The following is a 288,358-nucleotide window of genomic DNA, read 5'->3' as shown; positions in this document are numbered from 1 at the left end:
ATCCAAAATCTGAAGGACAAATAAAAAAATTACAAAGTATTTGTCTTAAGTATATTAAAAACTGGATGAAACAGCAGAGCAGAGAATATAATTTTTGTGTATAAAGAGAAAAGTGACAACCAACTTCTCTTTTATTTTTTTTCCAAGAACAATTAAAAAAATCTGAGACAAAAGTCAGGATTCTGAGAAAATAGGTTTGAATTCTGCTTTCAAAGTCCTTATGCTGATCCTTATGTCAGAACTACGGAAAAAAGAAAAAATTTTGAAATTAAAGTCAGAATTCTGAGAAAAAAAGTCAGATATGGAAGGTAATGGTCAGAATTTTGACTTTTAATCTCAGAATTCTGACGTCTTTCCTCAAAATTTTGACTTTGATCTCAGAATTTTGATTTGAGAATCTTTAATTTTTCTCAGGATTGGGATTTTAAAGGAATTCAGTCCTTTTTTTCTCAGGCTGATTTTTTTCTGAAAATTTTAGAATTCAGACTGTAAAGTCAGAAATCACACCTTTATATCTTAAAATTATGACTTTTATCTCAGCATTCTGAGTTTAAAGTCAAAACCCATAAAGAGTTGGTGGGTGCATCATGGTCCATAAAAATACTTATTTTTTTTTTTAGAGGAAATAGTATATCACACAAACATTTAGATCATCTTTTTTGTAGATTAGAATGACTGTATCACAACAAGTGATGCCATTTTTTTATTTTTTTTTATTTTCTGCCTTGTCAGTGTAAAAGACCTTTACTATGGGGCCACTGAATTATAACCATGCAATCAGATGGATTTGCCAGCCTCCATGTCTGTCATCAGGCAAATCCATCCGGCAAAGCTCTAATGCGCAAATTTTTATGAAAAAAACTTTTCTGACTGATCAGCATCATCTGAGGAGAATGAGGCAGTAGCTACAGGGGTTCAGTTGTACTGAAGTATGGCGACAGTTTAATTAGAATTGGAACACATTTCTTGCGAAGAGCAACACTAAAAGCTTATCTTGGTAGAGACTCCTAACTGGCTTTGGCATGAATTTTATTAACTGAGAAGCTTCGCCCTTCACCCAGTAAGGCAGCATTAGCTCCAGAGCTCAGGGTAGAACTGAAGCGGCGCATGTCTACTACCTCGTTTCGTCTTGTTGCTCTGATTGGCCTGTAATGAAAGTGACAGACGAAACGTTCCTTCAGTTACCTTCAGAGAATATTATCCTGCCCTCCCAGACACTTTTTCTGGAAGGTGAATGTGTCGATCACGCATGTCAAACTCAATTAACAACATTTTTGATTGTATAATGTTTACAGATACCACTGGACCATACTGAGCCATTAGCCACAGATGAGAAGCAGGATACAGGATACGGTGTTTTGTTATGCTCACCTCTTACTTACTCATAATTCTTCTGTAATTTGTAAGCTTCTCTGTGAATCAGTTGTGTTAATAATGGATGTAATAGCTTTAATATCACCTACTTGTGTGCTGACTGCCTATCTATTTCTCTAGTTTGGCTTTTTGCTGCCACCATTTTGGTTCCCTATATGGAAAAGCGATGTGCCTAACAAAGAGCAACTCGCTAGTGCAGCATGTCTCAAGTGGAAAGTCAAGGAACTGCCATTTTTAGTCTTTCAGCTTTGGCCTTATTTCTTAGACCTGGAGGATGCTGCTTGTACTTTGATGCTTAGCATCCACACTATTGATATTTAACCTTTATTATCATTAAACTTTAAATTAATAACTTTTACTTCTTCAGGAGAATTACAGAGCAGCGATTTTACATCTACTTCAGTCATTTTTAAACAGAATACTTGACTTCAACAGTGTATCTCTTCCACCTCCAGTTTTAAGAGTTGGACGTCTCCCTCTAGGCAGTGTCATAAGCATGTCTTTCTCCCTTGTATATATAAATATATCAAATGTATTTATGTGATTAACAGTTTGAAAAAAAGTTCCATAACTCTTAAAGGGGGTCCAGTCAAGTGTCTGGCCACCTCCTCACTCTGCTGCCTTTAGCACAATTTCACAAATGTGCAGTCATTTTTCAGTTATATAACCAGACTGAGATCGGTTATATCTTTAACCACATGGTGGCAATGTGTAGCTTTAAGACACATACACACATTTTCAGGCCTCAGGGGAGCAATTAGAGCCCTCACACCCAAACAACTAGGGGGACAGATGCAGTCAAGCTGCTGTTTGTGTAATGACTGAATCTTTTACCGAAGTTACAAAAAGGGAAAATGTGGCTGCTTTTAGTCTGTAAAGTAAACTTGACTTAAACATAGTTGCATTTGACCAAAGAAACATGCTGCACAATGGCACACTGATGGGTGCACTACTGAAAATTTCAAGTAGCTGACTGAATGAAGTGTGAGCTCGACATTTAGGGTTTGCGGCTGGAAAATAGAGAGAGGGTTTCCAGAGCTGGGGCCAGGAGGGAGACTGTATCTGCTGCTTGTGATTGTGGCCTCCCCTTGTAAAAAATAAACACCCAACCTCCATGGAGAAGCTAGCTTTACCCTTTCCACTAGTCCTCCCTCCATCTTTACAATCATCTTCAAAGCTAGGGAGGAAACATCTGCCCCCTGTCACCTCACGCCACCCCCTCACTTCACACACATGCTGAAGGACGGAGGGAGGGAGAGAAGAAGAGAAATAAAAGCCCTGCAGAGGATATCAGACAGGAGAAATGTTTGTACATTCACAAAGCTGGAATGATTAAGTAAGAACAGAGAGAAAAGAGCCTCGGTGACTGAAAGGAAACTTTAATCTATTGAATCTAGCCTCCCTCTCTGTGCCTTTGTGTACATATTAACTGGACATGGACTTATGGCCTCTAATGGAGACTGATATAAACACTGAAGAGCTCAGATGACGTCCTGCAGAGAGGATGTGCGCACAAAATCCCACAAGAAAGTTTGTCACAGTTTCAGCAACACCACATTAGTTTATATTACAGCAGTGATGTTAGATTTACTCTGGGGCACATGTTGCTTACTTTAGACTTAAGAGGTGAGGAAAGAAAAGAAATAACAAGCTATCTGTCTTGTAGCAGAAGAAGGAGGGTAAAAGAAAAACGTCCCTCAGAGCCATAAATATTCCTGAGAAAATTAAAAACTGTCAGTGTTTCTGGATAAAAACCAGTCCCTGCTGTAATAATGTAGGAGAACTAGATCATTAAGGAAGAAACCAATGAGGTGAGAGCTTCCTCAGGAAGTGATCGCCGGTAGAAGGAGGGCGCCTGACAAGTCTGTTGCTATGGTTACCAACTATGAATGAGGATGTAAGCCATGTCAGGGCAGCAGATTGCGGCGTTCTTGCAGAGCCGAGCTATAGCAAAGAGTGAACAATGCAACACTCTGCTTCTTCGTATGTCTTAATTGTTCTGGTGTGAAACCTCAATGATGTAACCAGGCTGTTAGTCTGTGACAAATCCTGTCATGTAAATCAGCTGACAGAAAGAGGGAGAGTCAGTGTTCGCTCAGAGAAAGAAGAGTTGAAATGCTGTTAGAAATGAGACCTGGGCAGAACAGAAGGGGATGCAGGCTCTTAAATTCTCTGTTAAACGGTTGTTTTTCTCGCCTTCCTCCTGTTGAATAATATATGAAACTGCAAAAGTACCAGCATGCATGGCATTGCAATCAGGCAGCTAGTGAAAGCTGCTTTTAAAGTGTAAAACCCTAGTCTGTCTTGAACTTAGATTATAAGGAGGAGATCTCTTTTAAATACCAAGAAGTTCAACTCTTCTGTCCAGTGAAATCATATGGAGAAGTGTAAAATTGGGATTTCTAAGGGAGCAACCAAGAAATGACTGCAATCGGTTTTTATTTCCTCATCCACAATTTTCACCTTCAGTCGATTTTCCCTTTTTGGATGTTTTACCCTTTTATTGATTCTTCAAATCATCATGGCCAATATAATAAAACAAACTTCTACAAAGTGATGTCAATTGACAAAAAAATGTAATGCAAAATAAGTGACTGCATAAATATCCACCCCCTTAAAGTCAGTATTTAGTAGATGCACCTTTGGCTGCAATCACAGACCTGAGTCTGTGTGGACATGTCTCAATCCAGCTTGCACATCTGGATTAATTGGATTAACATCAGCATCTTTATTTATCTTTATGTTAAATCATGCACTCACAGGCAAGAATGACTTCCTGCTGCTCTACACTATAAGACAGTGGTTCTCAACCTTGGGGGTCGGGAGACACTGAGAGGGGGTCTGCAGATGCCTTAAAAACTAAGAATATTTTTTAAATTACACTGTTGCCACTTGACACCAATTTTAACAACTGTGAACCCTTCTTCATCACTTTTTAACTGCATTTTTCCAGTTTAACACATTGTTGCCACTTAAAACCCATTTTTTGCCTATTCAAAACCAATTCCTGCCACTTTCTGCCAAGGCCAAGTTTAGGAGCTTTTGTCCCTCGTTTATGGAAAAGAAAAAAGTGATTTGCTGTTGAGTAAATTCACCTTAGGGGGTGCAGCTTTTTTCAATACATTCCTCACTCAGTGTGTACACAGAGCTAAGCAAACCACTGTTTGTTTCATTTGCAAAGTGTACATTCTCATACCTTGTATGTCACAGACATAAAGTAGGCTAAAAACCAGAGCAGAGGCCCCTGGTCTATGCTTAAGTCATATTTTAACGTTTTAGCTCTGAAGCAAAGGTTGTTAAGTATCTAATGTTTGTTTTCGAGAAATCAGAGGACCATGATATGGTTCTGCAGGAATATTACTCACACTCAACATAAAAATCCTTCTCACTACTCCTGTACAGATGTTTTAACCCTAACTTTCATTACTATTACATCAGCACAACACTGCTGAAACAGTGTCTTTCACTGACAAACTGATGTATGTTATTCTGATTCTTTGTCTGTCTATATTTGTCTCACAGTGTTAATGGTAGGGTGTTTGTTTGTGGGGATATCACATAATAACAGAGCTGTTGTCAGTAGCAGCCTGCAGTGGTTAACATTCAAACCCAGCCTGCTCCATCAGAGACGCTGCTGCTGCTGCTGCTGCTGAGCACCAAAAATATATAAATATAAACCAGTGTCGGTACGTCCTGTGATCACAGCCTTCTTCTCTTCGCCTGCAACTAAAACCACAAAATATGCCATCATAGTCACATACACACACACACACAGCACACATGCTTTCACTACGCCCTGCTCTTTCTCCTGCATTGCATGAGGGTTTTAATGTGTTTCTTTTAAACCACAGCAGACTGAAGGCAGGCAATCTATCAGTGTTAAAACCACAATTGTACTTGTAAAATTGCATGTGTGAACCTATGTGTGTGCACTCATACACTGTACCATGCCTCCTGACTACGTCAGCTGTGTTTGTGGCATTAGACGGAAACCACTTGAGGTTCGGAAAAAGATTTAGCTGCACTTCTCTTTTGAAATATGTGTTATAAAAGCAAAAGAGAAGAGACGACCCATGAACTGAAGGAAAGTAAGACTCAGAGACTTTTGTATCAGACAGGCAGTTTATCATTTGCTCTAGTCTTTCTGTTGGTTAAATACAGCATTGAGTTTGGTAAAAAGAAGTCATTCTAAAACTATAGCAGAATAAAAACAGTTAGAAACTGCCTTTACAAAATCATGAACTCATTTTACCATAATAGAAAAAAAAGACTATTAAAAATATATTTTTCTCTTACTACAGGAAACTTGTATTCAGATTAGTAGAATATACAGTGCTTAACAAATGTATTAGACCACCACCCAAAGTTAGGTTTATGCCACAGCTGCCCTAAATTAACAGCATTGGTAATTACCAAAATCATTTTTATGATCCTGCAATGGTTAATACACCAATATGTAGAAGCACTTTAACCAAAATGATATTTTTAATGCTAAAATAGAATTATTATTATTATCCATGAATTTTCAAATTTACTGATTTACAAAAAAACTGAAAAAATAGTAAAGCACATTATTATTTCTTGATTAATATGTCAAACTATAGTTATTTACTTGCATTCCTGAGCAGAAAAATGAGTTTTAGTGGTTGAATGTTATGCTTCATTCATTTCTCACTTCTCACAGAAGCCCAGTGAGCCGACTCAAATTTGGGTATAAAAAGGTGAATTCAGTTTGAAATTCCTCTTCCTGTTCAAAATGGTAAAACGTTAACCTTGCAAAGCAGATGGATACACCCGTTTGCTTGTTTTTCACTGGCGAATCCATCTTGCAAAGCTCCCATCTGAACCGTTTGAGCCTGGTTAGAAAGTGACAGGACCAATCAGCTACGAGGGGCAGTACTTTCAGGCACAGCAGACTCGTGACGTAAACAAGCAGCAGCAAGAGCTGGTGCAGTTATGGAGGAAGAGATTAGCCTGGATGCTGCTAAAGCGCTAGTTTTACCAGAACTTGACAACATTTCGCCATTAAAAGAAGAACAAAGAACAGCAGTGAGTTGTTTTCTTATCAAAACGACAAAAGTCAAATACTTTGATGTCTTTAGTTTCCATGTTTTGCATTATTCCTCAGTAGCTGCGCACGCGCAGCTTGCTAGCGGCTATGTCATGTGCTTTGTTGCTCTGATTGGCCCGTAGAGATGTGACAAACAGAACGTTCACCCAATCATACTCTGAGGATTTTTCAAAGCCTCTGCCTTTTCTCAAACGTTTCCTATTGAAGCTTTCCCAGCTGGATGTGTGAAACAAATCTATCTGGCGTGTCAGGTTAGTAAAATGTGGAGTGCTCACTGAAAATGAATGAGTCCACATTAAATCACTTCATGATGCTGGATGGTCTCTGAGACAAATAGTGAAAGACATAAAGTGTTCTCACAGTGTGGTCAAGTATGCTTTGGAGTCAATTGCCGAGACTGGTACTTACAAAATGCACCAAGAGGCAGGAAATGAAAGTTAACTGAAGCAGATGTCAGACACCTCAAGATTTGAAGCACTAGAGACAGAAGGAAGACCACTGCTGATCTTCAGGCAGAGATGAATGCTTCTAGATCAGAGTCTGAGAAAGTCTCCAGAATGACCATAAGCAGACGACTGACAGAACAAGGCTTAAAGGGAAGAATAGCTGCTAAGAAGCCATGATTGAGGCCTGCAAACATCCAGAAACACCTCAGATTTGCCAGGGAGCACAAACACTGGACTGTTGATGACTATAAGAAGATACTGTGGACAGACGAGTCCAAGTTTGAACTCTTCGGTCAGCATCCTCGTGTTTATGTCTGCAGAAAAGCTGGAGAACGTTTTGATCCCAGATGCATCGCACCCACAGTGAAACACGGTGGAGATTCCATTATGGTATGGGGTTCCATTTGTGGATACGGCGTGGGCAAATGAGTGAAAATCAACAGTATCATGAACAAGAACGTCTACCACAACATCTTAGTGCATCATGGAATCCCTTCTGGACTGAATCTGATTGGTCGTGGGTTCATATACCAACAAGACAATGACCCCAAGCATACTTCAAAGCTGTGCAGAGACTATCTGACCAAGAAAAAGGAATCTGGAATACTGGAACTGATGGACTGGCCAAGTCAAAGTCCGTATTTGAATCCTATTGACCAAATTTGGGATCAGGAAGTTTCATCTAAAGCAAGTCTATGGGAACAGCTAGAAATTATTTGGAACTCATAAACAAAAGAGACTGTGGAAAAGTACATAAAAACAATGCCAGCAAGAATGCAAGCTGTTATCAAGGCCAAAGGAGGCCATACAAAATATTAATTTTTTTGGTTATTATGTGTGAAAAAGGACTATTTAGTTGTTTCAGTTTGTTATTTGCCAAAAAAATAACAATAGCATTTTCAATTTTAAACAAGTTTTTGAAAGATTTCTAAAATATTTATGTTTTCTCACTTTTATGACAGGTGGTCTAATAAATTTGTTAAGCACTGTATATATACATACAAATATATATATATATATATATAGAGAGAGAGAGAGAGAGAGAGAGAGAGAGAGAGAGAGAAAGAGAGAGAGAGACAGAGAGAGAGAGCTGAATATAATAAAACAATCAGAAGTGGCATCATTTCTTAAATTTTTACCTTTCATTGAAGTGTCCTCCCCGGTTGGTGGAAAATAAAACTATTTGATCACAGATTAAGAGAAAAACCAGTGAAAGCTTGTTTCCAAAGCTTGTGTGTGTATGTGTCTGTGTCGGTGCCCGGCCCAGCCTCAGGATGTAAACAGCAACTGCAACTGTGTGATTATCATCCATTTACCCTCCTGAGTTTCCGTATGGAAAAGGACTGTATGTGTGGCTGATTCTGAGCTCTCTCATTATTGTCTTTGGTCAGTGTTTGAAAGTTTTATTCCACACATATAAAACCAACTCTATTTATACTATACAGAAACACAGAGTCAGCATTCTCACAATACAATCACAGTACAAGATTAAATGCTCAGTTTGGTTATTGCTCGAATTCTTTTTTTTAGTTTCGGCTGTTCTAATTTTCTTTTGAATGCAGCCTGTGCATAACCTGACATGCCAGATGGATTGTTTCATACATCCATCTGGAAAACCCTCGATATACAGCGTTTGGGTAAGGGCAGAGCCTTTGAAAAAAAAAACTCAGCAGGAGTTTGGATGGATGTTCTGTCTGTCACATCTTTATGGGCCAGTCAGAGCAACAAAACAGGTGACATCGTTGCTACCGAGGTGTGTGTGTGCAGCTACCAAGGAATAAACTCCATATAGAACTGCATAACGCGAACCATGGCAACTATAGACATGTCAGTACAAGACTTTTGTCATTTCTGTAAAGAAAACAATTCAATGCTGTTCTTTGTTCTTTTAACAAAGTAATGTCATTAAGTTCTGATTAAACTGGTGCTTTAGCAGCATTCACGACAATGTCTTCCACCATAATGGCACTGGCCTCTTGTTGCTGCTTGCTTACTTCAATACTCCACCGCACCCGAAAATACTGCCCCTCGTCGCTGATTGGTCCTGTCATTTTCTAACCAGGCCCAAACGGTTCAGAAGGGGGCTTTGGAAGATTCGCCAGTGAGAAACATGAAAACAGGCATATCCATGTGCTTTGCAAGGTTAAAGAAGCATGGTATTAAAGCCATCTCTGCTTTTCTTTTTGTTTTGTTATTTTTACAAACCAAACAAATGCAGATGTTGAAACAGTTCTTTTAATAGGTTAGCCTGTGCTCTGATCCTGGTCCTGAACTGAAGCAGCATTAAAGAAGGGTGGCTATAAAAAAACACAGATTTGATGTATTATATATGTAAGGACATCAACAGACGTTACACTTTCAGTTCAATTAAACCAAACGTACTTTTTTTATCATCTGCATTTGTTTGGTCAACAGGTGTCAACACTGGCACTACTGCCATCCGTACTTACATGTCTATGAAAAGTCAGTAAGATCACTTATGAAAATAAATCACATCTAATGTGGGAAAATAAGAAAAATGTGACTTGTGCTGTTTAAACATTCATAAAAAATCTGACCTGAGCCATACGAGAGCAGTAAAACAAAAATAAGAAAACATGAAATACTTGGACAGCTTAGAGCAGAAAATATAAACTACTGGGAAGTGAGAAAAGCAAGGAATTTCTTTTGCTGACATCAGCATTTCAAGATTTAATGTATTGGTTACCACTTGGGAATTGATTCAAACTCTCCCATGACCCATGACTCCCATGTGACTCTGACCTTGAAAAACAGATTGAAATACACTTCTCTTTTAACCCATTACTCACAGACATACTTGGAAAATCAGAATTGAAACCCAAGAGGATTATTTGAAAACATCATTGCCACTTAAATTTATTTTTTTATCATTATGTTACTAATCAAAGACAACGAAGTGACCATATATGCTTACTTGTTTGTCTATGGTTAAAAAAAAAGAAAAACAGTTTAGAGGATGCTGACCTCCTTCAGATGAAAGACTAATGGGGATGCAACTTATTTTTCATCAGAATTCCAACAGTAAACCTAAAAAGAATTACAGTTACTGACTTACTATATGAAATCTATCAGTATTAATGCTCACAGGGAATATAAAAAAAAGATTTAAGCCATTTAAGTACAATAAACTCAACAAAAATGGCTATTTCTCTTGTTGTATCTTCAAAAATGATATAGATTGGTAAAATATCTCACTGGATTGCTGTGTTACATTAACCATACCTGTAACAACATCTAATTCACTTTTGACTATTCTTCTGTTATAAAGAATTATTTGGCTGTTAAATGACACCTGAAGATAAATTGGTATGACAAATAAACAAATGCCGTGACTACCACAAACACTGACGTCCTTCGTTAATGTCTGTATTTCCATTTTAAGAAAGTATCTCTTAAAGGATATTATTTTCTAAAATATGATTGTATCAGAAATGGATTCCTGCTGCTGTCTTGTTGTTTGAAGATGCTGTCTAACAGTTAAAAAAAGCTCCATAGTTGGGGAGTCTGTTCACGGTTCTGCTCTAAATGTGTGTGGTCATAGGACCAAAATATCAAACATATCAGAAATTTATCTGATCAGTCAGGAAAAGCTGGTCAGGCTGGGATTAGTCGTTGTGTCAGCACAGCAATCGACACACGATCATGCTGAAAGTTGGCCAAATTTCAGGTGAGTTGTGGGACTCAAATTCATGTTTGAATCGGCTAAAAAATGCACAGTGAATGCCTGGCTTTGGTGAAATACTTAAAATGGATAATGTGTTAAAGGGTGAGGGCATATAAAGTTGAACTAATGGCACATGCCTGGTGGTTTGCCATTGGTTCAACTTTACGATTCAGGCACATTTCAATGCAATAAACAATCACAGCAACCACTATTTAATGTAACCGTCTGAACCAGCATATACATTTGTATCTATATAAATTGTCCCGTCAAATCTGATGTCAGATCAAAGATGTTTGTCACGTGTAATTGAAACTCAACCTCATGGCAGCTGGGAGTGATAAAAACTAGCAAGTTCACATCCCTCAGCCAACCACAAACAGCCACGGCATCTGATACGAAGTATATATTTGGCTTCTCTCATCTCATGAAATTCAAAAGAAAAGAAAGAAGAGAGAGACGCTCGCTGAATAAATGTAAGTCAGTCGGTGTCTTAAGGATTTACCTGTGATTGCCCATATTTCTCTGTTTTAATCTTTATTCTAAACGTGATCTAAAAAGATGGAGTACATTATTGCAAGGAGGATGAGGAGGAGATACCGGGAGAGAATATATCACCAAAGGTTCTCCTATTAGGCGATGACAGAGCAGGAATGCAGGTGGATCACAAGCATGATGCCTGGATTAGCCTGCTGCTGTGTTTAATGTAATTGTCACTTAATTTTGTACTCCTATTCATGACACAGGAACAGATTACATCTGTCCCGCGAGGTGGTCCACACAGTGACGTGCATCGTGGCCTCTGATGCGCAGCCCGGTGGCCACTGTGTGCCTTCTTTGCTCTGACAGCTTATTTTTGGCCCTTCTCCTTACATCATTGAACCGTTTTTTACATTGGGCGGCGGTTCTCAGAATATCTGGGCAAACTTGATTGACAATATTAGTAACTTTCTCCCAGGCAGTTTTTGCATCATCAGCCCGTGGAGGTCTGTTAGCATTACCATATATTCTGGTACTGTGAGCTTGGACCTCCCGGACCAGCACATCAGTTTCCTCCTGGGAGAAGTTTGGCCGCCTGGAGCTGCTGCTGCTGTCTTTGTCTATGGTGGTGGTGAGGTGAAATTGGCACTGCGCCTTGCCCGCAGTGCATTTCAAGGCAAGGAGAGGCATTCATTTGATTGGTGAAGATTACACTCGGCTGTGTTAAACCCACTCATACCTTCTCTCCTCCCTCTTTGCCACTTGCGCTGGTGGGAGGGACCGGGGCGTGGGTGCGCTGCGCTGCGCCGGACTGCGCTGTGCACGAAAATTGCAAAATGCCCTGGACACACCCCGTTGGCGCAGTGCAGGCGGCTGGTCTACGAAAATAGAGCCCAAGGAGTTACAAGCTCCAGCAGCTGAGAAAGGAAAGACTCTGAATACATTGACTGTAAACGGGTTCTTCACCAGTTAAAGCTTTATGTGAGAGTGTAAAAAAGTAAGCCACTAGTGAAGAAAACTCATTAAATCTCAACTTGAGTTTGCCAGAAGACTGTGAGAGACTCCATGGTCAAGTGGAAGAAAGTTCTTTGGTCTGATGAGACAAGCATGGTGCTTTTTTCCATCATATGAGAGGCTATGTTTGGCAGACACTGCACATGACCACAAACACGCCAGCCTCACTGTGAAGCACGGTGGTGGCAACATCATGCTGTGGGGATGCTTTTTGGCAGCCAGCCCTGGAAGGCTGGTAAAGGTAGAGGGTAAAATGAATGCAGGAAAAGATAGAAAAGCCAAATTTCATTGATCATGATTGACTTATTAAATAAAGGGTAAAACATTTTTACTGTACCTTGACCCAACCTGTTCAGATTCAGTGACTGATCTCTTTGGAGCTTCAGGAAGTAGTTTCATGTGCTGATGGCAGTGTCACTGAGAAGAGAATCGAGTGTGTCTCTGCTTGCAGCAGAGCAGTCAGTATGACCTCACATGTTCTCAGATCTACCACTCTAACACTCTACATGTAACTGCTTTTTTAAGTGACAAAACCAACCATCTTTAATGAAGGGACAGATCTCGCTGTTTTGAAAAGCCCCAAACAATGACAGCTGCAGGTGTTAATAAAACTCAGGTCAGGACAGATATGTTATTAGAGTCACATCATGTTGCTTGGAGATCTAAACAGGATGTGGTATTTCGGGATGACCACAGATGTCAAGATCAAAACTTAGATCACGTTTCCCCATTCTGAGATCATTTCTTGAACCATACATGACACTAAGAATGAAAAATATTGGCACTATTAGGTGCACAAATGTATTCAGAACACTTCATCTGTATCCCTAACCTGACACGCCAGATGGATTTGTTTCACACATCCATCTGGGAAAGCTTTAATAGGAAACTTTTGAGAAGAGGCAGAGGCTTTGAAAAAAACTTGGAGTGTGATTGGATGAACGTTCTGTCTGTCACATCTCTATGGGCAAACAAGAGCAACAAAACACGTTATGTAGCCGCTATCGAGCTGCGACTATTTAAACATTTTTTTGGATCATGGAAGGTACTTTTATACCTGATATGCAAGTATAACAAGCATTTTTAACAACCATAAATATTCCCTGTCACTACATTGATAGAACAATGTAGTGAAAGGTATAATACAACTTCAATTCCAAAAAAGTTGGAATGTGTTAAACACAAGTGGAAGTTAGTTAACTAACCAGGTTGCCTAGTGTTATCTAGCTATGCTATCTAACAAGTTAGCTGATTTCACAATTGCATAAGACTTATGTAATATTTGTACAACCCTGATTCCAAAAAAATTGGGTCACTATATAAAATGTAAGTAAAAACAGATTTTTTTGCAAATCTCATAAACCCATATATATTCATGATAAGACATAAACAACATACCAGATGTTTAAACTGAGACATTTTTTTCATTTCATGAAAAATACTAGCTCAGTTTGAATTTGATGGCAGCAACACATCTCATAAAAGTAGGGATGGGGCAACAAAAGGCTGGAAAAGTAGGTAGAGGAGCATTTTGCAACTAATCAGAATAACTGTCAACATGTCAGTAACATGATTGAGTATAAAAGGAACATTTTAGAAAGGCAGAGTCTCTCAGAAGTAAAGATTGGCAGAGGTTCATCAATCTGCGAAAGACTGCATCAAAAATTGTAGAACAACTTAAAACTGCACATCTTTGAATATGTCACCATCTATAGTAAAAAATATCATCAAAAGATTCAGAAGATCTGGAGAAATCTGTGGGAAGGGGGACAAGGCCAAAGGTCAATAACCTGTCCTGTTCACACAGGGGTGAAGCTGCTAACTCTGGGCTAAATCTGACAGGGGAGTCTTGAGCAGTTGAAGCCTTCATTATTTGCACACACAGAGTTCACACTGTACAAAAGCTATATTGTGCTCCTACAGTAACTGTTAACTTGTTTCTCTGCACTGTCACTCACCACCATCAACAGTGTGATATAGACACAGACTCTGATATTGACATAGATGCATGCAACTAATCTGTGATAATTTTTTTGTACCTAGATGACCTCGCTGACATTGATGTTTGTAGGCACAGTGAAAAAATACAATTCTGGCATAAATTGAACTTCCTAGTTGATAATTTGTAGAATTTTCTACATGAAGAGTTGATGGTGGGTCCTGAGGTTAGACGAGTTGAGAAAAACTGCTCTAAGGCTTTTGCAATTACTGTAAATTCATAACTGCTAAAGTTTCTTGGTGGATGCTCAAAAATGCAGATCACTTTGGACAAACTTTAATTGAAAATCATTAATGTCATGCAGGCTTTGATGCATTTTGTGTCAAAAAATGAGATGGGAATATGATTTTTTTAACATGCCTTCAATCACATCAAAAGTGTGACAATTTTTGAATAAGTGTACCAAGCACTCAGCCGTGCATATACTAACAGGGGCATCTAAAAAAATCAGAACATCAAGTAAAAGCAATTTTTTTCCCAATTATTTACTTTACAAAGTCAAACCTTCATTTATTCTACATTCATCTCATACAAAGTGAAACATGTAAAGCCTTTTTCTGTTTAAATCTAAATTATTACAGCTTACAACTCATGAAAATCTGAAATCCACTATCTAAAAATACAAGAATATTGTTGAAAAACCTTTGGAAAGGTTTTCTGAGCCTTCATTCTCTCACTCTGGTTGGGTACACATCACTACAATCACTGGGAAGACTGCTGACTTGACAAATGTCCAGAGGGCAATCATTATCCTCCTCCACAATGAGGGTAAGCCACAGAGGGTCACTGCTGAGAGGACAGGCTATTCTCAGAAGCTGTAACAAAGCATATTCATGGAAAGCTGACTGGTGGAAAAAGTGTCACAAGAGGAAAAAGGGGGGAAAATGGACTTCAGCTGTTGTGTTAGTGTCAAGCCACTCCTGAACCACAGACGCCATCAGCGTCCCACCTGGGCTAAGGAGAAAAAGATCGATGGTTGCTCAGTGGTCCAAAGTCCTGTTTTCAGATGAAAGTTAATGTTGAATTAATTTCAGAAAACAAGGTCACAGAGTCTGGGGGAAGATCAGAGAGGCTAAGGTGCTTGAAGCCCAGTGTTTTTATGAGCTGTAATCATGAACATTAAACATAAAAGTCTTAAAATATTTCACTTTGTATGAGATGAATCTAGAATATATGGAAGCTTCCCTCTAAATCAAATCGTAAGAAAAAATAACTTTTCAATTATCTTCTAATTTTTTGAGGTGCACCGTCAGTTGTTTAAAATTGTAGACATTCAGACCGATCAGCCATTTTCTGCATCAACACATAAACAGCCATGTGTTTGCACAGGAGTCAGGCAGCTGTTTCCATTCAGCTGTTTTCTGTGAATTAAATGTCACACATGTATTCACAAATGCTGTTAGCAACTAGACAGTAAGCCCTGAGCTAACCACTTGTTTGTCTCTCTCATAACTGTCTCTGATCACAGCTGCTTTTTTTGGTCCTGTCACAAATAACATTCTTTCTCTGACAGATGACATTTTTCCCATACAGTTTCTCCCTCTGGATGACTGATGGTCACAATGGGTGGACATGAAATTAATGCATGCTGCTATTATGCAGGTTTACACACTGACTGGATATTTCCATATGGAAACACTAAAGTGCATGTGACAGTCACAGATGAGGCTGTAGACTTTGAACAGACAAAACAGACACTGAGGCTGTTATACACCCCGGCTACACAAACTCACAAGTTTTCATTAGCAAGACGCGCCTGCTTTTATTTAGCTATTATTATGCTTTGGGGATATGAACTTTCCTCCTGTCATCCTCTTCCTGCCTACATGTGCTGTTGATTTGTCTGTCTCCATGTGTCTCTCCGTTTGTCTCTGTCTGTCTGCTCCTCTGTCTGAGAAAATATGATGAAAAACGATGACAGAGGGAAGATGACGCTTGAGAAAACCTAGACAGAAAGACAACGACAAACCGGAGGAAGAAGAAGACGTTCAGAGAGGAAATACACAAAAAGATGAGTTGATAAAAAAGTGTTTAGTTCTGCCTCTAGAAACAGCGAAGGGTTTTAGACCAGTTACTTGTATCAACCATCTCTGTGTGCAACAGGCAAAGATAACTTTTTATAATCTATTTAGAGTTTGTCTCATAATAAAGATAAGGTGGTAGATGTTTTTGCATGCTGCCTGGAAACTACCACAACAGAGCTCATCTCTCACATCTGGTAAATGTGGAAGTTAATCTGAATCTCCTACATGTGAGTCAAATGTGCTTACTTCTCTCACAGGTCTCCTCTTGCTCTTGCATCCTGTGTGTGCTTGCATCAACAGTTGAGCAAAGTTTAGTTACCTGTTACCTTTGGTCTGCCTGAAACTGTTGCTCAAACTTGGTTTGGCAACATAACAGGAAAACACAGAATTTCAGGTGCTGCACAAAGCTTCAAGTTTACCTTATTACACTGACATTTGAAATCTTATATATACAGTGCCTGTAAAAGTATTCAGTGCCTTGGATGTTTTGCACTTTAATTGATTTTGTAAGTCAATCATGGTCATTATAATTTGGCTTTTTTGGCCAAAAAAAGAACCTCTATAACCCTTGTGCCCTCCTCAAATTTACTACCCTCTGGACACCTTCAAGGCAAAAATGTACATGTAAAGAAATATTGCCATTAAATCAGCATACGTCAATATTTTGTTCCATTTTTTTTCCATAAATCTCTTTAACCTCAGACCTGCTCAAAACTATCAAATATTCAGTCATTTTCAAGATCCTAACCCTTTAAATACCAGTTTGATTATTTGAAATATTTTATTTTCTACTAAAAAAAAAAAAAAAGTGAATTATTTCTTTATATAATAAAAAGTAGAAAGACGGGGCTTTGGTGCTGATTAGAGTCTTGAATGTGTCAAAGATTAGCAACAAAATTTATTTGATTGCACTTGTATTTTTTATGTAGTGCCAGCTTTAACATTAAGGCGCCCTCTGGACACTTCCGAGGCAAAAATGTACACGTACAAAAAAAAACTGCTATTAAATCACCATACATCAATATTTTTTTCTACTTTTTTTCATAAATCTCTTTAACAACTTCAGACTTGATCAAAACTACCAAACATTCAATGATTCTCATAATTTTAACCCTTTAAATGCCAGTTTAATTATTATTTAACCCTTTAAATGCCAGTTTGATTATTTGAAAGATTTCATTTTTTACTGCAAAAAAACACAAAAAGTGGATTATTTTCCATATAATAAATAGCAGAAGGATGGGGTTTTGGGGGTGACAAGAGTCTTGGATGGGTCAAAGATTAGCAACAAAACTGATTTGACTGCATTTGTATTTTTTATGTAATGCCAGATATACCCTCTGGACATCTCCGGGGCAAAAATTCCCCCATTGACTCCCATTAAAACCACATTTTTAATCTCACTGTCATTGCAGTATAAAATTATACATTATTTAATGTCAGCATTTCAATGTGAAGAAATCTAGTGAAATTTGACATTTTTACCATATTCCACCAGATTCAACCATTTACCTATTGTAGGCCCATGCAAGAAATTATTGTATTTTTGCCAGTTATATTATGGAGAGTTTTTATGTGTGTGAGTATGGGTGTGTGTTTGGGTGCATGTATGCTGTGTGGTGTGTGTGTGTGTGTGTGTGTGTGTGAGAGAGAGTGTGTGTGTGAATCTGTAAGCATGCACTGATCATTTCAGGGGTGAAAAAGGGGCATCTTTTAGTGGATGTGTTTCATGTGTCTTTGAAGAGGTGAGTGTGTGAGTAAAAACATGTAGCTTCCTGCCTTTGCTGTACTCAAAACAAAAACAGTTGTTGGTGTGTATATGCACCTGGCTGCTTCCCTAACAGTGAGTGGAGATGAGACATGGGCTGGAGACCAGACATGCTCGTTCTAATCTGTCCACTCACTGTATAAGAATGGGCAGAATCCTTAGGCCCTAAGGATAAGACCCTAACTCTAACCCTAACCCAGTTTAATGTGGTTTTAATGGGAGTCAATGGGGAAGGGTTAATGTCAAAGTAAAAAGAGATTTCTACAAAGTAATGTCCATTGAATAAAAATATGTAATGCAAAATAAGTGACTGCAGCACCTTTGTCTGTGTCCATAGGTCTCAATCAGGCTTGCACATCTGGACACAACAGTTTTACACCATTCTTCCGTGCAAAACGGCTCAAGCTCTGTCAGGTTGCACAGGGATCAGATATGAACAACTACGGTGGCTCTGAGAGCTCACAGCACTGCAACTTAAGAAAACACATGCAAAAAGACAAAACACAAGCAAATTAAAAAAAACATCTTCATCAATTTGACAACCCATGCGCAGCATTTAGAAAACGCGCTGCAAAGACCAACGCAACACATTAGAAAAACGCGCTGCAAATAGACCGCAACACATTAGAAAAACGCGCTGCAAATAGACCGCAACACATTAGAAAAACGCGCTGCAAATACACCGCAACACAACGGAAGTGTTTCCAGAGGACACTTAAAAGTGATGCACACAAACATCTTCATCAATTTGACAACACATGCGCAGCATTTAGAAAACGCGCTGCAAAGACCAACACAACACATTAAAAAAACGCGTTGCAAATAGACTGCAACACAACGGAAGTGTTTCCAGAGGACACTTAAAAGTGATGCACACGTTCGGACACGCTTATTGATGTTGTTGACCATAGATATGGATACGTAGATGACGCGTCCACAGCTATTAAACGTAGCCGCTTTGCATCTGCCGGTCCGCCATCTTGGAACTGGCGGGATTAGTGAACGCTCATTATAAACAAGCCCACTTCGCCTGTAATCCGCCCTACCTTGCTTAATCCTGAACCAATCTACATGAAATTTATTTTGTTATAAAGATGAAAGCTTGAACATCATACTGACTACTTACTGGAGTTAAATCGAGGTACTTATTGTGGGTCTGATCAACTTTAAATTAAAAATCCTATTATGTCTATGAGGTGTACAGGGAACATGTGTAATCGAATATTTAGAATCTATAATAAGATAGTTTTTGTTTCCCCAAATAGATTTATATAGATAATTTCTCTCCCTCTCATCTTGCAACTGGTCTTTAATCTAGGCTACATGCAGGCATACACTGGGAGTCGTCACGCCCTTTCTTACCTGATGATTTTTGAGTTTGCAGTGCATATTAGTCATGTGAGGACACAATGGCCGATCTCGGCTTAATTACTCATGCAGGGGATGGATTTCTGACTTAAACATCCGCAGAGCTAGCAGATTCCAGTAAAATTTTCTGAGCGGATCATCAGATGGGAGGCAGAGAGAGAGAGAGAGAGAGCTACATGAGGAAAACTAAAGTCTCAACAGGTAAAAGTCCCAACGAGTCATGTGATTTCTAATTTCTCATGATTTTCTTCTTTATGGTACGACAAAAAGTGGCAAAACAAAGAAGGAAAGAGCAAAGTTAAAGCTGAATGTTCCTTGCTTCTTTGATCATCTTTATGTTTTCTAAAAAGCCTAAATCAAACTGATACTCACACTGTCTGTACAGCGCGGTGCACACTGACTCTCTCTCTCTGTGGTGCATATAATAATGCTTATCGTTAAAACGAGAGAATTTTCCTGCATTTAAGTCAAATACCAGTCTTCTGATGACTGATTTATTGGTTTGTGGGACAGCAGAAAATGAAGGCAAATATATTTTTGGAGTGGGCGATAAGAACTGCGTGCTTTACTAACGCCAAAAAATTTTATATCACCTAGTTGTATATTTTAAGTATTGTATTTAATGACATTAAAATAACACTGAGTGAAAAAATAAATACTTAAAGCCAGGAGGTGCTTTCTGCCAGCAACATTAAAATGACCAATCTGGCTTTTAACATTCAGATGACGGTCAGTACTACACCTAGTGAAAGATTCCACATTTCCTTCCAAAACAGCGGGTGCATTGTATTTAAAATAAGGTAACAACTTTTGATAAACAACACCACTGTGACTCAAAATCCGCGTCAACAACATCAACAAGCGTGTCCGAATGTGTGCATCACTTTTAAGTGTCCTCTGGAAACACTTCCGTTGTGTTGCGGTGTATTTGCAGCGCGTTTTTCTAACGTGTTGTGTTGGTCTTTGCAGCGCGTTTTCTAAATGCTGCGCATGTGTTGTCAAATTGATGAAGATGTTTGTGTGCATCACTTTTAAGTGTCCTCTGGAAACACTTCCGTTGTGTTGCGGTGTATTTGCAGTGCATTTTTCTAATGTGTTGTGGTCTATTTGCAGCGCGTTTTTCTAATGTGTTGCGGTCTATTTGCAGCGCGTTTTTCTAATGTGTTGCGGTCTATTTGCAGCGCGTTTTTCTAATGTGTTGCGGTCTATTTGCAGCGCATTTTTCTAATGTGTTGTGTTGGTCTTTGCAGCGTGTTTTCTAAATGCTGCGCATGAGTTGTCAAATTGATGAAGATGTTTTCTTAATTTGCTTGTGTTTTGTCTTTTTGCATGTGTTTTCTTAAGTTGCAGTGCTGTGAGCTCTCAGGGCCACCGTAAACAACCCTTTTCAAGTCCAGCCACTAATTTTCTATTGGATTGAGGTCTGGGCTTTGACTCGGCACTATTTCCTGCAGTAAAAGGCGTAAGGGTATGTCAGTGATGTCAGCACAATGAGTGATGTTACAGGATGGGACTATGTGCTCCACAAGAAGTTAGCCAGTAGTTGAGTCGTGTAATGTAAAGACAAGTTGTATAAATGAAGTCAAAAAAAGATAGCTGCTGCCTCCTGATTACTCTACACAATAACTCTCTGTTCTAGTCTTTAATACAAAAAAAGTGACAGCATAGTTGTGTAAATCAAAATGAAACAGCACCTCATGTCAAGACCAAGGCCACAGTAGGTGGCATTTCCTCTACCATTTATGTGCCACAACCCTATTTTTCTCTGCTTTTGTGGTTACCTGTTGCTGCTTTTACTGCTTGGTGGGTGTCGGCCTCCTTTCATTTAATGTTTATTTGTATAGGGACAAGTATTCAGTAATCTTAAGCCTCAATCAGGCTACGGGGGTCTTCAGCTTCCAGCTTTGTGTTAGTCTGCTGCCTTTGCAGATGTTTGGAAAGATTTGATGTGAAGTTAACAGCAGTGGAGGGTTGTTTCTGGCCTTGGCACAGTTCACACTTTTACTGCCATGTTTTTGTCCTTTAGTGCAAAAAAATTTAATATAGGTGTCCTTATTAGAGCCACTCTGCCATTTCCCTCTCCCTCCCGAGAATGTCGTGAGTGATTTACAGCAACACCAGCAACAAGATTATTATTATATAGTAACAGTAACACAATTACTAAAGGCCTTGCACATTAAGGATGACACATACAAACGGCACGACAATGTGAATAATTCAGTGGCAAATTTCTTCTTACTTATCAGGACTGACACGATTTTTATGAAAAAAATAAGTGTAGATTGAAAAAACATTTGCGCTATGAAAGTCTGCAGTGTTTCTGTCAGTTTCTGTCTCTCTCCTCTGGTTCGTAGGTAACGGCACCTTTAAGCAGGTAGGATGTTTTTTTCTCACAGTCTTTCACTGCACTGCTCTCTCTTTCCAGCCAAGTTGTCTGGGATGAGGGACAGACTTTTCATTTGTTCTGTAAGTTAGTAATTGTTAAGAGCACAGTTGAAGTTTACTTGCTTGTGTAAGGGACTGGTCAGAGGAGTAATTTCAGGGAGATTATCGACAGGAGCTGTGATTAACCCTATGTCTAAGGTAAGAGGAGACTTTGTTGGTAGATGTGCCATTGTTCATAAATGTGATTTGTCTCTATCTGGGCAACATAATTCATATTTAAAACATATACAACTTAGCACTGGCTTCAGACAAATTTCCAGATGAACAGGGGACAAAAACAATGCTTTATCATAAGGAGGGGCATGTTTTTGCTTTTCTGTCTGCCTTGAAACTTGCAACAGCCAAGGTTGTGATTGGTCAGATGTGTGCATGTTGGGAACGAAACTTTGAAAAAATCGTGGTTTGAGAAAACCAAAAACTCCAACATAAATGTTGCTTGTATGCAGCTCTATATTGACTCATTTACTGCCAGTTATTTGAACAAAAAAAAGCATTTGTTGTGCAAGGGTCTTTAAAAGCTGTAACACATTCCACTTCTGTGCATTAAAGCAGGGGTCATCAACTCCATTTTCACAAGGGCCAGCTTTTTCATGACTCATGTCATGGAGATGTGTTTTTTTTGTTGGATCCATAATCAAAAAAGTCACACACTCAAACCTTGCACACTAAGTCCATTGCACTTTACTTGCCTTTATTTGTTTCACACATCCACATCCATCTGGTAAACCTTCCATAGATGGCGTTTGGGAAAGGGCAGAGCCTTTGAAAAAGAAAACTTGGAGGGTGATTGGATGAACGTTCTGTCTGTAACATCATTATGGGGCAATCAGAGCAACAAAACATGTGACATTGTGGCGCCAAACTGAGGTGTGCCACTCCCGACGAGTAAACTCCATAGAGAACTCCACAAGGCGAACCATGGTGACTGCAGACATGTCAGTACATGACCTTTGTTGTTTGTGAAAGGAAATAACTCAATGCTGCTTTTGGTTTTCTTTTCACGAAATCATGTTCGTCAAGTTCTGATAAAACTTGTGCTTTCATTTTCATTTTCATTGTATTTATTCATTCCAGTACAGTGATTGGAAAGGAGCAGGATGAAGCGAACTTATAATACCTGCATCTTTCTAAAACAAGTAACCGCTTACATCAGACGAATTGACATTATAATAAACCTGTGTACATGAGTCCAATTAAAATAAACAAAACTGAAAAATCCATAAATAAAGCTATTCCATCACAACATGCTTTTATATAATTTCCCTATTCTCTGCTTATACATCTTCTTAAACTGAAAAATGTTTTTACAGCCCTTTTCTTCTTTTTTATTAGTCCTCGCCATTTGGTGTTTGAAATTAAATTTTCTTCGATGCTTTAGCAGCATCCACGCTAGTGTCTTCCATAATAATGGCACCGGCCTCTTGTTGCTACTAGAATACATGATGACTTTGCTGCACCCCAAAGTACTGCCCCTCGATGCTGATTGGTCCTGTCACTTTCTAACCGGGCCCAAATGGTTCAGATGGGAGCTTTGCAAGATGGTTTTTCCAGTAAGAAACATGGAAACAGGGGAATGTATCTGCTTTGCAAGGTGATCAGTGTGATACTGCAAGCCTGTGGCTCCATCACTCCTTTAAAAATCACACTTGGTCCATCCTGACAGATAGTTTCAAACACGATCTGCTCATGTGTCATAACGCTGTGCCAAATTGGAGAGATGGAGGGCAATTTTTTAAATTGGTTTCCATTATGACCTGTGCATACACACATGTATACATTTATGTTATTGTCCATGGTTGATATCAACATAATACACGACCATATCAGGGTGTTGAAAGTGAGGGTTCAGAGGGAGAGAGGGGACAGAGGGGGGGCGAGTGAGAAGGAAGCACCTGTTCTAAAAAAAATAATGAACGAAGGTTTCGGTGTCAGTGTGCGTGATTAAAACAGAAGCTTGATTTTAATTTTAAAGTGTGAAAAAATGTTTCCACAAAAACTGACTTGGTTTGACCTTCACACCCAACACTGTTAGTAGGGAGGTAGCTGGTTAGCTTTGTTGATATAAATACTTTGAAAAATGATTTGAATTATGAATTTTACTTCTGGAACCAGAACTGCCCAAAGAGTGGACGGGCACTGCTGGGCTCTGTAGTGTTAATTAGCTATGTTAGCTAGCTATAGCAAGCTAATTTGACAACACTACGCTCCTCATTTATTTTTAATGCACATTATCAATGTAGTGGCATAAAATATGTCCTGTTGTAAAAAAACATGTCCTTACATATCAGATGTAGAAATTGTAGCTGAACTCATTTCAACACAAGGGTATAATCAAAATTAGGCTCATGCTAGTTTAATTAGCATGATTGCTATATTTGTTAAGCAACTTTAAGAAATAAGGTTCAAAGTACAAAAAACAATGAGATAAAAAGAGCAAAGTAAGTCGTTGTCACACTTTTAAATGAACCAGAAGGCTACATGTGGTTAAGTCAGCATTGTAACTACACTGATCTGCACATAACAGGAGTAGCAACATTTATCAAGGCAGTTTGAGTTCATTGCTTGAACTTCAAGCTGCGGAAAAAGCTTTGCTTTTTGTTTCTGCATCGTTGAACTTGTACAAGAAACCAAAGTAACCAAACCCTCTCACTATGGTGGCCCCATAGTATCACATACATATCATCAACCATCCTTGAATGGTTATTGAGTCATTATAGACCGTAAACTTAATAAAAATATTTCCTTAAGTGGATTGTTCTACTTCTGGCCTCATGTCAATAGCCTTTGGGGCTGGAGGGGGTTGAGAAAACACAGACATATTGTCAACAAAACTGGGTTAAGGGCCGAACATTCAGCGGAAAATGAAGGAAAGTAGGAGGAGATGGGGCGCAGGAGTTTGGGAGAAAGGGAGCGGATACAAGATTACTTACTGGCAAACCTTAAGTACAGCAGCAGCTGTTTAGACTGAGCGTTACTCATCGGCCTCTCTTCAGTCTGTGTTCACCCCCTCCTCTCTCTCTCTGTCTCATGAGACTGTTGTGAATAGCTCCTGAAATAGAGCCCACTGGAGCGTAAAGGGAAATGTGAAAGACGGCGTGGACAGAGGGGGGGGTTTGTGTTAAGCAATGTGATACGGTGTCAGTGAGAGAAATGTGCTCACATGCAAAGATATGGAGTGAAAGAAAAAGTCTGAGAAAGAGTGACGAGAGAGAGAGAGAGAGAGAGAGAGAGACAAGGCCGCACAGATAAGTGAAAGGGAGGGAAAGAGAGAGAGAGAGAGAGGGAGTTGGAGGGGTGGGGAATCAAAGGGGGCAAGCGAGGCGTGCTTAAACTGAGAGTCTGAATCAGAGAGAGAGGAAGAGAGCTGGTGAAGGTTCACCACTACTTTTCCTGCCACAGTTTGCCTCTACAGAAAGGATACTTTAATTGTGAAGCTTTCAGTTTTTCTCTGTCAAACTTTGTGGATTTTGTAGACGTTGGACTACAGGAAGTCTGGAAAGAAACTTCAATCTCTGCTGAACTTTGGGACTGGATCTAAACTTCTGTTAGTCAGTATCAACAACATTTAAAGATTGTAAACTGAGTCTTATTTTGGGCAAAATCACTATCTGAAGGATTACTGCTCTATCCTTTGACATGGGGTCTAGGAAGGAGCTGCTCATTCTTGGTAAGTCTATTAGTGACACTGTGTTAATGATCAAGAAAGCGGAAGTTTCTGAGAAGGTTTAGAAATTAGGTGTTCAGTTGATTGACATCTACTTTTGTTTTCCCTCTGTTTATTTCTGAACGTTTCACTCAGAAGTCTGCTCATTCATTGAAGTGGCATCTTAAGTATAAAACAAAGATACTGGGGAATTCCTTATTTTATCTAAAACTGTGGATGGGGATGAATGGATGGGGTGATAGGGGCTTCCGTCTGACGCTGCAGGACTGACCAGTCATGTCTGAAGGCACAAAATGACTCAGCGCACGACAAAACACTGCCTGTTGTTTAAGTCAAAATTTACTCCAGTAAAATCCATACTACATTGTGTATTTTTACATATCATCTTTATTTATTTTATTACTTTATTTTTATTGTAAGAGTTTGTTGTCTATCAACTGAAAGGTCAGGGGTAGGATCTCCTTCTCTTGCAGTTTTAGTATGCTGTGTCCTTGGGCAGGATAAAAACACCAAAGTGTTCCCTGTGCTGTTTCAGAGGTGTGTGAATGTGTATGGATGATCTAATATGACCACTTTACATAGCAGCCTCCACCGTGTGTAAATAGGAAAATGTTACCTGCTTTGGAAAAAATGCTTTGAGCAGTCAGATGACTAGAAAAGTGCTATACAAGCTCAAGTCCATTTTATCATATATCAACAGTATAAGGGTTGATAAAAACAGTAAAGAGTAACGAGGGCACAGTAATGAAAGTGACATATCAAACTAATTTATCACATGTGATGCAAATTCATTAATTCATCTCTCAGACCATGGTTCCAGCAGGACCCCTTTGCTTGATGAAAATATTTTCAAGCCCCCCACCCAAAGAAAATAAATGCCCTAACTTTAACTAAAACTAAGATGTCATTGAGTTTTTCTCAAACAAAACTAAACTGAAACTATCAGGAGTGAAAGTAACTAAAATGTAACTAAAAACAAAAAGGTTGATTTTAAAGACTTAAGGCCTTTGTACATAAAGTATGATGTGAACAAGAAATTGCAAATAATTCAGAGGAGAATTTTGTCTTGCCTTTCTATTCACATAAATGAACATAAAATAAATTATGCAGTCCCAAAAAAACATTAAACTGAGTTACATTAGTGCACTAACCTTGCAAAGCAGATGGATACGCCCGTGTCCTTGTTTCTCACTGGCGAATCCATGTTGCAAAGCTCCAGTCTGAACTGTTTGGGTGAAAGTTAAAGTTTTATCAGAACTTGAAGGCCTTTCTTTGTTAATAGAAGAACAACGAACAGCATTGAGTTGTTTTCTTTTCAAAACGACAAAAGTCATGCACTGATATGTGTATAGTCGCCATGGTTCGCGTTATTCCTCGGTAGTTGTGCACGCGCACCTTGGTCACCGCTGCATCTCGTGTTTTGTTGCTCTGATTGGCCTGTAAAGATGTGACAGACAGACTGTTCATCCAATCACACTGAGTTTTTTTCAAAGCGTCTGCCCTTTCCCAAACGCTTGTTATTTAAGATTTTTCCAGATGGATGTGTGAAACACATCTATCTGGCGTTGTCAGGTTATAAGAGCACAAGATAACATGAGACATGAGCGTCTGTCTCCCCTGTTCTGTGCTTAACCCCACCTCTATGCACAGGTAGGAGGTCAGTGCCTTTTAATTCACTGTGCTGCTCCCTCTTATCAGCTAAGTTGCCTGGGAGGGTGGTAGCAGATTTTCATTCATTCTTTAAACTTACTATGTGCAGCAGGTCCTTGACAAATTTCCCTAAGCGACCGAAAGTCTGACTTCCGTCCGCATGCTCAGATACCAGGAATGCCACACTGTCTTGCCCAGTAAACCCATCACCCCATGCACAAGTCAAAGTCTGCGGTTGATCTTAGCCTTGCAGTCAAAGGATCGATGGCCTACACTGCCAACATAGATGAAGTGCTCTACGCTCTCACCATTCACAGAAACCAATTTCGATGGCAGAACCCCTAAATGCCTGGATCTTTATTTTGGCACAGGATATGTGCACTCCCTTCAGCTTCTCCACTCAGCAAGTTAAGAGCCCCCAAAAGGACATCTTCAACTTTTACCAGGCTGCATAATTTCAGATTAAAACCTAAAATAACTTGTCACTGGCTAGAGACAAAAATGGTTTGCTCCTGTCTGCCTCAAAACTCTTCTGATGAATGTTTTGATTGGTCACATGTGCTCTCGTCAGAGTGAAACTTTGAAAATATGGTTAAAAAAAATACCAGACACTATTTCACTTGGTACCCTACCTCTCACCCAATGACAGCTGGGATAGGCTCCAGCCCCCGGGACCCCAAATGGATGGATGGATTTTGCATGGTAAAATTATGCTGTTTAAACTGGCATTGACTTGGAAATTAGGAAAAAGAATTTGTGCAAATTATTTGCACTAAAAATGTGTTTGTTGTGCAAGGGCTTTAAATTTGAAATAACTGTCAATAGAAACAATTTAAAATGTAAATGCAACATAGAACTTCTTTATTTTTAAGATGTAGCAGCAGTCATGAGAGAGGAGATTTAGGAGAACATCACTGGTACATTTCACATGAATTATCACTCTGACTGAGCCAGGAACTCTGAGTGCTCTTAATTTTTCTGCTGACATTGTTTGTCTTAATCATCAATACCCTTATTCATTCTTGAATTCATTTGTTTTAACATTTTCCAAGTACATTTTCATTATAAAAACAATCTGTTGTTGATTTTTACTTGTGAATACTTTTGCCTGCTTGTGTAACTGTTGTGGTTAACCAGTATCACACTCAAGGCCAGTGTTGCAGTGGATATCGTCATCACTGTGATTGTCTTTGCCCAGCTCCTCTGCCAAAACTGTTAACGTCCTGGTAATAAAAAGCCTGGCCAATGCAATGACACAAGACAGTCCAGTTAAAGAGTAAGAGTCCAGTTAAATCCTCCCAGCAACCCCAGTAAAATACTGCCAAACCTGCTGCGTCCCCACCCACCACAGTAATGACATCCTCTGCCTCAGCCTGGATCTCTTAATATATAAACGATTTGTTTTACTTAATGATCATATCACTTTTTGACCTCAGTAACACTGTTTTCTTATCGCCTTTTGGTTCATGTTTACAGGAAAAGAAGTAGACTACTCAGTATAAAATCTATAGCTGGTCTAATCAATAGTTTCTGGTTACAGTGACTCAGACCAGGGTCATCCATAGTTCAGCCTATTTAGACTTACCATTTAGAACCAGACAAGAAAGTTTCACTGAGATTTATGGAGAGTTGTAGCTTCTTTAAGCTCATTGTTTTGGATTTCTTGCTCACAGAGTTCTGGTTTTAGCTCCCATCAGTCTTATTTCCTTATTGTTCAGCAACAGTCAGCTGACTATATGCTACTGAAACTACTGAGAGAAGAGTAAATAACAGGCTTGAATGTATGTGTTATGTAACACTTTTTGATGCCAAAATGTACAAATATATTTACTTCAAAAAGACCATCAAGGCAGGATAAAGAAATAGTTAAGTCATGTTAGACAAGCGGGCAAAAATGTATATTCTACAAGATTTTATGAATAATATGTGTCATGATAAACATCAGTTTTTTGTTTATTCTTTGTGCTTCTCAGGCAGGTCTGTTGAAGTTTAACAGTATTACTGAACAGGTTTTGGAGTGACAAGATCATAAATGTGTGTTTGTTTATTCAAATGTTTTGAACCAGGAAAACCTCATTAAGATCAAGAATCAAATTTATGACAGTGTCCTGGCCAGGACAGACAGAAGCATAATTAACAGATTACAGATTAACAAAGGTCAATCAAATCAACCAAACCCCGGTTTGGTTTTTTGATGGACTATGCAAAATTTTAAAAATCTTAATTTAGAATATTGATAGATTCACAGTTGAAAAGGACAAGAGGCTCCTCAAAAAATAACCAAACTGAAGAAAAGAACTCCCAAAACTGATATTTAGAATCAATTGTGAGTGCATCTACATAAACATGCACAAACTAAGTGTTTTAAGCAGGTTATCAGGACACTGTCTGTTGGAAGGTCAGTAGGTGTTGGATTGTAAACACTCAGAGATCAGAGTACAGTGATGCTTCCTGGCTATAAATCGTTGACTGCACACCTTTGTCCTGAAGGAGTAGGTATGCACATGTACAAAGACACAAGTTTTAGATTTAGGCTAATGGTTATGCTTTTGATCCGGCCAAAGAATTATCTAACAGGAAGAGAGGCAGCCAGGAATAAGAATACATTATGAGGAAAAGTGAGCCAGAACAGACGCACAGAAAGGACAGTTTATGTGACAGACAACATTTCTCATTCAGCACTTTGCTCACCACTGAATGAAAGTCAGCTGCAAGTGAGCACAAAGTCACTCTCTGTATGTTTTCACTCTCTGTGTCCAGTCCACAGTTATTAAGTCATAAAATAAGGCTCAATCTCACTGTTTCACACACACTCTGTCTGGTTTTCTTTAAGTGGAGTTACTGTGGGAGCTCCAGCTCCATCACCACACAACAGTGGGCTCATTGTGACGAAGGGAGGGAAACGGAGAACAGGAACGGGAGGGACTATTTTTTTTCCACTCACACTATATGATGAGGCTGCTGTGTTCTACCTAAGAAGCTTAAAATGTGACTGACATGTGCCTATTGTGATGCAATGTGACAGTCAGGGTCAGAAACATGAGAGGATGGAAACAGTCAGATGAAACCTGCACACATGTAATGCATGTTTCCCCACATTTACTGCATTCAACAAAGAACTGATTGAAAACATTGTTTAGCTTTTTTTAAGTAATGATTTGTGCAGAAAAGAATCTGAACATTTTGTAGAATGTGTCCTCAAGCTCAGAGGAAAAGAGGAACAAGTTACAGAAACAGGATGAGTCATGAACGCATGTTACCCAGATGGACACACCACAAACTGACACAAGCTCACCTAAGCACCGTTAAACCAAGGAAGTGGATGCATTTACTCTGTCACATGACAGCTGTAGTCTGCCTGCAGTCACACACTTCGCAATATTGTCATAATGATGTGAAGTAACTCTATTACTTCTACTACCACCACTGCGACACGGCAGATGGGTCGTGTGATGCTTTGTTCAAGCTGCATAAAAAATGGATGAACTCAGATGTTTTTAACATGTGAAAAGGCACACGGAGATGCTGAGCTATTATGCCATTTGGGAAAAAAAAATTATTGGCCTTATTGCATTAAGCATCTAATGAGGACAATAATAGCACGGCCTAAATTGTAAAGATTAACCCACTGACTGAGAACTTATTAAAGTGTGCTGCAGTTTTTATGACGCATGAACTTTCCAGAGATCAGGAAATAATTTCACCTCTGTAAGACTTAGAAATAAATGAAGATAAATAATGTGTAAATAAGGTCAGTATATATTAATTTAACATTCTATTACTAAGAATCAGAAATTAAATCAGTCTGAGACTCCCAGGTGCTTGTTTTATTCATATGTGACACTGTTATTGATGACAAGAATGTGGTTATTTTCTTAGGGTTTCCTTTATTCACTAAGTGGAGGTAAAAGTATCCATATTTATGTTTAAAATGTTTGGCTCTGACTTGTGTCAACACTGAGACAAAACTATTTCAATCAGGAGGGACTCTAAAATGAATGAACAATAGTCTATTTTGCAAATTGTGATGAAAGAGAAATGTGCAATGTCTTTGGTGGTTAGTCCATTCTAGGGGTGTGAAGGTACGTGTATTCATACTGTACGGATTCGGTACTGAACGAATACATGTGGAACGAAGCTCATACACAGACGGAAAACCAAAGCGCAACCGCACAACCACAGGAAACGACAGCAAGAGCTTGAATATTTCCAGATAAAAGTGTCCTGTTTAGGAACACTTAGCTTCCCACTAAAATACAACAGTGGATAAAGACAACAACATCAGCGCTGACGTTATTCAGCAGCTGTGTCGCTGACAGCACATCGCTCAGCGGACCAATCAAAGCATTTTAAAAAGACTCCCCTCAAACACTGTCACTGTAAGGAGGAGGAACAACAAAAACTCTCACCAGTAAGTTATGAATTTCCTATTCATTAAGATAGTTTTTATTATAACGATGGTGCTCCGGCTCCATGAATCAAATTAATATTACCTTCAACTGTCAGCCTCAGAGGAAGGGGAGAGGAGACTCCTTCATGTCTGCAGCTGCGTCATAGGTGAAGTTATCCTCAGATTTCACACGGCTCTAACCTCTTCATCCGGCAAGATTGGCTGTGAAAAGTTCTCCCAAACTTTGAAGTAGGTCCCATTGTTTAAAAAAAAAGTAATCCAGTGCTGAACTCCGTGTCGAAATCGGCAGAAAACATGCTAATTTGCATACTTAACAAGCTAACGCATGGTTGTATGATGATGCATTCAAGTTAGCTGGGAAATTTTAGGGTTTAAAGAATGGGTATAAATATGTCAATATATCAATTAAAAAACCTGCTAATTCAAAAATATATTTATTTATATTTTTAATCATTGAAGAACTTTTTAGGGAGGTTGCAGCATTATTTATCATTTAAATGTAATTTATTCAGCCTATATATTTTAATACAATTTAATATTAGAAAAAACACGTATATATTTATTCGCTTCAATTACTGTGCCGAAAACATACTGAACCGTGACTTCAAAACCAAGGTACATACCGAACCAAAAATTTTCTGTACAATTACACCCCTAGTCCATTCTGATGACTTCTTGCACTTTCAGGGCTAGTGAGCCTGCTGTTGGTGTTGATTAGAGATGCAAGATCAGATGAGGAGTAGACTTCTGAGAAGCTGGACCAGGACACAAATGAGGTGGCTTGGAGGAGGAGACTGAAGTATTCAGGATGAGATGAGAAAAAGACCTAGGAGGATCTGGACTAGATACTGATGAACGAACACTGGCCTGGGAAGAAAATTTGGCCCTGGCATATTTTGTGCCAACCAGTCCTTTAGTCCAGGTTGAACATGACATTAGTTCCACCAAATTATTTCCCCAAATTATTACAAAACTTAGAAGTAAATGCCACAGATAAATAAAATGATGTTATTCCCTCTGTTTTTACTGATTCTTTTGTTGTCGTATTTGAACATGGTGGTCACAATACCCTTACTCAAGAAGAATTACAGTAAAATTAAGAAGTTTTCACAAAACAACATCAAAAGATGAAATCATACTGGACCCAAAGTGTGTCAGCCCACTGGGAAAATGCCCTGTGTGCTAGATTACCATTCCAGCCCTGTGATGATCTTAATGGAAGCGGCTGGGGTGGAGGAGGGTTGCAGGGTCCTCACTGAAATGACAGATTGACTGCAAAAGAGAGGTAACAGATTTACAATATGACAGATGCCTCATGATTGGTCAAACAAGATTGTGTCGGAATCTGATTAGTTTAGTACTCAAGAGTGAACGTCGATAATCAGCTGATCACCAGAATAGAGAGAAAGAGGAAGTTCCACACACTCTTTCAAAAATGTACATTTGTACAACAGAAATCATCATGTTTATACAGCCTGGTTTTAAAAATAACTTTTACTTCAGTAGTTCATTGGCAAACTCTACGGGGAGTGATTTATCCATTTCCAGTTTGATGACTGCCATCAATTGGCTTCAGAACTGTGCCTCAGAACTTATAGGGTGACATCACTGAGACTATGTCCATGTTTTTTTGTCTATCGTCAAAATAGTATGAAAGCCTGACACTCAGACCACCATCTGACACCTATAATATACATGCTAGATGAAAACATGCTGCACATTCCTCCTCACCTCTTCAAATTGGGATGATATATTGATGCAACACATAATACTGTGAAATATTCATCAATGGGCAAGGAGAATGAATTGTACTCTTTACTGCTCTTCTAAGTTGCTCTCCTTTGGGTACCAAAAGGGCCACATAATTTTTGTTCTCACAGCTAGAAGGCCAGATATTTACAAATTGCAGGATACTCTCAAGTTAACAATGAAAATAACCCATAACCAAACAAAAAGGACAAATATACAGCTTCCATTACAATTCCTTAAACCAACATTAAAACTGTTCAACTCTCATGCAAATAGTAAAACTTAATTTAATAAGCAGAATTCCGGCTACTTTTTCAAAACACTGAACACAACACTTACTGGTTATTTTGGTATATTTTCTTACGTATTTAGTCTTCTATTCAAAGTTATTTCACGATGCATATAAAAGACTTTATCCAATGTAATTACAGCCAATTATACCACTATTTTTTTTTTTTTACTTACGTATATGATGAGCTGAAGAAAATTATAAAAATGGATAAATTATTTGTATAGATATTATCCTGGCTTCAGGTTTAAAATTGTTTGATTTTTTTAAACTGACTTGTATGCTAAATTAGGTGAGTTGGAGGGCCATGTGTAGCTCATGGGTCTCCAGAATGCTGACTACTGATAAAGGTAATCTGCACCCCAATGATTACAATTTGTATCATCTAATCTCAGTATTTTTTGCAGTGCTAACATTTGCCATCAAGCCCAAAAACGCAGGTAGTAACTGAGGCAAATGTCATTACTTACAGGGTTTTTAATTATTAACTAAAGTAATCACAGATTTTTTTCACAGTTCCTTGCACCAGTAACGTCTGCAGCAAACTTCAATGCAATCCCCCTGACATTCAGACCTTTCTGGCAAAATAGTAAAAAGTGATTATTCTAGTCTTTGCATAATCCTCTGGACACACTAAATGTCTGTATGGTTTCTATGTTGGACAGTCTTGCAGATATTGAGCTGTTTCACCTGAAGTAACCTGCTGCTGGTTTGAGGTGAAATTTTAGGGTATCATTTAACAAATCAGAATCAGCCAATCTTAAATTTTAACCTCAAAGGGACAGACTGATCTCATTGTAGCCTGCTTTTACACTTCTACACTCTCAGAATAACATAATTCCTAAAGGCAGACTTGATTTTCAGCTGTTGGTCTTTATGTGCCCTAGCTCTGAGCTTTTTGGAGTAACGAAAGAGTTCATGTGACTGAGGTGAAACTTGATCTGGGCTTCTAACTCACTGAACATTGGAATTATTGATTGAGATATCCCTTAGTGGTTTGAAAGGTTTCTGTTGATGTTGTGATTTTTGTGTTGTCATGACATTGGTTGCTGCAGCTGCTTCCTCTCTAGTAGGAGTCCTTTTTAAAACACTGAAGACACTTATGCTGTGTAAATTTAGGCTTTAAAACTGAAGTCTGTTAGTGCCTGCATTAAACTAGTAATTACTACTGTAACTATTGAGAATTACTGTACAGTATCTCTGTGATGCACTTGCTGGGAAGTATAAGGAAGTGGGTTTATTTTTTATTTAGCTTTTTTTTTTTTTTTTTTTTTTCAGTTTCAATTTTGCTCAAATGATGCACCATCACCAGTAAGTGGCCACTGGATTAAACTAGAACATTTAAGGCAAAAGTCTGAAACTAGAAAAACTGGAAATAGGCTTTAAATATTTGCATATACGGTGTATTTTTCTAAATGTCTTTGGTGTGCATTCTTATCACTGTGAGCTTTAGACTTAACTGTTAATTCAAACCTATCTTTCTCTTCCCCCACAGGTTTATTATGCTTGCTGAGGAAATGTGTCTCCAATTGCTCCCAAGGTTACAACGTCATAGGCAATGGTCAATGTATTGGTAAGATTCTGCACTGACTTGTAATTATTTATAATACTTCCCTCCAGTTTTGATGGTTTATTATGACTGCTATTCAAGACAGACTTCATTCCCAGGATATGAAATACCTCTTAATGGAACTGACCCGAACAGTAAACAGTCTTGTTGACTTTTCACGTTATTTTCCCTTTTTAGGCAGCTGAGCCTAAAAAACGCATGGTGTACTGTAATGAAAATATTCAAACTGAAAAGGGGTTGGATCAGCATAAATGTAAGAAACATGCAAAAATGAACAAGTGAACAAGTGCAAACAGAGAAGCTAGAGGAACAAACTAAAAGACAAAGAAGAAGCTAAAAAGGTGTCAAAGCTAATGCTAAAAAGATGCAAAGGTTTCAACAAAGCACCAGGGCTGAAGATATGATGATGAGTGAAACAAAAAGCTGCTGAAGCTAAAAAATGCTGTGAAAGCTCAAACAAAAAGGATTCAGTTGGAACAAAGGATAGTGCTAACGTCTCGTTTCCACATGGTATGGTTGAGGAGACAACCCAACTGGGAGTCCGTTCATTCCTATGGACATGCCTTTGAAACTCCTTCCCTTTGTAATGTTTTCATCCAGAATTTCCTGCAAGAAGATACTGAACATTTGAGATGGATTTCAGAGAGGCTGTATGGCAGTATGCTAGCTTAGTGACCAAGCTGCTAACAAGCTAACAGGCTACAACAAACCATATTTATCAGCTTGTTGTGAAATGCAGTCAGATCAGCCACTTTGACATGAAATTAAATTATTAATAGATATAAAAGCTGTCAGGTCATCTTGTTCAGCCACTCATATGTTGTTTTAAATAAAATATTTCTCCAAATCTGCTTAATTCCAGGCAGGCCAGCTCCTTCACTCATTTATGTATGCAATATTAGTCCTGTTTTTGTCTCAGTAATTCTCCAAATGCTCATTCCCAACTACTGAATGGAAAAAAAACAAACAAAAAAAAAAACGGGTGAGATTATCCTCCAATGGCTACAACTAGTTAATCAGGTTTCTATCTGTAATAAAGTGCACTTCCTTGCACTGGACACTAGGAGGCCTTTTCTTTTTACAGTGTTGCCAGCTGATAGTTTCCAGTCCAGTACCTGTGTAACCTAGTATGTTTTTTTTTTAATCTTTTTTTTTTTTTTCATTTTTTCATTTTTTTTCATGAGGTGTCACACAATAATCCACAAAAGCCCAATGACTACTTAAGAACATCCAGAATAACTCTGTAACTGTATTTTTCATGTCATCAGTGCAACAACTAGCTATACTGTGCTCACATCTGTCCTTTGTTACGCAACCACAAACACACTCGGAGCTTAATTGCATGCATACACTCCCCATTACAGAGATGAACAGGCTGATTATCACAGTTATAACACTGTACAGCAGACAGACAAAAAATCTGGTATCTTACCTTCACATGCAGAACAGGTTGCACTTCAAATACACCAGTGAACTGCACAGGCGAACATCTGATCATAACTTTGTATAAGTATGTAGCTAAAATCTGGCAAAGCTGTCTGCTTCACTAACATGTGTGGCAATTTAGTAACTGTAGGCTAATTCATAACTATATAAATAACGCCAGAACAACTGAATTTGCTGTCTTGGTATCTGAAAGTTTGCTTTTCTTGCAGACATACACATACATAAACTCAAACCCTCAGCTCTCCCATGCTCGGTTTGACACGTTCACTGACATCAAGGAGAACTCAGTACCTATCAGAACTGTAATTATATACTGATAAGAACAATTTAACATGTAATCCAGCCTGTTAAGACACAGTTAAAAACCCACCCAACTCATGAAAAACCTGCCCAAGTTTGTCAACCTGCCCAAGCCCATTTTAACCTGCACAATCCATCTTAAAACCCCCAATTAGGCGGAAAACCTGGCAACACTGTCAGTTTATTTACAGACGTGTCACATGTTTATGCCAAAATGAGGTGTCATACTGCATTCTATTTTTCCTCAGAAGTAGGATGTTAGACATCACACCTGAATTGTAGTTCTAGAAAATTAATGTTGGTTACTCGGGGTACTAAAATTCCTCTGACAGAATTATCACTGTAGGTTTAAGTTAGGAAGACATATTCAGCTGGCATCTCAGAATTTCCAGGTCCTGAGTCTGAAACACACCACAAGGCTCAAATAAAAGCTGCTAAAGTCTGAAGAAAAGATGCCAAAGTTCAACCTCAGTTTCAGTTCGCTTCCCACCAGCATTTATTACTGCTGGGTTATAAAAGTTGACTTCTATTTTTCTCAGTTTATATCGTTTCGTGTGCTTCATATTTCATTTTTGTCAAAGATATAAATTGATATGTTTTTGCACTATTTTATTCATGCATTTTATGCAACTTGCACTCTCCTGAACAGCTGTTTAGGTCTGTGGTCTCGACAGTGACAAAAGCAACAAATTAATCCAAAACTAGTTATTTCAACCCACTTTTCCTCGTCAACAGCTAACACAGTGTTTTCATTAGGTTTTTGATGTTGCGTATATTTGGGCCAACATCATTTTTGGCTAATTTTTACCTAAAACTTGTTAAAATACATGAAAAAAACAGGACCCCTCTGTTGTGCTGTATAGTCTAGCTTCCTTGCCATTCCCTCAGAAGCTCTTTTTACAAGGAAAACACACACTGAACTCTCCGGAGCCAAATGCCTTTACTATTGCAAAGTACCTTTTACAACCTAACTTAAAAAATACTGAAGTATTCCTTTGAACTCAAGCAAAAGACCCCAAAGCTCAGACAAAAGTTACTTGCTAGTGCAAAAGATGCTAATGCTGAAAATGATGCTAATGCACAACAACAGCAAAAAAAAAAAGTGTTACGACTAAAGAGGTTTTACATAAATCAAAAGATGTTAAAGGCAATCAAGAGCAAAGCCGCATATAAAACCAAGGAAGTGGACACTCATTTTAAACTTGAAAAGTATAGCCTGCTCATGCTAGAACAACAGTTTTTAAAATCGTTTTGTGAGAGGAATATCATATACCTGCGAAATGTACCAATCAATACTGTTCCTGTAAAACATTTTGTACTGTCCTGTTGATCTGTAAGATTTTTCACTTTTTTTTTGCTTTATCAATTTAAAACCTGATCTACAGACATGGATGAGTGTGAAGAAATTGCAGACCCATGTGGAAAACACGCAGAGTGCCACAACACAAAAGGAAGCTTCTACTGTCAGTGCCAGCCGGGATTCATGAACATCAGAGGAAAGATCAACTTCACGGAGCACAATGGACAGTGTCTAGGTGAGCTATACAGGCCACAGGGCGCACAGTGTGTCTCTATACCAACACTTACCCATCTTCACTTGTCCTTCTGTCAGATGTCAACGAGTGCAACAATTCTAATCCATGTGGTCCTGGTGCTTATTGCAATAACACGATTGGGGCATACACATGCATCTGCCTTCCTGGGTACACCAACAGCTCTGATGGCTGTGTGGGTGAGTAGTTTCTACATTAATTGATCTCCACCTAGCTAGCGGCAGAAAAGTTACATACTTTTGATTTATTCTTTTCTAAACAACTAATAATGGCTGTAATGGCTATGGCTGTAATTACGACCACATTACAGCCACTATGACTAGGAAATATTACAACCGAGTACTGTACTGTACAAAGTATAAAATCCCATTCAGATAGCACACTTAATATACTCACGTATGGTATGTGATATCAGTTTGGCCATTCGTCCAGTTTGTCGGAGAGACTACAACACTCATGTATACTTAAAATGTTGTTTGTTTCATAATGTTATGCTACAGTTACTTTAAAATATTCACCCCAGTTGATGTTTTACCCTTTAATTGATTTTATAAATCAGTCATAGTCAATATAATTTGGCTTTTTTGATGAAAAAAAAAGAACCCTCTTTAATGTTAGATTAAAAACAGATTTCTACAAAGTAATGTCAATTAAATAAAAATATATAATGTAAAATAAATGACTGCATAAATATTCACCCCCTTCAAGTCAGTATTTAGTAGATGCACCTTTGGCTGCAATCACAGCACTGAGTCTGTGTGGATAGGTCTCTATCAGGCCAGAATATTCACCTTGTAATCTTTAAACCATTTCTGTGTGGCTTTAGCTGTATGCTTCAGGTCATTGTCTTGCTGAAAAAAATCATCCTTTAAGACGCAGGTCTCTTGCAGACTGAATTAGATTGTCCTCCAGGATTCTCTTGTGTTTTGCTGCATTCATTTTTCCCACTACTTTTACAAGCCTTCCGGGCCTGGCTTCCAAGAAGCATCCCACAGCATGATGCTGCCACCACTGTGCACTATGCATGTTTGTAGTAATATGCAGTGTTTGGTGTGTGCCAAACATAATGTCTTGTCTGATAATTAAAAAGCATTTTGGTCCCATCAGATCATAGGACTTTCTTTGACTTAACCACGGAGTCTCCCACATGCCTTTTGGTGAACTTTAATCTGAGTTTAATATCAGTTTTCTGCAACAGTGGCTTTCTCTTTGCCACTCTCCCATGAAGCTTTGGAGAAAGATCTGGGCAACAGTTGTTGTATGCAGAGTCTCTCCCATCTCAGCTGCTGAAGCCTTCACAGTAGTCATGGCTTGGTGGCCTCTCTTACTACTCAGTTTGTGAGGATGGTCTGATCTAGGCAGATTTACACATGTGACATCTTTCTTCCATTTTTTAAAATTTCCATTCCTTGGAAATGTGACTGGATCTTCCAGACACATGTCTTTATACTACAGTCACTTGAGCCACATTGACTGCACTGAGGTGATCCTTATTTCACTAATTGTGAGACTACTAGCACCAGCTGGCTGGACCTCTGTTGAATTAGGTCAGTCTCTTTACATTACTTTGTAGAAACCTGTTTTCAGTTTGACATTAAAGAGGTTTAATGTTGATTTTTTTTGTACAAGAAGCAAAATTATATTGACCCTGATTGATTTATAAAATTGATTGAAGGGTAAAATATCAAGGGTGTGAATACCTTTAATAGGCACTGTAATCCCAGTTCAGAAAATCATCATTTATACATTTATCTCACTCCCCAAGTACATTTTTTTATTTAGAGCTTTAAATGACTTAAGACCCCTGCTTTTTCATTAACAACCATTCATTTTAGGTGATATATTTTCACCCTGAAAGGAATGGGGTCAGCATGATTTGGAAAAAATACCTGGTTGTCAAAATAGCAAACAATTTTATTTGCTGGAAAGAAAGATTGGTTTAAGAAATTACAAATGAAATAAGTACTAACATCTACTGTTTGGCTAATTTATAACCATTTTCATACTTTCTGAAACATCTCAACACTGCTGGTTTTGATCAATTTATGAGCTTCAAGTTTCAAGTATACAAAATACTGCAGCAGTGTAAACAAGACTGACAAATCAGCACATATTTCTCTTGACTTGTTGTTGATCTCGGATAAGGTCAGAGCACTGGTTTGGCAAATAGATTAAAGCTGTGGGAAAATAAGTTTAGCAATGCAAAACAGTGTCTTACTTTTTGATTATAAGCTCACTGTCACTGTTTTGTGCTCCATTTGAGTGTTTCTTTTTCTTACCTTTGGCATCAGCACTAGGCTACCATTGCTGATATTGAGCAATATCATATTAGCACTCAGATTTCACTGTCTACAGCTAAGTTTAAGTAAACTGGGACCTCTATGATGAAAGACAGGGGTTCAGTTACGCACATAAAAAGCTGTGATGGGAAATGACCTAGAAACTTGTGTTCAGGAAATTACAGATAGAAAAACACAGCTGGAATGTGGTATGTTTTAAGGGATATTTCATTAGAAACACATATGACTGGACCAGCAAAGCAAAGCTGAGCTAACTCTAATTGATAAGCTCAACCCATCCAGGTACATTGCCAAGATGATGCCGGCCCTGGCCCATTCTGGTAAAAATGTTCCATCTAAATGAATGGAGGTAAATGGGGAACATAGGGTCATCCGTGCTTTATAGGCTCTAAATATGATACCTTATACTTTAAAGGTTATGGGGAGCCCAAATCCATTGGCAAGCCAGTGGGGTTTTGATTGTGTTGCTACCGTTGTTTTCTAATCTACCACAGGGACATGGGGTTTATTGGTAACTCTTCAGAGCTCAAAGTGAAATCGTGTTGTTCCTATCAATACAAATGTTCATTTGTGTGATAACCAAACCATTTTCTATTTAACCAAGCCTCACAAATTTTGATTTAAATGTATCAAAGTGCTAAGAAAACCTGACAGCACTACATTCTGACTAGCAAAACATGTTGTGGTGTTTTATATGCAGCACCCTCCCAAAACCGGGAGCCCTGCTTTCTACAGCTGAGAGGCTGAAGAGCTACAGATGCAGAGCTTTTTGATAGATTTATCCACAGTGGAGAAATATCATGGACTTTGAATTTCTGAAAAAAACAAAATTACATTAGAGTCTAGTTTTAGTCATCTTGATGAAAACCAAACTTACTTTCTGTCAGTTTTAGCCATCAAAGATCTACTTTTGACTAGTCTAGTCTTTGTCGTGGAATAAAGGCTGTTGATGAACAATTTTAGCCATAGTTTCAGTTGTCCAAATTACCACAGCTGTGTAGTCTGTCTGAAATCCACCACAAAAGTCAACATTTTACAACCTACTCGCCTTACGAGTTTCACAAACACAAAGATTACAGATTTCCACAGGAATGAGTGGACTTCTGGTTGACCCTTATGTAACCATACATTAGTAGAAATGAAGTATGAGTGGATGTTACAGATCTTGCAGATGTTACGGATGTTACAGATGTCAGGTGAGGTGACAGTATATAAAAACAACAATTTTACCGTTGATGATCTACAAGTCTATTGTCCAGGGCGTTCCACATGTTCATAAAGGTTTTTATAAATCTCCTCAGGACGAGCAGCTTCTGATTACACCTTGGATGTTATATATTGCTAAATTTGAATTTTCTCAAAAAAGTAAACCTACGATCTGATGAATCATTTATTAATTTCATATTTTTTACTGTATCGGTGTTGTAAAATTATCTTTTTTTATCCCTTTTCTATCAATTCTACCTCTGTTTTTTCTCTAGATGTTTATATTATTAAAGTTTGCACTGCTTCTATCATTGTTCAGCTGTTGTTTTGTGAAGCATTTTGAACTGCTAATGAAAAGACATCACTAAATTTGTATTTAACCCTACTGTAATGAAATTATAGCCATTGATCACACTTCAGCAATAAAATCCCTAACGTCATGCAAACAGCAGAAATCACACTTTTAAATGGCAGTCATCAAACTTGTCCTCATTGGGTGCCACAGTTATAGTTTATGAGCTGATTGGAGGTTGAGATCAAATGAAAAAATGAAAAGGCTACAGGCCGGAGTTATTATATGTAGTTGGACACAACTGGAATATTCTTTTCATTGAAATAAATCACAAGTTCTTTTGAATGATGTTACAATCAAGTGAAGATGACACTACTACAGTCACTAGGTCTCTTTAATTGTCTAGAGGGGCGTCACTATAAATTAAGGTGATGCAAAGAATTGTGGGTCATCTTTTCTTCTCACCTTTTGTAAAGGATGCTCAAGTGTGTCTTATGCTAAACGAGATAGTAATGGAAGCAATGAATCTTCTTTTCCTGTCATTTCAAGAATTTGGACAACCCTTATCATGGGTTGACACTCAAATACTTCCAGGCAGTTTCCTTCAGTTTGTAATCATCCTAACCTAAAAGGACTACTCAAATTGACTCCAAGTTTAAAACCCTGAAATGACTGTAATAATGTCACATTTTTATTTGGAAGAAGAAAAAGGCACATTTCCAGAATTAAAAGCTGCTTGTCTTGAGCTGATGTCTGAAATGCCATGTAGTTTTTCATCATGATTCAACTCTTAATCCACTGCTTCCTGTTTCTTCTTTTTAAGCAGTCAAGAGAATATTTCACATCACTCAGCTCTGGGAAAGAAATTTCTGTTGATCTTGCCAAAATTGAAACACTCACATGACGACTGCTCTCACTGTAGTGATATGTTTTCATTCAGAGGTGATCAATCATGGCTCCTCAGGAATGTTGATTTTGATGTCTCAGTTCCTGTTTTGACACAGATATAAATGAGTGCAATGAAGCTGAAAGTAGAAAGGAAGACATCTGTGGAGAACAGGGGGCCTGTGAAAATATCAATGGGAGCTACTGGTGCAAGTGTCAACCAGGATTCACCAACTTTGGCAATGAAAAGATCCCGTGTTCAGGTGAGCATATGCTTTTACTCTCAACCTCATACATCTCATGGAATTGATTTCATTTTTTATTTTTTCAAATAATGGCTAATATAACCTGTCTTGATTACAGTTACTATCCTTTTTTGTCGCTCTAATAAGTGGCAGCCTCTGTGGTTAAAAAATATATATATATATTCAGCCAGTATGAAAATGTAAAAACCTGTAGTTTCTCAAGTGTCCACATGAGACTGTCTCAAAAGCAAAGGAATGTTGCTTTGGTCCTATACGAAATGTACGATTCGACATCCTTAATAAAACATTTTCAGCCTGGTTAAAAAGGTGAATCTGATATCAACAGCTCTTATTTGCACGCACTGTACTGGAATACAACTTTTATAACTCGTATTCTTTGCTTTTCTTGAAGCATTTAGCATGAATTTGCACAGGACTGCTGGCAGGCCATCCCATCCTCTCCACACATGTGTTTCATGGCTGATGTTACCTTCTGTTACTTTTATGGCTTTGAGAAACTCCTCACTCTTAATTATGGACTAAAAAAAGTAACCTGATATCAACATTAAGATAGAACTATTTTAATATTGAGGGAAATGCACAGTTTTCATTTGCTCTCATTGTCACAGTTAAAACTGTCAGTGGAAATGCCTTTATTACTTTTCTGCTCAACTCTTATTCTTGCTTATGGTTCTTAGTTTCCCTCTGTTTTATCAGAAGTTGTTATTTAGCCAATCAGATACAATCAGATACATTTCGCTGCCTTCAGGCCAAAAAAACCCAACATATTTTTCACAGAATTTAACACTTTATAGTCAAAATATGCATCTTTTTCTTGGTGTAAAAGAAAAATGTGTAAAATGTGTAAAACCTCCCTGACGGATGTAAATGGTGACCAGAAGAGACTGATTTATAAAAACAAACAAAAAACAAGAAATATAATAATATAAAGAAAAATGGAGATACAAGATGGCTAGACACCAGCAATTGGATGCCTTGCTGTTTCTTTAATTTTTATAGAATTTTAGGGCACTCTAGTATTATAACTATCCTCTGGATTTATAGAGTTCTATCTTAACACACTATAGTAGCTGGAGGTCATTAACTCACATTTTGCTGGCATTGGGCCAGAACCTTGCATCTCCAAAATCACCACTTTCAGAGAATTAAATTATCACTGATTGTCATAGTCATCTGACACCTTTTATTGCTTTACAATTGATAAAATCATCCAATAGATGTAAATAATGACCAATAGCACTGATTTATATTAAAAAAAAGAAATATGGAGATAAAAGGTTTTGGCCCTATGCCAGCGATGTACATTATGCTGAGAAAAGTATAGATAAATCATGCAATCCCTCTTTAAAATCACCCGTTTGTCTGCTGACACAGAATGTTAGCAAAAGGTAAACCACAATGTTAAACAAAATCTCACAAAAAAGAGAAAATGATGAAGTCTCACAGAAAAAAAATTCACAAGTCACTTTGAAGACTTTTAACAAACTGACAAAGAAAGGAGGGAACAGATGCAGAATACGCAGGAGGTCATAAAACAGGTGGATCATCTTGGTGCAATCAAACAGGAAGGAAAACACATGAGGGCAGGAAGTAGACTAGAAATCAAACACAAAATAAAACAGGAAACAAGGGAAACTCAACTTAAGAATAAGCATAAGAGATCGAAGAACAAGGGCAAGAAAAGATGACAAAATAACACCCGAAACACAAGAAACTTTACTCAGAAGGGCCGCTCATAATGGGGGATAAAGGAGAGAGCTTTCTGGGACCCAGTCAAATGGGGCGCCCATGGAGGTCTAAAATGTCATGGTCCATTGTAATGTCAGTCTGGGATAACTATGTTTTATATTTTATCTGAATAACCACTCATGTCAAAGAAACTCAAAATTAAATGTATTTATTTTTATTGTAGCAGAGTATTGCCTTTTTCAATATTGTTTTTTTTTTTTTTTGGTTGTTTGTTAATGTTACCGTTGTAGATGGGCACCCTGATTCAACCATTTGGAAAGTAATGTCAGGCTTCAGACCTAAGCCATGATCTGCAAAAAATGTCAGGATGCCAGAGAATAAAGTAGAAGGGAACTGAAATAAATTTCTAAATAAATGCATAAAGAAAAAAATGTTGAAAATTAGCAAAGTTGGCTGAGAAATTGTGAAAGGTGGGCACATAGTGGCAAAAATAGGATGTAAAATGCAAAACTGTGTTAAGAAAGTCAATAAAGGGCCAAACATTGGGTGGGAAAATGGTCAAAAGCAGTTAAATAGAGGCAAAATTGGTTACGAGAGGCAAAAATGAGTTTTAAGTGGAAAAATGTGGGACAAATGGGCAGAAACTGTGATGAAAGTGGTTAAAAAGTGGCACAAATGAGTAATTTGAACATTAGAACCAAATATTAGCTTGATGCATTTTTCATCTCCAAAATGAAGTTACTGTTAGAAGTGACCAGCACCAATGCTATCGATTCAAAAACATGCATTTGATATTATCAGTAAATCACAACTGGGTAGGGCCAATCTACTGTTTTTTTAGGGGCCCAGTCAACTCTGTGGGTAGGGCTGCTCAGAACTGAGGTTAAAACACTATCAAAGTTATGGCAATGGCACTCTCAGACTCCCCTGTTATACTGTCTCCCCTATATCCCATCTGTGTGAACACAGAGCTGAGAAAAACAAACCCAGAGTCAGTTTAACCTCACTATTTTTCTAGAAATTTGGTTTGCAGCATAATGGAAAATATCTCAAGTCACATCATCAAGCTACATATTTTTATCTGTAAGGCCTGTTTCCTCTCTGACTCATTCCGTCTCTGTTCTGCTTTCTTTGTCAACTCATCTGATTGAAGATAAGCGTTGTCTGTCTCAAATAAGTTTCTTGTTTATGCTGCAGATGTTATCTGCCTTGTAACTTGCCAGTAAAACAAATTCTGATTCAGTACAAATGTGAAAAACTCTTCTAGTGGGATGCTGGTCTGATGTTTGTCTCTGCTTCATTTAGAGCTCGACTGTAACACCTTCAGCTCCAACAGTGGGCCAGCACAGGTAAGCAGCATGTTACATACAATTCCTTCAGATAGAGGAATAACTTCGACACTGTCACAGACCTCCTTTATTGACTGGATCAACTCGTAGGCCTTGTTGAGTTTCTTTTATTCAACTTTGAGTAAATGGCAGACTAAAACGTCTTATTATTCTCTGTCTCTAAGTCTCTTGGAGGCCTGGCAGACATTTTGTCCATGATGAGAAACAGCTGTTTGGCTCTGTCTAACCCAACCACTGGAAGTGAAGTGAAGTCTGACGGAAAGGCTCTACTGACGGTCAGAACAGCACACACAAAACACAAACACTCATAAAAACACATCCAGTATTCTTCATTTCCTCCCTCTTGTCTCCTGCCACTCCTGCAGAAACTTCTCAAAGCGACAGATGCCATCCTGTCTCCTGATCACCTGGACAACAGCAACAGCGTAAGTGGTCTGCTTGACACAGTGGAGAACTCCATCAGGGTCATCGGTCCACAGCTCAAAGAGAACCACACCAGGATAAACGACACCAAGACAGGTAACAGGGTCTACCAGTTTATCTGGGATTTACATTCTGAAGTCCAACAAATATGTGGTAAATGTGATCTTTGACGCATAAAATGAAATGTGTGTGGAAACAGAGGCAGAGATTGCGGTACAAAGAGGAAAAAATCGACCCACAGGACCCATCCATCTGAACAATGCAAATGCTAGTCTAGACACTGACTGGACAACAGCAGCTGGGACAGGACCATACCCAGGTAAATCTCTTTTCTTCTCTTGCAACGTCTTTTTTCTTTTTCCATCTACATCCCTCATTTTATCTCATGTATCTTGCTTTTCTTCATAGGTTTTGCAATGGCGGCATTATTAAGCTACAAAAACCTTGAGAGGTCTGTAAATGAATCCTTTGAGGGGCTCTCAGCTTATAAAAAAGACGGAGTGGATCCTTCCTTTCAGATCTTCTCCAGAGTTGTGTCGGTTGTGGTCTCCAACCCCCACACCCAGAACCTGAGCCGCCATGTCAACATCACCCTCAGACATCTGGAAGCTCCACTTCTCCTAGTACGTTTTTATCAGTGTGTTACTTCTTTAGACATACAGGAGGCTGGTATTTAAAAGTATACATAAAAGATTAAGCCTGATTTATACCATAATGGTTTTGTTTTATATGTAGGACACAGAGAAGTCTCCTAATGTGAGCTATATCTGTGTGTACTGGAGTGAGAGAGGAGCCTGGTCACCAGATGGATGTTATCAGCAGCGCTCCAATACCACACACACAGTGTGTTCATGTGAACATCTTAGCAGCTTCGCAGTGCTGATGGCCCGCCACGATATGAAGGTAAGAAGTGAACGGACATACAGTACACATGGGTGCATCTCTAAGAATTAGAATATTATGTTAAAATTAATGTTTTCCAGTGATTTACTTCAGAAAGTTACTTTTTTTTGGTTTTAATCCTGATAACAGCTTGCAGCTCACAAAAATCCACTCTCTCAAAACATTAGAATATTGTGGAAAAATCCAATTTGCAAAGGTTTCCTAAGCCTTTATTCTCTCATCCTGGTTCAGTACACACAACCACAATCATGGAGAAGACTGCTGACTTGACAAATGTCCAAAAGATAATCATTGGCATCCTCCACAAGGAGGGTAAGCCACAGAAGGTCACAGCTGAAAGGGCAGGTGGATCTCAGAGTCTGTGTCAAAGCATATTCATGGAAAGTTGACTGGAGGGGAAAAGTGTGGTAAGAAAAGGAGCACAACCAACAAGGATGAGCTCAGCCTTCAGAGGACTGTCAAACAAAGCAGATTCAAGAATTTAGGAGAGCTTTATAGGGAGTGGACTAAGACTGGAGCCAGTTCATCAGGTGCCATCACACACGGACAGGTCCAGGACATGGGCTACAAGTGTTGTGTTCCTAGTGCTGAGCCAGTCCTGAGCCAGAGAAGTCACAAACTTCTCACCTGGGCTAAGGAGAAAAAGAACTGGACCATTTATCAATGGTCCAATGTCCTGTTTTCAGATTAAAATAAATTTTGATTTAATTTGGAAATTAAGGTACCCAAGTCTGGAGGAAGATACTCATCATTAATAAACAATATAACATATTGATCTTACAAAGGCATAAAGTGCTGAAACTCACAGACACAGTATTGCACATAAAACCCATATCTAATGTATCCTCTCCTCGCAGCACACCTTTGGACTCGAGCTGATCACCAAGATAGGATTGACCATCTCCCTGCTGTGTCTCATCCTCTGCATCCTCACATTCAAGTTCTGCCGCTCCATACAAGGGACCCGAACCACCATCCACCTGCACCTCTGTATCTGCCTCTTCATGGCTGACCTCATCTTCCTGGCTGGCATTTCACAAACAAAACCTGTGGTAAGTTTGTGCACTCAGATACTGACCTCATTTAAAATGAGTGCCACGACTTTAATTAGAAAGTTATTTGATCTAAATGGTTTACTTTGTTTAACTTAAATGATTCCACTGATCTTCCTGTTTACATGCCACAAAGCAGAGTGTATGTTCTTCTCTCATAAATGTCAGAGTGTTTCTCTAACCTCAAACCCATATCCTGTCAGGTTAAAGTGGAACACCTCAGTGGTTAATCGAGGACAGAACTCACGGTGGAGCATATGATCAGAAAATAACTGATAGGGGATTTGTTTACATTTCCTGTATGACAATGAACTGCAAAGGTTAAGCCACAGTTTTAACCACTGGTGGAAGGTAACAATACTGGTGTACTAGTGGAATTTTACTTCACTTGAGTATTTCCATTTCAAATTAAAGTGGTTTTATGGAAACCAGTTTTATTTTTACTCCATGACATTTATTCAGATGCTTTAGTCTTTGGATGAGGATTTGACTTATTAAAAATATGGCCAATTTGGTTACATTTTTATGTTATAAGAGAGGTGACCAAGAACCTGGTGGTCACCGACTGATCTGTAGCCGGTAGCTGTATAAGGGCTCAGAGTGAAAAAAACTTGTTTAAATTAATATCTAAGTTTTCCTAGGATATCAAACATGCATCATTGTAAAGAAATGGAGATAAAAATGCCAGGTGCTGCAGTGCCATATAGCATTTGATGGCAGTTGCCCCTGTGCTAAGCTTCCTTTTGCCCTCCAGACCTCTGCATGGTTACCTGGTCTAAAGCTATGAATAGGCCACAAACACGTCAAAAGTATTACTATCGTACCGCAGGGGGGCCGAATCTAAAGAAGTCCTCCCTGCAGGAACATGGCCTAGTCCAGGGAACGGGCCCTCTCAAGATATGGTTTATCAACAGCAATGCTTGTCTGTTAGATGCAGTTTTGGCCTCCTAGCTACCATTCTTACTCCTTTTGGTGCTGAAAGTGTCTTCATTTAGTTACTAGTTCAAAAGTTCCTTAAAAAACCTTGACTGCTTTTGTGCAGGTCTTTCATGTCTGTGGAGTATGACGTTTGCCACATTATTATCACATATACCATTGAAAACAACAGGCTAACATTTACTGTAGCGACAATAAATAGTGTTTATTTATTTGTTGCATTATCAATAGGGAGTACTTACATTGAAACAATATGGCTGCAGCAGCTTACTTTTTTAGCGGACCATGTTTTCTCTGACCAACATGGGCCCTGAATGGGTGGGCCCCAGATAGCTGCCCCTCATAAGCCCACTAGTACCTGTTGCGTTGTCTAGTATACAGTCAATGTTTTTAAGATTCTAAAGCTGTAGAGATGCTTTCTATTTAAAATGTTGCATAACTTGATGTTTACTATTCTTTCTTCCTGTGGTCTCTTTATTTACAGGGTGGCTGTAGATTTGTTGCAGCCATGCTCCATTTCTTCTTCTTGGGAGTGTTTGCCTGGATGCTGTTAGAGGGGGTGCAGCTGTACCGCATGGTGGTCCTGGTGTTCAACGCCACCATCCGGCCCCTCTACTTGTACATCACTGGTTACGGGGCACCTCTTGTTATCCTCATTATATCTGCCATCATTCGACCTGAGGGATACGGCACTGACCAGCAGTAAGTGTTGCAGTCTGTGTGTCTGAGCATGTGTTTATATTAACTTATGTTTGGTAGCATTACATCAGTGGATTACACAGCCCGGCTGTTATCTATCCAGATGAGGTAAGGGAAAAAAAAACCCTATCATGAGCATGTGTTTCCTCTCTTCTAACAGCTGCTGGCTGTCTCTGAATGACGGCCTCATCTGGAGCTTCTTCGGCCCTGTGTGCTTCATCATCATCCTCAACGTCTTCTTCTTCATCATCACTGTCTGGAAGCTCGCCCAGAAGTTTGCCACTCTTAACCCAGACCTCTCTAAACTGCACAAAATCAGGTCAGTCTGTGTTTGTTTATGTCTTTGCATACTCCACATACGTGGAGAAATGTGACCTTCACTTTGTCATTGCACAAGCAAACGCTGCATTAATACATTTGTCAGGGAAAAGGGGTTCCTTTGGGAAAATGCATGGCTGGAAAGAATGTGAGAGTTTTTGGAGGGAAAAATGTTGAGAATGTTTTCATAGTGGCGACTCTTGTCTCTGATGATGTGAATTTTGTGCCCAACTTCTCTTTACTGCTCTCTATGCTTTAGATAACACTATGTAAACATGCAGCTGCAAAATAAATCTGAGCTCTAATGAAAAAAATCCATCTTTGGATTTGAATGCATTCATTGTTAGTGACATTCAGTTTCATCTCAGGAGTTGTGAAAGGTAAAACCAAGGAACCTAAAGCTAAGGGAGCAGTTTAACACAGAAAGCATGAAACTATACTAGAGAGTTCTGTGGTTTCTGCCTGGTGAAATTTTCCATCCTTATCCAGTGGCAGACTTAGCAATTTTGGGGTCCAAGGCATACGCAGATGTGGCCCTCCACATCCATTGTTCTCCCCTTTTTAATTTCTTATTTATCAAAGAAAGAGCAACTTGTAACTTCTTCTTTTAATCAGTCTCCACACAGCAATCATGTAAAGATGTCTAGGACTATATTAAAAAAACAGTAGGCAAAACAGTTAAACAAATGTGCTCACTATATCGAAACTATAAAATTGTGATTTTCTGTATAAGGTCAACAGACATACAGAAAATCACAATTTTATAGTGATTTTCTGTATGTCTGCTGACCTTATACTCTAATGAATGACATTAGAGTATAAGGTCAACAGACATACAGAAAATCACAATTTTATAGTGATTTTCTGTATGTCTGCTGACCTTATACTCTAATGTCATTCATTTTTAATTTCTCTTTGCAGTCTTCTAATGCTTTCAATGTTTTGTTTTTAACTCTGTTAAATGTTATTTAGTTATGGCTGTGATATTTAAGCTTAGAAACTTAACTGAGTCGTTGCGACATGTCTCATCATATTCACGTTACAATTTGATGCAACATGAACAAAAAATGACTAATGAGTGATGTTTTTGTATAGAAATATCCAGGTGGATTTTAAAATGTCTACTGGAGAATCTAAATGGACATATGGTGACCAAATGACATTAGAGTTGTATGAATTCTATTTTGCATGTTTATTTGAAAATCAAACAAAAACAATTTACTCAAAAAAAAAATATTTGTTCCATTACAGATGTGTTTTTTTCTTTTTTGCCAAAGGTTACTGACTAAAACTTATCAAACAGTGGCCAACATTACTCGGCCAAAACAGGCCACAGGATTATGTGGGAGCCCTTGTTTTGTTCCCTGACGTCTATGAGACACAGAGAGGGTGAACTTACTAAAATACGCCGCACCTGTCAGACAAGAAAAACAGAAAATCAAATGCATATGTCACATCTGAGATCAGCAGTGTTTTTTAGTGTGTTTTTGTCAATGATTTTTAGTGAGAGTGTTTTTTAGGACTAAATAAAGTTTCTGGTTTTCTTTTCGGACGCTTTGTTGAATTTGCACTTATTTTCAGACTACAATATGGCAGAGAAGGCATGCAGCACATGGTTGAGATTGTTTTTTTCCCTGTGTTTTTCTCACGCTAAAGGGCTAGTTTCTGTTACTTTGTATCTGTGATTCGTTATGGACTTAGTTTGAATCTTTAGATTCTCCTCTTTCTAACAGTCTACAACATGGCTACTTTACGTCATATTCTCATTTTTAATGAATGTGTTATGCCCTTAAGAGTATAAATGGCCAGAATGATGCAGGAGAAAGGGTTATAATGATAATAATATAGATAAAGATGATAAATTTATTGGTATAGCACCTTTAAAAACAGGTTTGACAATGGGCAGAATCACAAATAAGACAAGGCATCATGACACAAGCATGAGGACACAACAAGAAAGACAACACCCAATCAACAGAAGAACCCATGAAATATTCAGCCAGCATGGCTCCCCAACATCATTATAACCTAGCAGATACATTACAAAAACCTGAGAACATGTCAGCTTAGAAGACATCATAAAACCCAGATATATAAAAAGCTGAATAAAAATAAAGACAAAGGATAAAAACCCAGAATAACCTAGACCAATCTAGTCAACGCAGGAACCTAAGAACCAGAAATGTAAGAGCATTTAAAATATAATGAAAAGAGATAGACGGGAATATAAATCAAAACAGTATGAATAGAATAAAAACAATTAAAAGGTGTATAAATACGTAAATGAAAATTAAAATAATTAGAAAGCTAGAAACTGTATAATAGTTATCATAATTAAAAAAAACAACAATAATTATGATAATAAGCAGGCAAAATGGATAAATTAGCAAAAAGAGGTATAAACAATAAAAGCAAAGTGCTGGTAAAAACTATAAAATCAAATGGTAGAAGTGAAGATATGGCAATAAGAAACAAACCAAGCATAAAATACAGAGCAGAGAAGAACAGACAAAGAAGTTTTCAGGTAAAATATGAGGAAGAAGAAGGGAATTAAAGCGAGAAAGCTAACCTAAAGAGAGAGGAGACAGTAAAAGACAAAGGACAACATCTATAGGGCAGGGCGCCAAGCTGGTGATGCTAAAATGCTGATTAGGCTGATCACGGCTTCACAGGGCCCTCAGTAGTCTGGGGCACCAGGAGATTCCCTCGACCTTGCCCGATGGTAAAGTCCACCTCTTTTTTTATCATTTGATATTTTCCCACAAAAGAGAAACTATTGAAAAATGTCATAAAGTTTTTGTAATCTAACTAATTTTGGCCTTGACTTTTCCTGCAATTCTCCTGCTAGTGAAATACCCGCAGCCAGGGAGAGCTGGTGTAAAGGTAAAAGGTTGTACTAATGAAAAAATCACTGCCAGTGAGGGCGTGAAGCTGGGCAGGATGGGGTGATTTTCTTCAGTGCGATTTGTGTGGTGTGTCTCCTTCTCTGAGGGACAGTCAGGAAGATTTTATGGGCAGCCTGTTGTGTCATTTTTTCAGGCTATCACAGCGTTTTTTGCATATTAGATTGTAGGAAGAAGGACCAATAAAACAAACTAAAACTTCCGATATATATCTACTGTTTCCTTGTTTGCTGACTTTTGAATGCTCCCTTATCTCAGTGTGAATTATAATGGTAGTTATTCATGGGATTAAAAAAAGGATAAGCAGCCAAATAGAGCTCAAACAGTGTTCCTTCTTTAAGCCTGGCTTCTATTTTAATCAATTCCCTCTAGCTTTGCCTCTTCTACTGGATATCAATAGACAATAATGTGTTCATAAAGCACCTCTGTTCTGTAGTCGCTATGTCAGAAGGTCTATCTATTTTCCCTCCACTCTTTAGGGGTTTTCCAGCCGCTGAAATGGTAACTGAGTCATCTGTCTGTTTAGGTGCATGTTAATCTCTTCTTTCATTCCCTATCTGTTGCTCTTTCTCTGACACCCCACCCCCCCGTCGTCCCCTTTCCTCTGCAGAGCTTTCACAGTCACTGCAATCGCCCAGATGTGCATACTAGGTCTGATGTGGGTGTTCGGTGCCTTCCTGTTTGAAGAAGGCCCCATGGTTGTGGCTTATGTCTTCACTATCCTGAACAGCCTGCAGGGAGCGTTGGTCTTCATCATGCATTGTTTGCTTTCTAAGCAGGTAGGATACAGTGTATGTTTGTAACTACCTCACCATGAAACAGATCTAAAGATACAATTATATATAACACTATGACACCTAAACACTGAAGGTGTAACAAGGGGATTAGATTAAGTTGGAGCATTGCATTAGTTCACAAGGTATGTTTTCTTGATGTTCTGCTGCCCTCTGCAGGTGAGAGAGGAGTATTCCCATTTCCTGTCCTGTATCTGCACACCACAGAAGAAGAGATACTCAGACCTCAGCAGTACAAATCCCTCCAGCAGTCAGTCTCAAGTAAGAATACAGTCACCTCACTCACCATCCCACATGTCTTCAAACAACATACATCAGTATAATTTTGAGGTATTATACTGGAAGACTTTCTTGCTGCCTACATTGTCTTGTACTTGTTTGTGTTTCTTTAGGCTTCTGGGAGCGGGCAGCACACAGGAGAATCCCAAATATGAAGATGCTTTGGACATCAAAGTGATATGATCACAACTGAAACCTACCGTGGCTAAGTTAGCCCTCATTTTTAAATTAAGACCACTTCAAATAATAATAAAAAAAGTTTTGTTGTAATTTGAAACTAGGAGTTTAAAGGTGGCATATCTTTCCCATTTTCCACCTTTAACACAGTCCCATGTGGTCTAAATTAAACATCCAAGTCATTCTTTTGTGAAAATATAACATGGATCAAGCACCAGAGGAGGATTTTGAACCTGTTTAAACCTGATATAAACAGCCTCACTCAGAATGATCCCTTTATCTGTGTTACCTGACACACCAGAAAAGCTGTTTCATGTATCTATTGCATGGGATATATTTCACTTCTGTCTGTGCAACAACCCATAGGTGTTGTTAAGGAAGAGCAAAACCTTTGAAAATAATCTCAGAGGGTGACTCGATTTGTCACAGTCATTAAGGGCCAATCAGAGTGACAAAACATGACGCAGTAGGCATGGGCCTACATAATGAGTAAACTACATAATGTAAGCTAGTCAGGCAGCCAATATCACTGTTCACTGTCCGGGAGCCAGTTGGTAAATCAAACTCATGCTAAGAGAATGAGAAGAGCAAAAACATATTCTCCACTAAGAAGTCTTTCAGTGCCATTCTCTGCTCTTCTTTGATAAAGAAATGTTTTGCCCAATTCTGATAAAACTGCTGTAAAACCTACATCCATGCTAGTCTCTACAACTGCTGCCATTGTTCAAAAACTTAAAGTACAACTAGACCACTCCTGTAGTTTCTGCCTCATTCTCCTCGAATAAGGCTGATTGGTCCACCCTTTTTCTTACTGAGACAAATATTTCAGACTGAAGCTTTGCAAGATGGCTCTGCCTAATGGCAGACATGGAGTCTAGCCAACCCATCCAAGACAGACTGGCTGCAGACCGTTCATTTTTTATGGCTAATCCCACAGACTGTTCATCTGTGATACCATATATCTAATATCTAAATACCATATATGCTAAAACGTTTAAAATGAAATTGTATTAAGCAAGTATTTGGGGTTAAAGTTGGGTTAGGGTATGAGAAGTTAAAAGTCCAAAACCTGACCTGCAAAACCTAATTAGACAATGTTTAATAAAGCAGAGTAAACAGTCTGCCTACAGGAAAAAGCTCATCCTCCATCAAAATATTCAATGTAGCAAGCTTAGCATATGTAGCACAATTGCATAAACTACATGGATAATAGAGCTAAGAAGCTAAGTAGAAAATGTAGCTAAGTCTAAGCACACAAAGCAGCCATATATCTATATTAGCTGTGTAACAAAGTTAGCTTAGGCTACATTTGCTAAAGCTAACATTTCCAAAATAACTTATCTATAGAAAACAGAGCTATTTAGCTAATGTAGCTATGTAACAAATGTAGCTAAAGATAAGCTCGCAAAGCAGCTATGTAAGCTACATAGGTACATTATCTGCGTAGGTATGTTAGCTTTAGCTATGTTTGTAAAAATAAATGTTTCTAATGCTAACTTAGCTCTAGATGTTGGAGCTATATAATTATGTAGCTAAAATAGCTAATATTTTGAAAGCTAAGCTCGCAAAGCAGCTATGTAAACCATGCAGTTACATTATCTACATTTTTATGTTAGCTTTAGCTATGTCTGCCAATGCTCAAGTTGCTAAAGCTACCTTGCTACAGTGATTTATGTGGTAATGTTAATTATGTAGCTAGCGTCGCTATGTTTGCGTAGCTAAAGCTAACAAAGATAAAGCAAGCCTCATTTGTATTACTACATCTAAAATGGGTTTGTACATAATTTAATCTCAAAAATGACCTCTGATCTAGTCTATAATATTTGCCATGTTGTTGTTTTGTGAATGTAACTTCCAGATTTAGTTTATGAATTAAGTTAGATTTAAATAAATGAAAATTTAAATGCATTGTGAAATACATTGTTTTGCTAAATTACGGGACCTCCTTTCTGAGATATCTGGTGTCTCAGATGAACAGTCTGTGAGATACATGGTCATGGCCAGACCTCTTTTAATCCATCAGCTTTGCTGAGGTATTTTGGTTGCGAGTCTATTTAAATGTATATGAGCTCCTTCTCACCCTGCTCCTCTAAATGGATTGTCAGATTTTGTGTTTATAGACATAGGTGGACCACCAATACAGGACTGGGTTTGGCCTTTTTCACGTAAGCCAACATGGGGGGTTGTGGGTCAGTCAAAACTCCAGATGCACACATTTATTTGCAAAATGCTAAAAAGTGAGTTTTATGCAACATTTCCACTTTAAAGTAACAAATAACTAGTACCAGTATTTTCACCATTTAAAACCAGTTTACTCATATCCAGTTATAAAAGTGACATTATGGGGAGTGATGCATGATAGGGGAAAAAATCCCCAGTATTTACATGTCACATTTGGTGGGTCAAGTTTTACTGATAATGACTAAAGGTTGAGGTTAGTCTAATTGTAAAAAATGAGTAATTTTTGTTGGAGCTGAGTTTGTTGGAGTTGAAGATATTTCTGTATCTTATGTGTTCATGCAAAACATATCACAATCATAATATAAGCTGTATTGGAGTGATCCAAGGTGAAACTTAAGCAGAGTATTTATTTTTAGTAGGCTACAGACGTCTACATATTGTGGGAGGCAAAGAAATATGAATGATGCTTTAAAGTAAATAAGATTATAGTGGGTGCGTTTGACAGCATCTTCATAGACTATATTTTTTTCCATGTGCTGCAGATTTTACAGTTTTTTTTAATTAAGAGGGTGATAAAAATACTCCTCTAACCAAACTATGGGTCTGTTGTTTCCATTTCTAAACAAAATAAGTGACTTTTATTCACTTGTGGCTGTTTTTGTGATTGCTGTACAGCTGTGCCTTTCAAGACTGGTATTTATAAATATGTTTTTTTTTTATTAAATCATCAGAAAAGAAAACAGATTTAGTCTAAAAATGGAAGTTCAGGATATTTACAAAAATGGACCCACCCTTCTGATAAGCCTGCAGCTTCCTGTAATCAAACTGTTTCTTGGAAAAGAAACCCATTTTGTTTGTGTTTTCTGAAGATGAGAGATTTGATGGTATCAAACATCTGAAATAAGAACTTCAACTGTTTGATGAAGTTAAATGTAGTACAAATGGTAGTTTATTCATTTGATTGCACTTTTAGTCTGTTCAAATATTATTTCAGCAGATCTTATCATGGGATATTCTAAGACTTGAGAGAACAGCCTCTGTTATAGAACCTGAAGTTTACTCATTGTAGCTTTAACTTGTTGATTTTTTTTTAATTCTATTGAAATTGATCATAAAAAGACAGATTTGGATTTGAAATATTCTTCATTGGATTGGTTTATCCTTTAAGGTTCATGTTGGTTCATACAAGTAAACTGTTCTTCGGTTCTTTTTCTTTATCAGTGGCTGCACTTTTTGTGACATTGTATACCTTTTAATGCAAAATGTATTTTATGTGAAAAAAAAAGCTATGTGCAGTTTGCAGCATTTTGTGAATGTAAAATCTGTCTGGTAGAATATACTGGAGGCTTTTATAGGGAGTTATATTACTTATTTTTTATACTTTGTTTTTTATGTTGTTCGGTACTGTTTTCATTTCAAAATATGCACCATTTTTTTAATTAAAGCTTTTACTCCTGAAGAATCTGTGATCTCTGTGTAGTTTTATAGCACTATACAGAAAGACATTATTTTATATTACATATTTTTATTCAGTTGGCATTACTTTGTAGGAATCCTTTTTTCACTTTGACATTAAAGTTTTTCTGTTAAAAAAAGTTTTTGTAAAAAGCCGAGCTATATGGACCATGACTTACTTATAAAACCAATAAAAGGGTAAAACATCCACAGGGGTGAATGCTTTTTATAGGCACTGTAGATAGTTTTATTACCCTACAGAAGTTAGTTTGACAACAGTAAGCCTGACCGGCAGTCATGAGTCACACCTACTCTACCTACACAATAGTAGCGTTAAAGTAAAACTGTAGTTGTAAGGACTTGTTCCCTTATTGTTGCAACATCAAAACATTATGGATGATCAAAAACTATTCATATGAGCTCATTACGAGAGAAATAGAAATATAAAGATTAGGGGAAAACGGGCACGATAAACAAGTTTTAGATTTGGTTCTACAGTTGTGAAAATATAGAATTACAATATAAAATGTAGTTTTATGCTCCACTATTTTTTAAAATATAAATTTGTACTAAAAGTGACTGAAGTAAAATGTTACAACTTACCCCATGGGAGGAATTACAACTGGGCTAGCGGTCGAGCTTGCTAGAAAAGGCATTTTACACACAACTAATGAAATACAATTAAATAAAACTCTTTATATACACAAAAGGGATGTAATGTTTGTGGACCTATAATAGATAAATAAAATAAAATAGTGAAAATACACTTTCCTAAAAATCCCTGTGGTGATGCTGGTGTTGTGGTCAGATGACGACAAAAGCAAAGTCAACTCAGCAATTTGTTACACCATAAAAGGTCCTTGTTACTAACATAACATGATGGCATATAATAGAATAAAAGAGACTATTAGATTGTACATCTACTACATACCAACAGTATATATATGTATGTGTATATAAGGTAGCTTTAGCAACTTATATATATGTTTAGAATTTATCATATAGCCTAGTTAAACAGACAAGAAATAAAATGGCTGATGTTTATCCATGCATGTGCTGTAAAACTCTTAGTGTCACTGTGAAATTACGGGATCCAGTGTTATTAATGTGTATTGAAAACATCAGACCAAGTCTTATATATTTGAGTCATTATTAATGACAATAGATGGATTGTTTTTCTTACATAGTATATAATAATAATAGATGAACTGCTAACTGAAGACATGGCAGTGATAATAGATCAGATTGGTGGAGTTCAAATCTGGGGATCATTTTCCCATGATGCCCTGGGGCAGAGTGTTTAAGTGTGTTTAGATATGTTTAAATGTGAACAGGTGAGTTTAGATGTTGAATATTGTACAGACATCACTGCTGGGATTCCTTTGTTCAGCCTTCTGATGGATTATTTTTGATTTTGATGGTCAACACTTTTGCACCATGAGTGAAAAGAGTAGGCCACTTCCTTAAATTGAGTTTACCTGCCAAAGGAAGCTTTCTGTTTATAGATGTAATCATTCCTCGATAAATATAATACTGAGGTAAACTCTAGTAAGTGTGAATACAGATACTTCCTTGTCAAGCATTATTACAGATGTTTCTAATGAATACCGTCGGTCAGAGGAATCATAAATAATATAAATTAAATGAATGTGTTAAACTGCGTCAAAGGCGTGAGTCATTTTTACAAGATGAGCTTAATTGAAATTACATATATTTAAAAGAAAAAATGAAGTCTTGTTAAATCTACTTGAAAATGTAAGAAAAAATTCACTTTGATTTTTTTTTGCTCTTAAACTAAAACAGAGTAGTAGTTTTCACAAATATTAATCTGGCTAATCTACAAAAAAGTGATGCAAATAGTTGCCTAGGTTTTTCTAAGTAGATTGGGCTGAACATTTTTATAAGTGTAAGCTAGCATTAAAATTTAGTCAGGAGCCTATTAGCCTATTGTGGCCAAGTGAACAATTAATATGTGTTGGCTACTATAAAGTCAAGTTTAACGTTATGGGGGAAAAACAGAAGAAATTGTTACACTTAATTAATTCATCGTGAATTAAAAAAGGCTACTTGCCACATTACCACTGGGCAAATAAGTGGAAACGTACGGCAGTTACTTAATAGCCTAGATATAAATTATAGGATTAAACATGGTCTAAAAAATGTAAGCTAATTTTTGAGTTAGAACAAAAACACTTCATCCTCCACTATCTGCTTCCGTTATGAAGCCCTTTTCGCGCAGCGTTTATATTCGTATTCTTTTCCTGGTTTTAATAGCCTGTATGATGTTTGTGTAAGATGAGCACCAAGTCCAGAATAATGTTGAACTTTGGCATACAAACAGGCTGTAGCTAGCAGCCATGCCAGCGATCATCTTTGTCGTAATTTCACAAATTCTGCCTCCTGTTTGAAGATTTAATTATGACGAAATGATAATGAATGAAAAATTATCCAATATTTCATTCTGAATTTTAGTCATGTTCCTCGTTATTCATAGTCATTATTTTTCCTACTTAATCAGCCGTCAGGTGTATAAATCAGACTACAGGTGATGTGTCGTCCTCGCGGCGCTGTGACTCACTCTCCGCCTCTGAGCCTAAAGAGAGCAGAGCTGCTGTGACGCAGCTTTATGAGTCTAAACGTGCTCTTACTCCGCGCTGTTCATCACACACGTTTACTCTGACAGCTGCTGCTTTCACATTAAAAAGTTCCTTCTCCCCCTCACTTCAGAATAACTTTGAAGCCTCAACACTTCTTTGGAAGGGGCCGAAAGACTTGAAAAGGTAAGCCTCCTATCCACAAAACTTTATGTTTGCGGTTGGTGTGTGCTTGTTTTTGTATGATATCAGTGTTTGTATCGCCACAGATAGGACAATGCATCTGATGAGTGGTGCCATAGCTCTCCTCAGTGTGTTTGGAGCTGTCATGCTGCTCTCTCTCCCCTGGCTCTGTTGTCTTTGGGCTGGTCTTGGGCTCTTCATGGTCTGGAGGGGATCATGGAGGTTTATATATGTTGCTTTATGCACCATCAGAAGAGACCTTATGTAAGTAGATTGTTACATCTGCATCAGTGTAAGTGTGTGTTATAACTTTTCTTTCCCAATCTTGCATGAAACTTGTCAGTTCTCCAATCCTTCTGATCTGAAGGTGTTTGTATGTTATCCTACGAGTGAGGATTCCCATGTACCGTCATCTACATAACAGAAGCACCATCCCTGACCTGTTTGCACAGATAGTGAAAAAGCACCCAGATAAACCTGCTTTGATCTATGAGGCCACAGGAGAGGTGAGCACTCATCAAAAATCATTCCCCAAAGTAGCTTAAACAGCATCTGCTCCCTCAAAGGGATGGAAATAGAGCAGAATCACACACCATGTGATTTTTTTTTTTTTCCAGGTGTGGACATTCAGGGAGCTTCAGCAGCGATGCTATGCAGTTGCTCACTGGGCACTTGCACAGGGCTGGGTAGAGGGCGATGTAGTGGCCTTATACATGGAGAGCCAGCCTTCAGTCGTGGCTCTGTGGTTGGGTCTGGCAATGGTCGGTGTGGAGGCTGCATTTATCAACCACAACCTTCGGCAGCAGTCACTGCTGCACTGCATCAGTGTGTCAAGAGCTCGAGCCATGGTGCTTGGGATGGAGATGAGAGAAGGTAGGATTATCTTTTGTGATGAAATAGAAATAGTGTGGATGCTGATGGAGCCATGGTGTTTAATTCACAATTTAATTGATTGTTAAGTCAGGATATAAGTTTGATGCTATTCTAAGAAAAAACATGCTCTTCTTAATTTCTGCCTCAGCTGTATCAGAGGTGAGAGACTCTCTACAGCCAGACTTGCTTTTGTTCATCAGTGGTGGGCGGGATGATGAAGAGGAACCCTGCCGCCTCAGAGTTCAGAACCTGGACACTCTGCTGAACCGCTCCCCAAAACACCAACCAAACCACACTCTCAAGAAGGATTTCAATGGTGAGGCTCTGCAGAGTGTATTAGCATGGTGGTACCAGTATGATGCCATGTTATGCACTAAATGTTACAAATATTAGTGTTTGGATTGCAACACTTGCTCATGCTCAGCAAGTCTTTACCTGCAGGAGCAAACTGCACTGCCAGATTTCTCTTTCTCTGCTCTGCCTGTGATGTTGCATGCATATTATAGCACACACCAATGTGAAACAAATTGCCCACTCATGCTATGTAATGCTAGTTCTCACACAAAGTTAGATGGTTGTATGAAAATGTCTGTGTCTGACATCAAAGCAAGGATTACATCACATCTTAAGCTCCATTGTAATCATTAAGGTTATCAGTAGATATATTTGTGCATCAGGTTTTCTCTATTTGTAATTACGCTGTATTGTTTTCACTGCTGTTATCACATGGCATTCCTGGGTTCATTCTCTTCAAGTCTTCACTTGCACAGCCTGTCAGACGCACAGAGGATGTGTAAGGAGAGACTGAAACATGTTAAGTCAGGGTGCATACCGTACATGTTAAACATCGGCTAATAAATAAAAGAGCATATGGGCCAACACTGGATGTAAAAATCTGTTCCTCTCTCTCTCTACAGACAGACTTTTCTACATCTACACATCTGGAACTACAGGAATGCCAAAGGCAGCTATAGTGGTGCACAGTCGGTGAGCTTTTAAAAAAGTGTCTATTTAGACATGCTTACTGTCAGAGCACAGGAAAACACAAAATCCAACCACAAAGGACAATTAAAAGCATAATATTCTGACATCCTAGTAAAACAGAAATACAATCTCAGTTGAGGTCTGTTATTGATGCTTTTTTATTTTTAGGTATTATCGCATTGCTTCCTTTGGTTTCCACTCATTTGGACTGCGTTATGATGATATCATGTACAACTGCCTGCCCCTGTATCACTCTGCAGGTAAATCTCACATCATTAACCCTCTATCTCACACATTGTCCTCTTTAACAAGATTTTTTCTTTCAAATAAGCATGTGCCCTACATAGTGCACTATAAAGATAGCTGCGTGTGATTTTTGATAAGCCTTTACAGAACATGGATAAAGTCCCAGTGATGTCCTGAATTGGTTTTACGAAGTGGAGTTTTGAAGCTGATGACAGTCGTTGCCATATCAAATATGTTTTTTTTTTTAATCTAACTTTAGATCAAGCAAGTAATAGGAGGAGTGTGTGAAGCATCCTGGTAAATATTTACAATGTGCCCATGCTCAATTTAATTCCAGCCATGCCCCCTAATTATGCGCTAAACTCTAAAACCCAGCTCAGACCAGATATTGGCGATGCAACAAGACTGTTTTAGATCACCATGGGGGATTGTTGTACCAGTGTGAACTAAGCTGTTGCAGCTCAGATCAGGTTGGCTGACGGGGTGTCCCGCAATTCACTCTGTCAAATCTTCAACAGCTGGTTTTTGGACGTTGCAAGCAGATTATGAGTGAATGAAATGAGAACCTGAAATTAAAACAGAAACTTCAGCCTGTCCCCTCTCTCTGATCTGGCATGCCAGATAGACTGTTTCATATATCCATTGCATGGGTATATTTCACACGTATCTTAGAAAGCTCCCATAGAAAGCATTTGGGAAAGGCAGGACCTTTCAAAAAAATCTCAGAAGGTGATTGGACAAATGTACTGTCTGTCACATTCTTACAGACCATTCAGAGCGACAAGACAAAATGAGGTGGTACACATGTGGAGCTCTGCAACAGACTGACAGGTAAACAATGCCGTAGTATATGATCAGCAGACTATGATGTGAATAAAACTCGTGCTGAGTCCAGTGTGGAGAAGAGCAAAAATGTGCTTTCCACCAAGAGAAGCTTTCAGTGTGGCTCTGTGCCCTTGTTTTAGTTTAGAAATGTGGCTGAGTTCTGATAAAATTGCTGCTACATGTGGGCCCCCCCATATTGCTGTTGCGATTTAATATGTGATTACTTTCCTCCCTTCCTTTTATCATATGTATTTTTTTAAACAAACTTCAAAGCAAAAAATCATTCTATATTATAACCAACACAATATAAGATAGCTTAAACTAGGGCTGAACAATTTTGGAAAAACTTGGAATTATGATTATTTTGACTCATATTGCAAATTTGATGTAAATTGTTGTATTTAAGGGAACAATCATTTATATGTTATTCTTAAGAAAAACATATAAAAATTTGGAAAGAAGGTGTTTTTTGTAAACTATTGAAAAAAGAAACTTAAATGTTTGCGTGAACATCTTTGCTGCAAAAAAACGTTTTCAACTGGCATTTTGACACACATTTCACATTAAAAAAAGAAGCTCCTTCTGCGATTTCAAATTACAGGGATTAAATCTAAATTTCAATGAACAAATCAGCCCTGCGCTACACGATAGCTACATCTAAGGTAACTGTGGTACTAGCGGAAACCATTGCTTTTGGCTTTAAGTAAAGCTAAACCACCTTTTAGCTACCAGCTCATTCTCCTCAAATGAAGCTGGTTCAAACAGTTTTCAATTTGGCACAGACGTGGATTGGAGCTTGTCAAGATGGATTTGCTGGATGACAGAGATAGAGACAAATCCATCTGCATTGCAAAGTTACCCAACCTTAGTTGTGCACATAGGCAGGATACACAGTGCTATACTTGCTAATACATGAGAAATTCAAGGCTGTTGTAGCTAAATTTGTGCATGGAAAAAATATTTTCAGGAGATATCTTATTTATAACAAGACTGAGCTACTAAAGATTTTGTTGTTTTATATTTGCTGTGGCACTGCGCTTCTATGCTACATTGGTCATGACAAGAAACATGCATGCAGCATCTTTACTGAAGGGAAATTAATGGCGAATCACAATCATGCTGGAATCACACAGCCTAATGTTACACATTATCATGGTGATAAAGGTACAGAAAAAACTTAATGTGCAGTACTGACCTTCCTGTAGAGACAAATCTATTGTACAGTAACTTAGAAAAACACTTTAAATAGAGTGACTGTGGGAGTTGTTACTGAAATGATACATGATCTCCTTCAGCTGCAGTGTTGTGAACTGGCTGGCTTTCAGAGTGTTGCAGAGTGTCCTGTTGCTAGCAGTTGTGAGTTTAACTTATCTTGTTGTGAACATTAGGTCTGAACCAGCCTTTAGGCCTGACTAAACTAAAAGTGTGAGTTAAAAGAAATCAGCTCTTGTTCAGTGTGAACCAATAAAGAAATAAGCTACAGACACAAGGTTTGTTTTTGTTTTATTAGCCAGTAACCTGTAAACATATTTATTATTACTGTGAAAATGGGCACATTAATAAAGGTGTTGATTAGGGCTCCTTGGTTGTTTAAACCAACCTTAGTGAACTTTTGGTTACCTTGGTGTGGACTGATATTAAACTCTGGATCCTTACAGGAACCATCATGGGTGTAGGACAGTGTCTACTCTTTGGTGTGACTGTTGTAGTCAGGCCAAAGTTCTCTGCCAGCCGCTTCTGGGATGATTGTGTCAAACACAGCTGCACTGTGAGTACACAAACAAATGTGACTAAATACAGATAATATGGTTCATCCAACTGCTGCTAGTTGATTCTCATGCTAACGTATCTTTTTAAAATATTTTTCCACAGGCAATTATTTACATTGGGGAGGTCTGCCGTTACTTGTTGGCCCAACCTGTCCGCTCATCAGAGGCACATCACAGAGTGCGTGTTGCTATTGGTAACGGCCTGCGTCCTTCAGTTTGGGAGGAGTTTGCCAAGAGATTCAGAATCCAGCGAGTTGGAGAATTTTATGGGGCCACTGAGTGCAACTGCAGCCTGATAAACATAGACGGAAAGGTGCATGTTATTATAAAGGGCTTATAGGTGGAGTGGAGGATTTTTCAAACTATATCTTGTCTCATGTTGATGTTTTTCATACTCAGGTGGGGGCGTGTGGTTTCAATAGTCGCATCCTGCCGAGCTTTTACCCCATCAGACTGGTCAGAGTCCAGGAGGATAATGGAGAGCTGCTCAGGGATCCACAAGGCCTCTGTGTGCCCTGTCTGCCTGGTGAGAACATACAAATACGCAGAGTCTGACACACAGAAAAAGACGGCTGTAAAATTAGTTAAGTGCATGTATTTTGTTTCTGTCTCTTCAGGTGAGACAGGTATGTTAGTGGGACGAATCAACTTCTCTGATCCGCTCAGGAGATTTGATGGCTATGTCGATAAAGAGTCCACCAACAAGAAAATCGCTCACAACGTCTTCAAGATGGGAGACTCTTGTTATATATCAGGTGTGTTTTATTCTTTTTATTCAAATACAAATAAAAAGATGGACAGCATGTCTCCACTGTCTCAAGCTATGCAAAAGTGAAGCCAACATACTGTTGTGACGAACACAGACGTCTGGTGATATCATTTGCAGCCAGAGACAAAGTCATAGAAAGTTTAGTGTCTTGTATCAGTGTTCATAACGCTTCTGATCACCATTCCTTCTCTGATGAGGTGTGTCGATCATTGCAGAAGAAACATTTGACTATTGACCTATCAGTTTTACCAGTTAAACCTTTTTTTTACAGATTGAAACCACTCAGTAAAACTAAACTTCATCCCACTTCTCTAAATGTTTGCTCCCACAGTCTAAAGACACTAACGTTGTTACAGTTTACTCAGTGAGAGGCCGCTTGTATGACTGCATAATTTACTGTCAGTGTTGACAGACTAAAAACCCATCCATGGTATTTTCCCCCTTTAACCCAGTGCATGCTGGGGTATTGTCCAACCACCTTTAAGTGAAAAAAACATCAAAGTGCACACAAGGGTATGACAAGGGATGTTCCCAGTGGCTCATTTTTATGTTCATTAAACAGAAATCTAAGTTCAAACTGGTCCACAGTTAAGAAATACAAAGAAAGTCATCAAAATAGTGGCTGCAAACCATTCGAAAGTGTATTACATTTGGCTGGTGAATCAGTTAAAATAGTACAACCCATTCTTCAATAATAAAATTCATGTCAAGGGTTGCTTGGTGGTGCTGTTGCTTTCACAGTATTATGATTCCTTGTCTGAATCCCAGTTGGATAGGGCCTTTCTGTGTGGGATCTACATCTTATTCTTTAAAACATTATAGACCCTTTTATTAAAATGCATTAGTATACTAATAAGAATGCTAATGAGCCGCTTATTAATGGTGAGATGTGTACCCTAATGATAAACAAGACCTAACTTTAGTTTAGGGTACATATTCTGAGTTACAAAGGTTTACTTAGGAGTCATTTGGACATTACTAAGAATAGAAATTGTATGCTTTGTGTCATGACAATAGACCTTACTGCCCTAGTCTGGACATAAGAAACACAACAACTCACATCATTGCAACCCAGTCAGACAAGTCATCATGAGGCACATTTAATTATTAATGTTCATTTCCATGATTGCTACATTAATGACAAAGCTACAAATGTTTTCTAACAGACTGCTCAGTGACTCACTTTCACAATAAATCAGAATAAAAGCTGACAATGAGTCATCATTACTTCAGACTCCTTGATCCCCTCCAGGGATGATGAATTTAATGATGCTATCATTCCTATCCCTGTTTTCTGTCTGTCTCTCAGGTGACCTACTGGTGATGGATGAATTTGGCTACATGTATTTTAAAGACCGCAGCGGCGACACATTTCGTTGGCGTGGGGAGAACGTTTCCACGACAGAGGTGGAAGGAGTCCTCAGCTGCCTGCTGGGGCATGCTGATGTGGCAGTCTATGGTGTTTGTGTACCAGGTAAAGACATACTAAAAAAGCCTATAAAACCCTTTTATAGCTATGACTGTGTTGTGTCATGTTTTTCTCATCTATCTGGGTGTACTGCAGGTGTGGAGGGTAAGGCTGGTATGGCAGCAGTATCCCACACAGATCATTTTGACCTTGATGCATTCCTTCAGTCAGTACAAAAAGCACTGCCATCCTACGCATGCCCCGTCTTCCTCCGACTCATGCCATCTGTTGATACGACAGGTGAGATGGTGCTGCAAGGATACACACAACACTTCAGCTGAGGCACACATGAACTTCATTGTCTGCTTTTGTGCTTAGGTACCTTCAAAATCCAGAAGACACGACTGCAGAGGGAAGGATACAAACCACGAGAGTCAAGTGAAAAGATTTATTTTTTGAACAGCCGAGCTGGGTGTTACGAGGCGGTAACTGATGAACTCTATAAAGATATCATAGAGGGCAGAGCGTGTCTATGAGACTGGAGGAGGCTGAAAAGATATCGACCTCTAGATTGTATTTTTCAAAAGTGGAAAAAAGAGAAAAGAGAGAGATTCACTAACAACTTTATCCTCATTTATACAAAAATATGTTCATATGATTGTGACTATGTTTTTGTCATTTAAATAAACACTGTTGTTACCTCCGCCAAGGAGGTTATGTGATTGGCGGGGTTTGTTTGTTAGTTAGTTTGTTAGCAACATAATTCAAAAATTTATGGACGGATTTTGATGAAATTTTCAGGAAATGTCAGAAATGGCATAAGGAAGAACTGATTAGATTTTGAGAGTGATCTGGATCACTGTCTGGATCCAGGAATTTTTTGAAGGATTCTCTACTATTGGGAGACAGGGCTAATGGTGGAGGTCTGCGCTCTCTCTGTGGAGTGTGATGGTCTGGGGCTGCTTGGCTGCTTCTGGACCTGGATGATTTGCTGTAATTGGTGGAACCTTACAGTCAGCTCTAAGAAAACCCTGAAGGTGAATGTTGGGCCATCAGTTCATGACCTCAGGCTCAAGCACACTTCGGTTATGCAGCAGGACAATAATCCCAAATACACCAGCAAGTCCACCTCTGAATGGCTTAAAAAAACAAAATTTTTTGGAGTGGCTTTATCAAAGTCCGGACTTAGGTCTGTCTGAGATTCTGTGACATGACCTTAAACAGGCTCAAAAACCCTCCAATGTGACTGAATCAAAGCAATTCTGCAAATGAAGGTGGGCAAAAATTGTCCCTTCACAGTGATATGAATCACTCATTGCCTCTTATTACTTGCAGCTGTTGCCGCCAAGGGTGTCACAACGAGTTATCATGTTTAGGGGGCAATGATTTTCTCACAGAAGGCTAGGTAGGTTTGGTTGGCTTTTTCCCTTAATAAATGAAATCAGATTGAAAAACCTTGTTTTGTATTTACTCAAATTATTTCTGTTATTATTCTGAAACATTTAAGTGTGAAAAATGTGCACAAAATAAGAAATCAGGAAGGATGCAAATACCTTTTCACAGCACTGTTCATTCTCATTCTTTTAAATGATCAAAAATGATGGCTGTGTTAACATCAACAATCCAGACCACAGACACAAAGAAAGGAAAAACTCCTCTTTATTAAAATGAAATTTCACACCACTGCAATGTGGATATAGCGCAGATTCAGAGAATAAATTAGCACTGATTAATACACAGCAATTGTAATGTTTATTTTACACACGCTTCAGATTTAGAGATTCAGGAATGGTGGAAAGTGCCAGAGGATCTTAAACGGCCATCAAATGTATAAAAAGATCAAAAGCATATGATGGTATCTGGCCATAAAAGGCTTTAAAAACAAGTAATAAAATCTGTAGATAAATTATAAATGTAAACAATAATTGTGGTGTAGTGAAGGCTTTCCCCTTTACTTTCACATCAACCAAAACATTGGATAAGTCTCATTTTGACTCTGTGAGACTAGTAAATGTCAAAGAATAAGAAAACTGATTACAATCTAGTCTGAAACAGATATTAAAATCTTTTTCAAATGTCATTGCCATCCATTCACTGATTTAGGAGTTTTAAAATCTATTTAAACCCACAAATGTTCACATGAAAAGTCATGTGACAACATGCAAACCTTTAATGTCTGTATAAAGATCAAAACAATTCTGTCTAATAGATGTTGGGTTTTTTTGTCAGGCTAAGACTGACTGAGAGCTGGGGATAGAATGATTTAATAACACTTGCATTTAAAAGCTTTGATTCTTTGACTTGACACTAACAGCAGGGTTTAGTTTAGCCCGGGTTCGAATCTGGCCTGAGGCCCTTTGCCGCATGTCTCTCCCCGACTCTCGTCTCTGTTTCCGAGTCTATCCACTGTCCTCCTCTATCTGATAAAGGCACAAAAAGGCCCAAAAACAAATCTTAAGAAAAAAAAAGAAAAAAGGAACCCTGCATGATTAGACAAGTTCATCTGGTTGGATAGACATTTGTATCTCTCATATGTATATTGATCTAAAAAACTCACTAGATATCTGCATTTTGAGTAATTAAAGTTTATAAACTCACCAGCGGCAGTGCGTTTTGGTCCACACTGGCGCTGTGACATCCCAGTTCCCCAGCGCTCCTCACTGTTTCTTTACAGTAACCGCTGTTTCAGATTGGTAGCCAGTGTTAGGGCTGCATCTCAGAGACTCTGTACATCTCACGCACTGAGAATTTTAAAATTTGAGGTCTCCTCTATTTTTATTTGCACCGTGAGCAGTAATCTGTCCATCTAGACAGGCAAATGGTAAATACAGAGCCATATTTACTTTCTTGTAGCAAATATTTTTGTCCACATAGGTAGAATATGTTTGAAATCTATTCTTGATGAATCAGACGAAGGCCACAAGCTAAGATGCATCTGAATAATATAGTTGTTCACGAAACGTCTGCTCTTTATGAAGCTTTCTGTTTCCACACAGTTCAGGTAAAGGTTAACACAGTTCTAAAGCACTTCCGGTTTGTGCTTTTCAAAATAAAAGTCCACTTTAGCATTTGTTTAGAGAAATTCCCTTCATATGTATGCTTTTATTTTGAAAAGCTCCCTGCATGCTTCCACTTTACACTGAATCCAGTCACTTGTAGGGAGTTTTATTGAGGTAAAAACGTAGAAGAATGACAGAGCTTTGACAGCAGGGGGACAAAGCCAACACCGCGCAAACTCGTCTCTGGTATGAAAGCTGTTATGGCAGCAACAGCTGCAAGCAGCAAAACCGTCTGAAAAATGGTTACTGCATAGCAATGCCAAGGAGCGCTCATAGGGAGCGCTGCGGAACTCTGACGTCACACTACCAGCACGGACCAAAACATGGCGGCCTCCTGGTGAGTTTCTAAGCTCAAGTTTACTCAAAATACAGATATCTATATAGGATTATCTTGACTCATCAGGATTTGTCTGGTATTACCACACTCCCTGTTGATGATTTCCAGGGCCCTGTTCAGTGAGACATGGTACTTCACACTGAACCTAAGCTTACTGCTCTGTTTATTCACATCTGGTTTGTTGTTTTTTGTCTTTTCCCTTTCACTACATTTTGCTTTCACCTGTTTGCCCTTCGTGCCTTGTCTCTGGAGTTTAGCTTTCTTCCCCTCTTGGGCAGAACAAATAACTGTGGTTTTGTCTTCGTTCTGTTGCCTGCACTCAGACATTATACTGTCACTGCATGTTGATGATACATTGTTATTTCTTTCTTCAGGGAAAGACTCACTTTTTACCACACAGTCCTCCTCAGTGTCCTCCACAGGGACATAATCTGACCCCACACTGACGTTTACTCTCTGTGCCAACACGGTAAAGCCTCCAAACTCTGATACACACTCAAAGTAAGGGTAAACCTTCTCTTTAAAGCAGTGTCTAAATGTGAAAAGATGAGTGTTGTTATCCTCATTTGTGAATTCAAGTGTTCCTTCATCCCAGTCTAGTCTGACACTGATATTACTCAGGTGGAGTGATTCATCAACATCCAGGTCTTGTGGGGGGGAGGTCAGGGCTCGGTACTTTCCGTCTTGCAGGCTGATACACCAGAGTCCTGCCTCTGGACAGGCCTCAAACTCTGTCCTCCTGGACACTGACTGAGCAGCCACTCCCACAATCCAGTTACTGGAGTCACCTATCTGTTAGACAGGGACAGGATGGAGGTTAAATTAGAAGGTATGTCATGAAAAACCAGAGCTGGCAAAAGAACTCAAATTGTGTCCTTAAATTGAAGAACATGTACTTGTGTAAAAAGACTCTGGCACATAGCTGTAATCATATCTGCACACCCCACAGACTGGGGTTCAAGCACTCCAAGAAAGACAGTTTAGGTCTGGTTCATACAGAGTCAAATACTTCTTCTGGTGCCTAGTCCAGATTATTCTTTGACCAAAGTACAGCACATTCGCTTCATTAAGACCACAAGGGACTGGGCTGCAAGGTGGAAAGGAGTATAATATGCCACCTCTAACATTTTAGCAGCCCATGTTGTTTTATACCAAGGCGAGAATGGGGTTGCTTGTCACACTGTTTACTGTAGTGTGAATTGCTCATCATCAAAACATCTTTTAATACTCATCCCTGCATTGAATTGAAGCTTAAGGTGATGGCATGAAATGTGTGTCCCTCTCATTTTCCATCTTATTGTAACAAAGAAGAAATTCTTGATCAAAGACACTGGTGTGACAACCAACCCCATTACAGGGATGGTTGTCACACAATATGGGGTTGTTTGTCATAATGTTATTTTAATGGGAAAAATCTTTAAAAAAAAAAAAGTCAATATGGCAGGACTAAATTTGAAACTTCAACTGCATTGAGAAGTTGACAAATAACATAACTTAATGCATCCTAACACAACATGAGCAAGGAAAATGAACAGGATCATCTATAGGCCAGCCTGTAGCAACATAAAGATCAAAATAAATAGGCCTTATAACAATAGTCTGCTCAACTAGGCTACACGCTTTCACTGTCATGTGACAACCAACCCCAACTCAAATTTCTTACTAGTTTCATTGCTAAAAAAACATCTGCAACTAGTAAGCGAGCTAACACCATTCTAAACTACAGCTTTCCCTTCACATGTTTTAAGGGTAACCATTTTTTGTTATAAACCCATTGTGTAAAAGCCTTGAAGAAAACTACAGAGGAGCTGAATATTTTAACTTTGACATGAAAACTTAAAAAAAAATCCACCCATCTCAAGTTCAGCTGTCCTACTCCAAAGAAGTCTAAGCCAGTGAGCTCTGATCTCAATTCTGAACGTTTGCATACAAAATTTTGAGAAACAGCACCCTCTGGTGGCAAGATATAATAAGTGTGATAACCAACCTGTGTGACAATCAACCCCATTCTCCCCTGCTATAGGGCCAAATTGTTGGTAAATTTTTTCAGGCTCTAACATGCGACTATTAAGAAAAAAGGGGTGTTTATAGTGGATCTGTTTTTTGGATTTGTCTGTGAGAAAGAATCTGTTGAACATTTCTTATATATCATTAGTGCCCTTTATGATGCTGTGTAGAAATACCTTGATGCCCCAGCAGTGCACTCCTGAGTCGAAGCCCTCTCTTGCCAGGATGCAGTGATATGGGTGGAAACATTCAGCTGTCTCAGGGACAGAAACACCCACAGTCTGTTGCAGTCCCTGTGGAGGTCCAGGAGTGATATGAACACTGTTTAACCCCGGAGACACCCTCAAAGACTGGCCAGCTGTTCTGGAGTCAAAAATCACTGGAGCTGAAGGAGAGAAACAGGGCCAGAAAGGGTGAAGCAGGGAGTCAAAAAAGAAATGAACAGAAAGTGCATGTATGAAAAGAGACTGACTGTAAGGGGCGATGTCTTTCATTTTCTCCCACACAGAGTACTGGAGGTTTCCCAGGTGTTTGGACACATCTATTAAAGTTGTGCTAACCTGCAGCGTCTCTCTGCTACCTGTAGAAGCACTGAGGTATAAAAAGAGGAACATGAGTTCAGGAGTTCAAACAGCTTGAATGTCAGCTTTTCAATGTGAAAAATAACCAGAAATCTTTCATACCTATTCATCGTGTCTTCATAGCCCTGAAAAAAGAGTTTTTATTATTTTTGAATATGAAGACACAATTAATGGCATATTATGTAACATTTAATAAAGTTACCTCTAAAAATTCAGCTCCATCTCCATCTGCATTGAGAACTTCCTCGACCAGATGGATCTTCTCCTCCAGAGATTTTATCATCTGATTTATTCTGTCTTTCTGTTCATGAGCCTCTCTCTCCTTCTCCTCTTCATTCTCTCGGAGGGAGAGTAACCTGGCTGCTTCCTCCTCTCTTAAAAACTGGTGTAGGCTCTCAAAGTCTTTTTTCATCTGCTCCTCTGTGAGTTTAGCTTCTGCCTAAAAAGTAGAGGGTGTTAAATGTGACAAAATGAACAGAGAGTCTAAAAGTTTCCTTTTAAAGGTTGTTTCCTTTCAAAGTCCCCAATTTTACCTTGTTATACCTGGAAGCTTGTTCCCATGTTTGTGTGGCTTTCTCAAAATTAACCATCCTGTTCTTCAGTCCATTTAATGATGTTTTCAGCTCCTCCTAGTGGACAAAAGAAAAATTACCTCCAAAGACCTTACTTTACTAAATATCCTATATTTTGGTCATCTTTCACAGACCTATACATGGCTGAATGAATGAATAAATGAATCAATGAATGAAATGAAAACTCAGAGAGAGAGAGAGAGAGAGAGAGAGAGAGAGTACAGATGAACATGTGAAAATATATAAAATTTGCAATTGCAGATACACTGAACAATAATGCAATTGTGATTAGGATTTAATGAGAATAGAGAGTAATTGTGAGAGTACAAATATTAAATAGCATATAAAATACAAGTCCTTACATTTTAACTGAATATTTTCCAAAAAATATGGTACTTCTATAAACTTCAGTAGCGGCACTATTTTAAACTTGAATGCCTTTCTGCAGGCATTTTTGTAAACCCTTTAAGTACTGATTAATGCCAAAATAATTACAGTGATTCATGCCATTATGTTATTGCACAGCCTGACATTGTGATTAGGTTTGTGATTTTGTGCAGCACTAAAAGGAGCCACAGATCTGACCCAAATCCAGGCTGCCCAGCTTCCTAACAACACTGGACATGCACAACCAGGAGGCCCCCGGTGCCCCAATTGTGCCATTTTTCCAGTTGAGTCTTGAGCTTGTCTTTTAGTTTCTGGTCTTGATACCAGAGTCTTGAACATACACTCAATCACTTTCCAGGTGCATCCAGTTAAGTCCATAAGGGCTCATGGTTTAGGAGACAGTGGAGAGGCGGCTCATTACCGCCATCAAGTGTGATGGTATAAGTTTCATTTCAGGCCTACAGAGGGGACCTGACAGAGAAAATCTGCAGCCAGATCCCTCCGGGGTTTTTGAAAGGCACTCACTTCACCTTCAGAAGAGCCTCTAAGATGAAATAAAGTTGTAAATTTAAGTTTTGTAATTTAAATCTGACAGCACACTGATTTTTATTTGTTTGGTGCTGTATGTATGGACAACCCCCAGCATCTTACCTCTCTGCTGAACTTAATGAATCTCATCCTGCTTTCATTCGTCAAACATATTTACTAATCATAGCAAACAACATAATATTAATGCTATTTTCATTGCATGATATCAATACATTCCTACCCTGTTGCAGTATTCACTGGTGTTAAAATATCGTGACACAGACATAATCAAGGTTCCCTCTGATGGTCATGATTGTGTCTACGTGGTATTGAGGCATCAGGATTATTTTCTGTCTTCTTCACCATGGCATTCACTGATTTACTCCCTCCCCTATGGGGTGGAAGCACAGTGAGGCAAAGCATTGGTTTCACTATGTGTGGACTGTCATGGTGGAAGCATTGCCTGCCGGTGCCAACAGACGCACTGACAGTCTCACCCATGGTCTCACCAGATGACTGGAAGTCATGGCAGAGGGTGAATATTCCTCTATTCCTCCCAGCATTGAGTATTCTCGTTACAATTTACTGTCTCTCTCTGTTACACTCGACTCGACTTGTCTCCTCGACTGGGTGTGCATCTTTCAAACTCTATAAACTCCAAAACTTTGAATAGAAACACACCCAAAAATGCTGCTGGGATTGAAGTTACTCATGTCCGCCACATCCTTGTGTAAAGTGTTAAAAAACGCAGACCACCGCCATTAACCCTATCTCCCAATAGTAAAGAATCCTTCAAAAATTCCTGTATCCAGACGGTGATCCGGATCACTCCCAAAATCTAATCAGTTCTTCCTTATGCCATTTCTGACATTTCCTGAAAATGTCATCAAAATCCGTCCACAACTTTTTGAGTTATGTTGCTAACAAACAAACAAACAAACAAACAAAAAAACCCACCCGATCACATAACCTCCTTGGCGGAGCTAATTATGTATTTGCAGACGGTCATGGTATAATGTACAACCATAAAGTAACAGTGTGGTTGTTATAACAGCAGACTGTGTGTCAGGAGGATTATTAATTGATTGGTTGGTGGGTTGGCTGGTTGTAGGGGACAGTGCACATTAATGAATAAGGACATTTAAACATGCCAGATTGTAACCATGTGTAGTCCCTGGCAGATTGATGGTATTCATTAAACGTGTCCAACAAGCATGTTCATAGATTGTTAAATCAGTGCCAGTCAGCAACTACTCCATCCTGTCAACACCTGCCACCACAGCAGAAAGTTAAAATCTGCAGCAAACACAGTTATTAGATCACTATATGGGACATATTCAGTCGCAGCCCTGATTCTGACAAAGAAACCACCAGAACATGTTATTCTTAACATTTTGCGCCTCTGTGTGCTCGGATGAAGGTGAGATTTCTCTCAAGCAACCATCTATTTGTGACCTGATGAAAAAAGCAATACCAGCTTAGTCTTCATGCCTGTTTAAAAGTCACTTTAAATTCAGCCTGTATAAACTAATCTTGGATTAACACAAGGCAGCATCTGTTTGGGCAGGAAGATGAATATTTACAGGGGATCAAAAAATGCCTGACTGCCTGCTTGTTCAAATATCTGCCTGCTGAGGTCGCAGAATGCACTGTAGAAAAAAAGGGGAAAAGAGATGTTGCCCTAGTCTCAGGAAAAAACTAGGCTTCAGATCTTGAACAAGCCTGTGTTTTGGAGAGCTCTGCTGTTATTTGACATCTTTGTGCTTCTATTTGGTTTGCCTTTGTGGCAGTAGGCGGCTCAAACCGTGAAACCAGTGCTTGAGAGCTTGATGGTCCTTGCTGAAGAGTCCTTGAGGAAAACAGCGAGTTCCTGGCAGCTGCTCCACATCCAGTGACGTCCTTCAGGCCAGTGCTGTGCTGCTTTCAGTGGAAAATAGGAAGAACCATTTCTGCTCTTTCACTTAGATGGTTTGTTTAAAGCAGAATGGCACAAGAGTAGAAAAATAAACCACTTCACAAGGGGATAAGAGGGAAGTTCATTTATGATCTAGTTCTACTTATTGAGTTTTAAAGACACAGTACATTGAATTTTCTACGCTTAAATGTCTAAATTAATTGAGAAACTTCTACATCTACATATCAAAATAATTTAATCGAGTAATTACATTACCTCAAATACTTCGTACAGTTTCCAAAGCCAGTGAACACCTTTATTTTACTAGTGGTAACAGATGTATTTTGTCTGCCATGACACTTGTCTATTGTTGCCATGGAAACACAGTGAATGCTACATAAGGAGGAGAGAGCTGCTAAAAGCTGCTATTGTGTTGCTGTATCTCATTCATGTTATGTGCCGTTTACTTCTGATGACCTCAATTATCATCTGTCATTGGCTGGAGTGTTTATAGATTCCCAGCTATCCCTGATGTCATCTATTATAACTGCTGAAACTGAGAGGCCCCTGGCTGTGGAGTTTACATACCGTACATTTAATGGTAAGGACTGAAAAATAACAGTGGTTGACCAGCTGTTGACTCATGAAACATTTAAGCTGTGAGAAGGGGTCACATTAAGATGGTGTTTAGATTGAAAGGACACAAGTCAGAAATGCAAGGAGACTGTGTTCTTCCGATGTAAATACAGTCATGAGCCATAGTTTGGAGTACACAGGATTCTATTGGCTTATTATTTATATTGATAGCATGGTGGGATTAATTTGCAATTAATTAGAGTTATCTATGAAGGTTGTGAGATTAATCACGATTTTAAAAAATTTAATGAAAAATCTAGAAGTCTGGACAAAAATCTGGCAAATCCAACAAAAGAGAGATGGAGACAGTTCCTTCAAAGTAAAAGCATATCTTTGACTCTCTTTGACTTTTTGCCTTTTTTTTTCTTCCAGACAGACCCTGGCTTTGCGACCCACCAGTTGAGAACCAAGGCCTCAAAGGACTTCGTTTTTCCATTTCTATTTGCCAAACTCTGGGTTCAGCTAAAATGTTTAGTGGTCCTATGATTTCAGTTTTTGATGTGTGGCTCGTACCTTACAGTCAGTTGCCGCCTCATTCAGGGGGTAGGCTCTGTGTCCTGCGTGGCTCTCAGCTGCACACTGTTTACACAGAGGCTCCAGGTCATCCAAACAGAACAGGGACAGGCTGACTTCATGATGCTTACACAGCTCCCAGGAGTCAACACACCATGGAGGAGAGGTGAGGCCTTCATCCTCCTCATCTGTAAAGCAGACAGGCAGCAGAGTTGTGCAGCTCATTGAGGGGCTGCTGGTGGTCCGAGTGTCCAGATATGAAGCCAGTATGATGAGCCTCAGGATGAAGAAGCAAGAAATGACTGAGCGTTAAAAAAGAGGAGGAGCAGCTGTGTGTTTCAGTGTCAATGTTGTATGTGCAGGTTGCATGTACAGCACTAGTATCTGCTTACACAGTCTTCAGCCTGAAGCCAAGCCAACTTGCCTCCACCAGACGTAGCCATACATCACTCCAAAGTGTCACTTTGACTCTCATAACCCTGTGATTTATGGTAAATTCTTACATCCCAAGGCCAAAGTCATGCCCTTACTTGTTATTTATTAGAACCCCCGCCCCACATACACGCAGAGACACACACACAATGAAGAGGCAAAGCAATATTTTTCATGAATGACCCTGTTTTGAACAGAAATAAGTTGAGATCTGATCAGATGGCATTTCTTATATGAATATGTTAAACAAGCAGGATCTTTAACCCATTTTTGTTCATTATATTCAGTGGGCGTTTCTTGCTTAAGTGCTGTAGTGAGAATATGTGCTCCTTGGTAATTTTGCAGCAGTACATCATGTTCAGTATGCTGGGCCTGAGTTAGCTTCATTAGATCCAGTTTCATGGCCTTTAATAGCCTGAGCTGTTCTCACATCAGAACATGTATCACAGCACAGATCAGCTGTGACTGGTCAGTTACACATAATCAGCTCTCTGATGTAGAATGAATTGCCCTAGTTTGCAGCAGGTCAGGTGTATGTGGGAAATATATGCCTTTATAGGTGAACTCAGAGAACTTGTGAGAGTAACTATCATCTATTTCTCAGCCTTTTGATTCATCAATATAAGATGTGTAAGTGTCAAAAATAGACCATAACAGTTGTGTAACTATGATGTCAGAGTGTCAATACTCCCTTTTACATTTTAAACTTATGGATGTGAAAATATTATGAAGCACCACAGCCTTTTTAAAACAGTCTCACTAATGTCATCCATACCTTTCTGGAGAGGTGCTTTGGAGCCAAACAGTTGTGATAATAATATTGAATGTGCTAACTCTGCCTGAAGTTTGCTCAATGAGACGGGGTGACGCTAAGGCAGGCAATTAGCCTCCTCTACTGACAAAAAGCTACAACACACCCATCTGTCAGTCAACTGAACCACGCCCCTTATCACTGAAAACTAACCAATGTTCATAGTTGGAACATAATATTAAATAAGGCAAGACAGTCTGGCTGAAGACCATTCATCTGACGGCCACTCTTACAGACCGTTCATCCGAGGCACTGTATATCTCAGAAAGGAAAGAACACGCTAAAACTTTCAAAACAAAATCAGAATAAAAATTCCATTCAGGGTTAGGGTAAAGGTTGAGGTAAGGGTTATGATACCAAAAGTTAAAAATCAAAAACATGAACTGCAAAACCTGATAACAAAACAGCCGAGTAAACAGTCTGCTCACAGGAAAAAGGCCTGTCCTCCATGAAAACATTCCAAGCAGCAAGCATAGTCTACGAAGCTTTCTAGGTAGCTAAATAAGCCTTAGCTATGTTTGGTAAAGCTCACTTAGCTAAAGTTTGTTTAGCTGTGGATAATAAAGCACTGCTAACATAACTACAAAGGCTGTGTCCAAAATCACTCCCTATTCACTATATAGTGCACTAAATAGTGGATACGCCATTTTGTAGTGGTGTCCATATTCTGAGCTAGCATTGTTATTCACTACATAGTACACTCATTCTATCCCACAATGCATTGTGAAAAGTAGTGAACAACCGGTGGTCACTAGCCCATCAATATTTAACATAATGCATCGCTGTTGCTGCTCTCAAACATGACGGATGAACGAGAGGAGCACAGCAACACATATAAAAACGTTTTAAAATGCTTTGTTGTTGGTTTTACCACATCTGTAAGAAAATATTAAAGACCCTGTAAAGTGAAATCCAAAGTTTTTGTCTTGACACTCTAGAAATGTTGGAATATGGTTGCTGTAAAGAGATCTACATGAGACTAAATTCTGGATTTAGGCAATTTCATCTCTTTCCTGGCTTGGTTTCATGTGGGCGGGGCCAATATGTGGGCTCAGATGTCATGAGCCCACAGTAGAGAATGACCCCGCCAATCTAACACTACAATATTGTAAAAGGAAACAGTCACCTGGAGCAGGGACTTCTGGTTCATTTTGTGCAAAGGAATTCAGTCTTGTAGTCTTGTACTGTTCTATAATGTTCATGTTTCATTGCAAAGTTATAGTTATGCATGTTTTGCTTATTGGTTCAGGTTTTTAGGGGAAAATATTTTTCCAAGTATGATACCATGAGTGAGGGGGTTAATGCTGCAGACTACCCGTATCCTGAGTGGGCGTGGTTTCAGCTCATTCAACAGACACGCCCATACCATCCTGGAGCTTCTAGACACAGGTGTCCTCTATATTTCAACCACTTGAGACACATTCACTGTACTCAGGTGAGCCCCATTTCACTAATTTTGCGACTACCAGCACTATTGGCTGGGACTATGTTGAATTATGTCAGTCACTTTAAAGGGCGTCAACATTTATGCAAATACTTATTTTACATCATATACTTTTGCTCAACTGACTTTTTTTAAGCCACATTTTATTGATCATGATTGATTTACAAAAGGTAAATCCAAGGGTAAAAACTTTTTATAGTCATTGTTCATTGTGTGTTTATTTTCTAGTGTTTCATTTTTAAGTTTTTAACACTGGTTTTGCTATCCCCAGTGGAAACAAAAGAAGTACTTTATTGTTCATGGAACCTTTTTGAAATGTGCATATGTCAGTAAACACCTTGACTTGACCTGACTAGTCAAGGCTCATAAAAATTCCCAGGGTGCACTTCAGGTTTTCATTTTTTCTTCCATCTCAGACAAGATGTGGAGAAAAAAACACCCCTCTCTTAGTTATGTGGGCAATTTTTTTAGACATAGACTACACCAGGGCAGGTATCACACTTTTTGCCAACTATATTTGCTTGTTCTTCATGTATACATAATTGCCAAACAATTGTTTAGGGATAGCATATTACCTTCTCATGCTATCTATTGGTGGCTGAAGTAATTTGAATGGTACCTGATACAGGCTCTGCAGCTAAACAGAGAGGAAAAATTCCTCATTTTTGGATACACTGATTAAAGTCTGACGTCTCATGCTGTATTTGTAATAAAAAATATGAGCTGCCCAACCTGAAACTGCTAGTAGCAGGACAGCAGCTTTCACTCTACTCATCCCCACATTCTGTCTTGTTATGAGGCTGCTTATGTCTGTAAAAATCATGATTATGGTGAAAGAAAATTAATGTGAATCCTTCATGGTATCAGTATTTGCCACAACTTTAACTTTATTAAAATCTCATAATGACACACAAAGCTACACATGAACTACATGCCGCACTGACATGGAACATATAAAGGCTTTAAATAGAGCAGAAATAACACACTGAAAGCTTTTCTTGTTAGAGAAGATGTTTTACACTTTTCCTTACAGGCCTCAGCATGAGTTTTATCAACCAACGAGTCCCACTGGTTGTAAACTATTACAGTGCCCCCCCTGCTGAGCTCAGGCTTCTACTGGAGCCTATGACCTCCTTTTGTCTTGTTGCTCTGATTAGCCAGTAATGAATGAGACAGAGTGTTGGTTCAATCACCTTCCAAGAATGATTGTATTAAAATGCTTCACACTGTGTGTGTTTTTATCTTTCCACAAATTAAGGTGTACGTAGTTTACCTACTGTTGTTGTCACAATTTTCCAGATTAGCGCTGCCGTCTCAGTAGATGTTCAACATTGTAAAAACCAAACATAAATGGAGAAAAGGTTTTGGGTCAATGGACATATGAAAAATATCAAAGGGTTTTCTTCTGGTGGGGGGAAACCCACATGTATATCCTGCTGATACCAGCTCAAAGTTTACTCTCATGTCTCGTCTAGGTTTGATCTTATCTTTCCTTGTCTGTACTGTTTATATAGGAGCTCCTGTAAGTGCATGCATGTGTGCATGTGCATAACTTCCATTATCAGATCTGATGTCTGTGACTGATGTGGCTGCACCTGAGCAGCAGACTTACTATGCTGGAAAAGATCAGATAAAACACACCAGGTTGCAGAGGCTGTCTGAATGTTTTTTCTACACTGTTTAAATACCTTTTGATACTACTCTCAGTCACTCTGTGGTCCTCTTTTATGGCTCTGATAATCTGACTATTGCCTATTTTAAAGACAAGGTAATTGAAGACAGTAATGATGTTTGTCAAGCTAATTGCTTTAATGTATTGCTCTATAAGTGGACCATGAGTTGGAGTACACTAATGTGTCTCTCCTCTTATCTGTCATCAGTGTGCCCCTTAACAACAGCTGATTCTGGGTGCCTCTTTAGATCAGATATGGGTGCACACAAAACACATGTGGAGTGAATCCAAAGACATGAAAGGGCAAAGTGCTACAGTTAACTCTGGTACTCTCGTATATCTACGGTCATATGGTTTTCTCTTATTATGCCTATATATAGTAATCATCACCTTGGATGGTTGAGCCTGATTTTATAAATCAGTCATGGTTTATATAATCTGGCTTTTTTTTTAAACAAAAAAAACCCCACCTCTTTAAAATCAAAGAGAAAACAGATTTCTACAAAAAATGTCAATAGAATAAAATTAATGTAAATTGAAGTAAGTGATAGCATACATTTTCACCCCCTTTAAAATGACTGACATTATTCAACAGAGGTCCAGTCAGTTGGTAGTCTCATAATTAGTGATCACCTGTGTCTGGAAGTTCCAGTCACTGGTTATTCAATATTCCTGGCTACCATTACACCATGAAGACAAAAGAACACTCCAGCAACTCAGAGACAAGGTTATTGAAAGTATAAGTCAGGGCAGGGATACATACAAATTTTCAAGGCCCTGAACATCCCCCGGAGCTCAGTTAAATCCATCATCAAGAAATGGCAGGAATATGGCACATGTGTAAATCTGCCGAGATTAGGCGTTCTCACAAACTGAGTGACTGTGCAAGAAGACAAGTGAGAGAGGCCAACAAGACACCTATGGCTACTCTGAAGGCATTACAGGCTTCAGCAGCTGAGATGGGAGAGACTCTGCTATAACATCTGTTGCCCAGTGAATGGGCCCTCCTGAGCTGTCATTTTTAAGTTTATAGTAGCATGTGTGTTGGATCAGTAGTATTTATGCTAGCATCCTGGCTAACAGTTACTGCTTCTGGACCTGAAAAGTGTGCCAAACTATTATTGGGTTTTGATGTTGAAATTTATTAATGCAACTTCTATCTCTTTTAAACCACTTTCTGTCCATTTTTGCCACTATCGTTTGTCACTTTTCATCAATTTTGCACAATTCTTGCCTAACTCGAACGATTTTGCCACATTTTTGTCCAATTTCACCACCTTTTCGACCCATTTTCGCCATGTTCATCAATTTTTGACACTTTTTAATCCCATTTCCACCACTTTTTTTCTGCCAGTTGTTGCAGTTTTTTTTAGCTGTAGTTGCTTCTGTTTACCAATTTTCCCAACATAAAACCCTTTTCACCACTCTTTTGTCAATTCTTTCCAATTTTAACCACATTTCACTATTTGTTATGCCCATTTTGTTCAGTCAGATCACTGAACTTCATCTGGATCATTTATTTTTGTCTGATCTGCGATCTGCAGTGTTTCTGTGTCTGTTTATGGTTGGATTTGACCTTGGTGTATATTTCAGGTGCCTGAAGAGCATTACTGTTTTACATAAGCAGACAGGTAAGAGGAATGCCTCCACCAAACAGAGGAAAAATAGTTGCAGCATTAAAGTGTTGAAATATCATTTTATAAGACCAAGCCTTTTCATGTTTGCCTCATCTGCCTTTTTGTGAATCAAGTAGAATGGTGTGATGGCATTACCTTAAAAAATCCCCATAATCCAGGGCCTTTTAGATGCTTTCAAAGAAAGGCTCAATGGAAACTGTCATTTAGAGAAACATCCAACAGGTGACAGAGAAAAGGTTTGCATTTATCTATCAGACAAAATGTCAGCATCTAAACCTCTATGCCTCCATCAACCCTCCTCCTCTCTTTTCTCTGTCCACTTTTAAACAGGCTTCTTTCTGTCTGCCTTCATGTTTTAATCTGTTTGTGTTCTCTGCTGGCATGTGCTGAGTTTGCTGCCTTCCTTTAACAACATCTGAGCCATCTCAGATCCTTCTCTTTCCCCTTCCTCTTCCTCTCTTTGCCCTTCAGCTGGTGGTAAACATGCTGATAGAAGATATGACATCCCATCAAAAAAAAGACACTTTTTCCCTTGGATGATTTGACATCAAATAAAGAAGAGAAGAGCTTGGATCAGAGTGAGTAAAAAGGACAATATGTTTAAAAGCACACTCTCTGCTGTGTTGAAAATATTGGACAAATTGCCCTTTCAAATCTTCTTCTTAACCCTCCTCTTTGTACATTATGTGTTTGTCAGTTGCTTTCTGATGTTTAAGCTGCCATGCCTGCTCTGAAGGAGGATTTTAACTTCATGGTTTTGATTCAACATGATCTCTGCAGGACATCAACAGGCCAGTCTGCTTCAAGAGCTTACAGGACCACCGCTGTATGATTATGTCTGTGACACTCACTGTATATTAACAAGGACAGCATGTCTACATCTCCTTCCATTTTTTGTTTTCAGACATTATTAACTCCTGCTTTGCACCCCTAGATCTTGCTTTACAGACGTGAGTTCAGCACGATGTATGAGTGAGAGAATAATGCCAGTAACTGCTTTGCTGCTGAAGCTGTGTTTGATGTATTTTTGTTTCACTGGTGTCATTTTGGAGCACTCACAATCATAGAACATTCAAGTATTGTTTTCCTCCTTTAATTTTCAAATCTGCTTAAGAGCACTGTAAGGAGCAGCAGAGCTGTTAGTCTTTGTGTTATACAATAACAAACTAAAAAATGATCATCCTAAACATGAGCACTCTGACATAAATAGTAACTATTATGGCAGAACATGGGCTTGACAAATTTATTTATTTATTTTTTACATGTACAAGTCACAGCAGCCATGTGATGCTTCTGAGGAAGACTGCAGATGACAGTTGAAACATGCCAAGGTTAAAAAAAAAAAAAAAGATAATTAGTAACAGCTCAACAATACCCCCCCCCCCCCCACACACACACACACAAAAAAAACCAGAAACCAGCCCTTCAGTGTGAGGACAACACAGGAAAAAAAAAAAAAAAATTAAACATATGGTGTGTGTCCTGCCTGACTTCTCCGTCAAACATTAGTCCAAAATTCAGAGCAATTCCTGGTAATCCTGGCATCACATGAAGGGTCTAAAAACAAAACTAGCATCTCCTGAGCCCATTTAGTTCCAAAAACACCCTGACTCAAAAGCCTATAAATAAAGACACCATAAACATGCTGATTATCTCAGATTTTGTGTTTGGTTGGGGTGGTGTATTCAAGAAAGTCCCCCCTCTCCATGACAGGTAGAGTCCAAGAACTGAACAAATGATTCTTTGGTCTTTTTTAGACAACAGCTGTGCAAGTAAAGCAGTCAAGGGCTACACTGGATATCAGCAGGTTTACTCTGTGTTATTCAGCACACTTTTGGCCAGAAGAAAGCGGTTGTTTTTTCTATCTCTCCTCTTCTTGGATGGAGGTATCAGCATGTCTGAGAAGAGGAAGTGTCGCAACCAAAACAACTCCACTGACAAGTGTGTCTGTGCATACTGTACCTGCAACAGAAGCCGAACTGCAACAATGAGTTACTCAATAACAGAGACAACTATTTTATTTTTTCAAATATTTTATCAGAAATATAATTCTAATTGATCATTAAAAATAAATGGCCACTTTTTAGAGATTTTGGTTGGAATACATGACTTAAAAAAACAACATGGACCACTGACTCTTTTCATTGAGTGAATTTTATTTCTTTTTTGTTACTGAAAACATCTTAACATCATATTAGTCACTTGGTTTCCAGATGTCCAATTCTGAATTGACATTTTGAAATCAACGTAGGCATTTCTATACAAAAACATTACTAAACAGTCAATTTTGGCTTGTTTTACATCCAATTTAAACTTGATGTTGTGTAGGCATGTGTCCATGACTCTACGAAGTTTTTAAGCTAAAATATCACAGCCATAACTACATAATTTAAGACTGAAATATAATCATTGTATTAGGCAGGATAAAATGACATTTAATCTAAACTATTTGGATAATCTCCAGAATTACTTGTTGGCCAATGTGCTGATGATAGCTGAGGCTGGAGGCATAAGGTTTCTGGGTTGTCTGTCCATTTATCAGTCTGTCTGGACCATTCTTGAAAGTTTGATATCTTTGCAGATGATGTCATCCTAATTAAATGATTAACTAATCAGATTATGGAGGTATAAGCCAAATGTCAAGGTCACTGGGTCTCATGTTCAACCTACAAATGTCTACTCTGACTCAGGGATGAACTGTTCAGATTTTGAACAGACAAGGTCAAGCTCTAACAGCCTCTAACAGCCCTTCTTCTTCACCACTGACGGCATAATACTGCCAGGCAGTAGATTCTAGTTTCACCTTTTAGACAGCCATCTACATTTTTTTCCTCCACATGACAAAATACTTTAAACCAGCTGCTTTACTCCACTTTAACTCATTAAAAAAGACATTTTTGTTGAACTGCCAACAAATAATTTTCCAATTAGTCAATGTCACGTAGGGATAAAAAATGACTTCCCCAATCAACCACTGACTCAGAGACACTTCCTGCTGACTTTGCTCATCTTGCATAAAATAATAGATGGAGGAGGATGTCTGCAGATCCAAAGTTCCCTTGGGGAACAGAAGAGGTGTTTAGTTTCTTTTAGACCACCTTATTATTTGACTGGCAGGGATTCAATGGTATAATTATGTGAAGGAATGTGAAATGTGACACTGCCTGAGGGAAGCTCATCGTGTTTCTTTTGAAGAATTAAAGATCATTATTAATAGAAATGTGCATGCAGATACTTTGATAACCACTTTCTATTAACTCTGTGTGAAATATTAAAACTGATTACTGTCTTTCAGCCCCCTTCATGTTTATTTCTTAGATGGGATTTATGTGCATTATGATCTTCCAGAGATGGTTTCTCCATCTTGAAGATAAATCTGCTTCATCTTTGGTGTTAAATAATAAGAGCCTTGGAGGACTAAAAGGTAGTGAACTCAAAGGGCCGTAACCATGGTGGCTCATCAAAATCAGATGTTTCACCATGTCATAAATGTAGCTGGTCTTCATAAAAAATCCCATGAATTACAAGAATGGCCAAATCCTGTTGGCATTTCCAAAAATGTTGACTTTAAACATGAAGGTCAAAAGGCGGGACCATGGTGATTTTTTTTTTTTTTTAAGATTTATTTTTGGCCTTTTTGCCTTTATTTGACAGGACAGTGGATAGAGTCGGGAACAGAGAAGAGAGCGAGGAGAGACATGCAGGAAATAGTGCCACGGGCAAGATTCGAACCCGGGTCACCTGTGTACATGGCGTGCGCCTTAATCACTCGACTACTGGCCCGCCACCAGTGATTTTTTTGTTTGCCATGAAACAGGAAGTAGTTTATTCCATATGCTTAACATACTTGTACATCCATGAAACTTGGCAGAAAAATTCCCTGTGAACTGGAAAGATTGATATGGCTTAAACTGGTGGGTGTGGCCAATTGGCTCAGTAGCGCCCCCTAGAGATAAAATAAGCCCCTGCACCACTTTTATCCCAGGATTATGAAATTTGGTATGCATATGTATCATGCCAGGACCTACAAAAAAAAAAAAAAAAAAAAAAAAAAAGCCTCTAGGACCCATTTTGTAAAATCAACAGGAAATCTATCATTTTAGATTTCTTGTACAGATATTGATCAAAGTTATCATCTCCAGGGGTCATTCTAGCATTATCTCTGCTGAGGAATTCATCCAATCAACTTAATCTCTGGTGTAAAATAAGAAGAGACCTGGAGGATTTAAAGTTTACAAAATGTTGTACCAAACTCAAAGATGCGGCCATGGTGGCATATGAAACTTAGATGTCTCATCATGTCATAAAAGAGGCTGGTCTTCATGAGAGAAACTCCATTTATTACAAGGTTGGTCAAATCCTACTGAAATAAACCAAGGCAGTTTCCAAGATGTTTACCTTATACATATTTGAAGGTCAAAAGTCTATGTGTAAATAATAATTCCAGGCAGAGCCTCAGACTTGGTCCTTGCTCAAATGTAAAGGTCAAGAGTCTTTACTTAAAAAGTTGTGGACATGAAAATGTTTAATTCCCTGTGTAACAGAAAGTATGAATTACCTTGGGCTTGAAAGAATTTTAGAGCCATTACACTTTGCACAAATAATGCCCAGTAGAAAATGGAGATGATCGCTGTGATTATTGTTGGCTTTGTAATGATTCGATGATTTTTTTTTTTTTTTGAAAAAGTCTCCTTTCAGAGAAAAAACAACTTAGCTAGTCACATCAGTATTATAATAAATTGTTGTGACTTGCTACTTGACGATCAGATGTGAGCAAAAATGTAGGTGGAAGTTCAAACATGAAATTGTAAAATTCTCAATTCAAAAAGCAAACTTTCTTGAATTAGACCCCAGTCCAGAGTTAAAACACCAAATTTCTATTGTTGTTGTTGTTTTTTTTGTTTTTGTTTTTCTAAAAAATGTATCTCCTCTGACACCAAGAGCTTTAAAATAGTTTGGCTGAAACTCTAAGGTTTCCTGAATGAATTAGTGATGTATGTCACTTGATGGTGACTGCAAAAAAAAAAAAAAAAAAAAAAAGAAACAATTGCAGCTAAGTTAGGCCCTAGGTTGGAGTATTAAAGGGTTAAAACATAACCATAAAAGACACCAGTTAAACACTTCTTGGACCCATGAGCAACAGGCTAATATAACATAATCTCACAAATTTGATTAGAGTCCCTCTTTGACTATATCTTTATGCCAACAAAGCATATTTGTTTGGGTGCCAACAATTAGTAGTAAACAATCCTCCATGCATGATTTTCATCAGTCACTCAACATCAAAAATGGACTCTGAGCTTTCACCTGATGCTGTCTCTAAAAGACATGAATTGATAGCTGTTTCACAGTTCAGTTTTCAGACAGACACCACTGCAGCTTGCTATTGTTTCTGACTAGGACACAACCCAAAAATGTACCAAGACCCGAATCCATAGAGGTGCGAGGGCCCATCCAGTGCTGCTTGCAGCTCTTGTTTTGGTAATAAAAACAGAAAAATTACAACACAATGTCCACGTTCAGGGTCTTTTTTTTTATAGCATTCTATTTTGAATTTTAATATTAATGACTAAATATATGTGAACATAAAGTCACATGACCTGGGTTCGTGGCCCAAACCTCCTTCAAGAGTTTCTTATGAACATCACTGAACCCTCTCAATGCTCCACTACAGCCTGCCAGAATAATGTCTGTTTTCCCCCAGGATACAGAAATCATTAAAGAGTTGTTTGATTTGTTCCTCGTGCCGTAGCAGGGACCCCTGATTGAGCAGCTGATGCCTCTCCCCCATCAGAATCAAGACCCCCTGCAGCCCCAGAAGACTGTGTTAAAAGGTGGAAAGAGTTATATATGTTACCTTTAAACTTCATTTCTTTTGGGTGAAGATCACAAACAAACCTCATACCTTCTCTGATGAGATATTTGATAACAAATCATGTTCCCGTCTGTCATACAATTATATTTTCAAGTAATATAATCAGTGCTGTTGCCATAAAAGAAGGGACCAGAAACACATTTTCCAAGACAAAACAGCCATTCAAGGCTTTAGGTTATTTTAAGAAATTTTAGAAAAATGCAGATCATTAAGTTTTTGCAGATTCTTATACGTTACGGTTAATCTCTTTATTCACTCTGTATTACAAATAAATTACATTCCTATGAATTTTCAGCGACGATCAGATGTGAGTTTTTCATGCACACACACAATCCTGAACAGTACAGTCTGGACACCCTCAAGTTTTTAGGATCCCCAACCTCCTGAGAGACTGTCATTCTGAGTGTTTCTCTGATGAACATAGAACTTTCATTTAGCAAGCACCACAGCACTGATTAATGTAAAATACCATGCACTGTCTCTTACTGCTTTACTGTATCTCAAATACTATGCTCACTGTGGTAAAAGCCTTACCTCATGTGCACATTTTCACTAATTAATCTATTGACTGTAACTTAAATCACAGCAGTAATATGATTCACCTCATATGCATATTTGCACTGATTAATCTATTTATGCACACTTGCACTAACCATCAATCCTAAATGATCCTATCTACCTCATGTAAATCTGCCCACATCCATGCATATTTTATACTTCTAGTCAGCATTGTTGCATCCTTTGCACATCTTGCAACCATATTATCAATGCATACAGACTTGTTTTTACTAGAAAAAAAAAAAAAAAACACTAACAAGAGCTTGTAATTTTATTTGAGTCATTGAAATTAGGAAATGGCCATTTCCTTATTCCTTATTCCAGCTAAGTATTATTTGATATTTGAATTAACAATTTTAAACAATCATTAATTGTACAGAAAATACACACTGAAGTATATAAGTGCATTTTATATATAAGTGCCTTTTTCCTTTTTGGAGTGTTTTTCTTGCATTGTACTACATTGAACATAGTGATATAGAAAATGATTGCGATGAAAAGGAGTAGGATGCAAAAGTTGAAAAATATAACTTTTATTGAGGGTTGCAAATAGCTTGGGGTAATCATTATAAAGAGTAACACCACCAGAAACTTCGATGGTGGAAATATGCCAGGCCTGTAGCGTTTTGAACACGTGGACACGCCCATAGTGATTCCTCTGGACTACAGCTGGATCTGCTCTTAAAGGAGAGGGCAGCACGACACAGACGGAAGCTCGGTTGTCACTATGGCCTATTTCGACTCAATAAATTATTGGCATTAAATTTGAGAAAATCTCAATGTGATGGTTCTAGGATATAATATTATTCGTCTCCATCACAATAACATTCCGCAGATCGGTGGATATATTAACTGTCTTTTTAAAACACCGAGTTACCCTTAAACCAGTCCCGACATGCCCTTTAATTCCGCTAGCTCCTCCGCCATGTATCCACTGTCGGCGTAACACAACAGCGGGACCCCGAGCTTCAAACACCGTCCGTGTCCTTCTCTGTCCGCCGCGTCACCAGCCTGTTTCTCTCCCCCTGCCATGCCCCGGGTCACCTCGCTGCTGCCTGCCCTGCTTTTGGTTCTCCTGCCGGGCCTGAGCCGGGGGTATTTCCCCGAGGAGCGCTGGAGCCCCGAGTCTCCGCTCCTGGCTCCCCGGGTCGTCATCGCTCTGGTCTGCCGCAACTCGGCGCACTCTCTGCCGCTGTTCCTGGGAACTATAGAGCGTCTGAACTACCCCAAAGACCGCATTGCGCTTTGGTGAGTTTTGTGCTTTAAACCGTTTTAAATGAGCGTTTCAACACAAAACAGAGTAGAGGGTGATACTGTAATGTCGAGGTTTTAATGCAAAAGTTTTCCTAGTGTTTCAGGTAAACCATTATTTGTATTAATGGTGGATGAAGTATAATTTCCGCTGAGATTTCTCTGTGAGCTTGTTAATGTAGCAGACACGTCAGGTTCGTGTCATATCATAAAGAGAAAAAGTCTGCGTGCGCTTGCGCGTGCGCTGGTGAGTTCTGACCAGGTGGGGCCGCTGTGTTATTAACTATCTATTAAAAGACCCACGAGCGCTTTATTCCCACGGTTAGCATAGACAATGCTAAGAGTTGAAATTGAAGCCGCAATGTACATTCATCGTGGACATCGTGGGGAGTTTTCCCCGGCTGCATAGCACGATAGGCGGGTTGAGCCAGCAGTCATGCCCCTTGAAAAGTTCCATTTAGTCACAGATCTTCTCTCTCATCGACCCTCCGTTTCATCCCCCCTTTTTTCACCCCTCCCTCCCATTTCTGTCTCCTCCCTTCTCCACCTCCACATCTTGTACTCGACTGGAAACAAAACCACTATTGTTAAATATCTGAAAATGATTCTCAATCTTTGCGTATACACTCACAGCAAACCGGGACTGTGAGTCAAAATGCCTCTGCTAGATTTACCCTGTACCCCCAGGCTGCTGTTGTGCCTGCCAGCCCCCACCCCTCCCACTCAAATGCTTCCAGATTATTCCTGTCTCCAAATCACTTCCTCTTCTCATTTTGATCCCACTCCAGTGGATCTGTGGTTAAAGATTATCATAATCTTTTCATCAGCATTAAGACCTGACAGGTTAGATTAGATTTCTTGGCAACCTTGGGCCCTAAAAGAGGTAAATAATTGTGGCTATAGGCTCTAGTTGAGTTGTTCAATGTGACTGTGTGAGCTTGGATTAAAATTAAATATACTTGTGGTTAATTTTGGATTTAAGATGGTACTGCCTAATGTTAATGAAAGCTACAATGAGGCATTGAAAATTGCTTCTGCCCTAAAACCAATCAGTCTGCAAGACGACTTTCTGCTCCCAGCCTGAAATGTGCCTTTGTTTAACTACGCTCATATGGTAGCCAGAGCTCAGTCATCTGCAAGGTTGCTTCGATCCATGGCATGTCTGTCTCCTTGGTGAAAGAAATTATGAATTTTTAAAATGCAGTGTGAATTATATACACCGAGCCACTAGCTGGCCACTTGTCGATACCTGCAGCACTCACTCTGACAGGTTAAGATGGAGAACTTGGCAAGCAGCTACATAGATGCACATGCATGCAGGCTGCCTAATGTAGTATGTGTGTGTTCTGCAGGGACATGCAGAATGGATATTATCAATCCATAAATCTTCTGTTATTCATCCTTCTGCCTCTCTCTTAGCCCGTTATTATTCTTTTGGCATGCCTCTATTGCTGGCATGTGATCAATCTCAAATATTTACTCTCCATAAGCCTTATTTAATTCACTACTTCTGCTCATTCAGACTTCCAGGGTTGTGAGAAAGAAGACAGCTCTCAGTCACACGTAGGTGTGTGGACAGTACTGGGGTGCAAAGATCTCACAGACAGATGTGAAACTAACACCTGCAGCACGCCGTCTGTCACTCACTACGGGATTTGGCTGAGAGTAAATCCATCTCTCCTGTATTTACACATTCTTTCCCCCTCTCCAGCTTTGCATGTGTCTCCGGCCTGCTCTGACAGAGATTTGTTATGATAACACAGACAGCAGACGAATGCCGCTCCGCCCCTCCTCAGCCTCTATTGTCTGTCTTTGTTCTTCTGTGTCCATGCCTGACATTGGTGATCTAAAGACAACATGACCCTCAGAGTGGCAATAAATCAAAATCAGTAATTAAATCATGTCAGGGATTTGGTTAAGCAGATCTCTCTTTTCAGGCCCATTAAAGCTGCAGTTATCAGTGCTTTTAAAGGTTAACAGTGACAGCATTTCTCTGTTGTAAAAGCCAGTAAAGCCCCCATAACTACTCTGTTTGTTGATAATTTCTCAATTTCATTTCAGCTGGCCCTCAAAAGCCAGAAGAATCAATAAGTTGCATCTTCAAGGCTGTTACTTTTGAACATTGTAACTTTTTAACAAGGAACTGTGACTCACCCTGTGTTTGTTTGACATGTTCAGATGATTGCAAGTGTTTCCCAAAGCACCACTAATCTCCAAATTAAACCTCAATATGTTGTACAGTAATTGCTTTGAAATAAAGCTACAACAAAGCTAGATCCATTATCGATTAATGACATAAAGAAGTAAAATCTCTTCCTTACAGTTGTTCAGAAAACCAAACCATCCAAAAATTCCTTTTTTTTAGACATTGTAAGATTCCTAAATCTGCTGAATTTACAGATGTATTACAATTCTTTTTTAAAGAAGCTAAGAGATGTTGATGCTCTGCATATTTCTGCCAGATGAATTACTTGAGCTTTTGACAGATTATTGAAACTGTGCCAAATAATTCAGCTTTCAGGACTGTCTACTTATTAATTAAATGATCAGTTTCACATTGTTGGTTAAATCCGTCCAATATTACTCTCATAGTCCATAAGGATCCATATCACTGGATCAGACTAGAGATGCACAGATTGCTAAAATTAGGACTGATACTGGTACCAATGTTAAACAAAACATTTTAGCTGATGTAATTACCAGTGTTTTTTTTTAGCGCATTACTGGTGTAAGACTCGTAGCGTGCCATTTCCTCTCACATTTGACCATGAAAACAGATCAGAGTTTGTCTAACTGGTTGATTCTTCTGCCCTTAGTTGGAAACTTAGCACAAAAATTAAGTAAATTGTGTCTGGTAGATTATGTCTTTGTTGTAACCGGGGCTGCGTTTCCATTAAATTTTTTCCACAAAATCAAAGCGGTAGTTTTAAAATTTTGACTAAGTACAATTGTGCTTTTAATGTGTTTTCATTGAAGGGAGTTTTGGGCATGAGCCTCGCAATTCTCATAAAATCTAATCTCGTGAGACTCCGCTGCAAAGAAGATGGACACTCAGAACCTGTTGCGTGTTGGTATGGTTATGATTAGGCTACATCTACAGTGGTTGCATTGATAATTTTGAACAAAAGATGCAGGCAACGGATGATAGTTCAGAGAAAAAGTCTGTATGTATGGCAAAAGCCACGTTTAAGGGTGTAATTATGATGTACAGAAAAGTCTCTGTCTCTTCTTCTGTCCGCATGTACCCCGTCGTGTTGTCTTGGAGTGATCAGGTCATGTGACACCATACGTTACATTCTGTGACGTGTTAATGCGGAAAAAGTTTTTCCACTGCACTTTAGCAATGTATTTCTATATTGAAACGTCTGAAGTGTAAAAACTTTTAAGCAATATTCTACAGTGTTTTTTTTTAATTCAGGGGTTTCCAATACCAGTTTGTTATTGCATTATTTAGATTTTGTGCACTTCTAAGGGTAATGGAAATGCAGCTTATGCTTCTTGGTAATAAGTTTTGCACCTCTGAAAAGCCTGTTTATTTACCTTTTTTTTTTTTTTTTTTATACCATATTTGTAAGGAACGTGCATTTGAGGGATGAGCAGCAGAGCTGAGTATATCGGTTGCACCCATTAAAATGCGCCACATCTTCTCTGCCAATGCCAAACAGCTTATTCTGCTGTTGGTATTGACTCTTGTTTTGAGCTTCTGGTATCCCCTGGTGCTGACAGTCAGGTGCCTGATTATCAGGACGGAATGGCCTGCCAGCAGTCCTGACCTCAACCCCATTGAACACTTGTGGGATCAGCTTGGGCGTGCTGTTCATGCCAGTGACTAACACAACCACTTTGGCTGACTTGCAATAAATGCTGGTTGAAGAATGGGATGCCATCCACAGCTATGTGTGACCAGGCTGGTGACCAGCATGAGAGGGAGTTGCCAGGCTCAACGCACTAACTATGGCTCTTAATTGATCTCGATTAATGTGTGAATGCTGCCTTATTTTTTGTAATTAAAAAATCCATAATTGACACCAGCTATAAGATGATTGTATCACATAAGTTATTACTACAATATATTGCTGTATCATTACTTTGTCCTACCTCTATTAGGTGATCAAACATTTAATGACTTTGTAATCTCTGTGGTGAAGTCACCTTGGATATTTGAAAAGTTACATGGTAGCTTTTCTACCTGTGAACTCTGTTTTCTCTCTCTCGCTCTCTCACTGCTGTGTCTCACCCTGCCACAGGGTGGCGACAGATCACAACATCGACAACACCACAGCCATCCTGAGAGAGTGGCTGATCAAGGTGCAGAACGACTATCACTATGTGGAGTGGAGGCCTGATGATGAAACCAGGTATGCTGTATGTGTGTGTAGTGTGTGTTTATCTGTGTGTATCCGTACATGATTTAATGAGGGTGTCTGTGTGTCCCAGTGTCTTTGAAGACGAGGTGGGGCCTAAGCACTGGAATAATCAGCGTTATGAACATGTAATGAAGCTCCGTCAGGCAGCACTGGAGACCGCCCGCGAGATCTGGGCCGACTACCTCCTGGTATGTTATCCTCCATTAAACCTCTTCATAAGCTTCTTCTTAATGTTTGCTCATAGAGGTGTCTGTGTCTATGGGTCAAATGTTTGTACAGCTATGACTAAGCTCAGTAATGCTGCTGAGCTTTCTTAATACGCCTCCATCCGTCATCTACACCTTGAATTTTCTTTTCAGTGAACAGGATGAAAAAGTAAAACATGAAATCATCTTTTACAAAAGAAATGAAAAGAAACCACAAATACCAAATGACTAATGAAATTTATATTCATTTAATCTTCAGATTTCTTCTCATATAAAAATGTAAAGGGATTGTTTATTAGCAATTGAAAGCTTAGACATAACTTTGTGGTACATCAGATTTAGGTAATATAAAATAGTACACAATGAGCTGAAATAACAAAGCTGTGGAGAAGATGGAGGCAGGGAAAACAACAATGAGAAGCAGAGGGGGTGGAGGTCAAATATTCTTTTTGAGGTCTGTTAAACCATTGATTACATAATTTTTTTTTCTACCCAAGAATAAACTGATAATGTAGAAAGGAGACTTGTTTCTATGGTTACCTGCATTTTAATGAAACAGTAGCACCCCCAAAGGGACTTTTAAAAAGTTTTCTTAAAGATTTAAAGTTCGGGAAAGTCACGAAGAAGTTAGCTTGAGTTTGTTTTGTTTTATTACACAAGTGTTTCCAGAGTTGGGTTTTTATTTATTTTGAACTGCAGCAAAGTCTTGATACGACTATTTCTTTATACAACAGAATACAAGGATTTTTAAATCAGTGAACAGAACTGTATCACTGCTGACAGATGTACTTTAACATTTCTTTGCTGTCAGGGCATTTGCGGCCTGATAATCTCTATGTACAGATTCTACATAGACATGTAGACTCCGTGCACTAGAGTCATGATTTTCACTATCGTAAATGCTCTGGTTTCCATTGAAATTATTGTCTCACACATTAGCAGGCTTCAATGTGTACAGGTAAAATTTTCTGTTTTTCCATGCTGATGACAAATCATTGTCAACTCACTGACAGTATACTTCTTAATATCTATTTGCCCCTAGAAACAAATATTAACATAACATTGCAGATAACAGTCCATTATACTGTTTATAAAACATTTAAGCTTGAGCCATAAATCAGCTTGACACTGTATATAAAGAGAATAAACGGTTAGACTCCCTCACTTCCTGAAAAGCATCAGAAAGGATCAAGTGGACCTCCATTACAAAAACACAAGTTAGAAGTTGTTTTCTTTACTTAAAGGGAAGAACCAAAAACAGTGCTGTGAAAAAAAAAGTATTTGCCCCCTCTCTGATTCCTGATTTTTTTGTTGCATACTTATAACACTTAAATGTTTTAGTAACCTGGCACGCCAGATGGATTTGTTTCATCTGGAAAACCCCTCATACACAGCATTTGGGAAAGGGCAGAGCCTTTGAAAAAAAAAAACTGGGAGGGTGATTGGATGAACGTTCTGTCTGTCACATCTCTACAGGCCAATCAGAGCAACAAAACATGTGACGTAGCCGCTATCGAGCTGCCCTGCTACCGAGGACTAAACTTCATAAGGAACTGCAAAACACGAACCATGGCAGCTGTAGACATGTCAGTACACAACTTTTGTTGTTTTGAAAAGAAAACAACTCACCGCTGTTCTTTGTTCTTCTTTTAACAAAGAAATGTCAAGTTCTGATAAAACTGGCCTTTTAGCAGCATCCACGCTAATGTTTTCCGCCACAGTTGCACCGGTCTCTTGTTGCTGCTTGCTTATGTCACAACTCCGCCGCTTCAGAAAGTACTGCTCCTTGTTGCTGATCGGTCCTGTCACTTTTGGACCGGGCCCAAATGGTTCAGAAGGGAGCTTTGCAAGATGGTTTTGCCAGTGAGAAACATGGAAACCTGCGTATCCATCTGCTGTGCAAGGTTAATGTTTTGGATCATCAAACCAATTGTAATATCTCACAAAGACATCCCAAGATACAAATTGCCGGACTTTCATTTCGACACTCAAATACCTTAATTTTTTTTTTAGCCATTCAGAGGTGGACTTGCTGGTATATTTCAGGTTGTTGTCCTGCTGCATAACCCAAGAGCACTTGAGCTTGAGGGCACGAACTGATGGCCGGACGTTGGCCTTCAGGATTTTCTGGTAGACAGCAGAATTCATTGTTACATCAACCACAGCAAGTGGTCCAGGTCCTGAAGCAGCAAAGTAGCCCCAGACCATCATACTGCCACCACCATGTTTGACTGTTGGCATGATGTTCTTTTATCACATGCTGTGTTATTTTTACGCCAGATGTAACGGGCAACACACCTTCCAAAAAGTTCAATTTTTGTCTCATCCGTCCACAGAATATTTCTCCAAAAGTCTTGGGGATCATCAAGATGTTTCCTGGCAAATGTGAGACAAGCCTTTGTGTTCTTTTTTGTCAGCAGTGGTTTTGGCTTTGGAACTCTCCCATGATGCCATTTTTGCCCAGTGTGTCTCTTATGGTTAAGTCATGAACACTGACCTTAACTGAGCCCAGTGAGGCCTGCAGGTCTTTGTATGTCGTTCTGGGTTCTTTTGTGACCTCCTGGATGAGTCATCATTGCACTCTTGGGGTCATTTTGGTTGGCTGACCACTTCTGGGAAGGTTCACCACTGTTCCCAGTTTTCTCCATTTGTGGATAATGGCTCTGACCATGGTTTGCTGGAGTCCCAAAGCTGTGGAAATGGCTTCGTAACCGTTTCTAGACTGATTTCAGTCTTTTTGTTTCTCATTTGTTCTTGAATTTTTTTTGGATCACGGCATGATGCGTTTCTTTTTGAGATCTTGTAGCCTACTTCACTTTGTTACAGGTTCTATTTAAGTGCCTTCTTGATTTCACAAATCTGGTGGTATTTAGGCCTGGGTGTGGCCAGTGAAATTGAATTCAGTTTTCCAAGAACTGTGGTTAATCACAGTTAACTCATTATTTAACAAGGGCCAGATAGGTTTGGATTTTTTTCCCTAAATAAATAAAATCATCATGTAGAAACTGTATTTTGTATTTACTTGGCTTGTCTTTGTGAGATATCATAATTGGTTTGATGATCCAAAACATCTAAGTGGGATAAATATGCAAAAAAACACAAACCAAAACAAAACAAAAAAACAATCAGCAATACCGGCAATTCCTAAGCCTATGTTCCTCTTACCCTTTTATTATAGCCTGCTTGACACATAATACCCATGATTGGACCTTGGAAATGGCTGCCAAAAGACATTCTTTCATTTGTCTTTATGTAAGATGTTTTTAAACAAGCATAATGAAAATTATGAGCTGCTAGCTCAAAGGTAGTCCATTAGCACATTAGCTGCTTCCACAACTCCGCAGTTTACATCAGCCAAATGACATCCTCCACTGCGATCACCAACAAATCTACCTAATAAATGAATGACCAGTGGTTTGTTAACTAGACAGCCGCATTAAAACTCAGCATTTATTATCAGTCCTGACTGATGAACTCAACTGTAACCTCTGCTAAAATTTAAAATCCAACCATTGTGGTTTATTTGAGCAGCCGTGTAGAAAAAAAAAAGCATCCACTCTGGAGGGTTCTGAGCAGTCCTCCTCTTGACGATGGCTCCTCCCACAGTTGAAGTTACATTCACTGCTGCTGGAAATTAGCTAGACAGCCTTGTACAAGTATTCCTAGCTTTGGATAAGTAGGATAGTGCGCTTACCATCAGCCCAAATGATCCAAGTATTTCTGCATGACCTGATTCAGAGTTGAATACAGTTCCCATGTAGAACTGCAGTAAAAAGCCATGTGAGATCAAAATGATTCAACAGCTGCCACAAATTTGCTTGATGCTGTTTCGCAAAAGTCAGTCAGTGTTGGTCAGATTCCCTAACTACCCATTGTGCAGCATAAATGATTGATCTGACCTCCATTCAACAAACAAAACTCGTCAAAGCCTGATGTTTTACTTTCTACAAATCTGTATCATAATGTTATTTGGCAAACAATTCATTTTAAATGCAATTAAATGAGAAGGAAAACAAAAGGGGGAGGGGGCTTATGCCACTGAATTGAGCTGGGGGAAATGAAATGAAGGCTGGAAGTTGTTTGATGCTCACCACTGGCCTCACCAAAAATCATGAGAAACTTGCATCTGTTTTCAGGGGCATGCAATGTCTATCAGACGATGACAGAAGAAGATTGCTGATGGTCTCCAAGATTGCTTGTCTGATAATGAATAAATTGCCTGAAATGGAACTGATCAACTTACAACTACAGGCCTGGTGCACTGCCATTGTGTTGATTTTCAGTGTTTTTCTGTTGCTTTTTTATGCATCATATTTACTATTAACCAAACCTTTTTTAGATAATGCATTTGTTTGGCTCTCTGGTGTAGAGTTTTCAGTTAGCAGGAGTTTTAAAATTCTCTTTGTTTTGTACCTGATGTCTTTCTTCAACATACATTGTTTCTGATTTTTTAGGTAGCCCCTTTCCGTTTGAAAATCTTAAAGGACACTGTGATATGTTTGGTGATGTAGATAACAGTTAGTCATTTGGCATATTAAAAAAATAAAAAACATAATTCTTTTCACATTAGGGATTAACTGTTCTAAATGTCAGTCTTGATTTATCTCAGCCTTGAATTTGCAGTTTACAGGTGCTGTTCTTGTTGAGAAAAATCAAACACATTAAAAGTTGATTATAGCATTAAATTTGTTTCTTGGACATGAAGAAAAGGTTGTAAAATGGCAACGTGGAGCGGCTGTGAGAGGAAGCAGTTTAAGAAAGCTACTCTTGTTGCTCTGTGATCAAACCGTTGTTGCTGTGGTTCAATCAATCATTTAGTGTCAGCGGGGGACATTTTGTGTGAGCTTGCATGTGCACGTTTGTGTGTGGAACTTGTCAATATTGCGCCCTTCTCCTTTTGTCTGCAGGTGGCCGACTGTGACAACCTGCTCACCAACCAGGATGTGTTGTGGAAAATGATGCGAGAGAACAAAACTATCATCGCTCCCATGCTGGAGTCCAGAGCTGCATACTCCAATTTCTGGTGTGGCATGACTTCACAGGTACTGGAGATGTATTTATTTTTTTAAATCTAAAAACTTTTACGCAACTTATACACCAGGATGACTGCAAGCACACCAGAAGTGCTTGCAGCTACATGTGCTCAGTGCATGAGATGTAGTGTCAATTAAAATCCATCTCCATTTCCTGTACACTACATTTTGCTGCTTTAGCTTTAATACTCTGAATGTGCTGGACACAGACCATACTTGTACTATCTTTCTGAATTAAGGTGTCTTTTCATTAAAAACTGAACCTCATATATTTTGGGCACTATACAGTAAACCAATGTTTAATTTTCATTGATGAATTTCACATATTGAGAGAGAAAAGCTGTTTAAAAGTGTCAGTAGCTTTCTGCCTCACACTGCTCCAGGCTCAAAAAATTGCTCTGCGTGTAACTCGCATCCACTGGTGCCGCAGAAAGTAGCTGCACTTTTTAATAGCTTTTCTCCTTCAGCATGAGAGAATGGTAGTTCATTTTTAGTAAAAACACATAGAAAAGAGTGATTTTCATAAAGAAGACTTAGTTAAATAAACGGGTATATAAGGGTGACTTATATACTGGGTTTTATGGTAATTATCATTATCAGCAGATCTGAAAATCAGGCAGATATTATAACCCATCAGCTGTAAATATCAGCCTATACTGGCTGTATGTATGAATATATAGTGAAGTTCTAGGCAGGACCAACAGATCTATGTCAGCTGAAGTCTTTCTTTGTTCATCCTCATTCCTTAAATGTTGACGTGTGTTTCAAGGACCAGAGTTTTAGGTCTGAACTACACTTACGTATTAATATTGGTATGAGGAAAATTCATTTGTAAACTGTGGCATACCAACAAAAATCCAAAATACTGCATCCCTAAATATAGGTCACCTCACTAAACCAGATACTTCATAAGTTTCAGTACACCCTCCACCTTCATCTTAGTAGCACATGCACATATGCTGAACCAGCAGACTGTAGCGATGATTTTATAAGTGTAGCCTGTTTATAATCCCACTCTTCTTCATCTGGGACCAACACTATCCAGATAAGGGCTGCTTTTAACATTCCACCAACTGACAGTGAGTTAAATGTCACACTGTAAGCTATTCAGTCCCGATGAATAAGGAAGCACATATCATGTCACAACACAGAAATATCATCTGGTGAGAATTTTACACTTTCTTTTTTTAAAATGAGAAAATTAAATGCAGACAAAAATGATACATCAGGATAACTTAAAGCAGGACAATTAAGATGTAAAGAAGTGTTTTCTTATTATAAAATTCAATGTCAGCTTACTGTGTGAAACTGTCTCACCAGTAAAGGGAAAAATTACCATTTGTAAAAAATGTCCCATACTTTCAACCCACACAGCTCATTATGTTAAATTTGCTCAAACATCTCAGTCTAGTTGCTCCTCTACAAACCTCTTCTTTGTGTTGCTTGTTCCACTCTCAGTAAGCTATAGGTTTTTAATTTATTCTTGACTTTTTATCTCATTAGAAGTTACTTTTAAGAATAATATTCAGCATTGAGGAAGTAAATTGTTTTACATTACCATATTAAGAAGGACCAGACAACAAAACCCTGAAATTGAAGCAAAATATGGCTGCTATAAAAGTCATAAACACAACCTTCTCTGGGTTAACAGATGAGACATGGATTAAACTATAAAATTAGGGCTGAAACAATGAATTGGTAATATATTTGGTAATTGATTTATTGTTTCCTTTGATTCCTTGGTCACTTGCCATAACAGAGCTGTTAAAAGATGTGACACGATATTTACTGCAGATATAGACCCATATTTACAGAGGATACAGGCCAATATTGACAGATGATATAGGCCAATATTTACACCACGTTCCAAATTATTATGCAAATGATATTTTTTTCTCTTATTTTCCTAAATATTAATGCAAATGACAGAATATTTTTTCATGTCTTCAGCCGTTAGAGCATAATTCATATGTTTTTGTACAAACCTTATAATGATAACAATATATATAAAAAAATAACCTAAAAATGCACCGTTCTACATTATTGTGCACAACAGAGTTTTAAAACATTTTATAGGTTGCAAAGAACTGAAAATGGTCATTTATTGAATTTGCAGCATTAGGAGGTTGTATTTACTGAAATCAAAAGATATTTCAATCAAAAACATCTTAACAGGCCAAGTTACATGTTAACAAAGTCCCTCTTCTTTGATATCACCTTCACAATTCTTGCATCCATTGAACTTGTGCGGTTTTGGAGGGTTTCTGCTTGAATTTCTTTGCAGGATGTCAGAATATCCTCCCAGAGCTGCAGTTTTGATGTGAACTGCCTCCCACCCTCATAGATGTTTTGCTTGAGAATGCTTCAAAGGTTCTCAACAGGGTTGAGGTCAGGGGAGGACAGGGCCACACCATAATTTTCTCTCCTTTTATGCCCATAGCAGCCAATGACACAGAGGTACTCTTTGCAGCATGAAATGGTGCATTGTCATGCATGAAGATAATTTTGCTACAGAAAGCACGGTTGTTCTTTTTGTGCCATGGCAGAGAGTGGTCAGTCAGAAACTCTATATACTTTGCAGAGGTCATTTTCATACCTTCAGGGACCCTACCAGCTCTCTCCTCATGATTCCAGCCCAGAACATGACTCCTCCACCTCCTTGCTGATGTTGCAACCTTGTTGGGACATGGTGGCCATCCACCAACCATCCACTACTCCATCTGGACCATCCAGGGTTGCACGGCACTCATCAGTAAACAAGACTGTTTGAAAATGAGTCTTCATGTATTTCTGGGCCCACTGCAACCGTTTCAGCTTGTGAGCATTGGATAGGGGTGGCTGAATAGTAGGTTTATACACGACTGCAAGCCTCTGGAGGATCCTACACCTTGAGGTTGATGGGACTCCAGAGGCACCAGCATCTTTATATACCTGTTTGCTGCTTTGTAATGGTGTTTTAGCAGCTGCTCTCTTAATCCGATGAATATGTCTGGCTGAAACCTTCTTCATTATGCCTTTATCTGCATGAAGCCGTCTGTGCTTTGAATCAGCCACAGATTTCTTCACAGTATGATGATCACGCTTAATTTTTCATGTTTGTTTTCCTTCCTTTTCCAAGGCAGTACACTATTTGACGCTTTTTGGCAGCAGAGAGATCCTTTTGCTTTCACATGTTGCTTGAAACCTGTGGTCTGCTTAATAATGTGGAACATCCTTCTTAAGTAGTTTTCCTTTAATTGGGCTCACCTGGCAAAATAATTTGTACAGGTGTCTGAGATTGATTTCAGTTATTCAGAGAGCCCTGAGATACAATACTATCCATGAGTTTAATTGAAAAATAAAAACTTGAATGTTTCTGACCCTAAAATCCAATTTGCATAATGATTTGGAAAGCAATGTACAGAGGATATGTGCTGTTATTGACAGAGGATGTGTGGCAGCATTTAAAGCGGATATAGGCTGATATTTACAATGGGTATAGGCTGCTATTTACACCAGGTTATCAGCCGATATTTACTGTGGATGTACAGTAGATCGATATTTACAGCATATATAGGCTGACATCAACTGCATCAGATATTTACAGAGGATAGGTGTTCTTTGCAAAGGATATATGCAGATATTTAAAGTGGATTTAGACTGATATATGCAGATATTTAAAGTGGATTTAGACTGATTTATGCAGATATTTAACGTGGATTTAGACTGATTTTTTTCAGTGGATATTGGCTGTTATCTAGCCAATATGGACTGCTATCTACTGCAGATATACATAGATATGTTCAGAGGATATAGGCCAATAGTTGCAGAGGATATGGGCTAGGGGTGGGAATCACTAGTGGACACACGATACAATTTTATCACAATACTTGGGTCACGATTCGATATTATTGCGATTTTAAACATTTTGCAATACAATATATTGCCATATATTGCGCTCTATACCATTTCTTCAACTGTTTATCTGATTTAGCATTAGTCTTGCCCTCATGTTTGTCGTATTTTCACAGTATTATGTGCAGTATTATTTCCATGCAGCACTTCTTGCAAACCTCATGTGTCATGTCCATCCCATTCGTGCCCTGCCTGCTTTCCTAATGTCTTTCCCCTTGGTGCTGCCATGTTTGTTGTACTAACTTTCTCCTGCTCTATGACCATCACCTCTGCCAACGTCACTGGACAAACAGTTGTCCAAACAATTGATTTTATTTTTCCATTATCATAGACTTCAGTTCATATTAACAATTACTTTGAAAAAAATCGATACTTAATGATTGAGATGATGTATATATATCACCAGACAAAATATCGCGATACTATACTGTATCGATTTTTTTCTCCCACCCCTAATATGTGCTGATATTTATAGCGGATATAGACAGATATTTACAGAGGATACAGACCAAACATGCTGACATTACATACTTGGATCTGATTCCATCTAGACAGAATGACTTTAAAATTACATTACAAATCAGAGATGACATATGGACACAGTCTGTCCTGTGGCATTAAAAATAAACCAACTCCAGTTAAAGGCTGGATCAGAGTACACAAATTCAGCCTTATTTTGGCCTGACTACATTGTCATAGCCCATCATCAACCACTTGGCTTGAATATTAATGCCGGGAATGACAAATACCCTTGTAGTGTAACATAATAAACAACATGTCCAAGACACCCTATGACCATGATTTGACAAGACTGGCATGTCAGAATTTCTCTTGCATTTTACTTGTGGTGTAACACACAGACTTGATGCCAACAACGTACCCTGATGGCAACCAGTAGGATAGCATTTACTTCATATCTGCAATGACCCTTCAGCCATGAGGCATGTAGTGTTGTCAGTCAGTGTCCTCTTTTAAGTCAGAATATCTTTGTCTCTGTTTTTTGTTTGACAGTTACAATCCAAACAGTTTTTAAACTGGCAGACTATTTTCTCACCCAAGTCTCAACCAAATATTTTAAAACAAGTTCACCCTGAAGCTCTGTAATTTTCCTGTATCTTGTATCTAATGAGGAAGCATATTGGACAAAGAGGGTAATTGTACAGTGTTTGTGTTCCCTGTAGGGTTACTACAAACGCACACCAGCTTACATGCCGATCCGTAAGCTGGAACGACGTGGCTGTTTTGCTGTGCCAATGGTCCACTCCACCTACCTGCTGGACCTGCAGAAAGAGGCCTCCCGTCAGCTGGCTTTTTATCCACCTCACCCCGAGTACAGCTGGGCCCTGGATGATGTCATCGTCTTTGCTTACTCAGCTCGCATGGCAGGTGAGACAAATACAGAGAAAATAGTATTATATCCTGGTGGGATTATTGCATACATGTTTTTAATGTGTTTTAATTCACATTTGTCTTCTCTCCAATGTCCTCAGATGTGCAAATGTATGTGTGCAACAAAGAAACATATGGGTATTTCCCTGTTCCAATGCGTTCCCATGCTACTCTGCAGGATGAGGCTGAGAGCTTCCTGCACACTCACCTTGAGGTCATGGGTAAGTTCAAAGGCCAAGAGGAAAGGCCAAAAAGCAATTATCATCTTCCACATATGAGCAAAAGTGTGCCATGATGCTCTAGCCTGCAGGTTGTGCATTGAGTAGATTCTGCTGCACCTATTTTGAAAAGCAAGACAAGTTTTCTGGAAGTTGCCTGGAGTTATCAAGTTGTATTTGGTGAAAGAGTAACAAGCTCCAACTATAACAATACAGCATACTGTACGCCTCTGCTTGAAAACTACATACTTAATCTGACTTTTGTGCTTGTGCTGCAGGAAAAAAAATGCTATCTGCAGCCAGATTTTTCTGTATAAGAAGTTGGCAGTAAATCACAGAAAGCTGTTCAGATTCTAAGTTCAGTTGAACAGGAGAGGAAACTGTGTGTGCATTAAAAGTCCTATTTAGATGAGGAAAACATAGAGATGGTTAATGTACTACCAATTCAGAGACTTCCAATATTATGATCACCTTGATAAATAAATGTAAATATCGCATTGTATTACATGTTTTAAACATTAACTGTACAAAATTGGTCTTGTGCAGTATGAATGCTTACATTACATTTGAGCAAAACCAGTAGGATTGACTTCAAAACGAGCATAATAAATACAACCCCAATTCCCCAAAAAGTTGGGGTACTGTGTAAATGTAAATTAAAACAGAATGCAATCGTTTGCAAATCTCAGAATCCACATTTCATTCACAATAGAATATAAACAACACATCAGATGTTGAAGCTAAGGCATTTTAGTATTTCATGAAAATATTAGCTCATTTTGAATTTGATGGCCGCAACACATCTCAAAAGAGTAGGGACACGGCAACAAAAGGCTGGAAAAGTAAGTGGTACAATAAAAAAACTAGCTGAAGGAGCATTTAGCAACTAATAAGGTTAACTGGCAACAGATAAGTTAAATTACTGGTTTCAAAGGGAGTATTTTAGAGAGGCAGAAGCTCTCAAAAGTAAAGATGGGTAGAGGTCCACAAATTTGGACTGCATCTGAAAAAACTGTGGAACAATTTCAGAAAAATGTTCCTCAATGTAAAACTGCGAAGACTTCGAGTATCGGGAGAAATCTCTGTATGTAAGGGACAAGGTCAAAGGATGCTTGGGATCTTCGGGCCCTCAGGCTTCACTGCATTAAAAACAGGTATAATTCTGTACTGAAAATCATTGCATGGTCTCAGGAACACTTCAAGAAATTATCGTCTGTCAACACAGTTTTTTGTGCCATCCACAAATGTATGATGCAAAGAAGAGGCCATATGTGGACATGAATCAGAAACGCCACCGTCTTCTCTGGGCAGAAGCCCATATAAAATAGACTTTAGCAAAATGGAAAACTGTTCTGGGGTCAGATGACTCAAAATTTGAAATTCTTTTTGGAAAACATGGATGGTGTGTCCTGCAGACTAAACAGAAGAGGGAACATCCAGCTTGTTATTAGTGCTCAGTTCTAAAGCCTGCATCTCTGATGGTATGGGGTTGCATTAGTGTCTATGGCAAATCATAACAGCAGAAGAGTCGGGTGCTGAACTTGGACGGCCTGCAGTCTAGATCTAGAAAACATTAGGAGCATCATAAAATTAAAAATCCCACAGAGGAGACAGGATGGGACAACATTCCTCTCCCAAACTCTAGCAACTGGTCTCCTCATGACGCAGACCTTTACAGACTGTTTGTAAAAGAAAAGAGAATGCTACACGATGGTGAACATGGCCCTATTCCTGCTTTTTTAAGTTGTGTTGATGCCATCAAATTCAAAATGAGCTTATATTTTTCATGAAATAATAAAATGTCCCAGCTTCATCATTTGATATGTAGTTTATGTTCTACTGTCCAAAAATGTTTTATGAGATTTGCAAATTGTTGCATTTTGCTCTTTACCCAGTGTCCCATCTTTTTTTGGAATTTGGGTTGTAGTGTGAATGATAACATTTATTCATGTTCATCATGCTACATTATTATAGGCTTTTAGTTTTTATTTTGAAAGGATAGTTGATAGAGTAGAAAATCCAGAAAGGAGCCACAGGTTGGACATGAACCCAGGCTGCCTGCTTGGAGGACTACAGACTCCATAAATATGAGGTGCAGCCTAACTGCCAGACAACCTGGACCCCATCTTGCTAAATTTTTGTATATAAAAAATGGAAAGTAGAATTTAAACCTCATGAAATCTCCCTATTAATTTCCTGGAGACCCTGAATATCCCTGGACCACATTTTGGAGACTCCTAATCAAACACAGCTCATTCTGTTTGTAACCTTGCTCTTTTTTTTTTTTTTTTTTTTAGTGAAAAATCCTCCATTGGAGCCCTCTAGCTTCCTGTCTCATCCTCCCAAGCAGCCCAGCAAGATCGGCTTTGATGAGGTATAGATAGCTAACACAAATGTAAAATGCACAATCACTATAACCCTGTGTGCATGAGTGTGAGGTTTTTGCATTTGTGTGCATCTCAGGTGTTTATGATCAATCTGGTGCGGAGATCTGACCGCCGTGAGCGAATGCTGAGAGCTCTATACGAGCAAGAGCTCAACTGTAAGGTTATTGCTGCTGTGGATGGCAAGTACGTTTCTCATCTCCTTCCTCCCCCACATTCTGCGCCGTCTGATTTGTCTCTGCTGCATGCCGTGTAGATTGATGAAGGGAGGCTGGGCTCAGACAAACAAGCAGCTGAAGAGTCGCGGCTGCACGCTGTCATTTAAAGATTGTCTGAACACATAGCGTCAGCTCATCTTAAAGGAAAATGAAACCAATCTATATGTTGGGAAAGAAAACTGCCTTGTTTTCAATATTTAATGTTTCTTACCTAATTTTAAAGACTTTTAGAACACCTGCAATGCTTTATTCACACTGTCCTATCACATTTGAGTCTTATAATGTAGTGTTATCATTTGTAATCCCTTTGTTTATCCCTCTCCTTTCTCTCAGAGCGCTGAACAAGACTGACGTAGAGTCTATGGGGATTAAGATGCTGCCGGGATACAAAGACCCTTATCATGGACGACCTCTCACTAAGGGTGAACTGGGATGTTTTCTCTCTCATTACAACATCTGGAAGGAGGTGAGACACTCTGACAGACCTGAGGGTCTGAATGTGCAAAAAGATAACGTTCATGACAGAAAAACAGGATAATGCACTATGTGAGGGGAAAAGCTGCCTGCTGGGAGTGATGGGCATGTTTGTTGTTGTTTTGAGAAAATCCTGCCTGGAATAGAAGATTCTTGAGAAAGAAAAATGATTGGAGGGAAAAAAAATGTTGTTAGTCTTCACATCAGCAGCTCCAAAATGTTACTTGGTTAGATGTTTCTGCTTTTAAAGTGTTTGTCTACATATTTTTTTTTTTGGATGTTTTACCCTTTTATAATTTTTATAACTCAATCATGGTCAATATACTTCTCTTTTTTATTTACAAAAAATATATATATGTATATACACTGCCTGGCCAAAAAAAAAGTCGCCACCACAAAAAGGTCACACACTCTAATATGTCGTTGGACCGCCTTTAGCTTTGATTACAGCATGCATTCATTGTGGCATTGTTTCGATAAGCTTCTGCAATGTCACAAGATTTATTTCCATCCAGTGTTCCATTAATTTTTCATCAAGATCTTGTATTGATGATGGGAGAGTCTGACCACTGCGCAAAGCCTTCTCCAGCACACCCCAAAGATTCTCAATGGGGTTAAGGTCTGGACTCTGTGGTGGCCAATCCATGTGTGAAAATGATGTCTCATGCTCCCTGAACCACTCTTTCACAATTTGAGCCCGATGAATCCTGGCATTGTCATCTTGGAATATGCCCATGCCATTAGGGGGGAAAAAATCCATTGATGGAATAACCTGGTCGTTCAGTATATTCAGGTAGTCAGCGACTGCATAAAAATATACACCCCTCTTAAGTCAGCATTCAGTAGATGCACCTTTGGCTGAAATCACAGCACTGAGTCTGTTTGGATAGATGCCATGCACATCTTGACATGGCAATTTTACTCCATTCTTCTTTGCAAAACTAGCCAAGCTCTGACATTGCACGAGGATCTGGTGTCAACAGCCATTTTCAAGTGCAGCCACAAATTCTCTATTGGATTGAGGTCTGTGCTTTGACTCAGCCACTTCAGAACACTCACCTTGTTTTCTTTAAACCATTTCTGTGTAGCTTTCACTATATGAAGTTCTATATGGATTTTATTCCTCAGTTGCTGCGCACGCACACCTTGGTAGCGGCGACAACGTCACATGTTTTGTTGCTGTGATTGGCCCGTAAAGATGTAACAGACAGAACGTGGATCCAGTCACCCTCTGAGGTTTTTTTTCAAAGGCTCTGCCCTTTCCCAAACACTGTATATCGAAGGTTTTCCAGAAGAATGTGTGAAACAAATCGATCTGGTGTGCCAGGTTACTGACTTATACTTTTCAATAACCTCTTCTCTGAGTGTCTTGGAGTGTTCTTTTGTCTTCATGTAGCCAGAAATCTAGATTTACCAAGTGACTGAACCTTCTAGACAGAGAGGGTTTTTCTTGGTCAAAAAAAGTCAAATTATATTGATCATGGTTGATTTCTAAAATCAATAACAGGGTAAAACATCCAATGGGATGAATCCTATATATATTATTATTTTTTGAAGGAAATAACACTAGTACAACAGCTACAGTCACAGTGAAACAATACATAAAACAATGGACATAAAAGCACAGAAGCAAACGAAAACCAGTCACCAAAGAAACTACAAATTTTTAAAACAGATTACAAATGTATTTAAAAAACATGTCTTAATATTCAAACATCTCTATTGTTTTTTAAATGGTCTGCCTGTGTAAATGATTGCATCTAGATAGTAGATCGGGGTCTGCACACATCCCTAGTCATCGAGGACGACCTCCGCTTTGAGGTGTTCTTCAAACGGCGTCTCCAGGCGCTGCTGCAGGAGGTGACGACACACAAGCTGGACTGGGATCTCATGTGAGTGATGCTTCAACAAACCAAAGTGAAACATGATGTTGTAAACGGGGAGGATTAGCGTCCCTCTGCAGTGAAATCTGTCCATCTGTCACACATGATGTGTCACACAGCTCTGATCAGATGCAGTAAACACTCGCGGGAATAAAGCATCTTAGCATCATACACCAGAGCGGCTCCAGCTCTTGATGAGATTGATCACTGTCACCAAGCAGCAAACTGGGACGAGTTAATTAAGTTTGTTTTCTGCATTGACAATGTCGCTGACTGACAGCACATCCAAAGCTTGTATGTGTATGAAACTCTCCCTGCTGAATTTGAACAGGCAGAGCAGCTGTGGATGAAAATATCCAATTTTTTTGTTTCTTTCATAAAGCATACATAAAACATGAGGAGTGCACTACAGCTCCCAAAGAGCATTTCAATGAGCAACGTCCAGTCGCTGAGCTTCCTATTCTACTGCATAAACCATTAATAACTTCCTAACTAAAAAAAAAATACGTAGGGTTAAATTTGTATGACTGTTTGAATCGTTTTACTTTTAAAATGTAAGATTATTGTGGAGCAAATCAGAAACAGAGGCTCAGAGTTTGTTTCAAAAGGCTAAGAAGCATTTTAAAATTGCTAAAACTCTGATTTCCTCTCAGCAGCCTGACTGGCAGCGTTTCCATAGCAACAGTGATAAGAGGCTCTGGTAGAGATATTCATCATCCACTAGGGATGTTAGATATTACTGACCAATCGAGTCTTTTTAATACTGTAGTGCTTCTCCAAAATACAATACTTGTGACCTAGAGTTAACAGTCAGAGATAATTAAACTGATAAAGGAAAATGACTTTGCCTTGTGCAGATTCTGCTGTTCAGATCTTGATGTGTTTTTAATACATGAACAGTTTTACTAAAATAACATTAATACTAAGTAAAATATTGAGTTTTTACCCTTGTTTTGTAAAATGGTAAAGTCAGACGAGCACGTCTAGCAGAAAAAACATTTTTTTCAGTATAGCTTCTATTTACCCAGAACTTTATTTTAATTAGATTAATCTTAAAATTAATTTGTTAATGTTGCGCAAACTGCCCCACTTGTATACATGTAAAGCTTAGCTCGCCTGCACATGTTTTTCGCTTTAAGAAGCCTGCTGTTGTTGGTTTTGTCATAGGAAGAAATTTGGGATTTAGTGTCATGGACTCTTAGGCATACACATTGTAGGAGCTGGGAATCAAACAGTCAGCCTTGCAGTTGAGAGATGACCAGTTCTACCAGTTAACCATTGGTGGTTCGTATTGTGATGCATACTGTTCATTAAGCGCACAGTAACATAATGTAGCTGTTTTAATCAAGCAGCAGACAGTAAGTAAACAAATATGTATAGCCAAACCTGTTTACAGAACTTTTGAGTGAGAGAGCGAGGAAAAAGGGACAAAACCTCATCCTGTAATAAACGCTTTATACACTTTTGTGTTTTCTAGACTTCGTAAAAGAAGCCTTGTCTCACAGAATTAAACTAAGCTCCTGCAGAGGCTGCATTCTGCACATCAGCACATGCTTGGTCTACGCTGCTTTTTGTATAATGAAATTTTAATCACATGACAGTCACACTGAGGGAGGTTTGACAGTTTTAAAAATTGGATACTGCCCAGTCCTATTCTATTACTGAAAATGTGTTTGTAACATCTGACAAAAGAAAAACCGTCAGCATCTCTTTTCTGGAATATAATGGCGTAGTGTAAAAAAGTGTGACAAAGCAAATTTGATCGCATTTATCAGTTCACTCTCGAAGTTCACCAACTTTGAACTATGTGAAACCTTTGCAGAAGTTAACTGCTCTGCCCTCATACACTGATGCATCTAACTGATTTACAACAGTGTACAATGAGTCACATAAATGTGCCACATAAATGCAGATTTATCAGGAATATATCTTTAGTGTGCAGGATAATTATTGTCTGTCTTATATTCAGTTACATTGGGCGAAAGCGGATGCAGGTGGACCACCCAGAGACATCTGTGCCAAACATCCACAATTTGGTGGAGGCAGATTACTCCTACTGGACTCTGGGCTACATGCTGTCCTTGCAAGGAGCAAAGAAACTGCTCAGGGCTGAACCTCTGACAAAGATGCTCCCTGTTGATGAGTTCCTCCCTGTCATGTACAACAAACATCCAATGTAAGTATGACATGTTTGCCTGTCTTTGTTTTAGTTTCTGTCCTGCAGCACTTACGTTAATCTGATGTCCTGATTTTTCCCTCCCCAGCTCAGAATACATGGACTACTTTGAGACCCGGGACCTGCACGCCTTTTCTGCAGAGCCGCTTCTGGTGTACCCGACCCACTACACTGGAGACCCGGGCTACATCAGCGACACAGAGACATCAGTGGTCTGGGACAACGAGACCGTCAAGACCGACTGGGACCGAGCCAAGTCAAGGAAAACTCAGGAGCAGGGGGAGCTGAGCTTTGAGGCCCAGAACTCTGACGTGCTGCAGTCTGAACTTGAGAACTGGAGCGCACGAGATGAGCTGTGACGAAAAGGAGATGAGAAAAGGATGGGGGACGGAGAGACTCTAGCTTACAGAGATGAGAACAAAGCTGTGATAGTAGGAGAGCCATAGATGTGAGAAGTTTAGTAGAACAGGGAGGTTAGGCAGAGGATGCTCAGTCTGAATGAGGAGGGTTTCTTCTCCACATAAATTTCTCTCTCCACTATTTGATCTTCCTCTGAAGAGAGGAGGTTACATGTAGAGTTAACTCTTGAAGAGTCGGCTAGCAGCTTTTATTTATTGCAAACAGAGTAGATCACTTGACCACAGCCTGGCCCTATAATAGTTTCTTTTGTTTAATAACCCTTTCCCTAAAGCTGGAGGTATGCAGGATTTAGCCCCGCATTAAAGCTGTGTTTCCACCAGGTGGTCCAGTTTGATTGAGAACAGTTTGGTAGGGTTCAGTATGTTAAATCCCAAAATTGATTGCAAAATCAGTAAGAAATAAGCTGTAAACAGCTTTATTTCAGCTGAAAAGTCCTCTTTTTTTAATAACTACATCTTAACTATATTAACCATGGTCAGTATAGATCCTCAGGAATATGAGTATAGAAAAGTTTTAAGTCGTAAGATAACTATAATAAAGCCACAAGATGAAGCAGGGCTGTTACCATAAAAACCTCAAGCGTTTAGTTGGTGATGAATATAATCTGAACCCAACTCTATTCTCCTTACTCTTACCTTAAAGGAAAATTAATACCTTAAATTTTAGGAGATCAAGCAGACAGTTAAAAAAACATCTAAGGTACCAAGGCACTTAATCACACTGGATTATGTTTAATAGCTACATAAAAAGTCCCGCCAAGTTTTGCAAATAGGTTCAACAACCACTGAGTGATCTTTTCAAAGGTTAATGAACTAGCTACAATACGGAGAATCAACTGATCTAAAGCTCCGTATTCACAAAACTTCTACATCAGTTCTGGTTCACATCCACCAGGCTGACGTGTGCCTTCAGGCCAGTGTTAATTTCGACAAGTATTTTAAATTTTAGTCTCAGTCTTCAAGTTTTAGATTAAATGCCTTATAGATCTGTCGAGTCCAAATATTCCTCATTTAAATGGATATTGGTCTGCTTTTCTCTCATTTTCACCCACTGCTCCCAGGGCAGACAGCATGTTTTGTTTTGCAGCCCTGCTGAGCAGTTGTGTTGCATGCTGAAAGTGACATCAGTGCAAACCCCTATGGTGTGTGTAGCTCCACCTCTTTGGGACAGATAGGTAAGCATGATACCCCTACAGAAGGTTGCCAAAAAAGTGGGACGGTACGGGTTGATTATTTGGGACCCTTTCCAACTTTTGATTATAGAAATGCAAAAAATACTGTTGTACCAAACTGAACCATGCCGCTTAGTGGAAATGACATACATAGTAACTCCATAGAATCCTATATTTCAGGGTCATTATGAAGTGAAACCGCAGATACACAAAGATTATATTATCTTTCTTTTACACTAAGTGGTTCCCAACCTTTTGGCATTTAAAAGATGCAGTGTCAACTTCCAACCCCAAGCAACAAGCTGCATCAGTCTACTGGCCGTCATGGCTTCTATCAAAGAGATATGCTAATGTGAATAATGTTCAGATTAATCATGGAGTAAATTTTTTAGCGAACAAAACCTTTTTCATAGTTTTTTGTGTCTTCTCAAATATATTATAAAAATCTTGTGGGGGGACCTGTTTGCCAAGTTGGGAACCACTTGTCTTTCTTTTTTCTTCTGTCTCTTCCATTGAGTTCAAACACATCGCTGTGTAGCCAGGCTAAGAGTAGCTGGTTTCTTATTTAAGTAAATTTAAGTAATGAATGTATCCCTATTATTTTCTTCAACATATTGGTTTATTGTTTCATTGTTTGCCCCTCTCTACAGAATGCAGATTTAACTCAAACAGTTTTTGTTGCATTTTGACAATCATGAAATCAATGAGTATAGTTTTTTTTTAGTAACATTTCATGTTTTGTCTCTGTGTTTACAGTTTGTCTTTTTTAACCAAAGATTTAATAAAAACTTTTATAATGAAAGGCTTGACTAACTTTCTCTCCAGTGTATTTAGCTGAGACTGTAAGGGGAAATACTCAAGCGTGCGTTCCCTCGGGGCTTAGTTAATGGGACGCTAAGCACAGACTGTACAAACTGTGGGTTTATCTCTCGCCAGAGCTTCAGTGGCTCAACATCAAAATGTAACAGCAGTGTTTTTTTTGACACACAGCAGTTTTATTTCAGCACGGACATGAAGGCTTCACAAACCAGTTGAGATGTTTCTTTTAATTAGAGCCCGCTGCTGTTTGACTGCCAGTACATAATAGTCATGTTGGGATGCAGCAGGCCGCCATTTACTCCTCCTCCCTCAGTGTTCTTACACAGACCATCTCTTAGTCACTGCTAACCCTTGAAGCTTGACCCTGCTGTTATTCAGAGTGCATCATCATCATAGAGCTCAAATTAATGATTGTTTATGTTGTGTACTATTATAGAGCTCATATTTGTCCAGTCTAAAAAATGTCAGAAACTAAAAATATACAAAATGAAAATGCAGCTAAACTGTGGTTTATCAAGCTGGAGACAATAATTTGACAGTTTAGCTTGAAGTAAATCCCCAGCCATCAGAATATATTGAAATGACTGATTTATCCTTGCAGCTATAATTACATTTACCTGTAATACAGCCAACATAGAAATATTAATGGTGTGTATGTTCAGACTCTACTAAGCAGCAACATCTAGTGTTGCCAAAGGCTGCTGCTTGGTAGTCTCAATCAGTGGTTCTCAAATTGTGTGGCAAGGCTCACTGGTGTGCCATGGAAGCCTGTAAAACCATACTTTGTTACTTCAAAAGTACATCAACTAAAGATACTATATAACAAGTATTACATTTTCAGTGAACATAAAATTTGTGTGCCTTGAGGTTTTGTCTTAATCTCAGGTCTTAATCTCAAGTTTAAAAACCACTGGTCTAAACTATATATTTAAACAAGTATACATTTAATTGCTATGCTCTTACAATCCACCAGTCAGCAGTAATGCTTCATTTTGGCCCACCCGTCCAGATCCTTCTTGATGTTAGAGCTCCTCACCCTATCTCTAAGGTTAAGCCCAGACACCCTACTGAGGAATCTCATTTAGACCGCTTGAACCCACAACCTCATTCTTTCGGTTATTACCTAGAGTTCATGACCATAGGTGAGAGTGGGACATACACTATATTGCCAAAAGTATTCACTCATCTGCCTTGACTCGCATATGAACTTATGTGACATCCCATTCTTAATCCATAGGGTTTAATATGACGCCGGTCCACCCTTTGCAGCTTCAACTCTTCTGGGAAGGCTTTCCACAAGGTTTAGGAGTGTGTTCATTCTTCCAGGAGCGCATTTGTGAGGTCACACACTGATGTTGGACGAGAAGGCCTGGCTCTCAGTCACCGCTCTAATTCTTCCCAAAGGTGTTCTATCAGGTTGAGATCAGGACTCTGTGAAGGCCAGTCAGGTTCATTCACACCAAACTCTCTCATCCATATCTTTATGGACCTTGCTTTGTGCACTGGTGCACAGTCATGTTGGAACAGGAAGGGGCCATCCTCAAACTGTTCCCACAAAGTTGGGAGCATGGTATTGTCCAAAATCTGTTGGTATGCTGAAGCATTCAGAGTTCCTTTCATTGGAGCTAAGGGGCCAAGCCCAGCTCCTGAAAAACAACCCCACACCATAATCCCCCCTCCACCAAACTTTACACTTGGCACAATGCAGTCAGACAAGTACCGTTCTCCTGGCAACCACCAAACCCAGACTTGTCCATCAGATTGCCAGATGGAGAAGCACGATTGGTCACTCCAGAGAACATGTCTCCACTGCTCTAGAGTCCAGTGGTGGCGTGTTTTGCACCACTGCATCCGACGCTTTGCATTGCATTTGGTGATGTATGGCTTGGATGCAGCTGCTCAGCCATGAAAACCCATTCCATGAAGCTCTCTACACACTGTTCTTGAGCTAATCTGAAGGCCACATGAAGTTTGGAGGTCTGTAGCAATTGACTCTGCAGAAAGTTGGTGACCTCTGCACACTATGTGTCCCCGCTCCGTCATTTTACGTGGCCTACCACTTTGTGGCTGAGTTGCTGTTGTTCCCAAAAGCTTCCACTTTGTTATAATACCACTGCAAGTTGACTGTGGAATAATTAGGAGCGAGGAAATTTCATGACTGGACTTGTTGCACAGGTGGCATCCTATCACAGTACCACGCTGGAATTCACTGAGCTCCTGAGAGCGACCCATTCTTTCACAAATGTTTGTAGAAACAGTCTGCATGCCTAGGTGCTTGATTTTATACACCTGTGGCCATGGAAGTGATTGGAACACCTGATTTCAATTATTTGTATGGGTGAGTGAATACTTTTGGCAATATAGTGTAGACTGACCAGTAAATCTACAGCTTTGCCTTTCGGCTAAGCTCCCTCTTCACCACAACAGAATGGTAAGGTATAGCATTTGCAAAACTGCTGACGCTGCACCAATCTGCCTCTCAATCTCACAGTCCATTCTACCCTCACTCGTGAACAAGACTCCGAGATACTTGAACTCCTTCACTTGGGGCAAAGACCCACTCCCCACCTGGAGGGCATAATCTACTGTTTTCTGGCAGAGGAGCATTGCCTTTTTGGTTGCAGATTACCATAAAGCCAACAGAAGATGAAGGTGGAAACAGATTAACCAATATGCAGCGGTATACGGCCTCTTCAGTAACTAATGGTTGATGCCACTAAGGTCAGCTTTGAAATTTCAAGCTGATGCTGACAATTTTGAGTTGTACAATTTGTCTTAAAGGCAGCCAGGCTAGATTTCAGCCTGATCAGATTGTTCATCAAGCAGGGTGCAAGGGGAATGACTGTTGATCACCGCCCAATCAGCTGCTCCAGACTTGTGCACTGATGCATTTGAAATTTTTTGATTGTACGACTGCACACGCTCGCACAGCAAGAGCAGAACTATGAGCTCTTTGTTTTTTTGTAATGCAGGGCTTTTTTCTTGATTGTGTCTGCGTCAACTGTTTGACAGTGTTTTAATGCACCATTAGCATGCCCGATTAAGCATTCCCACCCCGCCTCCAAGCGCCGCTATTTAACGTCATTGACTCAAAACGCTGCATCATCAGCTCAGTTGTGGTGGAAAAGCAAATCCCCTGCCACCGTGCCGACACAAACAATGTAGAGCCAAGCAGCTCAATGTAACGGAAGAGCCCCAAAAAGTCTTTAACATACTGGTCGTAGGATCAATTCCTGGTTCTGCGGCTATTTGGCGGATGTTGTTCCTCACTGTCCCTGAATTTTTTATCTCTCTTTAGCAATACAATCAAAATAATCTTTAAAAAAATCTTAAGCTGTTATCGTGTGTTGCAATTGAATCATTCCATACATACATAGGTCTGTGCTCTCTATAGGCAGCACTTCATGAATTATCTTTCAGAAAATTTTTACATTCTTGTTGATTAACTGAAAATGAGCCTATACTTATCCCACTAGACTTAACATTGTCTTTTCTTTAGTTCAGAAAGCCTGTTGGTTCTCTTTTAAATAGCTCCTGCAACTAAACTCTATCACTGAACCTCTTCATAGAGCATTCCTGAGTGGAAAGGCCCTCTATCCCCCTAAGGCACTGATCATCAACTGGCGGCCCGAGGGCCAAATCAGGGCCCCCAAAGCTCCCTGTCCGGTCCCCAGAAGATCATTAACTTAAGAAAAAGAGGAAAAGAAGATGTTCTGGTTTTAGGAGTATATTTTGGCTTCAAATGTTTGCAGCTGTTAAATCAATCTCAAAAACAATTACCATTGAAATAGTTTTAGACTGATCTGATTTTGATCTGTTTTTACAGAAATTCACTCGTCAGCCTTTATAAGTAAATATCTTTTTAAAAATGGGTTAAGACTAGCAGAAATGATGCAAAAATGGCAAGAGAAAGTGATGAGAAGGGGTTAGAGAGTGGCAAAATGGGTGTTAAGGTGGCACAAAGGGGCAAAAATGTGCAGGAAAAGAGGTTAAAATGCAGCAAAAACTGGTAGAAGAGGAAAAAGGGGCAAAAATTATTTTTAAAATGGATTATTTGTGGCAAATATGGCACAAAAAAGTAATAAAAAGAGGTTAAATAGTGGCAAAGATGGAGTGGAAAAATGGAGTGAAAGGAAAAATTGTTTTAGAGACAAAAAGTATCAAAAATGGGTTTAAAAGGGCAGAAATATATCAAAAACAGTCTGGCAAAGTAATGAAAGTGGTTGAAGAGTGGCACACAGGAACAGTAACTGGCAAGAAAGTTGCAAAAATTGGTTAAAGAGTGGCAAAATGGGCAAAAAGTGTCAAAAATGATCAAAAATAGGTAGAGGGGCAAAAAATGTTGCAAAATGGCCAAATGAAGTATGAATGAAAAGGGGTTGAAAGTGTGAAAAATTATTTAATATTGGTACTTAATCACAGTTAGGGAGGGCCCATTCTTCGGGATTTTCAGGGACCCAGACAATTCTGTGGGCTGGCCTGTCTCTTTGTGGCCTATAGATCTCCCTGGTGATACCTATAAATTTCCTGCTTTTTTAAGAAATACAAATACCAATACAATAATTTGTTAATCAGACCAAAATATTTATCTAATTTTTGTTCATTCAAAAGTCTGGCCCCCAGAGTCTCAGTCAAGACTGAATCTGGTCCTTGTGCAAATGTAGTTGATGACCCCTGCCCTAAGGGGTAGCAGATTTGGCAAGGTAGAGGTTCACATCAAACCTGGTTTCTGAGGTACTGGGATTTCCAGGAAAATTTAAAACAAGATAGTATGATGCCCAGTGACCTTGACTTTTGACCTCCAAATTTAATCACTCATAGAGTCAGAATTGTCATTTGTGCCAAGTTTGAAAATCCCTTTAAGTGTTCTTGAGACTTTACGTTCACAAGCAAAAGGTGAACATGAGGCCCAGCAACCTTGACCTGTGACCTCTGATCAATCACTGAGCCTGAGTGGACGCTTTGGCTTAGCTGTATTTAGTCAGAACTATTCTCTAACACTGCAACCAAATGAACGTTGATGAGCCTCTAATCACACGAGAGCCACTTGTACTTTTAGTCATGCTCACATTTTAAGCAGATTTGCTAATTTGCACTGAACATGCACATTTTTCTGGTATTTATACAATGACAAATTAAAGGCATTTCCCTATTCCAAGGTGTAGTCCTGAATGTCTAACAGTACAGCCATTTCATTAGCATTGCTAAAAGCTTTAGCATGTGTTGCGTGTTTGCTCTCATCTGTTTATGTTCCCTGTCTGTGTGTGTGTGTGTTCGTCTGCCTTCATCCACATGCAGAGGCACATGTCTGCGAGAGACTCAGACTAATCCCATTAGATCTCCCTCTCTCCCCACGTCTATATTTACCTCAGCCCTCTCTGAGATTAACCCGGGTATTTTCTGCTAGTGCCTCTGCAGATCAATGGCCACTGCTCTGCAGTAGAACCTGACAGGGTCTTAACAGAACCAGATTTCAACTATCGACGTACTCACTTCATTTACTTTCTTGATGCTTTGGATTCTTGCTGTTGAATCTCTGAAATGATGCTGGCATGTGAGTGAATCCCTGTGATGCTCCAGGGGCTAAATGGGTGACCATTTGGCTGGCTGGGAAAAGTTTGGATCAGGTTATCGGGAGCCTCACTCGATTTTTTTTTTTTTATTTTTTTTTTTTAGCATTAAACAACTTTCTCCTCAGTCCTTGTTTCCTCTCTACTTTCTTACCATTTAACCTACATGTCAGTGTTCCCTTTGCAATCCAATTTGTCTCGTTTTTTCCATCCTACTTTCCTCCCTTCCTCTGTCAATAATAAGATTGCGCCTGTTGAGCTGCAGTTTAAGTGCCCGCACGCACGCTCTGTCTCACACACACACATGCACAACAGCAACCTTTGCTTCTGAATTACAGCACCAGCACACCACCAACGATCTGTAATCTCCCTCAGTCTACCAGAGTGCAGGGCAAAGAAATTACAGAGAGAGAGGGGTGAAGAGGCAGTGAAAGGTGTTACTAAAGAAACAAACTTCACAGGATTTAAAGGCCGGAAAAAAACAAATCAAACAAAGACTACAATGACTTGAAAAAAAGCCGAAACTGGACGTATTTCTTTTCCTCATAGGAGTCGAGGAGTTTCAAGGTGAGGTAAATTATTGATGGCGTATACAGCTGCCACAGCATGTACTGAGATTGATGTCCTTTTAAATTGGCTTCTACCAAAACAACTCAGTGTTGTAGGTTTATATCAGGGGCGATCGATCAGCTTCAAAAAGTGAACCAAATGGTTGTGAAATGCTTTCTCCAAATGTAGGATTTAAGCTCTGACCTTCCTGAGTCTGCTACTAAATCCTCTCTTTTTCAGGTAAGTTGCAATACTGCTCAATTTCAGACATTTTTCTTCTTCTTCTTTGGCCTTGGAAGTTTCAGTCTGGAGTTTTAGTCTCAAATGGATCTGGCACAGCTCAGAGCCACAGAGCCAAATCTCATTTGTGAGGTTATCGCTGTCAATTCTCAGCCTGCAGCGACTGCTGCGACAGAGAAATACAGGCTGGTCCAGACAGATAAAGCACATCTCTGAGCTGTTAGGCCTCAACTTTATTTCTGTATCTGAAATTTATTTCTAATGTGGGTTTTTGTTCTGAGTAACGAGTGTGCTCACTGGAAAAAGAGACTCAAAAATGTCTGATTCATTCTGACCGGCTGATCCTGGCTGTGCTGTTGTGATGAATTAGATTATCTCCTGTTTACAAAACTATTATAGACATGAATGCTCTTCAGCAGGCCACACGAGCAGCATCAAATGGACATCCACCCAAAATGTTCCTCTCTGTTAATATATTTAAACTGCTGCACACATTTCCATTTAGCTCAGTTTTAGCCTTCGCTACAAATAAAGAAACTGCCTTATTCACTTTATTTATGTGGGGTAATCCTCACAAACTCTTTAATTTAAAGAAAATTATCACTGGGATATTTGTAGATATGCAACATTTCTATAAAATGTGTGGAGATGAGAGATTGAAGTAGCAGGATACCTTTATTCATGTTAGACTGAATGTAAGTTACTGGTCACTTTATTGTTTGTGACAAGTAAGCGTTGCATACGCTGAAAAGTTTAGAAGAGTTGCTACTTTCAGGTCTGTTAGACGTTGCTCTATAGCATCATTCTAACAAACACTGCTCACATCACTTTACTTCCCTTCCCTCTGTGTTCTGACTGAGTGTAGCCATTGGTGTACTGATCCCTGTTGTGATATGCAGCTTGAAGTTGAAATTATATTTGAATGAACAAGTCTTTTCTTCAGTTTGGAAAGTCTGTTGGTTCTCTTTTATTTAACTCTTGTGGTAAAACTCTTCAACTGAGCCTACACATAGAGAATCCCTAAGAGGGCAGGGCTGTCTATCTCCCTCAAAAGGGAAGCAGAGCTAATGGTTGGAGAGGAAGCATTCATGGTTAGACTACAGCCTGAACCTAGACATACAGTGCCTATAAAAAGTATTCATCCCCTTGGATGTTTTACCCTTTAATTGATTTTGGAAGGTCCAGTCACTGATTAAGAACCCTCCAAACAATCCATAGAAAAAGTTGTTGAAAATTTCAAGTCAGGGGATTCAGTTAAATCCATCATCGAGAAATGGAGGGAATATGTCAATAATCTATATTTTTATCTATCTATTCAAACTTTATTTAACCAGGAGAAAACCTCATTGAGATTAAAAATCTCTCTTTCAAGAGTGTCCTGGCCAAGACAGCAGCAGTGAACAGAGTTTCAGACATGCATAAAAACAGTCATACAACATAATAGAAAATATGTAGTCCATATGCAAAAAAACACAAGAATTTAGGCAGCAGCTATTTACCAGAAACAGCCAGCAGTAATCAAAGCATTTGCATCCAGAAGTGTCTGCTTCCAAATCTTTTAACCTTCTCTTAAAAATATGGCACACGTCATTTTGCCTAAATCAGGCTGTCCTAACAAAATGAGTGACTGTGCAAGAAGGAGACTCGTGGGAGAGGCCACAAGACACCAAAGACTATCCTGAAGGAGTTACAACAAACAACAGCTGAGATGGGAGAGACTCTGTATACAACAACTGTTGCCCAGGTTCTTCACCAGTCAAAGCTTTATGGGAGAGTGGCAAAGAGAAAACAACTGCTGAAAAAATAATTCAATCTTAACTAGAGTTTGCCAAAAAACACGTGGGAAACTCCAGGGTCAAGTAGGAGAAAGTTAGAAAGTTCTTTGGTCTGATGAGACCAAAATGGTGCTTTGTGGCCATCAGACAAAATGCTATGTTTGGCAGACACCAAACACTGCACATCACCACAAATACCCCAACCCCACTGTGAAACATGTTGGTTGCAGCATCATGTGGTGGGAATGTTGCTAAGCAGCTAAAGGTAGAGGGTAAAATGAATGTGGCAAAATGTAGGAAATCCTGGAGGACGATCTTATTCAGTCAACAAGAGAACTACGGCTTTGGAGAAGATTTATTTTCCAGCAAGACAATGGCCTGTAGCATACAGCAATATGAGAGAATTTGTTGCTGGACAGGAAAGGGTTTTTCAAACCCTGTCCCAGCGCAACCTGACAGGGCTTGAGCAGTTTTGCAAAGAAGAATGGAGTAAAATTGCAGTATCCAGATGTGCAAGCCTGATTGAAATCTACTCAAACAGATTCCGTGCTGTGATTGCAGCAAAGGTGCATCTACTAAATACTGACTTTGAGGGGGTGACATTTAACAGTTTCTGCATGTTTTTGTCAGAAAAGCCAAATTACATTGACCATGATTGAGATGTAAAATCAATAAAAGGGTAAAATATCCAAGAGGTTGAATACTTTTTATAGACACTGTACAACTTCTGAAAACAAAAATGACAGTTGCAGGTAAAGAAAAAGAGCAAGGGTGGCTTCTGAGGTCAGTTATTTGTAGGAACCTTTTAAGCCAGGGATGAGCACAAAGCCTTAACTGTTGACCTCCAAATCTAATCAATTCATCATTGGGTCAGATTGGACATTTTTGTTAAGTTTAAAGTGTTCTTGAGAAACCACATTAAAAAGCATGAGCAAGGGATGAGCATTAGCCCCAATGGCCTTGACCTTTGACCTCCAAAATATATCCAAATTATCATTAAATCAGATTGTTAAGTTTTGAAAATAACCCCTCAAAGTTTTCTAAAAAGATCTGTTCAGTTAGGATATATTGGATGTCTGCAACAGTAATGTTTTGAATCTGTATCTTTATAGTGTTAAAGTGAGGAATCATGTTTGTATTTTAACTTAATTGCTGTTTGCTCTGTTGGAAACAGATAATTGAAGCTGTCTTTGTGTCTGTTGAGGACTACAGAAACATATTCTCTATTTCTATCTATAAAAGTGGCATTTAGCACTCTGTATGTGGCTGGACACTGAGAGTTTCTGGAAGTAGTTTGCATTTCCAATAAAAAGAATCTTTAAAAACAAATTCCTCAATATAGTTTGTTTGTATTAATGTGATCCTGAATGTCTGTTAGGAGCCAGGAGGTGGGTGACAGCTATTAGGAATGAATAAGAACTGAGGAAAGTTAGTACTTAGCAGTTCTAAATGGATCTCTATGCTGTAATTATCATCAGAAAATTCCTACATACATTGAATTCAATCCCTACATTAAAAAAAATCATTTTCTACCACAGTTTAACAGATTTACCTGTTTTGGGGGCAATCAATATTACAAATATTCTGTCCTGCAGGCCTCCTACTGTCATCTAGCCTGGTGAACAAAGACAAGAGTATAGAGGAGTCTTGTACTGAGCTAAGAAGTTAGCTGAGCGCTTTATTTAATCCATATTTAAAAAGCCAAACTGGTACCAAATGAGGAGCCATCTGGGAGCCAAACAACCAGCTCTACAGAGTCGAGCCAAACAATTTGTAAAAGAGATGGATTTCCCGTCACAACGAGAAAGGTTGGAGGTTGGTGAGACAGACCTCAACTGAGGAAACAAGGCCAGAGTTTAATGTGATGAACCATAAATGTGTGTTTTGTTACACTGCTCATCCAGGCCTAAGACTGAGCCTTTTTAATTCCTGCCCATTGCTAAGTCTCTGTGAGTTTTAACCTTTTTTAAAACACAATTCCCAAAAGTATATTCATATTGGTTGATATTATGATCATGTAAAGTATTTATGGGAAGATATGAAGAGAGCTAGCGGGCTAATACTGTTAGAACAACGAAACAAGTGCTATTAATTTGTATTTTGTAATAAACTGTGCCTGCTACATACTAACAGTTAACACTGAACATTAAACAATAAACCAACAGTAAACTTAGACATACAAGCTTAGATGAGACAGTAGTGCACTGATTCCCACAAAAATGGTATACAACCAATCATGTGCCATGCCATCATAACAATACACAGCCAATCATCCCCCATAAAATATCACTGCACAACCAAGACCTGAGCACATCTGGTACTCACAACAGAACAGGACACTGATGTATGAAGCAAAGAAGACAAACAGAGAGAGACACAGAGAGAAGGAATTTCATGCCAATATCTGATAGCAGAGTGTACTTCCCTGCAGATGTTATTCAAGACAAATTGTGACGCAATATCAGTCCTTGTCATCGTTCTCTCATGTTTAGCAGCTTTATCGGGTGCAAAAAGTCATCTAACCCAAGCTAAGTCTCAGGTTTGCATTAACATAAACACATTAGTCCATCTTGCAAATTGTTCCCTTAATCAGCATGTGGCAAACTACCCTCTCCAATCCTGGCATCCGGCCATGGCCTGTAGACATCATGGTATTAGCTGAATACACACAGCCTGCAAACAATGTGCTGTAGATGCTAGCAGAGTCATATATATAAAAATCTATTAATGTCATACCTTGTCAGGTGACATGGCTCTTTGGCTTCTCACAATATCTGTGTCAGCTTCACTTCCCTCTGTTTGTCTACAAATGCATGTTCTCTGTGATGGAACAGTTGTACTCAGAGCCTTTTGGTGAGTGACAACCAAACTGAATCCCTACAAACACCCTTTGAATCTCAACACAGTTATTCTTGCAGATCAGTTTAAAACCTTGATTATCTGCTCCTAAATGTAACAATTTATGACAGCTCTTTTTCCTTACCATTTCCTGTAACTCATTATTATTCAATTGTATTTTTTGTTTGTTTTTCATGTGCATTCCCCTGTTTTGAATATACTTCCAATGCCAGTGAAAATGATTCCACAAGACTTAAGTTGAATTAATTCATGTAGTACATGTATCCATATACTTCACAGCAATTCAGTCCTGAAGCAGAGAAACTGTGTGGCAAAACACTTAAAAGTTCAAGTTAAAGATTGTTTCAAAACTTGAAATCTGATCTTTTTCCTACTTAGCCCCAATTTTTCAATACAGAAAGAAATTGGATTTGAAACTAAGTTTCCTGGAGCTAATAGAGCAGAATGCATTGTAGCCACAGTGTGCAGTCTCACAGTTTGGACATAATTATCTTTCTGGTACAGCGGTACATCTGGAGCTGCATGAAATATCTTAGCTGATCTCTACATGATATACAATTTTGTAAAAGAAATTTTTCATCAGGGAATAAAAACAGAAGATGCAGGCATATTTTATTTATGTGTGTTCTAATCTACATTTCACCTTCATTCCTCCACAGAGGACTGCTTCTCCTCCCGTTCCCTTCATCATGGTGGACCTGTTCCTAGACCGAGTTCTCGTACAAAACAACTGGGACCAGGATCAACTCAACACGGAGCGAGAGATTACAGGGATCCTTGAAAACCGAATCCTCTTGCTGTTCTTTGCATCTGCTGACTGTGAAAAGTGCCAGGACTTCTTGCCTGTTCTCAATGACTTTTTCAAGAGGCTGAAAGACCCGGCGTACATCGAGTACCCCAAACTGCTAGCACTCATCTACATCAGGTCTCTAACTCTACGTCCTTTTCATCTCTTTGAATCACACATGAGATTGCATATGCTCACATTCCTGCTGTTCTTTTCACATTCATAAAATTTCCATTTCCTTCACTTCTCTCCAGCCTGGACCAATCAGAGGAGCAGCAGGACCGAGTTCTCAAAGAGCTACACAAGAGGATTCTGTTTGTGGCCTTTGAGGACCCTTACAGACAGTAGGTAGATGGAGACGAAAGCAAGGGCTGTACATTTTTTACTTGGAAACATGTATGTGTATCCTTATGGATGACTTACCACACTCATCCAATGACAGCTGAGATCAGATCCAGCCCCCCTGGGATCCCATATGGGATAAGTAGTTCAGTCAATGGATGGATGGATGTGTATCTTCTTGAGTGTGTGTTTCTAAAGCTTTATGAGGATCTGCATAAGAACATGAAAATAAAATGTCTTCATATATGATCATAAATAGACAAGCCCAATAATATTCATGCATTTGTGCTTTTCTGCTCTTCAGAGAACTGCAGGCCATGTTTAAAGTGACAGAAGTTCCGACAGTCATCGTCCTTCGTCCTGATGGCTCCATCCTCTCTCCAAACGCTGTGCAGGACATCTGTCGGTACGGCTCAGACTGTTTCAAGGACTGGCAGGAATCAGCAGAGCTCATTGAGAGAAGCTTCATGTTCAACGAGGAGTTTGAAAACATGAACATGCGCACTGCCACAGATCCTGTGAGGAGACTCAAGTACAAGACAGAGGATGACAAGAGGAAGAAGAGGTGGTGGAAGGTGTGGGGGACGGGGAAAGCTGGATATGAAGAGGAGGAAGAGACAGATGAAAACTGGGATTCAAAAAGGAAAGATGGAGAACGTGGGATATGGTGGAGAAGATGAAGAGAACAGTTTAAAGCAAAACAAGTACATTAATATAAATATCTAGAGACTTTTTGTTTTGATTCTGTTGCACCACCTCTCCAAGTCCAGCATCATTAGTATTTCAGTCTTGGTTATAGACACTGCATCCTCTTCACAGGCTTTTTAGAAAAAACACTTTAAAGCATCTTGTCTGACTACAATTGTTTTAAAGTAAATATAAAACAAACAAACAAAAAAAACATTTAACATAGCTTTGCCAACCTGCACGCGCACAAACTTGAGGCAAGGTTATTTTCCATAGAAATGAGCCAATTCTATTAACTGTATACACTGTATATAATTTAATTGTGTTCTACTGTTTCAGCTTATCATAATCATTTCATCATTATTTCAAAATTATAGTCCAGCCAATAAATAATTTTTCGGGAATTATTTCAACTGAATGGTTGAAGTTAACTGAGAAACCTTGACTTCATATGTCGAGAAGCTTTCAGTGGTCAGAGCAAAATACTCAATCTTCAATCATCTTCAATCACAGAGGTGTACATGCACTGTTTATGTAGGCTAAATCTCTCTAAAACTCACAGGCATCAAGACCTAGGATCTAAATAAAAAGCTCTATGAATCAGTATTTGTGTATTGACAATAATTAAATGACTGAATTTAGTGGCAAAAAATGGGGTTTCTCTTTGTAAAGAACCTGACTTTGCAGCTCTTTTAGGGATGCATGATAACATCGGTATGATATTGGTGTTAAAAAGTAATTATCAGTACTGGCAGATATGAAAACTTCTGTCGATGTTTACAGATGATGTATCAGCCATACAAAGCAATATAAAACATAAATTGGCTTTCTAGTTGGCAAAATAAACAACTGTATCATCAGGTATAGGCAGATACCTGAGCTGCTACACATTCAAGGGGGCTCATCGTGAGTCCTGAACATTCTTAGTGAAACCCCACATGTAAAACAACTACCAGACTACCCTCTTCCTCACTCCCACTTTGACTTAGTCTCTTTGCACAGGAGACACTTGGTGTCTTTCACAATAACAAAAGTAGGGTTTATATTGTATCGGCTTGGAAATATCAGGATATTGGCAAAAATCCAGTATCATGCATCCCTACTCTTTATGCCTCTTTTAGTTTTGTTGTTTACAGACACTTCAGTTAACTCGCACAAGGCAGCTGTTAATAAACCCATTAACACCTGGAAAACAGGTGAGGTTTGGTTTTCTCAGGAGGTGCTGGCCACAAAAGCAGAGCTTAATCTCAGAGACATCAACTATTGTCTGAAGATGATGGCACTATTAAGAGCTAAGCTGTATTATTGGGGGGCTTCCAGCATAGCATTAAAATGGACTTCCAGTTACAACATCGATTTCGGACGTTGCCTTTGTTTTACAGTCTGATTCAAGCTGAGAAACAAGAAAAATGTTTATGTTGAGAAACAAAACTCTCTCACATGCGGAGATTCTGAGATTTATCAACACTATTTGCTGAAGTCTTCCAGGATTGTATTATGGTCAAGTGAACTCCAACCATTTTGCTCTCAGTATGGACTATTTTCCTGAAATGTTGTCCATCACTGTCAGAGGCTATTCAATGACACGCCAGATTAACTGTTTCAATTATCCAATGCATGGGATATATTTCAAATGTATCTAAGAAACAAGCCATAGTCTGTGTTTGGGAAGGGCAGGAGCTTTCAAAAACAATAGTGAAGGGTGATTGGATGAATGTTTTGTCAGTCACACTCATTAAAGGTCAATCAGATTAACAAAACGTGATGTAGGTGTCTGCCAATACCAAGGAGTAAACAATGTAACCCAAGCGCTACAGCCAGCTGTAATCAGGTCCAGACACCATTATTCACTATCAGTGGAGCCAGTTCGTAAATTGAACTCTTTCCAAAGCTGGTCAGGAGAAGCATAAAAACAACTATCCACCAAGAAAAGCTTTCAATGGTTCTTTGATGTTCTTTTAAAAATGAAATGTTAATGTTAAAATGTTAAATGTAAATGATAATGATAAAACTGTTGCTATAGCCACAGCGTCCTAAGGTATGGCTGGACCCGCGAAAAGCCCAGTAAATGGTTTCCTAGCAAGATAGAAAGCAATATCAATGCAAGGAGATCCAGTCAGCTGTACTGCTGGTAGCCTTTTTTCTTTTAACCAGGCTGTGATTAGATTTTGGCACTGACAAAGAAAGAAGCCTGTTACCAAGCTATTGTTGTGGTCAAATGTGTGAGCCAGCTCCATCCTTTACTTAACCCTCTTCTTTTAGCATCTTAACTTTTTGAATGACAATGCAAAATCCCAATTACAGTTCAGTGGCCAGCCTTCTGTTACCTTTAAAAAGGGAGATAGGGTTTGTATTTTGAAACAGGCTGCATTTTTTTTTACCAAAGAAACAATAACTAAAATATGCATTCATGCTACTCTAATGTACAGTGGGCTTTTAGTTAGAAAATAAATATGGTTGCCATATCTTAAAGGATTCGACCAGGATTTGACAACCTCCTCTGGCCCCTACACAGGGCTGGGCCTCGGTAAACTTTGCCCTTTATCCCCTCTTAGGGATGGCCCTGGCTATAGCTGCATGCACTCTAATCTTTGGACCTGATGCTATTATTTATAGGCTTACAGTCATTTTAACTAAACCACACCCGTAGCTACTGCCCCTTTCCCCTCAAATGACACTGATAGGTCCAGTCATTCTCTAACCAGGAAAAAGCATTTCAGCTTGAAGCTTTGCAGATGGATCTGCCTCCTGACAGACATGGAATCTGGCCAAATCATCTGTTTTGCAAGTTTAGAGGGGACATGTGCAGAAAAAAAGTGGGGGGGGGGGGGGGAACTAAGTTTCACATGCAATAAGATATTATTGCATGTGCACAAGATATCTTTTTAATTGTGAGCACAAAAAATTCTTTTGTGTGCATAATACAATGTCTTTTGATTACTTAAAAGTAGAACTGTCATTACTGTTGTTGGCTGGGCTTGGCATGTAAGTGAAGTGAGCTATGACGTAATTGTTTCAGGAAAGATGTGTTTGGTTGTACACACAGAGATCAAACAGGCATTGTATACAGGTTTGTTCACTCTGGGACTCAGTTTCAAAAAGTAGTGGATTATTATATCACTGCAGTAGTTGAGGACCTAAATTAATCGCAATGAATGCAACCAATTTTGACAGCCCTACTTAAATGTACTGTACACACACCTGAGACTTTCTGTCATTCTGTCTCATAGGACGAGATTAATGCTTATTTGCCTTTTCTGTGAGCTGGAAATATCTTCAAGAATTGTATGTGTGGATTGCAAATCCTCTCCTCTTATGCACTCATAAATCTTCTCAGGAGCACCAGAGTTTTTTTTCTCTTGAGCACAGGTTAGTTTCTGATGCACAACAGGAAGCTATTTTTAATACTTTTTCAGCTCATGCCCCTTGGGGCGCAGTAGTATTTCATATTTTCGAGAAATAATTTCAAGCAGAGAGAAAGGAGACTAATGAGAGGGGTGGTTCACAAACTTTTCCTTCGGGCCCCCTTACTCATATCTACCCACTTGTAGAAGGTACAGATCATTTTTAACTGTTTTCATTGACAAAATCCCAACATAGGCATCCATATACATGTATCTGAAAAAAGATTATTTTAATAAACATCTAATAATACAGCGCTCAAGAGCCACTTAAAAAATGTAAAACGATCAGTTCATTTTCAAGAAAAAACTTGAAATTCTCAAATTTAAATAGGAGTTGATTTGCAAGAATAAAACTAGAAATGTTTTACCTTAAAAGTCAGAAATGTACGTGAATCAAAACTTTGAATTTTTCGGATTAAAAACTCAATAAGTTGAAAATCAAACCACTTTTTTCAGTCTGGTTTCTTGTAAACATTTTTTTTACCCTAAAATGTTGTAAATTTATGATTTTAAAAACTATTCTTTAATTCTGAAATGTCAAAATTCAAGATTCCTTAAACTTAGAAATTTTAAGTTTAATTTCTCATAAATTTATGACTTTTTAAACCCTGAAATTCTCGGTTGGTTTCTTGTAAATATACAAGTATAATCAAAAAAACAAAACAAAACAAAAAACAAACAAACAAAAAAAGGTTTTCCCCCCAAAATTTCCACTTTTTTACTTCGAATAAATAGATCCTCTTATTAAAAAAATCTTTTAGGGTGACCCAACTATGCTGTCCTACATTATGTTTCTACTGATTTTTTTTATATGTACATCTAATTTTGACAACATCAGAGCAGACGGGGCCACTTGCCCACCCTGACACCTTTGGGACCCCGATCTAGGGGTGCTCAGACCCCAGGTAAGGAACCACTGGAGTAAGGCACTCATATTTAGGTGGTACATCCACAAGAAAGTTGTCAGTTTCCACTCTGTGTCACATAATTTATAGTGTACTGAATATCTCCTGACTCATTTTCAGTATTCTTTTCTTATATCTGTGAATTTTTCAGATTTAACAACACCAGAGACCAAAAAATAACTGCAGCTTGAATTTGAGGTGCTGACGCCCACTGGTGTTATAACTGTGAGATCAATGATCTGTCAATCACTGTGTGTGTTAGATCTTGTTTTTTGCTGTTTTTGTTTACCATGTGTAACTTATTTCATTACCCAATGGTGATAATAAATACATCTAGTATTGATCTCCATAAAGCAACAATTTTCCTGCCCAGCTGAAACAGACTGTCACTGTATGTGTGTCTGCTGCAGCTCCACAGCCACACTGTGATGTTCCCATTAGAGTGAATCAGACTATCACTAACCAGACGCTCCCTGTGGTTCTGCTCCTCCATTAGTTACTGAATAATAAACGTCTCTCCGTGGCTCACTTCATTAAGGCTCTTTATTTCTTTTTTCAAACACGTCTCTCATTCTGTAATTTCTATACTTTTCTGCTCAGTCACTGCCTTCACACACACATAATCACTATGAGCACTTTAAGTCCATTGTCCCACTGTCACCTTGTCTCTCACTCCCTCCCTCTCAGACCGAGAAGAGAGAGGGAGAAAGAGCGCAGGGACACAAAGGAAGAGAGAGTGAGCAGCTATCAAGGTGAAGGAGACTCTGACATTAAGTGAATGTGATAAACTGACAGACTGGGAAGTGATTCAAGTATAACCCAGATAGAGTTGAAAAGGGAAAAAATATTTTGAAGGGTGTTTTCTTTGTGGATCTGCAGCCTCAAGGAGAGATAATATTCATAAGAGGTAAGCAACTGTGAGGATTATCTGACTGAACGACAAGCAAGATGGACTCATATGATTAAAGGGAGGTTTTGCTATTCTGAATGCAATGAATATAGGCTATATTATAGAGGAAAAATAATATTAAAAACAGAGTACAACATTTATATTTGCAAAACTTCTCAGAGGTTCAGCAGCAGATGGTTTCTCCATAATAGCATAATGGAACGTAACAAAATACTTTCATCACAATATGATACTGCTTTAATGCTTTGATTCTGACATCTTGATGAAAGCTGATACAGGTGAATGCAGTGTACTGGTCCTTCTTGATTTGAGTGCTGCACTTGATACAGTGGATAATAACATGCTTATTGAACAGCTGAGGTCATGGGTTGGTGTCTCAACAGAAAGTGTGTTGTGCTTTTGAATGGTTTTAAATTAAACAGAGGCTCGTTCTCCCTATAGTGTGCCTGTCTGTTCTGTCTGTCACATCTTTACGGGCCAATCAGAGCAACAAAATACTTGATGTGGCCGCTAGTGAAGTGCACCCCTGTCAAGGAGCAGGCTCCATCGAGAACTGCATAACGCGAACCATGGCGACTGTAGACATGTCAGTACACGACTTTTGTTGTTTTTGAAAAGAAAACAACTCGCTGCTGTTCTTTGTTCTTTTAACAAAGAAATGTCATCAAGTTCTGATAAAACTGGTGCTTTAGCAGCATCCACGCTAATGTCATCCACCATAACTGCACTGGCCTCTTGTTGCTGCTTGTTTATGTCACGACCACGCAGCACCCGAAAGTACTGCCCCTTGATGCTGATTGGTCATGTCACTTTCTAACCAGGCCCAAACAGTTCAGATGGGACCTTTTCAAAATGGATTCAACAGTGAGAAACACGAAAACGGTCGTATCCATCTGCATTGCAAGGTTAGTTAAAGACTGGATATCTGAAGATTTTCTCCAGCTGAGCACATCTAAAATGGTAGTTCTAATTTTAGGCCCTGAGCAGGTGTTTGATGAAATTCATCCTGTTCTTGTGATTATCTTGTGCTTACAGTCAAGAGCCTTGGTGTTATTTCAGATGGTAACCTCAGTCTGGAGCCTCAAGTGAAAATGATTTCTCAGTCATATTTTTATCAACTCAGAACTATTTATTTTGTCACTAATAATGATCCGGAAAAAGTGTACAGACTCCCTGTCGTTTTAGAGTTGATTTTAAAACTTTAGTCTTGACTTTTAAAGCCCTACATGGCCTTGCCCCAAGGTAGCTCTCTGAGCTTTTAACTTTCTATAAACCAAACAAAGCCTGAGATCCTCTGATAAGAACCTTTTATCTGTCCCTAAGACTAAATTTAAATCAAAAGGTGTCTGAGCATTAGCTGTTGGGGCTCAAACTCTTTGGAATAATTTACCCAAAAGTCTTGAAGACAAAAGACTTGAGGATTCATTATCTACTTTTAAATCAGCTCTAAAAACAAACCTTTGTCAATTAGCTTTGCCTTAATTTCTCTGCTTATTTAATGCACTTTTATTTGTTAAACCAATATTTTAGATATTTAAATCTATTTAGATTTTTTTTTTTTACCTCAAAAGATTACATTTTTTAATTGGGGTTCATCTCAGAACTTCTGTAATTAATCCCAATTACGTGCAACCTTTTATCATATTTTAAAATTCCACTATTTCGCAGCATTTCTGTTGTATGTTTGCCTGTTTAGATACAGACTTGAACATGATATGGACTTATTTAACATCACTGTGGCTGCAGGGAGACACTGGCGTGGCCTAACCAAAGAGTGTTGAAAACGACAATAAGTCATGTTATTAATTGTGATTAAGAAAAATTAGTGCACTCATTCTGAAACTTGACTAGTCACAATTAACTCGATAAATCTTGACAGCCCTATTTTTTAATTTCTCTTGTTTGATGTCTTGTGAAGCACTTTGTAACTGAAGTTTTGAAAACTGCTTTGTAAATTAACGTATTGTTATTACTATTTTACTGCAATGAAGTTTCCAGTTAATTTAAGAATGAATCTCATTTTATTCAGTTCCTCATGGTAAAAATGCAAACATGCTTTCTCTTGTTTTTTGAATAATAAATAATGCCATTTAAATTTTTAGGTATATTAGTAATTATATATGAACACACCAAACCAGAGATACCAAAAAGCTGATAGCACCCCCTGCTGGTTAAAAAAGGAGTATTGTAATTAAATTTTTTTCAAATTGATTTAAATTGTACACATTTATGGTTATTTTTAAAGATTTTTTGTGGCGTTTGCTTTCATTTAGATAAGACAGTGGTTAGAGTAGTAAAGTGGGGAATGACATAAAGGAAAGGAGCAGGTCATGTAGAGCAGCTCATGTAGATATGACCTGGCCACAAGGCCATCAGCCCGCAAATTTGTATAAATCTTTAATTGTATCCCAACATCCTCTGTAACATCCTTATCATTATGTTTTGTCTCATTATTTTGTCTTACTTAGTCTTGTATTTGTTATGGTTTCCTCTCTTAAACTGTGCATGAATTCTGTTTTATTATCACTCAGTGTACCTTTTCAAGTCTCAGTCCTCCTTCCTGTGACCCTCCTCGTCATGGTGGACCTGTTTGTCGACCATATCCTGTTGAAGAACAACAGAGGCCAGGAAGAGCTGGACACAGAGCGTGAGATTGTCACTCGACTGCAGAATCGCATCCTGATGCTCTTCTTTGCATCTGCTGCATGTGAGAGCTGCCAGCAGTTTGCACCCACGCTCTCAGACTTCTTCAAACGGTTGACAGATGAATTTTATGTAGATCGCTCTGCGCAGCTCGTTCTCCTCTACATCAGGTACAACACAAATATAGAGACATTTAGGTGTTATTAGCAGTAACACCGGACCACAATTCACACCTCCCACAATCTAGACTCAGTACAGTCAACTGCTTCACTGGAAACAATGCAAATATCAATATTTCAACCTCTCTGTGTGCACCTGTATGCATTAACTCTGATTACAAGTCACACATGAACATGATCCACATTTTTCTCTGATGCCAAGCTAGTGGTAGGAATATAAATAATTAATGAATTTTAGTTCAAGTGCTTTGCAATTCAGGAGAAATCAGAAATAGTCCTACTTATTCAGTCCCAAATCTTGGTGTTTTTAAGTGATCCAGTTCTTAGACATGGGTGTATGGCTTGAGATGTTTATAGAAAGGATGGAGGGAGTTTACCAATGAGAGCTCAGTAAATAAACAGAATACCATGCTGCTTTCTACACTGATCTAACGAGGGCCAGCCTACAGAGTGAATCAAGTCACAATGAAGAGTACTACATCCAAAGAGCACTGTGACATATCCCATCCAATTGCTTAACGGCTGTCTTAACCGTTGTTTAGTCATTAAAAAAAAGATTAAAAAATGTTTAATACTGACACATATAGTTCATCCAGATCGTATTCAGCCCACTTTCCTTTTTGTCAACTCCGACATGTTTAAGCCAAATGCTACAGTCACATATTTTTATTCTCATTAATCTACACTCAGTACCCCACCAATACAAAGTGGAAATAGAATTTTACACATTTTTGCAAATGTATTTAAACAGATATATCATATTGACATCAGTATTCAGACCCTTTGCAAAAACACTTGAAATTTAGCTCAGATTCCTTACATTTCTCTTGACTGTTGCTGAGATGTTTCTACGCCTTGATTGGAGTCCACCTGTGGTAAAATAAATTGACTGGACATGATTTGGAAAGACACACACTTCTCTATAGAAGGCCTCAAAGCTGACAATGCATATCAGAGCAAAAACTAAGCCATTAAGTCAAAGGAACTGCCTGCAGCTCAGGGACAGGATTGCTGACAGGCACAGATCTAGTTGCCTGGCCAAAATGAGCAACTGATGGAGAAGGGCCCTCAGGAAGAGAGAGGATCCCAAGAACCCAATGGTCACTCTGACTGAGCTCCAGAGATCAGTGTTGAGTTAGGGTTTACTAAAACAGTTAAGCATTAAGCCTCTAGCTAGCTAATGGCCAGCCTTATAGGACATTCATTAAAGTTGCTATGGTTTAGTAGTGTTAAACAATAGAAGAGGTCAGGTATATTACTAGCAAACACAAAGATAGTTATGCAATTGTTGTGCTAATATAAGTGAAAATATCAGGATATATGTCTAAAAAATAGCCTACTGGGGTCAGGTGACTTATAAATATTAACATTCAAAGCAATTAAAAGCTTATATTGTCATTAGTAGTAGGGTATGGCTTGTTTTTTATCACCATCAGGTAGCATTAGCCTACTACTACATTAGAAATGTGTAAATTAGCAGCCTGAAATGCAAAGCTAATGTGAGCTGTTATCAGACTGTATATAATATCTAGACATAGGCTACTGTAGGACTATTTTAAGTTCAACAAGCATACTTGCTAAACCAATTACTGGGCTCAGACTGCATAAGTATTTTACTTCTAAGCTACTAATTAGCTTATTTTTACCCCTTAGCATTAGGATATATGGATAAGGGCTTATGTTACCCTTTGTAGAGTTAGCCCATTCAAACAACAGAACAGGTTCAAATATAATGCTAAGTTAGCAAGGAAATGCTAATATGAGCTGCTGTCTGACCACAGAAAGCCATGTTTAATATCAAAACATGCTTAATACATCAGGCTTAGCACATATTTGCTGACCCATAAAGTTGTAATTACTTTCATTATTATCCTCTAGGAAATGGCTAAAATCTTACATTTCTTCTTATTATACACACTGCAATAATGTAAATTTAGCAAGTAAACAATGCTAACATGAGGATTTTAGCTGCTAGAATTACGCTTTTTCCACTTGAAAATTTATTGATGCCCCTCTGAAATTTCCAAAGAGTGTTCTAAAGAAACAAAAACAGATTTTTGTTTATAATTCAGTTATGGTAAATGAAGTTTTTCATATTCACTATCCTATTACTAACAGCAGAGTAATATTTAAACAGCATTCAAGCTTTCCATCCTAATAATGGAGGAAAACCGCCACAGTGGGAATCTTTATTCCCATCACCTGCTGCATGATTCATGATTTTTCAGCTCTGAAAACACTTGAGGTTTATTTGCCTACCTCGTATCTACTGATCGTCTCTTCTATTAATCCATCAGTTTGGACCAGTCAGAGGAACAGCAGGAAAGATTTCTCAAACAGCTGCCAAAGAGGTGCCTGTTCCTGGCCTACGAGGACCCCTACAGGAGGTGTGTGGACTCAACTGTTAGTTGTATGCACAACCTGCTGGTGGACAATTGCAGTGTAAATATACCTAGCTGTATAAATCCATTAGCTGTATGTCAGTGCGTGCGCCTGTGTCCATGTGTCCACAGGGAGCTGGAGGCCATGTTTAACGTGGAGGAGCTTCCCACTGTGGTGGTGCTGCGTCCGGACTGCTCCATCCTCGTCCCTAATGCAGTGGAGGAGATCCTCTGCCTCGGCCCAGACTGCTACCGTAACTGGCAGGAAGCGGCGGAGCTCATCGACAGGAACTTTATGCTTAACGAGGACTTAGGGCAAAAGTCCATGTGCAGTCTGAGTCACCCGCTGAGGAAACTGAAGTACAAGGTGGAGGATGAGGAGAAGAAAAAGAGGAAGAAACGCAGAGGGTGGGGAGGAGGGGAGGAGGAGGTGGATAAAGATGGAGTGTCTCCATTTTAATGAAGATCATGGACATAAATGCTTTTTCATATAAAAGTTGCCATAATTGGTTTTAAGAAACTTTAACACCTTTTCAATCAATGCTGCCAATTTCTAATCATACAGTTTAGCCAAACATCTCTTAAGACAGCCATGGGTCAGAAAATAAACAAACACTGCTCACACAACAGAAGAAGAAATGCCAACCTTTGACCAACCAAAACCTTCTTTCAACTAAACATGCGGCGTAGTGTATTAAACTTCACATCTGTATTGCACAAACAGGGAATTTCAATATGATGGTTTTCAATGGTTTCTAATGTTAATAGGACAAATTATACAGAGTCACAAAGTAGCATTAATGAGAAACCATCATTTGTATTGTTTTGATCAGGCATCTGAAAAGTCATCTGAATTTTTTTATTTTATTATCAACTAAGTACAAATCTTAAGATTAACATGTAATCAAGTATTTTGTGATAAAGTTACATTAATGGTTTTTATTTATTTTCCTACAGTACGTCTGGGGGCCACACTTAGCAGAACTGCCCTAGGCTGTATATTAAGATGGGCAGAGCAAACGCCACCTGGAAGTGAAGCCAAAATATCTAGTTATAGGTCATAAACCCTGGGACAGTGTCACACTATCAAGCCTGAATTCTTCTGTGACAGTTTGTACTTATGCTGATTTATGCGCAAGTGTTCTTTTTTCATAGTTTTGCTTGGATTCATCCTTCAATGCCAAAAAGAGCAGTTGTGATTTCATAACTGACAGCCCTGTGAACAAATGTGGCTCATTACAGCACGTTCCACCAGATTAGCAGAGTAAAGGAGAAAACAGGAGAGAAAATGTAACAAACTATACAGTCCACTGACTTCTGTAAATGTGTGTTTTTGTTCCAGTGGCTTCATCAGGAAGTTCCCTTCTTCACATCTTGGATCCAAATTGTGTCACTTGCACAACAATCTGTCAATCTTGAGGGTATTTTGGCTTCTATATTGTACAATGGAAGGGAATATAGGACTGCCCTTATTGATATACAGTTAATGACGGGTACAAATGAAACTTAGTACAAAAAGTAAGGAAATGAGTGTTTGGTAGATGATTTCTTTGTTTTAAGAATACTTCTTGGCAATAAATCTCATACTGTTGGAAAGCCTGTTTATTTCCCTTTTCAACTGTGCCACATTTGTAAGGAACATTAATTTGTGGGATGAGCAGCAGAGCTGAGTGTGTGGGTTGCATCTATAAAAAAATTTTCTAAATCTTCTCTGCCAGTGCCAAACAGCTTATTTTGCTGTTGTTGTTGCCGCTTGTTTTGGGCTTCTGCAACCCTAGGTTCTGACAATCAGGTGCCTGATTGGCACCTGTTGTGTTCAGCGATGAGTCCAGATACCAGATTAGATTGTAGGGCCAAAGTGTGGAAAAGACACAGCATCCAATGGCGTAACATCTTTAGATGGAAGCAGTGAGTTGAAAAACAAGGCTTGTCTTCACTGGAGGCGATCTCAATGCAGAGAGATACCTAGATGAGATTCTGCAACCAGTGGCAATCCCATATCTCCACAGTCTGGGACTGAACTCCATCCTCCAAGATGACAACAGAGCGGGGGACTACTGCCAGAATTTGGGAATGGAGAAGATGGCATGGCCTGCCAGCAGTCCTGATCTCAACCCCCTTGAACATTAGTGGGATCAGCTTGGGCGTTCTGTTTGTGCCAGAGTGACCAACACAACCAATGAAATGTGTAAGATCGCCTCCTGGCTCAATCAACAGTAAATCAATCAATCAATAAATGTGTCAAAAACAGTTTGCATGTTTTTTTTACTAAAGGTCAAATTCCAGATGTTAAGCAAGATGTTGTTATCTCAGGACAAAACTGTAGCTTCAGACTGTAATCGTGACTTCAAAAACCATATCCAAAAAGTCTGTAACAAGGTTATATTCAGCTTGGCTAATTTCAGGTTTATCAGAAATTCCCTATCAACTGCTGCAGCTAAGATGTACTTACACTCAGTGATTCTCTCTCACATCACCTATTGTGTGCTATGTTGGTCAAATGGAATCCTTATATAAATAAGCACTCAAAATTTTAGACAAGAAACCATTCAGTTTTCATCGCTGCCACATGCTTAAGAAGTATATTCTGTTCAGTTGGGGAAATCTGATTAAATACAAAAAGGTCTGTCTAGTGTATAGGATCCTACATGGCTTAGCACCGCCAGCTCTATCAGGCTTTGTTAGCTTTATAAATGACCACTAGAGGTGCAGCTAGGAGGGACTGCATAATTCCACTCAGAAAAACCACATATGCTCAGACTGTCTTTTCCTTCAGAGCATCACATCAGTGGAATTTAATACCACAACCAATTAGAGAGTCACCATCCTATCATTTATTTAAACATAATGTTAAAAAATGGTTGATTGAGAACCAACAATGTCAACACTGATGCTGTGGCTGCCCATATTAACATTACCTGCCCCAATTACTATTGTGACATAATAAATGTTTTTGTGAATCATGCTGTGAAAGTTCATATTATCATTTTTACTTATTTTACTGCTAACTTTGGTACATTTACATTTGTTTGAATGTTGATTAATGTACACTGTCCCTTTTCAAATAAATAAATCAAATAAAATTAAAACCGCATTGACTAAATTCTGCCAAATGCTAGTTGAAGACTGGGATGCCAACCCACAGCAGTGTGTGACCAAACTGGTGACCAGCATGAGGAGGAGGAGGTGCCAGGCTTTGTACCTGTGTATTGTTCTCCCACACACTACTGAAGCTGCTGTTTGCTAAATTAAAAAATGTTAATTAGCCAATATGCCTTGTTTCTTCAGACTTCACATACTCAGCTCTGCTGCTCATCCCACAAATGCATGTTCCTTACAAATGTGGCACCATTGAAAAAGTAAATAAACAGACTTTCCAGTGGTATAAGATTTGTTACCAAGAAGTGTTCTGTACTTTTTACTAAGTGTACAAACAGACATTGCCATGAGGCCTAAAATGTGATATGAGTTACAATGAGTACGATAGTCAATGCAAATGCTTCTATTCTTACTGTTAAAATTAAGTAAAAAAAAAAATCAGCTGGTTTCAGCTTATCATTAAGCAATAATGAACAACTTGAGTGTGGCATTTGCATAGAGAGTACATTTTTCTTAACATCATTTATAACTTTAAAAATAGTTTAAAGGGGTAACAATATGTGAAGTTTGTTGCACACCAAAAGATTAACCACCAGTGCAAATTTCCATGGTAAAAATCCTTGAATTAGGTTTCAAAATCCTGAAAAATGGACCTGTGAAGTCAAAAATACTCTAGCTTGAGGACACTGATCCTTAGGAAATTCAAATCAACATTTGCTTTGCTTCCATGGAGGATGCACTTGCAGAGAGGAGGCATAGATAGCCAGAAAAAAATGTGGAATATAATGCCAAGACTTGTAAATCATGATCAAGAAGGATATCTGAAAAGCTCTCAGTGCTTTTATAGGGTTGGGAGAGTGGAATAATGCAATGGAACTGTAATGTGTCATCATGATCCTTATTTGGTCCAACCCATGAAACTGTGAACCTGAATAATACTAGTGTTTTAACTATCTAACTCAGAGTTTAGTAAAGCATTCTTTTCTTTTCGACATGTTTACAGCTTCCTTTTCCTGATATACATTGTGTGTAAGAGACCTTCATATTTTGCTTATAGGGACTTTTAAATACACAGCACCAACCAGCACAGCTAAGGTATTGCAATCATGAAGGACAACATGGTGTTTAAACACCTCTAGCTCTGGTGTAAGTGACTGTGGATATGCCAACAACCAATAAAAGACAATGTAAAACGACATCTAAAGGAACACTGAACGCTGCCAACCAGCGCTGACCTCAGCGTAGAATTAGCTTTGAATGCTGCCAAGTATTAAGTCAAGCCAAGCACCGGTCTGAGCCAAGTCTTTGCCATAATGGCTTGTTTTATGACACCCAGGAGATTATTGGAAACCATTTCCCTATTTCCAACGACACACTCCTCTGTAATGCAATGTGTTTTTTGAACATGATAATTTGTACCATCCAATCAAAACACACGCATGCATAATCTGAAATCGATGAATTATTCAGCGCCATTAAAATAATTTTGTTAGTGAGTGTTGTGCTTTGAGTGTTTATGGAGTCTAGCTCGGCTTCACAGGCTGCACAAGAAGCAATCAGAGCCATTCAAAGGGAGTCAAGTGAAATGATGGAGAAACTTTTTATTTTTTTTACATAATCAGTGGTTTCCTTCTTCATCCACACTAAAGGCTGTTTAGCCCTTGCACACCTCCTCACACATGTAAACTGCATGGATGGAGCTTTCATGTGATCTTCATTTGCATCACTTCCTGATCTCTCAGCAGGAGAAGAAGGATTTCTCCCCTCCTGCTCTCCTCTGAGTGACCTAAGCTTTTATGCTGCCATTACTCCTTAAATGCAAATAGGAAAAGCAGTGGAGTGCTTTTTTTTTGCATCGGGAGGAGTAATGACAGTAATGGCCAGAGCAGATAGGCTGAAAATGCATGGTAGAGGCAGATGAAAGCAGAGTGTCATCAGGTGTCATATAGGTGTGACTGGCTGATGGAGGGCGTTTATAAATGACAGGATCATGTGGAGCTGCAGGAAGGTGACATTTTCTGAAACATGCCCCAAACAAAGAAGGATAAAAATACTGCAAATTCCTGCACTAGCTCCCCTAAAAGCTGATCCTGAACGTCTGAGCTGGTCAGACTTGTAAAGGGACACAGAGGCCTCCATAAACATGAGCCTCTGTTTATTCCACATTCCCTCCTTTTGCCTGCACAGCAGCTTATTGTTGCTCACTCAGACAAACCTTGGTAATATAGTCGAAGCCCCCTCTCTCCCTGCCTTTCTCTTCTGTTTGTGCACACGGACGCACGCGCACACATAAACACACACACGTGCGGGAGCGAATGCACACGCATGTAGCGCGCTCTCGAGTGCAGAACGCGCAACAAGCGAAGCAGCGGATGGAGAGAGAGAGAGAGAGAAGAGAAGAGAGGAGGACGGATGCAAGGCGAGGCCAGGAGCGGAAAACCTTATCTCTTCCTCTCATCCAGCTGTTGTATTTTATTATTTATCGCAGCTTCCTTTTATAACGCGATTCTTGCCTTTTTTAAATTTGAATTTTGAAAAACTGATCCATCCTCATGTCCGTCCTGATGTGCTACTGCGCCTCATCACGATTCCTCAAGGATACGAAAAGCTGCTGTTCTCACGTCGACGCTATTTACCAAAAAAGGCAAGGATGTAACATGGGGAGCGTCTGATCAGCGATGACAAACGTTAAGCAAGCTTGATGAGCTGGAAAAATCGACGGAGCGAGGCGGAGCAGCGCGAGCCTGCGCGTTAATTTGCGCCTAATTATTGTTTTCTGTGTGATCGCGTTTTTTTTTTTTTCTATCCTCCATTCATTCACCCATCGGAGCAGTAAGGCCCGCAACCTGCACCGTCTCTGGGCATGAAACCCGTGGGAATTATGATCCCGACGTGACGCACAGTCACACACACAACGCAGCGGGGGAGACATCGAGCCTTGCAGGACGGAGGGAGGGTGTGAGGTCCGGCCGAGCACAGGAGGAGGAGGACGCCCAGTTGTTGTTGGACACTGATGTCTGCTGAATAGCCCACAAGAATCACTACATTGAATATTTTGTTGTTTTTTAATGCATCGGGCGGAGAGGAGCGGGAGAAAGGGAGGAGAGTACAGTGGGTGCGCGAGGGCGCGGAGAGACGGGATGCGGGAGACGCAGTGAGGAGGAGGAGGACGAGGAGGAGGGAAAGCGGAGGATTGACGGTAAGATATGGATATAGGCTATGGGGATGCACCCCGCCCCTCTTCTCTCCCTCTCTCTCTCTCTCTCTCTCTCTCTAAAGGTGCCCTGCTCCTCTCTGCTGCTGCTGCTGTCAGGGGCCATTTGATCACTGTGAGTCAGGGATCTGATGTGGTGCTGCTGCCGCCCGAGCCTCTTACCTCTGGCTGCCATTAAAAGCTGGGTCAGTAGTGTAGGAGTGTGCCCTGAAATATTCATGGGCACGTGACGAGCCTCCTCTGGGCCTCAGGAGGTGTGCCTGCAGGGAGGAAAGTGGCATAATGACTCAGGAGGGTCCCACGCTGGCCCACAACAGGGGTCTGTTACAGGAGAGCAGTGGCAGACTCAGGATGTTTGAGGGGCAGGGGTGAAAATAATAAACAGGGCCCCTGCAGTATGAGGTAGGGCACTGGCACACTAATAGTTGTCATACATTTATGATGAAAGAGTAAAAAAACCCTGGTAAGGATGATTAGTCATTATGTGATTTTGTCTATCTCACTAAGATAGAACAGCTGAGGAATTATCAACTAACTATTCATTTCACAAAGATACACGAGGGAGGGTGTATGAGGAAATGATCTTATACCAAGCCATCTTTTCTCCACTATTGCATGTGTGCCATAGAGGACACTTTGTCAAATTATGTCCAGTAAGAGAGCACCAAAGAGGGCACTAATTTTGTCCTTTGAGAGGCACCTTGTCAAATTGTGTCTATTTTGAGGGTACTTTGTCAAATATCCTTCACTGGTAGGGCAACAGAGAGGGGACTTAGTCAAATTTTGTCCACTTGATGTGCAACAAAGAGGGCACTTTGACATTTTTTTCCATTTTGAGTCACCTTGTCAAGTTTTGTTCAGAAAAGCACGCTTGTCAAATATCCTCCAATGATAGAGCAACAGACAGGAGACTGTTAAAGTTTGTCTAATTATTGTGCACAAAGAGGGCACTTTGTCAAATACTGTCCACTAAGGGAGCACCAAAGAGGCCTGTTCATCAAATTTTGTCCACTGAGAGGCAACTTGTCAAATTTAGTCTACTTTTAGAGCATCAAAGAGGGCATTTCGTCAAATTTTGTCCATTTTGTGGGCACTTTATCATTTTTTTTCAGTAAGAAGGCACTTTGTCAAATATCCTCCAATGATAGGGCAACAGAAAGGGCACTTTGTCAACTAACGTCCTCTAAAAAGCACCAAACAGGACACTTTATCAACTAATGTCCTCTAAAAAAGCACCAAACAGGACACTTTATCAACTAATGTCCTCTAAAAAAGCACCAAACGGGACACTTTATCAACTAATGTCCTCTAAAAAAGCACCAAACGGGACACTTTATCAACTAATGTCCTCTAAAAAAGCACCAAACAGGACACTTTATCAACTAATGTCCTCTAAAAAAGCACCAAACAGGACACTTTATCAACTAATGTCCTCTAAAAAAGCACCAAACAGGACACTTTATCAACTAATGTCCTCTAAAAAAGCACCAAACAGGACACTTTATCAACTAATGTCCTCTAAAAAAGCACCAAACGGGACACTTTATCAACTAATGTCCTCTAAAAAAGCACCAAACGGGACACTTTATCAACTAATGTCCTCTAAAAAAGCACCAAACGGGACACTTTATCAACTAATGTCCTCTAAAAAGCACCAAACGGGACACTTTATCAACTAATGTCCTCTAAAAAAGCACCAAACAGGACACTTTATCAACTAATGTCCTCTAAAAAAGCACCAAACAGGACACTTTATCAACTAATGTCCTCTAAAAAGCACCAAACAGGACACTTTATCAACTAATGTCCTCTAAAAAAGCACCAAACAGGACACTTTTTCAACTAATGTCCTCTAAAAAGCACCAAACAGGACACTTTGTCAACTAATGTCCACTAAGAGAGCACCAAAGAGGACTCTTTGTCAAATTTGGCCTCTTTAGAGGGCACCCTAGAGGATGCCTAATCAAGTTTTCTCTGATACAGGCATCCACAAGGGTACTTCTGTCATATTTTGAAACACCAGGGCGGTTACCCCCTCCCTCTCTGACTCCACCATGGCATGAGAGCGGCTGTTGATTGTCACATAAACCTTCGTTGCAGTGTTTGGCGTGCTGCAGTGAAAACACACTCACAGGGGTATGAATGCAGGATTTGGTTTGGATATTTTCAGCTTCGTTCAGCTGATTGGAGAAGAAAAGAGAGGGAGATGAAGGAAGCAGAATTCATTATTAATATTTCAGAGCAGAGATGAGAGGAGGAGTGGCAGAGATGAATGAAAGAGGAGGAAGGATGGAGGAAAGGAGGAAGAAGCAGCTCAAAGGTTGACAGGACTCTTGCACTTCTGATGCATATAACCTTGAGTGTGTGTGTACCTGAAGGTATTGATTGTGTTTTTTCATGTGTGTCATACTGACGCCATACTAAACATTATGTGTGGGAGAGGAGAAAATGATGAACTGATGAGCTGATTTGTGTGTAGAAATGTGTGTGACCTCTCATTTTAATAAGGTGACTCACCTAATAGTGTGTATGTGCCCATGCTGTGAGAGAGAGAAGGGGATGTGGAAACAATGGTGCTGGAGTTTTTTTCCATTCAGGGATCATTAACATCAAAAACAAACACATTGATTTTCTTAGATCACTTATATTCACACACATGCATGCGCACAAACACACACACACGATTAAGATGGATTTTCTGTCATTTGCCTTGTAAAATACACCTTATTTGTCTTATTTCTGTTCAGACCTCCTCGCTCACGACCGACTCACGTCTCCTTGTATCAGTCAGGCACACTGAGTCAGTCTGCCTGCTTTATCTGTGAGCGTTTATTCAGGCCTGTTCACATCAGACTTATCAGTGTAATATGTATGGAGATATGAGATCAGACATCAGCTGGGATTAACCTTATCATGTCAATATTCTAAGGCGAGGCAAGTTTATTTAGAAAGCACCATTCATACAGAGCTACTTCTAACAGAGCATTAAAAACATTATTAGTTGAAAATAGGACACTACAAAGCAAGATATAGTGAATATAATCCCTAAAAGGCTTCATTTTACCCTCCTCCAATTATTGAATGCAAACACTGTGGCCTAAGGCTGCACTGTAAGGCTGTAGCGTGAATAATTGACTTTATTATTAATTTGTTAAGAATATTAATCTACAATAGATGTTTTGTATATGAAATGAGACAAAAGAGCAAACATTACCACACAGTTGATTCTTCTGTCCAGCTCTACACTCTTCCTGCAAACAAAAGCATCTGGATGTACTCGACTCCTCTCTGTCACGCCTCTGTCTACGACTTCTTAAAGCTCACTTTGTCTGTTTATAAGCAATCAGCAACAAATAAGTTTGAAATGGATGAGATTTCTGAAGCTTCTGAAGCTGAAGCTTTCTGTCTGTTTCTGCGACTAAATCTTAAAATATTGTATATTGTTTGAAATATACTGGTGAGATGTGATTGAACCATGTTTCTGTCAAGTCTTTGGAATACAATGGTTTTTGGTCAAATAAGGCTCAAAGAAAATAAGCTGTTAGTTTGTTTTGGTGTATGTGATAGCAGCCAATAAGGCTACTGATAAAACATAGATCTTCAAATTTATGCAAAAATCACACTAAACTGTTTCCTTGAAGCTGCCACACATCTGTCTGTGATTTCTGAAAACAAAATCCTGTTCTGCAGTCATAAGTCTGAAACAAATTACAGCGATATTCTGCTGACACACAAAAAACAAAGAGGAAAGACAGAACCATACACTACACAGCGCATCATTATATCATCCTAGAGTTCTCAGCACTGCCCATTGTTTGCTGAGCTTGTTTTGATGGTAATCGTATTTTTAACTGTGTTATATTTGATCACTTTAACTGTAAGCGTATTTCCAAGGCCGCCCATAAGGGGGGATAAAGGGGAGAGCTTTCTGGGCATCATGGGGGGGCCCATGAAGGTCAATAAAATCATTTCCTGTAAAGTTAATCTGTGATAATCATATATTTAAGTGAAATAGTAACACTTATCAAAGCAAGAAAAATATAGTTTTATGCAATAGTAGGTCTTTTTGAAATGTAAACTCTCTTTAATAATTTAGAAAGTAATGATGGACTTAGTAGCTAAAGCTGTGACGTGCACAAACATGAAGATGCCAGAAAATAAAGCAGAAAGAACTGATACATTTTTAGGAGAAAAAAAATTAAATAATTGCAAAAAAGGTCTGAAAGAGGCCTAAATAGATTAGAAGTGATAACAATTGGAGGTAAAGTGGTGAAAATAGGTTGTAGAGAGGAAGGAGTCAAAAATAACTTGGAAATGTTTGGAAAATGAGCCAAAAGTGGCAAATATTGGTTCAAAGAGGCAACAAGTACCAAAAAATGTGTTAAAAGTGGCAAAATGTTTCAAAAATGGCTTGATAAAGTTGTGAAAATGGATAAAAGGGACATACACGGGCAAACAGTGTCAACCATGGTTTAAGAGTGATTTAAAAGTGTGCAAAAAATGGTACAAAGGTGCATAAAGAGGGAAAAAGTATCAAAAATGGGTAGAGTGGCAGAGGTGAAAAGAGGCAAAAATGAGTTAAAAAAGAATCAGAAATGGGTTAAGAGTGACACTAATGTTGCAAAAATGCCTGGACGAAGTGGTGAAAAAGGGTTAAAAAGTGGCTGGAACAAATCATTTCAACATCAGCTCCAAAAAGAGGTTACTGTTAGCCAGGAGGATCATTAATAAATCACAGCTGGAGAAGGTCAGTTTTGTTCATTCACACATCAGAATAACATTAGTCAGAATCTGGATTTATTCTGATTTGAAACAAACATGTAAAATGCTCACAAGCAAAACATTTCTGTGCTAAATTATCTCAGTCTCCCTGCTAGCATTCATTCCAGCAGCAGCGCTCCGGTCATACGTTACATAAATGTGTATGTGTCATATGTTTAACATTAGCAATCCACTGTGAAGAATAAATCATCCCCAAGACATTCAGCTCGCTTTACATATTGGAATTTACATTTTCTGGCAACAGCAGCATCTTTTTGACCTTTACAGCTGCACGTCCTTGCTGTTTCATTGTGAAAACTATGAGCAGTGTGCCAGAGTTAGTCACAGTAACACAGTGTTTATTTTAAAACCACAAACCCCCTGTTTCATATTTGTTGAACAGCATTACAATATCTATACGCCCATACGGATAATAAACGAGTTGAAAAAATGCTGTGGTTGTTCCTCTTGTGGATGGAAGGATTGCATAGAATAAAATTCTCAGGAGATGAACTGAGTGTAGTGCTATGTGACGTAGTTGTTTGTAGCTATTTTTTTGTTCTTTATATGTTATGTATGTTATGTTCTTCATATAGTTTTTTATTGCACATTACACATTTTAATCCCTAAATATGTCATGTAGTATATTGGAGTTTATTTGTGAAGAATTTTAATAATGCCTTTAATAATGCCTCTAATGATAATCATGTGAAAGTCCTTCTTGATCTGTATTTATTTATAGATGTTGCTTCAATAAATATTCTAACAAACAATAGGATACAATTCATCATGATACAGTCTAAAACTACACCCTCTTTCTTGCAAGCACTCCTGAAAATTCCCAGAAAATCTTTGCACAGCCTGCACTGAGCTGGAGGTCTAAGGAGGCACTGCCATACGATACGACACAATACAACATGTTACACTGCAATGCAATACAGCATTGCATAATATGATGTGACATGCAGCAAACATCAACCATTTTATCACATTACCTTCATTTTGCAGTTATTGATATAATAAATCATTATTTAAATACAGCAGATAAATGCGTTTGTTCAAAATAGTTCTGTCAGTTTTCATCACACTAATCCTACAACTTTGTTGCACCATTGTTCGACTTCATCCTGCTGTCTTCTCCTTTTTCTTTTGTCCTGCTGCCAACCTGTCACTGGCCAGCTGAATCATTCCTTTGCAGCGTGTATATCACGGGGACCACCATGAAAAGTCATGAAATAGTCTTACATTGAGCTATAATGGCATGGAAACCATGGAAGTACAGTCACCTCTAAAGCCTTCCTGAGCTGGAGTTCTCAGGAGGCAGTGTGATTTAAAAAAAAAAAAAAGAAAGAAAAAAAGAAAAATATATAATTATACTGCCAAAACTTGTTAAGTAACATTTTACATTCTGCATTATGCTGAGAAAACTTACGTGTCAGTGTACTTTTATGTTACCAAAAATGAAAACTCTTGCAACTTGTTACATGTCATAGTTATCTGTAGTTAAATGTGTCGACTCTACTGTCATCCTACAGACTATTTTATGGCATCAGTTTAGCAAGGTATCTGCTGATATTGGCCCTCTTGACAAATATCAGCCATTGGCAAATGATGTGGCATGAACAGATATCCATAGCCAATGATTAACCGTTGTGTATAACTGCTGAATCAGGCTAGAGGATTGTTCTTGGCAGAGGAAGCCACCTGTTAGACAAACTCTGATCTGTTTTTATGGCCAATCTTGAGAGAAAATGTTGCCATAGTGGGAGTTTTACACCAAAAGATGTAATGAAAAAATAAGCAGTAGCATCAAGCAGCAAAATTGTTATTCCCAACATTGTTGTTAGTTTATCATCATTTTCAGTTCATCTATAACCTTTACAGCTCTTTAACAAACTATAATCTGACAGTGAACTGGGAAGAGGAATCCAGAAGTAGTCAGAGCTGTTTCAACCAAAACAATACAACACAACATGGGCTTTTAAATGTATGTTTTATCATTATGTTATTCTTGTCCCATTCCTACAATGCAGTCTGGTTGCAGACCATTCTTTTCTGACAGCCACTCTCATGACTGTTCATCCGAGACACTGTATATCTAAAAACAGAAATACATGCTATAACTTCTGAAATAAAATCCTATTACACTATTACTAGTTAGGGTTAGGGTAACGGTTTGGAAACCAAAATTTTAAGAGTTAAAAATCTGACCTGCAAAACCTGATTACAAAGTTTATCTAGAAAAGCACTGGGAGAGCACAGACCTCCGCCATTAGCCCTATCTCCCAATAGTACAGATTCCTTTAAAAAATTCCTGGATCCAGACGGTAATCCAGATCATTCCCAAAATTTAATCAGTTGTTCCTTATGCCATTTCTGACATTTCCTGAAAATTTTATCAAAATCCGTCCATAACTTTTTGAGTTATGTTGCTAAAAAACAAACTAACAAACAAACAAACTAACTAACAAACCCCACCAATCACATAACCTCCTTGGCGGAGGTAATAATGCCAAGTGATTAGTCTGCTTACAGGAAAACAAAGCTAGGTCTCTGAAAAATTTCCAACATAGCCAGCATAGTTTACGTAGCTATGCAAGCTGTGTAAGCTACGTAAATAATTTAGCTGCATAGCTAACAGAGCTATGTAGCTAACATAACTAAAGCTAAGCAGCTATGCAGGCATAGCTAGCTTAGCTTTAGCTATGTTTGCTGAAGCATAATGTAGCTATAGATAATATAGCTACATAGCTAAAAAAAGCTAGAGCTAAGCTGGTGACAAGGGGTTAAAAAGTGGCAAAGCAACTACATAAGATACATATCTACTCTATCTGCGTAGCTATGTTGGCCTTAGCTATGTTGGCTCAAGCCCCCATTACTAATGTTAACTTAGCTATAGATAACATAGCTACAAAGCTAACATAGCTAAGGCTAAGCTTACAAAGCAGCTATGTAAGCTACATTGATATGTTTCCTACATAGCTAAGATAGCTTTAGCTACATTTTCTAAAGCTCATGTTGCTAAAACTAAGTTAGCTACATTGTCTTGTGTAGTGAATACACGCTATGCTAAAGCTAACAAGCTAAAACGAGCCACCTTTCATGTTAATACTTCTAGAACAGGTCTATCCATAATTTGAACCTTCTCTTTGTTTTATTTATGAAAAGTTTCTTAGTTTGTAATGGTTGCAATATGTTTTTTTCTTGAATGTAACTGTCAGACTTTGTTTATGAATAAATTTGAATTGAAAAAAAAAAATCTAAAACTGGAAATACCTTGTGCCAACAAAGAACAGCGCTTTCTGTCCTAGATACATGTTGTCTTAGATGAACAGTCTGCAGCCAGACCCCTCTCAATATTTACTCAAAATTAATCCTGTTGTCTCTGCAGCCTTGGTTAATTATTAAGCTTACTGACACAACTGTAGGTTAATACTGTAGGGATGCAGCTAATTCCTTTTTTTCTTCTTTTTGTGACATCAAAAAGTAAATGAAAAATTGCAATTTTCTTCAGTAACATATTACTTGAGAAAATATAACTGATTTCTTGAATTGCAAAACTAACACACATGGAAGAAAAGCATGCAAGCAGCAAAGAGAATGAAGCTCCTTCATGCACCTGGTTTAGCAATAGTACAATCATTCTTCAACTCACTCTTATTCCTCATTATTTTATGAAGATGCTGGCAGGAAAAATTCTGGAAAAAGTCAGGATGAATGATTTTGCTGTCTCTATTGACATCTAGAAATTTCCAGGAGCATGTGTGAAAGAGGCTTAGGAAAGCGCCAGTTGTTCTCTATTGTGCTTCTCTTGCATCAGGATCAGGTTAAAGGAAGATATACAGTACTTAAATTGTGCTCTCATAGACTGTGAAAGTGCCTAATGGGCACTGAGACTGAGGTGGGACTTTAGCACAGAGAGAGTGCTGAGGGCAGGATTACGATCTTGATAAATATGTGAGGAAACATATCAATGTTTAATCAACCTTCCAGCAGTCTTTAAAAGAGGCTCAGTTCTTTAGCTGAAATGACTCCTCATGCTAAAACCTCCTCTTAAACCATCTCTGTGTGCCTCATGCAGAGTGGATTTATGCAAAGCAAAAAAGAGTTTTTGGCTCATTATGTACGGTATTTGCCATACGTGGCAAGCAGCCTTATAGTGGAGAATGCCTTTGAGAATGTTAGTTAAAAATGATGTGGATATATATGGAAGCAATTTACCCATACTTCCCTCTTACAATATAAACCACAGTTCTCTCAGGATGGCTCAACATGCAGCTCTGAACTTGAACTCTGCATTTCTGGCTGCAACAAGAGAATGATTGACAGAGGGTGTAGCCTCCGCTCCCCTGAGCCTCACATCGACCAGACAAACATACAGGCTCTAAAACCCTGTAAGTGGCTTTGACTGTGGCGTGTAGGCCTCAGCCCATTGGGAGCTGTAGAGGTCAATGGGCTGGTTGTCACAGAGGGCATGGAAATGTGTGTTTTTAAGATCCCTTTTTAAACTGAAAACATCATCTATGGATTTGTTCTTAAAGAAAGTGTTTCAGCCAGGCAAGTGTCTGCTGTCAGAGGTCCAATCTCTCCGTCTTGTCCTCAGCTCTTGATTGCTCTCAGCCTCCGATGCTTTCTCTTACGCACACACAAACACACATTCATTCTTCCATTAGGAACCTAACACTACAGGGCTGTTTTGTCACTTTGTGCTTCATAGCAATCTAGCCTCAGGCACCGATAGCTCTCTGACCAGAAGAGGGGGAGGTTACTCGCTCTCTCTCTCTCTCTCTCTCTCTCTCGATCTGTTGATTTTATTGTCTCCACCTCTAACAGCGTGAATCTTTGTACCTGACTCGATTTCACATCAGTTTGAATGATTTCCAACAGACTGACTTTAATGGCTTTCAGGTATCATTTGCCTCCCGCAGCAGAGAGTCGGCCTATTTCCTTTGTTATTTATTGCTCAAATTTCTGAGGAGCTGAACCACACAGGAGTTGTTTGGCAGACTTGTGTTTGACATCTCTTCCACTCAAGTCTGCTACTAAATATTACAGGGGTTTTTGATTCTGACCATTATTTTTGATAAATTGATCACATACCCACTTCACTCCCGCAAAAGACAGAAGAATGTCAACCATTAAGTCTCAGACCCTTCTATACAACTGCCTACATTGTATGACTAACCACTAATTGATTGAATTTATTGATTTGATTTTTTTATTTTGAGGTAAAAAAGAGTAAAAAAGAGAGACATAGAAATAAAGTACTGAAAAATTACAGTATGTAATTATTATGCTTTTGTATTAATATAGATTGATATAATAATCTTTTTAAAAAAAACATTATTCAAGAATATTTGACTCAGGTTGCACAAAATTATTGGTAAGATATCAGTATTATTAGATAGTAGCTTCAAAAGTTAAATTTACATCGGCAGTTAAAATCATACTGGCCTTACATTTGTCATATTTCCATACACCTATTTGCCTATCTGGGAATGTGCATTTAAGTTGTGTTAAAACAACTGGTCATAAATCAAGAAAAACGTCAGAAAACAGTTGAATTCATCTCAGGGTCATTGTGTCAGTGGGTATATGGTGTGAGGATGGTGTGCTAAGTGGAGTGTGGCTAAAGTTAACAGTTAGCTTCACCTACCTTTGTTCCTCTTTGCAGATTAATATGCTGCTTAATGTGGTTACCCATCACTTTGGTTGAGTTGTTAAACATAAGTATAACCCTCAACAGCCTACGTACACTTTTATTTCCCTTTCTCTATATCAAAATACTGCCATACTATCCTGTTCTTCAACAGCCAGGGTAAAGCTCCGAAAGGTAAATTAAACCATCCGGCATAGGTGGTTACCTCAGGCACTGGTTCCCAAAGTGGGGGTTGGGGCCCCTTGGGGTGGTCGCGAGGCACTAAAGAAGAGGGTCGCGGGTAGGGATGAGTATCGAAATCCAATATCAACATGATACCAGTATCAACACATCCAGTACCTACACAGTTAATTTACCTGAGTAAATTTTACTCAAATTTAATACAATTTTACCCTGAAAAATATAACATTTGGTCCCAGTCTATTTGGAGTAAAATTTATTCTGCTTACAGAGTAATGTTTTAAGAGTTGTTTTTACTCTAAAAAGTGTTTTATTTTACTCTAAATGATGATTATGTGCTCCATAATGAACAAAATAAAAACAACTCTACAGCAACTGTACTCACTACAGAGTAATACAGACCTTAGTTTACTCATTATAGAGCTTTTTCCCCCTTAATGGTAAGTGATGTTTAGTCCTTTCAGAGCTGTTTTTCATTCCTTTAAGAAATGTTTCCTACTCATTACAGAACAATTTCTACTCCATTTACAATTGAGTAACGCTTATGTAGAACTGTATCTTACTCTAAATAGATTAATCTTCCTCTATATTTCCTCTTAACAGATAACTCTGCTTTTCCACCTATAAAGGGCATGACAACAAAGGAGGTTTTGTTTTGCTTATATGTATTAGACATAGTTTTCTAATATTACAGAAACACTTGTGATGAACATGACAAGGACCCAGGTGCAGAGCACGAGATGAGGTAGTGAGGTTAAAGAAGTTTATTTGACAACATCGGTGCTAATGATGCTGAGCTGGCCGGCGGTTGGCAGAATCACTGGGGACACTGTAATAAAAGGACAAAATGGAGTTAGACAAGGCAAAAAAGTCACTGAAAAATCACTAGATTATCCAAGGTTGAAGAGGAGCCAGGTTACCTGATTAGAAGCTGTAGTCCACAGGTGTCTGAAGGTTCATCACCAGGTGAGAAGGTCTTGATTGCAAAGGATTAGCTGCAGTTGGAACAATTAACAAGCTGCAGCCTTGAGCGGCCATGAGTAACGCCAGCTGAGCTGGAACTTAAGTAGGTGTGGTTAGAGTTTTACTCCAGCAGAATTTACTCTGTGTTTTTACTCCAACTCTCATGGTGGCTGGTAATAAATATACTCAATGAAGAGTAAATTTTACTATTTTTGAGTAAAATATTCTTTACTCTGGAAAAATTACCGCCCAGATTTTCGTGTGCACCAAACTGAATTACAACACAGTTATCGATACTTAATCTCCATACCCCACCATCCCAAATGAATGCAAGAAAATCATATTGGAATTTGTGTGATTTATGTGTTAAGTTAAACTTGTTTCCTTCCTATCCCATAATCGACTGGCATCTTATTTATTTAACCTGAAAACACACATCCTTTGTGGAAAACATAAACCTTTTTGACTTTATAATGTACTCTTCATGGCAAAGGTAAAAAAATTATGGAATCATGTCAAAATGAAGGACAGTTAAACCCCTAAAAGGAAAATAATCTGTTGTTCACACACTGGCGTGAATTTGTAGCTTCCGCATGATTTTGTGCCTTTCGGCCACCTTTGGACAGAGCAAAACTGTTGTGGATCGCAGTACAAGCAGAGGATGTGGAAATTGGAGGTCAGAGTAGTGAGTTTGTGTGACCCTGATATCCAGCCTCATGCATGATACTAAAACAACATATATACAATTCACATTGAGGTGATAAAGATGAAAGTAGCTAGTTTTCAGGTTTCTCAAGCTTGAACCAGCAAATATCTGCACAGTTTGCTCCAAATTCAATTCAATTTGGCATGAAAGAAATAGTGGCAATATTGCCAAAGTGTCAAGTGATAATCCGATTAAAATGATGAAAAAAATGAAAAAAAAAAAACAACAACCTTGCTCTCGCCTTGCTTTATAAATTAGTTAAAGCCCCAAAGCTCACTGGTGTGTGTCATTACATAAACAGAGTTCAGACCCACAGAACTGTGTGGAGATCCCAAAGATGATAAAATACTGAGTATGTCAGACTGAATTTAGCCTTGTTTGGCCTCACACTCCCAAGAGGAATTTAACAGCCCTAAAGCTACTTAACAGAATTTAAAGGGAAAGCCTGTATGCCAAGGGAATTTCCTAATAATTGCTTATAAATGTAATAAATCCCTATTAACCCTTTCAGCTACATACAGGCTCTTTTTGTATACTGTGCACATGGTGGTGTATATGTATATACATTAAAAAGCCTGTGTCTGGGTAATGTATTTCTCACCAGGCTCTCTGCTCACATTCTCACTTAGCGACTGCAGCTCCTCCAAGTAGGCCGAGCGCTGGCCCGGGGCTGGATTTTGGTTGCAGGCAGGGAGCATGGTGCTGCGTACAGGGGTCTGGGTGTGTGGCTTTGTCAAGGCCCATCAGTGTCCTTGCTCTACTTTCTCTGCATCAACACTTAAGGGTGTGTTTGTGAGCGTCTGTGTGTGTATTTGTGTGTAAGAGAGAGAGAGAGAGAGGGCAATAGGGGGCAAGCAAAAGAACATGCTGCCATCAGGGTTTTGGATGAGATGAGACACACTGTGTGCGTGTGTGTCAGTGTGGCGTACAGGATGAAAAACAGGAAGGTTCTCATTCTGTTGACTCTTTTATGTGCTATGTTTAGGGTTAGTGTCTGTGTGGGTCACGCTGGTCCTGGGGCTTTTAATACAGTCTTGTTGGTTGAGTAGACTTAAAAGAAAGCAGAGCTCTGTCCTCTCTGTCTCATGTGTGCGTGTCGGCTAGTGTGTATTTTTGCATGCTAGTGTGTACAGGCCGCGTGCGAGTGCAAGTCTTTGAAAGCATGTCGGACATTTGTTGAAGAGTGACCTAAATCTGTCTGGCGTCATTACCTAACAAGAAGACGGAGAGAAAAGCGAGTCTCGAATCAGCACACATAAGCACACATATGTATCTGTACACACATAAACAGAGACATGCACCCTGATCCACACATACTCACAAAGACACCCACACTCTGGAGACCATCATGCTGCGTACTCTGCAGAGCCACAGACTGGAGGATTTTGCAGGAGAAAAATAAATACGATGTAATCAAATGATGCGGGTCAGCCTTCATGCTGCCTGCTGTTAAAAGGGCAACTAAAGCCCAGAGTTTTGACTGCAGAGCATATAGCTATATGAACACATTTAAAATATTGTATACCTTTACAATGCATTTCAGTGAAACAGCACTGTGTAAAACACATCAGAGTGACTTGGTTCTGAAGTGGCTGATGATGTCAGATGGTACCACTTGTGCTCAAGTATTGAGAGTCTGAATATTCAGTGACACTAGTATATTTCAATATACATCACTTTTTAGCCGGAAAAAATGGACAGATGGTTTAGTTACCCTTTAAAGTCAAGGGGTCAGACTACAGGAAGTCAAAGGATTTATAACTGAAAATGACATACTTATCTGATTTTATATTGTAAAGAAATCCCATTTCTGTTGAATACTTATTCAGGAGTGTAACCTTTGTAATGCTCTAGACTCATATTTTTGCTGTGTTCCTATGAGTAAAGGGTCACATATTTCTTCTGCTCTGTTTGATGAGTCATATTTCTGTCATGTTCTTATAAAGGGTCATGGTTCTGTAGTGTCTGAAGGAGTCATATTTTATGGTGTTCTTCTAAAAACAGTTGTAAAATTGGGAATACAAGAGACATCTAAAGCCCAAGACATAGTGACGCCATCGGACACATGTCCAAATGATCGCTCCCATTATTTCCTGCGTCCAGTGCTGATAAAAAGTATTCACCCCTTGGAAGTTTTACACTTCTCTGATTTTATAAATCAGTCACAGTCAATATCATTTGGCTTTTTTGACAAAAACAAAACAAAATTAGAAAACCCTTCAATATCAAAGTCAAAGCAGATTTCTACAAAGTAATGTGAATTAAATAAAAAACTGTATGCTGCTGGTCATTGTCTTGCTGGAAAATAAATCTTCCCCCAGTTCCCTTTCAGACTGAAAAAGATTGTCCTCCAGGAGTTTCCTGTGTTTTACTGCATTTCCCCTTCGCTCTTTACAAACAAGGGCCAGCTGCCAAAAAGCAACCCCCACAGCATGATGCTGCCACCACTGTGCTTCACAGCAGGTATGGTGTGTTGATGACATGCAGTGTTTGGTGTCCACCAAACATAGCGTCTTGTCTGATGACCAAAAAGCACCATTTTGGTCTCACCAGACCAAAGAACTTTCTTGCCCTTGACCATGGAGTCTCCCACATGCCTTTAGGAAAACTGTAGTGGAAATTTAATCTCCTTCCTTTAACTCCTTCAGGTAGTCATTGGTGTCTTGATGGCCTCTTACTAGTCTCCTCTTTAATGGCCACTCAGTTTGCGAGGATGGCCTGATTGAGGCAGATTCACATGTGTCATATTCCTTTCATTTCTTGATAATGATTTAACTGAACTCTTTTTGGATCCCTCCATGACTAAAACTTTTCAATAAACTTTTCTCTGAGTTGCTTTGAGTGTTCTTTTGTCCTCATGGTGCAGTGGTAGCCAGGAATATTGGTTAACCAGTGACTGGACCTTCAAAACACAGGTGCCTTTGTACTACAATAGCTTGAGACACATTCACCTCACTTAGTTGAAGGCTCAGGCTAGCACCAATAGGCTGGACCTTTAATGAAGTAGGTCAGTCTCTTTAAAGGGGATGGATGTTTATGAAATCATTACTTTTTAGATAGCTGTTGTCACTTTGACATTAAATAGTTTTTTTGTAGTTTGTTTTACCAAAAGCCAATTATATTGACCATGATTGATTTATAAAACTAATTATAGGGTGAAACATCCTAGGGGGTGAATACTTGTTATAGGCACTGTACGAACCAGAGGTTGCATTGACCAAAAATTCTCCATCACTAAGAGATTTCTTTAAAAAAAATGGCAGGATTTTACCTGACTGGAGTAATGAGGATTGCCCTGCTTTTCAGCACACTCACACAAGCACAAACTTTTTCTATTTTGCACACATGGCTTTCAAGGAGGTTATTAAATGTATAAATTATATTGAAGACTATGAGCTCAATAACTTTGACACCGTAGATTACTGAAAGCACCTTGGTCCCCATGATAACAGCGCCACAGCATCCCAGAGGCATACAGATCCGCGTGCTTTGAGCTTTGTGCAGAGTTTTAAGCTATAAACAGGTTGTACAAAGACACTGTCTCATAGATGGTGGCTTTGATTTCAGGCTAAAGAAATTGCTTTAATTCATTATTTTGCATGCATTTTTGTGCAGCCGCTGCAAAGAATCATCAGCACACAGCCATTATACAGCTGTTTCTGGGAAATAATGTCCTCTTTGTATTCAATTTACCTTATCACAAAAAAGTGACAGCCTCATGCAGAGTGAGAAATGATGTTGAGAACAGCTGGTGAGCACTCTGTAGTATTTATGCGATCACAGCAGCAAACTTTAAGTGACCAGAGGTCTGACTTAAAATAATTATGCTTAGCCTAATAAAGTTGGTTATATTACCTTTTCATCACCATATTATTGAAGTCAAATAAGTCAGATGCTGTCAACTGCTCCACACATGTTTGCAGACTGATCCGTTGCACCGGGTGAATGTGATTGTCACATCCAGTTGTCCTCTCTTGTTTCGTTGTTATATTTCATTAAATTGAATGCAGTGTTTGTAAGTTCGACAGTTGAACTAGAATGGACTAAAGGTATCTGGGTGTGGACTTTGAAATATTACAGCTTGATATTAGAAATATTCTTAAACAGCAAATTAAATTTGAAATGGCACAGTTCATATTTGCTGGCTTGAAGACAGGGATTGAGCTCCACTTTACTGGGTAAAAAGATGTCATGAGGAGTGAACACTGTGCTGTTGTTTTCACCTTTTGTTTCCATGCCAATAAAAAATGCGTCAATAAAAGAATGTGCTTTTTTTTATAAAATGAAAGTTGGGGAAAAGAAGACTTTATGAATTTACTGCTACTAATTAAGTCACATTTCATTATATTATATTAAAGCTATAAGAAAAAATTAAAAGGGTGGAATGTGGAACCAGCTCTCAGCTCGGCCGGCCATAAGAACATCTCGACTGCAGTGTAGCAGCTCTGCTTGAAAGTACAGAAGAAGAAATTTAGCACCATCTCCTGTTGAACAGAAAACTAAGTTGGAGGCCTTGCCGCCAGTGAAATAGCACTGCTCTTATTATCTAGCCCAGCTGTGGCTGTTGGAGTGTTTGACGTTAATGCGCTCCTGCTGGTTTGTGCTAGGGGTGGCTTTTGAGGCCCATCATATGATGTAGTGGTGTAAAGATAATCCGATATGGATCGGTAAAAAAAGAGGCATGAATCGGTTTTTGGACTGGTTTTAACATTAGAGATCTGTTCACTGAGGCTCTGGTTTTCATAGCCCGTTCTGCCATGCTGTGGCTCAGCATCTTTAATTTTGCACGACCCAAGTTGACCTTTTACCTTTAAGCGAGATTTCCATTCACCATAGGTGTTCCCGAGGTAGCTGAATGTGTTGCACCAGTCATCGCCAGTTTGTAGCGGATTGAATCAGACGGAACTGAATCGGAGCAGATTGGACTGGACCGAATTGTTCCGTATTTTATTGAATCATCTGTCAATCGAATTGTAGATTGTAAATCGAGATTCAAATTGAATCATCTTGAGAAGGAGAGCTTTACACCCCTAATATGATATGTTGCGATGCTGCGTCGTGATGCTGAGGCGCGATGCTTCTGCATTGATGTATTTTAGGTTTAAGATTAGATTATAGATTGCATTTTGTAACAGGTACGTATTTTAAAGAATGTGCACCTTTTGTGGCACTGTAAAAACATGCAAGATGCAAAAATCAAGGACAGCGGAGTCCATGGAGGAGACCCTCACTATGTTTGAATAAAAGGTTCCTACCAAGTTAAGAAAAATAAAATAACTTTATATATTCAGTTGATTAAACACTAATTCTGGCAGGCCTAGTTATAAATATTATGTTAAAAGCTACATCAAAGTAAATAACCTTGGTCTGTGTGTGTATCAGCTGATAAACTGGAGGCTCATTCATGCGCAAGGAGTGTGCCATCGTGGACAAGCAACACAATACTGTTGCAGTTTGCCTAATGGCCGGCAAATTCGCCACACTGATTTTTTTCTAAAAGTTACATAAAGCCTCTTTAAGGATCCATACCTCTGCTTTGTTGTCTTCTTAACAGGAGGTCATTTGTGGTATGTTCACATAAAGGATTCACACTTCTTTTATATCTCTATCAAAAATTCATTTTTTCTAGGGTGTACTTATTTAGGAGCCTTTTGTTCTCTTGTCATTAAGGAGTCAAGGTCATGTTATATTCTTCTAAAAGAGTCCTACCACTGTTTTGCTCCTGTAAGAGTCACATTTTATTTCTGTTTTTTGATTTTCATAATAAAAAGTCACTCTTCTTGTGTTATTAAATGATCATATTTCAGTCATATTTCCATGTTGTATGAATTAAGGAGTCATATATTCATTGTGTTCTTGATAGGGAGTCTTTTTTAAACAAGTCATTTTCTGTTACGTTCTTAATAAGGAGTCATTAAGTAGTGTTCCTATCAAGAGGTCATATCTTAAGTTATGCTCTTTAATGCAGGCATATTTCAGCTCTGTTCTTATTGTAGAGCTGTTTTTTCCAGTTGTGTTTTGAAAAAGGACTCATTTTTTGGTTGTGCTCTTAAAGAGGAGTCATATTTCATTTTCTTCTTATTTAGGACTCATATATCCTATTTAAATCTCATAAAGAAGTCATTTTTGTGTTCTAATAACAGGGTCATATTTTTGTTCTCTCATAAAGCAGCATTATTTAGTTGTGTTTTTATTAGGAGTCTTTTGTTTTACTGTTTTCTTCATAATCATACATTTTGTTTATGCTTCTAAAAAGGAATCATGCTTTAGTTTTGTACTTTAAAATTAATTTTTTTTTCCTTTTGAGGAGTAATATTTCGGTTTTTCCTTCTTTAGACGCTGTTTTTTTTCTGTTGTGTTCTCACCTACGAACCCTATTTCAGTTGCGTACATATTAAGGAGTTATGTTTTTGTTTTCAAATAAAAGAGTTTAGTTTCTTTTGTGTTCTGTGGGCACAAGGAGGAATCTAATTTCAGTTTGATACTTATTAGGATTCATATATCCACTGCAATCTCATTAAGGACTCATATTTGTGTTGTGTTCCTAATAAGGAGGCAATTTATTTTGTTGATTTCCTAATGAGTCATAGTTCTGTATTTTTTTTTTCAAATAAGCAGTCATGTTTCGTTGTTGTCTTACAAAGGTTTTTTGTTTTTTAATTTGGTTCTTTAGATGGAGTCAGTTTTCCGTTGTATTTCACAAGGGGTCTTGATTTAATTGTGTTCTTACTATGAGGAGTCATATTTCATTACTGTTATCATCAGGAGTCATATTTTAGTTGAGTACATTTAGGGGTTCATATAGCTGTTGTGATCTAATTCAGGATTCATATTTCTGTGTTTTTCTTCTGCAGAATCACATTTCAGTTGTCTTCTTATTAAGGAGTTATATGTTGGGGGCTGCACGGCGGTACAGGGGTTAGCGCTGTTGCCTCACAGCAAGAAGGTCCCGGTCATGGCCTTTCTGTGTGGCGTTTTCATGGTCTCCCCCTGCATGCGTGGGTTCTCTCTGGGTTCTCTGGCTTCCTCCCACCACCAAAAACCTACTCATCAGGTTATATGAGCCTACATTGGCCGTAGGTGTGAATGTGAGCGTCTCTATATGTCAGCCCTGTGATTGACTGGCAGCCAGTCCAGAGTGTACCTTGTCTCTCACCCAATGACAGCTGGGATAGGCTCCAGTCCCACCACGACCCCCAATGGTATAAGCGGTATAGAAAATGGATGGATGTTTGGAGTTCTCCTATCATAATTCTGTTTTCCTTATTAAGGAATCTTTTCTCAGTCTTATTAGATTTGAACTTAAACCCTTTTAATCTTATTATAAGTCATATTTTATTTTTCAATAGGAGTAATATTTCAATTTTACTCTTATTAAGGATTCATACTTTTAATGTGTTCTTCACAAGGAGTTTGGTATGTTTAAGGAGTCATAGCTTTTTTTCTTCTATTAAGGGGTAAAATTTCTTTTGTGTCATATTTCTTTTTTTTCCCCTCCTGTTTTTGTTGTATTATGGAGCTACTTTTCAGTTCGTGTTCCTAACAAGGAGTCATTTTTCAGCCATGTACTTATTATGAGTTGTATCCATTTTGATTAAATCATGGAGTCATATTTCTGTTGTATTTTCAGGAGTCACTTTTCTTTCATGCTACAAGTACTTCAGCGGGGCCTGCCCCTCTCTATATGCAGACCACGCACAGCGCACAGGACCTGATCACTCTTATTTTAAGATAATTCTTTAAGAGTAATGTCATGTTACTGTGATGTAGTCAGAGGGGCAGTGTAGTGGGGGGCTTGATACCATTCTGTTTTTGGCCTCACTTTGGCTAGGGATGTCCCTTTTTGTTTTGGTCTAATTGAAAATAAATAAATTAACACAAAACCCTGTTAATCAACAAAGTTTTTGTTCACATTTTCTTAATTACACCTCATGTTTTGTCTTTTATTCTCATTAAGTCCCCCCCCCCCTTCTCTATTCTTGGATGCCACTATGTTTTCTCTCTTTTTTTCATGAGGGCTGTATGTTGGCTTGGAAACGCCACGGTGCAGTGTCACCCTCTGATCACCTCTGCTTCCAGTCAGCTGCTTACATCGTTACCCCTGCTGAGGAAGAGATACGCTCCACAACATAATTTATTTAGGATTACTGAAAAGTGGCCTGGCTGTTGTTGTGTGTTTGAATGCTTGTGTCTGTGTGCTTATGTGAAAGGATAGAGAGATTAAGAGTCTTTTATGGGTCAGCGGCCACTGTTGCTCTCAGCTAATTATGGACTTAAAACACGTACTCGCAGGCGTACGCTCTCAACCGCTAACGCAGAGATACACACACCCTCTGTCGCCACACCTTCAGACTGCACTGTGCTATCACCATGGTAACAGCAGATTGAGAGACTTTTTTCAACCATTGCTCAATTGTTATCTCTATTTCTCTTCCTCTTGGTCTGTCTCTGGATTGTTCCGTCCTCCCACCCTGCTGTGCTTTCTCACATTCATTGTCAGTGTGTGTTATGGACTATCCATCACACAGATAAACACACACTGACCCACACACAAGGAAAGAGTGCAGTTTTTCACTCTCAGTCTCACACTTCTACCTCTTCCTCCTCCTCAGGCTCTCCTAACGCGGCTGGTGGTGTGACGTCCTAACTCTCCCTGCCTAGCATGGCTCTGTTACTGTGGTCCCTGGGGGTGTGTGCGCTCACGCTGGCTCACGTTGCTCCCTCCAGCCAAGGTAAGCCTCACCCTGTCCAGATCCTATCATGTCTAGGTGTTTATCTTTACACAGCAGTCATCAGAGCGAATTACAAACTTTAAATGGAAGTTAGAGGTGAAAAAAAGGAAAGGCAAAGTCATCTTGGCCAAGAAATTCAGTGACCTACATAATCAAAAGCTCACCCGAACGTTTGATGTGTGCAGCTTGCCAAAGGGAGCGTTCAAGAAGCTGCCTGTAGCCCTCAGTTAATGAACACTCAGTCATTCAGCACCACGGACAGTTACACTGCACCAGCAGCATACTGATCACACCCATACGTTCCACTGAAGTGTGGGTTTAATCCTGATACAACAAAATAAATCACCTTTTCATGTGTTCTCCGTGCTCAAGATGATGTGAACAGCTGGATTAAGGTGACATTAATGTGATTTTCTCACGTTTTTTTCACGGATTATAAAGAGGAGGCAGGTGAGCTTACACATAGAGAAGTGAGATCAAGTCTTTCAAATGAAAGAAAAAAGATCTTACACTTGTCAGATTGTGTTTACCCAGCATCCAACAGCTGCCAGTATATGCTTTCTCCTCCCCTCTGACTTAGAACACAAGATACTGTGATAAAGACACGCATCACATTGTACAAAGGTGTCACGGTGAGTGTGATGATCACATTTGGTCGGCAGGACAGGTGTCACACATGTTAATACTAGGAATTAATTACCTCACACTTAAGGTGTTGTGTGAATTGTGTTACTCTTACTCCAAGCACAGGCGTGGCCATGATTAAGATGCCATTGAAATTGGTGTTAACAAGACATTAGTCGCAATTAGAAATGTTTCTTTAGACCAGGGTTGTCCAAACTATGGCCCAGGGGCCGAATGCAATCCGCAGTCCACTTTTGTTCATCCAACATTAGATATTAAATTAAAATGAAATATGGCCCACATTAGAACATGAAGCTTTTGCCTGACTCTATCGTACTTCTTACTTTCAGCAGGCAGTGCTACCATGCTAATTCTCTAAACAAACATTTTGACAAGAAAAATTTATTGATGTGTTTTTAAAATTTGTGATTAAACTACGACAACACTTGAATGCTAAATATATTGGCAACCAAAATGACATTGATGTCTTGATTTATCCTAATCTTATTGAATACTGCAGCAAATACCAAGTACCAATATCATTCTGGGGGCAGAGCCAGTGGTAGCAAGGGCCAACTAGAGTCCCCTGAAATCTGACTGGTCTTCCAAAATCTGTAAATCGATTGGCCTTTTGCCTTGTCAACCACTGACTAGCTATGTGAGCACACTCAATCACTAAGAATATCTTAAATTACTTGGACTGGATTTTCTAACTTTAATATCTTCAAGGTCAGTGCATGAAAATGGCCTCAACATTCATATATATTTTTGTCTGTACCTCTCAGTGAAAAATGTTTGGACACCCCTGCTTTAGACAGTCCCCAAAAAGTTGGGAATGCAATTATTTGCAAATCTCATAAACCCATATTTCATTCACAATTGAGCATGAAGCTGGCCTCAGGCCAAAACTGCCTATCTCTTAAATCACCACTTTTCAGGGAATGATCAAAATGCTGTATTTTTCTGATAATTTCATACTGAATGGCCACAGTTAGCATCTTTTATACACTTTTTACTATTTTAAAATTTGTCAAAACCCACCATAAAATGTAAAATTGCACTGATTAATGGAAAGAAATTAAATCATTAAAAACGGAGATGCGTTTTGGTATGACAATAGCAAAAAAAAAAAAAGACATCAAAGTTGAAACTGAAACATTTTATTATTTCACAGAAAAGATCAGCTCATTTTGAATTTGATGGCTGCAACACATCTCAAAAAAGTAGCTTATTTTAAATGGACTTAACTGTTCTGTAGTCAGATGAATCAAGATGAGAACTGCATTATTTCTGTGGAACCATCCCGCTTGTTATCCAAGTCCTTTTGACAGACTGCTCTGTAAGTGGTAAATTTGGTGTTTTGAGCTTGCTAATGTGCTTGTGGGCTTACAATAAATCATCATATTTTAATAGGCAGAAACCTTGAGCAGAACCTGCCACATGTTGCACAGTCATGACTGTGGTTGGCGTGGCCCAAAGAGTTGGACTGAGGGATGGACTGAAGATTATGATAGACTGTATTTCTTTACAGTAACCAGTTTACTGAAGATCAGAGTGAGTCTGTCAGCTGAATACCTCAGCTAGGCCTGGCACACGCTACATGGTAATCGTGATGATTCCCCCCTTCAGTCCAAAGTCAGCAAAGGCCAAATTATGTCATCACTCAGCAGCATATACAGGACCATGCAGGTGACAAGTGGTGGGCTCGCACTCTTTGTGGGTTCTGAATGAGCTCCTGGAAAAAACAAACAAAAACATAAAAAGTCCATGATGCACAGATGCCCTGAATACAACAACTTGAAGCTTTTTCTCCACTTAGTTTTTTGTGATAATGAGTACATTTTAGTGATTTTCTTAAGATTTCAACCTATCTACACCACGTTCCACATTATTATGTAAATTGGATTTTAGTGTCACAAACATTCAATTTTTTGTTTTTCAATTAAACTCATGGATGGAGTTGTGTCTCAGGGCTCTTTGGATCACTGAAATCAATATCAGACACCTGTAATTGAAGGAAAACTACTTAAGAAGGACCTTCTGCATTATTAAGCAGGCCACAGTTTTCAAACAATATGGGAAAGAAAAAGGATCTCTCTGCTGCTGAAAAGCATCAAATAGTGCAATACCTCGGACAAGGTATGAAAACATTAGATATTTCACAAAAACTTGAGCATCGTACTGTTAAGAAATTTGTGGCTGATTCAGATCACAAATGTCTTGGTGCAGATAAGAAGCATATTGAGAAAGGTTTTTGCCAGACAAGTTCATCAGATTAAGAGGGCAGATGCTAAAATGCCATTACAAAGCAGCATAGAGGTATTTGAAGCTGCTGGTGCCTTTGGAGTCCCACGAACCCTCAATGTGTAGGATCCTCCAGAGGCTTGCAGTTGTGAATAAACCTACTATTGGACCACCCCTAACCAATGCTCACAAGCATAAACTGTTGCCGTGGGCCCAGAAATACATGAAGACTCATTTTCAAACAGTCTTGTTTACTGATGAGTGCTGTGCAACCCTGGATGGTCCAGATGGGTGGAGAAGTGAATGGTTGGTGGTTGGTCACCGTGTCCAACAAGGCTGTGACATCAGCAAGGAGGTAGTGGAGTCATGTTTTGGGCTGGAATCATGGAGAGAGAGCTGGTAGGCCCTTTTAGGGTCCCTGAAGGTGTGAAAATGGCCTTGGCAAAGTATAGAGTTTCAGACTGACCACTTTCTTCCATGGTACAAAAAGAAGAACCGTGCTTTCTGTAGAAGAAATATCTTTATGCATGACAATGCACCATCTCATGCTACAAAGAATACCTCTGTGTCATTGGCTGCTATGGGCATAAAAGGAGAGAAATTCATGGTGTGGCCCCTGTCCTCACCTAACCTCAACCCTAATGAGAACCTTTGGAGCATCTTCAAGCTAAACATCTATGAGGGTGGGAGGCAGTTCACATCAAAACAGCAGCTCTGGGGGGATATTCTGATATCTTGAAAAGAAATTCAAGCAGAAACTCTCCAAAAACTCACAAGTTCAATGGATGCAAGAACTGTGAAGGTGATATCAAAGAAGGGCTCCTGTGTTAACATGGAACTTGGTCTGTTAAGATGTTTTTGATTGAAATATCTTTTGATTTCAGTAAATACAACCTCCTAATGCTGCAAATTCAACAAATGACCAATTTAAATTCTTTACAAGCTATAAAATGTTTTAAAACTCTGTTGTGCATAATAATGTAGAACGGTGCATTTTGAGTATTTTATTTTTGAAAAAAAAAAGTTATCATTGGGAGGTTTGTTCAATAAAATTTTAATTATGTTCTAACTGCTTATAACTTGAAGAGTAGACTGTCATTTGCATCGACTCTTTAGGAAAATCTAAGAAAAATATCATTTGCATAATAATTTGGAACGCAGTGTATTTCCTTTTCATGGGATTAAAAAGGCTGGTTTTCCCAAGATAACATGGTAATTCTTTAAGAATCTACATTTTCATACTATCTTGGGAAAAACTGCATCATATCTTTCTGAAACTTCAAACATGATCTGTCTTTGTCCACTCATGTTTTGTATCCGTAGTCCAGAATCCTCAGACACCTAAGCAAATTTTAACACGTTTTAAGAGATTTGAGAGGGGTCTGGAACCATAACATACATCTCAGACGGCCACTCTTACAGACCGTTCATCTGAGACGCTGTATACTTCAGGAAAGAAGTGCTGTAATTTACTGGTACATATTTTTTCCAGTTTTAAATTCTTTAAATAAATGTAACTTTATTCATAAACAAAGTCTAGCAGTTACATTCATGAATTTATATATAGACCCGTTTTAGAAGTAGCTACACGAACAGTGGCTTGCTTGAGCTCTTTGTTAGCTTTAGCTGAAGCTTACATAGCTACGCTGGCTACATACACAACATTACATTACACATAAGCCAATGAAGCTAAGTTAGCTTTAGCAACATGAGCTTTAGCATACATAGCTAAAACTAATGTATATAATTCATCTACATAGCTTACAAAGCTATGTATGCTATGTATGCTTTGGCTATCTTCGTAGCTCTGTTAACTGTAGCAAGCTTAGTTTTAGCAACATGAGCTTTAGTAAACTCAGCTATCTAGATAATGTAGATACATATCTACTTTGTGAGCTTACATTTAGTTACATTAGCTATGTAGCTACTTTAGCTACAAAGCTCCTTTCTCTATATCTCTATATCTATATCTCTATTTAGTAAATGTAGCTAAAGCTAACTTAGCTATGTAACGTAGATATGTAGCTGCTGTTTGAGCTTAAGTTTAGCTACTTTAGCTATGTTTGCTGAGATGGAATGTTTTCATGGAGAAGAAGCTTTTTTCCTGTTAGCAGACTTTTTAGATGGCTCTGTTTAACCTTTGGTATTTTGGTTTTGAAGGTCAGTCATTTCTAACATTGGGTAGCCTAACCCTTCCCTAGCCCCTTAGTGAAACCTTACTGGAAGTTTAATCCGAATTTTGTTTAAAAAGTTTTAGCATGCATTTCTGTTCTGAGATCAATGGCGCCCTAAATGAACAGTCTGTGAGAGTGGACGTCAGAGATGAACGGCCTGCAGCCAGACTTTCTTGAGGAATTTTGAGTCATCCTCACACATCTTATGTTATGTTTGTATTTTTTCACTCAAGTCAAGTTTATGAAAGTTAGTCAAACAGTAGGGAATCTTTAATTGTTTCAAATTGGAAGGAGCCTATTGTTGGGAGATTTTGTCTAACCCAGGACCAGTAACCAAGAAGGGCAGAGCTTAAAAAGGGTCAACAGTCTACAGTCTGAATGTTAAGTCAATTCTCGCTGACCTTGTCTTCTTCTCTTATTTCTCTTCTCCACCGCTCTTCATAATCAGCTATATCCCGGGCCATGTCATTTGGCCTGCTGCGCAGAGAGCTGGCATGTGAGGGCTACCCCATAGAGCTGCGCTGCCCGGGAAGTGACGTCGTAATGGTGGAGACAGCCAACTATGGACGCACTGATGACAAGATCTGTGACGCAGACCCTTTCCAGATGGAGAACACACAGTGTTACCTTCCTGATGCACTGAAGATTATGGCCCAGAGGTGTGTATATGTGTGACAGCATAGGAGCTTTAATCAGACGTGACAGACATGAGACATGACAGACATGTTAAGATGCTAATTGTATTTGTCATACTTGTGCTATTTGAGTGTGTCCAAACATTTGGAGGCAGTAAAACCAATCAATGAGCATCCACTGTTGGGTGTGTACACTGCTGTACAACATGCGTGTCAGAGGAAACATTAGACAAAGCCAATGCGTGTGTTGTTAGTCATGTGCACTGTACTTGTGCAGTAAGCTCTCCAGCTGAGTGTGAGTGCTTGGCTGCACCATTAGCTGTGTACTCAGCAGTGTTTTCCTCGAAGAACTGATCAATATTCAGCAGGAGGGAGGGAGACAAATGGAGCGTCCTTTGCCTCTCCTTTCCTGTCTCTTAACTGCTCTCTCTTCTCTCTTTGTTTTTTCATTCTACCATCCACCTATCCATCCAACTGTCTGCCATCCACCAGGTGTAATAACAGGACTCAGTGTGTCGTGGTTGCAGGGGTGGACGTTTTTCCAGACCCCTGTCCTGGAACATACAAGTACCTGGAGATCCAGTACGAGTGCGTCCCTTATAGTGAGTATACGTTTATATCATCAAACATTTAAACACTTGCATACACGTACAGTTTTTAAAATGTAAATCTGTGCATGTGTGTGCAAAAACATACAGAGTTAACCATTAAAATACCAGTAATTTGTTGAGCTATCAAAGGGATTTTTTAGTATTTTTGAAGTTGGCTTGTATATGGTGATTGGCAGTGGTAGTGGCAATAGCCTCCAAAGATTTCAGTGAGAGTTGCCCCTTTTGTGGAGGGAGCACTGAGGGCTCCTGCAAGAAAGCTATGCTATACAGTGCCACAGATGGGTGCACTTTCTCTGTGTACTTCAGTAAGTTTAAGGTAAAAATGGGCTCCTAAAAATGTTTCTCCCAGTTATTAGAGATTATAATGACTAAAGATAAACTTTGCATTTCAACAAGTACTTAAAAATCCTGTCCTTATATGTGGACAGTGGGTCTGTTTTACTACATTTAAAAGTAAAGACATTTAATAAAATATGGGTTTTTCTCCAAAACTGTGCAAAACAGTAACAGTAAAAGTAATTGACAAGCCCGATAGAATGTTTAGTATATTTATTACATGGCTATATTTCAAATTCATTAGGCAAAGCTCCCATAGAAAGCCCTTTGGAAGGGCAGGACTTTACAAAAAATTCTCAGAAGGTGATCGGAGGAACATTCTGTCTGTCCCATTCATGATGGGCCAATAAGAGTGACAAGACAACAAACTGCGTGGCACGGTGCTACTCTTGAGCTGACAGGCTACTGCTGCCATACATTTAAAACGGTGGAGCTTAAGGACACCTGCATAAACCTCTTGCCAGGACAAGCTTTCAGTGTGGCACTCTTGTTTTAAAAAGTAATTCAGTCCAGTTCTGATTAAACTGCTACTTTCCTACAGCTACATCCAAGCTAACAGCTATCTCAGCAGCACTGGCAATTCTCACCCTTAAAGATCGCGAACCCATGCTGAAGTAGACTGGGAGAAAAGTGAAACCAATTTTTCTGTCATGAAAAGCTTTCAGTGTTGCTCTCTGCCCTTGTTTTAGTAAAGCAATGTTGTCCTGTTCTGACAAAACTGCCGCTGTGGCTAGGTCTGAGCTAATCACTCCATGAGCAAACAATGTACACAACCACTCGCACAACAACTTACCCTTTCCCTAGTAAGGATGGCAAACTCATGCTGCAGCAGGTCAGCAGTAGAGAGAAAACATCTTTAACATCGTGAAAAGCTTTTGGTGTTGTTTTAATTCTCTATTTCATAGAGAAAGATGGTGAAGTTCTAGTAAACTGATGCTATGCTAAAGATACATCTGAGGTAATCACCACATGGAGGCAGCCATTGTGAATGGTTTTGAGTACAACTAAACCCCACCTGTCGCTACTGCTTTGTTCTCCTAAAATGATGCTAATTGTTCTGAACAGTGTTCGGTTCAGCACAAATATTGTGAATTGGAGCTTTTAGAGATGGAGTTGCCTGATGACTGATGTGGAGTCTGCTTTGCAAGGTTACAAAAATAGATTTGGAAATAAAGAATCTCTTGAGAAGATGCCTCAGAAATTTTATTGCATTCAAAAAACTTTCTGCTTTTGACAGAAAAATAAACCCTGGAAATGTATCCAGTATAAATAAGAAATTAGAATAGACTCATTTGTATGACACGCAATAACCGTTTTTACTCACTTCTACCTGTAAACTGATTGTTTCTTTCCAAAGTCTTCCCAAGCTGTTTTGAACAATAAAATTATAATACAATCCCAATGTCCTCATACAAGTACTCAATGTTTATTGGTGTGGCAGCTTGTTACTAGTGTTAGAACTTAACAAATTTGCATGCCTTATCAAACTACAAACATTAGAAAGCAGGGATGTTTCAATCATAACATTTAAAAAGTTTTTGTTCCTTAAACAGTTTTGTGTCCAAAGTGGCTATGGAGCATTTTGGTTAGAATGGCAGCCATCTTGAATCAAAACGGATAATTATAATGTGCTTTTGTGACCTCAAGATGGCAGAGAAAGGCTCCAAAAATGAGGCTAAAAGGTCTCAGTTATGCAAAATTAGGAGTGAAGGTGCAGGGAACCTAAAGTGTATCGTCCTCATACGAGGATGCTGGGATGTAGGGGTAAAACTTCTGGCCCCAATCAAGGACTAGTTTATTACATTGTTGCACAGTAGAGTGTGTGCACCTCTCAGTCAAAGTGTGTGTGTCACAGCAAGCAGAGAATGTGCATTTATTAATTGATCATGGATCGCTTTGTTTCTTCAGTGATACACCAACTAATAAAGTGTTCATAGCCTTCCTGGGAGTGATGCCTCATACACAGAGACATCTGTGTAATAACTTTATTTTTCAAAGTTACCAGGTAACATAAATCCAGGTAAAGCTTATGTGTTGGGAACAGGTTATGTCCACTACCACTGTGATATTTCTCATACAAACAGCAATGTGATAAGAGGAAGAAAAGAAAGGGGCTTGTGTAATAGTTTCTGAAGCACTTGTCTCCAGAAGCTTGGTCGTGGAAGCTCCTCTGACGGCGGTGGCTGATTTAAATCCAAAAAAAGCTCAGTGCGTTCTGAGTTACGATAGATCAAGGTCAGTTCCTGTTCTTAACACAAGCACTTTAAGCTCTTTCAGTCACTTAGACGAAAACTAAACTTACTTTTTTTTTTTATGAGTTTTTATCACCAAAGATCTATTTTTTGCTAGTCTATGTCTCGTTTTCCTCATGGAGTAAAGGTGGTCAACTAACATTTTAGTCAAAGTGTTGGTTGACAAAATTAACATTGATGTACACTTTATTGACAAATTCTGAAGTGTTTTATTTGCCTCCGGAAGGCCTCCTTGTTTGGTACACTATTTTGTGTTGTCTATGTGTTCTTACACTAAAGTGTATCATCATCTCCTGATCAGCTGTTTGAGTCTGCTGGCTCTGATAAAGACAACATGAAAAACTTTATCTAAAACAGGTTACTTCAGCTCAAATTTTCCACTTCAACAGATGACATATTGTTTTCATAAAGAAATAATATCCAGACTGTTTCCATCCCCTTGGATGTTTTACCTAACCTTGCAAAGCAGATGGATACACCCGTTTCCGTGTTTCTCACTGGCAAATCCATCTTGCAAAGCTCCTGTCTGAACCGTTTGGGCCAGTTAGAAAGTGACAGGACCAATCAGCGGCAAGGGGAGTACTTTCGGGTGAGGCGCAGTCGTCAGCAACAAGAGGCCAGTGGAGTAATTGCAGAAGACATTAGCGTGTTTAGTTTCTCTGATTGGCCTGTAAAGATGTGACAGACAGGACGTTCATCCAATTCATTCATTTTACCCTCTACCTTTACCAGCTTTCCGGCTGTCAAGAAGCATCCCCACAGCATGATGCTGCAACCACTGTGCTTCACAGTGGGCATAGTGTGATTGTGGTGATGGCCAAAAGCACCATTTTTGTCTCATTAGACCAAAGAACTTGTTTCCACTTGACCATGGAGTCTCCCACATGCCTTTTGTCAACTCTAGCCCAGATTTAATTGAGTTTTCTTCAGCAGTGGTTTTCTCTTTGCCACCCAGACAACAGTATACAGTATGTAGTAAGTATTAGTATATATATATATTTGTGTATTAGTATAGTATGAAGTAGTATAGCAGTATGGAGTATGCATTTTTTGATGGATCTAACTGGACTCTGGTGGATGTTCAGTGCCTTGAATTTTTTTTTTCACCCCCTGACTTAAACTTTCAATAACCTTTTGTCTTAGTGGCTTGTAATATTCTTTTGTCTTCATGGTGTAATGGTAGCCAGGAATATTGATTGACCAGTGACTGGAGCTTGCAGACACAGGTGTCTTTATAGTACAATCAGTTGAGACACATTCACTGCACTGAGGTGATCCTCATTTCACTAACTGTGAGACTACTAGCACCATTATTACCTAAAACCCTCTAAATTCATGAAGAACCCATATCCGTCTGTGATGCCTATAGCCTGGCTTCCTTGCCATTACCCTCATTGCTCTCTCCACAAAAGGGCAATGCTCAGTGAAATCTCTGGAGGCTAGTGCCACTACTATTGCCAAGTACCTTATACAACCCAACTTCAAAAATACAAAATATCCTTTTAAGATGTTTTTTCTGCCATTAAATTTCTGATGCTGACTGTTTCCTTGAGAGATTGATGGATAGGAAAGTTTTTTTTTCTCAGGGAGCGTGTATGTGCTGTGTGAATGTTGTGTGTGAAATGCAAAAAGAAAGTTGAAAAAGCACAGAGAGAGAGAAACAGTAGGATATTTGCATACTGTTTGTGACCTGTTTGCGTGGGTGAGGAGGAAGTGTGTGCACTTGCGCCTGCTTGCGTGTGTTTTCTTTTTCAGACTCACGCCACAGGAGTTGCTCTCTTTTCTCCACAGGAGCCTGATTGAGGGAAGGAGAGATCGAGGGAGGAGGAGGGAGGGAGGGGTGGGAAGACGGGAGAGGAAAGGAGAGGAAAGGAGGGGAGGAGAGAAATGAGGGGGGTTTTGCTGGGTCTTCTTTTGTGCTTCTTTCTTTCTTTTGTGAACTAAAATGTTTGTGGCGAGAATGAGTCTCAAAGTCTTTATCTGTGCAATTCTTTCTTCCTTTCTTCCTTCTCTCCTCTCTTGCCTGCTTTTCTTGCTTCTCTTTACTTCCCTTCTTTCACCCTCTGACTTCTCTTTCTTTCTCTCCCTCTTTTTTTTCCTATGCTTGAGTAGAAGTGGACCAAAAAGGTAAAGACAATACATTGTAGCATCTTGATCTCTCCTTATCCCCCCGACCCCCTTCTTTTTCTCTTCTTCTCTTCCTCTCTCCTGCCATCTCTCTCTTCCTCTTACCCTAGGACGTTGTTTCGTAGTCATGCTGGATGTTGCCCCCCCTTTTATTCATCTCCTACTGTTATTTTCCTCATTTTATCCATCTCTTGTTGTTTGAAACCCCGACCTTTTATCCAGTTTTATCCAGGTTCTGCTCCTAGTCTCTCTTTTCCTTCTTTCCTTCTTTCTCCCTTTTCTTCTGCTGGTCGATCGCTCTATCTCTTATTTCTATCCCTCTTCTTCTCTATGCACACACAAACATAAACATAGCCTTCTTTTTTTACACTTTTTCTGCTCTATTTTCTATTTTAACACACAAGCACCCTTTCTTTCTTTCTTTCTTTCTTTCTTTCTTTCTCTCTTTCTTTCTTTCTTTCTTTCTTTCTTTCTTTCTTTCTTTCCCTATCCCTTCCTTCTTCTCCAGTCATCCTCTTCATGCTTATTTTCCCTTTTCTTCCCCTATAGGAAGAGCCCCTTATTTATCTTCATAGGAAAAATCAGACCAAATGTGTGCGATTATTTATCCGTCTGGATGTGTGCTTACCAAGCACTGCTTACGTGTGCGAGTGCGTGTGCATGCCTATTTGCATGCCAGTGTGAGACTGTTCAGTAAACATGTGTGTCCATGCAGTTATTGACATGTGGGTGGACCAATCGTTGTGCTCCGCGTAAACTAACCTGCCCTCTCATTCACTTCAAGGCAAAATTTAGCCCCGCCTTCTGCGTCCCTGATTCTACCTCACACTCTTTTTCACTCTTTTTGCACTAACCCACACACACGCACATGCACACACACAAACACAAAGCACATAGATACACTCACACACCTTTCATTGCAGTGTCCCTGTTGTATTACTCACCACTCACACACTAACAGTGTGTGATTTCAGCACTTTTACGTCTCTTTGCCTGCCTCTCAAGATCAGCACAGGTGTTTTAAATCCCTCTCTCTTTCTCTCTTCATTCTTTATTTTCTTCTTGCTGCATCAAATGCATCTAATTCATCCATTTTTTTCATGCATCCATCCGTTTTCTCCTCTCATCTGCCTCCACTGTCTTCTCGCTCTTTTCTCTCTCCCTCTCCGCTCTTCTTCTTCTCCGTCTCACATCTTGCTGTCGCCCCCCTCCTTGCTCCCACCCTCCAGTTTTCGTGTGTCCCGGCTCACTGCTGAGCATCCAGCCGGCCTCCTCTCTCCTGGAGGCGGAGCATCAGTCGGGTGCGTGGTGTAAGGACCCGCTTCAGGCTGGTGACCGGCTGTACGTCATGCCATGGACTCCGTACAGGACTGAAGTGCTGTACGAGTATGCGTCCTGGGATGATTACCGACAGAATAGAGTCACTACAACCTACAAGTGAGTATTGTGTGTGTGGGGGCGACAGTGGCTCAGTAGGAAGGTTGTAGGCTTGATCCTCAGCTGCCACAGTCACACTTCAGTGTGTCCTTGGACAAGACTCTTAACTCCAATTTCAGTCAGGAACATTCTGGTCATACATTTAGCCATAATAGTGCAAAATGAATATACAGTCTCAGCTAGAAACCCTCATATTGAAGCTTTAATGCTATAAAGGAGGAGGCTTGGGTGGAGGAGGTTAAGCTTTGCCAGCAGCAGCAGTGTGGTGCGTCAGAATTAATGCAAGCAGGTGTTAGTGAGAAGTAAGTCATATTTACAGTAAATACACCTCTGTGTTGAGAGAAGAGCTGTAATTGGCTGTTGGAGTTGGGAGGCAATAATTGGGATCAGCTGCCATCAGGTGATCACAGCTGGGTGTATGACTACTGTGTCCTGCATAAACTAATGCAGAGCTTCCTTTGTTCCCACTGCTGTGTCAGTGATGTGTAAATGTGTATGGGTGTGTTTAAGTGGGATCAGCTAATACTGATACCTAAATCTCCATAGCAATGCACTTCAAAATCCAATACACTTTATTTATATAGCACATTTTAAAACCATTATGTTGACCTGAGTGCTGCACAGTAACTACAAACTTAAATAAAAGCATAGATCAACATTTGACACTGTTGGTTCAACATACCATAAGAAAGGCATCAGAAATTCTACTGGAGCCAAACACATCAACTTCTTTTTTACTGTCATTAAAATTCAAGAAGCTCATGGCCATCCAAGCTTTAATGGGAGTCTAGCACAGTGGTTCCCAAAGTGTGGGTCAGGACCTCCAGGGGGGTCTTGAGACAGTGAAGGAGGGTCGCAGGATGCTTCCAAAAAACAAAGAGAAATTCACTGTGTTAAAATCATGCATTTTATAGTGTGAAAAAGATTTCTAAAAAGAGTTCAATTTAAAATGAAACAAAGTTATTGGTGATATTTGTGCCTAAATGTAAGTAAAAATTATAACAACTACCTAAATTGCTTAAAGTTTTATACATGATGCTTTGAGCAACATTGTGCACTTTATCCCCTCAAGGGAAGGCGGGGTCCTTGGTCTCTGACGTTGTTATTTTGAGGGTCACAAGCTTAAAAGTTTTGGAACCCCTGGTCTAGCAGATGATCAGTTGTGCCGCCATTTCTTCTTCGTCTTTTTTCAACATTTGTGTATTGTCTGCGTGAAGGTGGTACAAAATAGCATGCATTTTAAAGTCAAGTCCGGAGGGCTGTTAAAAAAGGGAAAAGCTTTATAAGAATGACCTAATACTGGTATTAATAAAGCATTGGTAAAGGTAATGACTTCCTTTATTTAGGTTAACATGACTAAGACGACATGAAAACAGTGTAGAAGAATTCTTTCCTAGCATTTGCAGCAGCTGCAGACTAAGAAAATGTACCCTAAAAACATGAGTCAGATAAGCTTTTCTTCTGCCACTATCATAAGTCCGCCCCTTCTTGATTTTGATTGACTATTTAGTAAATGTGACTCTGACAAGTTTGTAAAGTTAAACTACTGCTGTGAGCACAGGGGCAAAAAACAGCTGACTTATGTTTTACTAATACGTGATAGTGTATGGTAAATATAAAATGTTTTCCAGAAAATATATATGAAACAATATTTGAGCCAGTGAGCAAAATGGCAGAAGGAAGCCACAACTTGTCATTGTGAAAACAGAGCTGAGAACAACAAACCCAGAGGGATTTTGACTATTTTTTAGACCCATAGTTTTGGAAATCCATTGCTCAAAATATATTTCAGTAAAATAATATAGACATCATGTTTAAAATTTTGCATTTTATACCTGTCCAGGTAAACTTTTGTTTAAAGAATTCTGTCTCATAAAAACTGTTTTGGAATTAATGACCAGATAAGCTGTAAACCAAGCATGTATGAAATTATCCTTTAACATTGAAATTCTGAAGGAAAAGTATCTCTGGTTTATATTTACATGCAGGAAATCTTCATGTGAAACAATCAAACTGATTTACCTCAGTACAACACTGGTGATATTATTTCATGTTGGATTATATGGAACTTGCAGATCAAAAGATCTGTGTTCAGATTCTTAAACTCTTTAATATGATAAAATGAATGATAGATTAATGTAAATATTGTAAAATGTCATGTTCACTTCATATTTTTCATTATCCTTTGTGCCAGGTTGCCGAGCCGTGTGGACGGTACAGGCTTTGTAGTGTATGACGGTGCCGTATTTTACAACAAGGAGAGAACACGCAACCTGGTCAAGTATGACCTGCGGACACGCATCAAGAGCGGCGAGGCCGTGGTGGTCAACGCCAACTACCATGACACGTCACCTTACCGTTGGGGAGGGAAGTCAGACATTGATCTGGCTGTGGACGAGAACGGCCTTTGGGTGATCTACTCTACTGAAGCCAATAATGGGCGCATCGTAGTCAGCCAGGTGCAGTAAGAGAAAAGAAAACAGATCAATGAGAGGAAAGAGGAAAGTGATTTCTTATTGAGTTCCTTCATTTTCTCATGTCTTTTATGTTACAGGTGAACCCTTACACCCTGCGCTTTGAAGGGACCTGGGCCACTGGCTTTGACAAGCGGGGTGCAAGTAACGCCTTCATGGCCTGTGGCGTACTCTACGCTGTGCGCTCTGTCTTCCAGGATGATGAAGGGCAAGCAGAGGGCCGGGTCGGCAGTGACATGGTGGTTTATGCATACGACACCAGTCGGGGGCAGGAGCTCCCCATTCAAATCCCATTCCCCAACCCCTACCAGTATATCTCCTCCATAGACTACAACCCCAGAGACAACCAGCTGTATGTGTGGAACAACTACTATGTGCTGAGATATCCTCTGCAGTTCACACCTCCTCCACCCACCAAAGGTATGAGTAACATCTGCTCCAGAGTTTTTTAGGAACAGGAAGAAACTAGTGAGTCAACATTGACTTAACAGATCAACCAAATATTTGCTAACAATGTGCACCGACATTGTGGAACAGTTTACCTGTAGAAATCAGGCAGGCATCCTCCATTGACGTATTTAAAGCAAAGCTGAAGACCCACTTGTTTACTGTTGCGTATAAGTCTTAAATTGTTTGCTTTACTGATGTCCTTTTATTGTTTCAGTATGTTTGTACATGTTTGTTGATTCGCTCATGTTTTTATTTCTGTGTGATTTTATCTCTGTGTACAGCACTTTGACTAAAAGTGCTTTATAAATAAATTTATGCCTCGAATTACCACAAAAGTTACAATTAACAGCATACATCCAAATGACACACACAACAGACAAATATGGAGTTTTACATTTACTCATGAAGAAACAATGCTGCCATATGCAGGAAGGCTAAGTGGCAAAAAATACTGACTGTTTGACTTTACAAAAAATAAGGTTTAGACTATCACTGCACCATTCTGACTTAAATTTAAAGTTCCACTGAATTAATGAAAAACTGAAATATAACACAATATAAAAAAAAAAAAAGACATTAAGATAACATTTTTAGCCATGCCAACATAACATAACAAAGCTATACAAATAAAGCATGACATGGCATTGCATTGACTTGAGTTGTGTTGGGTTTATGTTGCATGATGCAACATAACACCTCAAAACATCAAGTAATGCAACAAATGTATCATTGAGTATTCTAACATAAAGTAAAATAAGGTAACCTAACCTAACTTCATAGCATTATTTTGCATTACTTTATGTTTGGTTATGTTACATTTCTTAACATTACTTTACCACAGACTAAATGCATTTAAACCAAACAAAATGTATGGCAATGTATCATACAGTAATATAATGTAATGTAATATAACCTAACATAACAGAAAGCTTACACAATGTAGCATGAAATGAAGTCAAATTACATTGCATTATGTTATGTTACATTATGTTGTGTCACCTTGCCTAACATCACATGACTTTACATCTCTTCAAATCTAAACAAAACACAATACAAGCAGTGCTTCATCAAGTGATGTAAGGTAACATAATGTAACGTAAGGTAACCTAACCTAACTGAACATAACCCAACTTCACTGAAAATTTGGTGACACAATATACAGACCAAAGACATCTTAATCTATTTAAACATAATGTGATTCAACACAGTGTATCACTGATTAATTTAACATAATGTAATGTAAAGTAACTTAAATTAACTTTACATTTTGTAGCACAACAAACAGACGAAAGGCATCAAATGATTTTAATACCATAGCATAACCATACATTACATTTAAATCAAATATAATAGCATAATGCAGCATTACATTATGTGATCAAATCTGATGTGACTTGGCATTGTGTTGCAATACTTTACTTAACTACAGACTAAGCCAGTTTAAACATAACCTAATGCTACACTGTGTATCACTGAGTAGCAAGTGTAACCTTACCTTGCAGAAAGCTGTCCCAACGTAGCAAGGCAAGACATTCGTAGCTTTGCCTTGCGCTTTTTTGCATTGCGATGCACTATGGTGTGCAACGTTTTATTAAGTTATTTTACCTTCTCTTACATCTCAACATATGTAAATCTAACATAAGTCCTGCAATGTGTCGTGATGTTGTACAACATTATATAATGTAAGGCAACCTAACCCAAATGAATGTAATATAATTTAGCATTACACTTTCTAGCACAATATACAGACATAAGACAACAACTTAGCACATAATACCATAACATTACCCTCAGTATATTTAAATCAGATAACATAGCATAATGCATATAATGTGACCAAAACTTATGTGGCATGACATTGTGTGACGTGACGTAACATTATGTTACATAATTTTACCTTACATTGCTACACATCTCAACACATTTAAACATAATGTAGTGCATGGCAATGCAATGTATCATTTAGTTATTCAATGTAACATCATGTAATGCCACCCAACCTTACCTAACCTAACATATTCCAAAGTTACCTAACATAACGTTACAAGTCAAATAATTAAATCAAATAACATATCATAATGCAACATGGCATAATGTGACATACTCCATTGTTTTATATTTGTTACCAGAATAATATGCAGTCATGCCAGGTTTGCTATGCCATATAAGTTTTTTGGTAAAGTTTCCAGGGAAGATTCAAACCACCTTCATAGAGATGAAAATCCAAAGTCAACCCTTAAGTAAACCCTCACTACCCTCAAATCCTGCTTTGTTGTACCAGCTTTGCTTTAACTTTACAGGCAGACAGTAACAGATGGGTAGAGACAAACACAAAGACAGCAATAACAGTTGGAGACTAATAATATCAATTCCATTTATAATAGAAAATACAGCTATAAGATTGTTTCTGTCCCCTCAGGTCCTCTCTCTTCTCTCATGACGACGGTCCGCTCCTACACGGCTACTGTGGCTCTGACACCAGTGCGCCCATCAGCCTCTCACCCAATCGGCGTTATCAACAGAGGACCCTTCGACCAGCGACCAATCACAGCCATGGTCCCTTTGACCCCACGTCCACCTCTGCGTGTCCCTTTGGCTCCTGGGGGTCCTGGTCAAGTGGGCGGATGCGAGGGCCGGGTGGCACGAGGGGTGCAGTGGCCGCCCACCCTGAAGGGGGAGACAGTGGAGAGGCCCTGTCCTAAAGGGTCACTGGGTAAGTGTGACATATGTGACATTTGTGTGCTTGTATCCTGTTTCTCTTTGAAACTTAGTCTGGTGTCCCCTCTGTGAACCTGCTTTCAAACGAGAGAGCAGAATAAAAGGTTTTACTGTTGATACGTCCAGGTTCATCAACTCTTGGTCTCGCTGTGCAGCTGTCTCCACCATGGCGCTCGCTCAGAGGAGAAGCTGTTATGCAGATTATGCAGATAAGCCTGCGGTGCATTTAGCCTCATCCTAATCATGTTGAATGGGTTGGACATGGTTTTAGCACTGAGGTGATGATAACACCAGGGAATAATCTAATGTTTAATCATGTTTATAACTGAAAATTGGTGTGGCTGTTTATGCTTATAATTAATTTGCAGAGCTGGTGCATGACAGCGACTCTAGCCTTATTTTAATAAAAGCATTTATGAACAAAATAGAATCTAATACATGAAACTTTGACATTAGTTTAAGCAATACTCTTTGTCAACAGAGAATTATCATATGATTTCTGCTCAGGGGAGATTTAGCTTCCTTAAATCTCCTCTCTGTGAGGACTTTTCAGCTGGTTATGAAACAGACTGACATAAATTTTATACTCTTTATGGCAGAATAATGCAAAAAACAAGACATAAAAAAGACTGATTGTTTAATTATTGTTATTTTGAATGTCTGAAACTGCTGCAGGGGGGTGACATTGGAAAAAGTGATCAACTGCATGCTGCCCAAAAAAAGCCTTTTACAATTCCTACGGCTAACATTCTCTAATATAGAAATCCTTCAGAGTGTCACAAAAAAACAGTTTGAGATGTTTTGTTGAAAAACACACATTTACAGGACAAAATCAGCCAATAAATGAGAGGTGCCATTTTTTCCGAAGGAGGCACCAAAATCAACTGAAATCCAAAAGAGCTTTAAGCTCATAGATTTGAGCCTGTGAAGAAACTTACTGTTAGTGGCATGCAGGGAAAGAAATAACAGGAAACACGAGTTATTAGTGAAGACAGAAGCTAAAGATAAAGGGAACACTAGAGAACACTAACCATGCAGTTTGTCAGAATTAGTAAAGCTCCGTTCAGACCAAAGATTCGTGACGTGACAGTTTGAAACATGCAACTATTTGCACAGGCTACTCTGCAACACTCTGGACAGTTCACACTGCTGTGACTTAAAGAAACAATGCACCATTTCAGTGCCTCTCACCGCCCCCCTAAATTTGAAGTGATTTGTTTCTGAAGTTTCTGCGCAGTAAATCTGGCTCTACAATAGGGGCAGTACGGCACATTCACTGTTTTTTCATGCATTTTCATCATCATGATAATTTGTAACATTTATAACAGGTATACAAGAGTGAACATTGGACTGAAGTGCAATTTCATGCACATATATACATAAAGATGATTTGCTAGCTCAGTCTTGTAATAATAAAGATATCTGCTGAGAATAATTCATTTTCGACGTCAAATTTAGCTCCTGCAACCTTGAATTTCTCATGTATTAGCTCATACAGCACCGTGCTTCCTGCTTATGTGCTGGTGGAGGAGGCAGGGGTGTGTAACAGCTGCAGTTGCATTTGAAAAAAAAAGACGAAAGTTATAACTTTCAAAACTCACAGCATAAATATTAATATTCAGCTTTAACCAAATATCGTTGGAGTCATAGCCTTTCAAAACAAAATTCTCTTCACACATTAATCTGCTTGCAACATTCTAAAACCATCGGTCTGTGACTTGCTGAGCTGATTCAAGTTTGATTCAAGCTGCAACAGCTCAGTTCAGACAGCCGAGACCGCCACCAGTGACGGTCTAAATCTCTCTCGTTACAAATCTTTGGTCTGAACTGAGCTTTAAAGGTCACATATTGTGCAAAATAACCTTTTTCCTTGTTTTCTTACTAGATATGTGTACTAGGTCTTTCTATAAACTTCCTCAAAATAAGACATGCCCCTTTACTCAACCTTTCAGAAAATTATTACTCAAACAAGCTGATTCAGAAATTCTACTGTGGGAATGTCATGCAAGAAAATTCTATTCTATTCCATTCTATTCTATTCATAGCATCATTCACTGCCAGTAGGAGGCGTGCTCAGAAACTGAAACAGCCCATTTTGATCAGAGTTAAAACAGAGCAGGTTTGTAGACATACCAAAATCCAATCCAAGCAAGAAAACTTCACAGACATGTTTTAGGGACCTTCAAGACCAGTGAAAACTTGTTAAAAAGAGTACAATATGTGACCTTTAAAGAAAATGAAAATCAAAGATCAATTCAGGTATCAAATATCAAAAGCACGTATTACTTCTTGCTTGAATGACTGGCAACTCCATGAGGTTAAGGTTTATTATAGGGCTGTCAAATTATTAAAATTTTGAATTACGGTTAATCTCAACATTTATGTAGTTAGTTATTATTAATAGTGGTGTTTCTCCCTTTTTGTTGCATTTTGAGATTCCACAAGATTTCTTTCTGATTTTGTCTTCCTGTTCAGATACAGACCTGCTTTTATTTTTAAAGAAAATAAGGAACATCAATCAAAGCTTGTGACTTGACCTTAACAAAAGAAATTGAGACTTGTGATGGATTGAAAAGGAAATAAGGGCACAGTTTCATGTGAAATGTTGCCTAACACAAGGTGCAGATGACTTTGTACTTGTCCACTGACTTATTTGACATCACTATGGCTGTAGGGAGACGCTGAAGTGTGCTGAAAGAAACAATAAAGCATGTGATTAAAAAAATGAATGAATCATGATTATGTATTAATGCTGGCAGCCCTAGTATATTCACATCCAATTCAAAGGTGAGATTATGTTAATTTTAGCACAGTAGCATCCTGGGAGTAAAATCACATTAGTAAACACAAACAGGCTGATGATCTTTAAAGCGAGAGCTTTCTGTCTTGGAAATACAAACATTAGTTTTCTTCTCCTTGAGATAAAGGACAGGAATGCAGCAGTGAGTTGTAGTTCATGCAGAGGAAGGAAAACATTGTTTATACTATTTGCCAGAGGCTCAACACTGCAAACACCAGTGACCCAATTGTAGCTCAGTTTAGCTGTGTGAGCTGAGAGGATCCACTCCATACAAACAGCTGACTCAGTTTTTAAATCACAGCCAGCTCCACAGTCTGTTAGTCAGGACAGGACAGGACAGTCTGATAGCAGTGTATGCTACTGAAGACATGCCTAAACACTGAAAACAGCCAGAACTTTATATGAATTTAATAAATAATGCATTGCTGTCAGTATTAAGGAATTAAGTAACACTAAAATTACATTCCCAGTTAAATTGATGTCAGTTACTTCTTTTATAGTAGTAATAATATAGTAGTAGTAACTTTTTACTTATTTTCAGTAACAGAATATTATTACTTTTCTGCAAGGCTTAGAAAAACACTAAATGAGTGATAAATTTCAGAGGGGGTCTGGCTGCAGGCCATAAAAATCAGCCAGCCAGTCTCACATACCATTCATCTGAGACGCCGTATATCTCAGAATGGAAAAGCACGCCAAAACTTTCAAAATTAAATAAGATTAAATTCCCATTTAGGGTAAGGGTTAAAGTAACAAAGGTTAAAAGGTAGAATACCTGACCTACACAATGTGGAATAAAGCGTAGTTAACTGTCTGCTTACTGGAACAAAAGCTAATTTTCCATGAACTTTCTAACAATCAAGCATAGCACATGTATCTCCATTAGCTGTGTAAGCTATGTAGCCAATGTAGCTACATAGGTAATGTAGCTACAGTAGCTACGTAAGTTAAGCAGCTAATGTAGCTAACATAGCTCAGTTTGCTTTGTAAGCTATATAGGTAATTTAGCTATGTAGCTAATATAGCTCCATTAGCTGCATGAGCTACATAGCTAACATAACTGCATAGCTAACATAGCTAAAGCTAAGTTAACAAAGCAGCTACATATTGTGTGTCTATGTTAGCAATGCAGTTAGGCCTTCATTAGCTACATTTGCTAAACCTTGCGTTGCTAAAGCTAATTTAGCTACATTGGCTTATGTGGTAACATTAATTACCCAGTGATTGTACCTATGTTAGCTTTAGCTAAAGCTAACAAAGCTAAAGGGGGTCACCATTCATGTAAACACATCTAAAACGGGTCGTTACATAATTTAATCCTGGATAAGGCGTATGACCTTCATCCCTGTTTTATTTATGAAAAGTTGTGTAGTCTGTGATGTTTGCAGTGTTGTTCTTTCATAGATGTAAATGCCAGACGTTTATGAATGAGGCTGAATTTAAAAAAAAAAAAATCTAACTTTCTGAGGTATACAGCATCTCAGATGAACAGTCTGTAAGAATTCATTTTATACACATGTTAACATTTGATCAAATCTGATTTTATGTAACTTGAATAAATAAAAATAAATAAAAGAAAATGAAGAGACAAATCAATGCAGGTCCAGTCAAACATGAGCTGTCCTCTTTCTTTCTGACTGTTGCCATTTCCCTGACTGCCTCTCTGTCTGTCTGTCTGTCTGTCTGTCTTTGTCTGTCGGCCTGTTTGTTTGCCTCTGCAGGTATCGCTTCCTATCAGTGCATGCAGGCGCCTGTGGGCTGGAACTCCAGAGGGCCTGACCTTTCCAACTGTACCTCTCCCTGGGTCAGCCAAATTGCACAGAAGGTTAGTCATATATTTACAAACAGGCACACACACACACTAAATGCACAAATGCCCTAAAGCCATTGTGTGAGCAGCTCTCTCTTAAATGTCAGAATATTTGACATTATAAACACCCCCACTCACTCTAGATTAAGAGTGGAGAGAATGCTGCGAACATCGCAGGGGAGCTGGTCAACCTGACAAGGGGGCGGATCTACGCTGGTGACGTCAGCATGTCCGTCAGGCTAATCGAGCAGCTACTGGACATCCTGGACTCCCAGCTCCAGGCCTTGAGACCGGCCAATAAAGAATCAGCTGCTCGCAACTACAACAAGGTAAGCTCTTTCCATTGTCATGATCACGTGTGCTTGACCTTTCCAGGAAATAACATAGAAATGTCAGCAGTGATGACTCTTACCTGTAAATGTTCTTTTTTACAGCTGCAAAAGAGGGAACGCACTTGTAGAGCTTATGTACAGGTAAGACACACAGACAGATAATCAGCCGGACTGACTGACATGAAAAGACAGACGGACAGATAAATGAGTGGACTGCTGGATGGACTGAAAGAATAAACATTGCCATTCTCCCCATCAGGCGGTGGTCCAGACTGTTGATAACCTGCTGGGTCCGGAGGCTCTGGTGTCCTGGGCTGACCTGAGCAGCACTGATCAGTCCCGCTCAGCGTCACTGCTGTTAGATGCAGTAGAAAAAGGAGCGTTCCTATTGGCTAATAATCTCTATGAGGGCCGCTTCAGTGACAGGACACCAAATGTTGGTACGTGCTGTTGTTCTTCATCAGTGATTTTGCTCTACACATTCTTGAAATGACCAGTTCAATGAAGCTTTATGTTTGTGTCTTTGTGCAGATGTGGAAGTGTATGTGCTGAACACAGAGGCAGACATACAAGACCTGACGTTCCCTCACTCCTACGACAGCGACAGCATCCTGCAGATATCAGCGTTGGCTCTGCAACAGTACAGCAACAATGGTCAGTGCATAAAACGCAACTAATCAACATGAAGGACAGTGATTGTACCTCAATAGATATGAGGCATGAACTATTAAGCCATTAATTCCTTAAAGATACACAAGCAAAAATTTTCTAGAGAAGACCTTAGTTAGTCAGGGGGAGGGGAAGTCAGGGTGCTGAGATCAGAGTAGAAGTCTTCTTTTGGGTAAGTATTTGTGGTCAACTCGGACGTCCCGCTCAGTGGATAGCAGTATAGGTTCACAGAGCCTTCCCCACAGCTGTCTTTGAGTTTGGTCATGATTGGCTTCCAATTGGGGAAGGACAGCTCTAAAGCAGCTGTCACTGATAATGATGCTTATACACTATATTGAGAAGCTTGGTAAGGGTAGTAAAGGGCACTTTATTAATTATTTTCCACTGGAAGGGCATGTTTTGTCCACTAAGAGTGTGCAATAGAGGGCACTTCATCAGTTGTCTACTGAGAGGGAATCAATGAGGGCACTTTATTATATTTTGTCCAGTAACCAGCACTTAAGAGGGCACTTAATCATGTTTTTTTTCCATTAAAAGGGTGACAAAGAGGGAAGTTTGTCATGTTTTTTTCCACTGGAGGTCAGGTTTTCCTGTTTTTTCTACTGAAGAGGTACACTGGAGGACACCTCTTAATCCCTTGTCCACTGAAAGGGTGTACTTTATCATGGACACATACTCATGGTTTTCGCTGAAAGGGTATTACACAGTAACCTTGCAAAGCAGATGGATACGCCCATTTCCATGTTTCTGGGGAATCCATCTTGCAAAGCTCCTGTCTGAACCATTTGGGCCCAGTTAGAAAGTGACAGGACCAATCAGCACTGAGAGGCAGTATTTTCAGGTGTGGAGGAGCCGTGACGTAAGCAAGCAGCAACAAGAGGCCGGTGCCGTTATGGCGGAAGACATTGGTATGGATGCTGCCAAAGCACCAGTTTTATCAGAACTTGACGACATTTCTTTGTTAAAAGAAGAACAAATAACAGCATTGGGTTGTTTCCTTTAAAAAACAACAAAAGTCGTGTACTGACATGTCTACAGTTGCTATGATTCGTGTTATGCATTTCTCTATGCAGTTTACTCCTTCAGTAGCAGCTACGTCACGTGTTTTGTTGCTCTGATTGGCCCGTAAAGATGCGACAGAACGTTCATCCAATCACCCTTTGAGTTTTTTTTTTTTTCAAAGGCTCTGCCCTTTCCCAAACACTGTGTATGAGTGGTTTTCCAGATGGATGTGTGAAGCAAATCTATTATTTGGGGTTAGTTTAATCGGGTTAATCACAGATGGCACTTTATCATATTTTGTCAAGTGTAAGGGAACCCTAGAGGCACACTTTGTCCACTAAGAGGGTACAATTGGTGTACTTTATCACATTCTTCTCCTGAAAAGGTTCACAGAGGGTCACCTCAAAGAGCCTTGTCCACTAAATGGTGATCAGATGGCACTTAGCCATGTTGTGTCCACTGCACAGTTGAATTCTCAGTGTTAAACATTCCAGTGTTGATTTTAACACTCAAAGTGTTATTTTAACTCAATTCAGAGTAAATTTTCTTGAGTGTTGGAGTTTTTGGCAGTGTTGATCCATGCAGAGAGTCAATTGATCCAAGCTCCTCCCACTGCCATTTCAAATGTGGGTGGCAGAGTTTTCCCATCATGCCCTTGTGCATGGTGTTTAGATGGGATTTAGATCTTTTAGATGATCACTGTAGAGACCCCTTTGCCCACTCGTAGTGCACCCCTGAATGCGTTTTATAACATCATTTAAAGTGAGTGTACCCTGGAAAACACCTTAACATGTATGGCTGAGATGGTACCATTGATGGCACTTTATTTTATGTCCACTGAAAGGGTACCATGGAGAGCACTTAATCATGCCTGACCAATGAGTGGTTACTGTGGATGACACTATATTATGGTTTGGTGTTTAAGAGGATACCATGGAGGGGTCTTTATCATGTTTTATCTATAGGGCTATCTGAGAGGTCACTTTTGCAGCTTTTTTTTTTTTACTTTGTGGCACCAGTGGAGGGGTTGATCACCCCTCTGAGCCCACCAGTTTAATGTTTGTCTCTTTTAATTCACAAATAGTAAATGGAATGGCTCTTTTTTAAGACTTCTTGTCAGCTGACTGCTTAAAAAAACTTTTTCACACAGGTCAGACTTACCCTTTGAAAGATAACTCACTCTACCACTGAGTCACAGCTACTGCATAAAAAACAAAGAAAACTAGAATATTGTGGTTTATGGGGGAAAGAGAAATCAAATTTATTTTAAGCTTGATTAATTTTAAAAAACATTGTTTAAAGTTTCTCTCTCTCTCTCTCTCTCTCTCTCTCTCTCGCTCTCTCTCCTCCTGTAGGCCAGGTGAAGCTAGTCCTCACTCTCTATAAGAACCTGGGCACCTTCCTGACCACCCAGAACTCCACCCTGCGGCTTGGGCTAGGACTCAGCCAGGGGTCAGAGGTTAGACGTAGGAGCCTGGTAGTCAACTCTCACGTCATCTCCGCCTCCGTGCACAGAGGATCCAACAGAGTTTACCTCTCTGAACCAGTGATCTTCACCCTCAGGCACCTGCAGGTCTGTTTGAAAATTGTTCACCTCTGATTTCATTCATTTAAAGCTTTAATTTTTAACTGTTTTGCACTCAGTCTATATCTTCCCTTTATTTGCCCTGATCTGTGTTGGTTTCCACAGCTTGACAACCACTTTGGCCCCAACTGCTCTTTCTGGAATGCATCAGGGGTTTCTGGGAGCGGCAGGTGGTCTACACAGGGCTGCCGTCTCTTACAAACCAACAACACACACACTACCTGCGCCTGCAACCACCTGTCCAGTTATGCTGTCCTCATGACGTACCAGCAGCCCGCTGTAAGGACCACACACCACAAAAACAACATGAAAAATGGTTTAATTCACCACCAGTACAGGGTAGAGACAGAGCAGACTGATCATGGCAATCTGTGTGTGTTTATTTTGCCAAGTCTCTCACAAAATTAGTGTGTCCCAAATCACATACCTCCGTTAGTATACTTTATTGCAGGCTACTTCAGTGTGGTACACTGAACCCAGCTCAATAAGTCACTGCTGTTTTGCATTTACCAAAAGTAACAATGCTTAAAACACCTCTTTTTTCTTCTTCTCTGTTTCTTTTAACAGCATTTTGTGGATGTCATCAGCCATCCAGTTAACCAGAGCTAACACTAGCCGTTGCATTTTTATGAATACTTACAACTTTTCAAGAATTGAACAGACATTTACTGTATAAACCAAATAAACCAAATGCACACCGCAAGTTTAATGCTTGATTGAAATGTGCCGCTATTTCTATAAGCTAGTTAGTTATGTTAGCGTTAGCTTGGACATTTGGAAGCTAACCATACCAAATCATAACAGATCCAGTATTTCAATGAGGTGGAAAGTGTCCATTGTTCCACACACAGTTTTTGGATGGTTTTTTTTTTTTTTTTTTTTTTTGCTGAGCCTGTAGTAGACTGCATTTTCACATTCTTCTCAGTGTGAACACACTTTGTGCACTAATACACTCAAAATAATCCGAAGTACAGAAGTAGGAGATTTGGATCACACTTTAACTAAATTTGTTCCTTTCTTTCAATATATTTTCATTTTGTTTCATTTGAATTCTTTATTAGCTATGACGTTTTACGGGAAAAATTCTGCAAAAGCACCTAAGCACAATTATATCATTACTTTCACTTTTTATTGAACAAAAACACAAAGATACAATATATACCCACTTGCGTATGTACTCAGTCTTAAACAGCAGGTGGCGGTATGCATGTAGCTGGCTTACAACCCCACCAAGGAGGAGAAAGGAAAAGAAGCTACCATGGCAACCACACAGGTCATGACCTGATTGAAGAATTTTTTTGTTTCACCCCGGCAAAAAAGATGGAAAAGATGGATTATTTAAAATCGCTTCTTAAGATGCCGACAACTTCGCTTTTCATATCTGCACATCTATGTGCAGCTCAGAGGATTAAATGTGCTCGCGCTGCACAGATACAGCAGCTTTTGTGGTGACAGGAGACTTTTACTGCCTTTGCACCTCCTCTCACTGACTCCAACTTGTGTTCATCTGTAAGGTGAATCACAACAGACCATTTATTGACTGGATTTCGTTGATTTCCGCGTTGTGGAAAGAAGTTTAGTTTTTACAGGGACGTCATAAAGCTGAAAGCTCTGTCCCGTATCCAGGCGCGGATGCATTCACATCTAATCCGAACCGTGCCAGAGTTCACTTGAAACGTGCCCAAGACCACCTCCCCAAGTGGGCCCTGGCCCCAGTGCCCGGGCCGGTTTGTTTGCATTCACACTCCCAAAACGAACAGGACTTTGGGCGCAAGTGCGCTCGGAACCAGGACCGAACCTTAGTGTGAAAGCACCCTTTGTCATTCTTAAACTCTATATTGTGTATTTTAGGGACTAAGGTTTTAGGTCTCAACTAAATTTAGATGTGTCTGCTAAAAGTGATTTGTAAATATTGGCATTTTGGATATTGGCAAAAATCCAATATCGAACATCCCTACTTTTTACTTGATGTTTGGTTTGTCTGAGAACGTTTCCTGTTTGGCAGCTGGCCAACTGTGGTTGGGCTCACACTGCTTTTCCATCTTAATTTACTTGAAATTTTTTGAAGATTATAAAACAAAAATGTAGTAGACCAAATTTCAGAGTTCAAAAAAATGTGAAAACAAATGATCCAAAGGCAGACCAAAAATGTACTAGCTTGATTTTAGGCAAGATTTACCTCCGCTGATGATGGTGAGGCTTATTGCAAATGATTATTTGTTTAAATAATCCCCCGGTTTGTGTTGTCTAAACAATCATATTTCTGTTCCCTATCACGTAAGAGCCTCCCTAACCTTGAATCATAAATAACAAACATGTTTGATATTTATAATTCTGCCCATGACAGAATACACACCACAACCAATGAGAGCAAACATACCGGGTTATGACCAACCAACATAAACACAACTAAACCTTCATCTCAGCCAATGTTTCACACTCATTCCTTTTCTTTTTTTTTTTAATTTAATTTTGTTTATATTTTTGCTGAAACTCTAACACACTCTAGGACAGCAAGCTGTGGATTTTGATCACCCTCCATGTTTATGTTTCCTCTGAAGTCACGCTATCACACATGTTTCAGTCAGATCTCATGTGTGTGAAATCTTGACTGCGAAATTGTTACTACAGACAGCAGGAGTGTGTTCTCACAATCTTGCCTGAGACGTCTAGTGTGTGTGTTCAGAGGATTATGAGATTTAAAAATCAGTTGAAGCTGCCCTCATGTCTGGAGTCTTCCACATTTACAAAAAAGTTTAAGATTTGAAAATCATCAGTGTGTGGCCGGTCTAAGATGCACAATAAAGTGGCAAAGAAGAGAGACACAGAAGCTAAATATGCTAAAGATAATCAGAGACAGGGCTGATGGACAAGATGTGGGTGAAACAGAGGAATGCAGTCAAGGGCAGAAAGTAAACTAGAAATCAACGACTTGGAACAAAAACTACAAAGTAAAGCACACAAGAACAGAGAGGGAAAGACAATAAAATGATGCAAGAAATACTTTGAAGAAACATACGAGGAACCCGAGGATTCAATGACGAAATAAAGACTACAAACGCTACGAACAGGAGAATATAACACAGAAACACTCAAAGAACACAGGAAACACAAGGAAGGGAAAATTACAAGATAGATCAGGAGGCAGGGGATACAAATGTAATACACAGTAAGTTAAAAACACAAGGTAAGGAGAAGATAGTTAAACAGGAAACACAAATCAGCCTCAGAAACACAAGAAATTAAAACAAACAGTGCTTGTACAGAATATTTAATGTGACTGAATATAATCAAGTGTTTGCCAAATGTCTCATTATCAAGTTATCTTTGTGCTGGTATTGTGAAACAAAAAAGCTGCTGTTTTTTTTTTTGGCTCCAGCATGTTTACCCTTCTGAAGCCCTCATTGTCCAGCGCTGAAAACAGCTTTAAGTCTTTGGCGATATATCCACCAATACACCTGATCTGTCGAACTGTTGTGAAGTGGGATTGTGAACGCTTCCTTAAGTCTTTTGGCCTGGCCAGATTTTGCTCCTAGCTCTTGTTTTTTTAAGTATATATTCAGGCTTTTTATGCCAGATGGTTTCACACATCCGGCTGGAAAACCTTCGATATACAGCGTTTGGGAAAGGGCAGAGGCTTTGAAAAAAACTTGGAGGGTGATTGGATGAACATTCTGTCTGTCACATCTTTACAGGCCAATCAGAGCAATAAAACACGTGACGTAGCTGCTACCGAGGTGCATGTGCGCAGCTACCGAGGAAGAAACTCCATAGTGAACTGCATAATGCGAACCATGGCAACTGTAGACATGTCAGTACACTTCTTTTGTCGTTTTTGAAAAGAAAACAACTCAGTGCTGTTCTTTGTTCTTTTAATGAAGAAATATCGTCAAGTTCTGATAAAACTGGTTCTTTAGCAGCGTCCACGCTAATGCCTTCTGCCATAATTGCACCGGCCTCTCGTTGCTGCTTGCTTACGTCACGACTCCGCCGCGCCCCAATGTACCTCCCCTCATCGCTGATTGGTCCTGTCACTTTCTAACCGGGCCCAAACGGTTCAGACAGGAGCTTTGCAAGATGGATTTACCAGTGAGAAACGCGGAAACGGGCGTATCCATCTGCTTTGCAAAGTTAGTGGATACAGTTGAAAACAAGGTCCAGAGAATGAGGGAGAGACATGCAGGAAAAGAGCCACAGGCCAGACCAACCTGGAAACACCACCCTCACCAACAGACTCATCAAAAACCTGCCCAACTGTTGTGTGGTCCTCCAGGATGACTTCGTCAGACCCCACGATCAGATTGAAGCTGGTAATGATGGCTTTAAGCAGTACAGTGTTGTCACTTTTTTGGACATGGACGCAATAATGAGTAAGAACTACACATGGTTGGAGAACCTGCTGAAGTTTGACAAATCTCATGGCATTAATTACACCCCGGACACTGAGATCGTCCCAAAGCCTGACACTAGACTAACATCCTTATTGTGGAAGGCCATTTTACACCTACGATCCTTTGATCGACATGCTGAACCAACTTTACTTTATTTCGATGGCGTACGAAGATTGCAGAAGGAGGAGGGGCTCTAGGAACTGCACAATGCCAGATCCCCCCGGCCTGTTTGATGGCCACATCTGGCCCATGTATTTGAAACACAAGAATGCGGGGCACGACCTAACCGCTAAGCCATCTTCATCCCATCTTTGGTGATGAGTTGCCAAGTGGCTCCTCATGTTATTCCCACACAAGTGTGGCTAAAGTGTGCTGAGAGGGACAAATTAAGTATCAGTTTAAAAACATTTAATGCAATAATTAAGGACCTTAATTGCATCAATGCATTTATTCAGTCTGGCAGTGTCTGCATATTGTCCTGGTTCCTTATGTCAGATTTAAAAGTCACTGTAGCCACAATCTCTAAGTCTTGCCACTCGGTTCTCCCTTGCCATTCGTAGCATGCACCAGTTTTGCACTGTTAGATCAAGCCAGCAAGGGGAGCACAAAGGATGATGGGTATGCAAGAGCTGATGGTAATTGTAGTTCTGACTTCACTCTGCTCCACAAAACTTTTTGCCCTGAAATCAAATCATACAGTTTGAAATGTCATCTCTACCAATCATAAATCACTATATATAATCTATAATTATATGCTGAGGGATACATCCTAAATGCACATTTACAGAATGTCAGGGTGTTTATTGAATACATTTTTTTAATCCTCTAAAATTGTATATTTTTTTATTCTCTACTTAAGCCAGGGAGTTATAAAGGGACAGGCATTCAGTTAAAAAAAGAGAAAAGATAACATATCACATCTGTCAGGGAAAAACTGTAAGCACCATTGAATATGTTTCACTGTATTCCAGCCTGACTCCATCCCTCTGCTGGGATCAGAATAATCCTGACTCCCTGGATCAGTCTAATCTCAATCAAAAGTTTTGATCAGGAAAACTGAAGGTTTTATCAGGATAAAAATCACAAATACAATCATCTGATCATATCTTTATTTTTGCTTTGAACAACCAGATTTCAAGATTTAGTCCTGTCTGATATCTTTAATCCTTGGATTACCAATTTTAGATTATAAAATTATTTATCTGGTGTGATGACAAAACCGTCTTTGATATCCGAAGATGAGAAGTGTGAGTTGATATCTTGAGCAAACACTGAAATTCACTCATTAATCTCAGAAAACACTGTAGTTATCCCAAGATAACAAGATAAATAAGCTGTGATCATGAGAACTCAAATAAACTTTACTGATTATTACTGGAAAAAAGAGTAAATAAATGCATGAATCCAGTTCACTCAAGGCTCTAATACCCTTGTGTTAGTTTTCAGTATTTTAACTTTCAATATAAAGAGCCACTAGTCACGCAGCATCACTCTTTCTAAACTTTAAGCTTAACATTTGTGATGATAAGATAAGATCACCAAAGGCCTTCTCTCTTCCCCCCTAAGGACCCATTTTCTGCAGCACAGTGAGACCCCCCCCTCGCTCCATGCTCCAGAAGAGTGTTGTCTAAAAATCAGCGTCAGAGGGGGGATAATCGTACACTGTGAATGAGAGAGGGGGTGATAAATGCTGCGGGCTGTTTTGTCCTGCCATGAAATTTAATTAAGAATTTCTGAGCGAGATGTTCTCTTTGTGTAGAGTGATTTCAGTCATTTGAATGGCTGTTATGTAACACATTGATACACACAACCAGGGGGAAAGATGCACAAAGTCCTGCATAATCACCAGCACATGTTTTAACTTTCATGTTCTCTTCTAATCAGATTAAACTGCTGTTAATTTGTCCTCTCCCGGTCTCTTCTCTTCATCAGTTCGGGGCGGGTGTGGAGGAGCTTCTTGTCTATGTGGTGTCCTGGGTGGGCATCTCTGTGGCACTGGTGTGTTTGGCCACATGCCTTACCACCCTGTGCTGCCAGGGGGCGCCATGGCACACGGACCACAGCACCATCCACTGCAACCTGTGGGCCAACCTGCTCATCACTGAGCTGCTGTTCCTCGTAGGAGCCAACAAGACTCAATACACGGTGAGTGCTGTAATATCAGAAGAACAATCAGAATGTTTTAAGTACTTGTATCCTCATTTTAACATTTGTACCATCAAAAAACAATGTTTTTTAATGCTTTTATATCTTTATTTAATGTTCAAAAACAAAAATTTGTTCTTTCTTGGAAATCAATGACTTTTTAAAACAATGTCAATATTTGTATTTTAGTGCATATTCAAAACATTTCAATCAGGAGAGACAAGAGAAAAATAATGATAGAAATATATGATTGTATGGCTAGACAGAGGATCTTTAGCGATTGGACCGCAGTAGGAGATTTTTTGATCGATCAATGACTGCAATGAGCTGAAGTCAACCATTTTCCAACCCCTCATCACCAGGAGTGGGTGGGGCTCATGACTGGCTGAGACCAGATAAATGATGCCTTGATGGATGATTTTGTGGAGACTGGGTGGTGATAGAGAGCTGGAGGGATGAACCAAACAGCGGCTGTGTTCAGAACATCAGCATGAAATAACTTTAGGCAGAAGGCAATAATATTTATGTAAGTAGAGGGCAGAAAGATGACAGGATAAGACACAAAGCTACACTAAAAACTTAATCTTGTGGGTAGTAAATCATATCCAATCAAAGTGTTTAAATTATACTAAAAGAAATAAGTAAGAAAGATTACTGTATTATAGTCGGCACATTGTATCTATTCCACCTATCTTTAACAATAATGGTGACAAGAAAAGTAAATTTAATGAAATCTACCCAAGGACATTAAGTATGTACTGCCAGGTGTGCACGCATCATTACTTGCTCATTGCCGAAGGCTCTGACTCACAGAAGTCCCACCTGTGGGGAACTGGGGACGGTATCCTGACATGATAGAGGGGGATTTCCTGGTTCAGTGTGCACTTCTCATTTAAGTTTACCTACCTTGAGCTGCATAAATGTTCAACATTAAAGTATGTTATAGAATTAAGAGAACATTACAGTGGAGGAGGAGCACTTACCTAAAATTAAAAAAAAGAACAACATGTTGTTTTGAGTTGGATTAAAACAGAATTTTTAAGTGAAGGATAGTTTCCACAGTGCAGTTTAACTTAAATAAAGTCAAGTTTACCCAACATAAACACTCAAAAATGTTTTTCTACTACTTAAAAAAATGTTGACATCATCAGCTACAACACAAATTTTGAGTATTTTCATCTTTCCTGGTTTTACAGGTTGCTCCTGATAACAGTGTTGCTAGACAATCTAGCACCATAAGTGAAGTTAGCCACTCAGTCAGTGGCTGTGTCCGAAATCACTCCCTATTCACTATATAGTTCACCGATAGTGAATACGCCATTTTGTAGTGGTGTTTGACGTCTGAGCGAGCATTGTTATTCACTATATAGTGCACTCGTTCTATCCCACAATGCATTGTGAAAAGTAGTGAACAACCAATGCTCACTAGCCCAACAATATTTCCAATCATGCATTGCGGTGGCTGCTCTCAAACATGATGGATGAATGAGAAGAACAAAGAAACACGTATATAAACTTTATTTAATACTTTTTGTTTTTTTTAACCAAGTCTGTAAGAAAATGATAAGGATTTGAAACAGAGTAGCGCTGAGGATTACAAGACATGATACCATTATCTTAATGCAAAAATAAGGTACATTACACACAAAAATGTAGACTACTTTGCCACTAAAGATACAAGCTTTTTTTAATTTTTTTGATCTATTATCATTTTTATTTTGGGGGGAGAATACATCACATTTAGTGTCAGTTTTCAGTGAAATTCTACTGTTAATTTTGATTCCCAGCCGTTGTCATCAAAATCTAAAAGGTTGTTGCTAAACGTTTTAATTGTGGGACGGCAATGACGTCATTTCTCTCAGCTCGAGTAGTGTCAGAAATCATTTTTGTGTTTTGCAGTTGAGTCCACTATATAGTCCACTATATGCTGCTCCCTATAGAGGGGATAGGGAGTAGGGAAAGAGTGAGTGGTTTCGGACACAGTCAGTGACTCTCCTAGGTCAGAATTCACTTGTCTGTCTCTTCATTACATTGAGCCACTCTGGCATCTAACAATACCATGACTGCACCTCATATTAGTGGAAAAAAGAGTACAAAATATTACTGTGTAAAGCCAATGAACAAAAAATGCACAAGATGAACTATTCCTTATGTAAAAAAAAAGTCAATTTTATTTAATTTTATAAAGTAATATGTTGTAGAATCTAATTAGAAATTTCTAGTTTAAATTTACCCACTTTATTTGGGTATATTGCAATAAAATCGAGTGCAAAATGTTACCTCAATTTCATTGAGTAGATTTTACAGGTTGTTTTTTTATTTACGGTGTATTGGATGGCTGTTTATGAGAGAGCTGATTTACCAGCATCAGCTGGAGCTGAATTAGCATGTAATGAAGGAGATGAATGAGAGATAGCTTACAACTAGACATATGCTACCATTTCATTCATGGTGGTTTATGAAATTCATGTTCCTTAAAACAGCCAATGCAGCCATAAAAGAATAGGAAACATATAAATAAAATAAAACAAAGATTTTGTTTGTTTTGATAGAAATCAAGGCTGTCAGAATAAATGCAGTTAAGGTCCTTAATTATTGCATTAAATGTTTTTTAACTGATGCTTAATTGTCCCTCTCAGTCCATCTTAGCCACATCTGTCTACAGCCACTGATGAACAATAAGTCGACCACTGCTCCTTAATGTCTCATTTCACTTTTAAAGGACTCACAGACAGCTTAGTGGACAAGTCAAGTTTGCTTATTTCCTTCTCACTTCTTAACAAGTTCCTCTTTCTGTAGTTAAGTTAAAGTCATAATCTTCAGTCTAAACAAAGTTTCTTATTCTCAGGTCTGTATCCAAACAGGAATTCGATTACCCATAGGTTATGATGGCAGTAAACGTCCAAATCAATTTCAAATGCAGCACAGTGGAGTTGCAATATGCAACCAAAAAAAAACAGGAGATGAATCCTGATGCATGATAGAAATTCTGACATTAATAACTATAAAAAAAAAAGTTAATTGTTTGACAGCCCTCAAAAGTACACTACTGTGCAGAAGTTTAAGACATATTTGGCAACAAAAACAGAGGATAAATAATGTGAGAAATCCTGCCCAAGGGCACCATTGGGCCCAAAGGAAGATTGACACAACCCCAGTCATGCACTGGATGTCGTTACATTTACCAGGGGCAAAATAATGTGTTGACAAAATAACAAAGTCCACACCTTTAGGGTGGAGTAAGGATGAATGTTGTGAGCAAGCACAGCTTAGAGCACTGTCCAGGTGGGTGGTAGGGTTGCTACGAGCCCCTGGTGGTGCTGCAGATGTCCCAAGGGCCCGCTGAAAAGGCCTGGACAAATGAGATGCTGTTGGGCCCCAATTTTTAGCACACTAGATGCCTAAAATGTATGCACTTGATAGTACATTGTAAACGTTGAGGATGAAATCAACAGGAGGGTTTTTTTTGCCATTTAATTTTGCCATGTAAACATTCTCCCAGCCCAAATATGCTTTCAAGACAGCAACATTATTACAAAGAGATCAGAAGCAGAATCAGATGCTTGATAATACTAATGCAATAAAATACAAAAGTGTTCCTTTTATAAACATTGAGAGAAAACAACCACTCTGTCATCATCAGTGCTTCAAACATTTCTAGATTGTGATCATTTATTAGAAAGGTGTTCTTAACTAATCATAGAGGGGGCAATATAAAAGAAAATAAGATTTATTCTTGACTTTTTTCTGAATCACAAAGTTTACTTATTCTCTGGTTCCTCTGGGATGTTTTTAAATGTGCTGACTTTGAGAACCAGGGGAAGTATTCCTGTTGGATTTGTTTGTTTTCTTTTTACCCTCAAAGCATAACCTTGGTTAAATTATTCAAAAGCAGATTTTAGAAAAAGCTACAAGGCAACATTGCAAAATAGAATACAAATGCTAAAATGCTGCATGGGCGCTAATGCATGTAATTAACACAATTTAATGGCTTAGGCAGGTTAACACCAACAACTCTTTTGTATTGTTTGACTAATAAAAAGAGCTGGTGTAGACCATACTCTTTATTGCTTTATTTACAGAGACCCAACTTTAATCCAGCATGAGGACAGCCTTTAGTAATAATTATCAAAGTGACAGTGCTAAGAAAAACTTCCTTTTAACAGGCAGAAACCTCAAGCAAAAGTAGACTTACATTGAACAGCCCTCTGCTGACACTGTGTTGGGCTCACATAAAGAGAGCTAGAAGAAACCTGACAATAAAAAGACAAAACAAAAACAAAACAACATGAACAACAAGAATGACATAAAATAGATGTACAGTACAGCGACAACACTAGTATTAATGGTAAAGTTTGTGTGGTATTAGCTGAAAGAGAAAAGTAGAACTGTCTAAATGCAATTACAAGTTTAGGTGAAAATACGCCTTTAGGTAAATCATGCTATGAATATATATAAATATATATTTTACAAAATAACTGCCCTTTGATTTGCATTTTGTAATCATACTCCTCCTCCTCTATCTAAATCTCTAGGTTGTGTGCTCCATCATTGCCGGCCTGCTGCACTTCTCGCTGCTCTCGTCGTTCTGTTGGTTATGTCTGGAGGCGGTGGAGCTCTACCTGTTGCAGCGGGAGGTGTTTGAAGGACGTAACTCCAGGAGGAAGTATTTCTACCTGTGTGGATACTCCATCCCTGGGCTCGTGGTGGCTGTGTCTGCAGCCATAGACTTCAGAGGCTATGGCTCGAAATCTGCGTAAGTTGATTATCAATTTATCCACCAATTTTTACTCATATAGAGAAAACTTATAACCAGAGTTACACTATATTGACAAAAGTATCAGGTAGCACCTGTTAGTTATTGAATTCATGTGTTTCAATCAGACCTGTGTCTACAGGTGTATAAAATCAAGAACCTAGCCATGCAATCCCTATTTACAAACATTTGCGATATAAAATAGGTATGGGGCATTTTTTAGGGTTTGTGCTAGGCCCCTTATCTCCAGTGCAGGCCAATCTTAATGCTTCAGCATACCAAGACTTTTTGGACAATGCTATGCTTCCAATTGTGTGGCAACAGTTCAAGAAGGCCCTTTTCTATTCCAACGTGTGTGTGCTCCAGTGCTCAAAGTAAGCAAGGACTAAAAGACATAGTTTGATCGACTGGTCCACACTTGACTGGCCTGCACAGAGCCCTGACCTCAACCCCATCGGGCAATATGGGATGAACTGGAATGGAGATTACGAGCCAGGCCATCTGGTCCAACATCAGTGCCTGACCTCATAAATTCTCCACAGAATGAATGGGCAGAAAGTCCAACAGAAAACAGTGGAGGCTGTTATTGCTGCAAGAGGGGTGGTGCACACTCCATATTACAGTGCATGTATTTGATTACAGTGACATTACAGTCCCTGTTGATTTAATTGTCAGGTGGCCGAATACTTTTGGGAGTATGTTGTATCTCAAGACACTTCACTAAGAGATCAGGTATAGACTGTCTGTAATATTATTTATGAAGACCTAACATTAATCCACAATAAAAAAAATAAAAATAATAATAATAATAAAAATAATAATAATAATAATAATGATAATGATAATAATAATAACAATAAATAGTAGAGCTGAGCTGCTCTTAGATTTAATGTAAATATTCAATAATGAAAACAGATGTAAGGCTGATGTTGGCAGCTGAAGAGGTTGTAGATGACCGTGTGCATGTTTGTAAATGTTGTGAACATCTGAATCCTCTTTTCTTAGCCCCTACTTTGATATTTGTTGATGCTTCTTATTTTATTGACATGCTTTTGTTGTTCTGTGATTGGGTGCTTAGATGCTGGCTACGAACAGACAATTACTTCATCTGGAGTTTCCTTGGCCCTGTTGCTGCCATTATCACGGTGAGAGGTTCTTAAACTTTAATTCATAGTACATAAAACGAGATGAACAGAGTAAATGGATGTTAAGCTGTGTTTTCTCTTTGTTGTTTTTGACCTCAGCTGAATCTCGTCGTCTTGGTGATGACCTTACATAAGATGCATGGCACCGCTGCTCTAAAGCCAGACTCTAGTCGCCATGACAACCTGAGGTAAGTATGCTGATTTGCAGTTGTGATTATGTCTATTGCTCCTTTATTAAGTGCCATTAGCTGTGGCTTCAACAATTCAGTCAGGAGGAGACTTGGCTTATAAAAACAAACTTGTGCTTTTTCTATTATTTTGTATATTAAACTAAAATACTACCATGTTTTTAGAGTGCTGTGATAACTTTCATTTATAACTGAAGAATTTATTTCCTAACTTGAGGCCAATAATGACAAATCCAGTCACAAAGAGTTTACAAGAGATTTGAAGTAAACAAAATTTGCTCTAGCTCACAGCGTAAATAACTTGAAACGGATGTGATATGGTTTTGTTTGGCTCAGAAAAGTTCCAGTATGCTCTTGATCCAACAACTTTTTTTTCATACTTCTATTGAATTCTTTGTATCTGTTTCATCTGAGATAAGAGACTGGGTGTATTTAAAATGTTGTTACTAGTCTCTTCTATTGAAACATTACTGGAATAAGTCTCACAAAGAGCATGTCACATGACATTTTGTCCCTTCTGACGGAAGTTTGTCCAGCAGGTGACTTCCTCTGCCCAGTAAACACCTCTTCTCTCTGTCAGACGACAGTTACACTAGATCAGCAGAACTGATATGATGCAATACAACAGAAACATTTCAGCTTGTGGCCTAGCACAGTGGTTTTCAACCTTTTTTTTTCCCAAGGCAAACCAAATACCAAGCTAAAATCTCAAGGCACACCATATCCACAACCATACAAAACAGCTTCTTTAAAAGCCAATATGCCACACTATTGTACTGTTGTAAAGCAATAATGCATGAGCAGCCTTAAGACACACGAGTTTGCCTCGCCACACCGTTTGAGACCCACTAGCCTTGCAGATATGTCTGTACGCCTAGTGGTGTAGTGGGGAGAGGATAACCACCCTGTGTTTTACACAAAGATATGGAAGATCATCTTGTATATTTTCACCTAAAAGTGGACCTCTAATATTTGCACGTTGTCACTTAACTCCTCTGCTTTAGGGAGTAAGGATCGTTATGAAAATGACTGCCACTCAGCTGTTCACACAGCTTATATAGCTGTTGTAAAAAGCCGCAGAATTTTTTAAATTTATTTTTGGGCTTTTATACCTTTATTGACCGAGGACAGTGGACAAAACCCGAAACAGAGATGAGAGACATGTGTTCCACGTACATGGGGTGCGGCCTAAGCCACTAGGCGCCCTGCGCCCCCCCAAAAAATGTTTTATATCTCCCTACGCCATTAACATTGTGCATCCCTAATGCATTGGTATTATTAAATCAGAGCCAAAGAGGGGCCTTTAATTGAGTTTATGAAGGGCCCAGTAATTTCTGTTGGCAGGCCTGCTAATTTATCGCAAAGAACTAAATATTTACCAGTAATCCAATCCATTATAATGAAAATTGTTCATGTTTTTATGGCAGAATTTTCATATTTTTTGTCTTCATGTTTATGATATATTGGTATTTGAAATCAGCTTTGAGTTGGTTTGAACACCAGATGAGTTGCCCACCCCTATAGAGACAGGAAAATATGTGGATAGACTCTGTATACCGGCACCCATTCTACTTTGTTGTCCTCAAAGTAGGACAGCAGCCTGTTGCTCCTTTCCCGTATGTCATTCCTCACTCTCTCCCCCCTCATTTTCTGACTCTATCCACTATTCCATCAAACAGCATTAAAGCCCAAAATACATCTTTATAGAGTAGCACATCGGCTAGTGCCATTGGTGCACTAGTGCTACATTACCTTGTTTGTTTCTAAAAAAGGCAGATATTGTCAAATATAGGCTACAAAGTCTTCATCTTATCATAGGTAATAGTCAGACCTTAACAAGAACAAAACTGCAAACAAATAAAAAACTAACACATAAACACAAAAGATTTGTTAGAATGCTCCTTTAGTTTATGTTATTTAGTTGTACTTAGAGGTCAGGAGTTTAATTTAACAGCATTTTCTTATTAAACCTTTTAATGACACCCAACCCAGCTCTATTTGTCTGCTGCTGACCTTTGACCTGAAATCTGTGTTCTACAGAAAACATGTTCTGAAAAGCATCTTTACAAGTTTATGTGGGTCAAATTTTGTTGAAATTGCCTTTCCTAATAAGACAAATGTCTGCATGTGCTTGTGTGTCTGCAGGGCGTGGGCGGTGGGCTCCCTGACGCTGCTCTTCCTGCAGAGCGTCACCTGGTCCTCAGGCCTGATGTTCCTATCTGCTCCATCTCTCCTCCTGGCTTACCTCTTCTCCTCCCTCAATACGGCCCAGGCCCTCCTCATCACCATCCTGCACTGCACACTGGCCAGGAAGGTCTGAAATCATGTGTGCAAAGGCAAGAATCTATCTGTAAACTCACCATTAGTGTCTGAAACAGAATGTCTTTATGTTCTTATTACGTAGGGTCAGAAGGACTACGGCCGCTGCTTGCGTTTCTCGCAGTGCTGCGTCACTTCCTCCTCCAGCTCCCCAGACTCTGTGAAGGGAGCTGCTCTGCGCTCCAACAGCCGCTACACCAGCAGCCAGAGCCGCAGGGCAACCGCTAACAGACAGGTACATTATAAAAACTCCTCAGCTGCGTCTGCAGATCTTTTTCTCTCTCTCTATGTATGAGTCAGCCTGACCTTGTATGGATTTTTTCTGCTCCAGAGTCGAATCAGGAGGATGTGGAACGACACCGTTCGCAGGCAGACTGAATCGTCTTTCATCGCTGCAGACGTTAACAACACCCCCACTCTTAACAGAGGTAAATATAACTGCCTTTTTACCTGAAATCTCTCTGTGCACCTCTGTTGTTTGATAGTGAGTGATGTATTTTTCTCACGCTTCATTCTCAGCTCCTTTAGGGAACCACTTCCTCACTAATCCAGTGCTGCAGACTCATGCTGGGGCATCTCCTTACGACACCATGCTGGCGCAAGGATATAATCAGCCTTTCACCTCCACAGGTAACTTTACATTCAATTTTCTGACATAATTTGTTTATTTAATTCAATGGCTCTCCCTTTGTTGGTTTTCTTTTACTTTTATGTGTTATCTCACCTAGCAAAACTCTTATTTCTCTCTGGAATATGTTTGTGACTTCTTTGTTACTCTCCATGATGGGATAAAAACAGCTCTTAACAACAGTTTTTCAGTGCATGGCTTCTTAAAAACAGAATGATATATACATAGATAAATTGGCCAGAATAGGCCTGTGTGTGGGTGGGGTCATGGGTGGTCTGGGGTCACATTTTGATTACGTTGGTAATATATTCAAAGAGATAAACAAAAGTAAAAATCTGAATTAAAAATCTCATAAATTTTCTCTATAGGGGATTTGATTATTAGCCATAATGCCAAAAGTATCCAAGCTAGATTTACCAAGAGCATAAACCAAAAGTCTTACTTTAAATGTATTACTTTTTAAGACCTTTGTCAAGACCCTCTCAGTATAATCCTAGTTTGTTGTGGATTATTTTATTATTGTAACAATGCTTCTTTGCATTTAATCTTATACCGTTGGAGAGCCTGTTTATTTCCCTTTAAATGATGCCACATTTGCAAGGAGCATGCATTTGTGGGATGAGCAGCAGAGCTGAGTATGTGGGTTGTGCCCATGAAAAATTTGCCACATCTTCTCTGCCAGTTTATTCTGCCATTCACTCTTGTTTGGTGGATTGGATGATTGGAGTCAGAAAAAACAAGACAAACTAGCAATTTAACAATTTATTCATTAAACAAACAGGAGCCTCAGTAGCGTGTGGAAGAACCAAACACAGCCACAACAGCCTGGCTCCTCCTCCTCATGCTGGTCACCAGCCTGGTCCCACTCTGCTGCGGGATGGCATCCCATTCTTCAACCAGCATTTTTCACAAGTCAGCCAACATGGTTGTGTTGGTCACTCTGGCAGAAACAAAGCATCCAAGCTGATCCCCCAAGTGTTCAATGAGGTTGAGGTCAGGACTGCTAGCAAGCCATGCCATCCTCTCCACTCCCAAATTCTGGAGGTAGTCTCTGATAAACCCCGCTCTGTGAGGGTGAGTGTTGACACCTTCAAAGAGAGAGTTCAGTCCCTGACTGTGGAGATATGGGATTGCCACCGGTTGCAAAATCTTATCTGGTTATCTCTCTGCATTGAGATTGCCTCCAATGATGACAAGCCTCATTTTCCAGTGAGGGAGATGCCGCCCCACACCATCACACTGCCTCCACTAAAAGATGTTACTCTATTAGCAATCAGCATTGTGTTCTCCATGGTTTCTCCCAACTTTGACCCATGAACCAACTGCCATAGTCAGAATCTGGATTCATTGCTGAACATAATGTTCCCCCACAAGTTTCCAGTACATGGGTTGCAGACAGCGCAGGCTGGCCTGACAGCCATGGCAGGCCTCCTGGCAGCCCTATGAGACTGGAGATTGGTTTCATGCAGTCTGTTCCAGATTGTTTTAGCAGAGAGTCGTTGGCCATATCGTCCTGCAAACCTTGACTGCAAATCTGTAGAGGACAGCCTATTGTTCCTAAGTGCTGACCGGTTGAGGAAACAGTCTTCTAAGGTGTTGTCTTCTTGGGACACCCATTTCCCCTGTTAAATGGAACAAGGCCTTCAGTTTGGAGATGGTACTGCACTCTTTTGCCGAACACCAGCTTGAATTTGCCCTATCGCATGGGCCCTATCCAGATCAGTCAAACATTGCAGGCTGATTCTTGGAGCAGACACCTACTGACCACTGTAGCAGGGCCCATGCTCACATGTGCTGATTGGCAACTGTTTGTCAACACCTGAGGTACCAGAAGCTCAAAACAAGAGTCAATAGCAGCAGCAAAATAAGCTGTTTGGAACTGGCAGAGAAGATTTTGCAAATTTTTCAGCAACCCACATACTCAGCTCTGCTGCTCATCCCACAAATGCATGTTCCTTACAAATGAAGCACCATTTAAAGGGAAATAAACAAGAGTTCAGTGGTATAAGATTTATTGCCAAGAAACATGTAACAATAATGAAATAATCTCCCAAACACAACTTTTCTTACGTTTTGTGCTAAATTTAAGACCCAAACACATTTTCAATTTCTAACCAGTTTTATTGGTGGCATAGTTACATGCATGCGTTTCTGCAGATTGTAAGATAAATATGCAATACAGTCAAGAAAATGGAGATAGATTTGTTATTGTAGCATGCAAATGATGCTTTCTTTAAGACATTAGCTGTGCAAACATCCACAGACCCACAATCTTCAAGTTTCAAGTGTAAAAGTTGCGTGCAAAGTTTGAAAAACTTTCCTCAATAACAAAAAAGGAATTGCAATAGATTGCAGGATATGTTCTTCCTTCATTCTTGAAAAACATAGACAGTTAGGCTCTTTTCTCCTTTTATGAATGCTATATTGCTCCTAATAAAATGTTACAGTCAGGGTGGTTAGCTTGGTTCACACATTAAAAGTGTTGATACAAGGGTTTTGAAAAAGTCGAAGAAGGTTTTTGAATAGGAAATTTACTTCAGGAACCAGAGCCATCCGAAAAGAGGGTGGGTACTGTTGAGTTCTAGTAACAAAAACAGTGCTGCACGTCTCATTACACTTCATTATCTGTATCAGTATCAATATAGCTGTCACACAGTTGATATTTCTAATCCCTAAATCATCCTTTAATTTCTATTGTTAATTGTAAATTGTCTCCGTATTGGAAAAAATGAACTTGTTATGGATTTAAAAGGAAATAAGTGAACAGTTAAGAAGTAAATGTTTGATAACAAACTTGTCCATTGAGCTGTCTATGACTTTTTAAAGTGAAATAAAGCATTAAGGAGGGGTGGTGGACTTATTTTACGTCACTGTGGCTGCAGGGAGATGCTGCAATGGCTTAGCCCAAGTGTTCTAAAAGGGATAGCCAACTATGTAATTAATGCCAGTTTTTAAAAAATAATGATTATGAATGCTGACATACTGGCAGCCCTATAAACTGTTAACTGCTAACTAAAGTAAAGTACCATTTATCTGTTTATTGACAAAAGCTTTTGTAAAGTACTACCCCAAAATCTCCCCCTTGTCCATGATACTGGCTGTGAGAATGAGGTTGCCAATCAGTCATCTGTGCTTGTTTGTTTGATTTTCTCTGACTTTTGCTTGCATTATTTGATTCTTTGGTTTATGTGCTGTTTTATAAACTGAAATCATTTGCTGAATTGTTTGTGTCTTATGTGTTTTGCTGTATTTCTATGTTCTACTTTTATTTTTTCTTCAAATGTCTGTCCTTTTAAATGTTTTTGACACTTTGCCTTTCTGTCTCTCTGTCTTAACGTGGAGCAGTAGGAACCTTCAGAAGCAAGAGTACGAGCCTTTCTTTGATGCTCACTCGATTCATTGAGCGCCACATTCCTTGTGCACTGTGGTTCAATTCATAGACGCTCTGTGCCAAACGTGCACTCAGTATGATTCATAGACCATGAAGACATAACACGAACATCCCTCTCATGTGGCTGCATACACAAACATTTCATCAAAGATGGTCGATTACGTCTAAATGTTGTTGGTAAAGCCACACTATCAGGAGGCACATGAAGCCTGCTCTGCTCATTCATTCATAAGTTCACTCATATTATGGAGGGTGTGCACTGACATCACTTTCAGCGTGTGACATGACTGCTCAGCCAGGCGGAGTGGCAAAACATTCTGAAACACGGAAGTCTGCTCAATGAGGAACAGATAAAACATGAGGAAAACACGAAAGCCCACTTACATTTGAGATATTTGGACTTGACAGATGCCTGGTGCCTTGTCACCTTGGATATTATTTTACTGTGAGGTTGATCAGCTTTAAGCTTAAACAAGAAGAAGAAAAATGGAGTGACATTTAGATTATGTTCTTTAATAACTGAATGCTTGTGGTAGCTACCAAGGCCACCCATAAGGGGGATAAAGGGGAGTGCTTTCAGGGGCCCTGTCAAATGGGGAGCCAATGGAGGTCAGCAAAATCATGATCTATTGTAAAGTTGAACTGTGAAAAACCATATTTTATTTCTAACCTGAATAATACTCACTCTTATCAGAGCAACAAAGATTACGTTTATTTATTAATGCTGTAGTAAATATAGCCTTTTTCAATATGTAAACAGTTTTTTAAAAAAGACACAATTACCTTTCTGAAGTAATAATAAGTTTAAAAAAAAAAGGTGTTAAAAAGTGGCACGATTTGACTAAACATTAGACCCTTTAATAGCTTAATACTCTATTTAAATAAACCATAATTCAGAAGGGCCATTCACCAGGTTTAGGGTCCAGGCCAATTTTGTGGGAAGGCCTGATAGCTGCCGTAGCAGTACAGCTTCATCTTGTGGCTTTAGTAATGGTAGATTAGGGCTCAAAACATTTCTATGAACATATTCCATCAGCTGAGGATCTATACTGCCCTCAATGAACATCATTAAGAAGCATTTATAAAAAGACTGCATGTTTCAGCTGATATAAAGCTGCTTACTGGTTTCTCTCTCTTGTACAAACTTTCTGCCACTCAGCAGCTTAAACTGCAGTCTCGCACTGCCTGTGACGTCACATGCATACCCTCTATTGTCTTTTATAAGACCTAAATGATGTGATTATTGTTGACTTTAACTTCCTGGTTATTCCCGCAGAGGGTGGCGTGTCCCAGAGCCAGGAGTCCTGTGGGTTGGACAGCGTTTGTCTTAATGGAGGCTACACCCCCAACACCTTCACCCTGCATGGTTTGGGGACCACACCTGGGTCTCGAGCTGGCGTCGTGGGCAGTACGGACCTCCTGAGGGAAGGAGGCGTTGGTATGGGAGGAGATGACATCTCCCCCGCCCTTCTCACCCCTCATGGAGCTTCAGATCTGGGCGGCGGTGCAGGGATGCGTCGTAACCTGTCGGATGCTGCAGCACTGGAGAAGATGATCATCTCAGAGCTGGTGCAGAGCAACCTAAGGCCTTCCGTCCCAATGCCAGTCCCTCCAGAGCGCTACGGAAGCCTGGCGAGGCCTCATCACCATGAAAAAGCAGCTCTCACTCACACTGCAACATTAACTCGACATGCACAGCCACCATCGGTGCAACAGGAGGGCTGGGCTGCAACCATGCAGCCAAACAGTCGCCCCCACACACAAGAGGGCTGGGTGCCGCCCCGGCACCTTACACCGGACACTGAGGCACATTCCACAACAAGAGGACCAGATCACACCACCACGCCACGCCTACAAGATGGCTGGGTGCACTCACGTATATCTGGAGATTCAGAGTCACGGGAGCTGCTTAAGGACAGTGACAGGTCGCAGCTGCAAGGAACTCTGGGTCGCCGTGGGCTGCAGGATAGGCAGCAAGCACGTCCTCCAGATGTTCAGGCTCGCCCCTACTCCACCCTCAGCCGCACTCCTGGAACTCTGTCCCGCCATCGCAGCACAGTGGAGGCAAGTGCAGCGGCAGACAGAGACAGGGAGAGAGAGAGGGAACGCTACCGGGACAGGCCCCTTCCACCTCCTCCTCCTCCTCCCCCACAGGAGTCAGAACCCCTGTACAAAGCTCTGGAGGAGCCGCTGCTGATGAAGCAGAGGGAAGCCAGCGTGGAGGCCTGGAGAGGACAGGACAGAGAGAAAGATGAGACATTTCTCCTGAAAAGAGAAGGGATGATGGACGACTGGAGGGCAGGAAGTGAGAGAGGGAGGGAAGAGTCGTTCGCCTCCCAAAAACGAGATGGAGAGATGGATGAGTGGAGAGGAGGCATGGAGAGAGGGAGGGAGGAGTCTCACCTGTTGGAGAAGAGAGCTGGAAGGGTGGAGGTGTGGAGAGCAGGAGGAGAGACGGAGCAGGAAGAGACTTTTATAACTCAGAAGAAAGATTTTGGGATGGAGGGATGGAGAGGGGGGATAGAGAGAGAGAAAGACGAGTCGTTGTTTTTAAAGGACAGAGATGGATGGAGGGCAGGGATTGAGCGAGAGAACGAAAAGCAGAAGGACAGAGCGCTGGATGTATGGAGGGGAGGTGTGGATGTAGACAGAGATGAACCTTTCCTGTTTGAAGGCAAAGATGGAGGTCTTGATGCCAGGAAAAGAGGCTCTCTTCGTTACCATGGTGAGCGAGAGGATTCTGACGGCTTTACTCTGCCTTTGACTCCTGACCTCGACCTGGACGCTGACTCCTCCCCTATCTACGCCCATGACTCAAACCCCTCCCCGCTCTACCCCGGAGAGCGCCGCTCGCCTCCTCTCAGCATCTTCCCCCGGAGCTCTCCCCCGACAAATATCTTTGCACCCCGAGACTCTAACTCCCCTCCCAACAATCTGTACTCCCGCCACTCTCCACAGGTGTACAGCCGGAGCAGCTCCCCTCCTCGCTTCTACACCCGCACCTCTCCCCCAACCCTCTCTTATCCCGACAGCAGCCCTGAAGGTCCTGAAGAGGTCAGCCCCACTAGTCAGCCTCAGCGGCCCGCCCTGGAACTTCCTTACAGCCTGGGACGGCCCCCTCTCGGTCCGCGGCCCAATCACCTACAGACCTTCTACCAGCCACCGCCACTTGCAACCAATGGGGAAGCAGCATACACAGCAGAGCCCACCTCTGAGGGAGAGGACGGACAGATGCAGCGGGTGACGAGTCTGTGACTAGGGCGGTGGTGATCGGGGCATAGAAAGCAGGCAGGAGGAGGACAAAGGTGAAAACAACAAATAACAAAGCTCAAAATGCTGGAAACGATGATGATGATACTGATCATGTGACTTGATAGGATAATTACCAATGATGATGAAGGTTTTGATGCCGACAGTGATTGCTCCTCCCTGCTTCTATCTCCTGATCACCACGAGACTTCCCCCTTTTCATGTTTTGTTACTTTTCTATGACTGTGATCCATTTATAACTCTTCCTCCCTTTCCTCTCTCAGTCCTGAACCCCTGCTGTGTCTTCCCAGCTCATCAGTGCTTTTCCTTGTTTGTGTTTTCCTTTTTACCCATTGTCTGCTTATGAAGTCATGACTGTTACAAAGCTCCAGAGTGCATTTTAACGTTTGGAGAGCATGACTCACAGATTTTGGGCTCAGATTTTTCTTCAAACTTTCCATTAAAACCTGCCGTTGTGCTCAAAACTGCCTCCTTGTGCTTAGATTCTCTCTGTACTCAAAACGTATGCTTGCTCTCCTCCCCTCATTCAGGTTGCTTCTGCTTATTTATGAAACCGCTACTGATTTTTCTCTTCCTGTGTACGAAACTTCTTTGTTTAAGACTTTCTCTACACGTGCTCAAATTTTCTTCGGAAGCCCATTCACGCCTCTTGGAAAATAAATTTAAAGAAGATAGAAAAGAAAAGAGGTAACAAAAATACAATCTGAAGTCAAAATAATAGCAGTAAGTTTCGATCGTAAGTCAAAATTGTGAGATAAAAAAAAATTAATTGTGAGACAATAAGTCTTTATTTGAAATTAAAGAAGTCAAAGTTATGGGGTTAAAATAAAAAATCATGAAATAGTAAATCAAGATTATGAGATTACAAATTAAGAGTTATATTTTGACTTATAATAATCACTATCCCATAATTTTGACTTCTTATTTCATTTTGACTTTTTATCTCATAGTAATGATAAACTCTTAATTGAATATCTCATCGTTCTGACTTTTTATTTCATAATTATTACTTTCTGTCTAAAAATGTTAACTTTTTAACTGAAATATAGATTGACATTTTGATAATTTTAAATTTATCTCATAATTCTGACTTTTTTCTCGTAATTTTGATTTTTTATTTTATAATTATGACTTTTTTGCATATTTTCCACTCAATTTTATGATTACACCTTACCTCATAAATTTAAATTTTTTATTCTCATAATTTTAACTTTTTAACTTGTTATTTAGACAATTTAATAATTTCGACTTCGTCTTATAATTTAGACTTTTTATATCTCATAAGTATGACCTATTTCATGATTTTGACTTTGAATCTGATAATGTTAACTTTTTATTTTACCATTTTTTAACTCCTAACTTTGATTATCTTAAATAATTTTGCCTTTATCTAGAATTCAGACTTTTTCTTATCTTATAATTCTGACTATTTCATAATTTTGGCTTTTCAATCTCATAATTTAAACTTTTTAACTTACAATTTCAACAATTCAATTATTTCTACTTTAATTTGTAATTTCGTTTTTTATTTCAATATCACCTACTTTATCATTATATTGAAATCTATTTTATAATTATGACTTTTATTGCATAATGCTAACTTTTGAACTCATAATTTTGATTAACTATCTAATAATGTTGCCTAATATTTGACTTCTATTACATAGTTATGACTTTTGATAATATATGATTTACTTTCTCAGAAATTCAGCTGTAGATTTTTGTCTTAAATAATTGCTTAACTTTTATATTTTTTTTTCTGTTAGACGGGGTAAATTGGCTTTCTGTTTGTGCTTGAAATGTTTTTTATGAATTTGCTTTGATTTGCGAAGAGTCCCAACCTTCTTTCACATACGCACATATTATCTTAGTCGACTTCCAAGCCTTGTTGGGTAGTGTTACTTCTTAAATGTAACTCGTTAGATTGCCGCATTACATTTAAAGAAAAGTAACTTGTTATGTTACTGCATGTTACTGCATTTTTTTTTTCTTCTTTTATGCCAGAGAAGATTTTTTTCAGTAACAGAATACTTTTATTTCAAAAAGGTAACTAAGGATAAATAACTTGAATTGTATACGCTTTGCGTAACTCGTTAAAACAAAATTTGAATACTCTAATAGATGTCTTTAATGTGTTACCCCCAACACTGCTCCCTAGCCCAGTAACTCAGTTTCTCCAAGACTTCACTTTTTGCTTTTAAAAAGTACACAGATTATTTTACTTTTTTTGCTTTCTTTTTACAGATTTTTTAAAACTACTGTCAAATAATAATTTTATAATGGTAATGATTTACAATGTTATTTTTTGGCTCTGAATTGGTTTGTCCTATTCCTGTTTCTTTAGCCGGTTGTCAAAAAGTAAAAGAGCAAAAATTGGTCTCAAATGGACATACAAAGTGGTAAGCGCACGCAGAGAAAGTCTTTGGGAAAAGAAAAATCAGACAATTGCACTTTCCCAAACAAGCACAAGCAACCTGAATGGAAGAAGGGCTGGAAAGCACAGGAAATCTGAGCAACAAACTAAAGGTTAAAACAAGCAGACATTTGAGCACAAAAGGAGAAAATCTAAGCACAAGGAGGCAGTTTCAAGCACAAAGGCAAAGAAAAATCTGAGCAGAGAATCAACAAGCCATGCCTTCAAAATGTTAAACTGTGCTCTGGAGTTTTGTGACAGTAATGACTTTTAGTCTTTCTATTGGTTGATCGGCTGGGTGTCGTTCCTCCCTGTAGCAAGCAAACAGTGTGTCAAAGAAGCACTCGTGTGTTGCCAAAAAATCCTTTCAAAGAACATGTGCATGACTTTATAGTGGCTTTTACCAGGCTACATACTGTAGGAGGAAAGAGCTGAAGTTTGTGTGAGTGTGCGTGAGGCCGATTGTGTGTGTGAAGCTTGATGAGCATGCGTGTGTGACAGGATGCGTGTGAGAGTGTGCGCCTGTAAATACATCATTCTTGTATATTTAATGTATCACAGTGAAGCATTTTATCAGCATCAAGCAAGAGGGCCTCACATTCCCTCTGACTGATTTTGAACTCTTGACCATTTTCACACATCAAGACCAAAAGCTCCGCCTCCCCCGTCCCTCCACCTGCCACAAACTGACGGTGATGGAGCAGGTTGCAACAGAACTTTTGAACTCCAGAGCCAGAGATCATATAAAACCTCAGAACTTTTCTGCAACCCCCCCGAGACCCGTGTACATATCGACCTCAAGTGTTCTGATTGTCTTGTATTGCTATTGAAGTTCAAGTAAACATGTGAAATAAAATCATCTCGTCTTTCTCTGTGTGGATATATACAGGGTGAGGGAGGCTTTAGAGGGTGCAGGGGGGTTTTACTCTGGTACTGCAAGTTTCTATTTCTGTTAGAATGTATTTCTGCTTTACTAACATGGCAGAGTAAGCTTGTAACTTTGTACATCAGGGTTTTCCCTAGATAGATGACTAAAAAGTAAGACTCATAAGCCTTTTACACTGCAAGTACACAACATTTCCATAACAAATCTCTTAACCAGACAGACCGTTTCACATATCTATATGTATATATGTACAGGGGAGACCAGGGGCAATTATTCCTCCAATTAGAAACAAGGTAGAGTGATGAAATGAAGTCTGCAAATGCTCAGAGGGATTCTCTCTGCCTGCTGATAAAGAGCAGGAATACTTCAACACCACTAAGCTGTCCACAAACAACTGATTTTGAGGAACGAAAGTTACTTTATGGTTTGTCAAATGTTTTTCCTCTTCTGTCTAAAGTTTAGATGATAGTGAAGTCAAACTTGGTTTAATTTTATCCCTGGCCTTTTGGCCTATGCTAACATAAATGCTAGTAGCTAGCATGAGAGACTTTACAATGGCTGCTGAGACTAGATATATTTCACAAGTTTTAAAAGTAAAAATGATTTATAATCAATCTTGTGTAGTGATATTACTGTGTCTATTTTGCACATTTTTATTTAAGTTTGGCTACAGAGAGTTCTTGACTGGTAAATCCAAAATGATTTGAATGGACCCAAATAATAAAAAAGGAATGAGTAGAAAATAATTCTTGCTGTGACTTATCAGTGCAATGAGCTGTGGTGTGTCCATAAATAGTTACATCTTTTGCTTTGAATTCATAGTACAATTGGGGAAAATAAGAAACCATATTGAAAAAACCATGGTAAATTGACGTGATGCTGTAGCAGAAATGGGAATACTTAAGAGTTAACCCTAATCTGAAATGTAGTGGGGAAATATGATGTTTCTGGTCAATGTTACAATTGCCCTATCTCCCCAGTGTGAAACAGTCACATGTCTCATATCCATCTGGACAAGGGCCCGCAGTCTGTAGGAGGGAAAAATCTCAGAGGATTATTGGACAACTGCTCTATCAACGTTACAGGCTAATCAGAGCAACGAAGCACAATGTGGGCATGTACAGCTCCAGAGAGTGAACCCAACACAGTACATAAATATCCTAAATTATGATTCAATTCAATTCAATTCAACTTTATTCATATAGAACATTTGAAATAACCATGGTTGACCAAAGTGCTTAGTGCTTATAAAAAACAAAACAAGAATACATCACAATTAAACAGTAAAATGAATCAAAATAGAACGTTATACAGTAACGATAAAAGTAACAGTAAAATCTGAAATCTGAAATCTGTTGGGATAAAATAATCTCATCCTGATTTGAAAGCCAACAAGAAGAGATGAGTTTTTAACAATGATTTAAAATGTTCTTGAGTTTGAGCAGATCTTACACGAAAGGGTAAGTTATTCCACAGTTTGGGGCAGCTACTGCAAAAGCTCGATCTCCCCTTGTTTTAAGCCTTGTTTTAGGTACATCCATGAGCAGCTGATTGGCAGACCTCAGAGCTCTGGCTGGGGTGTGAACGTGAAGAAGTTCACATAAATATGATGGTGCCAAACCGGGAAGAGCTTTATAAGCTAACAGAAGAATCTTAAATTCAATCCTGTAGTTGACAGGAAGCCAGTGGAGACAGAGCAACACTGGGGTAATGGGGTCCCCTAGTAGCCTTAAGACTTTTCTTGTTAAAAGCATTTATTTTGGCCACACTGACTATAAACTTTTAACACTTTAAGATCCCGCAGACACCCTGAAGTTGAGCAGCTAGTTGAAACAAACTCATCAATATCAAGCATCCAAGCTTATTTCCAGGCTACTTATTTCTACTGGTTGCTGTTATTTCTACAGTTTGCAGTATAATTAAACCCCGCCAGTAGCGACCACCTCGTTCCCCTCAAATGATGCTGGTTGGTCTGATCCATTCTCACATTTCAGATTAGAGCTTTGCAAAATGGATCTTCCATGATCACAGACATGGAATCTCTACGTCACACACTTTATACAAATATTCAGACAGCACACATTGTTCTCCCCTTGCTCTGCTGAATCCAGTGTTTTGCAGCAGGGCTGAAAGGAATTTACTTGAAAATTATCAAGTATTTTCAAAGAAATTTCAGGGAATATTTGAGTATAATTTGGAGTTTCATTGGAAGACCTGGGAAAACTAGGTTGAATTTATTTGGCATTTATTTTGGAAAATTAATTTTTTGGGAATTGGATTGAGAATTTGGGGGTAGGGGTTGTCCTTTGATCTTTTCAGGAATTTTCATGAAAATTTCAGAGAATGTGTTGAGATGTTTGTCATTTTCATGGAATTTTAGAGAATGTATTTGTACATTTCTTAGAGTTTGCTAAGAAATTTAAGGAGTAATTTGTATTTAAATGTGGGCAATTTCCTTGAAAATCTTCAGACATTTGACATTCTGACTTTTTTCTTTCATAATTCTGACTTTAATCTCAAAATTCTCACTTTTTTTCCTCATAATTCTGACTTGTTTTCTCATAATTATAACTTTAATCTCAAAATTCTGACTTTTTTTCCCTCATAATTCTGACTTTTTTTTTTCTCAGAATGCTGACTGTTTTTACTCACAAGTAAAAATAAATTGCATTTCAAAAATGTTTTTTTTCACTGGCCCTAATCCCTTTCCATAGTATACTTTAAAAAAATATGTTAAAGAATTATCACATCAAGTTTTGGTCATTTCTTTGTAATTTGGGGGAATTTATTCAGATTTTGGAAAGAAAAACATTCAAGAAAATCCTGTTTAAACACAAGGTTTATATTTTAAATTATCAGTCCCTTCTGTTCCCAAATAATTGGGAGAAACTGAAAATTCTTCATAAATAGAAGCTCAGAGGTTAAAAATAACAAAGAAAAATGCATCAAATTTAACTCAAACACACAAAGATATAAAAAAAAAACATTTATTGAATAATCTGTGTGATCTCTGACATGGCAAGAGGTCTAACAATATAGATTAAAAAAAATTGATAAATAGTAGCATCTCTATTCAAACATGTGGGTTATCTCTATTGTGCAGGCATACATAGTCATTTTCTCAATGATGAAACTGAAAACAGGACAGACACATAGCTACCATATGTGAATACTGTGGTACATTAAGAACGTGACTCTTTCTTGCTATTTTGTGCTTTCCTTCACAAACGTTACATTCACTGAGTTATGTAAAAAACAAAAAGCTAAACGTTACATCACATGTTTGTATAAAATAAACATTCTATCTGATAATCAAAGTGGTTGTTAAAAATACTAAGGTAGAAGTTTTAAAAAGTGCTTTTACAGTAACATTGGAGTTGTATAAAATCTGTACGAATTTACAGGTGTGTGTGTGTGGGGGGGGGGGGGGTAGTGGTTGGGGTGTAGTGGTTGGGGTGTAGTGGTTGTTGTTTGTTCAGGATTCAGTAGTGTCATCTCACAGGTCACAGGGCTAAGATCTCAGCCTGCTTACATAACAGCGCCCCCTTCTTTCCATTCATATTTTTCTTTTCTGAGCCACAGAAACAATCTCACAAACTCTCTGTCTGGATGCTGAGGTATGAGGTTTGACTTCACAGGAAATGATCTTGCATTCTCCACATCTCTCCAGACCTGGCTACAGGCAGCAGGTGGATGAGGCTGGTACATGCAGGTGTAGGTAGCGTGGGGGTCTAGCAGACAGTATGGTGGGGGGACAGAGGGGTGTCCAAGGTCTCAGTCGGAGACAGATCTGAACTTGTGCTTTTAAACATGGACGAGATGTGGAAGGCCTGGCAAACACACAAACACAAGGAACGTTAATAGTCTGACACACAAACTGATGTACAGAAACTAACAAGTGAGTTGTACTGACCACCCAGTAAGCTGTGAGGGCTCCCTGTATGTAGCCTGTTACCACGTCGGACGGGTGGTGCCTGTAGTCGGAGATGCGGGTCAGACCTGTGTAGACTGCCAGCAGGATCAGGAAGAACTGCAGCGCTGGCCTCAGCAGCCGAGCCCCTCGCCATGTCAGCCGTGCCTGAAGGTAAAACTACAGGACAAAATAAACATGTTATCCATAGGGGTTTTCTTTTGTTACTGTAGTGAACAGAAAGATGTTGGTGACTTGTTCACTTATTTTGACATTCATCTTTTGGTGCAACTATACATTGAAAAGTCACCTATGATACTGTAATTGCACTTAAATCAAGTCAAAAGCGTGGAACATCTTGAATCAAATATAAGCCTTCTACAAGTGTTTAAGTTCTCTTATAGGAGCAGGAATCTTTGATTATTCTTTCAAGAACAAAGAAAAGCTGTTTTTTTTTTTACACAACTACACTAGAAAGGCACATTTCCACTATTTTAAAACTCAACATAACTGTTAATTTGATCTGTGCAGATGAATTCTAACATTTCTTTTGTTACAATTATCTGTCAATACAAACATAAAGTTTTGCCAGTTCATAAACAACTTCAATGACCACATCACTTTTCCCCACACCCCCTCAGTCTGACTGAGTGTCAAAGATTCCGATAAACACAGCCTGAAGCGTAGGGAAACATTAAAACTAGTGAATATTTGCCTTCATTCTCTGATTCTGGTTTAGTATAAACAACTGCAATCATGAGATCACTGACATCTTTCACGAGGAGGGTAAGCCACAGAAGGTCACTGCTGAAAGGGCAGGTTGTTCTCAGAGGCTGTATGAAAGCATACTCATGAAAAGTTGACTGGAAGAGAAAAGTGTGGTTAGAAAAGGTGCACAAGCAACAAGGGTGAGCTCAGCCTTCAGAGGATTGCCAAACAAAGCAGATTCAAGAACTTAGGGGAGTTTCACAAAGAGTGGACTGAGGCTGGAGTCAGCAGATCAAGAACCACCACACAGACATGCCCAGAAAATTGGCTACATGTTCCTAGTGTCAAGCCACTCCTGAACCACAGACAAAGTCCTGTTTTCAGATGTAGATTTATTATTTCATTTGTAAATCAAAGTCCTAGAGTCTGGAGAAAGATCAGAGAGGAAAAGAATCTAAAGTGCTTGAAGTCTAGTGTGAAGTTTTCACAGTCAGTGATAGTTTGGGGTGCCATGTCAGCTGCTGCCGTTTGGCCAATGTGCTATAACAAGTCCAGGATCAACTTTGTAAGCTATCAGGAGATTTTACAACACTTCATGCTTCACCTGCTAAGAAGCTTCATGGAGAAACTGATTTCCTTTTCCAGCAGGACTTGGCACCTCTCCACAATAAAGCCAAAACTACCAGAAAGGGGTTTGCTCACCACAGTATTACTGTGTTTGACTGGCGGCCAGCAGACTGGTCTGACCTGAACCCTGTAGAGAATCTCTGGGGAAATGTCAAGTGGAAGATGAGAGTCACCAGACTCAACAATATAGACGAGCTGAAGACTGCTATCAGAGCTACCCCATCAGTGCCACAGACTGATTGGCACCATGCCACTTTGCATAGATGCAGTAATTTGTGCAAAAGGCACTCCAACCAATTACTGAGTGCATAAATTAGCATAATTTTCCAGAAGGTCAAAATTTCTGTATTAGAAATCCTTTTGGACTCATGTTTTGTGATATTCTAATATTTTGAGATAGTGGATGTTTGTGAGCCGTAAGTGATAATCATCAGCATTTAAACAAGAGAGTCTCGGAATAGTTCACTCCGTATAAGATGACAACTGAGGATCTATACTTCTGTATAGTCTATATATCTATAATTACTGAATCTATAATTACTGGAAAGGAGAGGTAGAAAGAGAATAAACTATTGTACTCAAATAAAAGTGGAGTTTATTTGGTTAAAATTCTGTTTAACTCACAATATGTAAAACTCTGATGCAAGGCTTTGAAACCAACATTTTGTTTTCAGTCATAAATTTTGCATAATAAGGGAGAGGTGCACTTAAAACTGCATGTCTGCATTCATGGTGGAAGTGTTCCCAGAATGTTAATCTGTCTGCTCTTTGGTAAATATGCTGTCTGGGGTTTTTATTAAACAGAGTCCTCAATTCAAAACAAGAAGTACTATTGGGGGAAAAATTTACAGAAATTACTGATTTTGAAAACTACTCAAAAAAGAACAAGTAAGCAAAAAGCTTCTCAATGACAGTACTTTGGGCAAAATACACCTTTGCTTTTATGTCACAACTTTTCAGCTGAATTAAAGCCATTTTCAGCATACTTCTTACTGAATCCAGCCACCAGTATGTACTTATTCTGCAACTCAGCAGCAATGAAAAGTTATTGCACCCATGTGATGTGTGTTTGGCCAGGCTGTTTATCTGACACAGGGTATATGCAGGAATCTTGAAGTTAATTTTAATACCTTTTTAAGACTTTTTCGAGACCTTCTCAATATTTTTTAATACCTCACCGTCACTTCAAGCTGTAACCATTTACATCAGTGATATTTTTAACTTAACAGTTTTAGTTTGTGATAGAGACTATAGACCACTATGATGCAACAAAATTCAAATAGGCTGTGATAGTAAATCTTTGTGCTTGTGAATTTCCGCCCGCTCGCTCGCTCGCTTGCTCGCTCTGGCGCTCTCTGAGAAAATTTACGAACGCACCCACAACAGCCTAGTTTTTTTATGTACCTGTTCATCTTTGTTTTTTAATAAAAATGAATAAATTCACACACTTTTACGATGTTTTTGGGACTCAAACTCTTGGACAGCTAATTCAGAAAAAATACTTTCAAAATTTAAGACTTTATAAAGTCGTGATAATCGACTTTTTAATACTTTTTAAAGGTCTTCATTTTCCCAAAATTGATTTACCACCTTTTAATACTTTTTAAGACCCCGCGGATACCCTGTGACAACAGCGAAAATGTTCAGAATGAGATCTGCAAGGACACAGAGGGACTATAATGAACACAAACCAAAGGTTCCACACTGGATATTCAAACTCATTCATTACAAATGGCTCTGTTCTATCTACTGCTGGCTTTGCCTTAAGTTTGACAACAGGATAAGCTTAAAAATGTGACTACAGACACAATTTACCTCATTAGTTAATACAATTTATCCAATCAAGTAGCTTTAACTGCACCTAAAGGAGCTTTGGAGATCTCATAATAGGGAGACCATAGGCTTGTTAGTGCTTAATATTCTGAGCTTTTTTAATCCAACCATTTAACTCATGTTTAATGTATCAGCACTGTTGCTGCCTAGAGAAGAGAGAAACTGAAAAAGGCACTAAAATTTCACACTCACAGGATGGTACACGCATTAATATGCTGCATGTACATATGCTGGCTCCTGCATGGGCACACATCAGCTGCCATAAACACACACAAAAATACAGTGGCTTGCACACACATCTACACATGCACAATAGAGAGGAGCAGTGAGGCGGTGAGGCGAGGTCACACTCCTCCCACAGCAGAACAAAGCTGTCTCTGTTTGTCCCATTTCTCCCCTCTCAGTTCTCTCTCTCCCTCTCCTCTTTTAATTCTGCTGCTAACTGGACCCATGATGACTGCCTGCTTTATTCATTTGCTCTCTGAGTTTTGCAAAGATATGGTAATTGGAGAGACAGTAAATTGTGTTTGCTTCTTGTGATACCAGAAAATGAATGAAAAGAAAGAAATGAGTAAAAGAAGATACTCACGGCTAAATAGAGCATTGTGTACATGGCGAAGGAGGCGTGGCCAGAGAAGAAGGACTTCCTAAAAAACAAGGACAAGGTTTTGGAATAACATGTAACACAAATCCAGACATATTCCATTAGCACAACTTCATTTTATTTCATGTATGTTAAGTGTATAAATTACATCTCATTGTTTCCTTGAGGAGCATTAAATCCCAGGTAGACTTAATTGTGGTGCACACATCACATGTCTACTATCTTATTTTGTCTTATCGCTCTGATTGGCCTGTAATTAATGTGACAGAACATTCGTCCAAACACCCTCAGTAGATATGAAATCATCGGGCATGTCATGTTAGAATCTCAGATCATCTCAATCTGTTAACTTGCATGTAGAGTTCTGGTATAGGCTGCAAAGCTGTGTTGTAGCTTTTTTTTTTTAAAAATGGAGTCTGATTCACACAGGCTCATTTTTGATTCTTGATTTTTTCCTGCTATTCATGAATGGAAATGAATGTGCTTTTTGTCAGCCCTACTATGACGACATGTACAAACACACAGACACATACCTGGCCTCCTCTTCTAATCTGTGGTCTGGCTGGCGGCAGCTCACTGTTGCTACATAGGTTCCAGGTGTACAGTTAAGTGACGCATAAGTAACCCCACACACCGACAGGAAGTGAGGTCGCAGCCGACCAACACTCAGCTTGGCCATGTTAGTGAGCGACTGGCCGACACAGCAGCCAAACAGGAAGCAGCCCAGCTCTTTGTACAGACAGGACACATACACGTTCCTGACGAAGGCCTTGGAACTGACGCCACGAAAACGAACTCTGTAACACTCCCCAAAGGCGATCTGAAAGAAGACACACAGTCAGAAGTGCCATTTCACATCCCTCCACGTGGTATCAAAGGAAAATCGGGATGTGTGCACTCACAGTGAGGCCGGTGATGATGATGCCCCCAGTGATGAGTAACTCATCTGATATGACCTCTCGGTGCAGGTAGGGGTAGGTGATGCTGGGGTCCCCACATATGAAGCCCCTCCTGTATGGACTCACTGCCTTCAGCTCACATGCAAAGAATGGGATGGAAGCTGCCAAGAGGGGAGAGGAGATGGGATTCAGTTTCCCAACAATGCCCAGCGGGACTATAAAAATTCCTCTATCTGATGAGAAAGTTGAGAGCATGTGTGGGAGAACAGAGAGGGGAAACCAGAGGATGGGAAATGACAAAGAAAATGAGTCTAAAACCTTAAAATATGTTGGTTCATCTTTTCCAGTGCTTCACTTGTCTTTAAAATGCTAGCCATTGGCTGTATATTAATAAAGATGTTTTTCATTTCTTGTAGTTTTCTTCCAGCTTTCCTTCTCTACTCTGCAAATCCAGCTGAGAACACTGCAAGAAGCAGCACTGGTCAGCATATCAGCCAAAAGGTAAGATCAGGTATGAGAGCATATTATGCTGGTTCGGCACTTCATCACATCAACCATGGTCCTGTACTGGTCTGGTTTTCTGATGACCATTATCCAGGCCTACACCAGGCCCATGCTCCATCTCTCCAGGTATCATCCCAGCTGACCCCTCCACCACACATGTGGTCTGGACCAGCCTACCGGGTTCTGAGCACCCAGTATGCTGTGAGCTGGATCTAGCCTGGGAAAACGCGCCAGACGCCTGTAAAAGTACATCTGCTGTTACGGCTTCACTCAGCTGAGACTTCCCATCCCCTCTCTCCTCAGCATGTCAGAATTAGACACATCCAAAGGCACTGTTGTTTAATACACAACACCTGTGCAGATATTCTTTTGTCTACAGTGATGTAGCACGCTATGTGTAGGTCATGATGGAGCTGCAAATTAAACCACAGCGTCTCTGTTCACTTGGCTGGAAAGATCACACTGTAATGTCATGTAATTCTGGGGACGTGGTTTGATGCAGATACCTGGGACAATTACCAAATTATGAAAAATGAAGACAGGACCTCCAGATATTTGTTGTCTAAGTTCCCAGGCCAAGAAAAGGAACATATGAGATGAACATTAAGGGCAAAGACTAGTTCACTGAGATGCTGGGCAATGTTAAGGCTAGTACACGGAGCGATTGAAGACAGACAGAAGTTTACCTGCTTCTAAAAGCATCAGATTATACAATTAAGTTTGGATTCTTGCCCACTTTTGATCTGGTTAAGAGCATTTTTCTTTTTTTCTTCTTTTTTTTAAAGACAAGTTACCAAACCATGAAACAAGAGAATAGGATAGGACAGATTCAATATCAAGCTTTTGTTGAATCTGTCCTGTCCTTTTCTCTTGTTTCATGGTTTGGTAACTTCTTTTTTAAAAACAGAAATGCTCTTAACCAGATCATAAAGTGGGCGAGCAAGCTTATAGGTGAGCAACAACTCAACCTATCAGATCTGTATTCCTCACAGCTGCAGCGTAAAGCCAGCTCTGTTCTCCATGACTGCTCTCACCCTTTAAATTCAGAGTTCCAACTTCTTCGCTCAGGTTGTCGCTTTGTTGCTCCTAAAGGGAGAACAAAATGCTACAGGAACACTGTTGTACCTGCAGCTATTGCACTTCTTAACCAGATAAGCACAAGATGATGCACTTTAACTAGAAAGGAATTTGTATTATTTTAGAGAGCCTTCAAAAGCACTTAAACACTTTAGTATTATTTCAGAATGGACGTCGTCTAGAGCACTTTATCATGACTTGGTTTTAATCTTCAATGTTTGTTTTAGCATTTTAATGTCAGCTTTTAATGTATTTTGTGGATTGTGTCTTGTATTGTGAACCATTGTTGTTGTTTTTTGTCTCTTGGACGCTGTACCCCTGTCTGAACAACAAATATACCCATTAGGGTACTAATAAAGAACCTCAAACCTTGAACCTTAAATGCATTTTTTCTCATGTCTCTCTTGATTGCTTTCCATGGAGTTCCCTATTTTTTTAAGTGCTTATCAATTTAAACCATAATAATGAGAAACAAACTCCCAAAAAATACAAGACATAATTGGAACACCAGAAAGAGAAAAAAAATACAAATTAAACAATACAACAATACAAACACAGACAGATAAGGACAAGAAGAAAAAAAAAAAGAAATCATGATAGCAGAAGACATCACCTGCAGAACACATAAAGTAATATATTAATATAAATTTTTTATATGCACATTGTATGTCAGTATGTCTCATGTGTATTCCCTGTTATAAAACAGGCAGAATATGCAGTATGTAGTCTGACTGTTTTCAGCGTGGCAGCGGGCCCTGCCTCAAACAAGCCTTTCAAACTCCTTTCCATAACTCAGAGACTTGAAGAACGAGTATATGGGATTCCTGTCTTAATATTCCAAAAAATGGTAGTTGTGGTGGGTCCCTGCACAACATGACTTCACAAATTTGTGCAGAAATGGCTGTCTAGTCCATATTCGCCAATCAAAATAAATAGGGGTGCTCTGTCTGTTTGCACCTCCAGCAAATGACCATGCCCCCAAATACCGCCAGTGTGTCTAAAAGAATAAGACAGTTAAGTGCGTTGTCCTTCAATCCAAAGGTTAGCGGTGCGATCCATAACTTCTGTCTACATTAAACACGTCTTTGACACCCAAAATTACTCTCTAAAGGCTAGACTGCACTCTGTGTTTGACAGTGTTGGGGGTAACGCGTTACAAAGTAATCCGTTAGAGTACTCAGATTACTTTTTTTGGAGTAATGAGTAACGTAATGCGTTAGCTTTACCATTCAAGTAATCCCATTATTAGTTGCATTTTCATAAAAGTAATCCATTACTGAAAGGAAAATCCCAAATTTCCTCTTTCTTCTGTGGCTTCAAAAAGAGAGAAAGAAAAAAAGGACGCTTCTTGAAGCATCCGCTCTGTTTGTCCTTCTCTCTTCCTGTAGTCACAGTGGCACGTAGTCTCGTGCCAGCAGAAGGTAAACATTCTGTGCCATTACACGCGCATTGTTAGCTTGTTGAGCCAGTAAGATGACAGAGAGGACAGCAGGCCACTGTGGAATTATCCTCATTATGATGATTTTTTTTTAATAAAAGCGACAAGAACAGCATCACGGTAAGTTTAAAAGCTCTGTTTGCTGTCATTGAAACAACTGTTCAGCTGTTCCAATTATGCGCTGGTATTACGCACAGACTGTGAGTGATTCTGTCTGCCTCTGCTCAGCTTGTTGTCAGATTGTGATCATGTTAAAGAGCTATCAAGGTTTTCCTGTCTGTTAGTGGTGTTTTCAGGCTGCATAGATACAGATTATGGGCTGTAAATACACTGTACATTGGCATCACAGTCTGCACATTTAAATGCAGATGTGCTGTCGTTTTTTACAACCGTCGAGTGGAATGAGTGGCTAAAGGGTTTTAATTTTTAGTAACGCAAGAGTACTCTAACGCGTTAGTTTTAGAAGTAGGTAACGTAGTAACATAACAAATTACTTTTCTCAGTATGTAATGCAGTAATCTAATGAGTTAGTTTCAAAAGTAACGTTACCCAACACTGGTGTTTGATGACTGATACATTGCAGTCTCTTTCTTATTGCTGAATCATTAACACTGACTCTAACTGAGGCCTGAAGGTCTTTAGATGTTGTTCTGGGTTCTTTCGTGACCTCCTAGATGGGTTGTTGATGCGCTCTTGGAGTAATTTTGGTAGGCCAGCCACTCCTGGGAAGGTTCCCCACTGTTCCAAGTAAAGTTGGGCTATTAATCGAAAAATAATCGAAACCAACATTTAGAGCCTAACTGACGAAAACCTGCCATGTCAATTATTTCAATTTTTTCCTTTGTAATATCTCTCTCTACTAATGCACCACCCCCTTAAAACAAACTACTAGCTGTGTAGTCACGTGATAGGCAGCCAGGGAGTTTCATTTCAGCTGTGTATTTTAATTTTAGTTGTCTCAACAAATAACCATAAATTGTTAATCTCTGCATGCTCATTTCAGTCATTCATTAATAATAATTGTTAATAATTGTTCATTAATCATAATTGAGGTAAAAAGCCCAATTAATTGTGGTTTTGATTTTTGCCATAATCGCCCAGCCCTAGTTCCAAGTTTTCTCTATTTGTGGATAATGGCTCTCAGCGTGGTTCACTAGAGTCCCAAATCCTTAGAAAAGGCTTTATAACCCTTTCGAGACTGAAAGATGTCAAGGCTTTGCTTTTCATTTATTCTTGAATTTCTTTAAATCCCGGCATGATGTGTTGCATTTAGAGATCTTTTAGCCAACATCACTTTGTTTGGCTGATGCTATTTGAGTGATTTCTTGATTCAGCAGGTCTGACAGTCATCAGTCCTGGGTGTGGCGAATGAAATTGAACTCAGCTTTCCGGTTCACATAGGACCAGGTAGGTTTGGGTGGCTTTTTCACCTTAATAAATAAAATCATCATTTAAAAACTGCATTTTGTATTTACTCTGGTTATCTTTGTCTTAAGTTTTTTTGATGATCTGAAACATCTAAGAGAGGGAAATTCGTAAAAAAAAAAAAAAACAAAGAAATCAGGAAGGGAGCTGATATTTTTTCACAGCACTGTACTGAAACTACACATGGCATTTAACCTTAACTTAACCAAAAGTCAGACATGAAGTTTTCTCCTTTGTCAAAAATGAAAGTGACATAGCTTAAAATTCGAAATGCAGAAGATTATGAGTTGTGGAAAAATGTGAGAAGGACACATTGGGAATAGTTGGAAGGAAAAACAAGGATGTGAACACAGATTTTCTCTGGAGAACATCAGTGGTTAAACAGCTTTTAGGAATGTGAGGGTCTGGAAATAGAAAAAGTAAAGCAGGCAGAGCTCAACAGAGACACAGTTTGGACTGCGCATGTGTGTGTGAATGCTTATTGATGAGGAGAAAAAAGGGAGGCTGTTTGTGACTTCACTTCAACTCTTCCCTGGAAAACAAAGAGCAAATGCTGCAGCAGACCAGAGCCAGAGCCAGTCTCACACTGTCTCTGTTTGTCTCTCTCTCTCTCTCTCTCTCCCTTTTTCGGTCTTGCATGCCTGCACACAACAGAGAGAGACTCCCTCCCTTCTGCACATGTCCAATCTGTTGTTAATGCAGCCTCCCTCTCCATCCGTCCAGCTTTTTCCAATTAGGCAGCATTACATCAGCCTCTCCTGTCACATATAGGGACCGTGGGAGGAAGGGTCACAGATTACACTCATGTGCTCACACAAACACATTATCATCACACACATGCGCACTCACGTAGTGGATGGTGCATTTATTTATTTTTATCAAATACAATTCCCCTATGGCCTGTCTCTACCCTGAGAACTGGGGGTTGTCATGGAAACTGTAGAATTCCCTTGGCAATGCACGAGCCGGCTGGCACGGAGAGTTCGAGAGCGCGCACGAGCGGAAAACAGAGATCCAGGGATACATGCAGATGGAGAAGGAAGTCAGGAAACTTTCTTTTTGTCCTATTATTGTAATTTTCTGCATGTATGCTGCAGAACAAGCAGATGAAAAAGAGTGGAACAGAACTCATTGTACAAGGATACTATAAAAATTTACTTCCAAGCCCTGAATATAAGTGATGTGTTTTTTTTAAGCCTGGTTTCATCAATAAAAAAAGACTGGGTTAGCCTACTGGATGAAAAAATATATAAAAAGAATTAGGGTCTGATTAGTTGTTGATTTGTAGTCATTTCCCCAATCAATTTGTTCATTGTTTGTTTGTTTATTCACAAACAGTGAAAAATCCAAGTTTTAGAGTACCTAAGATCAAACACTGAAGAGACTCAGGTAGATGGGTAACCACAAATTGACAGCTCTGGGGTTAACAGAAATCTGGCTTTTTTAATCATCAGATAAGTAATTAATCAATTATTTGTTAGTTTTTTAGTAGGCAAAAAATCAGTCATAACTGAAAATGAGTTATGTGGAGAAACATTAGAATAAGTAGCTCTTAGCTTATAAAGTGACAGCAGTCATTGTAGAGTTTGTACTGTCCTCTGATGCATACATGGGTTTATCCATGCAAATTTAAGACCACATGACCCTCCAGAATCGAGCACCTTGTGTTAGCACCTCTTTCACAAACTTAGCTAAAGATACATGACCCTGCTTGCACGTGCTCCTCCACTCATACAAAGGAGCACTTTCAACAAGTGTTAAGAATTCTGCTGTTTTAAGGATCTTTACCAAGAACAAGGCAGAGGAGGTCCAGGCCCACCAGAAGTTTCCTCTTTGATAAAGCCGGTCCACTTATCTCGATGAGTTTCTTCCCGGCTCCGCTCTCCATCCCTGCCGCCAGCTTGCTCTTGTTGTCGGTCAGTTTGAGCTGCAGCTCCGCGCTGGACACCGGAACCCCTCCGCTGTGTGCGCCGAATTTATCCAACATAACGACCGGCTGCGTGTGGAAGTTTGGAGGAGAAAAGTTGTTGGCATCAGAGAGTCCCCTGAACTTCTCATGAGCAGAGCTGAGTGGAGTATGGAGGTAAATCCACTGGTGAGCTCAGTATTTAAAACACAGGCTGGCAAAGTCAAACGTCTTTTATACGCATTTTTAATTTCATCATAGAGGGAGCAGGGCTCGCCCCGACTCGTTGCAGGTTGGCCGTCACCTTCAAGATATGCACCCGAGTGGAGCGGAACACTCAACGCTGGTTGCGAAACACACACACACACACACACACACACACACACACTCTCTCTCTCTCTCTCTCTCTCTCTGCCATAAACTGTGGTTCTCAATGATTAAGGAACGACCCCAAAATTATAACTGATGAGTGTCATGATGACGGTGTCAGATATTTCTCAATCACTGTGATTCACCAACTTTTCATTTAAATTACGAGTTTTCCAACAAACTGTGTAACATGAACAACTCCCCTGAGCCATTTACACCTGATGATATTACAAGCTCACCCAGGTCTGACTCTGTCTCTAAGAATTATGCTACTGACAAAAGTAAGATTCACCTTTTTTGTTTCAAATTACGGGATTTAGTTTGGAATTCTAAGATAATTACTGACTTTAGTCTCAGAATTCTAACTTTGACTTTAGAATTCTGGGGGAAAAAAATTAAACTAGTGAGAAAATAATTGGGGGGATTGAGTTAGAACTCTGACCTTCTGTCTTCAAAAATTTGACTTCAATCTCAGATTTCTGACTTGAGTCAGTATTCTGACATTAATCTCAGAATACTGGCTTTATCTCAGAAATCTAACTTACACGTCAGAATTCTGACTTCTGATATTAACCTCGGAATTCTGACTTTAAAGTCAGAAATCTGACTTTAATCTTAAACTTCTGACTTTAAACTCAGAATTCTGACTTTAATCTCAAAATTCTGATTCTAAAGTCAGAATTGTGATTTAATGTCAGAACTTATCTCAGATGTCTGATTTTCGATCAGAAAATTCTTACTTTAATCTCTGAATTCTACTTTTGTTCAGAATTCTGACTTAAATCCAAGAATTCTGACTTTTTTCTCAGAATTCTCACTTTAATCTCTGAATTCTGTTTTTAATCTCAGAATTCGAGGAGGAGGCGAGGAAGGCAATGGCCTTCTCCCCACCGACATGCTGCCAGTATACAAACTGCAGGGGATCCTGGAAAGCACTTTGCTCAGGTAACTGGACAATTGAACTGAAAAATACAACTTGCTATGAACAGTCAGTATGGCTTCAGGTCAACCAGATTAATATTCATGGCATTAAAGGAATGTGTAGAGGAGTTAACAACTAGTATAGATAATAAAAATACCATAGGAGTATCCATTGACTTAAGAAAGCACTTGCTACAATTAATCATGAATATGATTAAAAAATGGACAGGGATGGCATCAGAGGAGTTGCATACATTGGTTGAGAAGTTATTTTGAAAACAGAAGACAGTTTATGCTGATAGGTCAGGAAAAAATCAGAATGCTTAAACATTTCCTGTGGTGTCCCATAGAGGTCAGTGCTGGGTACAAAATGGTTTATTCTGTGCAGACATGATATACAGTATGCAATGTGACAAGAATGCCGAAATGTGTAGTTTCTGTATTTGACACAAATATATTTTTTTTCTGGGGAGGATTATCAGCAGCTCATGGAGCTGTTCATATATAAAACGTTGGCTCAGTGAAAATAAGTCCTCAAATTTAAGCAAACAAAATTTATGTTGTTTGGAATTGTAAAATAAATACAGATGTTAGAATAAAAAGTGGATAATGTAAAGACTGGAAGTTTACTAAAATAAGTTTTGGGGTGTGATATTGGACAACAGGCTCAGCCTGCACTGAGATCCTGGGTAAAACAAGAAACATCCTTAATCCCAAAACACTGCACACTCTGGACTGTACACTGTTCTTACCATACATGAACTACTGTGTGAAAACCTGGGGAAACATTTTGTTTGAAGAACTCAAAGCAATAATGAGACACAGTTTAAAAACAAATATAAGAAAATAATCTTTGAAAATGTATGAGATTAAGAAAAATTCATACGCATTTAAGTGATGGATTATTTCTGAATGAAGGATGCAAAGGAAGAGATAAAATATGAATTTGACATAGTTGTATACATAAGTAGTTAGGAGGGTGGGGCTATAATGTAAATGTATGACTTATGAAGATGATTTATGAATTGTTAAAAAGGAGGGGGAGGACAATGTAGGCATTGGCTTCTGTCTTTCATGGGGACACCTTTGTTATTTTTTTGCAACGAGTGTTATTTTAAATGTTCGAAATAAAAATAAACTCAAACTAAGGTGCTGAAGAACCAGCCTCTCAAGTGTCTTCATGACTTGTGCCACAGGCCTGTAGTCACTGGGAGCACTGGGCCGTTCTTTCTTCAACACTGGGTTAATGCAGGAAGTCTTCCACAGGTCGGGCTTCTTCATTGATCAACAGTATCCAAGACACAAGAACAGGGAGAAAACACAGCAGAAGTCATTTAAGTTTGCCCATTTCTAGTGAAGTTTTTTTAAAGAAACATTTTTAGATTACAGGAATCAATAAAACAATTTTTTTCTTTTGTTTTTAGACTGAAGGCAGGGATGGTGCGGTGAGTACACATTTTCATTAACAGAGAAGGAAATGAGCAGTTGGGCTGAATCAGAGACCTCTAGATAAAATCTATAATAGAAATATTAAACTTCAGTTTTAAATGTACATGAACCAAAACTAAGAATATTTGACATCCCTAAGTCCAGAATCAAACCACTGTTTTCAGTTTGGTTTATTGTAAATCTTTGACTTCACACTGTTTTAAAGTCATGATTTTTAAAAAGTTGAAATTTTTGAGTTTCTAATGTAAAAATTCCAGACTTTCAAACTCTGAAATTTCATGTGTAATTGCTACGAAAAAATAATAATGAAAAAAAAATAGAATATTTGAAATGTCATTAGTTCAGATTTTATTTATAGCAACATAATTTAACAATGCCTCAACAAAAAGTCTCTAATAAAATAAACCTCCTAAAACGTTTCTTTTTAGTTTATGTTGCCATGTAAAGAGGTAAAAAGAGGAGGATGGTCAGTCATCCTCACAGATTTTTCCATAGTTGCTTTTGTTAGGGAGTATAATGCTTTCCTTCCAGCTCTGTGATGGGTGTGCTCTACAAAATGCCAGAGGGCCTGAGTAACCTCATTCAATATTATCGATATGTCCAGAACACTGAAATTGCCCAATCAGATCTTCCCTCAAGTAGATGAATTTTGTTTTCTTTAACTTTGTGCCGAATTCAGCCTGCTGTAGGAAGCATGAGTCAAAAGATTTCTTAATATCAACAAACCTGGCCTACTAAGTCACTAGATGGAAGCTGCAAGTTGTGTAACACCATTAACACAATTTTCTGTTTTGACTTTTGGGAAATGTTGGATTTGGAGTTTATCTGCAGTATGTGTGAACTCAGTTTGGAGCAGAAAGAAGAGGCTTTTGAGCAGCATTTTAACTCATGCAATTAAATGTGAGGCTTTTGGTGGACTTTGTTTTCAAGTTAACCTTGCGAAGCAGAGGGACTTACCAGCCTCAATCTCTGTCATCAGGCAAATCCATTGTGCAAAGCCCCAATCCTCAATGTTTGTGCTAAACCTAAAACTGTTCAAACCAGTCATCATCACTTGAGAAGAACAAGGTGGTAGCTACAGGTTGGGTTTAGTTGGACTTGAAGCTGATAGCAATGGCTTTTGCCAGAGTAGTATAAAGCACTGATATAGCGATCATATAGTTTCAGTCTGATCAGAACTGGGCCACAGAACCACACTGACAACTTCATGATGGAAAAGATGTTTTCTCTTTTTTCCAGGCCTGCCTCAGTATCAGCCTTTGATCGTTATAGGTGGGTTGAGTTGTACTGCAAGCTGGAATATACAGTGGCTGCTTTTCTACCGCTCAAATGTCGCTCAGAAAACCAGCTGTTTCATCAGAATTGTTCACATTACTTCATTAAAACAAAAGCAAAGAATCACACTGAAACTTTGTCTTGGCAGAGACAAAGCCTTGGCAAACTTTATCTACATCATAATCTACTGTTCATACAGTCAGTTTGAAGCAGAGCTGTGTGTGTGTACATCTTCATTTTGCCTCACTGCTCTGATTGGCCCGTACATGACTGAACGTGACAAACACAACATTCATCCAATCACCTTCAGATAATTTTTTGAAAAGTTTTGCCCTTCCCAAATGCTTTGAATGGAAGGTTTCCAAAATGAATGTGTTGGACTTTTTTCAAGTAAGGCAATCATCAAAAAGTAAGTTATTAAATCAGTGAAATCACTGTCCTTGGGTTGTGATCCACCAAAAGTTAACACAGAAACAACATATTGAATACATTAAAGGGAAATTTTCAAAGTCAGCTGCAATCCTGTATAAATCCAGAAATATATTACATCCTAAGGCTTTGCATTTAATCTATTACTCACTAATTGTTCACTATATATCTTATTGTGTGGAATTGTGGGGCTCCACCTTTAAAACACCATAAATTCAATAATAAAACTGCAAAAACGAGCCGTACGTATCATCAATAAGGCTGATTATTATGCTCACACAGATCCACTTTTCTAAATTCTCATGTTATGAAATTTTATGATTTGTTTTACTACAAAATAATGCAAATGATGTTCAGAGATGTTCAGTCAAAAATGCTCCCGACTCAGTAAAGAGGTTCTTTTCAATTCAGGAGAGTCTGTATAATCTCAGAGGTGTTTGTGAATTTACAGTACTAAAAGCTAAAAAACGTATGAAAGGGGGATGTGATTCTATTTTTTGCAGTTAAATTCTGAAATGATGCCAATATAAATTTAAAAACATGTAACTTGCTTTTGGTTTTCAAGAAAATTGTTTGTAAAGCTATTTTTGAAGCTTACAAAAGTGACCAATAATCTGTTGTTGTTTCTTTGCATTTCTGGAAGTTGGTAGCTTAAATTGTTGAAAATAGGGCAGGCTTTCACAAGCAGTTTGCTTCTGTCTATGCCTTTTCAGTCATAACTCAACACATGACTATTGATTTTGTTTGAAATGTCTGTACTGTGCAACATGATTGGAGTTGTCTTATGATTGAATAAAGTAATCATTTTGCCTTGTCGCTCTTATTGTAGTGTCAATTGAATTAAAATGTTCTAGGTAAAATAAGTGACTACATTACGGAAGCGGATTAGGGCCATTTCTGATGGAGAAAATAATTTTGGGCAAGTCGAGATTAAAGTCGAAATGACTAGAATAAAGTTGAAATTTCGAGATTAAAGTTGAAATTTCGAGAATAAAGTTGAAACACAATTTCAAGATTAAAGTCGAAATGATGAGAAAAAAGTTGAAATTTCGAGAATAAAGTTGAAACACAATTTCGAGATTAAAGTCGAAATGTCGGGAAAAAAGTCGAGACTTGTCATTGAAAACAGCGGATCATAGACACTGTGTGTTTATGTGGCAAAGAAAGAATGTCTTTGTTGTTACATCCAATAATGAGGTATAATTTCACATGTACATTGATATGAGACATAATTGGCATTTTGTAGAGACAGTAATTCTCTGTTATTGTCCTAAATACTCATACACTGTTAAATTTTTGAGCGCAAAATCACAGTAAATTACTGACCAAATTTTGCAGCAATTTGCAAAAATTCACAGCAATCTTCACAGTTATTTACTGCTAAATATCCTCACAGTAACTTCTTCTAAAATCACAGCCCTAATTTTACAGGAATTCCTCGTGAAATTACAACTTTATACTGTAGTTTTACAACTGCAAGGTAAGTAATATTACAGATATTTCTTTTTAACTTACAACTTTATACTGTAATTTTACAACTGCAAGACCCAAGTAATTCCTGTGATATTACAGTATGCATTTGTGGAATTACAGCATCTAGTTGTTTATACATTACAACAATGGCCTGTGCTTTTACATTTTAACTGTGAAAGTAATGCAATTAGTACACTCTAAACCTGAATTAGTTGACATTACTAATAAACCTGAGTAAACCGATTGCTTTAAACAATTCTGGGAGTGCTTTGTGTGTGAGAATTTTTTCTTGTACTGTTTTTCTAATGTTCATTTTCATTGCATTTAGTTTATTATTTGGTGTTTTTAGTGAGAAGTGTTTTTTGAAGTGTGACACCATGAGTGAGGGGGTCAATGTTGCAGACCACCCTGTCTGTACGTGACTGTATCAGTGAATGAGAATAAATAATAGCTGCTAATGCTTCCTGTGTGAGAGCATGTCAAAGTCATTCAACTTGTGTGGGAGCCATTTCTCACCATTGCTTGCCACAACCTGAAACTAGAAAAGCACTCTGAAAACACAGACTTCCACCATTAGCCCTTTCACCTAATAATGAGGAGTCCTTTAACAACATTGCCAGATCCAGACACTGACCCAGATCAGCCTATTACTCCCTCCCTGGTGGGAAGGAAACACAGTTAAGCAAAGCATTGGCTTCACCACGTGTGGAAGCTGTGATGGAAACATTGCCTGCCGTTGCCAACAGATGCACTGACAGTCTCACCCATGGTTTCTAGAAAATTTTGAAATAGCCCCTCCCCTTAAAGAACTAAGCATACCAAGTTATCTCAATTTAACAAGATCATTGCATTGCATCTTTCAGCTGAATAGTATGACTAATCTGTTTTAGTAATGTTAATGTTTTTTGTCAAAACATGAAAGAATAAGTAATGATTACTAAAAAGTTTCAGTAGAAACAAAACCCAGGTGTAGCCAGTAATTTACTGTAAAATTCAAAATTACAATAAAATACTGCATACATGACAGGTAAAGCCTATGAAATGGTAATGCAGTAATTTACTGTGAAATATTACAGTAAAATATTGTGAAATCCTGGTAATACTGTACACTACACTATTCCCAGGAGCTTACTGTAAAATTCAAAATTACAATAAAATACTGTATACATTACAGTAAAAGTCTGTGAAGTGGTAATACAGTTATTTACTGTGAAATATTACAGTTAAATATAGTGAAATCCTGGTAACTTTTTACAGTGTACGTTAACAGGAGAGACAGAACAGCTCTCGTCTTCCTCCCTGTCTGATCACCTGTAGAGACGCACAGGTGACAGACTCAACCTCAGTAATGGGAGAGCAAAGGGAGATTGATCATTCATTTATCGATCAGTGTTTGTTGTGGTGGGATAGACAACATCAATATCTACTGACATATCTGAAGGGAAGCGTGGAGGTGCTGCATGAAAGCAGCGATGAAAACATACGGGAATTTTTATTTCTAAATTCCATACACAAATGTAGTGTACATCGTGTACATGGCGTTTTGCAGGTAACATTTTCTTTATGTATAATACACAATACTGTTAACTAGAGTTCCCAATACAACACGTGACAAAGTGTTCCTTTTTTTGCCTTTTCTAACATTTTGTCATTAGCAGCAACTTGTCTATGATCAATAAATGAGTGATCAATCTCCCTTCACTCTCCCATTAATGAGGTTGCCACCAGTGCTACAGGTGATCAGACGGAGAAGAAGAGGAAGAGAGAGAGCGCTGCTGTGCTCCTGTTAGTGTGTGAGTAAGCTATTTAAGACAGTAACAGAGAATAACTGTCTCTACAAAATGCCAATTATGTCTCATATCAATGTACATGTGAAATTATACCTCATTATTGGATTTAACAACAAGGACATTCTCTCTTTGCCACATAAACACACAGTGTCTATGATCCGCTGTTATCAATAACAAGTTTCGACTTTTTTCTCGACATTTCGACTTTAATCTCGAAATTTCGAATTTATTCTCGTCATATTGACTTTAATCTCGACTTGCCCAAAATGATTTTCTCCATCAAAAATGGCCCTAATCCGCTTCCATACTACATAAATGTTCACCCCCTTTAGGTCAGTATTTAGTAGACACACCTTTGGCTGTCATCACAGCACTGAGCATGTTTGGATACATCTCAAAACTGCAAGAGACAGGGTATGTGCAAAACTGCACAAACTCTCAGGTTGCTCAGGGATCAGGTGTGAACTGCATTTTAGCCACAAATTCTCTTTTTGATAAAGGTCTGGGCCTTGACTCGGCCAGTCCAACACATTTACCTTGTTGTCTTTGAACCATTTCTGTAGCTTTTGCTTTTTGCTTCAGGTCATTGTCTTGCTAGAAAATAATCTTCTCCAAAGCTGTAGTTCTCATGCAGACTAAATTAGATTGTCCTCTAAGATTTTCCTTTATTTTGCAGCATTCATTTTACCCTCTTCCTAGACAAGCCTTCCAGGGCTGGCTGCAGAGAAGCATCCCCACAGCATGATGCTGCCACCACCATTCTTCACAGTGGGGATGATGTGTTTGTGGTGATGTACACCACCCCTGACTTATACTTTTCAATAACCTTTCCTCTGAGGTACTTGGAGTGGTCTTTTGTGTTCATGGTGTAATGGTAGCCAGAAATACTGTTAAACCAGTGACTGGACCTTCCAGGCACAGGTGTCTTTATACTACAATCACAAGACACATTCACTGCTCTCAGGTGATCCCTATTTCACTAATTGTGAGACTACTAGCACCGTTTGGCTGGACCTATGTTGAATTAAGTCAGTCACTTTAAAGGGGGGGAATATTTATGCAATGACTAATTTTACCTTACATGTTTTTATTCAATTGACATTACTTTGTAGAAATCTGTTTTCACTTTGACATTAAATAATTTTTTTGTCTAAAAAAACAAATTACATTGACCATGATTTATTTTGAAAATCAATAAAATGGTAGAACATCCAAAGGGGTGAATACTTTTTAATAAGCACTGTATGCAGCAGCCTATCAAGATTTACATCACTTGTGATATGAAAATGAGATACCCTTGCATAAAGAGAAGATTTTCTGTCATATTTGTGTAAGTTTCTTTATTTACCATAGTTGTGTAGTGGTAGAAGAAAAGGTTTTGTAATTGTACTCTATAAGGAAGTATGCTTTTGCACTTTGCTGACAATGAAATTGCAGATGTGTGTTTGTCTCTGCAGCAGGGGTCGGCAAAAAACACCACCAGAGGTTTATTTATCTCCTTTTGCTGATAGTCAGCAGCTTCTGTTTCGTTTCTTTACGTAGAGGAAAATGGAAAGAGACTATGGGAGAGAGAGGGAGAGAAAATATTAGTCAAAATGTGAAGTGAAAGTAAAGACAGCTACTTCCCTGACAGAAAGTCCAGCTCATCACGATGCTGTGTTTTTTTTTTTTAATTCTGTTTAAGGCCTGTACGTAATCCTGACCACAGATAATCAGAAAATCCAACCATGTGCATGAAAACTGTATGATAAGTTGTGATAATAACAGGATACCATCGCCTCAGGTGATTAATCGTAAATCACAGAGCTTCGGTTGAACTTCTCTCTAGTACTTCATCATTTTTGGTAAAGAAAGTGCATGAGTGGAATGATGACATTTATCATTACACATCATTTAACAGTTGTGTAATTCTGTAATTCAGTTCCTGTAATGAAGATGGCTAAAGCCTTACGAACAGGATTAACTCCCACGGCATTTAAATACGTGTACAAGTAACCTTTAACTAAAACATATACAAACCAAACATTTTTTAGGAGCATGAGGTGGGCACTGTTGTTTTTGGTAAAACTTCTTTACCACATCTGGAAATGTTTGAGGAATATATGTGTGTGGGTGTTCTGCTCATATGTGCTTATATTGCATAAGTGTTGTTAGTTTCAAAAGGGAACAGAGAACATGCTGGCTTTTTGCTCTTCATTAGCGTATGACGCTCTGCTATGTGCAATGCTAAGGCTAAATTTCTCATTTTCTCTGTTTCATGTCAACTTCCTCATCTCTGTCCCCCACATAAACAGCCCCCTTTATTTTCCCATCAAAGCCACTGTCCTATCTCATATCCCGTCACTGTTAATGCTGTGTGAATTACTGAAGCACCTTAAAGGTCATAGATGTGTCATAGATGGTCTTTAAATGTGTAGGAAGAGGTCAACATTACCTCAACAATGCAATCATTCTTACAACATTTTGGTGGGATTTACAGACCTACCAAAAAAATACAAACAAACTAAATACAAAGTACGACACAGCTCCCAATATTTAGGGGATTAAAAATCCTCCAAAGCCCAGCCCAGAAGAGTGGTGGGGAGGTGGAAATTAAAAAAGCAAAAGTATGCATAGTAGCAGTGTTTCCCAACCATTTTACCTTTGTGACCTGAAAAATACCCACTCTTAGTAAAGCAACATTTTTATTTCATAGCCTTCTTAAAATGTAAAAAACCCCTTTTCTTAAAACAGAATTATAACGAATTAAATTGTCAAAAATTGGGTTAATGGGTGTGGAAGTAGAATTTTATGTCCTATTCAGTGGACCCATGTATCAGCTTGTGTTGTAAGAACCAATATATTCTCTGATCATTCGTCACACCTCATTGTTAATCTAGTCTCCCTGCCACCTTGACCAGGAAACAACACAGAAATGCTAGCCGCCTCACCTAAGAAACAACATACAAATGCAAATGTTGATTGAATGTCTTCCCACTGACTATATCCTGTACCCCATGAAACCAAATGCTGTCTTGTGACTCTCCTTTGATTCTGTGAGTCTTTTTGATCAGCCTGCATAAAACCCCATCTCATACCTGCTCAGGGCAGAGAGAACCTTGCCAGTCATGCTGTGAGTTTCTTCTCTCCTCTGTGCAGTGAATAAAGCTCACTTGAACCAGCCACAGAATTTGGACCTAAATTATTTCTTTTACACGGGTCACCGCCAAATGCAGACATAGTGGTGGAAAGGGTTTAAAAAGTGGGTAAACAGCTTAAGAGTGGCAACAGTGGGCAGCAGTTGGTTAAATAGTATTAAAATGTGGCAAAAAAGGGGTTAAAAAGGCACAAATGGGGATAAAAAGGAGGAAATGGTTGGAAAATGTAATGAAATTGGATCTCAAACTTATCAAAAAAGGTTCACAGTGGCAAAAAATGGGTAAAAGGAGACTAGAGAAAAAAGGTTTAAAAAATTATGCAAAATACTGTAGATCAAAAATGGGTAAATGGATTTTAAATGGCTAGAATTGGGTTGACAGTGACAGAAATGGGCACAAACCCAAGAGTACCCGTATGCAGTCCAGGACCTCCACTTCACACCAGAAGTTGGAAAATCATCTCGTCTTCTAAGTCACTTGAACTGAACGTCTTCTTCTCTTTTTTTCTGTGTCGCTGCCATATTAATAGAGGCAGGTCCGCCACATGAGGAAATACAAGTAGAGAAAAATTAACAAGTTTTTGGATTACAAGCACAACAATAAAATTACATTAATTCTAATTAATCGATTTATGATCCAAATTCACATATCACTGAGCACAGACATAATATGCAACGGGAGACTGGCTGGTTGGCCGCACGTCAACTTCGCCACCATGTTGCCAGAGGTAAGTCCGCTATGTCATGCTATACAGTAGACAAGAATTGTGCAAGTTTTCGGAATAAAAAAGCTCAAACGATGAGGTTACATGGATCTGTATTAGTCATTAAAATAAATGATCCATATTAAAATAATAATGGATAGTGAAACATCTGTAATATATATAATCTTGAAACCTTAACGGGTTAAAACAATAATAACTTGCTCCCGTTGTCCTCCAGCGTGGATGTTTACATGTCTGGGGCCTGGGGGTGAAGAGGTGAGACGTGGGTCAGACACAGCCATTAGTGACGAGTGGGGAGACAGACCCAGCTCTGCTTAGTGGCAATTTTCTTTTTAAAAAGCTGGCGAAGGTTAGTTAAGATAAAACCAAAATTGTGGATACATACTGCAGTGATGAACTGTCTTCACACTGAAGCACAACATGTCAACTTCAGGCAAAGCACATCTTTGCTAATGTTAGCAAAGATGCTAACAACAACACGGGATCAAGCCATGCTCATACCACTCTACAGGAACTTTAAAGGCAAACTAAAAGGTTCATTGGAAAAATAATTCTTTAGTGAAACTTAAAAATAAGGGAAACACTGTCATCAAGACAGATTAGTTGCAGGTCAAATCATTTTCCCAGACATGGGTGAAAGACTTTAAATGACAGTTTTAAATGTAAACCTATGCGCCAGTTGTGTGGGACAGAGAAATGAGCGGTTCGTCTGGTGTTCAAACTAAGTTTCTTACATTCTTGTTTAAACAGTTTTCTTACGCTGCTTCCTGCTGATGTTCTCTCAGTTTTTATGAGTGTGTTAATATTATCTTATTTTGTCAACCTCAGAGGGGACAAAGCCTTATGCCCCCATCATGTTATCTGATGGCAACTAATTGTTTATTAAATTGGTTACTATAATTATGATCTGATTTCCCTCCAAATTTCCACTATCCTTTCTCTTATCAGTTGCTTCTAAATTAAAAAGCAGTAAAATGATAATGAGTGTCTGATGGCGTACATTTAACAGCTATTATTACACTACTTGAGCTTCCCACCCTTAATGTGATATCAGTGAAAACTGCCATTGTATAAATATGGTAAGTTTTCCTAACATAATTGGGGATATAGTAAAAGATAATAAAATCTATTATTCATGTGATCACTCTTTACTTGTCTTTTAACAAATCTGAAAAATGTAAAACTAAACAAACAAAAAAGTTGAATAAAATCATAATAGTTTAAGAACCTATGAAATATAGAGAGCCTATGATTAAAACAAAACAAGAAGCCATGAGTAGCTCATGAGCTGTTACAGGATTATTGCATCACCGATTCATTTCTGTATAAACAAAAAACAAAAGAGGAATTCCTTAAAGGATCTACAGACAGTACTAAACTGGTTCTAAGAGATTGTGCACACTGAATGAGAGTCAGCGTGAGGGTGTGTCTTATTTTATTTTAAAGCTTTCAAAGCAAAGAGACCATCTTAAATCATTTACTCATTTGAAACCAGTCATGTTTTCCTAAATGTTGCTCATTTTTTAGGTTGAGCTGCACTGTTTATCCAAAAAGATTGAATCCATATATGCTGATGATGTGCAGGTCAGCTTTGAGAGGGCAAACTCTGTTGATCCTGGATGTACTGTAAGTGACATCACTTCTTGTCTGTCTATAAAAACAATGCACTTCCCCTTCAAACAACCACAAACATCCTCTTAAATTTTCTCTCATTGCAAACTATTTAGATTTCATCAGCTTACTGAGCTTTTTTAATCAATGTGGAGTATTGGTCTGTCTGTTTGAACCCTGCTGAAGGAGGTGAGGACTGAACCACCTGATGAAGGAGGGAAAGCCCTCAGTAACTACATAACAAATGCTGGGTAATTCAGAACTTACTGTATCTCTCAGTGAAAACAACACAAGGCCTCGAAACACTACAGTGGCCTCAGCCATTCTTACCTAGACAAAATGTATGGACTCGTTTTTGTTCATTTATTTACTTTTTTGCATTGATTGTTGGTTTTTATGTTGTCTGGTTATCTTGATGTTGGTGGTGTGTTCCCACTCCTGCAGTGCTTGCTGTCGACTCCTGTCAGCACCTGCAACAGGTCAGTCCAATCCCGCCTGCATCACACACAGATTCAACTGCCAATCCATGTTTACTGGATGAAATGTGTTCACTTAAGCACCAGCTTGACAAAGTTTCCCCCCAGAATGAAGGAGAAGTCTAGGAAGCGCCCACAACACTGACATTATTCTCATCTATAACGTTGCCACACAGATAAAAGAGCAGCTAGGAGCCTCAGATTGTCAAAGTAATATTTATCAACTTTACTTACACATCATTTATTTTAAAGTCACTCAGAGGTGGAATTGTTTCATAATCTCTTGAAAGTTCTTGAAAGTTAAAAACAGCAAATACAAAATCACAACAACAGCATACTTCTAACAGTTCTAAAGACCGTGCTGTAACCAACCTCATCATTAGATACTTAATGCACTAAGACCAATTTGCATGGAAAAGGTTGTTTTGGCTCAGCCTGTCTGTGCGCTGGTGCATATCTGCGGTGGTTGACCTACAACACAATAAGGGAAACATTAAAGCTGTAGCTTTTGACTTATTTACAAAGGTTTAGTGCACACTTTATTGTGGAGCTTTAACAAAGCATGACACTGTTTGGTTGCACGGAGACAGAAACGTATTCAAACAGGTTTATGCAGCACTGCCAACAACAACAACCAACAAATAACAGCAAATTTACCATGATTAATAGCACTAAGGTGTGACACATTTCCTGTATTATCTTGTTTAATATGAGCATGGCGAAGCTCTTCAAAGAGAGCTTACTTTAATCAGGGACTATGGGGCAAGTGTATCATCACATCTAGGCATGCCAAATACATTTCCTGTAGGTGTGTTTCAACAAAGTCCAGTTGGTTTCCAGCTCTGTCACTTTTTCTCGAAATAATAAAGAAAAACAGTCTCATGTTCCCACTGTATTTTTCCGTCCTTTGTGTGTATTTAAGAGGGAAGGCCGTCTCCTTTTTGGCATTCTGGGTGACTGAGTGAACATATGCCTTATACAGGGGAAGTGACGTGATGGAGAGAGTGGGGAGCAGGCGAATTGAAGCGAAAGGTGCAACAATTGTGGATTTTATACTTTTTATTTTTTACAACAACAAAAAAAAAGTAACTAGTTACCAGGGGTGGAAATTAACTACTTACATATACTCACAGTACTGAAATCAAGTAGTTCTCCTGGGTATTATTACTTTTTGAATAAATGTTGAAATCAGTACTGTTATTTTTACTTAAGTAAGTTTTAACCAGAGTAACTATACTTTTAGTTGAGTACAACACTCTTGTATTGTCTTGACTAAACAGTATCACATAGAGAGAGAATGATTCCACGCCACATCCTGAAACAGCAAAAACTGGACTGTTGACATCTCAGGGTTAAACAGTTGACAGTGTTGATCCACCAGTGTTAGTTTAACTCTGTAGAATCAACGGATCTGTGCTCTGCTCATTGTGATTTGAAATCTGGGGGATGTATGGGCCGAGTTTCCCACCATGCCTTTAGGCAGAACGCTTAGATGTGTTTTACATAAGTTTGGCTGTGTTTAGATGTTGCATGCTATACAGTGATCCTGATGGGGTTCTTCAGCTCATGTTTGTGGTGGATTGTTGTTGTTTTTAATGTTGAAGCACATTTGCACCATGGGTGAAGTTATCCACTGAGTTAGAGTTTCCACATGTGACTCCAGATGCTCCTAAAGGATGCATAGAGCATTACTATACATTGATATGTATGAGGCTGACTCTGCTTTGGCTTCGTTCTTGCCAGAAGAGACCCACCTTACCACTGATTTTCAACAGTCACTGCAGCTCTGTCCAGTTATAAAATATTAAACACTTGCAAAAGTGTAGTTTAACAATGTGTAGTATGAACTAATAAAGACACTTCTAATGTGTTAAATGTAACTTTCCATGAGTCAAATTTACACTGTCAATTTTGCTGTGTATTATACATTATCATTGAAGTGTGACTTTACCTGAAAAATCTGGTTGGAGCTCTATTCTCTTGTTGTTATTGCAATGCAGATCATAACTTAACAACTCCTCAGTAGCTACTCAGTACTCAGTACTTAAAGTAAACTTTGATTAAATGTTTTTTCTTTTACTTGCATAGATCTATAGACCATTACCTTTGCTTGTACATAAGTAAATTTTCAAAAGAGTAACTGTATTTTCACTTGAGTACAATAGTAGTTTCCTTTTTCCACTTTTTGCTGGTGACTAAACTTTTGCATTACTCAACACCTGAGATCTTCTGTAATTTAATTGCTGATAAAAATACAGATCTAAACCTTACATATTGCCACATTAGTGTTGCATAATGAAATAGCACTATTTCAAGCAGTAAAATGTGTACGTGAGTGATGTAAACACAAGAAGTGATGTTGCAAGATAGGACTTAGTCGGCATTCGAGTACATCTGTCTTGTGTTATGTGAAGTCAGGTCTTGTTAACAAAAACAATCAAAGATAGTCACTGCCTCCTAATTACTGTAATGCTACAATTACAATAACCTTTACTCTAATAAAGACTTACACAAGTTCTCTCCTTTCTGCTCTAAATACAAAAAAGGTGACATCAAAATTGTGAAAATCAGACCAAAACAGCACAGAGAAATGTCAAAAACAAGGCTACAGTGGAGAACATGCATGCTGCCGTAATCAGGGTTCCTACAAGCTTTTAAAAAACTAATTGAAGTCTTTCTAAGACCTGAACTGAGAAGAATTCATACCACTTTTAGTAGGGTAAACTGTCAAAAATGAGAGGCATGCTCTGATGCAAAGTTCAAGGCAGTGGAGTCGTTTCTGACCTAGGTACAGTTTATCTACTGTCATATTCTTGTTCTTCTGTGCCACAAATGCAAAGTAGTATTCATATTTCCAGTTATCTAATTTGAGGTCCTTATTTGAACCGCTCCCCTGTTTCCCCTTCCCCTCAGAAGATCGCAGAAAATATCTTTAAGTCTCTCTGTGCTCTCGCATTTGTAACTGAACCTGTTAAGTTTCATTTCTCTCCCGATGAAGCTGCTGCTACTGAAAACCCCACATTTCCTGATGTGGGCATTCACAGTTGAAGCACTGGAGCAACTAGCAATTGTGAAGAACTAGCTACTGCCTTGCTGCAGGTTGCTGTTACTGCACACATTAAACTTGGAGAGGAAAGAAGTTGTTTTACCTCATTAATAGGACTGACACAAACTGTTGACACTGGGCTTATAACCTAGCTGTTCTTCAGTGTCAGAGCTGGGGTAAAAACCATAATCACGATTAATTGAACTTTGCTCCTCAGTTATGGTTAATGAACGATTATTCCACCTCTAACTCTAACTGTGCTGTAAATATTTGTATAATTAAAAAAAAAAAATAACCGAAATGTTGTACATTTTAAATTTTGATGCATCAATCTTGTGTACTTCCAGAACAAAAGTATGTGGCTAAATCTATAAAATGCAGTTCTCTTCAAACAGTTTTGTGCCCTTGTAGAAATTAAACCAGAGTGATGCTGATTCCAGTTTGACCAGCCATTTTTAAATGAATCTTCCTGGTCTGATCTCCTGATTAAGATTTAGGGTTAAACTGATTTTCTTTCCCTAAAAACTGTCATTGACATCAGTTACTGACACTGACATGAGTTACAATTAAGCATCAACAAGGACATATATCCTAGCAAAAAAAAAAAAAATAGTACAGTTGTTTTTTTTTGTTAGCTAACCATAATCTGAAAAAAGTCACACAAACGATCATTCCTTTTAATGATCATATTCCTTGTTACAATAATAAAGATAGATTTAAAATTTTTATCTGTCTATGATTAAAAAACTGTCATCACTGAGGGTTGATTATTTTAATTATAGCTTAATTAATACTATCTGTTTCATTGGTGTTTTCCACAAAATTTAACTACAATAGACTTGTTTTGCCTCCTCCTTAATGTGATAAACTTATTCAATTGTAAACTTTTTTACTGTCCAAAAGATCATCTTTTGATCTATAATCTCTGTCAGTGCTGTTTCCACTGCCTTGGCATTTTGCAAAATTCTTAAAATCAAAAGGATGTCATCAGTGGTATGTTAGAGAATGGTTGTAACAATTTAAAGACAGGCATATCCAACCGACCCAGCTACTGTTAAGCGAGCCAAATTAACATTGTTGTTTGGAATTAGCAGGGGGAAAAGACATCTCAATTTGCCTAAGAAATTTAAATTTCATCCACTATAAGTTTTGTCATTATATATGTCATTACATTATTACCAAAAAATATAGTCTTAGTCAAAAAATTACTTCCTCACTTTAGAATATTTTTCTCTGTACAATTTTATGCAGCTGTTTCTGGCCTTGACAACCACCATGTGGGTTCAGAAAGGAAGTGGGTAAACTCTGAAATGATCATATGACTCCTATCATATCCCTGGTTGGTGGAAGGGGTGACTTTACAACTCTCCTAGGCCTTGTCCACATGTATTTTGCACTTCATTGACCTTCTGCACACATGGAAAATGCCGTTTTAGGTCACTGAAAACCCATGTTTTTGGAAACTCCTGGGGTAGAAAGTGAAAACGTACCTTTGGTCTTGTAGCGTCACACTGTGCCCCAGTTTCCCCCCAATGGTGTGCAAGGTTTTACTTTTGTTTCCATTGCAAAGATGTACATTGAATTTATGCTAGTGTAATTTTGGTAATTGGACTTTGACATGCTAACCACTGCTTCAGGTGACTGTGGCTCTGTAAATAGTTGGTCATTTCACAATCAGTAGGTCAATCAGTTGCTACCGTCTCATTTAAATGTATCTTTAACCCAATTTCCTCTCACTGGCAGAGTGTGAATATGTATGGATGTGTATGAATGGGATAATACTGATGGCTACTCTCCATGGCAACCTTCACCATCAGTGTGTGAGTGAATGGGTAGGTGTGACCTTTGGTGAAAAGGCATTTTGAGTAGTCAGTCAACTAGGAAAGCACTATACAAGATCATTTACCATTTACTTACATGAATACACCCAGTTGCTCTCCCACTACGTTGGTGACCAGAGACGCCTGAATGGACTTCAGAGGTCACTGCTCTAAAGACACTATCGTCTATGCCAATGTCAGCGCCTCTGGACAAGACCCGATTCAGGTTGGAGGGCAAAATGAAACAATCATTACAAAGGACGGCAAGGGAATCTTCACATCATTGTTGTTGTCTTTGAGTGAGCTGGACTTGTTTACAGAGACAAATAAATACTCTTAGATTACATCAACTGTTCACATGGTGTTACAACCATACCTGGTCTTCCCTTCCAGGAGTCCCCAGCCCACTGTAAGACAATTTATGCAAAGTAAAGGTAAGGCTGAAGGGAATATATGTGAGTATTGCTTGTACTTACTTACACATGAAGATTTACCTAATCCTGATGTTGAGGCTGCATCACCATGGAATTAGGCTTTCTCTACCTTGGCACTTATCATTTAGTCCATCTAATAAATGCTGATGAAAAAATATTTGAAAACACTACATAATGTTCTATTTACTATGCTATTTGTGAAAGGTTTACAACAAGTAAAGTTAGTCCACTAACCTGACATGCCAGATAGGCTGTTTAATATTTCCATTGCATGGCTATATTTCATAGTTATCTTGAAAACTTCCTATTGACAGTGATTGCGTAAGGCAGGATTTTTTTTTTTTGTGCACAACTTTTTATTGAGTTAAGTTGACAACACATAAACACATGTACACATGCTCTTAAAGATTAAGACAAAATTCATAGTGTTGAACAGAAAACATGGCATTTGTTATTTCTCTAATCAGAACCTTATATATATCATAAGGCAGGATTTTTCATAAAAATTCCTGGAAGGTGACTGGACAAACATTTTGTTTGTAACATTCATTAATCTAATAAAGCTCTCTCTTGGGCTATAATGTTGTGGGTGAGGCAAAGTCCTGTCTGTTCTGTTTTGGCCCTCTTCATTGCAGAAATGAAGCAGATGTTTGGTCATGTCAGTAGCCAGGAAGCTGCGAAACTGATGACTAATTTACATCAAGGTTCCAAGGGCAGAATTTTCCATAGAATTTTGAACCTTAGCTGCTGAATCCGCTGGAACTTAGAGGCACTGACAAGCACCTTTATCAATGCCTTTTCTGAGAAAATAAAAGATGAATTAGACTCCTGTGATATTTCAGATTTGATTTGATTTCTTTGGCCATGTATCCAGACACCCCAGATGGATTTGTTTCACACATCCATCTGGAAAACATCTACGGTAAATACACATATGGGATGGGTCAATGACCAGACACATGTTTAATCTCACTTGCCTTTTATGACATAAATATAACGCCATACAAATAGACTCTCCAGAACGTGAGGAGGTCCTGGCAACTTAAACATTCCCCCAGAGCAGACAATAACCACTCCTTTTTGCCTCTGGAACTATACTGTGATAAAAGCTGGTTTAACCTCTTAACTTTGTAGATTCACAGAGCAAAACTGCAATTTTTTTCTAATTGATGCACCCAAATGCTTACTTATTTTATGACACCTTTGGCTCTAAAGCACTAGTCAGGTTTGCCCTTTCTGTCATTTATTAAAAATGGGAGGTTTCTGATTTTGACCTTTGCTATTTTGTTTTGATTTTTATTCCTTATTCCTTCCTTATTATTCCTTATTCCTTTTTGATCATTTGTAGTCCTAGTGGTTGTCCCTTTGGATAACTTTTAAACACCCCTTTGTCCACAATTGTGTCCCACTGCCCCGTCTTCTGAAAACTGGTAGACAAAACTCATGCCAAGGCTGGTTGGGAGAAGTGCACATGCATCTTTTCTGCCAAGAAAAGCTGTCAGTGTGGTTCTTTGCTCTTGTTTTAACAAAGAACTATGGTCCAGATCTGATGCCTCGTTTCCACATATGTAGACTGTATGACTGTTATTTATGTATCTGTTATTTATTTATTTATTTATTTTATTTAACCACAAAAAAACCTTATTGAGATCAATAATCTCATTTATAAGAGTGTTCTGGCAAAGACAGGCAGAAGCACAGTTAACAGAGTTACAGACAAGAAATATAACAGTTATAAACACAGATCAAACATATCCTGAATCACAGAGCACAAAGTCATATGTCAAAACATCTACAACTCAAAGCATCAACCTCCAATGCCTTCAATCTATTTTAAAAAAGATTTAAATAGATCAGCTCTCAGAGATATAGTCTCCTGTAGCAGATTCCAGGCTGCAGGAGCAGCGTACCTGAAACTCCTTTTACCCATTACAAGACAGACTTTGGGCACAGACAGCAAAAGTTAATTTTGTGACTGAGTCACAGAGCGAAGTCTGTAGCTTCCAGAACTTTTCACATGAATGAGATCACACAAGTATGATGGAAGGAGATTTAGTAAAGCCTTTCAAGTAAGGATAAGCCAATGATTTAGCCTATGCTTTGATAAAGAAGTCCAACTAACTCAATCACTCAGAGTACAGTGATGAGTTTAGGATTTAAGGTTCGTTATAAATCTCAGTGCCCCGTGGTACACAGTATCCAAAGATTTTAGGCATTGAGAAGATGCATGCATGTACAGAACATCACCATAATCAATGAAAGGCATAAAAGTGGCAGCAACAAGTCTTTTCTTTGCAGTAAATGAAAAACAAGTCTTACTTCTGAAAAAAATAACAGCAGCAACTTTAATGTCTTGACAAGATGGTCAATGTGAAGCTTAAAAGTCAAGGAATCATCAATTAAGAAACCAAGATATTTATAAGAAGACTCAATCACATCACCCTGAGAAGTGGTAACAAAGGGCAGACTCAGTGTTTTTGGCTGACTGCTGAGGGCAGCCCTACAGATGGCTCTGTCCCTATACTGACTGAGTAACTGAGTGACTGATGCTTTTGTATGAGCCACAGAGTTGCAGAGTTGCTTTTGCTTGGACTGACAGTGATGGCTGCCTCCACTGTGTTAACTACGCTCCAGTTAACATTATGTATGGCTCATCCATACAGAGTTGCTATGGGCGGGGTTTACTTGTGCTGAAAGCCCTGTAAATGGCTGCCTCCACTGCTGTAAATACTCTGATATAGCTTTAGCCTCTGTTTAACCAGCACTGGGCCACATTTCTTTATGACAAAGAATTAAAACAACCATATAAGTGTTTCATGTTGGGAAAGATGTTTTTACTCCTCTGCTGGCATGACTATGTGATAACTGAGGGGGGAAAGGGAACTTGTTGTATAAATGCTTGTGGACTAGCATTAGCTCAGCCTTAGCCAGAAGAACACATTTCTTCATCACAGCTAGCGCTGACAGAAACAGGGAAAGCTTTCTGCGAAAGAAAACAAAGATGCCTCTCTTCTGTCTCCCACTTTGGCATGACAATGTGATAATTATGGGGAAAAGGTTAGTTGTTTTTATATACAGCTATTGAGTTGTGACTAGCAGGCCTGTCATTAGCTGGGACTGAGCTGCAGCGGAGCTTCTGAGTAACACAACGTGTCTGAATCCAAACAAGAGAGAAACAGAGGGCAACACTGAAAGCTCCCGGTCTAATTCGGCACAGCTTTCTACGACCTCAACCGCTGTTGGGAGCACATGCTGACGAAGAGTAAGCAAGTGGCTACCACAAAGGGTTAATGGGGAGCCCACACGATCTCATCTAATAAAGAATCCAAGACATATCAGAGCGATCAGAATGGCTCATTTCGAAGATAACAACCACATCCAGCTAACTAAACCAATGAACTGGGGAGTTATGGCTATATAGCGGAGAATGATGAGAAAATGTTAAAAAATGTAATAGGTGAAGCTAGTGGACTGTCGCTGCTAGGCTAACAGTAGCCTCACTTTAAAACATTCAAACTCCGCAATTGTCCCCCAAAAACAGTGATAAGAGGGCAAAATCAGATGATCCTATGCTATCAGAGCATAACACAGCAGTGTTGGGCTGATAAGTTATGAGTTTGGAGAGAAAAGTACTATTTGACTACTATTACTATTTAAAAATAGCATGGCTATTCATGTATATAAACAAGGAGTCTGCAGCGTCAGAGAGCGGTGTTTAAAGCCAGAGTATGACAGCATGAAGCAGAGATGGTGTGAGGATCATATTCACTGAGGGAACTGTACCTGAGGGAGGTCATTAAAGGGAAACAGTATGCCCTGAGGAAAACACAGGAGATCCACGGGCAGGTAATAACGGTCTCCACAGGTGTCATGGCTGCCACTATTTTGACATAAACGATAAGTGGAGAAAAACCCCAAAACACCTCAGATCCCGGTTTTGCGCCGTAATCAGGTGTACAAAATCACAATCCATACTGTTCCAGGAAATAATGGCCACTAATGGGGCACCGATCAGAGAGCGCCATGGAGAAATGGAGCATTGAAAAGTTGAAGACTGGGACAGCTGCCCAGCAAAAAGACGGAAGAGGAGATGACGTTACTAGTCTCAGGCCCCGTTCACACGGAAATGAAAACGCTATACTGCCGTTTCATTTTGGAAAAGTTTTCTGTAAAGACGGGATCGTTTCAGGAAATATCCGCGTAAACATGGAACCACTGAAACGACTGAAAACGCTGCAGTACATATGCCAAGCCTATATATGGCACTGTAACGCTGCCACCGAAATGCACCAGAGTAGAAGAAGAATATTACAGAAAACTAACACAAACTTCCATTTAGTTGCCCTTCTGGTTGTTCTCCACGTTGGATTTAAGAACATATGGTGTATGCGTTTCGTGGTGGTGGTAAAGGAGCATTAGATTTTTCTGTAAAAGCCACAACAAGCTCTATAGTTTCTGCAGCACGAACACAACCGTGTAGCCCGCTATTATTGTTTTGGCCTAACCCGCGCAGGCGCCTTAAGGGTGTGACGTAATCGTTTCAAGAAAGATGCGGATAACAGTCCACACGGAGACGAAAACGGTATTCGTTTACGGATTTATGCACTCTGGGACCCAGTTTCAAAAAGTATTGTATACAGTCACCCGAAACTCCGTTTCTGTGTGGATGAAATGCCGATCCGACAAAAAAACTTTTGCGTATACTCCTGAATTCGTTTCCGCGTGAACGGGGCCTCACTGACGCCCTCTGGGTGTGTGAACTACTAACAATCATGACAAAATCCCTCTGCCAGAACACACATTTCAGTCAGGCATTTCAACAAGCATCCCAGACAGTTGCGGTCAGCCATATACTAGGTTTTTACCTAGTCTTGTTCTCTTTGAGTTTGAAAACAGCATCAATTTTACCTCAAACAAAGTGTCATGTAAAATATCCTAAGCTTCCTGTAGGCGACAAAGAGCCTGATGCTATGTAGGAGCAGAGCAATAAATGACAGCATATAGATGAACTTTTGCATTGTGAACATTTTGACCACTCCCAAAGGCCGCTCCCACTCATCTCTTTCGTACAGATGAACCCAAACCACACCCCACTGCCACAAAAGTTTGACATATTCTTCTGCCAAGGACAAACATTGACTGTCAGCTACACAAATATCAGATAATAATAGTCCACCTCTTCCTCCAGTGCATGACAGTGACAGAGAGAGAGAGCAAAAAGAATCTGAAATATGTCCAATGGAATGTAACCAGTCCTTGTCCGATACTTTTAACATAAAGTGTGTACAACACGGTCCCATGACTGAGCCCTGAGGCACTCCATTTTTAACCTCAAGGTATTAAGAGGTAAATCCCTCCGCCTACAAACATTGGGCTCTATTTTATAAATAATTAATAAAATAATTGAACCAGCAGGCAGATTGTTCTGACAGACTGATACAGCAAAGCCTATCTTTCAAAATGACAGTCCACAGTATGAAAAGCCTTCAATAAATAAATAAAAAGTGCAGCAGTGTTCCTTACTGTCCACGGACTCAATACAATCACTGACTACTTTCAAGGCTGCAGTGGTTGTACTGTGCTTCTTTCTAAAACCTGACTGATAATCAGCTAAGATACTGTTACTTGTCACTTAGCTAAGACTAAAAGTTTAGAGATCAGCCTGCAATTGTTTACAAGAGAGGGGTCACTCCCTTTTAACAGGAGGAGGACAAAAGCAGATTTCCAAACACTGGGAATATCGGACGAGACAAAGGAAAAATTAAAGAGATAAGAAAATATTAAATCCTGAGACTCCCGCCATGTTACAAAGTTCCATGTCAGCTGGCCCAGGATTAGGCTGAGTGTTTCCAGAAACCAGAAACAACATGAAAATCAATCATTTCTGTATTGCCTCTTCTTTAGAAATTGTGATATTACTATTAATATCGCCCAGGCTGCCAGCACATGTAAAACAACTTTTTAACATCATAAGGCAAGACAGATGAAGGTCTAGCATGTAACTGAACACTCCGTCGCCAAGCTCATTGGCTTTAGTTTGTGTGATTCATGGAGAAATACGCTGGTAAGCACACTGGTATGACAGCCAGAGAGTGAGCCTTCCCTGACACACTCCCTAGACAAAGATTGATGAGCCCAAAACTCCAGAGCAGCAGAGCAATAGCCGATAACTCAAGTATAAGCATCTCAGTACAGTTTTTGGGTTAAAAGTCACAACAGTTACCTTCCAAAGCCACAGACTTGCTGTTGATGCAGCACAGCAAACAGACTACCTGCACTGCAGAAAACCTTGCTGCAGGTAGAGACAAGCGGGAGAGAGATGCTGGTAGCACCGGGTTACTCACAGTCAACAAGCAGAGACTTTACTGTCAGTGAGTAGACAGGCAGCAGGATACAACTCCGAGCAAGGCAGACAGTTAGCAAGGCACAGGCCCACACAGCTTAATGCGTCCACCGGCCAGCAACAGATCCACAGGTCCGCTGCAGGAAGGCAGGAAAAACAGCAGCTGCAAACAGGTGACCACAACGTGCAAAAAGCGCTAAGGCTTCTGTCAGGCTGAGCTGTCAACGGCACTGGTTATGCTGTATGTCTATTATGATTAAGATAATAAATCTCAGGTGTCAGTTGTACAGTTCAGACCAATACACAAAGGCGTCTGCAATAGTAAACTCACTTAAAAGCACTTAAAAGTGAAGTTAAAAACGACTAGAAATCAGTTAAAAAATGAGAACTGACGAGAGACAAACAGATATGCAAAAACTTGTGCTACCATCTCCATCAATATACGGATGATGCCCCCTAGGGTCAAACACAAGGAACTACACTGTTTTCCAGACAGATACAAAGCTGATAATCTACCTGTAGCCATTGAAGAGAGGATAATATTGTCAGTGTGGCGTGGCATGGAGGCGATCAGCCTGTGGCACTGCTCAGGTGTAACGGAAGCCCAGGTTGTTTTGATAGCAGCCCTCAGGTCATTCTCTATGGGGTTCAGGTCAGGCCAGTTTGCTGGCCAATCAAGCCCAATAACTCCATGGTCATTGAACCTGCTTTTGGTACCTTTGGCAGTGTGGGCAGGTGCTAAGTCCTGCTGGAAAATGAAATCAGCATCTCCATAAAGCTTGTCAGCAGAAGGAAGCATAAAGTGCTCTAAAATGTCCTGGTAGATGGCTGCATTGACTGTGGACTTCAGAAAACACAGTGGACCAACACCAGCAGATGCCATGGCAGCCCAAATCATCACTCACTGTGGAAACTTCACACTGGACTACAAGCAACGTCGATTCTGTGCCTATTCACTCTTCCTCCAGACTTTGGACCACTGAGCAACAGTCCAGTTCTTTTTTCTCCACAGCCCAGAGAGATGTTGGCAAGATGAGCTGATTCATGTTAGTATTATTTTGAGGAAAATACACCAATGGGGTGGGGGGCTGTTGGAGAATACTATAATCCTGTCATGCATATATCACATAATGGAAAAAACAACACTTGTACTTCTCCCCACTCCATCCCCCCTTCCCTCTCCCTCCTACTCTAGAATGATGAGGGAAAGGTTAAGATCAGATCTGGCTGGCTGGTACGGGTCACAGCATTTTTGTTCTCTCTCAAACACACCAGGGGCTTCCCACATGTTTTTCCACAACTAAAATGACATTCTGATTCGTCAGTAAGCCACCACGTGATGGTAGAGCCGTGCCAGGTAAATAAACCTTGAGTAGACTGTGAGCTTTTTATAGATATGACGAAACTTAGTTGAACTGCTGTTGCACTCTATCTTATGTCTGTCTGTCACTTATCCCCACAAGCACGCGCACAGACACATTTTCCTTATTAGATAGTCTAATCTTGCAAAGGAGAATTTTCCGTTCAGATAATAAACTGCATGTTTTCAACTTATCATTGTCTCCGTGGTGCCACTTGTGCCAGTCTTTTAAGGTCTAAGAAAGTAAGAATACCTTTTGTTTAGCTGTGTCGGAATGTTAGGCTGGAGGTAAGTTTAGTTTCTCTCCCTTTCGCTTTCCAGCCCCACACACAACAATCATAATGAAATTGCGCAACAGCAGAAAGAGCTGTGGAATATCTACACGTCTTTTTTCTCACCTCGTGCTCGGCAGAGAAGGAGGGGGCGCGTGTGAGGAGGCGTGAGGGAAATCCATGACTTCCGCGTTTTTCCTCCTTGTCTGAAACTGACTGCAGACTCCTTCACACTATAAAAGCTATGGTTCACACTGCAGACAGTAGCGACTTGAACCTTGAGACCCGGACTGTGTTGTATGACAACAGGAAGACTTTCTTTTGGAGAAAAACACCTAGGCGCCTGGAGCTATTTAACAGGTGTCATCCTTACTGTCAGCGCTTCAATAGCTTGACGCTGTTGATTCTCAACCCAAACGTCAGGGATCTTATTTCGGGTGTACAGATACAGAAATGGACGCCGAGTCTTTGCAGCAATGTGACCGTCGACGAGGACGCTGCCTGGACGTTTTTCTCGTGGCTTCCGTCATCTTTCTGTTTATGGCTGTGATGGCTTTGGCTGCCGGCGGATTGGTATGTGTGATGGAGCTGAGGTCCAAAGTGGACTCAACGCATCTGCACGAGCAAATCGAGGCATCACCTGAGAAATTATCTGTGCTACCTGGAGAAATGACATACAAGGTCAGTAAAAGTGTCAGATTGAACAGAGAAAACTTTTTGTTTATACTTTTTCCCTCTTACTACACCATTCAATAGTTCTAACCCTCCTTTTCTTTTCTAATTGTCTCAACAGAGGCAGAACTTTGCTTATCTGAAAGCCAAACCAAGTAAGTGTGCTTTTGATTGCTAGAAATAACAGTAACAACAAACCATGTTGGACAGATAATCACAAAATTACACAAAAGCTTCAGGGTGGATAAATAATGAATTGTCTTAAAATAGCACAAGATAAAATGAGACAAACCTTTGTTGATTTTGTTCATACAACAGCTCACATTAAAGGGCAAGAGTAATTAGCAATAAATCACTTAGCAAAGTAAATAAAAAGTGTGCCTACATTATTCAAATACAGAGACATGAAATAGCAATAACCATAATAGTATATATTTAGATCTATCAAGAACATTAAAATGCATTTATGTAGTTTTTAATATATAAAGTCAGACTTCATGTGTTATAACATTTGCATTGAATGTATCAGATTGTGATTATGACCCACAGGCTCACAATGAGAGCTTTATCTAAACATGTGTTTGTCTCCTCCTGCAGACAAGCTGATGAACTACACCATCCACTTGAAAGACGTGAAATCTGGACTTGGGACATCTGTGGGAAGCAACTACCTGTTTGATGAGGACCAGAGTTCACTATTGCCCAGAAAACCAGGAACCTACTTCATATACATTGAACTGAACCTCACATGCACTCATATATGCAATGCAGGAGTCTTCACTGTGAGTTTTGGTGATAAGCTCACTTGTGAGGTTAATCTTCCAGTCTTGAGCAATTTAACAGTTGTGGAAAAGAAATGCTGGACAGTGGCGCAGATGGAGGGGCAGAGACTGAACGCTCGGATGACGATACCACAGACGGGACTGAACAATTGGTATCTGCAGGACTCAGGAGTTGGGATGTTCCTGGTGGACTCATAAGGACACAGTAGTGCATCTCCTATTCTTAAGGTGTAGGTTCTGCCTTTTGACTGTAGGTAGTCTATGAAAAACAATGCCAGTTTGAGCTCCCCTGAAGTTCAAGTGGGTGCTAATCCTCTGGCGCTTGAGCTGTTCTTAAAGCTATGACGAGGGCCATGCAAACTCACAAACGCAAGGCTGTGCTGGAGTTGAACTGCAAAAGACTAAATTTGCCAAGTTCTGTATATATGATATATTTATTTATGATATGAAACTATTTATGTACATGTATTTATTATGATGTTGCTGTTTTCTATAGAAATGTATTTTAATGTAGATGTCACTACTCTGGTGTTGATGTGCAATAACATAATTTTAATCAGCATACATGGGATGAAATGTGACTCCATAGCTCTATTGTCATTTTATAAATGGCTTAGACATGAAGTGTAGGCATGAAATAAAGTGTAATTTAAATTTCTGTGCAAAAACCCAAACTAGCTCCTCTTATATAGACCTTCTGTGGTCATTTGAGATAATTAATCTTTGGAAAGAAAATATCATTGATGGATTTTATTTATAGTAAGCTATTCAAAATGATTAAGTAATGCCTAATCAAAAGATGACCTGCATAATTAATCTAACTGGACAAATTACTGGAAACTGTTTCACTTTTGGAAAAAAGTACCTCCCATGGACAAACTACACATTACTGAATGTATTCTATTGTAACCCATGTCATTAAAGTCGGATCTGATGAACAGAGACGTAATTCTGGTGTGAATTGTTAACAGTGACGCTTGTAAAAGTGGTTTCGATCAACTTTCAATTGGAATCTAAAAAAATGTGAAGGTAAAGGAAAGTTCCCTTATGTTATGCCGTCCTTAACGGGAAATGTCTGAACACCACATCCTGTTTATTTACCATACAGTGTGGTTGCGATGAGAAACTATGTGGGTCAGCAAACAAACACCATCTCTGCTCTGCTGTTATATAAACTCACGGTGCAGACATAAAGCGAAAAAACAAATTCTCTGATATGTGGTGTTTAAATCAGTAAGCATTCACAAGAAGCAGAAAGCACACTGAAATGATAAGTGGGAATGTCTCTACATGGTTTCATTGAATTTTTTTTTCATTCTAATACCCATTTCTCATTTTTGGCCCACACTTTTCAAAACTACTGATTCCTTAAAGAAGAATCTTGTGGTTTATTTCAATAAGTTCTGTTGAAAAGGTTAAAGATCTTTCAAGACAAGAAGGTGTTTTTTTCAAAAGCAGTTTCTGAAACAAAAACTGATGGACTACATGGACCCATCTGTCTTTTAACTTTTATTGATAGATCAATTATTTTTTAGCAGAACACCACATACACAGTAGTCAGACGTTTTCATTTTCATTCATTTAATTATTCTATTTCTTCATGTTTTTTTTTTTTTTTTGACTATTTATCATCTTGATTGCTTATACTGTTGAGGCTGATGCCCATCCAGGGTGGTCTTTGCCTCATATTGCAAGTTAACCCTGGGCTGGTCAACCCCCAATCACAGGACAGACATGAAGAGACAAACAACCCTGCACACTCACATGTAGGGCCAATTTAGAGTCACCAGTTAAGCAAACATGCCTGTCATTGGACTGTGGGAGGAAACCAGATGTAAAAACCTATGCATGAATGGGAAGAACATACAACTCAACACAGAAAGGTAGGGTTTCAAACCAGGAGCCCTCTTTCTATGAGGCTAGTGTGCTTACCACTGCATCACCGTGAAGCCCTATTGCAGGTGTTAATATGGGTCAGAGTCATGAGCCCACTGTATTTTCTGTCTTTTAGCTTGTGTTTTTGAGAGCTAAGGCTCACTCCTCTTCAGCATTGTGGCGGAGTGAACAAATGTGTTATACAGGGGGAGTGACATAATGGGGGGTAAATGCATTAGAGCAGAAGGCAAAATGATTTTGGATTTTATAGAAAATCTGTTCATATTTGTGATTTTTTTTTTGGAACCAGTTTCAAACCAGTATACCCAAGAAGTCTCCTGAGAGGTACCAAGTAAAATCGGTGCAACTTTGTGGTGTGCAAATCAAGACAGACACACACATAGACCTGCTACCTATACTTAGTATGATCTACAAAGTGTGCTATAATTAACATACAACCAGAGTTATGCATGCTGTTTTGTCTCTGGTCTGGACTTGCAGTGGTAGTCAATCAAAGGCAGCTTAAACTAACTTCTTCTGTGATTTCCTTTAAATGGTACCATCATTAATAACCAAAAAAACAACATGCTATGTTTCAGGAGGCCAGTGATCACAATCATAAGGTGAAGGAAGTGAGGAACTACATAAAATTGAAATTTATCACACCAGGACCAGGATGTACATCTTAGGGCCAGCTGGCTGGGCCAAGATCAGCTGTCATGTCTCCATGTACCGCATGCACAATAAGGCTGAAAGCAGCCCCAACTAATGAGTGAGTAATGTGAATCCAAATTTGTGTCTGAATCGGCTGGAAACTACACAGTGTACATCAAGTAAAGCAAATTTGTATTTGGTAGATTATTTCTTTGTTGAAACAATGCTTCTTGGCAATAAATCTTATACTATTAGAAAGCCTTGTCTTGTTTCCACAGACTTCAATCATCAAATCCATCAAACAACAACAGACAAGAGTCAGTAGCACAATAAGTTGTTTGGCATTGGCAGAAATTTGGCAAAATTTTCATGGGTGCAACCCACATACACAGCACTGCTGCTCATCCCACAGATGCATGATCCTTACAAGTGTGGCACCATTTTAAAGGGAAATAAACAGACTTTCCAACAGTGTAACATTTACTGCCAAGAAGTATTGTTACAACAAATAGTTTTGTAGTATTTCTAGTGAGGCAGGGCAATCTATTGTCATTTAAATTGGCCAGCTGCACTTTTTAAAATGCAGAGGGTGCAATATTTCTTTAACCTGAAATGTGTTTCAAATATCAGTTTAATACATTTTACTTCTGCATCAGAGATGCTATGCTCTACACATAATGCAAAAATTTAAGCATACATTTGTTTGTAAAACAGTCACCAAATTTTTTCCTGTTTGTGCTTGCATATGTTTTTCTAAACTAAAATGAGAATGATGTAAAAATTAACATTCATTTCAATTCAATTCATATTAAATCTGCAATCTGAATTCAATTGATCTCAATTAGAATTTTTTTCAAAATCATTCATCCCTAGTTTAAGCCACCTATTATCATGTTGGTTGTAGTATAGACTGAGTTATTGCTCTCAACTGTTCAGAAATACATACGATGAGGAACATAAAAAGTAATTGCATATTATAAATTGCGTCCCCAAACCCTAGTTTTTAGTCTGTAACACTGCAGTTTACTTTGTCATTACTGTCTAATTAGTCAAAAGTCTTTGACCCTTGAGCTAAATGAATTAAGCCCAGATAAACAGCAAGTAAGGAGCTGTGTTAATATGTCTAGCACTAGTTTTCATGACAGAAATGAATGGAAAAAGATGCTACAGTGCCTTGGCTTGAAACAAAAAGCCCATTTAGAGATATCATGTGTTTTCTTGAAGCTGTCAGATTTGGCTGCTAGTCTAAGCTATGCCAAAGCTGAAATCAATCCATTCTATTTGAAGCAACACTGTCCCTTCTTTTTGTCATCCTGCTAATCTCCAAACCCAATAACAACTACTAAAAAGAGATGGACATATCTAGAAACTGTAAAGTAAATTGGAATGCAACTCAATAGAGACAGGATTCTCAATACACAACATTTATTAAAAGCAGGTAATGAGCAAGTATAACAAAATGAACTGGTCAAATTCTCCACTCTCAGTCTGCAGAAGTATTGTGTGTTTGTTTTGCTTGGGTGTGTAGAAGTGTAACAGTGTTTCAGAGCAGAAAATGACCTGAATACGTGCACCCAATGTGAGGTCAGTTTTTTACTCTTCTTTCATTCTCAGGGTGGTTACCTGTCTGTCTACCAGTCTACATGGCTTCCTGTGCGGTCAAAATTTTTTAAATGACCTTTCACACAAATACCATGACAGTGCTCTGTTGTCAGATGCTAAACTCCCTGTTTCCTAACCACTCTGTACTTGGTAACTTTGTGCTTCAGCATGTCTTTTTTTCCATTTGTCACTGCAGCGATGTCTGTGAAACTTTCCCCTGTGCTGAGAGAAGAGCTGAGTCAGCCCTACCAACCTCAGCACCTCTTCTGCTCCATCCTCTCTTCAGTGTATCTTCACACTACCACATCCTGCACGCACACACACAGAGATAACACGGTCTTGCAGATGTTTGTTTCAAAACTTTAAATCTGCATCTGTTATGTGTGTGCTGCATGTCTGTGGTTTGTCTAAAGCTGGCTGAGCGTTTGCACAGTTTGTCTACCAAATAAGCAATCTGCTCTCATGTTTGTGATAAAAAACAAACTTTATTCAAACTTCAAACTATGCAGCATATTATAAAAAAGAACAATAACCTGAATATCAGATACTTATCACACTACAGCTACTTGTTGCTGTGTCAAATGTGATTCAAATACATTCATTGACAACAGAATAATTTAGATTATATATTTATATATATATATATATATATATTAATACAAGGGATGCATAATCATAATCAAAGCATATTCTGTAAATAGAATCCAATCACATTGTAGGACTGAGGTGTTCCTCTTAAGTCGATATCATAAAGGCCCCCAGCAGGTTGTCAGCAGTTGCTTGAAGCTTCTTCTCTTTACTGTCAAGTCTGACAAAAACTTTATCTCCTTCCTCCAGGTGAAAGATCCCCGCCAGGAAACTGTTCCATAATTCCTCCCCATGTGGAGGAGTCTCATCTAGAGAAGTCTCATCTGAAGATCTGGGAGTCCAGCAGTGAATTCTAGGAAACATATGGAGAAAAAAAAAGTCACACGACAAATTTATGGCATCATTACTTAGACAGCACTAATTTCAGTCAACTAAAAGGCAACTGAAATTTACAGTCAAAAAGTCAAGTCAAGCCAAGTAAGCAGTAAGTTTTGAAAATGGCTTCCAGTGGTCAAAGTCTGAAATCAGCACCATTTTGATAGTCATGTAAACCGGCAACATGCATTTCCTCTGAAAATGGAGACTTTACTGTTCCAGTCTGTAGCCATGCATGAGTAGGTGGACTGAACCAACATTTGCCAGCTCATCCCTGGCATAAAACCATGTCATAACATAAGAGCATCTTAAATCCAGCTGGTGCACCTCAGAGGCAGAGTTACCGTAAATGAAACAAGAGACAAGAAATATCAGCAGTGAAAGTGGCAGATGGCCTCAGGAGTTTTGACAGCTCTGAAAGCATGTTGAAAGCAACATGCAGGCAGCTAACTCTCTTCAGACACAACCCTAAAATCAGCTGGTGTGCTCAGCTCAGGACAGGATGACATTATGTGTGTAACTGTCAACCAACACATCTCCTCTGTTTGGATTCAATACTATGGACACTCTGCACCAACACTAACGCAAATGAGCCCACAAACACACACACAACTAAATGGCTTTGGCATATCTTGACTTCAGGTAGCTCACAGGTGGGTCTGTTATTTGATGTGTTTAAAATTTAGCAATTAAAATGAGCTATTCTGCTCATTTCAGTATTTTTGCTTTGACTTTTATGTTGATAAATGTGAAAATAAATAAACTAATAAGTAGTTCTAAACTGGGTTCATTGGATCAAGTTGAGTAAGCCCAGTTACGTCAAGCTAAGTTAAGTTAAATTAAGTTTGTTTAATTTCAGTTAAGTTGTAGTCAAGTTAAATCAAGTTGAGCTAAGTACAGGTAAATTATGTTGGCTTAAGCCAAAGTTTAGTTATCTCAGGTAAAGGTAAGCTTGGTTTTGTTATATCTAATTTTGATGTAGTTTTGAGTTTAGTTTAGAGTAGTGTGGTTTTAGTTTAGTTTTGGTAGATTGATTAAGTTTAGTTTCATTTAGTTTGAGTTGGATTGAGTTAAGTTGAGTCTGATTTAGTTTAGTTTGCTTTAGTTGAGTTGGGTTGGGTTTGGTTTATTCTGTTTCATTTTATATTATTTTAGTTACATTTATCTACTTTATTAATTAGAAACACACAAAAAAAAAAAAAAAAAACAGAAAATAAAATAGAATATATGAAGAAAACAAAATTAAAAAGCTAAAAATGTTGAGCAAAAAAAAAACAGAAATACAAAATGCTAAACTTGCAACATTCATAACAAACTGGGGGTTTTACAGATGTTTTTCACTCAATATAAACTTTTTTAAAGCTGAGTGTATAATAATGCAACAGTCTGTTAACAAGTCAGCACCACTTAGCTGAAGTAGCACTGTTGCTAGCTTCACTAGCGGCCAAAATTAGAGGTACATGTTATTTTGACAGATTTCTCATCCTCAGCCATCGTCTTTCTTTACTTTATCTCTCCTCTTCCCTTAAGTGCACTGATCAACTTCTTTTTGCCCAGTGCACTGTGTAAACATTCGATTTCAATTTGTCTTTATCTGACCATCTTGCTCTTGCTTCTACAAGGGGATCAAAGAGTAATATAAAAGAAAAACAAACTTAGACTGGTGTCAGATGTTTCAGGCTTCATCAATAACCTTTTCAATTAATGATAAATTAATGATAAAAATGCAGTATTCACAGTTTTTAGCAGAATAATGAGCCATTCTGAGTGGCCTAAACAACCCATAATTGGGTGGCCCTTTGACATCTACCCAGATTCCAGATGGCCAGCCCCTCATTGGTGTAGGTGTGATAGATATTTGTAAATGTCCTTTATGAAGATAGTGTCCAGATGTCATAAAAAGGCAGTCTTAAAATACAGAATCACCTGGGAAACCTAGCGTTCACACGTAAAAAAGTTCTTTGATAGAACTGATCAAATCAATGCACAGATGCGAAGCAACAAACACAGCGCACATGTGTAACTTTAGAGGAAGGAAGGAAAGGGTGGAACCCTGACAAACCTTTTTGATTTCATAAGTTGTATAGGTTTGCCATACGCTTTGGTGTCTTTGAAGACCTCATGCTGGAAAAAAGAGCAGTCTTCAGCATCTAAAGTCACTTTGGAGTAGAGGTAGTAGTAGCCTTCCTTCTCCACCAGCAACCGCCCGTCTCTGTAGCTCATGTTGCGGGTGACTGTTTCCCCACCATCGTTTATCCACTGTACCACATTGTCCTCATCTAAAATTGAGTTGGCTCCTGTGTTAAGATGAGAGGATGGGAGAAAAGGGTTGTCGGATCAGAGAAGATGAAGAAAACTAGCACAAATCAAAGTCGTATTGAATATTTAGAGAGTTCTCACCCATCAGGTGAGCAAAGGGTCTCTGCTGGACCTCCTGTGCAGGTGCTCCCACTTTTGAAGTGTCGTTGGATCCTGTTCAGAAAATACATTTTTTAATCAATCACTGCAAAATTCTACAGTTCTGTTTAAATTTCACAATTTTAAAGTGTTTTGAGATCGTAAATTACCCTTTGATGACAAAACAGATTTTATTTTGTTGGTTAAATCATTACTCAAAGTAAATATGAAATAACATAATTTGTTTTAAGCTTTTCTAGCCAGGAAGCATCTTGTGTATAATGTAAGGTAAATTTATTGCTAACTAGAAAAGCTCTCGGAGAGCACAGACCTCCGCCATTAGCCCTATCTCCCAATAGTAAAGAATCCTTTAAAAAATTCCTGGATCCAGACGGTGATCCAGATCACTCCCAAAATCTAGTCAGTTCTTCCTTATGCCATTTCTGGCATTTCCTGAAAATTTAATCAAAATCCATCCATAACTTTTTGAGTTGCCAACAAACTAACAAACTAACAAACTAACAAACCCTGTTTATCACATAACTTCCTTGGTGGAGGTAATAATAGAGAGTGGCTCATTACCTTTATGTCCAACCTGACTCAGTGTGATGCCTCCCTGAAACACATTAAAACAGAATAATAGAGCTACAAATGCCAGAACACATCAGACAAGAAAGACCACATTGTGGTCCATAACTTAAAACAAAACACATTTGTGTTCCATGCCTACCTTTAGGCTCGATAAAATGGGACCTGACAGGTTCTGGCTGAAAGGATGAGACATGTGGTGGGAAAATGCCTGCAGGGAGAGTGAAGGCAATGAGAAAGAGGGATTAAGAATTGAGTAATAATCTCTGTTATGGCTTGTGTGTGCAGAATGTCAATGGTTGAGGAGCAAACAAGTTCAGGAAGTGTCAGCCTCCTAAAAACCTACAACTTGTAGTAACTCTGTGACTGTTGAGTGGTCATCAGAGTGACTCTGTGACTGTTGAGTGGTCATCAGAGTCACTCCATGACTGCTGAGTGGTCATCAGAGTAACTCTGTGAAGGTTGAGTGGTCATCAGAGTGACTCCCTGACTGTTGAGGGGTCATCAGAGTAACTCTGTGACTGTTGAGTGGTCATCAGAGTGACTCTGTGACTGTTCAGTGGTCATCAGAGTAACTCTGTGACTGTTGAGTGGTTATCAGAGTAACTCTGTGACCTCTCAGTGGTCATCAGAGTAACTGTGTGACTGTTAAGTGGTCATCACAGTGAGTCTGTGACTGTTGAGTGGTCATCAGAGTGACTCTGTGACTGTTGAATGGTCATCAGAGTGACTCTGTGACTGTTGAGTGGTCATCGGAGTCGCTCCATGACTGTTGAGGGGTCATCAGAGTAACTCTGTGACTGTTGAGTGGTCATCAGAGTGACTGTGTAATTGTTGAGTGGTCATCAGAGTGACTCCATGACTGTTGAGTGGTCATCAGAGTGACTCCATGACTGTTGAGTGGTCATCATGGTGACCATGACTGTTGAGTAGTCATCAGATTTACTCTGTGACTGTTGAGGGGTCATCAGAGTAACTCTGTGACTATTGCGAGGTCGTCAGAGTGACTGTGACCTCTCAGTGGTCATCAGAGTGACTCCATGACTGTTGAGTGGTCATCATGGTGACTGTGACTGTTGAGTAGTCATCAGATTGACTCTGTGACTGTTGAGTGGTCATCAGAGTGACTCTGTGACTGTTGAGTGGTCATCAGAGTAACTCTGTGACTGTTGAGTGGTCATTGTGGTGCCTGTGACTGTTGAGTGATCATCAAAGTGACTCTGTGACTGTTGACTGGTCATCAGAGTAACTCTGTGACTGTTGAGTGGTTATCAGAGTAACTCTGTGTCCTCTCAGGGGTCATCAGAGTGACTCTGTGACTGTTAAGTGGTCATAAGAGTGACTCTGTGACTGTTGAGTGGTCATTAGAGTGACTCTGTAACTGTTGAGTGGTCATCAGAGTGACTGTGTGACTGTTGAGTGGTCATCAGAGTAAGTCTGTGACTGTTGAGTGGTCATCAGAGTGACTGGGTGTCCTTTGAGTGGTCATCAGAGTGACTGTGTGACTGTTGAGTTGTCATCAGAGTGACTCTGTGACTGCTGAGTGGTCATCAGAGTAACTCTGTGACTGTTGATTGGTCATCGTGGTGACTGTGACTGTTGAGTGGTCATCAGAGTGACTCTGTGACTGTTGAGTGGTCATCAGAGTAACTCTGTGACTGTTGAGTGGTTATCAGAGTGACTCTGTGACCTCTCAGTGGTCATCAGAGTGACTGTGTGACTGTTGAGTGGTTATCAGAGTAACTCTGTGACCTCTCAGTGGTCATCAGAGTGACTGTGTGACTGTTGAGTGGTCATCAGAGTGACTCTGTGACTGTTCAGTGGTCATCAGAGTAACTCTGTGACTGTTGAGTGGTTATCAGAGTAACTCTGTGACCTCTCAGTGGTCATCAGAGTAACTGTGTGACTGTTAAGTGGTCATCACAGTGAGTCTGTGACTGTTGAGTGGTCATCAGAGTGACTCTGTGACTGTTGAATGGTCATCAGAGTAACTCTGTGACTGTTGATTGGTCATCGTGGTGACTGTGACTGTTGAGTGGTCATCAGAGTGACTCTGTGACTGTTGAGTGGTCATCAGAGTAACTCTGTGACTGTTGAGTGGTCATCAGAGTTACTCAGTGACTGTTGAGTGGTCATCAGAGTGACTCCATGACTGTTGAGTGGTCATCATGGTGACCATGACTGTTGAGTAGTCATCAGATTTACTCTGTGACTGTTGAGGGGTCATCAGAGTAACTCTGTGACTATTGCGAGGTCGTCAGAGTGACTGTGACCTCTCAGTGGTCATCAGAGTGACTCCATGACTGTTGAGTGGTCATCATGGTGACTGTGACTGGTGAGTAGTCATCAGAGTGACTGTGTGACTGTTGAGTGGTCATCAGAGTGACTCTGTGACTGTTGAGCGGTCATTAGAGTGACTCTGTAACTGCTGAGTGGTCACCAGAGTGACTCTGTGACTGTTGAGTGGTAATCAGAGTGACTCTGTGACTATTAAGTGGTCATCAGAGTGACTCTGTGACTGTTGAGTGGTCATCACAGTGACTTGGTGTCCTCTTAATGGTCATCAGAGTGACTCTGACTGTTGAGTGGTCATCAGAGTGACTCTGTGATTTTTGAGTGGTCATCAGAGTTACTCCATGACTGTTGAGTGGTCATCAGAGTGACTCTGTGACTGTTGAGTGGTCATCAGAGTGACTCTGTGACTGTTGAATGGTCATCAGAGTTACTCCATGACTGTTGAGTGGTCATCAGAGTAACTCTGTGTCTGTTGAGTGGTCATCAGAGTGACTCCGTGACTGTTGAGTTGTCATCAGAGTAACTCTGTGACTGTTGAGTGGTCATCAGAGTGAGTCTATGAAGGTTGAGTGGTCATCAGAGTGACTCCGTGACTGTTGAGTTGTCATCAGAGTAACCCTGTGACTGCTGAGTGGTCACCAGAGTAACTCAGTGACTGCTGAGTGGTCACCAAAGTCACTCTGTGACTGTTGAGTGGTCATCAGAGTGACTCTGTGACTGTTGAGTGGTCATCAGAGTGACTGGGTGTCCTCTGAGTGGTGATCAGAGTGACTCTGTGACTGTTGAGTGGTCATCAGAGTGACTCTGTGGCTGCTGAGTGGTCATCAGCGTATTTCTGTGACGGATGAGTTGTCATCAGAGTGACTGTGTGATTGTTGAGTTGTCACCAGAGTGACTCTGTGACTATTGAGTGGTCATCAGAGTAACTCTGTGGCTGTTCAGTGGTCATCAGAGTGACTGTGTGACTGTTGAGTGGCCTTCAGAGTGACTCTGTGACTGTTGAGTGGTTATCAGAGTGACTCTGCGACTGTTGAGTGGTCATCAGAGTGAGTCTGTGACTGTTGAATGGTCCTCAGAGTGACTCTATGACTGTTTATTGATCATCAGAATTACTCTGTGATTTTTGAGTGATCTTTATAGTAACTCTGTGACTGTTGAGTGGTCATCAGAGTAACTGTGACTGTTGAGTAGTCATCAGAGTAGCTCTGTGACTGTTTCGTAGTCATCAGATTGACTCTGTGACAGCTGAGTGGACTTTATAGTAACTCTGACTATTGAGTGGTCATCAGAGTTACTCTGTGACTGTTGAGTGGTCATCAGAATGACTTTGTGACTTTTGATTGGTCTTTATAGTAACTCTGTGACTGTTGAGTGGTCATTAGAGTGACTCTGTGACTTTTGATTGGTCTTTATAGTAAGTCTGTGACTGTTGAGTTGTCTTCATAGTAACTCTGTGACTGTTGAGTGGTCATCAGAGTGACTCTGTGATTGTTGAGTTGTCATCAGAGTAACTCTGTGACTGTTGAGTGGTCATCAGAGTGAGTCTATGAAGGTTGAGTGGTCATCAGAGTGACTCCGTGACTGTTGAGTTGTCATCAGAGTAACCCTGTGACTGCTGAGTGGTCACCAGAGTAACTCAGTGACTGCTGAGTGGTCACCAAAGTCACTCTGTGACTGTTGAGTGGTGATCAGAGTGACTCTGTGACTGTTGAGTGGTCATCAGAGTGACTGGGTGTCCTCTGAGTGGTGATCAGAGTGACTCTGTGACTGTTGAGTGGTCATCAGAGTGACTCTGTGGCTGTTGAGTGGTCATCAGCGTATTTCTGTGACGGTTGAGTTGTCATCAGAGTGACTGTGTGATTGTTGAGTTGTCAACAGAGTGACTCTGTGACTATTGAGTGGTCATCAGAGTAACTCTGTGGCTGTTCAGTGGTCATCAGAGTGACTGTGTGACTGTTGAGTGGCCATCAGAGTGACTCTGCGACTGTTGAGTGGTCATCAGAGTGAGTCTGTGACTGTTGAATGGTCCTCAGAGTGACTCTATGACTGTTTATTGATCATCAGAATTACTCTGTGATTTTTGAGTGGTCTTTATAGTAACTCTCTGACTATTGAGTGGTCATCAGAGTTACTCTGTGACTGTTGAGTGGTCATCAGAATGACTTTGTGACTTTTGATTGGTCTTTATAGTAACTCTGTGACTGTTGAGTGGTCATTAGAGTGACTCTGTGACTTTTGATTGGTCTTTATAGTAAGTCTGTGACTGTTGAGTTGTCTTCATAGTAACTCTGTGACTGTTGAGTGGTCATCAGAGTGACTCTGTGATTGTTGAGTTGTCATCAGAGTGACTCTGTGACTGTTGAGTGGTCATCAGAGAAACTCTGACTCCTTAGTGTTGGTAGAACAGCTACAGTCTTCAGACCACTGACCACCTTGCTGGTTAGTGCATGTCTTCACCCACTTTCTCTTCCTAGACACATTGTAAAAAGAAATCTGGAGAAAATGATGCCACCTTAAGGCAAATTTTTTTTCAATTCTAGTTTTTCTGACAGACTAGACTGGAAATTCTATTATAAATACATATTTTATGTTTTAAAGATAGACCTTGATGATCCACAACAAACTTCCTAAAACAGCCCAATCTGTTTGTGAAAGAATATTTATAGTGTGTCTTTTCAAGAATCACTTAAACAAGAGAAGCATTACTCGAACAAAGGGTATCCAATTAAAGCAGTTAAACCGTACAAAAAGGAGAGCTTCTTAGTGATATTTTGTAACTTTACAGACAGACTATTCAAAGGTCATGCTTAAGGTCTATTTTTAAAGATAAAGTCAGTAAATGTAGAGGGTAAGATTGTATAAAAGTATATTAACAAGGCAGATGTGTAACAAACAGCATTATGAAACAAAAAAGTGAAGCTATATTGTGGGTTTGCTCTTGAGAGAGAAAAAAAGGGAAGTACAACTAGAGAGAAAGAGTCTATCTGTCATTTGTCATGACTGACCTGAAACTTAAAGGGCAAACGGCAGCCCACGCATGTATGTGTTTAGCTGTCCGCTCGTATCGTGTCTGCATATGACGTAGAGCAAGACAGGGAAATTCTCAGCTTAAGGAATTTCCAGTTTTATCCAGGTCTTGAGGTTTCTTTTCCTTCAAACATTCACTCACAATCATGCAAACGTCAGCCTCACCTCTGTTTTTTTGTAGAGATTGTAGATTAAACAACCCTGCACGACAAGTCCAAACATGAGGAGTCCCACCAGCAAGAGCAGCAAATTTTGGCCCGATCTCTCCCACCTCTGTTTCTTCCCCATGGGCACTGAGATGTAGCTGGCTTGGCTGTCCACCACAAACACCTGAGGGTTTGAAGCCACACAGGCCTCTGCCATCCCACCTGTACTCCACCAGAGCTAGGGCCAAAGGTCACAGAGGTGATAAAGGGGCGCTGAAAGAGACAGAGGCAGAGTTACCGTAAATGAAACAAGAGACAAGAAATATCAGCAGTGAAAGTGGCAGATGGCCTCAGGAGTTTTGACAGCTCTGAAAGCATGTTGAAAGCAACATGCAGGCAGCTTCTCAGAAACAGTGATTTCATTATACTCTGCACTCCACAATCACACATACAGACACACAAATATCAAAGAAAAATACCGAACTTTAAACAGATTCAATGAATTTCTAAAAGATTACCTTGGATTTAAACACAAGTCAGATATTCTGCTACAGCTCAGCCAACCATCCAGAAGCAAAGGATACATAAAAATAACACAAGCCGCAATTCAATCCAATATTCAAAGTCAATATTAATTTCTCTGTAAATATTGGCTCCTTTTATGTCTCACCCTCAGAGAGAACAAAATTGATCTGTCCTCCCTCACCTCTTGCCTCTGCTTGCCTGCTCTAAGCTTTCTCTGATGTTGCTTTGGCTCATGAAAGGAGGAAATGAAGATGACATGGGGAAGAGACAAAAAAGGAGAGACAACAGAGGAGAGAGAGTGAGTAGTGTGCATGTGAGTGTGTTTGTGTGCATGGGACACTCCCTACCACTACTACATATACTTATCTTCCTTCAGCTGTCACTTCCTTTTTGCCACTTTTTTCTAAGCTCTCTAACCTCGTTGTGTTAGTCATTTTTAGTTTGTTAATCCTAGCGCTGCTGTTTTGAATCTTGTGCAATAGTTGTATCCATTGCAATGGTTCATTTTGAATCCAGTTGAATCCTGCAGAGCAATGTTACTCTGAGCAAAGTAGAGGTGCTTGTGAAGACTGAGTTTGGGGTCAGGCTGCTAATTTCACACCTGTACCACTGACTGATACCTACAGCTTTGCACTGTAACCCACAGACTCATGATGGTGTGCAGCAGAGTGTTACTAACCTTTAACAGCTATCTTGTTTTTTCTTTAAAGATGAGTTGTATAAAGTACTTTGCAATAGTAATGGCATTAGCCTACAGAAATTTCACTGAGCATTGCCCCTTTAACCCTCTGAGCCCTAAGCTAGTTTGTAACCATTTTGTCTCATTTGGACTTCATGTCTTAAAAAGCTTGTAAACCATCGACCCTGTGGTGCTCAGTAAAGATCTAAATATACCTTAAAGCCAGAGCTTTAAGAATACATGCCCTGCAGTAATGTCACTTGAGTTTTTGAAAATTATGAGACTATAAAGGAAAAAGAAAAAACTAAACTGAAATGAAATTATTTTTATGTGAGACACAGTAATCTACAATGACTAAGACTGTTTCATGCACAAACTTTTTCTCCCATCTCCTGGGGACTAAAAAGTGAAAAAAAATCATCCTGTGACAAAAAGTCTTCAGAATATTCTCATATGTACAAAAATGTCCTTGTACTCTTTTATATTGGCTCATTATTAGCCATTATTCAAAGCAGTTCCTGTCTGCAGTGACACAGAAGGCCACACCTCACCCTCTCTGTCTCTAGATTATGAGCCTTTCAGGCCGTCTCCTCCAGGATCTAAGGGCACATTCACACCAGAGCTGTTTGGTCCGCTTTAAACAAACTCTGGTCCGTTTTCCCAGATAGTCCGGTTCAGTACTCGAGTTGAGGGGGATGGCATCCCCCCTGAAATAAAAATGGTCAAAATCATCCCCCTTCTAAAACGGTCATCCCCCCTTTCCATCCCTTGAGCCATTTTTACCAATGAATGTGGAAATATTACTGCTATTTTAACACAGGAAATATTACCACCATTTCAACATTTAGGGGGTCTTGCTCACAGGGCTTGACATTTACACTCGCCAACTAGCCAAATGCGGGTGGATTTTGGCCGTGGCGGGTAGCAGCTGTATGATAAATATAATCGAGGTGATGTAGATACAATGTTGACAGAACAAAAACTTTACCTGGCCGTTACGTTAGTAAATCAACCCCTCACGATATCTATTTTTGGAAATCAGCACCATCCGTGATCAATGAGGTGCGTGCTGAGTGTGCTCGCTCTCCCATTCTCTCTCTCTCTCTCTCTCTGTCTCTCCTGAGCAGCACAGAAACTCTAATCATGTGTGGCCTGTATATCCACCTGTTATTCTAGAACCTCTCTTGTCAAAAGTCAGCTTCTACTATCCTTTAGTTTGTGAATTTATGGTAAAACTCCGTAGAGCTCCCGCGCTGGTTCTGTTTGACGTCGTAGAACTTCCTCGCGCTGATCAGCTGTTTTAAAATCAGATCGCGGGTGAAAACAAATAAAGAAAACGTAGGAATATTTTAAGGTGATATAATAAAATAAAGCCTACTGATAATGACACAGAAACAGAAACATAGTGAGAAAGATACAGAAGCAAAACGGATGAGCTGCTGTGTGACGGAAGGGGAGGGTGCAGGGGTGTGTTTAAGGGGGGGTGAAGGGGGCAAGATCACTGGTTTATGCCAGTTTCATTCTGAGGGAAAAACCCCAATAAAACAGAGCTAAAAAAAAAATGGGGGATTGATGTTATGATGAAAATAACTCTTGAAAAAGTCAGATAGACATTAAAAATATTATCTTTATTATTGCAACAAGGAATATGATCATTGAAAGCTCACAAAAATGTGAGAAAAATGGTCAAAAGCAGGGAAAACATGGCAAAAAATGAGTGTAAAAGTAACTTAAATGGGCAAAAATGAGAGAAAAGGGGTCAAAAAGCAGGCAAAAACAGCGAAAAATAAGTGTAAACATGACTAAAATGGGCAAAACTGTGAGAAAAATGGTCAAAAAGCAGCAAAAACATGGCAAAAATAAGTGTAAAGGTAACTTAAATGGGCAAAAATTAGAGAAAAAAGTCTAAAAGTAGGAAAAACAGCAATATAAGAGTATAAAAGTAACTTAAATGGGCAAAAATGGGAGAAAAGGGGTCAAAAAGCAGCAAAAACATGTCAAAAAATAAGTGTAAAAGTGACTAAAATTGGGCAAAACTGTGAGAAAAATGGGGGGGGGGGGGGGATTCTGGACCTCACTTATTTTGAAACGCTGGCTACAGCCCTGACCTTCCCCCCTGATTTTTTTTTACAACTCGACTACTGGTCTGGTTTGTTTGGAGTGGTGTGAAGCTCACATGAGCTCTGGTGCAGACCAAACGAGTGGATCATGGTCTGCTTGAAAACAGGGGGTCTCGGTCCGTTTGAGGTGTGAAAGCAAAGCGGACCAACTTGTGAACTAAAGGCAGGAAGTGGCATAAAGCATAATGATATAGGCTACAGATTTATATGTGATTTAATACATTCAAATCTGTTCAATACATGTCGGTGCCTCACTTGGTGTCTGTGTAGCCATAGCAACATGTCGTAGTCAGTGCTGATTTATTCGTCTTATGTAAAGGATAACATGCTGGACAGCTCACCACCTCGCTGGCTGCTTGTAATGCCCCAATGCAAAAAAAAGAGACTCCAAGACAGTATGAATTCTGTGCTTTTTCATTGTTTGTGTGGGGAAAAAAAATGGCGGAAGAAGATGGATTTCCTGTTTCATCTTCTTCTACACCTTCTTTTCTTCTTGGTTGCTGTTGTGTGATGATAGCGCCCCTAACGGGCTGTCTATCAGGTGTGAAAATGACCTAAGCGTACTGACGTGCAGTTTGGCAACAGCCTGCCACTAGTCATATTGTGGGAAAACAATATGGTGGCTTATGCTACGCTGATGGCAGAAATGATCAAGGGAAAAATGGATAAAAAGATGTTCAAGATTGGAGTTACTAGTGTGGATTTAATCTCTAAAGACCCTGAAGAATCAAGCAAGTTCCAGGCTTGCTAAAAAGCCTCCATAAGGTCTATGAAGATATGTATTCATCAGGACGGCACATTGGAGGGCCTCCAGAAGGACCAAGTATTATTTCATTTTAAATAACCTGTGTGTCATGATCCAAGTTCTGATTTGTTGGGTTATGAGTTTTTCTAGTGTATTTCCTGTGTTTAGTTTTGATCCCTCGTGTTTTCCTTGTTCTGTGATTTCCATGTTTTTAGTTTTACATTGTACTTAGGTTTTCTAGTTTGTATATTTCTGGTGTTTAGTTCTTAGATGTTATCTGTAGCCCTTGTGTTTCCTTTGTTCAGCTTTTAGTGTTTAGTTCAGTTCATTTAGTGTTTTATATAGTCTTTGTGTTTCTGTGTATTTTGGGCTTTTGTTTGTTTCCATGTGTGTGGTTTTTTATTGTATTAAGTAATTCCCTATGTTCCATGTTTAGGTTTTCCCTTGTGTTTCATGTGTAGTAATCCATGTATTTCATGTCTAGTTTATTCCCCTGTTTCATGTTCAGTTTTTGCTCCTTCTGTTTTATGTTTAGTTAATTCCCTGTTTCATGTTAAGTTTCCCTGTGCTTCTTGTTTTGTTGTTTTATGTTTAGTTAATTCCTGTGTCTCATGTTTAGTTTTACTCCCTGTGTTTCCTTTGTTCAGCTTCTAGTGTTTAGTTTTGTCATTCAGTCCTCATGTGCTTCTTGTGTTAGGTTCCATGTTTCCTGTTTTACTTTGTAGTTTGCCTTCCCTTGTGTGTGATTCCAGTTTTGCTTCCTGCCTGAGTTTCCCTCCACTGTGATTACCTTCACCAGTTCCACCTGTGTCTGATTGTCCACACCTGTTCTCTGTTGTTAATCACTCCCTGTGCATTTAAGCTCTCTGTCTCCCTGTGTCTGTCGGTTCATTGTTGATGTCCTCACCATGCCTGTACTCCTCGTGCCTTCCTTGGATTTTGTTTTGTTTCTTTGATTTTGATTTTGATTACAGTGTTTTAGTTGTAATTAAGTTCTTTTGTTAATTAAATCAGTTATTTGGTTTGATCTGCATTTGGGTTCTCCTGTTTGAGTTTTTGCCTGAACCTGCGACACTGTGTCTTTTCAAGTTGTATACGACGATGTCGGTCTCAGTGGGGTATTTGGTCTGTAGTTGGGTAAGCTGTAGTAATTTTCTAAAGCAAATAATCTTAATCTGGTTGAACACACATTTAAACTACATTTAGTCAACCAGTCCATGGTAAAGAAAACACCCAGAACACAGAAAAAAACAGCATTATTTATTTAAGAGGTGGAGACAATGTCAACAGTTAAACAAAGGGAAATTTGTTTGCAGAATTTGACTGATTTTAGCAATGCTAGCACTGCTCACTTTCTATCCTGGCAGATTAATGTTCAGTTGCTGTGCTGAATGTGGTTATATACTACTTTGATTATACAGGAGTTCTGACACAGCCTGCGTACTGTTATTCCTGTTTTCTGGGTAAAAATGGTTCTGTTTTTATGATATGTTGTTTCAAAACAGCTCTTTAGTTTGGCTTTTCAAATGGGATGTTAGATAACGACAAAGGATATGAGAAAGGACACACGCATTTAAACAGGAAAGAGTGATGATGAATCATCATTTCTCGGTTTCTCACCCCACAAGGTTTATGTGGTTGATGTTTCAATTAAAGGCATGTTTGTGACAAAATAAGGATTTTTTTATTTTATATGTTAAAGGGGCGCAGCTAGCATCTTAGCTCAGTACTAGACTTCTCAAGACTCTTGACTCCCTTCATTTGGCTGGGCGACACTACACGCTAGAAGTTCTGGACTGAGTATTTATGATATTGATTGTATTCAATGTATGTATACATTTTCTGATGATTGCAGTGTACAGATCCATTTAGAGCTGTGAAATACTAACTTTCCTCTGTTCTCATTCCTAATGGCTGTCCCCAACATCCTGACCTCCAACGGACATTCTGGATTATGTGACTGCAAACAACCCATTCACTGCAAAAACTAACTGCTAACTACTAACTAACTCATACTAGCTAAGCTTGACTTCACACAGACTTTCTACTAGTGGGCGACCTAGAAGAGATTCAGGTAAGTCTAGGTGAATTGCATTAAGCCGTTACCTTTCAAACATGCAGCTTATCGCAAAGATTTTGAGAGGTTTTCTGAAGTTTTGTGCTTGTGTGAACACAGAACTTTAACCTAATCTCAGGCATGCTTATCGTCATTGAAGATAGCAAAAAAAAGTAGCTGAGTACTGAACACAGTGAGGCACAAGATCAGTCTTGATATGGTGTCACCTTCCTGTTCTTAAACATTTTCCTCCCTTGTTTACTGTCACTGCTCAGTTCTAGAGTTGCACCACTTCAAAGTAGTTTTTCTGCTTCCTTTTTTTCCCTAACACACCCTGTTGTCTGTTTCTAAGATCAATTTGGTTTTGCCTGATTTGTTTTGCTTGTAACATCCCACGTGTGTGACTACACTGTATGTGCAAGGCAATGTAGTCATCTTTGTGCTTCCTCTTTTTGTCTTAATAAGACTGTATTATCTCTCTTAATCAACCAGCCTATGTGTTGTATTATTACCGCATCCTCTTTGTTGTATTTGCACCCTTCCTGTTTTTTTCACATTTGTCACACTTGAATTTTTCAGATCATCAGACAGATTTTAATGTTAGACAAAGATAACCTGAGTAAATACAAAATGGAGTTTTAAAAGCATCTGAAAGCCTTAAAAATGGCTTTGTAACCCTTTCCAAACTGATGGATGTCAATGACTTTGTTTCTCTGTTCTTGAATTTCTTTTAGATTAAGGCATGATCTGTTGCTCTTTGAGATCTTTTAGCTTGCTTCACTTTATCAGACAGGTTCTATTTAAGGGACTTCTTGATTCAACAGGTCTGGCAGTGATCAGGCCTGGGTCCGGCTGGTGTGACTGTGGTCAGCTTACCAAAAAATGTGGTTGATCACTGTTAACTTATGAATTAATGGGGGGCCAGGTCGCTTTGAATGGTTCCCTGTAGTAAATGAAATCATACTTTCAAAACTACATTTTGTATTTACTTGGGTCAATTTGAATAAAAAACGATTCATACTTAACTCAGGGTGGAAATATGAGTGACTTGAAACCAGTCTGTCTTATTTTTGTTTGTTGTGGGAGGCTGTAGTTTGTCAGACAGACTCCAAATGCTGAAACTATTATGCTTAACTTAGCTGCCACCCCCACATAGAGACACACAAGACTTTGGTGAGTTGAGATAAAGTGCAAGGGAGGACAGACGGAAGTGTCCAGTCGTAATGGTGGATTTGTTGCTTGTTGAATGTTGATCAAAGACAGAGAGCTGGCCTGGATGTGTTATGGATCTAAAAATGACTGTCATTGTATGACTTATGACACAGAACACTCAGCAAATCTAACATTCACTGTTAAATGATTCAGATCCTTTTACTTTTCTCTGTATTGCCTTATTGACCTGCATTGTCTCACTGTGTTTTCTAGTTTTCCCCATTACACTCCTGAGATATCATCAAATAATTTTTCAAAAGTGTCTTAATTTTCCCTTTTTTTTCTAAGTTTCTCATTCATGACATCATGGAGTTGATAGCCAGGGCAAATACTTGTTAATGCTTTGAATTTCTACGGGACACAGACAGGAGGAACAATAATGGGTTTTATCTGCCCACACAGCCCCTAAGTAGCTTCAAGATTAAGCTTAGCCAATATAAATACTGTGTTGTAATTACTAAACTCTCTTCATTTTTACCTTTTTAACACTTGGGTATCCAGATGATATCTCAGTTTGGATCTATTCTATACCTGCCCTGTGTCGGATACTCACCTTTCATTTACTCAGAGGTGACTTATACCAGGTATTTCCCTAGTGTGTCAGGTTCCAACACACTTTGGGCCGGTATGATGATCTGTTTTTTCCCATTTAGCACCAGCCCATAGAGTAGGGGTAGTGGCCGTTTTCTTTTTAATGACAGTTTAATGGCCCAGTCACATTTCCTAAAGGTCTGTTTACACCCCTCCACTCTACCATTCATTTCTGACAGCCACTCTCCAGACCGTTCATCTGAGATATGGGAATTTAAAATAAAAATTTCAAAATGAAATTGGATTAAAATTCCATTTAAGGTTAGGGGTTAAGGTAACAGTTAGGACACCAAAAGTTAAGTCAAAAACCTGACCTGCAAAACCTAAAAACAAACAATAAAGCTGAGTAAACAGTCTGCTTACAAGAAAAAAGTTGTCCTCCATGAAAACACTCTAATACAGCGAGTGAAGCTTACGTAGCTCCATTAGCTGCATTAGCTACATAGCTAACATAGTTAAAGCTAAGTAGCTAAGTAAGCTTAAGCTACATTTGCTAAAGTTCATGTTTCAAAAGCTGACTTAGCTATAGATGATATAGCAATGTAGCTAATGTTGCTATGTGGCTTAAAGTATGTAAGCTATGGAGATTCATTATCTCTGTGCTACATTTGCTTAAGCTGAAGCTAATTATGATAAAGCAAGCCACCGTTCTTTTAACTACTTCTAAAATGGGTCTATACATAATTTGGTCTTAAAATAGACCTCTCACTTTTTTCACCAAAAATGCCAGGTTCAAATTTTCTCCCCAGTACAGTACTTATCTTGTGCTTTATTCTAACTGGGCTCAGCTATTAGTGCCAGTGTTTGTTAACACTGTTACAGTGGTAGATGCTCATTGCAGTGAGACTGTTTGGTTCAAGAGTACCTTGATGCAGGCAAGATGGCCCACATACATCCAATCCTTACCGGAAGTCTCAACCAGAAGTCCGTACGTCTAAGGTTAGGCTTAGGCATTAAAACCCAAGTGGTTTGATTCAGGGTAAGGCAGTGGCGAAGGTGATATATTTGAGATCCAGTACCAAGGGCTTAGGTGCTGGCAGCTAAGTCTAACAAAATGAAGAAACTTCCGCCTGGGACTTCCGGCATGGATTGGATGTATCACCACGCTCATGTTGGCCATCTTGACTGCAGTTGGGTCCCTCTCGTTTTTTTGGAAGCACAGTGTTCTTTACATTTCAAAGAATTGCAAATGTAGTTCAAGTAACTTTTTGCATACAGCAGTCACCCTTTATCATATGTAATGTTAAAACATAAAGCGTGGCTAGAGAAAATTCAGAGTGGCTAGAAAGTTTAGAAACTACTAGCCACAGTGACCGGTGAGCAAAAATGTAAATGTTAAGCCCTGGCTGTTATTAAAACACAACTACTATCACAAACATACACAACTTAGTTTTTATGCTATTCATTTTGGGTGACCCCGTAGACCACTGGTTCTCAACTGGTAGGGCATCAGGACACATCATCCCCTTAAGACAAATCAAGACTGAAATTCTTAAAAAAATGTACCCACCCAAATCTGTTGAGGGAAATGTGAAACTTTGGACCTTATATGTGAGAAAATGCAGGAGAAAAAAAAAATCTTGGCAGGACGGACAGTGCTTTACAAATTTATTAGACCACCTGTCATATTTGTCTCAGAGACCATCCAGCATCATGAAGTGCTTTAATGCGGACTCTTTCATTTTCAGTGAGCTCTCCACGTTTTACCATTTTGAACAGGAATGAGGAATTTCAAACTGAATTCACCCAAATTTGAGCCGGCTCACTGGGCTTCTCTGAGAAGTCAGAAATGAATCAAGCATAACATTAACCACTAAAACTCATTTTTCTGTTCAGGAATGCAAGTAAAAAACTATAATATGACATATTAATCAAGAAATATTAATGTGCTTTACTCTTTTTTTGTAAATCAGTAAATTTGAAAATTCATGGATAACAATAATAATGATATTTTAGCATTAAAAAATATTTAGGTTAAAGAGCTTCTACATATTGGTGTATTAACCATTGCAGAAACATAAAAAATGATTTTGGTAATTACCAATGCTGTTGATTTAGGGCAGCTGTGACATAAACCTTACTTTGGTTAGGGTTAGGGTGGTCTAATATTTTTTTTAAGCACTGTACATGCATCTATTGAATAAAACTCAGGTAATTCTCAGGGAATTATCTTCTTATCTTATCTTGGGAAAGCCAGCTTTGTTATCCTGAGGAAAAAGAGCTAAATACATTGAAAAATGTAAGCGGTAAAATAAAAATGTATGCATGCCTGCTTAGGGCTTCCATATCACCATACCACATTTGGGTCACAACCCACCTGTTGTAAACCACTGCTGTAGACCACAATTTACAGTGTTGACTCAGACCTACTCGATACACTTAACACATCGCTTTTATGCAATTAAGTTTTCATAACTTTTAATGGGATGAACAGACACATTTTTGAGGAGGTGGATATGTTGTATATCTACAGGAATCATTTATGTTGCAATGTTAATTCACTGAAAGAGAAGCTCATGATGAAGTTTGAAGAAAAATGGCATGAACATGTTCTGTCCAAACCAAAACTAAGTAGGGGAGAGTGGGGGGATTTGTGCCAAAGGGGAAGTAGTGCCACCCCTTGCTTATAGAAAACCATGGAAGAAGTTGGTCATGTGACCACATATTTTTGAAGAGCCATCCATTTTACTCGTCCTGTATAAAAGGGAGACACATGGCATAAGAGGTAAGCACATTTTAGCTCAAAAAACTGATTTTTGCCTTTCAGAGTAAAATTTCTATGATCAAGGTTTTTTGATTGTTGTGTCTGAACAATTAAAGACAAGTTTAAAAACATTTCACACATGTTTTAGTGCTTTATTAGGCTACACAATGAGTCTATACAGTTAGCATGATATTAGCTCTAAACTGCTGGATCATGCTAGTTTTTCAAAAATAATGGGGGTGGGGTGATTTGTGCCAAAGGGCCTGGGTTAAGTTGTGCCAGTGGCACACCCATAAACCCAGACCCAAAGATACATCCAAACCCTGACACCCACACAACCAGACCCAAATACCCACAACTCCAGACCCACACACCCAGAAACACAAATCCCAGACCAACAGGCCTAGACCCTAACCCACACACCACCTCACCCAGACCCACACACACTGACACACCCACCCTAACAAATCCACACACTGAGACCTACACACCTAGAACCCAGTAAAGAAAGGCCAAGAACAGCTGGAGAAGTGAGGAGATGGGCATGCCTCATCAGTGTTTGATTTACCTGCCATTTGTTTAATTTAGCTAACACTGATTTCAGTTTTGAGTTTGCACTATGTTATTAAAGAGCAGTTTTATTCAGTTTTTAACTGGCCTAAGCCACAATGAGATGTTCAGAATTGGCCAATATCACTTTATTAAATGATTCACAAATATCAATATTGTGTATTAAAGATTTTTGTGTTTCCCCAAAAACTAGAAAATATGACTTATTCCATTAGTTTAATAGGGTGATGAAATCTAAATAAAACTTAAATGAGTAATTTTGTATTGAATTTGTCTTGCTTTTATATAGCATTACAGTTTATGAGATTAAAATGTTCTGTTTTACTTTAATTATCTTCAATAATCACTGGCACAATTTACCCCAGCGTATTCTCCCCAAAGGCACAACTTACCCCGCATTGGGGGCAAGTTGTGCCATGAGACCACTTTTTTTCTGAAAGCTGTATTTCTTAAACAGTTTATTTCAGATCCAAAGTTATTGTTCCCAGGGATGCACCACATCCTGAAATATATGTACATACTTAAGTTGGAGGCATTACTGTCATGGCCTCACTTTAAAATCACTTTGAGTGAAAACTGGCTCACCCCACTCTCCCCTACGTATGTGCTGATTAAAAACACATTTATGCCTGAACCGTACATTACATTTCAACTATCTAGAAGCCAAAGATCCTTGCTAGCACAATTGAGGTCTGGTATCCTTCCTCTGGCTCTTGAGATCGATTGATTCAAAAATATCCCCAGAGAAAACAGACTCTGTGAGCTGTGTGATTCAGGAGAAATAGAAAGCGAGTCCCATTTTATTTTGCACTGTACCAAATATGATGACGTCAGATAAGTATTGCTTCATGAAATGACTTGCCAAAATCCTGAAATTCTGCAGTTGACTGATGAGCAAAAATGTAATGGCTGTTTAAGTTTGATGTGTTTAAGCTTGCTAACTTTGTCTCAAAAGCCTGGAAAAGAAGACAAGATACTTTATTTAACTAATTAATTAAGTTTTAGTTTGTGTCATGTAAGCCCATGTGGGC

General features: G+C 39.1%; 11 protein-coding genes and 1 long non-coding RNA gene across 15 annotated transcripts in view; 8 read left to right on the top strand and 4 right to left on the bottom strand.

Annotated features, from left to right (window-relative positions):
* Positions 1-39, top strand: part of LOC121508050 (basement membrane-specific heparan sulfate proteoglycan core protein-like) — a 5,002-nt gene extending 4,963 nt beyond the window's left edge. Inside the window, exon 8 of the mRNA XM_041784540.1 lies at positions 1-39. This exon is cut by the window's left edge and continues 368 nt beyond it. The gene's annotated coding sequence lies outside the window, so the exon portion shown is untranslated.
* A 24,970-nt stretch (positions 40-25,009) lies between these two features.
* LOC121508211 (adhesion G protein-coupled receptor E5) lies at positions 25,010-58,618 on the top strand. Its single transcript, XM_041784877.1, has 17 exons — positions 25,010-25,338; positions 34,930-35,007; positions 38,136-38,285; positions 38,363-38,482; positions 43,106-43,249; positions 46,247-46,290; positions 46,455-46,565; positions 46,656-46,809; positions 46,913-47,032; positions 47,122-47,336; positions 47,449-47,616; positions 48,474-48,668; positions 50,089-50,306; positions 50,464-50,622; positions 54,135-54,303; positions 54,478-54,579; positions 54,711-58,618. The coding sequence occupies exons 1-17, from the start codon at positions 25,308-25,310 to the stop codon at positions 54,750-54,752; spliced, it is 2,220 nt and encodes a 739-aa protein (XP_041640811.1). The 5' UTR covers positions 25,010-25,307; the 3' UTR covers positions 54,753-58,618.
* A 759-nt stretch (positions 58,619-59,377) lies between these two features.
* Positions 59,378-68,835, top strand: LOC121508454 (long-chain fatty acid transport protein 1-like). Its single transcript, XM_041785321.1, has 14 exons — positions 59,378-61,190; positions 61,274-61,451; positions 61,555-61,693; positions 61,805-62,060; positions 62,209-62,376; positions 62,978-63,047; positions 63,213-63,304; positions 65,774-65,883; positions 65,988-66,197; positions 66,284-66,410; positions 66,502-66,639; positions 67,963-68,127; positions 68,218-68,361; positions 68,440-68,835. Exons 2-14 carry the CDS (start codon positions 61,282-61,284, stop codon positions 68,595-68,597), a joined length of 1,947 nt encoding a protein of 648 aa, XP_041641255.1. The 5' UTR covers positions 59,378-61,190; positions 61,274-61,281; the 3' UTR covers positions 68,598-68,835.
* A 901-nt stretch (positions 68,836-69,736) lies between these two features.
* Positions 69,737-78,854, bottom strand: LOC121508066 (E3 ubiquitin-protein ligase TRIM39-like). The gene is made up of 7 exons (XM_041784560.1): positions 78,576-78,854; positions 74,579-74,674; positions 74,248-74,484; positions 74,148-74,170; positions 73,937-74,055; positions 73,641-73,849; positions 69,737-72,249 (listed from the first exon to the last, which is right to left on the bottom strand). The coding sequence occupies exons 1-7, from the start codon at positions 78,798-78,800 to the stop codon at positions 71,497-71,499; spliced, it is 1,662 nt and encodes a 553-aa protein (XP_041640494.1). The 5' UTR covers positions 78,801-78,854; the 3' UTR covers positions 69,737-71,496.
* A 12,890-nt stretch (positions 78,855-91,744) lies between these two features.
* Positions 91,745-116,850, top strand: LOC121509140 (procollagen galactosyltransferase 1-like). The gene is made up of 12 exons (XM_041786377.1): positions 91,745-92,252; positions 96,503-96,613; positions 96,693-96,810; positions 101,736-101,870; positions 106,937-107,141; positions 107,246-107,365; positions 109,660-109,736; positions 109,826-109,932; positions 110,298-110,430; positions 112,203-112,330; positions 114,291-114,497; positions 114,586-116,850. Exons 1-12 carry the CDS (start codon positions 92,035-92,037, stop codon positions 114,854-114,856), a joined length of 1,830 nt encoding a protein of 609 aa, XP_041642311.1. The 5' UTR covers positions 91,745-92,034; the 3' UTR covers positions 114,857-116,850.
* Positions 116,851-128,589: 11,739 nt separating this feature from the next.
* LOC121507745 (nucleoredoxin-like protein 1) lies at positions 128,590-129,709 on the top strand. Its single transcript, XM_041784077.1, has 3 exons — positions 128,590-128,825; positions 128,942-129,031; positions 129,334-129,709. The coding sequence occupies exons 1-3, from the start codon at positions 128,590-128,592 to the stop codon at positions 129,707-129,709; spliced, it is 702 nt and encodes a 233-aa protein (XP_041640011.1).
* A 7,803-nt stretch (positions 129,710-137,512) lies between these two features.
* LOC121508956 (nucleoredoxin-like protein 1) lies at positions 137,513-140,598 on the top strand. Its single transcript, XM_041786102.1, has 3 exons — positions 137,513-137,748; positions 140,055-140,144; positions 140,271-140,598. The coding sequence occupies exons 1-3, from the start codon at positions 137,513-137,515 to the stop codon at positions 140,596-140,598; spliced, it is 654 nt and encodes a 217-aa protein (XP_041642036.1).
* Positions 140,599-145,639: 5,041 nt separating this feature from the next.
* LOC121508569 (adhesion G protein-coupled receptor L1-like) lies at positions 145,640-216,713 on the top strand. Of its 2 annotated transcripts, XM_041785503.1 has the most exons (26): positions 145,640-146,436; positions 167,333-167,452; positions 172,943-173,153; positions 173,622-173,731; positions 178,441-178,455; positions 179,685-179,892; positions 182,087-182,351; positions 182,447-182,786; positions 185,236-185,529; positions 190,056-190,159; positions 190,288-190,473; positions 190,579-190,617; positions 190,736-190,916; positions 191,008-191,130; positions 193,503-193,720; positions 193,838-194,011; positions 200,056-200,268; positions 204,804-205,024; positions 206,103-206,169; positions 206,269-206,357; positions 208,503-208,671; positions 208,762-208,911; positions 209,008-209,104; positions 209,196-209,306; positions 212,650-212,670; positions 213,972-216,713. In XM_041785503.1, the coding sequence occupies exons 2-26, from the start codon at positions 167,383-167,385 to the stop codon at positions 215,948-215,950; spliced, it is 5,655 nt and encodes a 1,884-aa protein (XP_041641437.1). In that variant the 5' UTR covers positions 145,640-146,436; positions 167,333-167,382; the 3' UTR covers positions 215,951-216,713. The 2 variants fall into 2 exon arrangements, with proteins under 2 accessions (XP_041641437.1, XP_041641438.1); XM_041785504.1 differs by lacking the exon at positions 212,650-212,670.
* Positions 216,714-222,237: 5,524 nt separating this feature from the next.
* LOC121507728 (phospholipid phosphatase 3-like) lies at positions 222,238-234,533 on the bottom strand. The gene is made up of 6 exons (XM_041784049.1): positions 234,078-234,533; positions 227,849-228,006; positions 227,480-227,766; positions 226,932-226,989; positions 223,178-223,354; positions 222,238-223,094 (listed from the first exon to the last, which is right to left on the bottom strand). Exons 1-6 carry the CDS (start codon positions 234,274-234,276, stop codon positions 222,996-222,998), a joined length of 978 nt encoding a protein of 325 aa, XP_041639983.1. The 5' UTR covers positions 234,277-234,533; the 3' UTR covers positions 222,238-222,995.
* A 1,299-nt stretch (positions 234,534-235,832) lies between these two features.
* LOC121508052 lies at positions 235,833-261,376 on the bottom strand. Its single transcript, XR_005991779.1, has 3 exons — positions 261,251-261,376; positions 245,450-245,552; positions 235,833-236,760 (listed from the first exon to the last, which is right to left on the bottom strand). It is a non-coding gene; the product is annotated as an uncharacterized LOC121508052 (long non-coding RNA).
* LOC121508051 lies at positions 261,281-263,511 on the top strand. The gene is made up of 3 exons (XM_041784542.1): positions 261,281-261,805; positions 261,918-261,951; positions 262,394-263,511. The coding sequence occupies exons 1-3, from the start codon at positions 261,578-261,580 to the stop codon at positions 262,774-262,776; spliced, it is 645 nt and encodes a 214-aa protein (XP_041640476.1). The 5' UTR covers positions 261,281-261,577; the 3' UTR covers positions 262,777-263,511.
* A 3,202-nt stretch (positions 263,512-266,713) lies between these two features.
* On the bottom strand, positions 266,714-276,887 carry LOC121508000 (tumor necrosis factor ligand superfamily member 14-like). Of its 3 annotated transcripts, none has more exons than XM_041784448.1 (7): positions 276,832-276,880; positions 276,145-276,398; positions 270,800-270,868; positions 270,652-270,685; positions 270,073-270,144; positions 269,735-269,969; positions 266,714-267,649 (listed from the first exon to the last, which is right to left on the bottom strand). In XM_041784448.1, exons 2-7 carry the CDS (start codon positions 276,340-276,342, stop codon positions 267,445-267,447), a joined length of 813 nt encoding a protein of 270 aa, XP_041640382.1. In that variant the 5' UTR covers positions 276,343-276,398; positions 276,832-276,880; the 3' UTR covers positions 266,714-267,444. The 3 variants fall into 3 exon arrangements, with proteins under 3 accessions (XP_041640382.1, XP_041640381.1, XP_041640380.1); XM_041784447.1 differs by having other exon boundaries at positions 276,796-276,874; XM_041784446.1 differs by having other exon boundaries at positions 266,716-267,649; positions 276,644-276,887.
* Positions 276,888-288,358: the final 11,471 nt, after the last annotated feature.

The sequence above is a fragment of the Cheilinus undulatus genome, linkage group 4, assembly GCF_018320785.1.
Source record: "Cheilinus undulatus linkage group 4, ASM1832078v1, whole genome shotgun sequence".
NCBI classification, from domain to species: Eukaryota; Metazoa; Chordata; class Actinopteri; order Labriformes; family Labridae; genus Cheilinus; species Cheilinus undulatus.
This window is presented reverse-complemented; position numbering and strand designations above follow the sequence as displayed.

Coding starts and splice junctions, on each gene's coding strand:
- LOC121508211 (XM_041784877.1), top strand. CDS start 25,308: ATGGGGTCTAGGAAGGAGCTGCTCATTCTTG. Junction 47,617..48,473: donor TGGCCCGCCACGATATGAAG/GTAAGAAGTGAA, acceptor CTCTCCTCGCAG/CACACCTTTGGACTCGAGCT. Junction 54,580..54,710: donor CCTCCAGCAGTCAGTCTCAA/GTAAGAATACAG, acceptor GTGTTTCTTTAG/GCTTCTGGGAGCGGGCAGCA.
- LOC121508454 (XM_041785321.1), top strand. CDS start 61,282: ATGCATCTGATGAGTGGTGCCATAGCTCTCCTCAGTGTGTTTGGAGCT. Junction 65,884..65,987: donor GTGTCAAACACAGCTGCACT/GTGAGTACACAA, acceptor ATTTTTCCACAG/GCAATTATTTACATTGGGGA. Junction 66,411..66,501: donor CTGTGTGCCCTGTCTGCCTG/GTGAGAACATAC, acceptor CTGTCTCTTCAG/GTGAGACAGGTATGTTAGTG.
- LOC121508066 (XM_041784560.1), bottom strand. CDS start 78,800: ATGAGCTGCACAACTCTGCTGCCTGTCTGCTTTACAGATGAGGAGGAT. Junction 74,675..78,575: donor AGGCGGCAACTGACTGTAAG/GTACGAGCCACA, acceptor TTTGTCCACTAG/GAGGAGCTGAAAACATCATT. Junction 73,850..73,936: donor GAAAGACATCGCCCCTTACA/GTCAGTCTCTTT, acceptor TCTCTCCTTCAG/CTCCAGTGATTTTTGACTCC.
- LOC121509140 (XM_041786377.1), top strand. CDS start 92,035: ATGCCCCGGGTCACCTCGCTGCTGCCTGCCCTGCTTTTGGTTCTCCTG. Junction 96,811..101,735: donor TCTGGGCCGACTACCTCCTG/GTATGTTATCCT, acceptor TTTTGTCTGCAG/GTGGCCGACTGTGACAACCT. Junction 107,142..107,245: donor TTACTCAGCTCGCATGGCAG/GTGAGACAAATA, acceptor CAATGTCCTCAG/ATGTGCAAATGTATGTGTGC.
- LOC121507745 (XM_041784077.1), top strand. CDS start 128,590: ATGGTGGACCTGTTCCTAGACCGAGTTCTCGTACAAAACAACTGGGAC. Junction 128,826..128,941: donor CTAGCACTCATCTACATCAG/GTCTCTAACTCT, acceptor ACTTCTCTCCAG/CCTGGACCAATCAGAGGAGC. Junction 129,032..129,333: donor TTTGAGGACCCTTACAGACA/GTAGGTAGATGG, acceptor TCTGCTCTTCAG/AGAACTGCAGGCCATGTTTA.
- LOC121508956 (XM_041786102.1), top strand. CDS start 137,513: ATGGTGGACCTGTTTGTCGACCATATCCTGTTGAAGAACAACAGAGGC. Junction 137,749..140,054: donor CTCGTTCTCCTCTACATCAG/GTACAACACAAA, acceptor TTAATCCATCAG/TTTGGACCAGTCAGAGGAAC. Junction 140,145..140,270: donor TACGAGGACCCCTACAGGAG/GTGTGTGGACTC, acceptor ATGTGTCCACAG/GGAGCTGGAGGCCATGTTTA.
- LOC121508569 (XM_041785503.1), top strand. CDS start 167,383: ATGGCTCTGTTACTGTGGTCCCTGGGGGTGTGTGCGCTCACGCTGGCT. Junction 190,618..190,735: donor CTTGTAGAGCTTATGTACAG/GTAAGACACACA, acceptor TCTCCCCATCAG/GCGGTGGTCCAGACTGTTGA. Junction 209,307..212,649: donor TCAGCCTTTCACCTCCACAG/GTAACTTTACAT, acceptor AACGTGGAGCAG/TAGGAACCTTCAGAAGCAAG.
- LOC121507728 (XM_041784049.1), bottom strand. CDS start 234,276: ATGTTGGATAAATTCGGCGCACACAGCGGAGGGGTTCCGGTGTCCAGC. Junction 226,990..227,479: donor AGATTAGAAGAGGAGGCCAG/GTATGTGTCTGT, acceptor CTTGTTTTTTAG/GAAGTCCTTCTTCTCTGGCC. Junction 223,355..226,931: donor ACACAATGCTCTATTTAGCC/GTGAGTATCTTC, acceptor TTTGTCCTGTAG/TTTTACCTTCAGGCACGGCT.
- LOC121508051 (XM_041784542.1), top strand. CDS start 261,578: ATGGACGCCGAGTCTTTGCAGCAATGTGACCGTCGACGAGGACGCTGC. Junction 261,806..261,917: donor CTGGAGAAATGACATACAAG/GTCAGTAAAAGT, acceptor TTGTCTCAACAG/AGGCAGAACTTTGCTTATCT. Junction 261,952..262,393: donor TTATCTGAAAGCCAAACCAA/GTAAGTGTGCTT, acceptor CTCCTCCTGCAG/ACAAGCTGATGAACTACACC.
- LOC121508000 (XM_041784446.1), bottom strand. CDS start 276,342: ATGGCAGAGGCCTGTGTGGCTTCAAACCCTCAGGTGTTTGTGGTGGAC. Junction 270,686..270,799: donor CCATTTTATCGAGCCTAAAG/GTAGGCATGGAA, acceptor AATGTGTTTCAG/GGAGGCATCACACTGAGTCA. Junction 269,970..270,072: donor ACCCTTTGCTCACCTGATGG/GTGAGAACTCTC, acceptor ATCTTAACACAG/GAGCCAACTCAATTTTAGAT.